This window comes from Bos taurus, chromosome 1 (assembly GCF_002263795.3).
Source record: "Bos taurus isolate L1 Dominette 01449 registration number 42190680 breed Hereford chromosome 1, ARS-UCD2.0, whole genome shotgun sequence".
Classification (NCBI taxonomy): domain Eukaryota; kingdom Metazoa; phylum Chordata; class Mammalia; order Artiodactyla; family Bovidae; genus Bos; species Bos taurus.
Genome location: NC_037328.1, coordinates 80871595 through 81133497, shown reverse-complemented (window position 1 = coordinate 81133497; position 261903 = coordinate 80871595). Strand labels below are relative to the sequence as shown.

The following is a 261903-nucleotide window of genomic DNA, read 5'->3' as shown; positions in this document are numbered from 1 at the left end:
GGGTGGGAAAGTGCTCTGAACTTTTAGCAAGCAGTTGCATGATATCTAAGTATTCCCTGATAGCTCGGCTTGTAAAAAATCCACCTGCAATGCAGGAGACCCTGGTTCGATTCCTGGGTCGGGAAGAAGAGCTAGGCTACCCACTCTAGTATTCTTGGGCTCCCCTTGTGGCTCAGTTGGTAAAGAATCTGCCTGCAATGCAGGAGACCTGAGTTCAACCCCTAGTTTGGAAAGATCCCCTGGAGAAGGGAAAGGCTACCCACTCTAGTATTCTGGCCTGGAGAATTCCATGGACTATACAGTCCATGGGGTTGCAAAGAGTTGGACACCACTGAGCAACTTTCACTTCACTTCACTTCCATGATATCTAGTGTCCTAAGTAAGTGAAAGTAAGTAAGTGAAGTCGCTCAGTCGTGTCCAACTCTTTGTGACCCCGTGAACTGTAGCCCACCAGGCTCCTCCGCCCATGGGATTCTCCAGGCAAGAGTACTGGAGTGGGTTGCCATTTCCTTCTCCAGGGAATCTTCCCGACCCAGGGATCAAACCCAGGTCTCCCGAATTGCAGGCAGGTGCTTTAACCTCTGAGCTACCAAGCCCATCTAGTGTCCTAGGAGAGCAATATGCTACCCACCCCAGCTGCAGTGAAGTTTTTCCCTAGAGAGCACAGCCCTAGAGCAGTTGTGCTCCCTATGTTTTGCTGAGGGCTGTCTCCCTCCCTAGACTCAAGGCCCAGATAGTTCCAGGTTCCAGTCCTCCTCCTCCCCAGCTTGTCTGCCCTCCTCCTGCCCCATTTCATCCCATCTTGTACTGCCCTTTGATCTAGTTTCTCCAGAAGAGCTTCAGAACTCCTCTTCAATCTGTCTTCAGGCCCCAACCTTTGGGTAGGCCTGCAGCCCATGGGGCCACATGTCCTTTACCATAAAAGTCTTGGCACATCAATCACACTCACTACAGGGAAACTATACAGGACACTTCAGTGAATTCCTCCATGGGGTTGGACTTGAAGCCTAAAGTATAACTTGGATGACCTATGCCTCAAGCCAAGGCTCTCCATCCCACCTTGGGAAGAAAAGCTGGGTGTTTAAGTGGTAATGATGCATGTGTGCTTAGTCACATCTGACTCTTTGTGACCCCCATGGACTGTAGCCCATCCTGGCAGAAATACTGGAGTGGGTTGCCATTTCCTCCTTCAGAGGATCTGAGTCTCCTGCTTTGGCAGGCAGATTCTTTACCACTGTACCATCTGGGAAGCCCAAGTGGTAATAGCAGCTAGACTGGGGGCAAGGAAGGAGTTGGAGGATGGATTTTTAGGAGAAGATTGTCATTGACAGAAGATCAGGGAGGGATTTGCACCAGAGCAGAGCTCTTGCCAACTAATTAGTCATTCAGTAAACATTTATTTTGTACCCAATACTCAGCCAAACCCTGTGTGCAGCAAAAATGTTAGCAATGAGTAAGATCCAGTCCTTGTCTTGGAGGAGCCCACCATCTATTGTACCATTCAACGACTTGAATTTACCTAATGTAAAACCTGTGCATGCCATGTACAATTCTCTACAGATTCTCTCATTTAATCCTCATAAGAATAGAATTGAAGTGGTCTCTATAAAGTACAGATATTAACAATAGACAACAAACAAAGGCACAGATTAACTAATCTGCCAATAGTTGCACAGTTTGTAGGTTTGTGAATCTGGATAGCGCTAAGGCAAGTAGGCTTCAGACCCCATGTGTGGCAGACATAGCATGTGTCTCTGCTCAGAAAATCACCAGGAAACATAATTTGAACCCCAAATTGTAAAGGGCAGAACTGGTTGAAGTCATAAGGAGTCAGGTTTTTAGCTCAGTATAGGGTTAGGAAGGACTTTGGAATGTGTGCAGTGGCTCCAAAAGGAATACTGCTGCTAGTAATGAGTCTCCTGTCACAAGAGGCATTAAGGCAGAAAGATTCAGTGCAGAGAGACTATTACACTGGGTGGGCTAGACGAACTTAAAGGATTGCTCCAGATCGAAGAATATGACTCTGAGGATTAGGAGCTTGTGTTAGATGGGGATCAGGCCCTGGGCTTAGGCATCTTGGCTCTGCTGTGAAATGTGAGGGTATAACTCATGATGAACTTGCCCGACTGACTCCTGGGCCCAGAGTTGGTTCCTTACTGATAAGTGTTTATCATGTCTCTTGTCTTCACTTCTTTCTCCTGCTTCTCCTTCTTAATGACTTACCTCCTCAGCTCCCATCCCCATCCCACCCTCATCTGCTTGAATGAACTTTACTTTAAAAAAGAGTTGTGTTGTGTGCACGCTCAGACGTGTCTGACTCTATGGACTGTAGCCCACTAAGCTCCTCTGTGCATGACATTTCCCAGGGAGGAACACTGAAGTGGGTTGCCCTTTCCTACTCCAGGGGATCTTCCAGACCCAGGGATCGAACCTGTGTCACTTGGCATCTCCTGCATCCCCTTCCTCTCTTGGAAGTAGTGTCAAGGAACTTCCCTGGTGGTCCAGTGGTTAAGAATCCACTTTCCAGTGCAGGGGGTAAGGGTTTGATCTCTGTGGGGGAACTAAGATCTCACATGCCTTGTGGCCAAAAAAACCAAAGCATAAAACAGAAACAATATTACAATACACTCAATAAAGACTGTAAAAATGGTCCACATGAAAAAAAAATCTTAAAAAAAATGCTGTGAGGAGTGTAACCCTGTCTGAAGGTGACGGTGTGGGCTTCACGACCATGGGTTGTGGGGAGTCCTTTTCCATTTTTGTTCAGGATGGTTGAAAGAACTTGAGGACTACATCTGAAAGGTACAGCAATGTGTTTCTTGTCCTCATGGCGTAAAGAATTCTTTCTAGCTGGCACACCTTCCTCTGTAGAATTCAGATATAAATACCCTAAAAACTGAGGCAAGAAAAGAAAATCTTTTAGATTTTTAATGTCTCTTTAAACAGCTAGGTGCCATATTGTCTTCAGGGTTCTTTGTAGTCAGGGAATAATAATAGCTGACATTTACTGAGTGCTTCATATGAGCCAGACACTTTTCTAAACACTTCACACATATTAGCACATTTAGTCCCAACAACAACCTTCTGAGGGAGGTACTATTATTATCACCTCCACTTTTCACAGAGGAGGAAGGTTAGGTACAGGGAGGTTACTTAAATTGCTATGTGGCTAGCACATGTTCAGAGGGTGAGGGTACCCACTGGGCCCCCTCTGGAGCCCAGCCAGTAACCATTCTGCTGGGCCATCTCAGCTCCAGGGAAGGCACACATGCTTAGTGACAATAGCTGTCACAGAAAGATCTTTTTCTGTGCCAGGCCATTTAGAGGCTTTGCCTATACTTACCCCTAGCCACCCTGTGATGTAGATAACCATTATTGTCCTTATTTCATACATGACAAAACCGAGGCACAGAGCGGTAACTTGCTGAAGATCACACAGCCAGGAAGAGCTGGAGTCAGGAGCCCAGTTCAGATCGTGAGCAGCCCTTGCTAGGCGCCACTTTACCATACGGTCTTCACTCCAGCCATCTCCCACTCTGTCGGTTTTCCTCATCTTGCCTTTGGGGCTCGGGCTGCTTCCTGGGCTCTCCCACGAGAGTTGCTCTGCTTCCTTAGGAACATGCTCCAGCAATCCCAGGCAGACTTCTGCATTGTTATTCTGGGCCAGCTAGAATTTGTCTTTATCAGTCACAGAAGAAAGACTGGAAATTCCCTGTACTAAGGATGCCCTAGATGCCAGGCTCTGGGCTAAGACCCTTCACGTACATGGTCACTTAGTGCTCCCGTTCCTCCTCAAAGGTGGTGATTGAACCCAATTTGCAGATGTGAAAACAAAGCAAGAAGTTAAAAGCTGATGTCTGAGTCTTCACACTTAGGAGCAAGCAGGGCCTCTGACCCAACAGGTTGACCCTGTGACCCATGGCCTAGTGTACCTTGTTCTTCTCCTGGCTCATTTTCTGAGCTCGAGGACACCCTCTCTCCTACCTCCTTCTCCCAACTGTCAATTCTTGGACTTTATAAAACATCCACTGTCAAGAAAACCTGGGGGCACATGACATATTTAGATTTTCTGATGACTGGGGAATTTCTTCCTTAAGACTCAAACCTTCTCAAAACAGTGGGTGTCAATATTTGGAGCTTTCCTGTGTCTTCCTGTTGCCTTCCGAAAGGAGTCCAGCCCAGCAGCAGGACCTTTACTGCACCCTGGGGGCCCTGCAGTCACTCCTGAGGCTCCTGGGCCCTTGGGTCTGGCCATGCAGAACACAGCTGCCAGTCACCTGTCAGCATCTACTGTACCTCTGAGGCCTGTGAAGGGTTCCTGTGTGAAGCAGCCTCAGGTTAATGGGCTTCTGGGGAATCCTGTGTCTGATCTTGAGAGTCTTCCTGCTCCTTTTCCATGATAGATTGTCAATCAGAACTTGTCAGTATGTTAAGAACATGCTTTTCCAGCAACTCTTCATATTTGCCAGGATTTTCAGCCTCAGATGGACTATGACCTTGGAAACCCGCAACCCAAGGGAGTTTGAAACTGCGCCCGTGGGTTCTGAGTGAGAGCAAAAGGGCCCCCTCCAATGAGGAAGTGAATGAACTTGAATGTGTAGACTTGACAAAACTATTTTGACCTTTCGGAATTCGCCTTTTGCTTCTTTCTGTGCCCTTAATGGAGAGTTTCCTTTGGCCAAAAGTTAACCCTTGCTTGGGCAGGCTCAGACTTGAGACTCTGAAGTCTGCTCCGGCTGTGCTGGGTGAGCAGGCTGAGCGAATGGCGGGCTGAGAGACCCATCCTCTCATGGACCTGCTTCACCATGGCAGTGGACAGCGGGTGGTGAGGAGGACGGTTTTTTTGGCTCTTGGCTTGTTTTGTGAGTGCCTGCCCTGGCTCTGTCAGGCCTGTGGAGGGGGGGTTGTATTTATTTTGAGTTGGACAAAGAGATCAACTGTGCCTGACTGGTAATAGAGCCCGCAGGTGAAATACTCCCCCACTGTGCATTCCATCCCAAGGCTTCAAATCAGGCGTCCAGCAGTCTTCCTGCCTGTTGTCACCTGAAGCCAAACAGAGTGTTTAAAAACACGGAGGTGGCCTCTGGGGCTTCCCAGGTGGCTCAGTGGTAAAGAAGACTCCTGCAATGTAGGAGACATGGGTTCAATCCCTGGGTTGGGAAGATCCCCTGGAAAAGAAAATGGAAACCCACTCCAGTGTTCTTGCCTGGGAAATCCAATGGACACAGGAGCCTGGCAGCCTAGAGTCCATGGGCTCTGGATTTGTAAAAGATTCAAGCACGGTTTAGCAACTGCACAACTAACAGATGGGCTCTGCTAATGTTTCCCCATCTCGATTCTTACTAATAGTCTGTCTCTGACACCTAATCTCTGGGATGTGAGACAGCTTCCATTTAAACCAGAGCCCACCTGAAAACCTCTCCTTACCCCTGCTCCTCTCCCTTTTCGCCCATCAAAAACCCTGTGCTTGCATGCTAAGTCACTTGGGTCTTCTCTTCTCGGCCCAGGGATTGAACCTCTGTCTCTTGAGTCTCCCGCACTGGCAGGCAGGTTCTTTACCACTAGTGCAGCCTGGGAAGCCCTTAAAAAGCCAAACTACTTGGTTAGAAAGGCGAAGTATGAGAATAGTCTCTCCTTCCAGGAAACTCGGGCTGCTCTGTGTCTTGGAGGTGCTCAGGTGCTCTGCACTTTTCCCTTGTGTGGTGCATAGGTGCTCCTAAAACCATTAGGGAACTACGGTTTAGATCCCATTTCCCACTGCTATGCCATCAACCGGACGTCTAGGAAGCTAGAAGTTCAGTGTCTGACTCCCAGGGGGACTGTCAGCTTGATGTAATGGAATGCTCAGGCATCTCGTTTGCAGCCTATTTCATGCGTTTGTTTGCTTTTCACTGATGTATAATGTACATATAGGAAAGTACACAGATTGTAAGAGTGGAACTTAATGAATTTTCACAAAGCAAACACTTCTGTGCATCTAGGACCCAGATTACAAAACATTTCAGCTCACCCCTCCCAAAAGACCCCCTCAATCCCCCTTCTAGTCACTAACATAACCCTGACCCCGATGAGGGTAGCTACTGTCCTGGCTTCTAGCATCACAGATCAGTCTTGCCTGGTTTTGTACATTATAAAAGTGGAATCCTACAGTACAGACTCTTTTGTATCTGGCTTCTTTTCTTCAACATGATGTTTGGAAAAGCCATTCATTCTGTAGCGTGTACTTGTGCTTTGTTCATTCTCTTTGCTGTATGTATTCCATGGTATGAATACATTACAACTGATTTTTCCATTCAACTGTTAATAGACACTTGAGTGGTTTCCAGATTTTTTGTTGTTGTTGTTATTAATGACGTTGCTGTGAACACTCTGTGTGTTAGTCACTCAGCTGTATCCAACTCTTTGCAACCCCATGGACTGTATAGCCTGCCAGGATTTTCTATCTGTGAAATTCTCCAGGCAAGAATACTGGAGTGGATTGCCATTCTTTTTTTCCAGGGGATCTTTCTGATCCAGGGATCAAACCCAGGTCTCCTGCATTGCAGGCAGTTTTTTTTTTTTTTTTCAAAACCATCTGAGCCACCAGGGAAGCCCATGAACACTCCAGTGAGACTCTAGTGTATGTTCTTTGGTAAACCACCACCTAATTTTCATTGTTCATTTAAGATATAGTCACAGGATTCATTTTCATGTCTTATTTGTTTGAAAAGTGACAGAGATTCATGACAAATCTCAACATCACAGAAAGGTACAGAATGGAAAATCCCCCTACGTCATCTCCTAGCCTGTACTCCTTCTCCAAAATCGTACACTAGTAACACTTTCTAGATATGCTCTATTGCCTAGACAATCATACCTAAGTATATGCATTTTAGCCTTTAAAAAACACAAGTTGGACTTTACCACCCTCTATTTCTGCCCCCTGCCCTTTCTCACCCCCGTACACCCTCCCCCTGACCCCAGCACTATGGAGGCTCAGCAATAAGTAGGTCAGAGTGTTTGGCCGTGAAGGTGAACGGCACTTCCCATCTGTTAGACAAGGCTGGGCTATCACTTTTAATGGGCCCTTACCTTATTAAGGTAAGACACACGGGGGTTTACCCAGCCGTAAACTTCATTTCCACGTCCATAAACATTTATTGACTGACCAGTGTCCTCCGCGTGGGGCTTGTCTGCTGAGAAGAGCTCCCAGTCTGGTGGGAGGTGGGTGAAAGGCACAGGAACAAATAGCTATTATACAATGTTTACAGGCGTCATAACTGAGGCCTGTAAATGGATTCGGGAGTACAAACGAAGGAGCAGTGAGTACTTCCTGTTAGGGTCAAGGAAGAACCAGAGAAGCTTGACATTTGGGCCAACCTTTGAGTGATTAATTACTAGAACTTTGCTGGGCTGAGCCAGGAGGGAAGAGCCTTCCAGGCAGAGAGAACAGTGCACATACATGGAGGCCTGGTGGTCTCTGGTGGGTGTGGCTAAACTGTAGATGGTCCATCCGGGAGGAGATGTGACTGAGAGGGGAGCTAGAATGGGTACTTGGGGACAGGGCATCAGGGATCCTATATAGTCATTAAAGGGGGATCATTCACATTTTGAAATCACAGGATACACATAGGTGCTTTCAGATATCAACCAAAAGGCACACAAAGACGACTTCTCCTGTGTTGTCCTCCATGAGAGTGTCTATCAATCACATTGTCTGTGTGGCTGTGTTGCCCAAGGGAAAAATTCCTCTAATAGGGACCCTCCTGGATGCCTGTGAATTACCCAGCCCCAAACGCAGCACCTGTGGCTTAGCAGGAGGTCACTAAAAATGAATGACTATGTGAAGGTGCGAGTGACTTCTTGTGTAAGTGTGCTCAGCCATGTCCGACTCTTTGTGACCCCATGGACTGTAGCCTGCCAGACTCCTCTGTCCATACTGTATTCTAGGCAAGAATACTGGAGTGGGTTGCCATTTCCTTCTCCAGGGGATCTTCCCAACTCAGGGATCGAACCTGCAGCTCCTGAGTTGGCAGGTGGATTCTTTTTTAAATTAATTAATTTTTTAATTGAAGGATAATTGCTTTACAGAATTTCGTTGTTTTCTGTCAAACCTCAACATGAATCAGCCATCAGATCAGATCAGATCAGATCAGTGGCTCAGTCGTGTCCAACTCTTTGTGACCCCATGAATCGCAGCACGCCAGGCCTCCCTGTCCATCACCAACTCCCAGAGTTCTCTGAGACTCACGTCCATCGAGTCAGTGATGCCATCCAGCCATCTTATCCTCTGTCGTCCCCTTCTCCTCTTGCCCCCAATCCCTCCCAGCATCAGAGTCTTTTCCAGTGAGTCAACTCTTCACACGAGGTGGCCAAAGTACTAGAGTTTCAGCTTTAGCATCATTCCTTCCAAAGAACACCCAGGGCTGATCTCCTTCAGAATGAACTGGTTGGATCTCCTTGCAGTCCAAGGGACTCTCAAGAGTCTTCTCCAACACCACAGTTCAAAAGCATCAATTCTTTGGCGCTCAGCCTTCTTCACAGTCCAACTCTCACATCCATACATGACCACAGGAAAAACCATAGCCTTGACTAGACGAACCTTTGTTGGCAAAGTAATGTCTCTGCTTTTGAATATGCTATATATATATCCTCTCCCTCTTGAATCTCCCTCCCATCTTCCACCTCTCTAAGTTGATGTAGAGCCCCTATTTGAGTTTCCTGAGACATACAGCAAATTCCTGTTGGCTATCTCTTTTATATATGGTAATGTAAGTTTCCATGTTACTCTCTCCATACATCTCACACTCTCTACCCCTCTCCCCATGTACATAAGTCTGTTCTCTATGTCTTTCTCCATTGCTGCCCTGCAAATACATTCTTTGGTACCATCTTTCATATATTTTGTATATATGTGTTAGTATATGATATTTGTTTTTCTCTTTCTGACTTACTTCACTCTGTATAATAGGCTCTAGGTTCATCTACCTCATTAGAACTGACTCAAATGCATCCCTTTTTATGGCTGAGTAATATTTTGTTGTGTATATGTACCACAATTTCTTTATCCATTCATCTGTCGATGGACAACTAGGTTTCTTCCATGTTCTATCTATTGTAAATAGCGCTGGCAGTTGGATTCTTTACCACTGAGCCACCTCTACTGCAGAGCAAAGCCCTGTGCTCAAGAAAAGGGGTGCCTGAGTTACCCTCTCTTCATGGATTTGTTTCATGCATGGCCAGCTTCAGCCTGCCTACTTGGTGGCAAAGAACGAGAAGTGGATGACCTGGGCTCTGTGATAGCTCAGAGTGTGGGCTGAGGGAGGCCCTGCATTTTCTTAGCAGCAGCACCTGGGCCCTGGGACGCTGGGTTTCCTTTTATCCAGATCTGGGGTGGCATGGAGCGTGGTGGGAACCTTATCTTGGCCCTTAGCAACCCAGAGCAAATCATGTTCCTGAATGCCCCAATCTCCCATTTGTATTTTGAAAGTCCAGACCTTGTTTAGAAGGAGGGGAATCGACATCCTTATCAACTTATTCAACCCAGATGCTCCCCGACAGGCACCCCCTTGCCCACTGGGTGGGCAATCTTGAACAACTTGGAAGAACCACATTCCTTTTCTCCTTGGGCCTCAGTGTGGCCAGCTTCCTGGGATAAACCCCCCAGGGCCCCTTGTCTGTCTCCTTTAGGCAGCCAAGAATGATGAACATTTCAGCCTGACCACTGAGGAATTTCCTTTACCAGGTAGCATCCTGGTTGGGAGGATTTCATGTACCCTTTGACTTGAACTGCTTTTGAAATCTTTCCTCACTCTCCTTGCTCCTTTCTCCATAACCTAATTGCTTTGGATATTTATCTGGGTTTCATCTGGACCTTCCCACCTAGGAATATTCATCTTGAACTGGAAACTGACCTCAGGGCCTGTCCAGACAGGGTAGTCTCAGCTATAGCAGTATATCAAAACTAAATATGGTTTTCCTCTTCCTCCCTGTATGTTAAATTTCCTTCAAAGACAAGATGTAATTTCTCCTTACGGAATCCATGTTTTACCCTTTCCAACCCACACATCCTGACTGGAATGAGGGCAGTATTCATTTACAACTGTGTGTACACCTTGCAAATGTAAATGGTAACGAGGTAATCCATATGGTAATAGCTCTATAGACTCCTGTCTGGAAGCAGTTTTTGATTTATTCAAAGATTTTCAGTGGGTTAAATTACCTCCCCCTGCTCCCCAGATTCATTGCCTTCACTTGCAGTTACTAAGTTATACCTGTACTCTTTGCCTGGTGAATCAAGGGTGGACATGAAGTTAAATGCCCATTTCCTAGCTCACCTCCATCACTACTAACTGACACGGGCTGGGACCTGGGACCCTTCGCTGCCGTGCTTGCACTTAGACAAATGTCTTTTATAGCAACAACATACAAGGAAACCATAAGAGACTAAAAATAATTGCGTGCATACGTGGTTGGGGCAAATTTTGGACAGCAAAATACAAAAAGACCACCCCCACCCCCCGCCCTACTTGCCACTTCTGAAGAGCTGGGAGCAAAAAGAGGATGTCGGGAGCAAAAAAGCAGGGTACTGTGCATGCCCCCTGCACTCAATATCACCAAAGTGAAGTGAAGTCGCTCAGTCGTGTCCGACTCTTTGCGACCCTATGGACTGTAGCCTACCAGACTTCTCTGTCCATGGGATTTTCCAGGCAAGAATACTGGAGTGGGTTGCCATTTCCTTCTCCAGGGTATCTTCCCGACCCAGGGATTGAACCCAGGTAATGCAAGCAGACGCTTTACGGACAAAATACGTAGGCCACACCTTTGGCCTGACCCCTGAATCCACCCCTACCCTCACCCCATGTAAGGAAACAGCTTGTCCATGTTAGGGAATGAGCAAGGGAGCCTGCTACTTGTTTTTGCTACTGGTTTTTGCTCCTCTTCTGCTGCAGCAGGGGCCCCAGTCAAGCCTTGTCTGAATTTCTTGTCTGACCTCTAGTAGAAGTAATATTAGTTGCTCAGTTGTATCTGACTCTTTGGAACCTCACGGACTTTAGCCCACCAGGGATTCTGTCTGTGGGATTCCCCAGGCAAACATACTGGAGTGGGTTGTCATTTCCTTCTCCATGTCTGATCACTAGTCAATTTCTATTGATTAGGAAAGGCCAAGAACCCTGGTCGCCATCATAACTACGTGACTGTCATCAGACCATTTCAATTCTCTGTACTCTAGTCTCCTTGAAAAAATGGGAATCACAGCTCCCGACTCATAGAGCTGTTGGATTGTTCAGTGAGAGCATGAGTGAATATCCAGTGCCTAGTAGGTGTGGGCAGTGGACCTGCGTGTCCCTCATGGCTCTGCCACTTGCTAAGTGGGTGACTTCGAGCAACCTCAACCTTGCTGAGACACAGTCATATCATTCGTAGGATAGAGAGGATCATGCAAATCTTAAGATTTCTGAGGAGGGATAAATATTCAAAAAGCACCTAACAATGCCTGGCATAGAGTGAAAACACACTACATCTTCTCCCTCCCCTCTTCTCTGTATGAATGCAGGCACTAGGTGCCTTTCGTGACCATTACTGATGCTTTCAGTATCTGCCCCCCTACCCCATGACCTCAGTAAATTAAAGAGTTCCCAACATTTTACTTCTCAGTGTATTATTTCCTCTTTTGTAGATTTCACTTAGTATTTTCTTAACTACTTGTCTCTGATGTCTAGTGTTTTTTCTTCATGGATTTCTAGAGGAACTAAAGGAGTTCTGTTGGGTCTCAGGACAGGGCAGAAAGACTTCATGAAGGCTGTGCAATGGGACCTTGCAGAATGCAGCGGGGTTCAAAGATCATAGCATGACAAAGGCACAAATGTGTCTGTGTGTGTGATATGTTGGAAAAGGGGCATCGTGTGTTCGAAGCAGTGGTTTGTAAAGTCACCCAGTGTCCTGGCTTACAGCAAACATAATTTTCTTAGCAGACCATGAAGATTAAAAAAAAAAGACCATCATAAAAGTACATGAGACATAATTCTATCACATGAACCAATGACAATTTTATTAGCAGAAAATGGAAATTTATTTTATGTGTACATATAAAACCACAAGCATGAGCACATGTCTGTGAAATAAACAAGCTGTTAAAGACACGTGATGGGCTGCTCCTGAGGCTTTTCCATGAATTTTCACCAGGGACTTGTTTTTTCATTTTGCCATCTGTAGGCTCTCACTAGCGCTAGGCAGAGCTGCTGGTGCCAAAGGTTTAACAGAAGTTGATGGGAGAAAACTTAACATGGGGGAAAATTGTATCTTTGAGCACAGTTTGGACAAGACTCCATTATTCTATTTTAGTAAAGGAACATTTCTTTCCACTGGATGGGACTTTGGAAGGCCACTGATGTGCAGCCTGCCAGATGGGAGGGCTGGGCTGGATGCTGGGGTGGGTGGTAGGGCGGGTGGGGGAGGTGGAGGTCAGAGAAAGATGAGTTTGGAGAGGGTTGATTAGGGATTGTGTCTTGGAGATCTAAGGAGTCTGGATCTGATTCCTTGAGCAAGAGGGAACCAGGGGAAGTTCTGGAGTAAGGGAGGGACAAGTGGAAAGAACTGCAGAATATCAATCAAAATGGGTGAAGGGTGGCTTCAAGTGCCTCAGAGCAGAGAGGTGAGAGAAAAACTGTGCAGTTTCCAGATGAAAATATAAGGTCAGCAAAGCGTCTGTTAGGTGCCTTCTCATCCTAGGTCAGATCACCCCGAAGTGCAAATAAACAGGACAGAGTCCACAGTCAGGATGGGGAAGGCTGTCTATGGGCTGCTAGTGTTCTGAGAGCCTCAGAATGATTGGCGTCAACCCAGCATGTCCTGCTGCTGCTGCGGCTTTCTGCCTCTGCTGGCTGGCAGAGAAGTGGGGAGAACCGGTCTAAATTCTTTCAGTGAGTGAGTAACTAAGCTCACAGCAGGCTGGGGAGGAGGCTCAGGCTTGCTTGTCTCCCACCCCCACCTCCTTTCCACCCCCCACACACCAGAGATTTCTTTCAGGAGCTCTTCATCAAGCCTGGCCATGAATGGTAGAGGTCAGTTCAAACTATTTTCCACCCAAGTCCATGGTTGACAAGTAACAGATTCCTGCATGTTGTTACATTTGTTATTTTAAAAGACTTGGTACATTATTACTTGGAAGGGAGTAGGATCGGAAGTAGAAGTTGTTCTTTTTAACAGGCAAGCATTAATATCTATCGTGATACTCAAAAAAAATTTTTTTTAATTTATGGCCTAATTCCAATCAGAATTTTCAGATATTTAATACATTTTTGTAGTTTCTCCCAAGTTTTAAATTTTTAAAATCACACTTCTTAAAATTTTTAAAATATTTCAGACTATAAAATCATTATATATGCATAGTGTACTATTGCATGCATGCGTGCTAAGTCACTTCAGTCATGTCTGAATCTTCGTGACCCCATGGACTATAGCCCTCCAGGCTCCTCTGTCCATGGGATTCTCTGGGCAAGAATACTGGAGTGGGTTGCCATTTCCTTCTCCAATAGTGTACAATTAGGAAAATACAAAAACCAAAAATGAACAGGCACCCATAATTCTATAAATGAATACTGTTGACGTTTAAACGTATTTCTTCCCTGTCTTTTTTTGGGGGGGAGGTCTGTTTTGTATATTAGAGATATTTTTTAAACATAACTTTTAATTTGCCTAGCATTATATCATAGACATGTACCCCAGGGCATTAAACACTCTCCATGAGTTCCATTTTAAAGGTTTGTCTAATATACCTTCTTACAGCTATAACATCTACTTAATTCCCTGCTATTGGATATTAGGCTGTTTCCAGTTTTTTGAAGTTAAAAACAGCACTAGCATGAACAATGTGTGTGTGTGCATTAGTGTAGATCAGACTGTTGGAGATCTGGCTAGACTTCGTTGCTTATTTCAGATGAGGGTCAAAGGCTCCCTTTCATTGTGAATGACAGCTGTCAGGCAAAGGGAGGACTGCGTCAGAGGCATCCATCTGGCTCCTGGGAGAGGCAGTAAGACTCAGAGCATTGGGGTGTTGTCAACACATCACTTTGTAATGGGGGAATGTAAAAGACAGTTTTCAAAAGAAATATAGAGATTTTCAAAAAGTCTGAATTTTTGAAATTCAGTTTGAATTGATCAGGTTATTATTGTGTAGCTTTTAAATTGTATTACATATATTAAAAGATAGAGAATTTAATGAATAGAGAATAACAGTTGCTTTGAAAAACAACTGGTAGGAATAGGCAGACCTTGGCTTTTGTGCAGACTGGCTCCCTTGGTGAAGTGGTCGCCTGGGAAGGAGCTTTAAAGTCAGCAAATTGGACTTCTGACTTGAGCTGGGCTATCTCAGGCAAGTTGCTTGGCCTCTCTGAGTCTCAGATTCTCCACTTACAAAATGAGGTGGATGAGGACACCATCAAGGCTCACCTGCAGTTTGTTGAAAGGATTTGAACACCAAGTAAGGGGAGGGAAATGGTAGCTGAGTTGTGCCCTAAGGAGTGGCTGAGGCGTGATCAGCCCAGAATTCTAAATAGATATGCCTATCTCCAGGATAGCCAATCTAGAAGATTCACACTTACAAGACATGGAAATGAAGGGGGTATTCTGGGTTATATTTTCAGAGTCCACTGCTGCTGCGTTGCTTCAGTCGTGCCCTACTCTGTGGGACCCCATAGACGGCAGCCCACCAGGCTCCTCCGTCCATGGGACTTTCCAGGCAAGAGCACTGGAGTGGGATGCCATTGCCTTATCCGCTGCAGGGGTCTTAAATGATCTCTCTTCAGGTGTTTAATAAATGGTTTAATTTGCACACATTAGGTTTCCATAACTGATAGTTCAATGCTGTGCTTCCCCACCCCCACCTCCCAGCCTGTAATAGGGGCAGGGCTGGCTAAGAGAACACTGAAGCATCGCATTCCTCGGTCAGACACTTTAAAACCCTGCAATCAAACCTGAGGCCGTATTCGGAAACAACTGTATCGTATGACAGCTTATTATGGAAGGTTCTGAACTTCTAAGAATTCCTTAGTAGGAAACAAACAAACTACAAAGATCTCTTTCGAATTTTCTGTCAGGAGGAATTTTTTATTTTTCTGATGTTTCCAACTGTGCTGCATCTTTGCTAAAATATAGGTACACAGATACAGGGCACATGATGCTTGGGTGGGCAGAAGGATAGTTCCAGCAGACCGGAGAGCTGGAGAGAGTTTCGGTCAACTCCCACACATTCCTGGGAGGTAGATTTCTCCATTAGCTCACCATGGACATCAAGTAGAGGTTTCTGGTGTGTGTGTGTTGGTGTGGTTTCAGATCACAGGCACTTCTGAATCTGTAGAATGTTAGGAAAGAAAATGTTGATCACCGATCATGTCTAGGATGCTGATACCCCCCCTCCCCCACCCCCAGAAGTTTCATTGAGAGCTATTCCAAGGAGAATTTATCACCCTGGCTTCATCTCCTCTCTCTGGGGAGGAAAGAGTTACACTTTTCCTGTTCCCTGCCTGGCCATTTTATTTTCACAGTTCTTTGAAGTGGCCTCAGAAAGCTAAGTGTCATACTGAAGGCTCTGTGTATCTTTGCAACAGATTAGAACATATTCACATTTTATGTGTTCCCAGAGCAAATATTTCCTTTGGAATGAAACCGAGGCAGCGGAACAGGATCAGGCAGGACCGGCCACCAAAAACAGAACCCCCGGCCCCCAGGGCCTACATGGTGGTTCTCCCCTATCTGCTCACTTAGGCCAGAGAGACCCACATTGATTCACTGATTCATTCAGAAATAATCACTGAGTCTCAGCCATGAACCAAGTACTGTGCAGGTTACAGAAATAAACAGAGAAACAGATCCTGTCCTCAAGGGTTCATAGTCAAGTAGGGGAGATAAGAGGTGTTTGCGTATGAATGACTCTTAAGTCTTCAGAACTGGGGAGATCAAACATTCTGAGGTGGGTCATTATTCTGTGTGTGTGTGTGTGTGTGTGTGTGTGTGTGTAAGGGTGGGGGGACTAGCAGAAGGTGTGTGGTACACTCAGTTGTGATGCGTATGTGCCTCTATGCGTGGGGGTGGTGGTGTTCAGTTGCTCAGTCAGATCCGACTCTTTGCAGCCCTGAGTGTGTGCATGTTAACAGGAGTAAGCATATTAAATGGTGGTGGTAAACGTGGGTGTGAATGTGGTCGTGGAGGGGGTGTGTGTGTGATAGCGGCAGAGTGTGTGTGTGTATTGATCATGGTGGTGGTGGAAATGAGGCAGGGAAGACTTAGGCAAAGGAGGACGGGTAGGAAAAAGATGGGGTGTGTGTGTGTGCGCGCGCACACATACGCACACGGGGTTCCCTGTGGAGGGTGGTTGTAGGAGAGGGAGAGCGAAGGCCTACAGGCAAGTGCAGATGGAGGAGGGGGCCCAGCGGGCAGGGAACTGTGCCAGCAAGGCATGCAGGTGGGACAACTCTGGCTCGGTGGGGCGGGGGGCATGTACAAGGGGAGGGTGGGTGGTAAGAGTTAAGCTAGGATGGAGTGTTTAACTTTGATAAGTGTTTTCGGATCAAGACAAAGGCCGTTTGGCATTCACCAGCTGTCCCTCTTCTTAGGTTCCTGCCAGGACCTTGGGTAAAACGAGCTTTTTCTTTCCCTGAGGGTCAGACCCAGCAAGAAGTCAGGCTCCTGTCCGATGCTCTCAGCGTTGACTGGGCCCCTTCTCTACCTGTGCTGTGGTATCAGGTGTGTTTCTCAGTTTCCAGCCTCCTGAGGTCTCAGGCTGGTGAAGGTGGATTCGACTGGGCAAATGTCTGAGTGAAGGTCGGAAGGACATGCTGTGTGTAAGCTACCTGCCAGCAGGGCATGGGGCTCTCCAGCACTCTCACAAGTCAGGGCTGCCCTGGCTGGATCTGCATTTTGTGGTGCTCTTTAAAGAACAAACAAGGAGGCAGATGGTAGGAGCTGGCTCCCTTTCTCAAATTTTGGTTTGCTTTTCATTACTTTCCCCTCTCTAGATAGGGTCAAAGCTGCTGCGTGATTAAACCTTGGCCAGATAAGAGTGTTTTATTTCCGTTTAATCAGACAAGGAAAAGAAACTAACATTGATAGAGAGTCTAATGTTTGCAAGATACATGTCCTCTTCACAGTTCTCTGAGAGGTAAATATTATCATCTTATTTTACAGGTAAGGAAATTAGGGCTAAGAGAAGTAGGGTAACTAACACAAAATGGCTCTGATAACCTCTGTAGTGAGTTCCCCACTGCTGGTCTCCTCACTGAAGCTTGAATGCAATTCTCCTTGGCATTAAAGACCATGCTTTTTTCATAACACTTCCTAAAGTTTAGGAGGTAGCATGATATAGTGAGCGGATGGTGTATTTTATCATCAGATGGACATAGTTTCAAACCCAAGCTCTTCCCCGTACTGACTGGGTATGACAGCTTGAATTCCTCTCTTCCTTGCTTTCTTGGCAAATATTCGTCAAGGGTCTATTTTATTCACTCCAAGCACTGAGCTGGGAACATATCAGTGAACTGCACTGTCCCTGGCCTTCCAGAACTCCAGTCTGGTGGATCATGCAGACCATGAAGCAGGCAGTTTCGGTGTAGGTTGAGAAGTGCTCTGATGGGGAAGCACCAGATACTATGGGAGCTTCTCTGTCTGATATGGTAGCCACTGAGCCCAGGCTAGTTGCTGATGTAAATTAAATACTAGCTTTTGAAGACTTAATATGAAAAAACAATGTTAAGTAACTCATTTTTGGAGGACTTCCCTGGTGGCTCAGATGGTAAAGCATCTGCCTACAATGCCGGCGACCCGGGTTCGATCCCTGGGTCAGGAAGATCCCCGGGAGAAGGAAATGGCAACCCACTCCAGTTCTCTTGCCTGGAAAATCCCATGGACGGAGGAGCATGGTAGGCTACAGTCCATGGGGTCTCAAAGAGTCGGACATGACTGAGCGACTTCACTTCAACTCATTTTTATATGAGTACAGGTTGAAATTATAACATTTGAAATATGCTGAGTTAAATATTTGATTAAAGTTAATTTCACCTGTTCCTTTTTACTCCTTTTGTGTGCCTACTAGGAAATTTAAACTTACATATGTGGCTCACATTATAATTGTATTGAACAGCTCTAGTCTGGAAGAATAAAGACATGGATGATGTTTCCTATCTTAATGCAATGATCTAAGATCATTTATCATGTGACTGCCCCAGAAAGGCACACAAGAGTTGCTTAACTAGTAAGGGTTTCCTTTCCCACATCATCTAAGTGGTCACAGTGGAAGGTTGTTCTTTGTGGGGCCCTCAGTGCCCTGTGAAGAGGGTGTCAGGTGACAGCCACAGAGCCTCTTGTTTAGCCTCCTTGAGAATTCCTTAGTCTTGGGGTCCTACTTCTTGAGAGGTAGCTGTTGTAATCCTTTTCTCCTCCTCCCCCCACAAAACCCAGGACTGGAAATCAGGTGAAATAAACATTGCTTATTGCCATAACCCCTAGCCATATTTGCTTTCCTTTATTTTAGCAAAAGAAATTCATGAGCAATATCTGATGTTCAATATCTTCATTGAGTTGAAATAAAAAGAACTGTTGAATTAACAATAAAGTCTTTTCAACCTGGGCTTCATCTGCCAAACAGGAGACTTGGGTTCAATCTCTGGGTCAGGAAGATCCCCTGGAGAAGGAAATGGCAACCCACTCTAGTATTCTTGCCTGGGAAATTCCATGGACAGGTGGGCTACAGTCTATGGGGTCGCAAAGAGTCAGACACAACTTTCTACCTATTAGATTCACAGAACTGAGAAAGGTCTTGGAAATGGACTAGTCTCACTGAGATGCCCGCCCCTCAAAGTGAGACTCTGATAAGCTGGGTGGCTTGCCTTGGTGTCAGGACCAGCCAAGGTGAATGGGACATGGAACCCACTCCCGCAAACCCCCTGTGGAACACACATATGCCACCTCACCTTGCCGATTCTAAGAGGCTTTCTTCCAGCTCCGCCCTCCCAAAGGCTTCTCTGGCACTTTGTCCTTTTCTGCTGCCTTTCCTCTCTGATGTGGTGTCTTCCTTTTAAGCTGAGGGGCAGTAGAAATGGGAGTCAAAAGGTGGAGATAGGGTGAAGGTGGGAAGAAATTAACAAGACAAAATGGAACAGAAAAGATGATTTTGAATAGACACTAACAGATGATGTCAGGGAGACTTTCTTGGGCTAAACAGAGGTTCAAGTGAAAAGACAAACATGAGTGTGTTTGGAGGAGCATGGATTTGGCTTGAGCCTGGCAATGTGGCCTTGGAAAAACCTTAGTTTCTTCATCTTTAATCAACTTCACTGGCTTGTAGTGAAGAGTAAAAGGGACTGTGTTTCTGAAAGGACTTTGTGATCTGTGAAGCACTGCACCAGTGGTCATTATTAGCACGCATTAGAGGCTAGGAGAGGTTGGCTGTGAGAGCAAGATGAATTAGCAAGGTGGCACAGGTGCCAAAGAAAGCTAGCGTGGCATCCAGAGCAAGGATGCAGCTCTGTACTTGTCCACCCGATCCTGTGCTGTGCTCAGTTCTGGGAACCACAGTTTAGGAGGGACGTGGACAAACTGCTGTCATTCCAGAGAAAGCTGCAAGAATAGATTAGGGTCTGAGAGTCATGATCCTATATGAGGGATGACCCTATCTAAGGGTATGACCCATACAAGGGATGATTTAAGGATTTAGAGAATGTTTAGTTTGGAGGTGGAAAAAAAATCAGGACAGATGTTTCCGAACATCTGAAAGCTGTCCTGCAGAAGGGAGGAGAGATTTATTTTGTGTTTCTAGTGACCAAGTCAGGGCCCACCAACGGGAGTGAATGGCAGGCAGATATGCGTGCAAGAGGCACCTAAGGCTCAGAAAACCACTCTTCCTGGGAAGGTGGTGGGCCGCGCACCAGCAGAAGTCCTCAAGCAGAGGTGGCCGCATGCAGAGAGGTATGGTCCTGGGGAGTCCAGCTCTGGCTGGAGGGTAGGCTAAGTGTTCTCTGAGAGGCCTCTGATGCTGAGACCGTGACCATATCCATCTGATCTCACTGATCTTTCCTAGCTGCTTCTATCACCACTTCTTGCTGCTCTCTGACTTTTTATAAGTTTATTTGTTTTTGGCTGTGCTGGGTCTTTGTTGCTGTGCGGGCTTTTCTCTGCTTGGGCTGAGCAGGGGCTGCTCTCTAGTTCTGGTGCTTGGGCTTCTCACTGCAGCAGCTGCTCTTGTGGAGCACGGGCTCTAGGGAGTGTGGGCTTCAGTAGTGACGGTATGTGAGCTCAATAATTGTGGTTCCCAGGCTCTAGAGCACAGACTCAATACTTGTGATGCACAGGCTTAGTTGCTCTGTTGCGTGTGGGATCTTCCTGGACCAGGCAAACCTGTGTCTCCTGGACTGGCAGACAGATTCTTTACCACTGAGCCACCAGGGAAGCCCTGCTTTCTGACTTTTTCTCCCACTGTGAATGGTTTTAGGATTTTAGATTCAGAAATATGTCTGTAATAAGTGATAGTTTGGGTTAATGGAAAGTGGGAGGGAAGAACATTTAAAAACAAAGGCAGTTTTGTTACTCTTCAGGGCACACGGTAACCTGTTGCATGGTGGGAGGAGTAGGAACATGGTCCCCTGAGTTAGAAAATCTTGTAAATGTTACAGCAAATGGCTCGTTCTTCGCTATCGTTGAAAACGCAAACACAATTGCGAAAAGCCTTTGTTCTTGAAAGGACCAGCATTTTCTTTGTTTACCCAATTATTTTCTTAGCTACAGAGATTCAAGAAAACTCTACAATAAGAGTTCAGTATTATAAATGACTTTCCATATTCATAATTTCAGTGTTTTGCTGACTTGGCAACTTCAAATTCTGTACCAGACGGGTTTTCTTGAATTCTTGCCTCTAGAAAAGCCATTTTCTTGAGGAAAATATTTTTCATGCATAGTTAGTGTTTCAGCTGGGAGGGTGATAGCTAAATCTCCCCAGAGTTGAGTGGGCAGCTGAGCTATTTCCAGAACTTTCTTCTGCCCTCAAGTACCAATTACACATCTGTCTCAGTGGCCCCACCTCAAACATCCCAACCAACATTTCAGAAACCTCTACCTAGACTCAGGGGCACAAAATAGAACTCGGCAGATCCAGGTGGATGGGGAAGGGAATGGGTGGGAGTGAGTAACATTTTGGGAAGGCTCCCTGAGGTTAGAGTCCTTGCCCAGCCCTGAGGATGATGGCAGGGACATGGAGAAGACTTGAGGGTTCCAGGAGTGAGTTCTGGGGCTGTTGGAACCTTGTCAGTCAGTTGTGACAGAAAGAGCCTGGAGAGTAGACACTGATGGCTTTTTAAATACCAAGGAGTGGCCAGTCAGTCTGGGCTGGGCCACAAGGTGGGGCTGAGAAGGCCACAGGAGCCCGCCAGCAGTGGCCAAGTGCCCAGGGCCCCGCCCTCCGGGGCTGCTGCCCCACGGCAGGGCCCGGCCCCGAGGCTCGTGTTGGGTCCACACCTCCTTGCCCAGCCCCACCCGGGTACGACCCTGGACCCTTGTGGCTCAGGACAGCCTCCACCTAGAGCCTAGCTGAAGATCTTGTTTTTGGGGTCTAAATTCTGGGGTGAGGGGCAGCCTACCCTGATGTGAATCCATGGCCTCACTTCCTTTCGCCCTGTCAGTGAAGACCAGCTTTCTCTCTGGGACTCTTCTGTCTAAGGATGCTCTTCTTCAATCTCCTCCTAGAGTGGCCCTGCCCTCTCGCAGGTGTGGTACGGTGGTTCTCAAGCTTTCGGGGGCACAAAGATCTATCAATAGTCCCAGGTTATAGGATGAAAATACATTGGAACTAGAGGTGGTGGTTGTACAACATTGTCATTGTACCAAATTCCACCCAAAAAACACTTAAAATGGTTCATTTTATATTATGTAAATTTCACTTCAATAAAAATATTTCTCAAACAGACAAATGATGCCAGTTTATAAAATATCAGATTTCAGGGTCCCAGTCTCAGAGATCATGATTCAGGAGAATGTTTTTGATGTAAGCAGTCCATGGTTCATACTTGGAGAAACACTAGAGAAGAGAACATGAATCTGGGGGTATGCAAGAGACAGAAATAGGATACTTATGTGTTAATTACTGAGCAAGCTCATTCCTTTTTCTGTGCCTTTGTTTCCTCATCTACAAAATGCTAACCAATTCATAAGGGACTCTTCAGATGTCCGTGAGATTGTTTACATAAAACATCTAACAGGTGCTTATTTAACAGAATTTTTGGCTTCCTCTTTCCCTCCTTCAGTATCAGGCAAGTGGCACCTAGAGTTTCCATTCTTCCTGGTCCTGGCATTTCAGTGGTACCCACCTACCCTGGCAGTGCGTAACTGTGGAGAGGCTACAGAATAGTCTAGAGAACCATGCACATCTCCAGTGCTCCTCACTGACCAGACAATCCTGATTTCTCAAGGCATGGCATGGAAAAAACCTGCCAGGAGGTCAGAGGCCAGCCAGCTGTCATTTTTATTTACAGTAAACCACAGAATCAGACACACACACACACGGTACGCTATAGAACAAGTCCACGGCACTCTGGGCTGGCAGACAGGCAGGCTGGAGCAGGCACCGCCATGACAGAACAACGTATCTAAGGGTGGAGGAGGAAGGGGAGGTGGATGAGCCAGGAGGGAGGGATCTGGGCGCTGGCGCTGGCACTTCCTAGCTGGTTGCTGCCTCAGTCTCCGCTGGTAGAGTCTGCATTTAGGGGCTGCAGCTGAGGGGTGTTAGAATATTTAGCTTCATTCAACCTGAGCCCAGGGTTACCCTCAAACACGGAGGTTTGGCCAAGTTCCATAAGAGGAAGCAGTGCTTTTTGTTGGTGGGACTGAATTCCCTCCTAACGCACTGGCAATTAGAAAAAGTGAAAGAGACTTGGTACAAAGAAGGGAAAATGTTTACACTTCAGGGTTTGAGTATGTGTATCTGTATATGTGTGTGTGTGTGTGAATGTGTGTACAGGTGGAGGGATTATCAAAGAATTTCCTTGTAGTGTTTTGGTTTTGTTTTGTTTTTTCCATTTTGGCCCCCCATATCAGCTGATTTCTGAGCACTACCAGTACTCCAAAAGGAAGGAAGGTAGGTTCTTGGCTGAGAGGCTAAGACTAGCCCTCTGAGGTTGGCAGGGCAGGGGGGACCTTGGGGCTTGTGGAAGACCCACGAGAATAAGCAAAGCAACGTTTGTCCCAGGTGAAGGCAAGATTGGTAAAGTGGGAAGGTCTTCAGAGCCCCCTTATGTGATAGACGGAGAATGTTCAGTTCAGTCACTCAGTCATGTCGGACTCTTTGCGACCCCATGGACTAGAGCACGCCAGGCCTCCCTGTCCATCACCAACTCCCGGAGTTTACTCAAGAGGACTCCCAAAAGGCTAAAGGACATGTCCAAGGCCACAAGGCCTCCCCAGGTTGCTCTTGTTTCCCAGGCAGAGCTTCTTTCTTCACACCATCATGGGACAGGGCATGGCTCCCTTCCTCAGCAGCCTTGATGGAACATTTGCCAGATTTTTCTAAGAGAGAAGGGTCTTGTTTTCTGCAGAAAGAGTAAAGCATCCATCCTTAAAAGAACCATCCTTAGCGGGTGGTTTCTTGGAGTTACAGTTACTTGCCATCAACAGTCCTTCCCCTGGGTCTCTCCCAAGCACTGAGGATGATGGTATGGGGAGGCACACAAGGGGATTTCTTCCCCTTCTATGGGAGAGGGCAGCTGTCCTGTAGGCTAGGTTGGCAACTTGTTGTCAGGCCCTCTTCTCTTTGGTTGGGTCTCCTGGCTCTTGTCATTTGGGGAAGAAAGAGAAAAGATGCCACAGGTTTTGAAATCTGCCTCTTTGTGCAGTGACCTGCTCACTAGATCACACTGCCTCTATCAAGACCATAAGCCACCTCGGCAGGTTCACATGGACCGAAAGGGCCACATTCTGGAGCATCGGGTCTTGTTCAAGTGTAGACCTGGCCTGCTCCCTCCCCGAGGGCCTGCGAAAAAGGCTTTGGAGAGGATTTCTATTTATGGTGACACAGAAATTAAGGCTGAGTGACCACCATCCATTGTTCAACTACCATCAACAGAGCACAAACATTACGCCATGCGACCAACTCAGTGTGGAAGGCTGGAGTTGATGACTTCTAAGGAAGGGCTTTCCAACAGGAGGGGCCTAGGATTCCAGAACTCCCTGTTCAATGAAATTTTCAGATCAGTTGAGATCATATATCAAATTGTAACTCCAGAGGGTTATGCTTATTTGTTCTGTTTTTGTTGATAGAAGCCAAACCCTCTTAACTGTCATGGTCTCTAGTTCCTTCTTTGTTCCTGATTCTGTTGTTTTTACACTGAAACTAATATTTTTATGTTCTGGGATGTTGAACAATGTCATTTTGTGCTAAATGTCCCAACGGTTCTGTACCCAGAAAGGTGCTTTAGGCTGAGAAGTGACTTAAAAGGTAAAGAGAAAAAGGAGTGTAGCATTGTGTATAAGTGAGACTGAGGACAAGTTCTTGATGGGAGAAGCTGAGATGTTGGAATGCATCCTGAGACAGGGCTCTGGACTATGTCCTCTGATCTTTTGAGCACAGAATTGCCTGGAGATAACAAAGTAGGGAGATATCCCCTTATAATCCCTCTGATCCTCTGATTTTATGTAAAAACACTAAAAATAGAATCATGGGAATGAAGAGAAACATCATGAGGCTAAAAAGAGGAAGAAAAAGCAGAAGCAACAGGCTCTGGGTGTGGGTGGAGGTTGAGACAAGCAGAATATGAGAAAAAGTAAGATTACTGCATTGCAACATGTTAGGTTAAGGTACATGCTTAGCAAATAGACATTGGTTAATCACAAAATACTTTGAGTACATGAATAAAGGCATTGACCATCCTCTCCAGCCCCATTTCATAGGTGGAAAGCCTGAGATACAACATGACTTGCCCAAGTCCTTCCTACGAACTGGTGTCAGGGCAGGACAGGGCGTTGGCCCATGAGAGGAGAACCGCAGCACTGAGCAGAGGGCGGGGAGTGCTTGTTCCCAGTGGTGCTGCATGGGGAGGAGGTGCCCTTGGGTCAGCAGGAGGCAGGCTGAGACCCCAGTCTTCTCCAGCATTGCCTACAGCTGCCGAGGCCTGGAGTAACCAAGGCCACAGCATGGAACTCATTACTGCCAAGGGTCCTCCCCCCTCCTTTCTTTTCCTTGATGGCATCAGAAAAACCAAGCCCTGACCTAACACCTTCTGCCCTCCTCTTGGGAGCTATGTGAAACACTTGCTGGATATGGAGGTTGGGCTCCCCGCCTTCCTTTGTTTTCTTTGTCTCCTCACTTCTCTTTGAGCCTCCTGGGTGCAGTTCCCAAAAGTTTCTTTCCTACCTCAAGAAAACAGGGTCTGGACAAGGATGGGAATTCTTCCCAAGTCAAGTGGAGACAGGATCAATTTCCTGCAGATAGCCTGCTTCTGAGAACATCTGACAGATCTCCATAAAATCCCCTACTTTTCTTCCCTTTTGGGGGAAGATAGAATTCCCATCCATGTTGTCTGTCCCTCTGGCCTAGACCCTGCTCACCAGCATCTCAGAAGGAACATTTGAACTGGCATCCTTAGAGTCACCAAGAAGCCCTGTCCTCTGATCCTGTTTGTTTGTTTTTTAAACTATTTTCTATTGGAGTATAGCTGATTAACAATATTGTGATAGTTTCAGGTGAACAGCAAAGGGACTCAGCCATACATATACACACGTATCCATTCTCCCCCAAACTCCCCTCCCACTGATCCCATTTTATTTCTTTCCTTGCTCCTCTGTCCACATCCTAAGCAGTACAGGCTGATCATGGAAAAGAGCCAAGCAAAGGGCAGTGCCACCATGAAGAAGGCTCAACAGCTGCAAGTGAACTTTCTCTGTTATTTTCTCCCCCAGGAAACCGTGTCAATTTTGATCCCTGGGATATAGGAGGTGATGCTGTGCTTCCTCCTCCCTGCTACCAAAACCACTCATGAGCAGCAGTATAGCCAGGTCTCTGGTTCAGAGAAGACAGAGGAAAGGAAAGTCATGTTGCCCAGAGGAGGCAGCACGGGTGAGCAAACGCAGCCTGCCATTGTCTGTGGGAAGGTCTGCCAAGAACTCTTCTCTGAGCCCTAGGGAGCTCATATGTTTTCACACCCATCACTGGATCCTGGGCTTTAGGGTACCAGGGGTTAGGCTGGAGCAGGGAGCTCAGAAGAGATGGTGTTCTTCTAAAGAGGGGGTGCTCTGAGAAGAAAACATGCTCCCACTGGCAGGATGATGTAAACAATTTTCATTCCCATCTTAGTCAACACTGACTCTCATTTCTCATGGCAGCTATGTCAGGAAAGGAGAAGGTGGTGGTCTTAATGAGCCCCATGGTGTTGGGGCATGGGGTGATGGGCTGGGGTGTTTAATAAGTGAGAGGTCTGCAAGAGTGCGCTGGGACTGTGGATAAGAGTGCTTCCTCCTGACGTGTGGGGAAGTCGGATGGGTGCTCAGGTCCACTGGCCACAGGCTGGGAGTTGCACCTTGGTGAATATCAGGCCTTGCTTTCCAAGTATTGCTGCACCTAGGCTGTTCTTGAATAACAAACTCATTTCATTCATTGGTGGGCTGAATTTTAAGGAACTTGCTGTCACTCACTCTATCATCTTCCCTTTTGTTGGAAAGAGTCACTTTTGAGAGCTAGCCAGCCTACCATATCGCCCACCCTCTTGTCCAGAACATCTACGGTCAGTCCACCCTGACACCAGCAGCCCAGCATAGAGCATGTGGAATGCTACCTGCTCCCCTTACCCTTTGCTCATTGAAAATGATAACTTGCCCTGCCAACTAGGCCTCCCAGATGGTTTCTCAGGGCTTGACACGCCCCCAGTTCAGTCGCCCCAGTGTGTGTGTGGTGGGGAGGATCTGCCTGTGCAACTCAGCAGCTGCCCCCTCCCTCAGTCTAGCTTCCTCCTTTTCATATGGTGGGGCAATAACTAGAATTGGTTTTTATGTGATCAAATGAATCTGCAGGTATGATGTTTCACTGTTTTATTTGTCCCAACTAATGCTGTGCCCGGTGTTCCTGTAACTCCTAATGTTTTAAACAATATTTATTTCAAAAATAAGAATACTCATTCTTCAGGTAAATTTCCAAGTCCTCCAAGTGCTTTGCATTTTCTCTGATGTCATTAATGCTTTAATATGCCCCAATTTAGTGTCTTTTGAGAATTTAGTTAATCTGTTTATCTTCCTCTTTTCCACTTTCCAGATCAATCAGGTATGCTTTGAATGCAGCTAAGATCTTCCTTGGTTTCTACCCCCAAACTTTATCCTATCAGTGACAAAATGATGTCCTGGTTAACTTATACTTGTGCAACTGGATTCAATCAGTTGAGAAATGACTGAGCTCATATGTACAATACCCTGAAACTCCTTCCAGCAACATGGATGATACACACAAACTTGAACACTTAAAGGAACCCCCACCATGATGTATGTGTAGTATTTTGGTGTGAGGCGTCATGACACCTATTATTTAAAGAATTCCAGTGGGAAAAAAGATGAAGCAAATATGGCAAAATGATATCAACTGTTGAATCTAAATGATGGGTCTATGGGTTCTTGTTATATATATGGCTCTAGAGTTTTGTGTATGGTTGAAAATTGTCATAATGGAAAGAAATTATTCCCAGATGTTCTAATTTCAGGAAGTAGATGAAACTGGGGTGGGAGCTTCAGGAGGCTAACGGGGGGCATGGGAGTGGGAATTGCTTAATCCTCTTAAGTTTATGATCATTACCTTAATGCCTGGTAGTAGTACAATGTGATGTGTTTGACCCCACACAGCAATACAATGACATCTTCTATCATTAATGCCTTCCATGCATGGATGTTTCTCTAAATTAAAGGCTCTAGTTCTCTATCTTTTTACTTCAAGGTTGTTGGGGAGAGAGGAAATATTCAACAGGAAATTTTTTTTCTTGAAGGTCATGCCATTTTCTGGTAACCAACTGGTACCAGTTTTCTTTAAAAAAATAAAAATAAAAAATATAAAGTTCATGACTTTGAAAGTACTGTTAGTTTAGTACCTTAGCAGTAAAGGCAGACTCTCTGGAATCTTTTTCTGGATTGCCACTTAGATTGTGACATTTATAAATTCTTTTTTTTTTTTGGTATTATCTAACATAAAAAGAAATTACCATTTTTATTACCCCTCACTTGTAATTCTTGCAAAGATTCCATTTTAAAAATAATATTTTTGGAAAGGAAAAATTTTTTTGCATTATTCTAGAAGCAGTCTTTTTACTCCAAATTATGATTCACTCAACACATTTTTAAAAGGACACTTCAAGTCTCCATCCCACCTTTAGGTATCAGGTACTGAATTTTGATGTTTGACTAACCAACCTCATCTCACTGGACCTTTGATGTGGTTTCTCGGTGTGTTTTTTTAATATGATCTTTAATATCCTGCGAGTACTCTGATCTGGCTGAGTTCTTCACCAGGTGTTCACGTTGGCACTCTGTTCTCTGAGTGGTGTTTGAGGAGGTTCCCCTCATGCCTGGGAGCAAGGGCCTAGGAAAGGAGGTGGGCAAGGCATGTATGGACTTGCTGAGTCCAGACCTGCTCTTCCAAGCATGCTATTGCACCCAAGCCAATGCTGAATGCCGTTTCCCACTCCAGCTCTGTGGAAGGGGAGGGACTTGGATTTCAAGTTTGAGACGGAAGTGACCATGCACACGGGGCGGGTTTGGGAATAGTAAATCCCTGTCACCATGCTTGAAGCTCAGTGGCCTCAGCCAGGGCACTGCAGCCATGAACATAGACTCTGAAAGGCAGATCCTGACGGACCTGAATCCCAGATCTGCCTCCTGGGCTTTGCTCTGTTTCTGTTTCCTCGTTTGTCTAGTTCTCAATCTTTTTACCTCGGTGTTCTGGGGGAGTGAGGAAGTATTCACCAGGAAAATTTTTTTCCTGCAGGTCACGTCATGCCAGTTTCTGGTAACCAACTGGTACCAGTTTGTGTGTGTGTGTGTGTAGCAGAGTTTTATTAAAGTAATAAGAGGGACAGAGAAAGCTTCTGACATAGACGTCAGAAGGGGGAACAGAGAATGAATGCCTCACTAGCTAGTCTTATCAAGGTCTTATATACTTCTTTCAGACCCACTCCCACAATCTTAAATTAACAAGATTAGAACAAACAATAGAAAGATCTTACCAGACCCACTCCCATAATATACATTAAAAAAAAAAAGGCAAAAATTATAAAGTTCATGACTTTGAAAGTACTGTTGTTTAGTCCTTCAAGGCAGACTTAGGAACTGGAAGTGAGGAACCATATAGCCCTCACCTCAAAAGGTTCTTGTGAAGTTTGAAAGTGGTCACAAAAGCTACAGGCCTTGGACTGGACAATAAATGATCGTTGTTATTTAATAGATGTCAATGCCTGGACATTTCTGTTTTACCATGAACTCAATGTTAAGCTTTTTTAATTTCTCAGTTCTTTCTTCCTCTTTGTCCAGGCTCATCTCCCTTGCCCAAATAAACCTGCTCAAAATCCATCTCTTCTCTATCCTATTGTTTCTCTCTTTTCATCTCATGAGTCTGTATCTTATCACGCCGATCTCTTGCTCCATTGTAATTCCACTTCTGCGCTGTCTTTTTGGTTTTGTCAGTTCAGACCTGATCTCTAAGAAATAGATTGCAAACAGTTCTTTTTATCCAAGTTGAATTTTATATTTTCTGAATCATGAAGCTGCCCTCCATGTGACCTAGAAAGCCCTTTGATGATCCATATTTAGCTGTATCCATCATTCAACAGATGTCTGAGTAGTTAAAGGCCCCCATGAGCTCCCTCTACATCCTGTGGTTTCAAGTTCCCGAGTTGTTAGTTAAGAAGCTTTCATCCCCTCTACCCTCATCCCTCCTCCCCTACCCATTCCAGGGTAGAAGGACAGATACCACTTTGGCTATTCATTCATTTAGTAAATATTTGCTTATTACCTGTTTTAGTTGTTACCCTCTTTGCTTCCAAATTGCATTTTCTAATTTGACCCATTTAAACAAGTCCTCCAAATTTTCTAATTATTCCCCTAGAATCTGCGTTGAGCATCCAATTAAATGGCTTCTTCTACCTATAGTGTTTCCTGACCCCTGGAAGACTTGGAGGCTTAATTCCAAATCCTGGTGCCTTGCTATAATGCATCTGCCATTGCATCTACAGATTCTAGGATAATAGGTTCAGCTTGGGATCCATGTAAGGGAGTTAACTTAGCAGATGAGACTGGGAGTCTCCTTGTCTTGCACCATGGACATGAAGGGTGAAGTGGTAGCAAGGGCAAAATGCCCCGCAATTAAGCTGCTAGTTTCCAAAACCCCTTGGTTTTCTGTGCGTCCCTGGTTTCCCACAGAGATGCCCAGGAGGAAAATGCCTTTCTGCTTTTTGAGCTCCCTGGATCTTGCCATTAGATAGCATCGTTTGGCATCTGAAAGGCAGTCTGCCATTCTGTTCTCCTGTGGAACACAGATGGCCCAGCCCACGCCTATCACTAATGATGATCACATGCAGAGCCTTCTTGCTGGAGGCTCCCTTCCACAACCCTAGCTCTCCTTCCCTGTGCAGGCCAGTCACTGCTGACCATAGCATTTGAGTCTGAGAAAGCTGCTTGCTGCTCTCTCACTCAGTGCTGAATAGAAAAATCTATTAGGCGGGCCTTGGGAAACAATTCTCATTCAGCTGGAATTTGAAACACTGAGGATTAAGGGATGGCTGCCAGTTTGATTGCAAGGGTGAGGCTTTGGGTTCTAGCTGCCGACGGAGGCTGCTGAGTTTCAATATGAGCAAGTGTTGGAAGCTCTTCAGTAGAAATATGAGCAGATGGCCATACAGAGGTTGACCAGATAGAACATCAACTATCTGTGTAATCTCACCCAGGATGATGGTAGAGTTGGAAATAGATATAAAGGTTAAAGACACTAAAATACAGTAGAAAAAGCATCAACATTGATATAGGTCAGACCCATGTCAAGTCTTTGCTCTACCACTTGTATCTGTTTGACCTTGAACAAGGTACTTCATCTTTCTATGTACTAACTCCTTTATCTGTGAAAGAAGCAAATGCCCAGATCATGGGCTGTTCTGAGGATTAAATAGGATAGCACATGAAAAGGCCTTGACATAGTGCCTCTTCCCTGGTGACTCAGATGGTTCCTATAGAAAGAATCTGCCTGCAATGCAAGAGACTCAGGTTCAATCCCTGGGTTGTGAAGATCCCCTGGAGAAGGGAATGTCTACCCAACCCAGTATTCTTGCCTGGAGAATTCCATGGACAGACGGGCTACAGTCCATAGGGTTGCAAAGAGTCGGACACAACTGAGTGACTAACACTTCCACTTTCACCAAGCAAGTCATAAATGAGAATTCCCTTTATTGTTTTCTCCCTATAGTAGAAAGTTAAAAGATGTATTTGAGTATGGTGGAACGTTAAAGTGAGCTAAAATCCATGGTATCATGTGAAATTCTACACAATTCTATTCACCTGTTTTATGCAAAACTGGATTGGTATTTGAGATGGGATAGTTTCTTTTTTTCTTGCTATTTATTCCAAGTTGGATGCACGTCTGGTATTCATGACTAAGAGAAGATTTCCAAACTGCTAATACGAAGACCAACAGAAATGCAAGCTCTCTTTTGGGTGTAACACCATAACTCTTTCCTTTAACTCAGAACTGCTGAGGAAAGATCACCACCACCACCAGTTGCCCTTGAGGGCACCAACAATTTCGGTCAGTCTCACCATGTACAAGTGTGGTCTAACTCGTCAGTACCCGCTGATCCAGAAATTTCTCTGGGAGTCATTTTTCACTCTTTCAGAAAACGATGAACACTGAGGTTTGCTCCTCAAAAGGAAGTAGCAGACCTATTGATTTAACATTGATGCCTATAAAAATAGTTTCAATAGCTTTTCAACAACGTAGATCAATCACTACTTCTTCCTCCCCAACTAGGTCAAGGTTCTTTCTATAAGAACAGGTGGTTGTTCAACTTCTCACAAAACAGCTCTTTCCATGTTTTGCTAGCTAGCTTCAAAAGTGGTCATTAAATTGAATAAACACTGACTCTTCCCACAACTGTGTTCTTCAGACCTGGTTCACTCCTCTGGACCAACATAGTCTGACCTTTATCATGTTTTTCCCTTAATTTCCCCCCAATCCCTTCTCCATTCAGGAAACAAAGAGGCCAGATCCTTGATTCTTGCTTGAAGACATGTAGATGGGAACAATAAAAATAGTTAAACAATCACAGAAGAAACTAGAAAGAGTGTCTTAAGAGTACAGACTCCTTGTCCTGGAAAAGTACTTTATGGAATACTGCAGAGGATGGTAACTTACATGTTCCCATATCCCCAGAGAACAAAAAGAAGAAATGGTGGGGTTAGGGCAAGTTTCTAACTTATGGATGTTGACAGACAAATAAATCCCCTTCTTTCTTCTAGAAGGGGATCTAGTACTTGATCACAGAACTGTTTGTGCATGGAGCATAGATACCAGTATTGTGTGAAACACATTTTAGGAAATTATGGTTTCAGATGTGCTGCAGAAACTTAGACTAGACTTTGGAAATAACTTCCTAATTGATGGTCAGATCCTGAAACTGGTGGCCAAGGAACATGGTTTCCTTCCTTGGATGGTTGGTAGATTCTTCTTCTCTCTCCTCACCTCTCCCTTTAACATCAGCCCTAGGCATCCACCTACCTGGGAACATGGATACAGGGGATCTGGGGGTCTAGATCCATCCCATCCCCAGAATCTATTTTTATGGATCCCAGTCATGGTAGTGTTCCATGGAAGGTGCAGCCTAGCTAGGACAGGAGGTAACTAACGGTTTTGGCCAAGAGGAGAGGGGGCTAGAGACGGGAAAAGTTGATGCAATTATTTTTGGCAGGAGTTGGAACCAAAGCAGCAGGAGAGAGTAAGTTTTAAGACTCTCTGGCAAGGCAACTTCCTAATCTGTCACTGGGTATGTGTAAAAAGTGATTAGTGGGTCTCTATATTTATCATGATTACTCACAAATATGTAATTTACATAATATATACAGCACATTAAGTACTATGTCACCTTATATAATGTGCATATGTATAATGTATATGCATGTTATGTAACGCCAGTCTGGAGGCTCTTCCAGATTCTGCCAAGTATTTCCTAATTTATTTGGCAATTTCAACATATCTTTTCCATCTGTGGAAAGAACTCTCTTGAGAGGAGCTGGTCTCTGACCTGAAATATAATCATTCTACCAAATCTATCTCCATTCTCAACTCACTGGAGGAAACCTACAAAGACCAAGTTATAATGAGATGCAACACCTCATCCATTAGTCCAGAGACACAGAATGTATTGAAGATTTCCTGTTTCATTTTTATTGCCAGAGGGGTAGAAGTGTGTGGGGGCAGGTGAGAACATGTCTGTGCATGGTCAGAATTAGATAAGATGAGGAATAAAGGAGGATTTTCCCGACTGCCTAATTTTGAGAAGTCACTGTTATATTAAGCCTTGTTTTCCTCATTATTTAGATGGGGTTAATAATACCTTCTCCGTCAACCTCAGGGGTTGCTGTGAGGAGCACTATGATGAGGTACTCCACAGTTGGAAACTACAGTCCCACTAGTTAAAAGATGAGTTGCAAAGTCAGATTAAACAACATCACTAGACTCAGGTTACAAAATTGAAAGTACAATTCCACCAACATTTGTTATACTCTGTGGTTTTAAGGAGGAGGACATGGGACATGTCTCTCAAGCAACATTGCCAGTCCTGTGCACCTGAGTAGGCAGGCAGGGGCCAGTCTCTGGTGCGTGAATCTCTGAGGATCAGTCTCATCTGTTGGCAACAGTGCAGTATCTCAACAGCCTCAATCTTGGGGGGTTGGGGCTGAAGCACATGCAATAACTTCTATAAATGTCTTACAATCAGTGACCTCCAAACTGAACCTGCCTTCATTTCAGAAGCAAGTGGCTTCCAAGAGAGTACCTGCTGTCATTCTGGAGCTTGTTGGTCCCATCCCAAGGAGCCCATCATTCAGGACATTCTTCAGGGGTTTCCCTTCGTCTGGTGTTCCGTGCTGTTAGGTTGAACAGGATGGTTCTAGATCTCTTATCTGAGGCGGTCCTAGATGACTGCTTCCTTCAGAGTTATGAACAGTTTGTACATACAATCTTAACTTTCCCTTCTTTGCACAAAGTTCCTGACCCAGTGCGAGGAGATGAGAGGGAGTTTAGTGGGGTGATGCCAAGTGGGTACAGGTTTGCTTTTCAGAATCTCAGAGGGGATAGGGGACAAGGAGAATGTTTCTTTCTACCAACGAAGCTCTCCACAGGCTTGCCCTTGGGGAAGGCAGTGATGCTGGTGCCAGTGGAATGAAGCCCACTGAGCTCTGCTGAGACCCCTCTGGTCACTGGCTGGCAGTTCCTTGCTGAAGGTGCCTTTGTCCTCCTTGTGCCTCTCTGCTGAGGTCATTCCTGCAGCCAGGAGTGTTTCCAGATTTAAGAGACTATGATGATGTGACACGTGGAGAGTTTAACCTGTCTACTGACCAGGTTAGGGCTTCCCCAGTGGCTCAGCAGTAAAGAATCTGCCTGCCAATGCAGGAGATGCGGGACATGCGGGTTTGATCCCTGGGTCAGGAAGATCCCCTAGAGGAGGGCATGGCAACCTGCTCCAGAATTCTTGCCTGGAAAATCCCATGGACAGAGGACCCTGGTGGGCTATAGTCCACGGGCTCACAAAGAGTCTGACCCGACCGAGCATGCATGCACACACTGACCAGCTCAGACCCGAGAGAGTCTCCAGCAATCATGGGGGAGGCCCTTATTTTCTCACATGGGCTTGTCCCGTCCACATGTGTACCACATGTTCATTCCTCCCTGGCAACCTGGATCTACATGGAATCACTTCTCAGTGACCAGAAATGGCCCTGATGTCATTCCAAGATGTGTAGGTTCTTTTCTCTACTAAGTATCTTTTTAGTGGCACCGAATCCCAAACCACTTTAGCCAAGATACCATGGACAAATCTCTTAACTTTTCTAGGACTCAGTTTCCTTATTTGACAAATGAGACAGTAAATCCTGCCCCTCATAGCTTTCATAGTTGTTTTGAGAAGAGAAATTCTCAGTCTCTTTATAAGGAGATACTTCAATTTCCCTTGAATCCTATGATCACCAGGGAGAAATGTGTCTTGACAATGAAATGGCAGAAACAAGCATTTCTTTTTCTTTCCCACTTTCAATTCTTATACTTCATATTTTTTTTCAATTAGGAAAAATCCATCAGTAAATAAATATTTATATATATATATAAATATATATATATGCTACATATATGTACACACACCGAAGACCTGCAGAAAGGTCTTCAGGTCGTGCTTTGGGAGTGGCAAGTACAAAGAGGCAGGAGGGAACCGCCTGAAGGCTTGTCTCCTGGTCTCCTCAGCGAAAGGCCCTTCCCTCCCATCTTCTTTGCCTTCAGGAATAGTCTGCCACCAGGCCTTGGAACTCAAACAGGAAACACGCTTTGGCTTGAAAAAGAAAGAAGCTGGGGGTGGTTTTTTTTTTCCCTCTTCCCTTTTTACACAATATTATGACACCGATTTAAAAAATAAATCCCAGTTTCTCTGCTTTCCCTCCCAGGTGTTCATAGAACTAAGAAAATAAATACCACATCTAAGGTGTGCTGTGCACGCAGCTCTGGGGGCTCTTGGAGCCGGCTCTAAACAAGCACACAGCCACCAGAAGGCTTCAGGAGAACCACTAGTGCCCACTGACAACGTGCAGAACCAAGAAGGGAAACACAGCTTTCCACAGCCTTTCTGCCTCCTCAGCTAGTTCAGGGAGAAGCTTGAAGGACAACTGAGAGACTGGCGTGCGGGTGCCAAGCCCTGCCAAGGGCTGCACTCTGAGAGTCCGAGGCCGTCCTGTCTCCGCACAGAGGGATCTTTGTGCGAGTTTTCTGGAACACAGGCTCTTTTTCTTGGCCACATCCGACCTCAGCATAGGCAGGAAACCTGCAGCCTGCTCCTTGCAAACGGCCGGGAGGAAACTTGCAGGGCTGGTGGAAAAAAGGGGGGTTTCTCCTTCAGTCTCAGAAAGTCCCACTAAAGGCCTTCTGGGAAAGTGAAGGTTGCTGCGCGAGCCAGCCACACCCTGGAGAATCCCAAGTCCATTCAAAATGTCCTGCCGGCACTGGCTCTGTGGGGATGCATCCATGGTTGAAACTGAATGGATGAAGCTTTCTTCCTGAAGGGTGGCTTGGCTTCCGTTGGTTGGAGAAGAGTATGGTGTTTGTGTGTGTGCATGTGGGTGTGTGCGTGTGTTTCAGTTTCTTGTCTTCTCTCTTGGTTGAACTGGCATTTGGCACAGTGTCTAGTCCTTTGAACGGCTTTTCCTCCTCAGCGAAAAGAAGCTGCTCTTCTGAGGGGGCCCCATCATCATAGGCGCTTGGTTCTTGTGAGTAATTTTAATCTAAAAGCAAAGAGGGAGAAATGAATTAGTGGCCTGCAAACCCCAGGAACCTATGGGAGAGTGACTTGCAGAGAGAGGAAGGGAGGCCAGCTTCGAGCTGGAAGGAGCCCCAAGCAGAAGGACGACTGTCCTTGAACAGCTTCACAATTGGCAACTGGACCCTGAACGGTGCTGGAAGCAAGGGGCGGAAACGCTGGGGAGAGACAGGTGTGAGCTTCCCACGTGGTGATCAGCTCGCACCTGTCTTGTGTCCTTGCTATTCATAGACTCAGAATGTCACAACCGGAGGAGACCTCAGGGACCATCTCAGTCAAGCCCTCTGTAGGACAGATAAAGGAATGGAGACCCCCAAGGCTCTGCTGAGCCTCAGATTAGCCTAAGGTTGCACAGACAGGGGCAGAACAGTCAGAGTCCCACTCTTCCAGTTCCCAGTCTTCCCTGTTCCTGGCCGTTTCTGCCCAAGCATACAGACATAAACCAGGAACTCCAAACTGACCTAGGATCTTGAATCTGATCTCTGAACCAATCGCCACTCACGTGGATAGTTTAAAAGTGAGTCTTAGGCATTTCCTCTTTTCTTAGTCTTCCAGGGGAGACCCAACTTTCTTATAAAAGCTTTCTTTCTTTTTTACTTTTAGGTTTAATGAGTGTTTTCTCCTGCAAACATGAAGTTTGCAATTGGAAGTGAAAGACACTGGTGAACTCTTTTTTTCTCTTTCTTGCCAACCTTACCTTCAGGGCGTGGCTTCAAATGCTTGGTACCTATTTGAATGTGGTCTAGTGATAATCTGCACTCTCAGTCTTATCAACATTTATCAAATAGGAAGATGATGTGGGAACAAGAGGCATTTAGGATTCAAAGACCTGGATTTGGGTCTTAGAACTTCCCCTTCTTTGCTATGGACATTTGGACAAATCATTTAGCCTTCAAAATCAGTGCTTGCTGAACTGTAAAATGATAGTAACATTTGTTCTAGTTTCCTCACAAAGTTGTTGTGAAGATGAAATGACAGTCAATGAAAACCCAGTGTAAACAATGGAATGCACCAATTAAAATCTTACCCTATACTGGAGAAGGAGAAAGATGTATGTTAAACAGAATCTGGACACCAAGAGGGGAAAGGGAGGGGTGGGATGAACTGGGAGATTGGGACTGACATATATACACACTACTATGTATAAAATAGATAACTAATGAGAACCTACTATATAGCACAGGGAACTCTACTAAGTGCTCTGTAGTGACCTAAATGGGAGGGAAATCCAAAAAAGGAGGGGTGAGAGTATACACACAGCTGATTCACTTTGCTGTACAACACTGTAAAGCTATACTGTACTCTAATAAAAATTAAAAACCTATCAAAAAGAAACAGTCTATGAACTCACTCTCATGGTTTTTACCACCTATTCAAACGACAGTGTGATCCCAGAGAACAATGGAAGAGCTCTTGAAGAGATAGACTCATCAACATGTTTAAATTAATGTAGGATAAACCAAGTGGTGTCCAAAAGAAGGTTCAGTAAGGAATGAGAAGAATCTGAATGGAGCAACTGAGGAAGCATTTTAAGATCTGAAAGGAAGGGAAGAAAATGTATTGGTGAGAGAGAAAGGGAAGGCACTAGTTTGAGGGGCTACATACCAACTGGTTGAGTGTGGACCACAGGATGAGAAGTGAAATCGGGGACACCAGAGGGGAAGCTGGGAAGGGCTTTAAAGGGGAGGTGGCAGAGATTGGGTTTAATATGAGGTAATGGGAACCATGACAACTTTTTAAGCTGGAGAATTCACTAGGAAAAAAAAAAGCTTGAAAGGAATTATTCAATAGCTGTTGTCAGGATGAGCTGGAGTGGGGGAGAGTCTGGCTAAGAAGTTCTACTGCAAGCCAGATTTAAATTTATAAGGCCGCAGGTTATGAAAAGAAAAAGATGGGACCAAAAGACACTGTGGAGAAAGAGCTTAACCTGGGGGAAGGAAGCTTTAAATGACTGTTAGGTTGGTTTTCACCAGCCTGGAGGTGTAGGAGGCGAGTAGTAAGTCTCTTTGCTTTGGGGTGGTCCCCAGGGGAGCATACCGAGGACACTTCAAGCACCATTCTGCTTGATTATGGCATCGCCTTTACCTCAGAATTCAGGGAAGTGAGGCGCGGATGACAGGGGGCCCTGATAATACTCATCTGTGGCTGCAATTTAGCCCCAGCTGACGGCAGTGATTTGTGGCACATTTCACTGTGGTAAAGTCTTTTCTCACTCTCTGAGGGGAAGAAGAAATTCATCCTCTTCACCTTGGTGTTCCCCGAGAAAGCACAGAATGGGTACCTGCTATGGAAGTACTGACTAGTTAGCCCAGCCCAGAAGAACGAGGGATATCCTGTCAGTGGAGCTGGGCGTGCTTGGGGCAGAGTGGCAGCTGGTGCACTGCTTACATTTCCCGCTGATGGAGCCCATTTTTTTTAGACCATAGAAGATCTTTCCTTCTCCTTTTTCTCCCCCTAGCTGACCAATTTATTTGCTTGTTAGCACCTCCTGGGCAAAGAGGAGGAAGTGAAACTCGAATCCCTCCCATGGGTTTTCAGCAGTTTTGAGAAATGTCTTGATAAGGTAGGAGTTCGGAGATGCTGGGCAATGTGAGGTTTTGTGGTTTGTGGATTCTAGTACTACAGAGGTGAGAGATTAGTATATAGTCATCCATTGCTATCCATAAGGAATTGCTTCTAGGACCCCTGGGGATACCAAAATCCATGGATGCTGGTTTTATACAAGCCCCTTATATAAGATGGTATAGTATTTGTGTATAACCTATGCACATCCTGTATCCTTTAAGTCATCTCTAGATTACTTATAATACCTAATGCAATGTAAATGCTATGTAAATAGTTGTAAATACAATGTTAATGTTATGTAAATAGTTCCCAGCACAGAGCAAATTCTAGTTTTGCTTTTTGGAATTTTCTGGATTTCTTTTTCCTGAATATTTTCTATTCAAGGTCGGTTGAATCCAAGGATGTGAAGCCCATGGATGTGGAGGTCTGATTGTATAATGGCATTTTCCCAAACAGGCAATTTCTTGGATACCATGTTAAATAGTCCATTACTTTCAAATTAATTTATGATCTTTCTTTTTTCCTTCACTGCCTTTTATATACACTAGAGTTTCTTAGGGCTGTCTTCTGTATTATTGATTTACCTATCCAATATTGGGCCAATTATTGTAGCTATATAACTATTTTAATATCTTGTGGGAAGTTCTTCACAGCTCTTTTATAAAATGCCTTAGCTATGGCATTGTTTTGTCAAGTTAAAAAATTGCATTGGAATTTTGTTTGGGGGTCCCTTTTGGAAACATGGGATGTGTCGAAACTCAAATCTTTTAAAAAAATATTAACTAAGTCTTGTAGTCTTCATCTATTTTTCACAATTCGGCTTGGTATTTTGTTTTTGTTTGTTGCCATATAATATTTCAGCTTTTTTCTATTATGTTCTTCCGATTGGTTATTGCTGGTATGTACAAAAGCTGTTAACTTTTGCCTCTTTCTTTATAGCTTCACTGAAATAATTTAACCTATGAGGTTTTCAGTTGATTTTATTAGATTTCTTTTACATATACTACCTGCAAATAATGACAGTTTTGATTCTTTTCCAAATAGTTATATCTCTTTTCTGCTTCATGTGTTTTGCGCTGGTTAGAATTTCCAAACATTAGCATATGTCTTATCCACAATTTTAATGAGAATTCTACTACTGTTTTACATTAAGTATTAGTTATTGGTTTAATAACTAATTATTTTGAGGAAGTGTCTTCCTAATCTGAGTTTTGCAAGAGTTTCATTTCATTCAGAAATGTTGAATGTGATTGAGTATTTTGGGTCATCTACCCATATTACCATGTAATTTTTCTATCTAAACTTCTATTAAGGAGACTTCCTTAGGGAAGGGAATTAACATATCCTGCTACACACCAAGCCTATTAATATAAAAGTTTTTATCCTTTGTATCTAATTACGTGCTGTGCTTAGTCACTCAGTCCTGTCTGACTCTTTGCGACCCCATAGACTGTAGCCCACCAGGCTCCCCTGTCCATGGGGATTTGCCAGGCAAGAATATTGGAGTGGGTTGCCATGCCCTCCTCCAGGGGATCTTCCCAACCCAGGGATTGAACCCAGGTCTCCTGCATGGTAGGCGGATTCTTTACCATCTGAGTCATCAGGGGAGCCCAATCTTTATTTATTTGGCTGAATTAGGTCTGAGTTATGGCATGTGGGATCTAGTTCCCTGACCAGGGATAGAACCTAGGCATCAGGAGCTCAGAGTCTTATCCACTGGACCACTGGGGTGGGAAACGCTTTTTAAGTTAAATAAGGCAATTGGTTTTGTTGTTAAAAACAAAAAACTTTAAAAAAGACTTCCTTGCACATTTCTTTGATATATTCTTCTTGAGGAGTGACTGATTCTTTTAATATGTTGTTCAATTCTATCTACCAATACTTTAACAATTTTTATATCATTCATATTTGAGATTGATCTGTAGCTTTCCTTTTTTTTTTTTCCAGATGCACCATGCAGCAGGTAGGATTTTATTTCCCCAACCAGGTATTGAACCCATGTCCTCTGCATTGGGAGCACAGAGTCTTAACCATTGGATCACAAGGGAAGTCCCAGTAGCTTTCTAGTTTTAAGCACAGCTTTTGTTAGATTTTTCTATCTATCTTAATTCTATGAAATGGATTGGATAGCTTTCTATCTTTGTCTATTCTATGGAACAAAGACTTCAAATAAATATTTATTTCCTAACAGTATGGAAGAACTCACCAGTAAGATCAAATATTTTTCATTTCATTAAGGGTTACCTAGAATTCTTTTAAAACTTTTTACTTTACATTGGAGCATAGCCAGTTAACAATGTCATAGTTTCAGGTGGACAGCAAAGTAACTCATCCATAACATACATGTATCCATTCTCTCCCAGTCTTCTCTCCCATCCAGGCTGCTATGTAACATTGAGCAGCGTTCTCTGTGCTATACAGTAGGTCCCTGTTGGTTATCCATTTTAAATGTCGCAGTATGTACATGTCCATCCCAAACTCCCTAACTAGCCCTTCCTCCCACTCTTCCCCCAATGGTTACCTAGGATTTATATAAGATGTTCAAGTTTATTAGGATCAAGATAACTATAAATGTCACATAATGTCTTATAATTAAGTAAAACCATTACTACATTTATATTTATGTTCAGTCGCTCAGTTGTGTCCCACTCTTTGCGACCCCATGAACTGCAGCATACCAGCCCTTCCTGTCCATCACCAACTCCCAGAGTTCACTCAGACTCATGTCCATTGAGTCAGTGATGCCATCCAGCCATCTCATCCTCTGTCACCCTCTTCTCCTCATGCCCCCAATCCCTCCCAGCATCAGAGTCTTTTCCAAGGGTGGCCAAAGTACTAGAGTTTCAGCTTTAGCATCATTCTTTCCAAAGAAATCCCAGGGCTGATCTCCTTCAGAATGGACTGGTTGGATCTCCTTGCAGTCCAAGGGACTCTCAAGAGTCTTCTCCAACACCACAGTTCAAAAGCATCAATTCTTCGGCGCTCAGCCTTCTTCACAGTCCAACTCTCACATCCATACATGACCACTGGAAAAACCATAGCCTTGACTAGACGGACCTTTGTTGGCAAAGTAATGTCTCTGCTTTTCAATATGCTATCTAGATTGGTTATAACTTTCCTTCCAAGGAGTAAGCATCTTTTTATTTCATGGCTGCAGTCACCATCTGCAGTGATTTTGGAGCCCCCAAAAATAAAGTCTGACACTGTTTCCACTGTTTCCCCATCTATTTCCCATGAAGTGATGGGACCACATGCCATGATCTTAGTTTTCTGAATGTTGAGCTTTAAGCCAACTTTTTCACTCTCCTCTTTCACTTTCATCAAGAGGCTTTTTAGTTCCTCTTCACTTTCTGCCATAACGGTGGTGTCATCTGCATATCTGAGGTTATTGATATTTCTCCCGGCAATCTTGATTCCAGCTTGTGCTTCTTCCAGCCCAGCGTTTCTCATGATGTACTCTGCATAGAAGTTAAATAAGCAGGGTGACAATATACAGCCTTGATGTACTCCATTTCCTATCGGGAACCAGTCTGTTGTTCCATGTCCAGTTCTAACTGTTGCTTCCTGACCTGCATATAGGTTTCTTGAGAGGCAGATCAGGTGGTCTGGTATTCCCATCTCTTTCAAAATTTTCCACAGTTTGTTGTGATCCACACAGTCAAAGGCTTTGGCATAGTCAATAAAGCAGAAATAGATGTTTTTCTGGAACTCTCTTGCTTTTTCGATGATCCAGCAGATGTTGGCAATTTGATCTCTGGTTCTTCTGCCTTTTCTAAAACCAGCTTGAACATCTGGAAGTTCACAGTTCATGTATTGCTGAAGCCTGGCTTGGAGAAGTTTGAGCATTACTTTATTAGCATGTGAGATGAGTGCAATTGTGCGGTGGTTTGAGCATTCTTTGGCATTGCCTTTCTTTGAGATTGGAATGAAAACTGACCTTTTCCAGTCCTGTGGCCACTGCTGAGTTTTCCAAATTTGCTGGCATATTGAGCACAGCACTTTCACAGCATCATCTTTCAGGATTTGAAATAGCTCAACTGGAATTCCATCACCTCCACTAGCTTTGTTCATATTTTAAATATTTATTTCTAATCTCTTTTTAAAATTATGTTTTCAAACATTTCATGTGTTTGAAGAACTAGTTCTATATTTCCCTGTTTTTTAAATTATTTAATTTCTAATTATATCTTTTGTTTTCTTTTTTCTGCTTTTGCTAACTTTGTTTTATTACTGTTCTTTTAATTTGGGGATTATACATTACATTTTTTCCCTTTTCAAATGATGGTAGCATATGAGACTTTGAATTCATTTCCAAATATAGTTTAGGCTATATTCTAAAACTTTTGATGAGAGCCTTCTAATTTTATTATTTTTTAAACAGTCAATAATATTGGCTTTGATCCCCTCTTAAATCTATTCTTTAGGAGAATGTAATAATCTGATTGGATTTCATTTATCTTTTAATCTATTATTTATTTATAGTTTTATTGCTTTGTGGTCAAATAAAACAACCTTTATAACATCTGTTATTGGATTTTGTTTTTTTCTTCATGAATTGGTTTATAGTCTATTTTAGTAAATATCCTGTGGACCTTGAAGGAATTAGATTTGTTTAAGGCATAGTTATTTCATCCAAGTTTAATTTTTAAATTGAGGTATAATTGACATTTGACATTATATTAGTTTCAGGTGTACAGGTTAATAATTTGATATTTGTATATAATGTGAAATGACCACCCACAATAAATCTAGTTAACATCTGTCACCATAGTTACAAAATTACTGTTTCTTGTGATAGGAAATTTTAAGAATTACTCACTTGAGTTCAGTTCAGTTCAGTCGCTCAGCCGTGTCCGACTCTTTGCAACCCCATGAATTACAGCACGCCAGGCCTCCCTGTCCATCACCAATTCCCAGAATTCACCCAGACTCATGTGCATCAAGTTGGTGATGCCATCCAGCCATCTCATCCTCTGTCGTCCCCTTCTCCTCCTGCCCCCAATCCCTCCCAGCATCAGGGTCTTTTCCAATGAGTCAACTCTTCGCATGAGGTGGCCAAAGTTAGCAACTTCTAAATATGCAATACAGCATTATTAACTATAGTCACTCTGCTGTATATTACACCTTCAGGACTCCTTTATTTTATAACTGGAAATTTGTACATTTTTACCCCATTCACCCATTTCTCTTACCTTGCCCTCCCTGCTCCCACCTCTGAAAAACCATCAGTCTATTCTCTGTATCTCTGAGCTTGTTTTTTAAAAATCCAAGTTTTATGTCATCTATTTTTTTTTTTAACAACTTGACCTCAAAGACAGAAACAAATATTTTAAGTGAAAGTGAAATCGCTCAGTCGTGTCCCACTCTTTGTGACCCCATGGACTGTAGCCCACCAGGCTCCTCCATCCATGCGATTCTCCAGGCAAGAATACTGGAGTGGGCTGCCATTTCCTTCTCCAGGGGATCTTCCCAACCCAGGGATCAAACCCGGGTCTCCTGCATTGCAGGCAGATGCTTTACCCTCTGAGCCACCAGGGAAGCTCCAAATATTTTAAAGCCTCTCAATAACTGTCTTTCTGTAAGTTTCTTATATATATTTATTCTCAGAATATACTACATCTATACAGTTTTTCACCGGCTGTTCACTGATGGCTCAGTTGGTAAAGAATCTGCCTGCAGTGCAGGGAGACCCAGGTTTGATTCCTGTGTTGGATAGATTTCCTGGAGAAGGAAATGGAAACCCACTCCTGTATCCTTGCCTGGAGAATCCCATGGACAGAGGGGTCTGGTGGGCTGTAGTCCATGGGGTCGCAAAGAGTCGGGCATGACTGAGTGACTAACACTGCTACTACTACTAACACTATACCGTTTTTCACAGTATAAATTTTGATTCTATTATCAGACAAATAAATTTTTATGACCATTAGATTTCAAAATTGAGTGTACTTTTTACTAAATAAAAAATGACCTTCTTTATTCCACTTTATGCTTTTGGCATGTTGGAAGGTTAGTTTGCCCCAAGTTATCATATCTTACTTTTAATTTCTCTATGCTTGATAAAGGATAAGATAAAATTTTATGTTTTTTTGCTTTAGATGTATCTCTTTACAAGAAGTGTATTGATGCATTTTAACCCAATGTGGGAGTTTTGTTTTTTTAATAGGGAACATGAGCACATTTATGGTATTTTGTCGTTACTGATATATTTAGTCCTAACTTCTTTTATCTTAATCAAAGCATTTAAAACGTTTCCTTGTTTTTCTCCTTTTTGTGCTACACTGATAGGGTTCATAAAATTTAAATTCTCCCAGATTCAGAAGGTGTCTACCCTGTTTTTAGTTTCACTAGTAATTATCTAGTTACTAAATTTTTCTTCAGATTTACATTTTCTAATTATCAAAGTGAAGTGAATAATCAATTATCAAATTTAACATACCTTTACTATTCCTTCAACAATGTCTCCCACATGCTTTCAGTCTTGGTGAATATAACTTTAGGTTTGGGATCCAAGTTACGAATGTTTATACTATCTTCTCTTTCAAAGAATGATTTTTGCCATTTGAATTTAACAACGGTTTTTTCTTCATTCTAATTTGTTGTTGTTGTTCAGTCGCTCAATCGTGTCTGATTCTTTACAACCCCATTAGGCTGCAGCACGACAGACTTCCCTGTCCTTCACCATCTCCTGAAGTTTGTACAAACTCATGTCCATTGAGTCAGTGATGCTATCTAACCATCTCATCCTCTGTCACCCCATTCTCCTTTTACCTTCAGTCTTTCCCAGAATCAGGGTCTTATTTCCAATGAGTTGGCTCTTCATATCAGGTGGCCAAAGTATTGGAGCTTCAGCTTCTGTGTCAGTCCTTCCAATGAATATTCAGGGTTGATTTCCTTTAGGATTGACTGGTTGGATCTCCTTGCAGTTCAAGGGACTCTCAAGAGTCTTCTCCAACACCACAGTTCAAAAGCATCAATTGAACACTCAGCCTTCTTCATGGTCCACCTCTCACATCCATACATGACTACTGGAAAAACCGTAGCTTTTACTATATGGACCTTTGTCAGCAAAGTGATGTCTCTGCTTTTTAATACTGTCTAGATTTGTCCTAGCTTTCCTTCTAATTTAACTGGTTTTAATTCTTATCAAACATTCTTTTGTTGCTGTGATGTCCTATCATTAAGCCTTCAATTCTGAATCACTTCACAGTTAGTGAGTGCCTTCACTCAGGAAAACGTTTCAAAAAGCGTGTTTTAACTTTTGGAAGTTTAAGACGGACTTCTGTTACCTTCTGCTATGGACTGAACTGTGTCCCCTTCCAAATTCATGTGTTGAAGCCCTAATCCCCAGTGTGACTACATTTGGAGATACGGCCTTTAAGGAGGTGCTTGCTTGCTCAGTCATATCTGACTCTTTGCCACCCCATGGACTGTAGCCCACCAGGCTTCTCTGTCCATGGGATTCTCCAGGCAAGCATACTGGAGTGGGTTGCCATTTCCTTCTCCAAGGGATCTTCCCAACCCAAGGATCAAAACCATATATCCAGCATTGTCAGGCGAGTTCTTTACCACTAAGCCAACAGGGAAGCCCTTTAAGGAGGTAAATAAGGTTAAATGGAATCATAAAGGTGGAGCCCTAGCCCAATAGGACTGGTGTCCGTATGAGAATAGGAAGAGACATCAGGAGTAAATGCACACAGAGAAAAGGCCATGTGAGGACATGGTGAAAGAGCTTCCATCTGCAAGTCAGGAAGACAGGCCTCACCAGAAAGCAACCCTGCTGACACCTTAATCTTGGACTTGGAGGATGTAGATCTATGAGAAACTATGCTGTTTACGTGACCCAGTCTGTAGTATTTTGTTAGGGCAGCCTGAGCTGACTAACATACCTTCACATATGACTGTACACCATAAAATCATTGGGTTTTATTTATTATTATTATTTTTTTCATAGTAAGTAGTAATGTCTGAAGGGTGGTGTGGAGAGAGAGCAAGGATTAGAGGAATATTTGGCTACTTTAAAACCAGTACTTGGATCTGGAGGAATGGCAGTCCAATTTCTAGATATCACTGAGCTAGGTAGCCCAGGGTTTGCTTTCTTCCAGCTTTTTCCTTTTTCCTTTTAGGAGACAGGAGGACTTTGGATAGAGTTTTCTTAATTCAATTCCATCAAAATTATAAATAGTACAAATTCCCTCCATCCTTCCCAACTAGAACAAGGGGGTAAGATATTATTAGATTTTGGTATAGTGTATTCATCCTTTTCTTAGACTTCATAGAAACCAAAAGATAGAGGTAAGATTTTACAGAAAAAGTTCTACTTTTGATATCTTTTATAAAAGATGCCATTTTAAAAAGTCTTTGTCTCTAGGGACTAACTTTGCAATTTGTAGAAGTTACACAGAGCAAAGAGTTACAGAAATAAACCTACAATTCAGGCCCAGTAGAATTCAGGCCCGGTAGCTATCTCATGAAAATCCTTTCTCTAGTAGAAGATGAACTGAGGTTCTGCTACTGCTGCTGCTGCTAAGTCACTTCAGTCGTGTCCGACTCTGTGTGATCCCGTAGACGGCAGCCCACCAGGCTCCGCCATACCTGGGATTCTCCAGGCAAGAACATTGGAGTGGGTTGCCATTTCCTTCTCCAATGCAAGAAAGTGAAAAGTGAAAGTGAAATCGCTCAGTTGTGTCCGACTCTTAGCGACCCCATGGACTGCAGCCTACTAGGCTCCTCTGTCCATAGGATTTTCCAGGCAAGAGTACTGGAGTGGAATGCCATTGCCTTCTCTGAATTGATGTTCTGAAGGGCTCTAAATAGCAGGTTCTTGAGGGTATCTGAATACTCCAATAGAGTGAGGAAGCTCAGAAACACAAGTTCTGTCTTTTGAGATTCGCACACTCACAACAGTATTGAGGATGTTGCTAACATCATATTCCAGTTAACACCCTGGGCTCTAAACACCAGGACAGTGGTTTCTCTTCGCCATAAAGAGTCTAGTTGGGTTTCTGAGAACAAACTGCTAACAAACTGGTAAGGCAGGGAATGGGGTTGTTCCCTTTATTTTTGTTTGTTCATTTGTTCAATTCTTTATTTACCTTTCAACAAATATTATTGTGCAACTATTACAAAACAGGCACAGCTCTAGGTGCTGGGTAATATGGGCCACAGAAATGCCATATAGGCAATAGATAACCTATGAGGTTACACTTTCAGGGGAGTTTTCAGGTGGTTCCTCAGGATTGTGGGTACATCTGGGGTGCAGCATGCCTGTGCATTGTGGGGATTCTTCCCCAGGAGCCCGGGTGGTCATAGTAACTAGGTGGAATTCTAAGGTCAAGCTCCACATAAAGAAGCATTTTCTAGTAATTAGGGTTGTTCATTAGTGGAATTAATGAACTTCCTTTTGGGGTCGTAAGTTCCTTGCCACTAGAGCAATCCAAGCCGAGGCTCTCAAGAATACGGTAGATGAAGCCTCAGAGTTCACCTAGAACTATAAGCTCCTTGAAGACAGGTCTGTGTCTCCTTTGGATTTGGAACTGGTGTCTCCCAGTGCTTGGCTCATAGCACCTAATCAATAAAAGCTCAGCAGATAAATGGATGGATGGATGAACTAAGTGGAAGAGGAGCTGTGCTGGATGATCTCCCAAAGCCCCTGTAACTCAGAGACTCAGAATTTCATATTAAGTCAGTGCCCCAAAGGGATCTCAAATAAAACTTCTCACCCTCATCTCAAAGACTGGAATAACTCACCGAGCATGGTGGCTGCATCCAGGGCTCTCCATCCACTTGCATTGGCAGCAGCTTGTTTGTCCTGGAGACCGGAGAACAGAGAGAGCACAGTGGGCTTCTTGGAGTTGGAGAATGAAGGCCGTCCCCACCAGGGAAACAGCAGTGGAAAGTGGAGCCACCTAGGAATGGTTCTGAAGACTCCTGGGTGGCTTGTTGAAAACAGATTTCTGAGCTCACCTCAAGGGTCCCAATGTAGCATGTCTGGGTCAGGCCTAGGGGTCTGTGTTTTCATAAGCAATATGGACAACTCTGTTGCTCTGGTCCTCAGACTATTTTGAGAAACATGGCCCTGAGTGAGCAGTGAAGTCCACAGGAGTCTGGGGAGAAGTGGCCGACAAGTATGGCAGCACCATATCTAAGTGGACCCCTAGTCAAACAACAAGCCAGAGGGCTTGCCCGTGGTGCCAAAAACTCCACTGTGAAATGGGAAAGATTATGAAATAGGGAAAGGCCTGGGTTCTATGTTGAGTGAGCAGTTGCATAATGTCAATGAGGTAATGTCTCCTACTTATACGAAGTACAGCTCAGGTCTGAGTGTGTCTTGCCTTGCCCCCAATCCTCAACCATCCCCTCTTTTATCTCCTGAACAACAGTAGACATTATGGTTTCATGGACTGTGGACCTGGCTTAGCTGGGGAAGGGGGGTCATCGGGAATGTGATCCCCATGGGTAGGCACAGGGAAGAGGAGAAAGCTTTATTTTCTTGTTTGGGTCAAGGCTTCTTTGGCTTATGGACTGTTAAGGGTGAGACACAGTGGAGGAAAGGTAGGTCCTTTTGGAGGTCTCTGGTCTGGGCGAGCCAGGAACAGTTGCCAGGCGCTGGCCAGAAAGCCCTCACCTGGGTCTGGCATCTGCCCTGTTTCTGAAATTATAAAATGAAGGAGGCAAGCTGTTTTGATGTAGATGATTCTCCAACTGACCCTGAGGATATTTAATAACAAAAACCAATAAACCTAATAATAAAACAAATAATAAAAGCAAAGAGTGGAATTTTGCTTTTGTGGTGTGAGGAGATTATGTAGCGAATGCCCAGGGGGCTAGGGCTCCTGACTCAACCCCTGTTTTTATCTGGAAACAGAAAATATCCTCTCTCTTACACATTTTTTTTTTCTCCAAATTCTTCAGGAATCAAAATTCTCTGGTCCACACATGTTATGGCTTAGATGTTCTAACAGACTGGACCTACTTGGTGTTAAAAGTCATGGAGAAAGGAATTAAAGAGATTAACCTGGGAAACGTGTCCCAGCAAAACAATAGCCCAAAAGGAAAGAGAAGCAAAGATCTGAGGAATAATAGAAAGGACAGGAGACACAGAGGGAATGAAGAAAGGGGGTTAGTGGGATAGATCGGGGAACAGCTCTGGGGACTTCTATGAAGGATGCAGGGTGGCAGTAAGAACAGAGTTTCCCCAAAAGAACTCAGAGGACATTTCACCCCGGATAAGGGGTAAAAGGGTTCTTGTGTTTAAATAACTTCGGGAAACCTGCACATGGAAGTCCCCTCTAGGAGATCCCCAAGACACACTATAGAAATTAAATGGGAAATGGAAAGGAATAAGGACTCTGGAAATAATCATGTGGAGAAAAATCTGTGACTAGTTGCATTTATTAAACAGAAGCAACCAAAAATCAGAAGATCCCCTCCATTAGACCCCATCTCGTAAGGAGCCTGTATTGGCTGACCTATTTGGTCCATACTCTAAAAAACTGTCATCCTCTTTGTCAATTATGACGGGTTTGCTGACGTCAGTTTAGCTCTACAAAGGTATATGGGACTGTTTAATAAAAGTGTTTCTGAGACCACTATTTGAGAATGAGCAGTGTAGAGCAGAGAGCCTCAGTTCAGTTCAGTCGCTCAGTCGTGTCCGACTCTTTGCGACCCCATGAATCACAGCACACCAGGCCTCCCTGTCCAACACCAACTCTCGGAGTTCACTCAGACTCATGTCCATCAAGTCAGTGATGCCATCCAGAGAAGAGAGTCTCGTTTTTGTCAAAGTTGCCCTCCAGCATGCATTGAGCATTTCAATGCGGAGATAAGGAAGGCAAGGAGTTGCATCTCTGGCTCTCTGGACCTCATCTTACAATCCTATTTCTAGAATTTCATCAATTCGTTTTAAGAGAACAGCAAACTGGTTGTGGTGGGACCCTCCAGTTGATGTCCTGGATGGTTGTTATACCTAGTTTGGAAAGTGGTCTCCAAAGACATTCTTTATAAATGTTATTGAACTCCTACCCCCACTCTGCCCCCACACTCTGCACTGAAATCTAAAGAGGGCTTTCAAGTTGTTATCTGTAGGAATATTCAGGACCCACGGTGAGGGGGACAGGCGGCGCTGCCTGCTGGGTGATGAGGAAACATACCTGATGGAGACAGAGGAGCACTGGGCTAGCCTCCTGCCTGCACTCTTCAGGCCAGTGTAGATCTGCCCCATTTCCATGGCTCCCTCTAGCCCCACCACTTCAAGAAGCTGGTCACTGAGGTCTGTAGAGTGAGACAAGCAGAACCAGTGCATACACATGTCTCTGTTCCCCAGTGTGGTTTGGGCCAGAAGGTCTAGTCTCCAGATGGCCAACCTAGAACTGTCAATATCCTTCAGCTCCCACCAAACAGCATTTCACCCTTATTCTGAATAGGGCATTTCCCCAGAAGTCAATAAATGTACCTTTTCATAAACAGAAACCTTCTGTTCCAGTGAAAAAAGGTTTTGCTCCAGATTGTATGACCATGCATGCAATGAATAGGGTGACATATCCAGAAGTTTCTTCAAAGGCAGAGTAATGTAAAGGATGAACCATCTGTTTCTGAAATACCCTGCCCCCCTGCCCCCACCTTGCAGCTAAAGACACACTGGTTTGGGATTAGGATAGGAAGGAATGCTGATGAAGGTCATTATCCAGAGCTGGATCAGGTTTCTCTTCCCTGAATGCCTGAATAACATCTTGGCCCTACTGATGATGACTGATGCTTAATTAACTTCAAATTTGGCCTGCGGTAAGCCAGTGGTGAGCCAACCTCCTTGGACATCCTTGGGGGAAGTCAGTGACCTCTTTCAGGACACCAGGTGCCTAATCTGAGCCAAGGAAAAGAATATTTCACCTACACCAGATTATCCTGGGTCCAAAGTACAAAAAGAGGGACAGAAAATATGAGTCTCAGGCTCAGAGTCGCATAGGATCCATGGCCTCCCACAGTGGCAGCTGCTTCTGATTCAGCACCTAGAAGAGGTCCTTTCTTTGCAAAGTTCCTGGGACTTGGACTGTGCCTGTCCAACTTCTGGGGAAAGCAATGGCAGGATTAAGGTTTGATGTTGGCCCAAAGACTCATTTTTACAACACAACTTTTATTTACTTCAAACAGAAGCAAAATAAAAAGGCAGATTCTTTAAAAGCTTCCATTCCTCCTTTGCCTACCAAAGCAAGTGTAATTCTCTCATAGTTTGTGGCTAATCACTAACATCCTATTAATATTCACAAAGTAGAAAACTGTTCTATGTTAATGTTTTGCTTCTTTGACAGATGGCTTCGGTCTTCTAAGATACTCATGCTCAGTTGCTTCAGTTGTGTCTGACTCTTTGTGACCCCATGGACTGTAGCTCGTTAGGCTCCTCTGTCCTCCAGGCAAGAATACTGCAGTGGGTTGTCATGCCCTCCTCCAGGGAATCTTCTCCACCTAGGGATCAAACCCACATTTCCTGTGTCTCCTGCATTATAGGTGGATTCCTTACTGCTGAGCCACTGGGGAAGCCCATCTTCTATGGTGTCTCCTGGTATAATACGATAGTGTTTATTAAGACTGGCAAGGAGATATTTGGGTTTGTCCTTGTTTAGAAGCAATAAATGCTGGAGAGGGTGTGGAGAAAAGGGAACCCTCTTATACTGTTGGTGGGAATGCAAACTAGTACAGCCACTATGGAGAACTGTGTGGAGATTCCTTAAAAAACTGGAAACAGAATGGCCTTATGACCCAGCAATCCCACTGCTGGGCATACACACCGAGGAAACCAGAATTCAAAGAGACACGTGTACCCCAATGTTCATCGCAGCACTGTTTATAATAGCCAGGACATGGAAGCAACCTAGATGTCCATCAGCAGATGAATGGATAAGAAAGCTGTGGTACATATACACAATGGAGTATTACTCAGCCATTAAAAAGAATGTATTTGAATCAGTTCTAATGAGGTGGATGAAACTGGAGCCTATTATACAGAGTGAAGTAAGCCAGAAAGAAAAACACCAGTACTCTTGCCTGGAAAATCCCATGGACAGAGGAGCCTGGTAGGCTGCAGTCCATGGGGTCGCTAGGAGTCGGACACGACTGAGTGACTTCACTTTCACTTTCACTTTTCATTTTTATGCACTGGAGAAGGAAATGGCAACCCACTCCAGTGTTCTTGCCTGGAGAATCCCAGGGACAAGGAAGCCTGGTGGGCTGCCATCTATGGGGTCGCACAGAGTCAGACACGACTGAAGCGACTTAGCAGTAGCAGCAACGCATATATATGGAATTTAGAAAGATGGTAATGATAACCCTGTATGCAAGACAGCAAAAGAGACACAGATGTATAGAATAGTCTTTTGGACTCTCTGGGAGAGGGTGAGGGTGGGATGATTTGGGAGAATGGCATTGAAACATGTATAATATCATATAAGAAACTAATTGCAGTCCAGGTTCGATACAGGATGCTTGGGGATGGTGCACTGGGATGACCCAGAGGGATGGTATGGGGAGGGATGTGGGAGGGGGGTTTAGGATGGAGAACACGTGTACACCCATGGCGGATTCATGTTGATGTATGGCAAAGCCAATACAATATTGTAAAGTAATTAGCCTCCAATTAAAATACATAAATTTAAATTAAAAACAGAAAACTATTGTTTAAAAAACATTCTCTTAACAAATATACTTCTTTTTTACATTCATTTCATTCTTTCTACCAATTTTTATTGAATACAAATTGTGTGCAGGGCACTTTTCTAGCTCTTTGGAACTCAGCTTGTAAGAGGTGTAGGATCTAATATGGGAGGTAAGACATATATACAAATAGTCATGTACATAAATTTAAAATTATAAACAGATCATAGGAAAAATGTTCTGTTAGAATGGAAGCTTGAGTGGAAGGAACTAAATATATCTTTCCCAAAGTTAATGAAATCCTGTATTTGACTTTATGATATTCTTCTAATGAAGACAGTTAAACTATTGGGCTGCCCACCAATGTGTAAACATTGCTAAAGTTTGCTAACCTACTGATGATCACTGATGAACATCAGCTGCCAACAGATACACAAGCTGTTAGTCTCTCTGTGATGGCACATAGGTTACCTCCTTTATATCCACTGATACTGCCATTTTTCTTCTTTGGTACTCCTTTTTTTCACATGTGTGAAAAGATACAGTCTCCTTAAACCCTCCGTCTCATTTGGACTTTAACAAGAAGCCACAAAAGGGCAAAGTTTGTTTAGGAGAATGCTCCAGGCTCTTTTAAGGAGTTCAGATCCAATAAACAGTGAATGTCTAAGCCTCTAGTCACTTAATTAATTCCCTTCTTACCCAAGCGTGTTGAATAACCATTGGATAGTTTTGCTTACTGTGTCATTTTACAGTGTCTGTGATCTCAATAAGGGTTGTGAATGAGAGAAGGAGGAGGAGAAGGGGGAGGGGGAGGAAGAACAGGAGGCAGGGAGGGAGGAGAGAGTGTTTAGGGGTGAGGAGGGCGGGGGAGTTGTACTGGGGTGGGAGAAAGGAGGAGAAAAGAGAGGCAGAAGTTTCTCTGTTGGCAGAGAGACAGATGTCTTTAAAAATGTTGCTCTCTGTACCAGGCTTTGGTGTCTGACAGTGCTGTGATAGTTCAACGTTTTCCCTCCTTGAAACATTCCCTGGTAACAAAATGTTCTAAGAAGCAGGGGACTTAATAGACTCAAGTTGTTTCAGCTTTTACAATGTCTTGGTCTTTTAACAAATTTCCCTGTTGAATGGCTCTAACTCGAAAAGTTGTTATCACTTCCCACACATTACCTTGCAGCTATCACTTCCCACACATTACCTTGCTTCCTGGCTCTAGAAGAGATGCAATACAGGCTGATCTCATCAGTGTGGTGGGTGGGTGGGGGGCAGGGGGTTTACACAGATGTGGGGCTTGGGGGTGGAGGGGGGATAAGTGTAGGAGAATGGGCAAGGATCTTGTTATACTTCTGGCCACTCTGCCTTTGACTCTGAATCTTTCCTGGCATTAAGAGGCTAGGATGACTCCTGACTGCTACTGCAGGAAGACTGACTGCTCTTCTGTTTCTCTACCGTTGCCTGACTGATCTTTGAACTTAAAATGCCTACCAGGAAGTTCTGAGGTAAAGAAATATATTTAACTCTGCTTCCCAAACCTGCTGGACCACGAGACTCTTCTTTTGTGTGACACCTATAAAACAGTTTTGTAGGTATCTATGGTCGTTTTCTTTGGAACACATTTTGGGAAATTCTGGCATCACTTAATTCCCTGTACTTCCTTTAGAACACAGACTTATGCAGAAACTAAATCTGGAGTTAAAATGAAACAGAAACAGAGTTACAAGTCAATGACCAGGTACATAGAACATTTAGTGTTCAGAACATAGAATCCAGGATCAGGACATCTGCTATACCAGGTGTCCTGTTTTACCTTGCTGGGCTGTGCTTAGTCGCTCAGTCAAGTCCGACTCTTTGCGACTCCATGGACTATAGCCCACCAGGCTCCTCTGTCCATGGGGATTCTCCAGGCAAGAATACTGGAAAGGGTTGCCATGAGCTCCTCCAGGGGATCTTCCCAGCCCAGGGATCGAACCTGGGTCTCCCACATTGCAGGTGGATTTTTTACCGTCTGAGCCACCAGGGAAGCCCAAGAATATTGGAGTGGGTAGCTGATCCCTTCTCCAGGGGAACTTCCCATCCCAGGAATCTAATCGGGGTCTCCAGCATTGCAGGCAGATTCTTTACCAACTGAGCTACCCGGTAAGCCCCCTGTTTTACCTCAGGTACGAATGATTCAGAGAGTGGTTTTTGGCAATTCATATCATCTCCATATTGTTTCTATACTCAATATACTCACTTGTACTTAAGATGGAATGTCTGTGTACCTTAGTAAAACAGGAATGCATTAATTCACTCATTCAACAGTTACTAAGTGACAACCATGTGCCAGACACTGTGTTAAGAACTGGGAATACAAAATGTTCTACTCTAAGGACTCTTAACCAAGAGGGAGAAAGTGTTAGGTATAGAAAATGTTGTGAGTAAACTACAGGAAGAAGGATGCCTGAGTAACTGATTCTGGGCAAGGTATGGAAGGAAGGTGCCAGAGACTTTAAGGAAGGTCTTGAAGGATGAATGTCAAGATAATTTGCTGGGTTAAGAAGAAAGAAGGACATTTCAGGGACAGGGATGATTACCTGTGTAGGAATGGATAGTCACTGGATGCACAAGGAAACTAATGTAGCAATAAAGTCAGTTGGCAGTGTCACTGGAAAATAGAAAAAGGTATTTCTACCTAATTAGAATTACTATTTAGAGATTTGTTTTCTATAAAACTATCAAAAGAGGGTCTCTGGGCTGGGCATCAACTTGTTGCAACCATAGACCTAGGTCTTTCAGCACTTTTCTTGGTAACAAAGTGTTATGCCCGGCTCTTGTGAAGCAAACACTTACTTTTGCTCTCCAAGAAAGAATAAAGAAGAAGAATGGGAACATGGGATTAGGAAAAAGTGGAAGCAAAGATGGAACAGCATGGGCAGCCATAGTTGTTCCAACCTGGTGCATCTGATTCAGCCTCCAGTATAGGATTTTATAAATGCACAGCTGCTCATGTCACACCCATGGCAAAAACTCTTCAGGGGCACCAGCCATGATACCAGGTGCTGGAAAGGGAAGATGAAATGTGCATTCTTTGACACCTATGATCAGAGTGTAAACTGGAAGAAAAGTTTTTAGAAGTTTGGTAATGAGTCTAAAACTTTCATACTGTTGATTTATTTATTTCTTGATACTGATCACAAGAACATTGCAAAACCTAAGTTCATACAGATACGAATATTGTGGCATTACTTATTATAGTGAAACTTCTCCCTCTCCCATTTCTATGTTTGTGAAAATGGTAAATTATATGGTATCATACTATAGAACTTTACACTATTATAACGTTTACAGATTTCAATAACACTAAAAATGTAAGCTGCTAAGCTGCTAAGTCACTTCAGTCGTGTCCGACTCTGTGCGACCCCATAGACGGCAGCCCACCAGGCTCCCCCATCCCTGGGATTCTCCAGGCAAGAACACTGGAGTGGGTTGCCATTTCCTTTTCCAATGCATGAAAGTGAAAAGTGAAAGTGAAGTCGCTCAGTCTTATGTTATAATTTTAAGTGTGAAGGCAGAATGTAAACTTTTACAGCATTTTCTCAACTATATAAGAATGTGCATAGAAGAAAACAAATTCCCCTCAAATCTTAACAGTTGTGAGTTCTGGGTCATTCGATTAAAAGTGATTATTTTCTACTTGATGCTTTCCTAGTTATTCTGTATTTTCTAAGTATGTATTACTCTTTCAATTTAAAAGTCATTTTAAAATGCCTATCAACTGCCATTTATACCTGGAAAGATGTAAGTTTCCTCACTTGATGCCCAAGACCCACCCCCATCTGGCAAAAGGCTGCCTCCGCAGTGTTTTCCTGACATCACAGGGCAAGTTCCTGCTCCAGACACACACAGCAACATGAAGCTCCCCCAGAAACCTTACTGTTTCCGTCTCTTCTGTGCTTCTACGTCTGCTGTATCCCTGCTTGAAACACCCTCTTTCATTTTTACTTGCCCATCCAAACTTGGCTCGAGTGCCATCAACTTCAAGAAGCCTCCTGGACTTCCATGCCTGCAGTCGGATTTAGAGATTCCTCCTCAGATTTTCCCAGGTAGACATATATGGTCAAAGGAAGAACAGGGTGCTTGCTGTATTGCTGTGGGCAAGAGATGGCTGCAGTAATTAGGTTTACGTTGAACAGAAAAGGAGACGATGGACTAGGCAAAAAGGGAAAAGGCACGTAAGAGTCTGGATGAGTTCCAGGGGCAGGTGTTCTAAGACGGCTGGGAGGACGTGTTGCAAGCGGTGCTAGTGTGACACGTTCTACCTGTGGCCCCAGTGGTGGCAGCTGAGGGAGAGGGTTTTGATGGAGATCAGACTCAAGGAGAAAAGAGGCGAGGTCAGTGGCTCCTCAACTTTGCTGCATGTGAGAATTACCTGGGGGGTGGTGGTATTTAAAAATAATGATGCCTAGGTTGCCCCCTATACCAGTTAAAATGTGTGGACCTCCTACTGTATAGCACAGGGAACTATATTCAGTATCTTGTAATAACCTCTAATGGAAAAGAATCTGAAAAAGAAATATATATATATTTAATGAATAACTGAATCACTTTGCTGTATACCTGAAACATGGTCAATCAACTAAACTTCAATGAAAAATAAAGTGTGAGCCTGGAGCCAGGCATCAGTAAAGATCCTCAAGTGATTCCAAAATGCAAACAGTTTGGGAACCCCTGGGCCAGGTTACTGGGTAGATCATTCCCATGGGCCAGTGATTCTCAGAGTGTGGTTGTTTCCAGGGGAGGCCGGGAGGCAGCACCAGCCTCACCTGGAAACTTGTTAGAAGCGGAAATCCTCAGGCCTCACCCAGACCGACTGAATCAGAAACTCAAGGGGCTGGGCTGGACGGTCTGTGTTCTAACAAGCCCTCTGGAAGAGTCTGAGGCACACTCAAGTTGGAGAACTTGAGCCTCAGGCAATAAAACTGCCCCAAACATATGCAGGAGTTGGCGTGAAGAAAAATGTAAACAAGTTACTTCCTGACTGCTTTGATCCACAGCTTCCTCACTCTGAAAAGGCGAAGTTAGGAATAATAATACTGACCTCAAAGAGTGGTTATGAGATTCAATGGCAGGGGTGTATGTGAAAGCGCCGGGCACAGAGCGGGCTCCAAAAATATTATCAATTTTGCTTTCTTTTATGTCACATTCACCCTCCCAACTCCCAACTCTGTGTACCTCAGAGCTGTGTACAAGGGTCTACACCATCATATTCAGGGTAAAACATATTTAACAATCTGCAGGGTTCCTCATGGTTTCACATGTCCACACAAATGCCATAATTCCAGTTGAGCTTTAGATGAACTGGGAGTCCTGCTCCAGCTGTTTTTCCTCCTTTAAACTCTTCCCTGACTCTGCTCCTTTTCCCACTTCTTTGATCTCAACAGTCCCAGTTTGCGTTTCTATCTTGAGACCTGCCCGCAGGTGGGAGGAGGGACTGGAGCTCAGTGCCGACAGGCAGAGGCTAGCAGAGTGCTCATATTTGAGGGGCACATCTTCCTTCTTCAAACTCTCTGGAAGCCCAAGGGACAACGTCTTAGTTCTCAGTGAGGCATGCGAGGTCACTCGCTATCTGTCCCTGTTCCCAGCACAGGAATGCCTCTGCCTGGAGAACTCATACTTACCCTCCTGTGTTACCCCAGGCAGCGTGCCTTTTCCCCTCTCCTGTGCTCAGTGGATCTCACCCCACGACAACTGTCTCTGTACACATCACTCTCCCAAGCCCACTGTGACATGAAGGCTGGGAGATAATATTCTTATTTTGTTTATGTTTGAATCCTTAGCAGCCAGCCCAGGTCTCAGCACACAGAAGTGAAGTGAAGTGAAGTCGCTCAGTCATGTCCGACTCTTTGCGACCCCATGGACTGTAGCCTACCAGGCTCCTCCATCCATGGGATTTTCCAGGCAACAGCACTGGAGTGGGTTGCCATTTCCTTCTCCAGGAGATCTTCCCGACCCAGGGATTGAACCCGGGTCTCCTGCATTGTAGGCAGACGCTTTACCATCTGAGCCACCCCTACTAAATGCTTGTTAAATAAATTGAACAAACGACATGCTTTGGTGCCAAAGACTATGACAGGTTTAGCTTGAAAGAGGAAAAAGATGATGATTAATAATAATGATAAAATAACTTGCCTAGATGGAAACTAGGTAACATGCTCTCCATGCATCAACCCATTTAACCTGCATATAGCGATGACCCAATCTGGTTTTCACCTCTCTTCTTTAATGAATAATTTTTATGTTCATTCTCATCTTGGCTGCTGGTTCACACTAATGAAAATTTAGTCCTTTAAGATGTGAGGGATATGTGGGTGTCATGATTTGGGCTCCTTGCTTGTGGGGCCCTGGAGAAGCATGGGAGATCTAGCAAGGCCTAGCAGGATACCTTGCTACTGTCGATCCCACTGCCAACCCACTTCCCCCTTCCATCAGCACGAAGGTCTGAGGACTGCCATGGACCACCCTGGGAATTAAGCAATCCTCAGTGGAGATGCTGAAACTCTGAGTATGTGATGGCACCCAGAGAATTTCTGAAACATTGCATCCCGGTGGTGAGGAAGGCTGCCCACACCCTGTGGTTGCTGTGTGATGTAAGAGAACTTGTGGGCTCTGCCCCCCAATGTAGGTTACCGCAGCACAGGTGGACTGAGGCGCTAGGATTCCAGCCCAAAGTAAGGATGGACACGGATCAAGTCGGTGGGTAGCATTCGTCAGCTAATGCTGACCTGAAGCTCTGACTGGCAGGTCTGTGTGACTAACTCAAAATGCAGAAATGTGTCACTACTACATACGTGGCCTCTGACAGACAAGTATGGAGTCACAGGATAAAGAAAGAAGGCTGAGACACTCTGCACAAGTTCTTGAGTTCGGGGCTAACAGTTTGATGGCTGTGTCCATACAGGGCAGGGTGTTTGTTTTCTGAGTCTGTTCTTTTGCTTGGGGTACCACAGGCTGAATGGCTTAAACAACACACATCTATTCTTTCATGGTTCTGGAGGCTGGAAGGTCAAGTTACACCTTGCAAGGTTGGCTTCTTCTGAAGCCCCTGTCCTTGATGTGCAGATGGCCAGCCCCCACTCCAGCTGCCTCTTCACACGGCCCTTCCTCTGTGCACCCCCAGAGCCTCTCTCTGTGCCCAAATGTCCTGTTCTTATACAGACACCAATCAGATGGGAGTAGGGCCCTAACTGCCCATTTAAACTGAATCACCTCTTTAAACTATCTCCAAATACAACCACGTTCCAGGGTACTGGGAATTGGGGCTTCAATATATGAACAAAATTCCCCCCACGATGTCCCTGCCTATAAGAGGGACAATAATAAAACCTGTATCATGGGTTATTTTGAAGACTAGAGAAAGAAAGAATGTGAAGGTGTGCAGTAAAACAGCAATGTCCCTTATCACTCGGGTACTGAGAAGCCGATGTGCAGGGGGAGGGTGGGTGTGCCATCTTCTCACTCTCCTCAGAAAGAAGGGATGCAACCCTGCTCTGCCTTGCGGTTCAGCCCCCACCATCTAGAAGGTGAGTGGTAGCTGGCAAGCTCGATCCGCCAAGACTGTGTCAGGTGTCACCTTGGGCTCCCCTTCTACTACCAAATTTCCATGGAGATAGACCACACACCCTAGGAAGCTCAGGAACACTGAGCCCCACAGACCTGGGCACGGATCAGCCCACCTAAGCTGCCCACTGGGTCTGGTCTATGAAGATGAAAGGCTGCTTCCAGCTAGAGAGCTTCAAAGCTGGCTTTGAAGCATGGTGGCCTGAAAATGGGCTGGGGATGGGGAGACGGAGTTGGAGGGGACTTTGGGGCTTCCCTGGGCACGCAAAGGTGAGTAAGTAAGAAGGCTGTCAGTTCCCACTTGGTCTTTCATAGCACCAGGCCTCAGGTATCCCAATCACAATTTATCTGAAGAGTAATCTGTGACCTGTGCTTTCCCTAGAGATTCTAAGTCAGACCCAGCATAAAGGAAGAGGGGCCCCATCCCAGCAAACGGAATAAGTAAGGAAGGTGCTCACCCCTTGGCCTAGAGAAGGAAATGGCAACCCATTTTGGTATTCTTGCCTGGAGAATCCCATGGACAGAAGAGCCTGGTGGGCTACAGTCCATGGAGTCTTAAGAGTTGGACACAACTGTAGATCTAATAACCACTCTGGCAGGATTGCTGTAAGGTTTAGAAGTGATGCCGTCCAGGGCCTGCACAGAGAGCACGAAGAAGGCCCTCAAAAAACAGGGGCCCATTACTGTGATTTTAGGTTTCTTTAGAAATGGATGTCCTCAGGAAACTGCCTTTGCTACATAGTAAGTGTGTGGCCTTTTGCAGATGGTAATTAATGTAACCCAGAGAAGATAGTTCAGGAGGAGAAGATGGAGGGGGAGGAGGGGAGCCAGAGGAGGAGATGGGAGGGGGAAGAAGAGATGGAGAAGGAGGTGGGAGGGGAGGAAAAGGAGGAGAAGGGTGCTGAGGGAGAGAGGTGCAGAAATACTGTGACCTTGAGATTTTAGGATGACTGTCCTTCTGGCAAGAGAAGCATCCCCATTTCAACTTCTTTTACTTTAAGACAGGGAGGTTTTTACTTGTAAATGAGTTTCTTAGTTCCTTTCCTTCCCCTGTGCATGTGCGTGTGTGTGTGTGTGTGTGTGTATGTGTGTGTGTGCGCGCGTGTGTGAGATACAATTTCACAACGGTCCAGGTGACTGTCCCTTGCTTCTGGGCTGAGCAATGGGATGCAGAGACTTCAGTCATGGCTCTGTCATGCTTGGTGCAGCCAGGCACCCCTCCTGATGGGCATTTCCTTGATGCCCTCATCACACTGGCTGGCAGGTGTCTTCTACTCCCAGCATTCTGTAAAGCACCATCAGGGTGTAAAAGTGGCCAGAGGGTATTGAATGGTCTTGGACTGTGGATAACCCAGATGGAAATGGGAGGGAAAAGCCTCCCAGAGCCACTGCTTTCCAAAGAGCAGAAGGGCTGCAAGGCGGAAGGGAGAGGAGATGTGTCGGCCCCGCAGGCAGGGCTGGGTTTCTGCCTCTGCTCTGGCTGTCTAGTTGTGTGACCTTGGGCCAGTCACTTTTCTCCTCTGGGCCTCTGTTCCCTTGATCAGGGGCAAGGATATTCTCTCCTGAGTGTTAGTTTGAGCTCTTCTAACAAAGGTGGAGGCTGGGGTTTCTGCTCGGCTGGGTCAAGAGCAGGCTGGCAGCAGGCCTTGCCATTTCTCACACTGTGCAGAAGACAGAACATTCTGTGCAGCTCTACACGGAGACAAGAGGAAGAGCGACTGTGGACTCACAGTGGTCTTTGTCACTGGTTCCTAAAAGCCTGTCTGTGCGGTGGGGCAGGCAGGGAGGGACAGGGCCTCCATTCTGTGTGGCGTTCCCTTCTTGGGTTTGGCTGGGCTCCGATGAAGGCTCTGTACATTGGGGGAGGGGGCTCCTCCTCCCCTCCATGCCTCAGGGCAGGCTCTTCAGAAGGGGAGGGCAGAGTGCTGGTGGAGTTGTGTGGTGGGAGACCTCTCCAGAAGAGAGGGTCACCCCAAGTGGCTCTGAGGTGAGGGTCTGACATCATCATGGCGGCAAGAAAGACCAAGAGTGAGAATGTCTTTTAAGGCTTGGGAGGCGGTAGAGCTACAGGAATCTTGAGCTGGTGCTTCCAATGACAACAGGAAGAAAAGGGCCAGTACTGGGTACAGACTCTAAAGCAGGCCTAGAGCTTTATAAACGCTACTGTTTTAAATCCTTGTGGCAACTCTGCTGGGTAGAATCTATTATCCCAACATAAAAAAAAAAAAAATCTTGAGGCTCAGAAAGGTTGAAAAACTTGCCTAATGTCACAGAGCTGGCATATGGTAAAGCTGGAATTCAAACCAGGCCTGTCTGACATAAAAACAAGCTTCCAAATAAAGGATGCAAAGCAGAGACCACATGTCTTGGCAGGCTGGAGTGTCTGAGGGCAGGGAAGAGGGCATGTAGTGGGGTAAGCCTCGCCCTGGCTGCTCTCGGGGGAGATTTCTTGGCAACACAGTCTTGTTAAACAGAATGCCGAAGCTGAAATCCTAATTGGTGTGTGACCTGGCGTTACTATGCCCACTGAGCTCAAGAAGCTTCAACTCCACATTCAGTGTCTGTAATAGAATAAATCAGCTAGTGGTGAGATTTTCCAGTTCAACTCAAGCCCGAGGCATGACACAAGGTACACTACAGAGAACGACACCTACTGAACTAATCACAGCTCAGAGGGACTCATGTACCCGGAAGGGCAAAGCTAGAGGAGAGTTGTGACTCTCTGGTTGCTGGGTCAAGACGAACCAGAAATGCGGGTGGTGGGGGAGGGTATTGTGGCATGGAAGGAAAGAATGCCAGGTTTGGTATGCTTGGACGTGGCTCTAGTCCCAGATTCACCAATTAGTGTGGCCTTGGACAGGTCAATTAATCCCCTGGGCCTCATTTTTCTAATTATAAAGTGTCTCTCAGGGGTGCTGTAAGGGATGAAAATGAGATGATGAATGCAAAATATTTCTAGTAGCATTGACTGCTAATTTCAAATAGGTACTTAACAAGTGTTGGATGAACTGTCCTGAAAATGGGAAGAACTGGGTGCTGGCTGCAGGTGGAAGACACAGGGCCCTGCTTAAGACATCCATTCTACCAACAGCAACCACTGGGAATGGGGAGGGCTCTGAAGTGGAGGCAGACAGGAGAAGGCTGAGCTTGTGGGCAGAAGCTGGGACTCCGTTGGGTAGTGTTCCCTTTGTTTGTCTCCCAATTCCTGTTGACTGTTATCCATTTTCCCTCTTGTGCCACTGACTCTCATTCAAGGCCTTAGACCTGTGAGCCTGTGCTCTGCACCAGCCTCCTAACTGGACCTCTTGCTGCCAGATCCTTTCCCTTTCTTCCAATACTTACTGCGTGCTGCTCTCTCATCCTATTGCTCCTGGTTTTGAATGCTTCATCTCTTCCCGTTAGTCAAAGGATCACATACTCAAGGGCACATTATTCCAAGGCCTTTACCAGTCTTCCCTTTGCTATTTCTAGGTGCTAATGCCCTAGCCCATGTGCCTCTTCTCTCATTCCATCTTTTCAAATCCATTCCAGCTTCAAGTACTGGCACATATACATTCTATCTTGTTCATTCATTCAGTCCTATATCAAATATTTATTGATTGCCTCCAAGGTCCCTGGCACAGTGCTGGGCAGCTGGGGACTGAGTTCCTAAGGAATGTCCCTCCTATTCTTACCCATCCCCACTCCAATGATACTGTTTCAGCCTATCATGCCAGTGGTAACTTGATGGTTCTACATGTATTTTTTACATTAGATTGGGAACTATTGGAGGTCACGTCCACATCATCATGCTGACACCCTCTACGGCATCTGGAGCATTCAGTACTTGAAGGCAGGTTGGCATCTGGTTCTATTGGGTATTGTCTTCATTTTGGGGACAGTCACTTAACCTCATTAGCCTCAGCCATAAAATGGATTAAGAAATTAAATAGGCAACAGCTTGGCCCATAAATATGTGCTCAGTAAATAACAGCCCAATACATATTTATTGATTAATTAAGAAGATAAAGCACTTCTCACATGCCTTAGACATAGATCAAGAAGCATAGGTTATGCAAAGCGTGTGGCCAGCATGGAGTCTTGCTGTGGGTTGCTTCTTAGAAGGTAACAGGTATTAAAGCTGCAACAGGGGAACAGGAGCTGGTATGTGGGTCAAGATGGGGCAAGCAGAAGAGGGAAAAATCTATAATGTCTAGGCCTGCCAGAGAGCCGGTCTAGAAGTTTCTTCTGCAAGTGAAAAATGAAAGGTTCTTTCGTTCTATTTTGAGCTGCAAATCTCCAAAGACAGGAATTCAGTTGGAGTTTAACTCCAACTTGAACCTGTGTGAGCAAGTTTCCCTCTGCAGAAGGGGAACAGCCTCTGGAGGCCCAATTCTGCCTCCCCTGCCCCTCCCAGTCTTGGCAGGGAGTGGGTGGGAGGAGACACAGCTGGAGGCAGAGTTCTCTTGATTCACAAGTCAGCTGGGAAAGAATGAGGAATTGCTTCTCTCGAATTTCTAGTAAATGCAGATTGGGTCAGGGACAGGCAGAAGTGGGGAGGATAGGATGGGTTCTCTGGTGTGTGTAGAAGCAATTCCATGTTTGAAAGACTAGTTCCTGGTCCACCAACTTGTGTCACCCTGGACGGGCCAATTAACCTCCCTGGGCCACATTTTTCTAATCTGGAAATTTCTCCTTGGCATTCTCAGCGGGGGCAGCCAGGCCCACCAGTGCAGTACTTCTCAATCTGGAGCAAGCATACACCACCAGGGGATCTTGCTGATGGGCAGATTTGGCTTCGGGAGGTCTGGCCTATATTCTGACACTCTCAGGTGAGGCCTTTGATGCTGGCTGTGGACCACATGAGGTCCCAGTGCAGGGCTGGGCAAACCACAGCTGGAGGGCCAGACCCAGCCTGCTGCTTGTTTGTGTAAATAAAGTTGGACTGGAACCCAGCCATGCCCATTTGCCTGCGTGTTGTCTATGACCACTTTCATGCTAAGTGGTTGGAGGAAAGCAGTTGTACCTGACATGGTATGGCCCACAAGGCCTAACTATTTTAATAGTTACTATGTGGTCCTTTATAGGAGAAATTTGCCAACCTCTGCTCTAGTGCACAGAGAGCAGGCCTGTGTGAACTAAGAGACCGGCATTTCAGTCCGGGTTTGGTCAAGCCAGCCACTTCACCTTGCTGGTTCTCACTCTCCTTATCTAGAGGAAAGGACCTCTAAATTTCTAAAGAGACCTGTGATTCTGGGATTTCAATACTATAGGAAACATTATAGCTTCTCCGGGCATCTGAGAATCAGGTTGTGCAGCTTTTATTTGGAAGCTGTGAAAATACACCTGGATAACCCGCAGAGTCCAGCAGGCAGCCTCGAAAGGAGCAGAGGGGCTGTGCAACACAGAGGCAGCTGGGAATACACAGGGGCTCGGAGAAAGGACCAGTAAGGACGGGAGGGGACCTCCTGGCCTCCTGTACAGGCTGACGCCAGCACAGGGGCCCTGGAACGCTGCTCATGAGCATCACACACACACACGTTCCATCCCATCAAACACAATTCCCTATCTTATCACTTCAGGTGCTCCTGGCCCTGGGAGCTTCTGGTCAACCAATGTTAACTAGCTCTTTCGGGGTCTCAGAGACCATGCCAGGCATAGGCATGTAGAAGGAAGTATGACATCTAGAACTGTGAGCTCACAGTTGGGTGGAAGAGACACCATCTGAGTTAATAATTACAGGACAGTTTCACGAGCCACCATAGGGGAACTGCTTGACTCTGGGTCCCTATCTTGGGCAACAGGTGATGCTGTCAACAAAGCAGGGAAGGTGGGGAGTGGGTAGTGGGCTATAGGAGAGGAGGGAGGATGTGTAAAGAGGGGGAAGAGAATGCCTTGGGGTTTGTTGATTCCAATGTGGGTGCCTGAAGGAATGAGTGACAAAGCTCATTTTCTGTGGAAAGCAGAGCAGGGTCACTCTGTAGGCCTGCCACTGTCACAAGGACTGACTAGTATGTTGCCATGGTTACTTCCCAGCACTGAGGGACATCCCAGTGCACATTTAAGTATCCCCAGGCTCTTAGGGGGTCACTCTCCTTGCTCTGTTTCAGCCCCGAGGTGAGACCTTGGCCAGAGAGACCTCTGCAAAATGCATGCTTTTTAGGAACATTTCTATTTTTCAACTTGAATGAGCAGTAAGAGGCTGGTGATTGCTCACTATGACTCTTTCTGGTCAGGTTTCTACCAGATAGGAAAATTGGGAACCTACAGCCCTGGACAGCTCTTGAACCCAACTGGACACTTTCTGTTCTGATGTCATACAAGCAAGGAGGGAGCCCTGAGAAGCACTGAACTCATGTGCTCGTGACTATCGTGTTGTCTCACTGAACTGTGGCTCTCCACCTGGGATGGTGGATGTCTGATGTCTAGTTGGGGTCCCTTTCCCTTGTTTTGGGATTCAGGGTATGACCCATACAAGTAGTGAAGATCTATGCGGGCACAGCGCGTGGGCAGACTGAATTACCTGCGCCTGCACAGTGGTGTCAACTGGCTGTGAGGCGGCAGGTTTTCCTCTTCCCAGGCAAGACCTGGGCATCTGGGCGGCATATTTGATGACTATATGCTTTTGCCAGGAGGCTGCCTGTGTGAGTGCCTGCTAGTCGGTTTGAGTACCAGGCTAGTGAGGCATATCTGTAGCCACCCCTGGCTGGCCGACTGGCGTACTGGGTAGCCATGATACTCCTTCTTAGCACTTATGACAGATCCTAATTCTATGCCTATCAGTGGGACTGTTTAACTGAGGCCTGGCTCCCGCACTCCCTAATGGCTGCAGGCGTTAGGCCTGGTTTTGCTCGTCACTGTGCCTGGCATTTCAGAGAAGGCAATGGCACCCCACTCCAGTACTCTTGCCTGGAGAATCCCATGGATGGAGGAGCCTGGTGGGCTGTAGTCCATGGGGTCGCTGAGAGTCAGACACGACTGAGCGATTTCACTTTCACTTTTCACTTTCATGCATTGGAGAAGGAAATGGCAACTCACTCCAGTGTTCTTGCCTGGAGAATCCCAGGGACGGGGGAGTCTGGTGGGCTGCCATCTATGGGGTCGAATAGAGTCGGACACGACTGAAGTGACTTAGCAGCAGCAGCAGCAGTGCCTGGCATTTGGTTGGTGCTTCGTATGTGTGTGTTGAATAAATGACAGAAAGCCTGTCCCCACTGCTGGGAAACTGACTCAAACTGTATATCCTACCAATGGTGTCTGTCTCCCTGTCTTTACCAGGAATTGAAAAAATTATTACCTAATAAGACTCTGGGCAGATTTATGCCCTCATTGCTTAGAAACTCGTCTAGGACATTCTGTTGGCAGTTCAAATGGGATTGACTAAGAAATCACTGAGGGGAAGGTGACCTTAATATCGAATAACCAGAGGGGCCAGCTGTGGTTGACATAGCCTCAAGGCTGCTACTGGCTCCAGACTGAAGGCTGGATGGGGACAGATATTAAGCTCAGAGAGGAGTCTGAGAACATGTGTAGGAAGTCTCTGCATTCACATCCAGGGTGGTGCCAGAGAGAAGCAGTGGCAGAGCTTCCAGGGCTTTAAGCCCTAGCCTTTAGCCTGATAAGGACTGATGCAATCTTGTGCCGTGCACACCCTTGGTGCTTCAGGATTTGGCGCTGTTCCCCTTACCTTGCTTCAGCAGACAGCTTGCTCAGGTGGAACCCCCACACTGGCAGCAACAGCCAAACACATTAGGCACAGTGCCAACAAGTAATCTTTGTTAGAGTTATGGGTTGCTCTAGACCAAATTCCTGAAGCAGAGATCAAGAGAGTGAAATTCTAAATTTGGTCATTTTCTTACATACTAAATACTTATCATTTAATTCTTCTGATCACTATTGATCAAGTGCTTACTATGTTCCAGGCATTCTGATAAGTGTTCTAAGTGGATGGTCTCATTTAACCCTCAAAACAAGGTGGCTATGCTGAGGGAGAGAGATTATAACAGGTTCCATCTTGCAAGGGTTGACATGGAGGCTTGGAGAGGTTCAATGACTCAACCAATGTCACAGGGCTGGTGGTGGGGAGGCCTGGGTCTTTCAACTTCTCTCAGCTATAAGTCCTCTAGGCTATGGGTCAGGAAGATCCCCTGGAGAAGGAAATGGCAACCCACTCCAGTATTCTTGCCTGGAAAATCCCATGGACGGAGGAGCCTGGTGGGCTACAGACCATGGGGTCACAAAGAGTTGGATACGACTGAGCGACTTCACTTTCACTTTTTCAGGCATATCTTACTTACCAAGTGAGTTTCTAATGGTTTCATAAAATGAAATTCTCAGTTTCACAAATACTTGCATTGAACAATTTATAAGACCTTTTTTTCGCCAACATTTTTCACTGAGGGTCTGTTCCTGTCCAGCTCCAGAATCTACTGCCCACTGTGCTCATAGACCAAAGGCAAGATTCCTTTCTCTCTCTCTCCCTCCTTCTGACAAGCATTTCTGTAGAAATGCGCGAGGTAGAATGTTAGTCTTTGAAGGGAACACAAAGGTGAAGAACACGTGCTGTATTTTCCAGGTACTGGCAAGAGAAAGATACGATGAGGATACCCATGCCTATGAGAAAAGGCCATCCATAACCAGTGTGCTGTCAAGACACAAGGCAAAATTAAGTGCTCTAGGAATTCAGAGGCCAGATTCACTTCCAGGGGTGCCACTATAGGCTCCAGGAAGCAGATGGCCCTTGGGGTAGGTCTTGCAGGAGGAGCAGAATTTCAACCAAGTGTGTGTTTGGATTGGATCATAAATACTTCCTGTTTCCTGAGCATCTGGCTTGTGCAGTACACATAGTAGGTTCTCAGATAAATGTTCTAGGTGGACACTAACCACTTGGGGCCAGGCCAGGAATCATGGACTTGGTTCTGCTGCAACCACTGGACATAAATTGTATAAGTCCTGCCACTTCTCTGGGCCTCTGTTTTCCCCAACTATGAAATAGTGACATGGTGGGGAGTGGGTATACCCTTACTCATGGGTTTCTGGTTAGGACTAGATTAAGTCAATATATGCAAAACTAACTACAAAATACTATCTGTCACTATTCTTATTGGTATTACAAAAACTAAAAAGGATGAATGCTGTGGACTGCTCAATTATCCAACAACTATTATTTTTTCTTTTGACTAACCCTATTGGGTCAGGCATTGGGGATACAAAAATTAAAATCATCTAGCCTCCATCCTTGAAAGGTCTAGAAAAGAGGCAGTAGGTACAACTGATGGTATGAGTTTAATGTGCTAGGGCAAAGGGGCGGCTGGAGTTTGGCAGGATCTCTACTGTTTCTTAGTGACAGTGTGGGTAGGCGGCAAGGCTAGAGAGAAGAACTTCAAAATCAGGAATCTGGCTGTTAGCACCAATATGCTGCTGCTGCTGCTAAGTCGCTTCAGTCGTGTCCGACTCTGTGCGACCCCATAGACAGCAGCCCGCCAGGCTCAGACATCCCTGGGATTCTCCAGGCAAGAACACCGGAGTGGGTTGCCGTTTCCTTCTCCAATGCATGAAAGTGAAAGGTGAAAGTGAAGTCGCTCAGTCGTGTCTGACTCTTAGCGACCCCATGGACTGCAGCCTACCAGGCTCTTCCGTTCATGGGATTTTCCAAGCAAGAGTACTGGAGTGGGGTGCCATTGCCTTCTCCTAGCACCAATATAAAACAGCATTAAAGGTGAGGAGAAAATTTTCTTACAGCTTGAAGTTATACTATGTTCCAGGTACTCTGACATCCATCATGATAACAAGCTAGATATTATTATGCCAATTTTACAGATGAGGAAGCTGAGACTCAGAAAGGTTGGGTGACTTTCCAAGGTTTATAAGATTATAAAGTATAAAGCCTAAATTTAAACCCAGGTCATTCAACTTCAAGCTTGGTGCTTTTCCCAGGACCACTTCTTGCTTTCTAATCAGCCAATGGTTATATAGAACTCATTCCATGCTAACCTTTTTTTTTTTTTAAATTAAAAAACATTTTTTTGGGGGGTTTACACTGCATGGCATGTGTGATCTTAGTTCCCCAACCAGGGATCAAACCTGAAACCCCTGCATTGGAAACACAGAATCTTAGCCACTGGACCACCAGGGAAGTCCCCATGTTAATCCTGATTGATTTTTTTTGGATTGCTTTTCCTAGAAGAAAGACTGACCCATGATGAGATTTGACAGTAACCTTTTCTGTTGTCATTTCCTTTAACATTTCCTATGATAGACCCCTTCCCTCCCACTAATTTCTCCTGTCTCCTCCCTGACCCTCAAACCGAGTAAAATTGCCAGAGTAACAAATCCCAACAAATAATGGACGTGCAGAGAGAGAGATCCCTACCTTCTCAGCCACCGGCCTGTAAGGTGTGAGACAAAACACACTGATAAAAGAAACCTGCCATATAATTCTGTTCGAGGAATCCATTAGACCAAAACCTGGCCATGTCATAATTCTGCAGCTCTGTAAGGAACCTGTGCCCTATGGGAACCTGTACAACTGTCAGATTTGCCTGTTTTACAGATAATGAAAACTGAAACCCAAGAAGGTGAGTGAACTTGCCCAACATCACACACTAGTGAGAGGCAGAGACTGGACAGGAACCCAGAAATCTTGACTACCAGGCCAGTGCTTTTCCACTAAAATGGGTCACCTCTTTAGCTTTTCCTCATTAACATCTCATCTTAAAGGAGATTATGGCCCTTTAAGAGAGCTCACTGTTGGTTGGTTCTCTGCAAAGCTAAGAAGCCAAGGCTCCCTCCTCAGCCTCTGCTCTGATCAGCTCATGTCCTCATCTAAAGAACAGGAAGTAGCTTCATTTTTAGCTCCGAAAGCATATTCTTGGGGTGAGAAAGGGGGATTTGGGGAAGAGAGTTCCTGTACATGATGGTCATGAGCGATCAGCAGACATTATTCTTGCTTGAAGAAGGGGAAGATAAATGGTAAGACATGTAAGGAACGGACAGTTGTCCTTGAGTTCTAACCAGAACACATCTTCAGCAAGGGTGTCCCCAAGTCTCTGCCTGATATGGATGGTGGGATCCTGCCCTGATTCTGTTCTGCCGAGATGCCAGAGTGGGGGCTGGGATGAAAGCACCAGGGTGGGAAAGTTTGCAGGAACTTTCTACAACCTCCAATGCTTCCCCCACCCTCCGCTAGTACCCACAACTTCCCCTGCCAAGGGAGGAAGGAGGAACACATTACTCAATTTAATAATTTATACAAATTGAAAAGTTTACTGTGTGAAGGAAAAGGGACTTAAGAGGGCAGCAGAGAAAAAAAAAAAATTCCCTAGTTCTCTCTTAAAAAGGACAGGTGTGATGGTGACGCCTCTTGATGACCTTGGAATATGACAATCTGATTGTCTAACAGGTGGGTCTGAAGTAAGCCAGTAACCACTTTCTTGGATGGTCAGCCAAGTTTTGTTTCCTCCTACTGGTGGGATCGCATCCAGTCTTAGGACTAACAGCCTCGGACATCAAAGAACCCAGACTCCGATTCCTGGACTCTTGTCTGTGTCAGTGTTTCTCAAGCCTGGCAGCCCATCACATCGTCTGGGGAGGTCCAGATTCCCAGGAACCAACCCAGAGATTGATTAGGGAGATCTGGGCTGGGGCCCAGGACTTCATTTTCTATAGACAGGTGTGGTTTAGAAACCAATGGTCAATCCCATCCATTCAGTTATCAAAACTTCTACATCAGATGTGGGGTTTACAGCAAAGAAACCCGAGGTGCCAAGAAGTAGGTGAATGCCAGCACTTGGATCTGAATCCATTCTCCTGCCTCCTCATTGGGGGATCTTTGCCACAGCCCTCCTCACATATGGCTTCTCCCCCAGCCCCAGGTCACTGAGTCTACTGCGGATCCCTGGGGATGAGTGAGGCCTGTTTGTCCAATCCACAGAGGAGTCAGAGATGCCAGGAACTTTGAGTCCCATTTGGTGCATTGGTGGAAATGGCTGGTAAGGCGTAGGGCTGAAAATAATTTTAAGGGCATTCTCAGAGACCGGTGTTCTGTATCCTGGTGGGTAGGATGGCCTACCTGATGGCCTCTAAGGCACACTACCAAGTTCCAGGCAGAAAGAAGAGTCGGCTCATGGAAGTGGCCTGCCACGTTAGAGGTGCCAGGGTGGCAGAGGCAGAGGGAGTGAAGGGGAGTGAAAGATGTCTAGACCTAATGAGAGGCCAAACCATTTAGGGTCCTCGAGACCATGTGAAGACCTTTAGCTTTTAATCTTAGCCGCTGCAGAATTTTGAGAAGAGTGGCACAGTCAGACATATTTGCCCATGGGCATTCTGATGAGGTGGTGAGAACAGACTGTAGAGGGTGGGGGTGCAAGCAGGGAATTCAGCCGGGAGGATGTGCAGGAATCTAGGGGGCAGAGGATGGTGGCTCAGACCAAGGTGGTAGGAACGCAGTGGTGAGAAGTGGGTGAATCTTAGATGTTTTTAAGAAGTAGAGCTAACAGATTTTCTGATGGGTTGGATATGAAATGTGAGATAAAAGGGAATCGAGGATGCTGCCAAGTGTTTTGGCTTAAGCAATGGGCAGGTTGGAGTTATCGTCAACTGAGATGGAGAAGGCTGTGGGTGGAGAAGGTTTGAGGGAGGGACGCTGGAGCTCAGTTTTGGACTTGCTGAGTCACTCGCCCTCACGTGGTCCTTAAATAAAGTCTCACTACTCAATGAGGTCATCAAGGGAGTGAGAGCAGAGAGAGGAGAGGGCTGAGGACCCTGCCTAGGGACCCTCCAGCACCAAGAGGTCAGAGAGAAGATGAGGAAGCAGCAAAAGAGACTAACGAGAAGTAACCAGTGGGAAGAAGGGAAACCAGGAAGGTGTGGTGTCCTGGAAGAAGTGATCAGGTAGGGTCAAATGCTGCTGACAGATGAAGCAAGATTAAGGTTGAGAACTGACTACTGATTTAGTTACTGAAGGACTGGTAATCCTGACACAAGTAGCATTTGACCCCTAACCTCATGGAGTTTCAAACCCAAGGTCTGATTACTGACTGCCATTTAGGGATCCCTTACTGTATATTTTCTCTTCTCAATTAGGTTATAAATGATGATGCAGCAGGGATGAGTCAGTGTATCACTGGGTTCTTGTAAGGCTGCAGAACCTTCTAGAGCCTGCTGTAGACCCTAATATGGTTTGCTGACAGACCCACCTGAATATGGCTCCCACTGGGGCACTGACCTAGCACGATTTTTCTCATGCCTGGCTTACCTTGAACACAGAATTTCAGTTCCTTGGGGTCAGTGATGACCTTCCTGCTTTCCCGGATCACAGCCCGGTTCTTCTTGGTTTCTCCCCAGAGATTGGTGCCACCATACATGCTGGGAATGTTGAGAATAGCAATGCCTTCAAGGAAGATGCTGCTCAGGTCCACCCCAACCCCGTCACACTGGGGGACAGAGAAAAAAAGGTCATCTGTTAGTGTCCTCATTGTATCCCAGCTCAAGGTGCGGTGCGTGTGGTGGGGGCTCTCATCAAGAATGTGACAGGCCCTTAGCCACCAGCCAGCCTCTGTCAGAAGCTGAATATTGGCTAAAGTTGCTCAGGTCTAATGCCTTATCCACTGCAGTGAGATGAGGGAGGTGATTTCTTGTCAGCTCTGGGGGTACAGTACAAAGCTTCAGGAACCATCTCTAGCAGGGCTCCCCAACCTCTGGGATCTAATGCTTAATGATCTGAGGTGGAATTGATATAATAATAACAGAAATAAAGTGCCCAATGAGTGTAATGTGCTTGAATCATCCTGCAGCCATTCCTTCCTCTGTGGAAAAACTGTCTTCCATGAAACCGGTCCTTGGTGCCAAAAATGTTGGGGACCACTGACCCATAGATCTAGAAGGGCTGGTTCAGAAGACAGCTGCACACTGTGCTCCAGTCCAACTTCATTACCATCAACCCTGCCCCTCCGGCACCACTGTGAAGATATGGTGGAACATGGAGTCCAGATTCGAACAAATGACAGGAAAGTTTCATCTTACCCCTTCTTATTTAATCCCTCTTGTGAGAAGTATAAGACTTTAAGATTTGGCTGGCTTTCAGACTTTTTCTGTCTCCTGTATCTCTATCCTAAGTGCAATTTTGGCATATGTGCTTGCTGATGTAGCAGAGTTTCTTTATCCAGTCTCCACCACCCGCATCCCGCCAGGTACAAAAGGCCAGAAGGCTTGAATCTGTCTGTCTCAGGTATCTAATAGAGGTCAGCCTACCTTGGCATAACGCTCACCAACACAGCAAGAAATATATTAGCTGTGATCCTTGTTCTTCAGAACTGGAGGTAGTTTACTTCATTTACAGAAGAAAACACTACCCAGAGAGGTAAGCCAAGTTGTCCAAGATTGCACAGTTGATAAGTAACAGAGCAGGGATTCAAAGTTGGGGAACTGGACTACAAAGCCCTCTTTATCTTGCTTATTATGAGGCAGGAAAAAAATTAGAAGCATGCAACAAAAATCTATCTTTGAGGTTACCTACAAATCCAAACTTATAGAGATTTCTCAAAAGAGGAAGAATGCAGAGGTAGGGCTTGCTGCCATGCATCTGGGCATCCTGATTTCTTTGCAGCTCCTAATTTATGGTATCTTATCCGCATGACTTGTTTCCCCAGCTACAAAATGGAATAGAGTAGGCTTCTCTGGTGACCAGGAATTCCTTTCTTTATTAGGAAGTTCTGATTATTTGACAGGACTTTCAATGTTGACCTGCTCCTTCTGTTCCTCCCTGCTTCCACCCATTGGTCCTTTTCTCCCTTCTGAAGTCAGAATGAGCCTGCTTCCTCTTCCATGGGAGTGCCCACCAGGTACATGATGATATGTACACTTCATCACTGTGCATATGTACTAAAACATTGCCATTGACCAGGAAGCTTTTATACACATCTCCGTTATTACCTTCATAATAATCTTATAAATTAGTTACTAAGATTACCCTCATTTTACATTTGAGGAAACCAAGACACAGAGGGGGTTAAGTAACTTGCCCAAGTTGCACAACTTACAAACAGAAGTACGTGGATTGATGGCAGGCCTTGGAGCCTTAGTCTTAGCCGCTCCTCTCTCTCTCCTCCCTCTCACACCACCATCTAGTTGTGCCTCCTCTGGGTGAGTGCTCTCAGCCCTCTGGCCCCTCCTGCGGACTTGCCCTGATCTACACACACTGAAGCTCCAGTACTTTGGCCACCTCATGTGAAGAGTTGACTCACTGGAAAAGACTCTGATGCTGGGAGGGATTGGGGGCAGGAGGAAGAGGGATCGACAGAGGATGAGATGTCTGGATGGCATCACTGACTCGATGGACCTGAGTTTGAGTGAACTCCGAGAGATGGTGATGGACAGGGAGGCCTGGCGTGCTACGATTCATGGGGTCGCAAAGAGTCGGACATGACTGAGCGACTGAACTGAACTGAACACACACTATGGTCGGTTACTCTCTTACTCTAGAAGGTCCTGGCACTGAAAACACTACCAATGGCAGGATCTGATGGCACAGTTGGCAAAGGCATCCGCACTTCCTGGGGCTGGAATCCCCGAATACTATCATGCCCCAGAAATGAGAAAAGGGGAGCCCATGTACGGGCTCGCTATGTCCACCATGATCAATATTCTTATTGTCAAGTATGATCAAAGTTGCATTAGCTCTTTTGTGAGCAGCTAGATGATGGCTGAATCACTTCACCTTGAATGGGAGGTCATCTCAGGCACTCAGATCCTGATTCCATCATCTACTTCTCGGCCTGCTCTTCTTCATCCTGAACTTGTGTAGGTATTTTTAAATAACTTAGACATAGGGTTTTACACTTATTTCATCTGGCTTTCAGCCCAAGCCTCCTCCAGTCCATCTAGTTTATATTAAATCTTCATTCTATGACCATATGCCATGGCTCTCTTCTCATTTGGAGACTGTGTTTAATACATGTATATAATGGGCAAAACAGGGAACAAGCCCTTTCCTTGGTTAGTTTAACACACCAGATATTGTACATTAAATGGTCCTTGGGGTATGGCTGCCTTATTAGGGATGCATCCTCTGTGTACGACTGTCACCTAGCCCACTTTTCGTTACAGTGTGGAATCATGGAACTTAGAGATGACAGGGACCTAAGAGAATACGTCCTATCTTTCATCAATGAGGCCAGAGAGGTTAAGGTCACCCAACTCATAATTGTGTAGCTGGGCTAGTATCCCAGTCTGCAGACCTCAAATGTGTGCTCTTTCCACTGAAACATAAGACATTGTGCTGAGATCAAATAATATTTCCTAAATGACCACCTTATGACCTCTATCAGAAAAGGAATAAGAGAACTCATATAAAGCCATTAACGTCTATAAAGGGCAAATACTTGGTTAATTCTTGATTCCAGAATTTTCCCAGGGGTTGGGATAAAGTTTGTCAGTCTGCGCCTTCCAGAATGTATCCCTAATTTTTAAAAAACTGGGGCATTTGTCTATTTGCCTCTCATTGGCTGGAACCTACTCTGCTTTGTAGATTTGTCGAAGTGGTCGCCAAACGACATCTATATAGGTTTGTCCAGCAACTTCGATTTAAATGTGTATGCTTTCCAAGGTCAAGTAGTTCTCTATTGATCAACCTTGGGTTCTGATACCCACCTTTATCATCTATTCTATTTTTTTGTTAAAGCTACTCTCGCTCCTTCTGGAAAAGATAAAAAAGCTCTCTTGGAATGGAAAAATCCTAATGAGGTATGCTTTCCATGTTCTTTTTTGCTTCAAACACTGTCTAAGATTCTGCTTGGCCTTCAGCTTGCCCAAAGCCAGGATCACAGGTCTGAGTTGCCTTTGTATATTCACACTTGGGTGCATACTCACACTTTATCTGTGAGTATGTCTGATGGTGGTGGTTTAGTCACTAAGTCATGTCCTACTTTTGTGACCCCATGGACTGTAGCCTGGCAGGCTCCTCTGTCTGTGGGATTTCCCAGGCAAGAATATCAGAATGGACTGCCATTCCCTTCTCTAGGGGATCTTCTCCACCTAGAGATCAAACTCGAGTCTCCTGCATAGCAGGCAGATTCTTTACTGCTGAGCCACCAGGGAAGCCCCTATGAATATGTGTTCAGTTCAGTTCAGTCGCTCAGTCGTGTCTGACTCTTTGTGACCCCATGAATTGCAGCACGCCAGGCCTCCCTGTCCCTCACCAACTCCCGGAATTCACTCAAACTCACGTCCATTGAGTCAGTGATGCCATCCAGCCATCTCATCCTCTGTCGTCCCCTTCTCCTCCTGCCCCCAATCCCTCCCAGCATCAGAGTCTTTTCCAATGAGTCAACTCTTCGCATGAGGTGGCCAAAGTACTGGAGTTTCAGCTTTAGCATCATTCCTTCCAAAGAAATCCCAGGGCTGATCTCCTTTAGGATGGACTGGGTGGATCTCCTTGCAGTCCAAGGGACTCTCAAGAGTCTTCTCCAACACCACAGTTCAAAAGCATCAATTCTTCGGCACTCAGCCTTCTTCACAGTCCAACTCTCACATCCATACGTGACCACTGGAAAAACCATAGCCTTAACTAGACGGACCTTTGTTGGCGAAGTAATGTCTCTGCTTTTCAATATGTTATCTAGGTTGGTCATAACTTTCCTTCTAAGGAGTAAGCGTCTTTTAATTTCATGGCTGCAATCACCATCTGCAGTGATTTTGGAGCCCCCCCAAAATAAAGTCTGACACTGTTTCCACTGTTTCCCCATCTATTTCCCATGAAGTGATGGGACCAGATGCCATGATCTTAGTTTTCTGAATGTTGAGCTTTAAGCCAACTTTTTCACTCTCCTCTTTCACTTTCATCAAGAGGCTTTTTAGTTCCTCTTCACTTTCTGCCATAAGGGTGGTGTCATCTGCATATCTGAGGTTATTGATATTTCTCCCGGCAATCTTGATTCCAGCTTGTGCTTCTTCCAGCCCAGCCTTTCTCATGATGTACTCTGCATATAAGTTAAATAAGCAGGGTGACAGTATACAGCCTTGACGTACTCCTTTTCCTATTTGGATCCAGTCTGTTGTTCCATGTCCAGTTCTAACTGTTGCCTCCTGACCTGCATACAGGTTTCTCAAGAGGATGTGTACAGCCCTCCAAAAGCGTGGACTCAACCCAGACCTCCTTGTTGCTGTCATGGTGATTCTTTTTTTGTTTTTTAATTAAAAACTTTTTGCTGTTTTCTTCCTGAAAGAATTAATGAACTGTTAAGAAATATACTTTGGGATGTCTTTCATCTTTTTGTCCTTTAAACACATATTCTTATTTAGGGATTTGGGCTAGAATCCCAATGGATCAGACTTTTCACCAAACTCTCTGAAATTATCTTTGTTCAACCCGGTGCCCAGCACTGAATTCTTGCACCCTTATGGCCTCCTAGACCATTCAGACACTCTTTCTTTTGGTTGTAGTTACTTCTGCATGAGCTCAATTTAATCAATGTTGGCCAAAATCCCTCCTCCCTTCTAGAGGTAATAATAATAATATTAGCAGTTGTCTGATGAGAGCTTCCTTGTGCACTGTACTGGTCCTGCCCTTATACTCTCTTGGGATGCTATCCCTCATGCAATAGTGCCATGAGGGAGGCACTATTGCTACCTCCAAGTGACAGAGTCTCAGAGAGGTTAGGGTGCTGGTATAAGGCTACACAACTTCCACTCTACAGGCTGGCAGAGCTCAGTTGCAAACCTAGGCAAGTCAGATGCCAGATTCTACTTTGGAGATGAAAGTCAGCGCAGCAACATGGGACTTTTGCTGATGCTAGACTTATCACAAAATTAAACTTCCAGCTGTTTGAATAACTGAAATCTCCCACCACTACTCTGTCTTATAGAGTGCTAAGAGCAGTACCCAGCACGCCAGTGTTGGTATCAGCATTATATCTTGCCTCTGTGCTAGCTTGGTGTTTTTTTTTGTAAGTAAACTAGTTGCACAGCCCAGTCGTTGGTACCTAGTATTCCACAATGTCCCCTTTCTTCCAACTGCCGTTTTAAGTGTGCCCTATCCCCTCCACCTCTAGTCATAACAAGCTCAGAGTGTTAGTTATTAACTTGGTAAGCCGTTAACCTCTCTGGAAGAGCAAACAGTCCTCACTTTGCTTTATGATAGAATGTCCCCTCCCCCACCATCTCACTGAGTCATAGGTGGACTGGGGAGAGTGGAGGAGGTGGCGGGAGCTCGGGGACTGCTGGCTATAGATGCCCCCACCTTCGGAATGCACCTATTTGAAAACTGAGAGGCAGTGCCTTGTCTTGGAAGGAGCATGCCTGAGCTTGGAGGCAGAGATACGGGTTTAAATCTTGGCTCTGTCACTTGCCAGCTGTATGATCCTGGATCCTCCTTGGTTCCTTAACTCTTCCAGCTTTAATCTGTCATCTGTAAGATGGGGTGGGGGTAGGGAAATCTCATCTACTTAAAGGGTTTGATTGGTTTCTGGAAGGCAGTAGCATTCCATAATTGTCTGCACTGTTATTACTGTTAATAATAACAATAATACCTGTGCTATGAGGCATTTTTCAGCCTGAAATCATTCTCCCCGTGTCTGAGGCCTTGCTGGAAGCATTTTAATGGCCTTTTGGCCCAACTCATGCTAGTGGGAGCCTTGCCAGACCATACCTGCATGCCCATTCTCCACGCTTCTTGGCCTAGACACCATGCACTGATTTCTTTCAGAATCCCAGGGCTGCTTAGGGCTCGGGAAAGGTGGAAAGCTGCCGTGCTGGATTTGGAAACGTGGAGCCCTGGAGAGAAGTACACTGGAGGCTTAAATGGTACATAGCCCCCGGTGGGCTCCTGAGCTAAATCCTCCAGCAGTTCCATGACGTCATGGGGCCCCTCCCCCTGCTCCCATGGGGGAGGGGAGAGGCGGGGCTCCTGGGAAGAGTGCTAGGAGGGCGGCAGTCCCTGCGCGCACCGTTGGCCATCCCTAACCTAGCTCTGGGCCGGCAGGCTCGCCTCCGAGTCGAGGCTGCGTGCAGTGAAACCCAGGTAGTTATAGCCGGGTATGGGTTGAAACAGAGACAGTTCTTGTCCCCAGCCCCCCGGCAGCATGCACGCACACGCCCCGAGCCGTGCTCCCAGCCGGCGAGGGCGGTGAGGTGCCGGACACGGGTCTGAGGCAGCGGCGCTGCCGGCGCATGGGGTGGGTGGGTGCATCCCGTCCCAGCCCGGCTCCTGGCCGCCTGGAAGACGTTCAGGAATCTGCCGGAGCGCGGCCCGGAGCCGCCCGCACCCGCCTGCTCCAGGCCCCACTGTGCCGGCCCGCAGCTGTCGGCGAGTTCAAACTTCGTGACCCCTGGCGAAGACAATCTCAAGTTCTAGTTTCTGAGCCGAGGGACGGTGGACAGTCAGTGGATAGTCCTATTCATTCCCATCCTCCCATCCCCTTCCACCCATCTCTGCGATTCCTAAAATCCTCATAATTATGCGCAGAGCTAGGACCTGCCAAGTTCGCCGTGCTGCCTGAGAGGGACAGAGCCGAGGACGTGAGAGAGGGCAGTGGTGCTTCCCTGCCCGGGCTGTGGGCTTTTCCGCGCCCCGGGTGCCTGGCGGCTTCGGTGACCTGAAAAAGGCGGCGGATGGGGAATGAGGCCGCCTCCATTTTAGCCTTGTGGATCCTATTTTTGAAGGTCCTTAGAGAAGGAGATCCCTTAATTTATTTGATGACCTGTTTCAGTTTTTAGCAACTAGGAAATTCTGTCGTCTTCTAACCTCGATTCAAGGTGCCACCGATTGCACTGATTTTCTCCAGTTCAGAACTCAGATTGTTTGGTATCATCCTCCCTGCCATCTGGCAGTGTCTGCTGTCTGGAATGACCTCTTCCAGGTGGATTATAAGGTGGAACAACCCTCACCCGCCATGGCTCTGGGGGCATTTGTCCCCTTTCTGCTTGACATTTTCTATCTTGGGTTCCCTGCCACTGCCTTCTCTTGATGGACTCTCTCATCTTGGATAACTCCTCCTTGGACTTTAAAGAAAACAAGCAAATTTTTATTAGGGATATTTTCAAATATACAGGACAATAAAATAATAAATCCCATGAATCCCAAATCTCAGCTTCAGCAGGTAGAAACTTATGGCTAATCTTGTTTGAACTAACTCAGTTCATTTTCCCCACCACCATGTTGAACTATTATTTTATAGCAAATCTCTGATATTCTATCATTTCATCTACCAATACTTCTAAAAGTAAACTGCTCAGTCATGTCCAACTCTTTGAGACCCCATGGACTGTGGCCTGTCAGGCTCCTCTTCCATGGAATTCTCCAGGCAAGAATACTGGAGTGGGTTGCTATTCCTTTCTCCAAGGGATCTTCCTGACCTAGGGATTGAACCCGGGTCTCCTGCATTGCAGGCAGATTCTTTATGTATCTTTAAATGATAAGACTCTTAAAAAAGAATTACCCTAATTCTCTGGTCACTTTTTAAATGTAACAATAATTCTTTAATATTGATAAATATCCAGTAGTTGTTCAAATTTCCTCAAGAGTCTCATTTAAAAAAATAACTGGTTTGTCTGAAAAGTCTACAGGTTGAACTTGGCTGATATGTCTTTTAGGTTTCTTCTGATCTATAAATTCCTTGTTTGTTTTTTTTTTTTTCTTCCTTGCCTTGTAATATTTATTGGGGGAAATGGGTCATTTGTCCTATAGAGCAGTGCTTCTCAAACTTTAATGTGCATACAAATCACTTCAGGATGATTTAAATGCAGATTTTGATTCAGGACGTCTGAGGTGGCCTGAGACTGCATTTCTACATCATTATCTGGTGATAATGATGCTGGGTGTGGTGGACCACACTTTGAGACAGAAAGCTGTGTAGTGGTTCCAGATTTTGGATTTTGCTTATGGCACCTCTGAGGTATCTTTTAAACATATTCCAGCCTATCTGCAGGGATGATCAAATTCAGGATGGATGTTTTAGCAAGACTACTCTATCAATGTATTTCCTATTGCATCTCATCAACAGGCACATAATTTGCTTGTCTCATTTTTTGGTGATGTTCGTGTTGGTTAGAGAGTTCAGGTGTTGTCAGCTTGAATTTTTCGTTATAACGTTCTTGATCAGTGGGTAGAGGAGGGCACGACAACCCACTCCAGTATTCTTGCTTGGAGAATCCCATGGACAGAGGAGCCTGGCAGGCTGTAGTCCATAGGGTGGCAGAGTTGGACGTGACTGGAGCAGCTTAGCACAGTACCGTCAGTGGATGACGATCCTTGTCTGGACCCCTATCACGGTCCCTCAGTGGAAGGATATCCTTGTGGACACCCTAGCACCCTTTCTACACTCTTCGTTTAAGTCTACAAATGCCATAAAACGATCTCTCTCTCGTCTCTGCATATGTGTTCTCATGGAATCAAAGATCTGAAGTGTCTTGAAAGATCATTCAGTATAATTACCTCATTTTGTAGATGAGAAAAATGGAGGTTAAGGAGGTAAAAGGAATGGTCCAATGTCACATAGCTAATCAAGAGTGAGCAGATCTGGAATCAGACCTTTGGTCATGTAGTCTGGCAACTAAGGGGTCAGGAGTGACTTTGTAAAGAGGAATTTTAGCAGCTGAAAGAGGGCCAAAGCACAGAATCTTAGAATGGTAAAGCCAGATGGAACATTTGGTTTGTTAATATCTTATCACCATGATGAGAACAATTAACCCTAGAGTTGGTAAGTAACTTTCCTAGATCACACAGCTGTCTCTTGCAAGAGCTAGGGCTTAACTAGGGCCACATATGTAGGTCATAGAGTTGGGCCTACTTGCTTTTTCTGTTGTACTCACTGTCTGAAATGCCATGCAGCTCTTTTATGCCTGTTAAAATCCTACCCTTTCAAAAACTAACTTCACTATGAGGCCTTTCCTATAGAGGAAACTGCTCTAGATAGAAATTGATCTTCCCCTTCTCTGAATTTTCCTTGCTTTTTCTGTTGTATATTGAATATCTATATATTCTGCCATGCATCATGCATATGTACCTGTCCCCAGGAGATTTTAAGCTCCCAGAGGGGAGGGACCATATGCTGTATGGCTCTGTGTTCTCCATAGTTCTGGCATCTATTACCCATTTCCGAAGTCCAATATAACTTTTTTAAACTGGAAGAATTCATTTGTGGAGAGATTCCCAAATGAAAACCAAGGTGTTAAAGAAATCTGGCAAAGGGTCTTTCCTTCCAGATGAGTTTCTACAATTTCCCAGGATGAATATATTGACCAATGAAAGAAAGTGGAATGAGTATCCATATTAGGGAGAAATCTGGAAGGTTAATCCAAGACTTCAAGAAGTGGTCCTCTGATCACAGCTAAGGGAAACCTATATCTAACAATTAGTAGTAAGAATAGGACACATGGGGCACGATATATGTGAGATACGTTAAGAGACAGAAGACAAGAATGATGGGGCCCTACTTACTCAGTGCTAGACCCAGGGGAAGGAGTGGAAATGGGTCTCCAGGGACCTCTAGCAGTCAGTGCTAGAGGCAGTGGTATGCTGCTAAATGTTTAACAGAATCTCCAGGATAAAAAAAAGCTGTGATTGTGGTGGTTCATGGTGTAAATTCTCCCACAATGGCCAAAGCTACCAACATGACATCCCTAAAGGCAGAGCTAAGAAGAGATGTGCCAGTAGGCAAGCTGGCCTCAGCACACCACTGAGAAGGCAGTAGATATCTGCATATCTGTAGGGCCTATGGCCAGAACAGAGAAATTTATTGAGAGTGAAAGAAGAGCAGTCAGGGCAACAATGCTGTCTTTTTCCCCTAAAGAAGAACTAGAGAGAATGTTTGTAGTGTCCGTAATCTCATGTGGATCCTGAGGGAAGAAAAGGAAAGAAATTGAGTGGTGTTGATGAGTGGTGACAGCATTACTAGAAAGACGGTCCAGTAATATCTACATTAAAAAAATTTGGCCTGGCATGTAGCTGGAGTGGCTTCCCCTGCAATCAGAGGAACTATTTTATTTATTTCATTAATTTTAGAACCTAATGTCTGTTGTGGGCAGTTAGATACTAATATATACATGTTATGTGATAATATTAATAGATAATCATTTACTGAGTAACTCTTATGAACCAGGCACTTCATATATTTTATGTCTAATCCTTAGAGCCCTGCAAGGTTGGTATTTGTACCCTTTTTTTTTTTTTTTTTTACAGATGAGGAAACACTCACTCAGTGACATTTCCCATTTTAATCAGGTTTGTGGTGGGCTTCATGAACCTACAGGTTTCCTGCGAAGATGCAAATGACGAGATCAAAAAGACAGTCTAGCTTATGGAGCATGTACCTGAGGCCTGTTAATTTCATGCTTTGTTACCTATGAGATTACTTTTGGGATATAAGGATATATAAAATATAAGGGATTTGATTCTTCATTTTAAGGAGACTGGAAAAAATGGAATCTATCAACAGAAGGCAGATCAGGATAGTCAGGGATCTATACATCGAGCCATAAAAGGAACTGGGGATATTTAGCTCAGTGAAGATCAATAGGAGAGGACATGGAAGATAGATTGCACCCGTATAAAGGGCAGTCATGTGGAGGAGCAGGAGGGTATGTTCTGCATGCTTCCAGAGGGTGGAACAGGCCCAGAGGATGGGGAATTCAGTCATGCATCCCACAAATACTTATTGTGCACCTATTTTGTTCCAAGAACTGTGCTGAGGGCTGACAAGGGAAGGATATCGCAATGAAAGGGACATACATCCTTGTTCAACGTCGGGAAGAAAACTTTCTGAAAGAGATTTCCAGCAATGGACAGGTTTCTGGCAAAGTAGTAAGCTTCCTTTCCTTGGAGTATTCAAGAAAAGGCTAGATGTGTACTTATCAGAATGTGCCAGAACGGATCTTTTTGTTGAGTGGTACATGGGACCAAATCCCTTTCCAGTTCAGAGATTCAGTCTCTGCTCAGCCTTGCTTTGGCAGGCTACAATGCTGTGCTGGAAAAGTGGCATTGTGGTCCCCCTCTTGCTGCTTGTGTCCATCTAGCTGCCTGCCCTGCCTTCTCTGACAGGGAGCAGTGGCGGGCCAGTTAGACTGGAAAGTGCCTGCCATCTGTGACGGGGACGATGGTGTTTTGGCGGGTCTGTGTGGGCTCCAGGAATGCAGCATTGAAGCCATGTACACACAACCTGCTTAAGAACATCCCATGGGCAGAAAATGTTTGCTTCCTCTTCAGCCCTCCTCTGTTGCTGTGCCAGGCAGGCACAATGGTGCCTTTGAGAGGGGCAGCTGGAAGGGGGTGTTGGCAGGGAGGCTGGAAGTAGAACGCTGCAGCTGAGGGGAGAACCAAATTCATTTCCAGGAGCAAGCCTGCCCTGGGTGCCAGTTTCCAAAACAACACTGCTGTTTCTCAGAGCTCACAGTGGTGGGTTGCCTCAGATTCGGATAGAGGGCAAAGCTGTTTCCTATCCACTGCTCCACCCTCCCCAAGTTAAAAAAAAAAAGAAAAAAACAACCTAGTGTGTTGTGGCATTCTTGCTCTGGATGCAGTGTAATAGGTCTGCGGTCTGTCTGGGGCGCTCAGACCAACCTGGGGTGGATGGGGCTTTCTGAAGGGTCAGACTCGCCTGCAGACAGAGCAGAGCAGGGCTGATAGCCATAGGGACTGGCAAGGCTCAGGGGCAGATAGACTTCTGGGCCACCAGAGTGGGCTCAGGGTGGAGACGCCTTCTTCTGCCTTTTGGAGTCACTTCCTCTGACCCCTAGCAGCCCTGTGCCCTTGCTGCCGTATGGGCTCTGCCCACTCACTGTCTTCACTCTCCTTGGTGGGAAAGAGGTGGGAGAACTCTGGCATTTCCTGTCCTGGGTTCACAGTTGTCCCAGACCCTCAGTTACTTTCAAAGGTCCCAGCAACAGCTCAAAGATGGGCGTGGGAGGTCTTTCCACTCACCCGATGGTTAGAAGAAGGGCTGAGTGCCAGGCTGCAAGCCCATTCTGTCTTACAGATGGAGCAAGGTGGGTCCCTTTTACTTTGGGGACGTCCAACACAAAGATATCACTTGAGTCTGGTCAAGTAGTAATTTGTTAGTGTTCACATTCATTATGGGATTTTTTTCACACTTTGGTTCAAATTGTGCAATCAAAAACTAGAGAGCAATGATTTCATTTCAGGTACTGGAGATATAGGGTGAATAAGACGAGTCTGCCTCAGACAGACAACTGCCTAATAGACAGGCCAAGTCCTACAGGGGAGCCATACCACCAACTCAGCTGATATATACCTGAGGGGGAAAGCAGAGGCAGGTTCTACAGGGAGTGCTGTGCTTGGGGCACATGGGCTTGGAACTCATCTGATCTTGGAGTACTTATTTTAAGGAGACTTAGTTTCCTTGTGTACATAATGCACAGTATGCAGAGTTGTAATGAGGATTAAACAAGCCAGTGTAGGAAAGTGCCAGGATACAGAGCTTGTTGCAAGGTGAGTGCTTAGTAAGTGGCTGCTGCTATTAATTTGTGGATTCCAATGGACTTGACATGTAATGCGTATGTGTACACAGTATTTAACTGGTCCTTTGTTAGATTATATATACTTCCTGAGTCATTTCTTCTCTTTTCTTAATTCCTCTTCTGTAGAATACTGGGATCAGCATGTTTATGACCTCACTGAGACAGATAACCAAAGACTAGCCCACTAAAGCCAAGGAGACGTGTGTGTATGTAATACTCTGTCTCATAACCCAGTGGTAGAAGCTGGAAAAGACTGAATGCTTTTCATCCAAGCTCCCTGAATGTGCTGAGTGTGGAGATGAAGATCATGAGTTCTTTTCAATGTTCTAGAAAGTCTAAGAGAAATAATACATTTCCCACGGACAGGGCCTCACGGTTGTTATTATTTAAAAGATGCATTTGTTTGTAGACATAGCTTGGGGAAAGTTATTCTTTCACTAGGGGACCTTGGCGGGTAGAAAAGTTAAGCTTGCTGGGGCAGAGGTTAGCCTTGAGGTCTCTCAGGAACCTGAGTGGAGGTCCTTCTAGCCCAACATGCTGAGTCATGCATGGGACCCCGAGCTTGGTCCCCTGAGACCCCCCCGGGCCTCATCTATCCACTGTGCTGCATATACCCCTCCCCTACCATCTGCTTTGTGAAACTGTAGGCATGAGAATTCACCCCTAAAAGTTATTCCAAAGTACTTGGGAGACACAAAGTATATGAAGCCAGGAATCTGAAGACAAAGAAAATCAAAGCAATTCACAAAGAACAAAGGAAATGGGAAAGAATAAGAAAATAAAAGCACATGGATGAATGGAGGCTTGAAGTGAAATACAGGGTATGCATGTGTAGGGAATAAAAAAGAGGGTCATTTAAGAGAAAAAGTTATGTATCAAACTGTAAGCATGCAATGGGATTTTTAAAGAGAAAATTGCCAATTTCTTCTCAGGAGGCTGAAAGATTTTGAGGATCTGTGAAGGAAACTTGTAGTCAGTGCATGGCTGAAAGAGGAAGAGAGATAGAAAGGATGGAGCTATGTTTAAAAATGGATAAAGATTAAGGTAATCAAAGAGTCAAAGAGGTCCTCCAGGGGCCTGCTCTTATAGATAGAAGGGCTGACATTATTACAGGATTGAAACAAGGCCAACATTAGAACAGCACCGATCCCTGATTGCTGAGATTGTGGGTTACTTTTCCTTTTCACCTCTCTATGGTTTAACATGTTCTACCATGGATTTGGGGCTTCCCTGGTGACTCAGACAGTAAAGAATCTGCCTGCAAGGAAATGGCAACCCATTCCAGTATCCTTGCCTAGAGAATTCCATGGACAGAGGAGCCTGGCAGGTTAAAGTCCACAGGGTTGCATAGATTTGGATTACTTCTCTAATCAAAAGAATTTAGCACCTGTCGTAAGAGGGAGAAGGCAGAAACTGAGGCTCGGGTACCTGGAACAGTGAGAACTGAAGGATAGGGAAGAAGAAATCTGAAGTGACAAGAGCAGCCTTGGGTGGTCTCACAGTGAGGATGCTCCTGGAAAGATGGAACCCCTGGACTTGATGGAAGAAGAGAATGGACTCCACAAATGGGAGAGGATGTCTCTCTGTGTCCATACCAGCCTCTGACTTGAAGGTTTGGTACATGATCAGGTTGCCACCTTTTGTTTTCTGAGATCTCAAAATCTCCACTCTTCTCCATGAATCTTTCCCTTCCCCATGAATATGTTTTCATTTCATCTCCCTTGGGATCACTGTGCCTGGGTTGATGAGCTGAGCTTTTGGCTAGTTCCCACTTCATTACTCCAAGCTTTGGAAGGTTCCACTTGCCCAAGCTGAGAAGGTGTATATAGATGATGCCAGAAAAGGTGCTTGAAAGTCTATCCTCTAATTTAGGAGTGTGCAACATTGCCAGTGGATATCAGGGCAGCCATGGGCTCTCTTTTGCCACTTACTGGCTGGGTGAAGTTGGCCAACCAACTCAACCTGTAAAGTCCTTGATTTCTCTCTTCTGAAAAAAATGGCACCTGGCTGGATTGGAGTAGGTAAAGATATCTGCTCAGTCTTAAAGTAATCTGGGTCATTATTTATTCTGCTTCTTTACATACACATAGCTGTGCTAAAGGTTAGTTTTAGAGTTTAGGATTCTCATAGACAGGGCCCATCTCATGATATGGCTTCACGTTGAAAAAAATTAAGATGAAATTCACCTGACACAAAATTAGCCATTTTAAAGAATATAATTCAGTGGCCTTTAGTACTTTCACTCTCTCTCTTTGAAGTGTTAGGATAATATGGTCTCTGGGGTTGGTTCCATTTTGTTATACTAATAAAGGACTGCACTGCATCTCTGTGCTCATCACCCCGTGAACTCGTGTGCAGGAAACTCTCCAGGTCTAGGATGTGAAGAACCTGCTGGGTCATTCGTCCTAAAAGATAGTTTTCAGTTCAGTGTTTGTTGTCAGACTGCTCTCCAAAGTGGTTCACCACTCATGTCCCCGGAGAGGGTCTGAGGGTTCCCATTTCTGCTCCTACTCCCATCACAGGGTGGGGGTATTCCTGGAGCCCCACGGTACACAGTAGGTAAAAGTAATGAACTAGCTCCAGCAATATCACCACGGAGAGATCTTGAGAGCTAATGGTGAGTGAAAAAGGCAAGTTGCAGAGCACAAAACGGTTGTGGGGAACTCAGTTCCATCCATAAATTTTTATTTCTTTGGTTAAAAAGATACTTGAAGGGAATAAAACAAAATAGTGACAAATATCAATTCTAAGTGAGGGAGAAATGAGAATATCTGATACACTCTCAAAACTTTGTTGTATTAAAAAAAAATCCTCAATTAAAAGGGGAAAATTGATGTGCAGAGATTCCCAAAATACACCGGGTAACAGATTTTTTTTTTGAAGCAGCCTCCACATTTAGACTCACTTTTCCCCAGGCAGAGGTTCATATTAGGGAAGCTGGCTAGCCTTCCCTTGTGAACATTGTTTAAAAGTAGATATGATATCAAGGAATTTTGGAAGTTCGTATTTTTAACCAGTAAAATTTCCACAGGATGTAAAATAAGTGCTCAAGTCGATGCCTGCCTGGTCTGCTCCACCTAACCATAACTAAGTCAAAACCTGTGCAAGCTCTTTTGGGCCTGGGTGGGGGAGGTGACTCACTGTGTTCTTCCCTCCCCTCCCCGCTCCTTTATTCAGGTACAATCAGATCAGAATAAACATCAAGGGTGGCTTTGGAAGGGAAGGGAAGTCAGAGACTTGGAGACCCTGAGAGACTGCTTTTGTTCCACCAGGGCTGATGACAACTATGCAGGTGACAGGCTGGCTTCTTAATTAGAAGAATTGGCTCAGTGGTAAAGAATCTGCCTGCCAATGTAGGAGACGTGGGTTTGATCCCTGGTCCAGGAAGATCCTGGAGAAGGAAATGGCAACCCACTCCAGTATTCTTGCCTGGAAAAACCCCACAGACAGAGGAATCTGGCAGGCTATAGTCCATGGGTCACAAAGAGTTGAATATGACTTAAGCCTGAACAACAACCAAATTAAGAGCACCCATTTCCCAGGAAGGGTACTCACTCTCACAGCTTGCTTTGTGTGCTCGCAGAGGAAGCATTTAGAGCATGCATCTGCCTTTTCTTTTTTTTTTTTTCGTTTTTCTTTTTGATAATTGTAAAAGTCTCATACTTGCTTTTCAGTTCGGTTCAGTCACAGTCGTGTCCGACTCTTTGAGACCCCATGAATCGCAGCACGCCAGGCCTCCCTGTCCATCACCAACTGCCGGAGTTCACCCAGACTCACATCCATCGAGTCAGTGATGCCATCCAGCCATCTCATCCTCTGTTGTCCCCTTTTCCTCCTGCCCCCAATCCCTCCCAGCATCAGAGTCTTTTCCAATGAGTCAACTCTTTGCATGAGGTGGCCAAAGTATTGGAGTTTCAGCTTTAGCATCAGTCCTTCCAATGAACACCCAGGACTGATCTCCTTTAGAATGGACTGGTTGGATCTCCTTGCAGTCCAAGGGACTCTCAAGAGTCTTCTCCAACACCACAGTTCAAAAGCTTCAATTCTTGCTTTTAGTGTTACCCAAAATATTAAAATAAAGTGTATGACTAAAGAGAAGATCAGATATAACTCATATCGGTGACAATCTCTGTTCTAGAATGATGTGCCAGTACTGCCCTGAAACTCCTGGGTTTTGGGCAAATCTGAATTTGAAGCCTGACCTGACCACTCAGAGTCATGCACCTCAGGTGAGCTTTTTTTCAGCTTCTATCCCCATCTCCAGAAAGGGGATGTGACACCTGCCACTTGGGGCTGCTCTGTGGATTCAGTGAGGCACTTGGCACCATTGCCAGTTACTTAAAAAAAAATAACAAATCTGAAAACGTTAATCAATAGCCTTGGGAAGTAGACTAATCCCCTTTCCCCATTTTATATATGAGAACACTGAAGCCCAGACAACAGTTCCATGAAGAGGGCTGATGCCTGTCCAAGCCAAGCCCCTTTCACTGAGCAACCCCACCCTTCCCCCTTACCCTAGCCTTGACCAAGTGTCTGCAGGTGACCAGTAGATCTGCAATCATCTTCTCTCTGGCCTTAGTCTCTGACCCCAAAACAGTGTCCAAGGTGATGGCTCACGTGGGTCCTCAAGGTCCCAGGATCAAGTTTTCTTAGCACTAGTTAAGTGAGTATTATATTAACCAGCTCATGTTTGTTCTCTCAACTGGGCTGTAAACTTTATTTCAGAGAAGGGACCAAATTCTCCTAGTTTCCAATAAGCTACAAGTCTCTGAAAAACAGACTGTATTCCTTGCGAGAGACTTTCAGTGCAGAACTTCTGCATAAAACTCATTTTAGCTTTAAGTTTCACCATCCAAATTTTACCCAGGTGACACATAGACACGGAATGAAATAGACTTTCTAAGCTGTTCTCCTGAACCGCTAACCTTTGGGCCCTTTCACAAGTTGCTGAACCTCTGAGCCTCAGTTTCCTCACCCAGAAAGCAAGGATATTCGTGTCTTCTCTGCATACTCTGTGGATCAAAATGAGATGCTGCATGGGAAGACCTTTGGTAAACTTTAAGGCAGTTTTCCTCCCTGACTCCTCCTGTCCACCCCTCCTTCCTCAAATGAGCAAGCAGTAGGACTGTGCCCTCTGTTCTCCTAAAGCGTTTCCCAGCAGCCCTGCCCAGCTGCTGCAGCTGAGACAGAACCAAGCAGCCATACATTCAGTAAAGGAGGAAGAAACAGTGTATCCGAGCTGAAAAATTCAGCAAGCTCCTAGCACTTGTTAGGTCAATCTGTTTATTGGGTTCCAAGCTAAACTCCTTTCCAGGAGGTCTAGGAAGGCCTAGACTCTTACACATTTCCAGCAATGAAACCTTGGTCCAGTTACTTAGTGTGTCTGAGCCTCGGTTTCCTCATTTAAAAAAATGTGATCATACTTGCTTTGCTGGATGATGGAATCAAATGAGGACATGCTACAGTAGGCAGTCAGAGTCTGTGATTTTCTCCTCTCCCCTTGTTACTTCTGTCTCCCTTCTGTTTATATATCTAACTCTCTGTGCCTTAGCTTGCTTTCTGTGATGTGGGGATAAGAATACCGGGCCTACTTAGCTCACTGGTTGTTGTGTGACTCTGCAATAAAGGCTGTGGTGGGGCTTTGGAAATGGTGGCACGTAGTATAAATACCTGTGTGGGCTTATTCTCAGGCTCACTGACCTTGATCTGATGAGCATGCTGGTCCTCTCAGGCCTGGGCTGTTGTGTGCAGCGGCCACTTGGAGGTCACTTAACATACCTTCTGTTATTGTTCTTCCCAAGGCCTCTGATGCACTCACATCTACCTGGGCTGCCCCACAGCCTCCTAACGTCTGTTACTCATATGCCTCCCCCTCTGTCTCTCTGGTCTCCTCTGTATTATAAGACCCAGGACCGTCTCCCCTCCGCTCCCTGGGTACAAAAGGATGCCTGCCACAATCCTGCAGGCTTTCAGAACAGAAGCTGCCTGTCAGATGCACCCCCACCCCCATCCTTAGCCTCAGGAATAAATACTAAAAAAGACTCACGATGGGGAGCTAAGGAAAACAAGAAGTGCTGCTAAAAGCCCCCAACAACCCACAGTGTGAACAGCCCCACCTCCTCCAGAGGCCACCAGCCCCCTCTGCAATTGAGGATGAGCCGCTGTGCACTGGACTCAGAGGGGCCCATGATGCTGTGGGCTGGAAGCTGGGAGTTGGGAGCTGGGAGGGCGGGGCCCACCGAGGCAGGGGAGCTGAGCTGCTCTATTCTGGGCACAGTTTCAAGGCCAGCTGCAGGGAGAACAAGCAGTCGCTGTGTGTCTGCAGCTGGCAGTGGTTAGGCCAGGGCTGTCCCTCACTTGGGGTATATTTAAAGACACCCCAGATGATCATGCCAACAGGAAAAATGCACACAGAGCTCCAGCCACGTCCAGTTTCCAGCCCAGTCCAGCCGCCTCCCCCTTTGCTGTAGAGTTTCTGGCCATGGATTTATGTATCCATAGAGGAAGGCAGGTTTCTCAGACTTTCCCAGGTGGAGGTGGTACCACCTGGGGAAAAGTGCCCCACATTCCTGGGCCTCTCTGCCCTCTGACTGAGCTGGCTAGAAGTTCAGGGGATTAGCTAGGTCGGCTCCTCCCACCCTGGGGTTGGTAACCCAGCAACCGCTGGGGAGAGGCAGGCAGATGAGTCAAAGAGAAGCACAGAATCTCTGGCTTTGTGTTTTGATTGTGAAAACTCCCCGTGAGCGCAGGCTCCCTTCCACAGGGAGTGGTGGGGCTTTCCCACACTGCTTTAGGCCAAATGCTCCTCCTCCAAGGGATGCCTGGGCCCCACTTGACTGCTGCTGCAAGCTCAGGGACAAAGCTGGTGGCCCAGCAAGAGCCCATCCTGGCCCAACTCTGACTGCCTTTCACTTGTTTTTCTCAAGTGAAAACAAGACCACTGGCCTGAATTCCATGGGAAGGGGTATGAGGGTCGGTAACTGAGAACTATGGGCAAGGGGCCCCAAGGGCCTGAGGTTCCGCAGAGCAGAGACAGCAGGTGTGCACAGAAGTTTGGGCTTGCAGGTCAATCTTTTCTTAGAAGTGAGAAGACCTCAGGAGAGCAGCCCAGCAGAAGCAGGGTGGGGAATGAGAAGTGGGCAGCTTATCAACCAGTAAGTGAAGCCCACAGGCTGTGTCTGAGGCAGGCTGCTGCAAGTCCCGGGAGAGTTAAAATCCAAGTGCACCAACTGGATCAGCTATGTAATTTGAGTGTTCAAAATGCACATAAAGGGCCCTTTGCTAAAAAAAAAAAAACTATCAAGAATTTTAAGACAGTCACAGAAGAGCATTAAATGAGGAACCTTCTGAGTGACTGTGCAGGTTGCACACTTGGGAAGCTGGCCCTGAGTGCCTGAACTGGCTCCTTGAAAGTTGAGGCAGGTGAGCTGATGATGTCTGGTCACCCCTGGCCTCAACTGCAGACCCCTCAGCCCTGTGGTCTTCAGTTCCCAGACTTTTACCAGGCTTGGGACATTGCCTCTATCCCCATAGCAGCTTCTTTCCCTGAGTGGGTAGCACCTGTCTTCATTTCTTGAAAAAGAAGAAATTGAAAGGTGATGGTGGGGAGAGGGCTGAGGGCAGGAAAGGACTGCAGCCCTGAGTCCACTGGGCCTCTGGGTCTCAGACCCCAGGACTCCCTGGTCAGGCAGAGAAAGGCAGACCCCGTGATTAGAGCCTACTGGGAGTGAGGCTGTGGACATGTTGGGAACAGGATGGAGGTAAGAAGGATTACACCTGGGGCCACTATGAACCTAGGGGACATGTTCTGAGGGTAGGGGACATGTTCTGAGGGTATGTGACAGACCCGGACCAAAACTAAGGTCCCAAAGCAAGCTTTGGGAACTCACCTCCAACTCTATGTGGTCGTGGAGTTTCTTGCAGGTGGCCGCGAAGGTCTCCGAGGTGCCAAATTCAAAGTACCACAGCTTGTTCTTCATCCTGGACCAGGAGTCAGAAAGATGGCTCAGTGTTCTGTGTTTGAAATGACTGTGTACAGCAGCTAGGCTACTGGGGCCGGGACACTCAAGCCCTCAGCTGTCCCCAATCTTATGTTTTCAGCACTTCTTAATTGGATGATCAGGGATGGAAGACTTTTTTAACCAACTGTTCTTGCCACCAACTTAAAGTAAAACCTATTTGTTTCTTAGACATCATGGCTACTCTGAGTGAACAGCCAATGGCTCTCTGATCTTCCTGGTCAGAGCCAGAGAAAGGCCTGCTTGCCTCTGAATCTGGATCAAGGGAGGAGTTCCATGAAAGTCAACCAGGTGGCACCTGAAAGCACGCTCTGGTTAGTGTCCTTTCTACTACGAATGCAGGGGAGCTTCAGTAGTTGGGGTACAAAGGGAGGACGATCAGTTAGCCAGTTGAGACTTGACAGAGGTACAGCCTCAGGACAGAGGAGGGATAGGCCCACCTGAAACCAGCTAAAATGTGTGCTACTTTGTCTGCACTCTGATTGGGAGAAGCATAATGGAAAGAATTAGACACAGATTTGCAGGCAAGGAGGAAAGAGAGAGAAAAAAAAAGTGAGTTGTTTTGGTAGCAATAGTTTCCTCCCACTTCGTTCTCAATTGTATTCGCTGAGGCTATGACAATCCTTCATTGAGGGGTAGGCCTTGTCCTATTTGCTTCAAAGTAAGAGCTCACTATTTCGAGCTTTAAAGATGTTCAACATTTTCCTGATGGGCCGGGGGCGTGGGGTGGGGGTGGGGGAGGATGGGCAGCCGGAAACAATGGTGTTCCCATGTAGCCGGGAGCTCTGAAAAGTCAGATGGTTGTGTCCTGACACTTGATCATTTTGATCAGATGGTCTCACCAGGAAGTGTTTCTGAAGGTATTCCATTCCTCCCGTCCCAACTGTCATCCTATTCTCAGGGGCTGGCTAAGAGAAGGGACACCTGTCCAGTTTATAAGCTGGCAGATTTTGCTGAGGAAGGATTAAACAGAATCACAATCTTCTTGGCACATCTTCAGGAGAGAGGATGCGCCTTGTGTGTTGCTGATCCTCCATCCTCAGAGCTGTGGACTAAGAGAAAGGAGCATTCTTCAAAGAAAAGAAGGCTTTCTTCCTAGTATTTCTTAGGCCATAGCAGGTGATGCTTTCAAACAAGAGGCACAACTTTTCTCTCTACGTTTCTCAAAGAGTCCACCCACAGCTTAAAGATGAGTCTGTGTCCTCCCACTGCATGAAGATTTCTAAGATCGAGTTGGGAAGTAGCCTTTCTGACTCTTGGTAAGCAGGAAAAGAAATGATAAACGATGACGGGAATAAGCAGTATTTATGGAGTTATGCTTATGAAGAAACTTAGAAGGGTTGGGTATTCTTTAAGTAGACCTTCTCAGCCAGTGTACTAGGCACAGGTGTGCCTGAGATTCCAATCTCCTCAGCTTTGGGTGGCCAGGTTGGGGTCTGGGCAGGCTGAGCCCCTGATGCCACAGCCGGGTTTCTTTCTGTATGAGATAAATGCCAAACAATTGCTTTTGTTTTCTATGCCTGCCATGATGTGCAGAGGAAACACTACTCTGATCAGTTCTCTGTATGCACAGAAATGTGAATCCAAGTTACCCAGGGATTTCATTAAAATGCAAATTCTGATTCAGTCATTCAGGATTTGGGCATAAGAATTCCTTGTTTTCTAACATGCTGCTAGTACTGGTCCAGCAATCACGCTTGGAGCTGTGAGGATCTGGGGACTCCTTTTGTGGCTCTGAAACATTAGTATTCATAAGAATCACTTGTGAATGTGATTAAAATGCTAGTGCCTGGGCTCTAATTTGTAGAGATTCTATGTGGCCTGTGTCTGACAGGGCCCAGGAATATGCATTTTATGAGTGCCCAGGTGATCGCTATTCAGGTGGTCAGCTGTCAGGATTTTCCGAAGCATTACTCTAGAGCCCAGTGAAGTGACAACCAAGGAAGAAGACAGACCGATTAGCCCTGAAAAAGAGGATTCCTCAGGGAAGACAGAATGAGGGTCAGCGCCTTTCAACAGACAATGATGGCAAAAGACCCAGTAACAGGAAAAGCACAGATTGTCATAAATGCCAAAGTTGAGGATGCCTCACAAGCAGCGAGAGCATCTCTGTAGCCAGGAGACCCGCATTATGATTCCATTTTCAAATATCACTGCTAGTCTGAATCATGACTTTTGAAAGTTATTGCCAGGAGATTTAGAGTTTTAATAAAAATTTCCGGAAGCCGCAAGCTATTTTTACCCAGAAGTGGTGCTTCTGATGATCTAATAAGGTTAAGAGGTCATGGTTAGGTCAGTATTGCAGAATGACTGAGAAGATCAAACAGACAGCTTTTTTGTTGCCGGTTAGATGTCCATTTCTGGCTGTGAACCCTAAGCCTCAGTTTCCTGATCTGTAAAATGGAGGTAATAAAAAGATCTGCTTAAAAGGGTAGTTGTAAAGATTAAATGGGATGACCGCAAAGCACTTCTTATAATGCTTGCTGCATAATAATCTCACTGATAATGTTAGCTACTTACTTATCAGTTATTATTTCAATGTCTTGGCATGTTTGGATACCATAACAAGGTTATGGTATCAGGTTGGGCAGCCGTAGACACCGTTGTTGTTGTTTAGTCACTAAGTTGTGTCCAACTATTCACGACCCCATGGACTGCAACACGCCAGGCTTCCCTGTCCTTCACCAACCCCTGGAGCTTGCTTAAACTCATGTCTATTAAGTAGGTCATACCATCCAACCATCTCATCCTCTGTCACCCCCTTCTCCTCCTGCCCTCAATCTTTCCCAGCATCAGGGTCTTTTCCAATGAGTTGGCTCTTTGCATCAGGTGGCCAAAGTGTTGGAGCTTCAGCATTAGTCCTTCCAACGAATATTCAGGGTTGATTTTCTTTAGGATTGACTAATTTGATCTCCGGAGACGGAAATGGCAACCCACTCCAGTGTTCTTGCCTGGAGAATCCCAGGGATGGGGGAGCCTGGTGGGCTGCCGTCTATGGGGTCACACAGAGTTGGACGTGACTGAAGTGACTTAGCAATTTGATCTCCTTGCAGTCCAGAGGGACTCTCAAGAGTCTTCTCCAGCACCACAATTCAAAAGCATCAATTCTTCAGTGCTCAGACTTCTTTATGGTACAATTCTCACATCTGTTCATGACTACCATAGCTTTGACTATATAGACTTTTGTAGACATTATATATCCAAAGTTTTCTGGGAAAGAAAAACGTGATCATACTAGTCAGATCATGTGTCTTGACTTTTGGCTAAAAATATATGTTCCCTCCATGTCTAATCTAACAGTTTTTTTTTTCCAGAGTCAGACCACAGCCTAATCCTTGGTTAATTATCTTGACTGGTCACATGATTGTCCATAGACGTCATGTTTGCAAATATGCTTCTGAGAAAGTACACATTTGGTGTGAGACAAAGTATTTATTGACTCAAGAAATATTCAGTGTGCCAGGACTAGATAGGGTGTACTTAGGTGCAGGAGAGAACAAAACACAGAACTCCATGAGCCAGACACCTGAGAAAAGCAGCCAAAGAAACAGAATATGGAAACAGTCATGTGCCAAGTACTTAAGCCTTGGGGATACCTAGGAGGAGGGACATCCAATTCTTAGTGAGGCCACCACTCATCCTAAGTGAGTGATGAGTTCTGAAGGATGTGGAAGGGAATAAGGAAAGTGGAGGAAGAACATTCTAGGCAGAGGAAAAAGCCCAAGCAATGGCCCAGGGTAAGAGAGAGCACAGTCCTGCTGGAGAGGATCTGGAATTCAAGGAGGGATAGATTGGCCAGATAAGGGGGGTGCAATGCTTAGGTGCTTGAGCTTTATCTTAAAGTCTATACTGTGTTGTGGACCATCCTCAAGTGAGAGTAGTGGTGAGGGGCTGGTGGTAGCGACCTGACAGATTTTTGTGCTTTTTAAAGATCACTCTGTTCCAAGTCTGGAGAGTCGACTGGAAGGGGTGGGTACAGATTTGAGGCCTGGAGGATGGTTTGTAGGTGGTGTAGAATCCCAGGAGAGAACTGGGAAGGACCTGAACAAAGGTAGTGACAGTAGGGCTCAGGCTAAGGAAAGGGATTCACAAGCTAAAATTTAGGAGGTGGAACTGACAGGGCTGGTTTGTTGTAAGGGGTGAGTGAGAAAGAATAGTCAATGACACCCAAGTGCTTAGGTTGCATGATAGATGGTGGGTGCTGTTCACTGAGTGAGAAGCACAGGAGTTCAGTTCTCCAGCGGCAGTCCTCTTTGTAACTGAGGGACAGCACTTTTGTGTTTTGGCATGTCCATCATCCATCCACCCATCTATCCATAGATCATCTATTGAGCCATACTATGGACTAGGCACTGCATATGACCTGGAGATGAGTGGTAAATAAGAGAGGCAGGATCTTTGCCTCACAAGTTTCCATACTTTTAATAGCTTCACCAAGATGCTAATGTTCAACCTCTGACTGACAGGACTTTTGTTCAGAAATCTGAGAGCTTTTCTTCCTCCTCTTTTAACTCAGGCACATTTTAGTTAGAAGTAAATACAATCTGGAAAATTCCATGGATGGAGGAGCCTGGTGGGCTACGGTCCATGGGGTTGCAAAGAGTCGGACATGACTGAGTAACTTTACTTTCACTTTCAAATACAATCTATTCCTATGGTTCTTTGGTTTTTCATTCTGCAAAACATTTCACATGCACTATCTCTTTCCCTTACTTCCAAGTAAGGGAAGACTTGAGGAAAAGTAAATTGTCGAGGTTGTGGAGCAAGTAAGTGCAGAGGTGGCCCCCTCCCTGACTGTCAGGCCGCAGAGCCTGTGTTTTGCAGCCTTGCCACACTATCTTCTCACGTCTTTGCATGTGGTATGGTGCTGTGTGCTCTGATCACAGACTAGGCCGCTGTAAACCAGGCTATGAAATGGAAGCGGTTGCAGGCCTGGGGTGTAAGTGGTTGCATCACAAGCTGGGAAATGCTGTCTGATGAAGAGTGTACCCTCCCCCCGACCTAAGTCCCAGTGGCCAGGGGTGGAGTCTAGATGAGTCTCAATTGGATTTGTCACAGGAACCTCCTGGTCTTGAATCTAAACAAACTCAGAAAGTTGGGGAAACCAGAATAGATCCCTAGAAAAGCCAGAGGCTCCCAGGACACCCTGGACCTTTTTCTCTCAGCTCACCCAGAAATGAGGCATAGGCGGTGCCCATGAGGCATCTCCTACACAGAGTGAGATGGGGAAAGCTGGGAGACAGACGTAAATTTCACCTCGGGTGCCTCCCATTTCAGCTCCAATGTGGACCACTTCTGGCCGCGCATAATAAGAGAGGACCAAGGGGTCTAACGCAAGACCCCAGGATGGAATCAAGGAGCCCTGCTTTCAAATGCTGACTCCACCCTTTAGTGGTTGTATAACTTTGAACTTTTCCTTTTTTTTTACTTTTCTGAGCCTCTTTACTCATAAAATGGGTAAATACCTAATTCACAGATTGTTATCAATATTAAATGAGACATGTAAAGTCATTTATAACAGGCCTTGGTCTACAGGCCTTCATCCCCTGTACACATTAAAAGTTTGATTATTGGCAAGCCATCAGCAACATTCAATATTAAAAAACAAAATACCCTCTTCCTAATAAAGGTCATGTATCTGGTTTCTCAGAAAAAATTGCCACTAGCCTTATATTAGATAATATAAAGGGGGATTGTTCTGGTTGCCTCTGCCCTAGCTGCCAAAATGGTTGCAAGTCCAAAGGCTGGAGCCAGGAGAGTAAGGACAAAGGAAGGAAGAGACTCCTCTTGGGATGAAGGTTGATCAGATAGAGATGGCCCCCCGCACCCTGCATGACTGAGGTCAGACATTAATGGTAGGCCTGAGGTGGAGGCTGGCATCGGGCCAAGTAACATAGAGGACAGACCCTCTCTTTGTATATGTTGGGGTGTTGTCACCAAGGACTGCACTGGCAGGCCCATCTGAGGCAGGGCTTCCTAAAGGTTTCTCAGCTGCTATGGGGCTTCCCTGATAGCTCAGTTGGTAAAGAATCCATCTGCAATGCAGAAGACCCCTGTTTGATTCCTGGGTCAGGAAGATCCCCTGGAGAAGAGATAGGCTACCCACTCCAGTATTCTTGGGCTTCCCTTGTGGCTCAGCTGGTAAAGAATCTGCCTGCAATGCGGGACACCTGGGTTCGATGCCTGGGTTGAGAAGATCTCCTGGAGAAGGGAAAGGCTACCCACTACAGTGTTCTGGCCTGGAGAATTCCATGGACTGTATAGTCCATGGGGTTGCAAAGAGTCGGACACAACTGAGTGACTTTCACTTTCATGAGAACAGGAAGGAAGCCAAACCCCCAGCCTGCTACCACTGCATATCACAACACCAGGGAGGAGTAACCTAGATTCTCTGGTTCTGTCTACACTGGCAGAGCAGATGTGGATAGTGCTGAGTGCTGACAGGTTCTTTGTTGATCTGGAAGTAGAGAAAGCCTCTCGTCAGGGAAGCTTTAGACTTTAGGCTTTACATTTTCCCTGGTGGCTCAGACAGTAAAGAATCTGCCTGCAATGTGGGAGACTTGGGTTTGATCCCTGGGTTGGGAAAATCCCCTGGAGAAAGGAATGGCTCCAGTATTCTCACTTGGAGAACTCCATGAACAGAGGAGCCTGGTGGGATACAGTCTATGGGGTCGCAGAGTCAGACACGACTAAGTGACTAACATTTTCACTTTTTCAAAATTTTACGTATATTATCTCTTTCCATTCTTAGAAGAATCCTATGAGGGGGTGCTCTTGATGATAAATTCACAGAATGAAGCAAATTCTTCTCAGCCTCATCTTCTCTTTTTTCTTTCCCCCTTCCCATCATCACCCTAAGCACCTTTCCAAAGAAAGACATAATAATACTCTCTAACAATTTGACAAAGCCCTCATTCTCCCTGCTGAGTAGACAGCCTGACCGCCAGTGTTCTCTGGTCTTTTGAAGATGTCTCTCCTGCCATTACTTATAGCCCTTGTTGGAGGTTTGCTGCTGCGGCACGTGGTACTAGTTTTTGTCTGTTTCATTTGCAGTTGTATAAGAGCATGGCATTTGGAGTCCGAGAGGCTAGGGTTCACGCCTGGTTCTGCCATTTCCTGGTTAGACAAGTTACTTCAGTTCTTTGACCCTTCATTTCTTCTCCTACAAAATGGGAGTGTGATTTTCTACCCAGCAAAGTTGTGAAGCTCATATGGCAAATGCAAAGCACCAAGCAGGTGTTTCATGCATGGGAAGTACCCCCTCACTGTTCTCTCTTGTTGCTAAGAGACACACTCCCTGGGAGATTTGTTCCCCAAAGGCTGCAGGGGTAGGGACAGGAGCCTGTGGGGTTCTATCCCAGGCAGCCAATATTTTTTGAAGAAAATAAAGCTAACAATGTTTTAATGACTTTTGGATTGCTTTTTCTGCATCCGTCTTCCTGAGTTGTTTTTGGCCCAGCATTTCTTTCCTTCTCATAATCACCTTTCAGCTGGAGATGACTAATCCGTAACCAGTTGTCCTGAGGCTGGTTTCCAGGTCCAAGAAACTCCTAGGTTCACTGTCAGGCTCTAAGCTACCCTGGTGAACCCGTTCTTGAGGCAGAAGCCCCTCATCTGGGCTCTCAGGGACTCTCAGGCACATGGGGGAGTGGTAAACAGCAGCAATGACACCGTGGATTGACTCTATTTCTAGGCTTTCTTCATTTCCCCCTGCTTTATAAGAAAATAACATTGATTGCACACTAGTTAGTTGAATCTTTTCATTTGACAGATGAGGGAAAAATGAGACTAATTAAAAATGTTCTTTTATATTTGTCAGCAATTTAGGACTGGATTCAGTCACCATCCTGACAGCCTATGAATAGCCTGTTTTCAAGGATGTCCACAAGTGAAACCGAGCTCACTGCTGGGCATTTTCACCAGCAAAGGCAATGAGCTTCTGATGGCCCTTTTCTGATCATCTAGGAAGTTTTAAGGGCAGTAGACTTTTGAAGTCATCAAAACATGAAAACATTTCTTTGGATGTAGAAGGCTACAAAGAGGACACTATAGCTATTTCTAGAAATAGGAGCCCTTGAATTGAAGGTGTTCCTCTTTGTGGTTTGGACTTTGATAATCAGATTCCCTGAGTGGGTCATGACTCAGTCAGTCAGTTAGGCCTCTGTCAGCCCAGTGAAGCAGATGCTGCTCCCAAGATATGTTCTGTGTTGGGCTGAGGGAGCCAAATGATGTGGTGGCCGTGCTGGGCCAGCAGGCAGGAGACCTCCTCCAGCCCCACTTCTCATTCACCCTAGAATGTTGACCCCACGAGAGTTACGCAGGGTCTCCTAGACTCAGTTTCCTCATCCTACAGTGAAGGGCGGAGGATGACAAATTGCAGAGGTTTCTCCAAGCTCCCTGAAGAACCTGAGATGACAAGATACAGGACAGGGCGGGAGGGCCCCCCTCCTCTCCACAATCAGAGCCATGGAGGAGTGTGGGCCCGAGTATTTTTTTTTAACAAAGATGCCACAAAAATGTATTTTAAAGTAAACTCTGTTAATTATTAAAGTTGGCAACTAGTTCAGCTCTTTAAAAGAACACCATATGGGCCCCAAACTGCACACCTGGGGAAAACTCCACCTAGCCAACAGGCTACTTTGGTACATTAATTATATATTTTCATAAGGTTCATCTCAATTAAAAAACAGAAACAAATGATCTCAGTACCATGAGTTTGCTGGGTTATTGGTGCTGTTACTGCTCTGACTACTAAAGTTAGACTAGTGTCAGGTTATGAAGGAAAATAGGAATCTAGCACAACCAGAGAGGTATGATAGCAACCTAGGAAGAGTAAGTGCAACTCAAGCTGAATGACAAGTGTTACAATATTGAGACCATTTATTTGTTGACATTTTACATTATTTAAGTCCTGAGTGCTTTTGGATGTTCAGTGATTATGTTAACCAGAGTTTAGATCAAACTTTTAAAAAAGAAAAAATAAAAGCCAAGGTAGGTAAGGCTTAGTTCCAAAGCCAGGGTGTCAAGTCCTGTAAGGGGCCAGTGACTGTCATCTCACAGGTGCTGCAGAGGCCATCTGTGTCACCAGCACACCCAGCTGCCCTGGCCCATCAGAGAGCTTGTCACCACATCTAATCCACCCTGCATGCTATCCCCTGCCCTCGCTGCTCATTGGAATGGCACTTGATGACCTGCTGGCATAGAGCTATGGATGGAAGGATCTTTTCCAAGGGGAGGCAGTGGCCCTGTTGGTATAAGGGCAAGTGAGCCCCCAGCAATCAGGAAGCGGACTTTATAAATAGCTGTTTTTGTTCTCTGAGTTCGACTCTTGTGCCCGCTGCTCCTGCCAACAGATTTGTCTTGGCTCAGCTCAAGGGGCAAGGTATTCCCTGGCTTTTTTCCATACTGGTGACAAGACTGGTGTTCATGGTGCTCAGAAAAATATAGGGTAGTGAAAGAACAGGTGGACTGCAGACCAAGACCAGAAGCGGGTGGGCAACAAGACCAGAAGCATGTGGGGAACAGGAAAGGGGAAGAGCTCAAGAAGGGGTTAAAGAAAACCGAAAAGGCCAAGAAAGCAGGAGGAACCTGCCTAGTGTGTATTTTATAGTATAAAGACAAAATCCTTTTAATAACCTACAAAGACACTTCTTGAGTCATTTTCACGTGGGAAAAATTACCTGCAAAATCACAGGTGACATCATTTGCACTTAGGGGAACTGTGGGGTCCAGGGATTCCCAGCTGGGAGATCAGATTCCAAGGACTATTCCAAAGTATGGAAGGAGTTCATGAGTTGCTGTCAGTGTTTCCTAATATGTAGCAGTATTTGGGCATTTACTCATAACAAAGACTGTACAGGCTAACTAGCAGGTTAAAAAAATTTTTTTTTATGTGGAATGGAATAAAATCAATTACATTGGTTACTCTTGGCAACCTGCTCTGATTGAATGGCAAATGGATTCTGTTGAATCCTAAAGATAGAAAATGAATGGTTACTTAGAACAGCCTTTCTGGGCAACAGAAATCTTATTCAGTAGGGCATCCATGGTGGAGGGTGGTGAGGAATAAATAAGAGTACTGCTCCATTTGATAGTATGTGAGTACAAGCAGAACCACACCAGCTCTGCACAGTGGTTCTCTTCTAAGCCATACCAGCCTTCTCAGGGTACAGATTAGAAGACTGACATCAGCCTTAGGACACTGAGATGGAGGATGCACCGGCTGGGATTCAACTCCCAGCGTCCAGCTTCCACCTTCCCATCCTTATTCCTTACCTTGCCATCTATCCCCACTCCCCCTCCTGCGGCTCTGCCCCAGAGGCATCTGAGAGAAGTGGAAAGGTCAGCCCAAACCACAAGAGCTGATGACGGCAAAGCTGCGGGCCATTCCCATTCACGCCCGTGGGCTGGCTTTGATCGCAAGCCACGGTAAGACCACAAGCTCCAGCTCCAGGTTGGCGGACTCAGGCTACTCCAGCCCTTGTGTTGCTCTTCCCCAGAGTTGGCCGTCTGGGTCTCCCTCTGGGCCTCCAGTCTCCACTCTTGTCCCAGAGAAAAGAAGGGCCAAAGCCACTGGCCTCCTGTAGAGCAGCCACTCTGCCCCTCCCTCCCAGGGTAATTCTGAGCCCCGGAGAACCTGCTCCTTTTAAGCAGTGATCCTCCTACTGCACATAAGACAGTTGGTTTCCGTGGACTAGGGGCAGAGTCTCCTTCGGTGGACATTCCGGAATTCTGTCTCGCATGTGACAGTTTCCCCTCCTAAGGGCGGGACTCCAGTTGTGGGCATGAAGCCAGTCAAAGTCTGAAACGGGATCCTCCCCCAGGGTAGCACCTGGGGACACACCCCTGTGTGGGCAAACACCCAGGCCCAAGCAGGAGGTTTCTCTCAGACCCTCTGTCCATGGGTACCCTGCACACTCACAGACTCCGCGGCTCTGAGGCAGAGTCTCTCCCAAGAGACAGAAGTGTGACTTGAGAACAGCCACTGTGATGGGAATGCCACCACATGGTCCTGCCACTTTGGGGGTGACCCTCAGGACAGACAGCTGGTGAGGCAGCTAAAGTTTTCCTCTATTGAGGGCCCGAGTCTCTGGAGTGTTTTTCCAGTCAGTATCTGTCCTTGCCAAGGGAAAATAGTTCCCTTCCCCCATTCAAAATAATAAAGTAAAATAAAAATCTCACCAAGTTTGGCTGCTTTTAGCAATCCTTTCTCTCTTTGAAGATTTATTTGTGGAACGAAAATCCCCTTCAGGCCGATTTGGCTGAGGCTAGAGGGCTCTGAGTAAGCACAACCTCACAACTCTCAGACAGCAAAGTCAAATACGAGGACAGAGAGCAGCCTGGCTCCCAGAGGCAGGGAAAGGGGAGAAGGCAGATGGGCACGTGGGGCTCTAAGGCCCTGTGATGATTGCTTACTTGTTGTGTAGCTTTTTGATCCTGATCTATGCTTTATTAGCATTCACACAACCATTGGGCCAGGAAACTGGTACCTGAAGGCAGTTGGGAACAGTTAAGGCCAAGGTAGGGAGGATGGCTGGTTAGAACAAAGTTTGGGATTGACATATTCACACTGCTGTATTTAAAATGGAATAACTGATAAGGACCTACTGTATAGCACATGGAACTCTGTTCAATGTTATGTGGCAGGTTTGATGGGAGGAGAGTTTGGAGGAGAATGGTTACATGTATTTGTACAGCTGAGTCCCTTTGCTGTCCACCTGAAACTATCTTAACATTGTTCATCGGCTATATGAAAGTGAAAGTCACTCAGTCCGACTTTTTGCAACCCCATGGACTATACAGTTCAGGGAATTCTCCAGGCCAGAATACTGGAGTGGGTAGCCCGTTCCCTTCTCCAGGGTATTGAACCCAGGGTATCGATTCCCAGCCCAGGGATCAAACCCAGGTCTCTTGCATTGCAGGTGGATTCTTTACCAGCTGAGCCACCAGGGAAGCCCAAGAACACTGGAGTGGGTAGCCTATTCCTTCTCCCGCAGATCTTCCCAACCCAGGAATCAAACTGGGTCTCCTGCATTGCAGGTGGATTCTTTACCAGCTGAGCTACCCCAATAAAAATAAAAAGCTTTTAAAAAAATAAGGAAATGAAAGATAAATAAAAAATAAAAAGATGAGATTTTGTTCTCCAACCAACCAACCAAATATAGCCCTGAACATCGGGAGAAGGTAGGCTGAGGAAGCTCTCAGAAGCTCTTGCTGAGGAAGACCATTTCCTAGGTTCTGACCAACCAAAGCTAGAAACTAGGAACTGTTTAGCAGAGAAGGAGGCAAACCCCCAAAGCAGGTCCACAACCCCACCCTATAGTAATTCGCCCTATGTTATTCCCAGGGAGCCCCGAGAGAGACAGCAGAGCTTCCCCTCTCTCTCTACTCCCTCCACTCCCAGCTCACCCCCAGCTGTTGGGAATTGTCTTAGTCTCTACTTATCCAGTGTCTATTGTGTGCTGGACCTGCATTAGCTACTTTAGAAACCAAAGGGGCCCCTCCTGTGGTCCTCACATCTGTCTTCTGTGGTGGGTGCTATGTGGTTATTTTACAGATGCCTTTGAGGCTGTTGTTTCTGGACAAACGCAAAGCTCGCCTGAAATGGTATCGCGGTGTCTGAGGGGATGCTGGCTGAATAAGCCTGGTCTCCTCTCTCCCTCCCACAGCCAGCCTTTCTGAGCTTGAGGTGGTGCCCGATTTGTGACAGGTCAGGTTACAAAAGTTCCTTGCTTAAGCCAGTTGTTTGTCACTCTGAGCACATTTTCCCATAGAAACCATGTCATGTTGAGATTGGGTTCTCAGAGTAACCACCAAAGCCAATTATCCCATTAGATATCCAATGTCTAGTTTTGCAGACAGTGTGGTAGGGCTGAAAAAGCCCTGGTCAGAAGCCAGAAAGGCCTGGGTTTCAGCCACAGATCAGTCACTTACTTGCTACGTGGCCTTGGGCAAGTCATTTAGTCCCTAGCCCTTAGTTTCTTCATCTTTGAATTGGGATGGTATTCCCTACCTTGCAAAGTATTAGTTGAGAAGGTATACATGGGTCCTCTGATATACACTCAGATAATGAAGCAACAGAACTCCATTGCCATATATAAAACTGGCTTTGTGGCCTCATGGATTCTGAGTCACAACTTGAAATACAAGCGGCACATCTTTCTTGCTGAATTTGGATTGGGGAATCTTTGTTCTCCTTAACTTCCTGGAAAAGAAACATGGGGACTATTAATAAAACCCACCCTAAAATCCCTGGTGGCCACCCTAAAGTCGGGCTGGAGTTCTGATTAGACTGGGACCAGGGGTGGCAGAGGGAGGTATGAAGCAAAAGAGGTAAGAAGGGGGAGGAAAGGGCACAACTAAAGGATGCCTCATATTTCTTTGGCTTTCATAAAACTGCACGATGGTCTGGCTGCTTCCTCTGAAGTTTCTGTGCCTCCACACCATGAGCTAGTTGGATGCTTCCTGGTCAGAACTAAGTACAGAGTAAGGGAGTTCCCTCCTGGGTCTCTCTTTTACATCATGAAATTGTTAGCAAAGCAACAATTCATAAAATGGGGCAGATGCTTGAATAAATACCCTCTTCCCATCTTTATTCCATCTTCTTCCTATGCTACTTAGGAAAAAAGTCTTAAATAGGAAAGCACCAGCCAGAGCCTGTCTCTGCCTGAGAAGACTGTAGTGCACACACCGCCAGCAAAATCCTTTCTATTTTGCCCTTTTGAAAATCTCATCCATATGCTCTTGGCTTTGCTTCCACTCTCATGTTTATGACTTCTACTTCTGTGTACCCTCCTAACACCCATTTCAGTGCCTACAACCACGTGACCTTGTCACCCTGACCTAGCATGGCGTCCTGGCTGTGTGTCCTAGCCACCTCGCCTCTGTTGTCTCCGAGGTCGTGCTTGCCTCCCCCATTCGCTGGGCCCCTCACGATGCAGCTGGTGAGCGTGTCCCCAGTGTGGATGTGACCCTGCTCCAGTTCCTCAGAGAACTGCTCGGCACCCCCTCTGCCAGGCCTCTTATTTCTAGCTCACACCTGCTGCCCCTCCATGGGCTGCGATTTTAGAGTTTCATTTGAACATTCCACTTTATCCCCTTTAAATCCCATTTTAAAGCTCTCCTGTTTGGTCTTCAAGTCTCTGGCCAAAAATGTTTTCCTTGGTTTATGTGACAAGCTCCCGATTCCTTGCCAAGGGGCCTGTCATTCCAGCATCCAAATCTGTGGTCCAGGAGAACAGGCGTCCTCGGCTCAGTTACAGAGCAGCTCACGCTCCCCATGCATGTGTGCCTGTTTCTTCTAAAATCCTGACTCACGGCTCTGGAAGAGACAGGAGCATCAACTCTGCCTCTTGGTTTCCTACTCAAGACACCAGAGTCACCAGAGATACTAACCAGGATCCCTCTGAATGTGTGACTTGTTCCCACATCCATGGCTCGAAGGGAAAAATAGTCTACGGGTTATTTGAGCACGTTTGCTCCTGTTTGTCTCTAATGCACGTTTGTCATCAGTGTGAACTCAGCAGAATACTAGTCTCACAAGATGCTCTGAGATAGGGGGATTCTGTGGTCAGCTAAATTTGGGAAACTAAAGACTTTATCCTGGGATGTCTCTGGTGGTCCAGTGGTTAAGAATCCACCTTGTAATGCAGAGGATGGGGTTGGATCCCTGGTCAGGGAACAAAGATCCCACATGTAGCGGAGCAACTAAGATCCTGTGTGCTACAACAAAAGATCCCATACGATGCAATGAAGGTCCTGCAGGCTACAACTAAGACCTTGCAGCCCAATAAATAAATAAATATTAAAAAATAAATACTTTATCCTGCTTTAGCATGGTCTCAATAGACTTGAATCGACAGACCGCGTAGAAGTGTGCTGGCTGCGACGGACTGTGCAGAAGCATGGCCGAAAGGAGCTACCCCCTCGCCCAAGGTCAGGGCTGGCGGCCAAGAGGAGCTACCCCACGTCCGAGGTCAGAGGCGGCGGCTGAGAGAAGCTACCCCACGCCCGAGGTCAGGGGTGGTGGCCGATAGGATCAACCCCACGTCCAAGGAGTAGCGGCTGCGCGGGTGCAGAAGGGCCGAGAGGAGCTACTCCACGTTCAGAATCAGGATGGGCAGCCGTGAGGACATACCCCTCGTCCAAGGTAAGGAGCAGTGGCTGCGCTTTGCTGGAGCAGCAGTGAAGAGATACCCCACGTCCAAGGTAAGAGAAACCTAAGTAAGACGGTAGGTGTTGCCAGAGGGCATCAGAGGACAGACAAACTGAAACCATAATCACAGAAAACTAGTCAATCTGATCACACGGACCACAGCCTTGTCTAACTCAATGAAACTAAGCCATGCCCTGTGGGGCAACCCAAGACGGGCGGGTCATGGTGGGGAGGTCTGACAGAATGTGGTCCACTGGAGAAGGGAATGGCAAACCACTTCATTATTCTTGCCTTGAGAACCCCATGAACAGTATGAAAAGGCAAAATGATAGGATACTGAAAGAGGAACTCCCCAGGTCAGTAGGTGCCCAATATGCTACTGGAGATCAGTGGAGAAATAACTCCAGAAAGAATGAAGGGATGGAGCCAAAGCAAAAACAATACCCAGTTGTGAATGTGACTAGTGATAGAAGCAAGGTCCAATGCTGTAAAGAACAATATTTCACAGGAACCTGGAATGTTAGGTCCATGAATCAAGGCAAATTGGAAGTGGTCAAACAGGAGATGGCAAGAGTGAATGTCGACATTCTAGGAATCAGAGAACTAAAATGGACTGGAATGAGTGAATTTAACTCAGATGACCATTATATCTACTACTGTGGGCAGGAATCCCTTAGAAGAAATGGAGTAGCCAACATGGTCAACAAAAGAGTCTGAAATGCAGTACTTGGATGCAATCTCAAAAATGACAGAATGATCTCTGTTCATTTCCAAGGCAAACCATTCAATATCACAGTAATCCAAGCCTATGCCCCAACCAGTAATACTGAAGAAGCTGAAGTTGAATGGTTCTATGAAGACCTACAAGACCTTTTAGAAAATTACACCCCCAAAAGATGTGCTTTTCATTATGGGGACTGGAATGCAAAAGTAGGAAGTCAAGAAACACCTGGAGTAACAGGCAAATTTGGCCTTGGAATACGGAATGAAGCAGGGCAAAGGGTAATAGAATTTTGCCAAGAGAACACACTGGTCATAGCAAACACCCTCTTCCAACAACACAAGAGAAGACTCTACACATGGATATCACCAGATGGTCAACACTGAAATCAGATTGATTATATTCTTTGCAGCCAAAGATGGAGAAGCTCTATACAGTCAGCAAAAACAAGACCAGGAGCTGACTGTGGCTCAGATCATGAGCTCCTTATTACCAAATTCAGACTTAAGTTGAAGAAAGTAGGGAAAACCACTAGACCATTCAGGTATGACCTAAATCAAATCCCTTATGATTATACAGTGGAAGTGAGAAATAGATTTAAGGGACTAGATCTGATAGATAGAGTGCCTGATGAACTATGGATGGAGGGTCGTGACATTGTACAGGAGACAGGAATCAAGACCATCCCCATGGAAAAGAAATGCAAAAAAGCAAAATGGCTGTCTGGGGAGGCCTTACAAATAGCTGTGAAAAGAAGAAAAGCAAAAAGCAAAGGAGAAAAGGAAAGATAGAAGCATCTGAATGCAGAGTTCCAAAGAATAGCAAGGAGAGATAAGAAAGCCTTCCTCAGTGATCAATGCAAAGAAACAGAGGAAAACAACAGAATGGGAAAGACTAGAGATCTCTTCAAGAAAATTAGAAATACCAAGCGAACATTTCATGCAAAGACGGGCTCGATAAAGGACAGAAATGGTATGGACCTAACAGAAGCAGAAGATATTAAGAGGTGGCAAGAATACACAGAAACTGTACAAAAAAGATCTTCACGACCAAGATAATCACAATGATGTGATCACTGACCTAGAGCCAGACATCCTGGAATGTGAAGTCAAGTGGGCCTTAGAAAGCATCACTATGAACAAAGCTAGTGGAGGTGATGGAATTCCAGTTGAGCTCTTTCAAATCCTGAAAGATCATGCTGTGAAAGTGCTGCACTCAATATGCCAGCAAATTTGGAAAGCTCAGCAGTGGCCACAGGACTGGAAAAGGTCAGATTTCATTCCAATCCCAAAGAAAGGCAATGCCAAAGAATGCTCAAACTACCGCACAATTGCACTCATCTCACACGCTAGTAAAGTAATGCTCAAAATTCTCCAAGCCAGGCTTAAGCAATATGTGAACTGTGAACTTCCAGATGTTCAAGCTGGTTTTAAAAAAGGCAGAGGAACAGAGATCAAATTGCCAACATCTGCTGGATCATGGAAAAAGCAGGAGAGTTCCAGGAAAACATCTATTTCTGCTTTATTGACTATGCCAAAGCCTTTGACTGTGTGGATCACAATAAACTGTGGAAAATTCTGAAAGAGATGGGAATACCAGACCACCTGATCTGCCTCTTGAGAAATGTATATGCAGGTCAGGAAGCAACAGTTAGAACTGGACATGGAACAACAGACTGGTTCCAAATAGGAAAAGGAGTACGTCAAGGCTGTATATTGTCACTCTGCTTATTTAACTTCTATGCAGAGTACATCATGAGAAACGCTGGGCTGGATGAAGCACAAGCTGGAATCAAGATTGCCGGGAGAAATATCAATAACCTCAGATATGCAAATGATACCACCCTTATGGCAGAAAGTGAAGAGGAACTAAAAAGCCTCTTGGTGAAAGTGAAAGAGGAGAGTGAAAAAGTTGGCTTAAAGCTCAACATTCAGAAAACGAAGATCATGGCTTCTGGTCCCATCACTTCATGGCAAATAGATGGGGAAACAGTGGAAACAGTGTCAGACCATATTTTGGGGGGCTCCAAAATCACTGCAGATGGTGATTGCAGACAGCCATGAAATTAAAAGATACTTACTCCTTGGAAGGAAAGTTATGACCAACCTAGATAGCATATTCAAAAGCAGAGACATTACTTTGCCAACAAAGGTCCGTCTAGTCAAGGCTATGGTTTTTCCAGTGGTCATGTATGGATGTGAGAGTTGGACTGTGAAGAAAGCTGAGCGCTGAAGAATTGATGCTTTTGAACTGTGGTGCTGGAGAAGACTCTTGCGAGTCCCTTGGACTGCAAGGAGATCCAACCAGTCCATCCTAAAGGAGACCAGTCCTGGGTGTTCATTGGAAGGACTGATGCCGAGGCTGAAACTCCAATACTTTGGCCACTTGATGTGAAGAGTTGACCCATTGGAAAAGACCCTGATGCAGGGAGGGATTGGGGGCAGGAGGAGAAGGGGAAGACAGAGGATAAGATGGCTGGATGGCATCACCTACTCGATGGACATGAGTTTGAGTGAACTCCAGGAGTTGGTGATGCCTGGTGTGCTGTGATTCATGGGGTTGCAAAGAGTTGGACGTGACTGAGCGACTGAACTGAACTGATACTAAAGGCTCTACATTATCAGACAGAAAAAAAATAGATTTAACTTGGAGTTTTCCAACGATTGAGCTCCTGTTTTCCTGGGAATCTCCTTTTAACAATCTCACAGAATGTACTTTAACCAATGCTAATTTTATAGCTTGAAGAAGACAAGCTTGTAGTGACCTCCATAGACTCTTGTCAAACTCACGATGATCTGGTTAGCTGTTCTTTCTTTTCTCCAAAAGTGGCAAATCTTTCTCCTTTGGGTACAGTTCCATACTTTTTTTTTTTCTCCCCATCAAGGGACTGGGCCTTTCCTATTTATCCCCATGTTATATCTACTTAGTTATCACACTCTTGACTTTGCTTTATGTTCTCTTTGAGCTTCTGAGTACCTTTTCTTTCTGGATCATTTCTCTTAGGACACTCAGAACCCCTCACCAATGCAAAGACCCTGGCCTCTTAGGTCTTGTCTTCTGAGGCCCATTCACTCTCTCCTTTGGGAGGAGACCAAATTACATCTGCAAGACCAATAATTTGTGACCATGGTCAAGCATAAAAAAAAAGTAGTTGGCCCCCATAATAGCCCTCAGTTTATATTTTCTGGGCACCAGTGTGATAACTTGGAGGCCCACAGATATTACGAGGCTTGGAAATTTGATTGCACAGTGGTTTTTAAAATTGGAAGAATTTTAAAATAAACACCTGGAGCCCAGCTTCTCTTGAGAAATCAGATCTGTTAATACTGGATTGCTTAATACTGGGTTGCTTTCCAACTTGGCAACAATTGGCCAGAGCTGAGTACTGGCTACTCCTATCACACAGGGCATATGCTCTCTACCTTACCAGAGTCCTCATCACTCCTTAAAGCCTTACATCCTTGCACCTGTTCACATTAACCTTCTGGTCTCTGCTGGCATTTGGATTTATGACCCCTCATATGGACCTTTGTCAGAGAAGGCAATGGCGCCCCACTCCAGTACTCTTGCCTGGAAAATCCCATGGACGGAGGAGCCTAGTGGGCTGCTGTCTATGGGGTCGCACAGAGTCGGACTGAAGTGACTTAGTAGCAGCAGCAGCAGCAGCAGCATATGGACCTTTGTAGTTTTCTCCTGGGAATTTTCCTAGAAAATACTTCAAGAGTATCTCCCACTTTCTTCCTAATTGGATCCTTCCCATCTGAACCCTGGTACCTTTGGTGATGGGTTCTAATGTGCGTCTGGTTTCAAGGGCTGGCCAGCTGTAGTAGAGTAAAACCTGAAGCTCTTGGAATTTGCAAAGATCATGTGAACAAGAATAAAGTCCACCTTTTCTGGGGAAAAAATATTTTCAGTTGCTCTGTGTTTATAAATCAGGTACAATCTGGTAGGTTTATTTGACAATCATGGAATACCAAGTAATGAATTTGTCCTTTAACCCTACAGAAGTAGCTTGCTTTATTTACCACTTTGCACAAATGGATGGTTATTACAAACATTAACATTACACTAATGAGTCTTGATAATTAAGGGACAAGTTATTCAGTTCTCAAATCTCTTCTACTTTTCTAACCCATTGACTTACTGTTGGTCATTTAATTTTTCTTTAGTACATTCATCTCTAGTTGGGTGGGAGACAAGGTTATAGGTTCAAATCCTGAACCAGGCCATCAGCTCAAATCTGAGGGCATCCTGCTTTATTATCCTCACCCAACCTTGCACATGTCTGTAGAAATCCTGATGATAAGCAGCCTCCATCATTCTCTCTGCCCAAGTTCCAGTACCAGGTGGTACAGAAGACAAAAGGGAGAACCTGATTAATTAGAACACTCTGTGTTGACAGCTTCAATAAAAGTTTCACTAAGACTAACAGTTTGGGGGTTTTCATTTATCCATGACATTCCTACCACCTCTTGCCCTCTGGTAACCCAAAGCTGGAGATTACAGACACACTTTCAGCTCCTTGAGTTCAAAGGCAAGATAGAGTACTTGGCTTGATTGGCATTTTGGAATTCTCTCCAAAAAGGCTCACTTTCAAGATTAAAGGGACTCTTCATTCAAAAGAATAGAAAACATTTTGTTACTAGACAATGAGGAATTTCAATCTAAGTGTAGGTTCAGTAAACATGAATATTCAGCAATTATGTAAGTCTCTGATGCTTTGGCAATTGGAGGGTATAAGTACACTCTTGGAACGAGGAGAGCCCCTCATTCACTGGAGAGCATTAGAAGATTGGGAAAATGCTTTCTTGTAAAATGTGAAGTAGTAAGGCCAAAAAAAGCTAAAAAACACACAACAGTCCTACAATCTTCAAAGTAGAGATCTATAATCTTCAAAGTAGAGCTCTGAAGACCTCTCTCAGAGGGATGTTTATAGAAGGGATACTTATACTGCGAAGGGGGTTAAAACCTAAAATCCAGTCTGAAGCTAAGAGTCTCTATACAATGTTGTAATAGTTAAGGATCACAACACTATGCACTTAACTGAGAGATTCTGCAGGGTACTCACATATAAACTGCTGAATGTTCTCCTTACAAATTCCTGTAGTAGTCCAAAGCATCATACCAGCACCCAAGATATTTTAAATCTATTTATTTATTCCAAATCTCATGAGCATCCTGTGAGATCGTTGTAATTTCCATTTACACCCCAGAAAATTAAGAATCAGAGAAGTGACTAATTCACAAGGGATTAACATCTACATTTCACATAAGGGTGACACAGCCTGAGATATGGAGTTGTAAAGCCATTTGCCCAGGGTTTCTTGACAGATAATTCACTTGTTTCACTAAAGAGAGTTATTGAGTTTCCTGATTAGTATAGCAAAAAGCTGCTTTCAGAAATTCCTTTGGCCAAGAAATAAATGCAGTAAAATTTTCTTGAATAAATGTTGATTTAAATGAAGAATTAAAATTAATCACTCAAATCTTTCTTGAATATATATTACTCTTCAACCTTGTTTTTCAAACTCTAATAAAACATGTGCAAGTATGAAGAGTTTAAGGAAAATATATCAAAATGAACATGCTAATCTCATCAGTTCTAAACATAAAGATCTACTCTGTATCACAGAAATGTCCCTATGTAAAAGGACAGTAATTCTCTAACATTCTAATTAGTAAAGTACAATAGAATGTTAATAAGATATTCTTTTCTCTGTAGCTAAAAACAAACAATGAAACATGTTATGCTAAGCTTAAAAGCCACCTAAATCAACTTCTGAAATTGTAGTGGTAGGAAATAGAGAATGACTTACGGAATTAATTTTTTTTCCAAAACAGATTTCTACTTCCACAACCAAACAGCACGCATCAAGGTTCAGGGTTTACGAGAAAGTTGGTTGTTTCCCATAGTTTTTCTGGTCCTGTGTGCTGTACTGTGCTTAGCCACTCAGTCGTGTCCGACTCTTTTTGACCCCATGGACTGTAGCCTGCCAGGCTCCAGGGTGATTCTCCAGGAAAGAATACTGGAGTGGTTATCATGCCCTCCTCCAGGAGATCTTCTCAATCCAGGGGTCGAACCATGTCTCCCATGTTGCAGGTGGATTCTTTACTGTCTGAGACACCAGGGAAGCCTGAGAATACTGGAGTGGGTAGCCTAACCCTTCTCCAGGGGAATTGCCCTGATATGTGCTAACTCCCCAGGTAAGCAGAGCTGCTACTGCTGCTGCTGCTGCTAAGTCAATTCAGTCATGTCCAAATCTGTGACTCCATAGACCATAGCCCGCCAGGCTCCTCTGTCCATGATATTTTTCCTGGCAAGATAATAGAAAGGGTTACCATTTCCTCCTCCAGGAGAGCTTCCTGACCCAGGGATTGAACCTGCATCTTCTGCTTGCATAGGAGGCAGATTCTTTATGACTGAGCCACCAGGGAAGCCTGTGAGCAGAGCTGGTTCCCCTTATTTCTATCCTGTTCTTTTGGTTTCCTCCTGGGGTTACCTCTCCTCCTTTCTCCTCAGGTATCTGTCTGATCTAATAGCCTGTGCTAGGCTAACCCTTCAGCAAGGCTCAGCATGTAAATGTTTCAGAAGCCCTGACATTTTGGCTCTGGAAATACTGGAAAGAATAATTTATTCCTTCATTGATATTTTCAAAAAGCATTTGTTGACTCATCCACTCACTCACCTATAGGATAAAGTACAAACTCCTGGGCAGAGCACTGAGATCCTGCCATAACTGCCTCCCACCTGCCCTCAGAGCCACTCTCCTTTCCTCTCATGTCTTGTCTTCTTACACTCCTGCCCTTTTCCCAGCCTACTTCCTGCCTCCTTGTAGGCACCCAGCTCCTGTTCTTGTGAATTCCCATTTCTCTCTCAAGCTCACAGCCAAACGTAACCTTCTTTGTGTGTGTGTGTGTGTGTGTGTGTGAAGTCACTTCAGCCGTGTCTGACTCTTTGTGACCCCATGGACTGTAGCCCACCAGGCTCCTCTGTCCGTGGGGATTCTCCAGACAGAAATACTGGAGTGGGGTGCCATGCCCTCTTCCAGGGGATCTTCCTGATCTAGAGATTGAACCCAGGTCTCTTACGTCTCCTGCATTGACAGGCAGGTTCTTTATCACTATTGCCACAAGGGAAGTAATAACATTCTGAAGTCTAAACGCACTCTCTCAGTTAGGTCTTTGCACTCATTATTCATGTCCCCTTGTTAAAATGAAGCTCAATCATATTATACTCTATTTCCATCCTTTGTGAGGGTTTGAGGGAGGGTTGGTATTGGGAGTTAAATTGTTTTCTCCAGGAAGATTTGTTGAAGTCCTAGCCCCCAGTGCCTCAGCATATGACCTTACACAATCTTTGATGTTATAGATGTCATCAAGTTAAGAGGAGCCATATTGGATTAGGGTGGACCAAATCCAATGACTGGTGTCCTTAAGAGGGAAATGTGGACAGAGAGACACAGGCACACAGGGAGAACATCAGGGGAAGACAGGCAGAGGTTGGAGTGGGGCAGCTACAAGTCAAGAAATACCAAGAATTGCTGGCAACCACCAGAAGCAAGCGAAGAGGCCTGGAGCAGATTCTCCCTCAGAGCCTGGGAAGGAACCCACATTGCCGACATCTTGATTTCAGACTTCCAGCCTCCAGAGCTATGAGAGAAATTTCTGTTGTTTTAGGCTACCAAGTTTGTGGTACTTTGTCACAGCACCCTTAGGAAATGAATACAGTTGCTAAGAGCCTCTGAATACGCTCATCTTTCCAACTAGACCCACAGACTCTGGCAGGTAGGGGCCGTGGTAACCTATCTTTGCTTTCAGCCCCAGCATCAAGCTACTAGAACAGATGCTCAACACGTTTGGCTGAATGAGGGCACATGCTCAGCACCACCTTTCTGGTGTTTAAGTCAGTGGATTCCCAAAGAGTTCAGACCCTGCTCTGAGTGAGGAAGCTTGTGAACAAGGCAGAGAGCGTTTGTGCCAAAATGAAGACTTACAAAAGATGAAGAGAAAAAAAATCGAAGTAGGAAAAATATGTGTCAAAAACCTTGTAGAGGACTTCCCTGGTGGCTCAGTGGATAAGAATCCACCTGCCAATACAGGGGACACAGGTTTTATCCCTGGTCCGGGAAGATCCCACACGCCACTGAACAACTAAGTCCCCTGTGCCACAACTACTGAGCCTGAGCTCTAGAGCCCATGCTCCACAACAAGAAAAGCCACTTCAATGAAAAGCCTGTGCACCGCAAGCAACCAGGCAAAGTCCTTTCACAGCAACAGAGGCCCAGTGCAGCCATAAATAAATTAATGACTGTTAAAACAAAAGCTTATAGATGGAGTCTAAGAAAAGGCACAGGCCAGGACTCGGGGTGGACAGGGCAGGACTATTGTATTTTAGAGTGCATTTTGAAACAATAAGTGATGATTAGCTTCCAGAGGAGATGTTATCCTGGACTAAGGAGTTAAGGGCACGTGTGGGCAAGGTGAGAGTAACAGCAACCAAGCAGTAAGACTAGATCGGTGTTTGGGAAGGAGAACTGTATAAAGGGCCCTGAAGGTAAAGCAGATGCATTGAAATTCTATAAAATGGGATGCTGGTTGTGGCAGCAGGTTCTCATGGGGCAGAAACAGGACAAAAACCATGAGCAGCTCCAGATAGGGTGGGCCTGAGAGGGAAGAGCATCAGGATGGGCCAGCAGGTTACTGAGGACATGCTGAGGAAGAGCCATTGTGGGGTCCAAGTGGGAACTGAGGAATAAAGCGGGTGAGAGGTGTCTTGGGGACCACCCGTCATGGCGAAGTGGGAAGCAGAGGGTCCCATTTGGTAGCACAATGACTCACTCCTGGGCTCAGAGAAGATGCTGCGCTTGTCAGGCCAGATGAATGAGGCCGTCTTCTGTTTTTAGAAACTTCTGCAAGACATTCCACAATACTTCCCTTGATAACTCACTTTAGCCTTTAATATGTCTCCAAGTCAGGAGATTCTTCCTCCCGTTCCAAAGGCAATTCTTCACTTTAGAAGCACATGCTTCCCCCTTGCATTCTTTCCAGAGCTGGGATGAAGAGTTAAGAGGTGTGGTCACTATTTCCTGTTGGAAATCCTTCTCACTCTACTCCCAACACATTCTAATTTTCCTCTCCAGGAAAAATGATTTTTTAAAAAAGTTTTCTCATAGGTTCTTTTAACTGTCTCTGTGACTCTTCTTTTGTCTCTTTCCTAAGTGCTTCTTTGTCTTGGGGCACCAAACTGGGCATTCAGGGAGGCAGGAAGTATAGTGGGCTGAGTGGAAGCTGTGGAGTCAGACAGACTAAATTTGAATAGCCACTCCCCTAACTAGTTGTATGCTCCTAAACTGCATAATCTCTGTGAGCCTCAATGTTCTCATCTATAAAATGGAGCATAATACTTATGGCTACTTGGATAGCTGTGCCAGTTAAAACTAATATACATGAAATTCTTTTTTTTTTAACATGAAATTCTTGAAAGCATTCAACAAATGATGGCTCCTATTGTTAGTATGAATTGGAGCAATGCTGATTATATTGGGCTTACTACTTTCGTAAGCACTTCAATATACCCTGACAGTCACACATACTTAAAAAACAACCACTGCAGAGTTCAGATGGCAATTCTTGCTACATCTGATGGCCACATAAAACACGAACTAGTCTCTTTCAGACAGAGCAACACTATGTACAATACTGGGAACTGTGTTAAGAGAATTATATCCTTTTTATTTGATCTCCACGAAGTAGAACTGCATAACATATCAAGTAGTTATTTCATTTGCAAAGGCACTTGAATAATAACATCTTTAAAACTTTCATATTAACTGAACAAAATCATTGGAATTTTTTTAATTGGAAGAGACTAATAAAACTCCCACTGCAGATAAACTTACTCCAATCAGTTCTTTTATATCATTTTTCTTTCATAACCTATAAGTGCTACTGGGTTAATAATGTTTTAACCCAGTGAATACCAGTGAGCTTAATTAAACTGTGTGGCAAAGTGTTGAAGGAAAATACATTAAAATGCTAATAATGTTTTTTGGGGGAAGGGGACAATATGATTTATTTTTCTACAATAAGCCTTTACTTGTATAAGGAAAAGTTGTTTAAAACACAGTACATACAACTTTATAAGGACATATTATAATTATTTTAAAATACATATATGTATACATATATACATAATTATTTTAAAATACAAAGTAAACCTGCTGGAATGCACCAAAATAGCAATATTATGTTTTTGAGTGATGGGAATATGAGTGATTGGTTTTTTCATACTCTAACTTTTCTGAACTTTACAAATTATTTATGACTTTGAAATAAACTATGATATCATACTATATGATATATTATTAAATTATATAATGACATGCATTGTTATTTTATTGAAAATATTTTGTTAAGATAAATGAAGAAAAAGATGCTGTATGGTTTTGATGACTCATACCCTATGACCAATAGATATTTACCATTCCTCTTAGAGAATCGCCAAATCTCAGAGTTTTAAGGGCTTTACTGAGTCATTTAATGTGACTATTACCTGATGTGGGCTCTTTGTAATAATAAGAATGTTAAAAAGAATAGCTGGCATTGATGTGCCACACCTCTGTAGTAAGCATTTTAAATGCACTGTTTCACTGGGCCTTCAAAATAATGCTATGAGGTAAGGCACTTGTGGTGGGTGGAATAATGTCCTGAAGATATCCTTGTTCTAATCCCTGGACCCTGTGAATATGAATATGTTAGGTTACATGGCACAAGGCAATTGAGGTTGCAGCTGGAATTTAAACTGGCAGTCAGTCAGCTGACCTTGAAGGGGAAGATTATCCTGGGTTATCGGAGTCAATCCAAAGAAATCACAAGAACCCTTTTAAGTGGAAGAGGGAGGCAGAAGAGAGATTGTCAGAGGGATTCGCTGTGAGAAAGACTTGACTGGCCATTGCTACCAGGGAAGCCCAGTTGGCTCAGACGGTAAAGAATCTGCCTGCAATGCAGGAGATCTGGGTTCTATCCCTGGGTCAGGAAGATCATCTGGAGAAGGAAGTGGCTACCCACCCCAATATTCTTGCCTGGAGAATTTGAAGAATTTTTGCCTGAACTTGTGGGTGCCCCTAGTTGACGGAATTGATGTCCTTATATGGGGCTCAAATCGGTTTACCTAGTCACTTTCCCCATTGATTTATCATTCAAAATAACCTAATTCCTCCTGTATGAGAAGCACTTTTAAAATATTTGAGGCCAATAATCACTTTTCCCTCAGTCTTCTCTTCTTTTGGTGAAATAATCCCCTATTCAGCCCTTCCTTATAAGACATGGTTTCAGATTCCAGTATTTTTCTGACCTCTCCCTTCTGGAAAGAATCCAGACTATCAACACCCATTTGAGGACCTGGCCAGTTTCTATCTTACTCTGAACTTTTGTACTTTGATTTTCTTCCATGAAGTTATCATGCTGACCATAACCCTTCTGAACTTCATTATATACTGTATGCTGTGCTCTTTGATGGAAATATTTCTAGAGAGGAGTCAACAAATAAGTACCGATAACTTTTGGATTATCTGGCCTACAGACTTGAAAACATAGCTGGCTTTCAAGTTCCTTTCTGGTATTATCACAAACTGATTCTAGTCTTTGTTGACATGAATCATACCTTTTTTTGTTTGTTTGTTTTAGTCTGGAAGGGGCTAGAGGGAAAGGCCTGTTAAGCTACAGCAAGGAAATGTTCTGATGAACAAGCAACTTTGTAAGGAGTCTTGAGATATCATAGGCTGCTTGTGTGTACCAGTCTGAGAAGTTGTGCTGTCCATTGCAACATGGACTGGGGAGCCAGGAGGAGAATGGAAATGTTAAAAGAGTCCACGTAGTTTCATCATATCATTTAAAATATTTGGAATCTTTACAGCAGAGACCTGCACACAAAGATTAATCGCAGCCTCCTAAAATCTCTGACCATCCACAGCTTTAAATGATCTGTGTTGCTGTTCCCTCATTTCTGCAAATAATCAAGGGCTGACTGTAAACAAACAAGGCAGCCAAAAAAACCCTGGTCTTGAGCAGTTGCGTAATGATGAAGGCCTGGTGGAAAAAACACGAACCCATATTTCATTCATTTCACTCACTGTGTCTCTGTTGAGGTGGGGTGAGGAGGGGGGGGGATAAAACATTTTTGTGGGCTAGTATAGAAACATTCAACTAATTAAATAAGTGGGTCTGTCAGACTTGACTTGAAGACTTGAAAGTACTTGAACACAAAGCATAAGGTTTGCATTTCCTTTATAAATACCTACAGGAGTAAGAATAAAAACAGAAAATGCCATAATCGGCTTCATTTGGGACTTTTCTGAATCCTATATGTTTGAAAAAAAATCATTTGATATATTGAGGGAAACAGGTGCAGACAGTGTGGCCTCTGAATACCTAGGGCAGGTTTTCTTGGGCTCCTGAGCATTAGATAAACCCAATTCAGGCACAGAATATAAACATTTTATTCCTGATGCATCTGCTGCTGTTGTACACTGATGCTTTGGAAAAGTCAAACATCTGGGCTGTAACACTGGGCTCCCTCACAGGGCTCCTGGAAAGAATAGCTTAGCCCAGTTTCATTTCTAGATGAAAACGAATATCTTAAGTAAATGGAGATACAGCTTATGTTTGTGACTGCAGACAATGCTATAAGTATTCAAGAGAGGAGGCCTCTTTCCTTCCAGAATTGCATGACTTGAGCTTTGCTGGCTTCTATTCTGCCTCCCACTGAACATCTCTGTGCTCATCTAAAGTGGGAGAAGAGATGCTCAGTGGGAGAGGTAAGAGCGAGCATCAACGAAGGAAGGGGAGTCACACCTCCAGTGTCTGTCCGCCCTGGGTCACCCACCTACCCTGCAGCTTGAGCTCCGTGGCCCCAGCTGGTAAGCCCAAAGTTCCCATGGAGACCATGGCACCTGTCCTGTAACCCCTGCCCTTTTCACTCTCTTCTAGTTCCTTCTGTTACCATGTCCTCAGCGGTTGGTGATCCCTATCTTGATCTTGCTGGTAGCCTGAACTTGGCATCTGGACTTACAATCTACAGTCTTCAGACCCTGCCTCTTACACACCCATGGAGCCAATAAAGGGACTTTTTTCTATAGCTCCAATCTGTAGAATCCAATCCTGGTTAATTGGTGCCATCCTTCCATCCTCTGGGGCTTCCCTGGTAGCTCAGATGGTAAAGAATCCATCTGTAATGCAGGAGACCCGGGTTTGATCCCTGGGTCCAATCCCTGGGTCAGGAAGATCCCCTAGAGAAAGGAATGGATACCTACTCCAGTGTTCTTGCCTGGAGAATTCCACAGGCAGAGGAGCCTGGCAGACTATAGTCCATGTGGTTGCAAAGAATCAGATACAACTGAGCGAGTAACACTTTTGCTTTTTTTTCCTATCCCCCAAGAGAAGATTTGGACAGATTCAATATATCACAGCTGGAGTCTCCTCCAACTTTTAGGTGTCCTCCAACTTTTCAGTTCAAGGGCCATATCAATGAGGCGGACTCTATAATTGCATCCCACTTGCCACTCCATCAGAAAAGCCTTTTATTGTCAATGCTTTATTGTCAAATTTAAGGAAATGCTTTCCTCATGCTTGTCATTCAATAATATTCAACAATAAATATTTACTAAGGACCTACTATGTGTCAGGCACTTATGCATTAACTCATTAAACACTTTTAGCAACCTTGTAAGATTCCGTAGGAAGCAAAGGATTAAAGAGATTAAGTAACTTGCCCAAGGTCACATAGCTAGTAAGTGGCAGAGCCAAGTTCTGATGCCAACTTGGGCTATACCCTGCTGCCTCATTCTATAAATAACTATTAAGGGCTTAGTTATTTGTGAGATGTTATTTCCAACCTCTTAAGGACTCAGGCTTCGTTAGAACTTCTGGGGAACCCCTCATGAGCTACTCCTGGTTCCAAGAAAGTGAACATTCCTGAGCCTGTTCATGACCCAAGGGCTTTTGAGAAAGATGGTCAGCTTCTGGTAGGAATGAAGCATTGTTTTCGGTCTCTTTCAAGGACCTAACAGGAAATATCTTGCTTTAGCTTAAACCGCTGAGGGACATATTCAAGTGGATGGCACTCAGCAGGCTTGGAATAACACATTCTTCAAGTGCTCTGAGTTTCTGACCAACAGTTAAAGAACGCCACAGCTAGACTTCTCTTTCTGGATACTCACTGACGGTGACATTGGAATCAGGTACTTATTCCAATTAGGAACCCCCCATCTGTTCCATACAAACAAAACACTTCACAGAGAATTAATCCAGAAACTTCACAGTCTACTCGTTCTTGAACACGTGGAAGATACGGCTAGCATCTTTGGCTCATTTGCTAGTACTAACTACTGCCTGTTTGAGGGACTGATAATCCTTCCTCCTCCTCCCCTAATTGGAACCCTGTTTTCTCCATTCTTTTACCTTTATTGCTAACCCCCATTCTGTGAGCCCTGGCAAATGTGTCTTTGTATTTTAATCTACTCTCTCCTTGTTGTTGATAGAGGAGCCTTGTAGGCTACAGTTCATGGGGTTGCAAAGAGTTGGACACGACTGAGCGACTAACACAACTTCTTGCCAGGGCCAGCTCGTGAATATGAGTTCTGTATAGTCACATGGGGCCTCACACTGAGAAGGGCCTTGTGCTTGGTTTAACTCTGCTGTCACTGACTTGAAATTCTTAATGATTTTTGAACAAGGGACCCACACTTCCACTTTGCATTGGGCCACGCAATCATGTAGTCAGTCCTACTCCTTGCTGTGGACACTGAGAGCAGGAGAAGAGTCCTACCACACAACGTAAGCGTGGTGGGATAACTGCAGTCCTCCTTCGGAACTCTGCGGGCCTTTCCCCCATAGAGATGGTTCATAAAGGCGGATCAAGCTGATAATAGCTCTACCTTCTTAGCCTCAATTTCTTCATCTCTAAAATGGAGCAGCAGCACTTGCCCTTGCATGTCACTGTAAGCACTGGGTGGGATCATGTATAAAGTACCCATCAGAATGTTTGACATACAACTGGTATTTGCTAGATGCAATCCATGGAAGGTAACAGGTGCAGGAAACAAGAGATTAAACTCTGGAGTTAGAAGCTAGCTCAAACCTTATCATCCCCACTGCTTAAACAAGATGTATGATATTGGCCAGGCGACTTAGCTTCTCCTAGCTTCAGTTCCATTATCTGCAAAATGGAAATGTTAGTATTTACCTTGTAGGGCAGTTTTGGGATTCAAATATTCTAATGAATTTAAAGTGTCTATTTTACCACCTGGCATGTAGCAGGAGCTCGAAATATAACAGTTCTTAGTTTGGTTCCCTTTTAACATCATTTCTGTACTCTACACAATTCATTTATAAGTGATGCTGGGATACAACCATTAACAAGTGTGTTATTCAATACAACTTCCTATATGCTCTATGACCTATAACATATAGCCTCCCTGTATGTGAAAATCATTTTGTAAAAAAAAATTTGAGGCCTGTATTTCCTTCTTTGCTAGACTATGAATTCCTTGAAGGCAGGAACCAAGTCTTATTTACCCTTTTATCCTAGAACACCTTCTAACACACATAATCCCAAGAGAATTAAATCTCTCTTTTGTTGTTCATGCCAACAATGAGATGATAAATTTCATAATATTCCTAAGTCAGCGATTAATAATTAGCCTGTTAATGATTAGGAAGTAGCACACGTGCATGCTAAGTTGTTTCAGTAGTGTCTGACTCTTTGCAGCCCTATGCACTAGAGACCGCCAGGCTCCTCTGTCCATGGTATTCTTCAGGCAAGAATACTAGAGTAGGTTGCCATGCCCTTCTCCAGAGGATCTTTCTGACCCAGGGATCAAACCCGCGTCTCTTACATCTCCTACTCCAGCAGGCAGGTTCTTTACCACTAGCGCCACCTGGGAAGCCCTAGGAAGTAGGAGCTCCAAATAGCCCCATCTTTGCCATCAAAGGCCTTCTAATCCTTGTCCTTGGAGAAGGCAATGGCACCCCACTCCAGTACTCTTGCCTGGCAAATCCCATGGACGGAGGAGCCTGGTAGGCTGCAGTCCATGGGGTCGATAAGAGTCGGACACAACTGAGCGACTTCACTTTCACTTTTCACTTTCATGCATTGGAGAAGGATGTGGCAACCCACTCCAGTGTTCTTGCCTGGAAAATCCCAGGGACAGGGATGCCTGGTGGGCTGCTGTCTCTGGGGTGGCACAGAGTCGGACATGACTGAAGCAACTTAGCAGCAGCAGCAGCAATCCTTGTCCATCACATCTGGCTCATCACCCAGCATCCTTGGGTCTGGTTCTTGCTTCATTAACAAAGCGATTCCACAGGGAACATAACTTAGTTTTGTGTAACCAACCACCTTCCCTGGCAACAACCTGTGTCCAGAGGCCACTGGGGAAAGAATTTCCTGAAATCCCAATAGTTGAGTCATAATTTGATACCTCTTAAGACTCAAAGGGAGAAGGCAATGGCACCCCACTCCAGTACTCTTGCCTGGAAAATCCCATGGACGGAGGAGCCTGGTAGGCTCCAGTCCATGGGGTCGCTAAGAGTCAGACACGACTGAGCAACTTCACTTTCACTTTTCACTTTCACGCATTGGAGATGGAAATGGCAACCCACTCCAGTGTTCTTGCCTGGAGAATCCCAGGGACAGGGGAGCCTGGTGGGCTGCCATCTATGGGGTCGCACAGAGTCGAACACGACTGAAATGACTTAGCAGCAGCAGGACTCAAAGAGGGCTCAGAACTGTGACTTTAACCATTGGAGGGTAATGGGTCTCTTCAAGAACCTTCTGATAGTTAATGGACATTCTCTCCAGAAAAATATATTCAATATCTTACATACAGTTTCAAGGTGCCCGCAGAACTCCTGCAGCCCTTGTACCTAGGTTAGTAATTCTTGTTAAAATAGCCCAGAAAACTGAAGAGCAATGCAAAAGATTCAGTTTTCCTGATAAATTCTAGCCCTGACAAGTCACATTCCCTTGTTCAAAACAGAACAAAACAGTTACAACTCCCTAGATTTAACCTCAGGGTTATCCCTGAGGGCCTAGTCCTAGGTATTAACAGTAAAGGCATCCAGCCAAGCAGTGACTACTCTTTGGAAAACCTAAGTTCAGCTGAGTAAAACGAAGCTGTGTTTGATAATATCGTTTACATTTCTAAATCCCGGGTATCAAGCTTTCTTCCTATCCCTTGTGGCCCTCCCTAAATTTAGCCGCTGGTGTAATGGGGTAACCATGGCAACAGCCACCTGCCTATTTAAAACCATCTCCAAAGCTAAATAAGGAAGCCTGGGAAAAATGGCTGCTCGTCTGCCTCTCCGTGGACAAATTGGGCATTCCTGGGCATTTTCAATAGGAGTAAGCAGGCAGGGTAGAAGCAGCATGGACTCAAGTTTTTAACAGGAAGTGTTCTGAGACCTTGTGAAACAGGGTCTGCCTTGGAGCCACTATGTTTGCACTTATTAGAAGGCACATGGATTTACACGCAAATCTTCGTGATTGTCTTCCTAGATGATCGCACTACCCTTGACCTCAACCAGGTGAAGGGTGAGGTGCACAGTTTACTGCAAAGGAGAGTCTTGCTGATAGAAACGGGAAGTGGGGAGGAAAAACGTTCATTCAGATCAGTGAGATTGTTCATACTCTGCACTGAAATGCACAGCTACAACTTTTTCCTGACTATACCTGATCATGTGGATACTGATGATTGCTCTTTTTATGTCATATGTTCACCTGTCTATCGATTTTTGGAGTATGGAGAAATTCTTCCCGCCTTCTGGTTCCTTGCTGTCTACAGAGGCTTTGCTTCTTTCCATGAAAGGAGACCACCCAACAGACCACACCGAAGAGCTTGCTTTTCCCCAGGCAGGCTGTTTTTCACTGCTCATATGGATCTTTTTGTACGTTTGGTTCCTTCTCCCTGGGTTGCCCTTCTTTTTCCTGTCAACCTGAAAAACAATACTTAACTTGTTTTGTGTCTTGGCCCAGGCATCTCTCTAGTTGGAAGACCCTCCACATCAAATTCCATGCCCCTGCTTTGTGGATTCATATCACCTAACACAAATCACTATGCACATCTGCTTTCGAGTCCTCCTCCATCCCTGGACTGTGAGCCTCCTACACATGTCTATCCAAAAGGCCTATACAATAGTGCCTGGTGATGTGTTCAAAATATATATTCACTGAACAAATGAATGAATGAACAGAACCCCCATGGATTTCACAAACATTTGGCATCTTAAGAAACATGTGTGCATGAGTATGCATAATGGTATCTGTGTAAAAAGGGGACCTTAAAAGTCTGGAATGGATGGAAGAGAAATATTTTTTAAAAAGTGATTTGTGTGTGTGTGTGTGTATATTAGAGGGAAAAAGATCACAAGAAAAGCATCAGTTGATTTGTAAGTTTGTGACTATTGTAGGAATAGGAGTTGAAAATATACATATTAATAGTATTTTGTGAGTTGACTTGGTGTGTTTGAGAGAGAAAATACTTTCTAATAAGGTTAGCTCAGCTACTATTAGATCCCACAGATCACTCTTCCTGAAGTCGAAGTGGCTTCATTATGTTCAGTTTCTGATCCCTAAAAAGATTTCCGTAATCTTGGTTAAACTCCCAGGCATGGGGTGAGGGGAAAGAAGAGGAATGAAAATGATGGAGCTCTGAGGAAGTGCATGGCTTTACATGAAGGTGTGTGAGTAACACTGGACTTCTGCTTGGTGGGCTAAATAAAGTTCCTTAGACTCAGTCTGAGCCCAAATCAATACCCACTCTCCTCCCCACCTGCTTGAGGGTGGGGTGGGATCCAGTGGTCACCCTGATAAGGTCCAACCATAAGAAAAGAGAAAGGATGCAAATTAACCACCAAGAAGAGAAAAAGAAGGGAGAACGGTAATTGAACCATCCCAGGGGTAGTTCTATGGACCCGCCTGCAGAATGGTATGACTCTGCAAATGATCTGGTTTCCTTTTTTCTATTCCATTTTTGGACCAAGCTTCCGGCCTGCACAAGGTGCGCGGGCTGAGGCTGGGCTGTGGTGGGCTCCCCGCCTCAGCAGGGCCGCTCTCTGCTGCCCTCTGCCGGCAGGGGAGGGGGAAGCGCCGCCATCTCGGCCCCTCAGCCATGGCCAGGGCTGCCACCAGCTCCCTTTTGTGAGGAAGGGAAGCCAAGGCCTCTGCCCTCTGCCTGCCCCTCCCCCGGGGAATCGAGGGGCTCAGGATGGGGGCGCTGTAGGTTTTGAGAAAGCGACCATACCCCAGGAGGGGGAATCCAAGTTAGCCAAGCTCAGACCCCTACTCCCCAAGGCGGGCACACCACACTCTCCCTCCTGGCCCAGGCCCTCCCATTGCACCATCACCCTCTGGCAGGGGACGGGCTGCCAGACCGTGGCGGGTTTTTGACATTATTTTCTTCTTGGAAATGGAAGCCCTCCTTCCGGCAACGTGGCAGGAAAGCCCTGGGCCGCAGAGCTGAGAACATTTTGGAGAGCGCAGGTGGAGGCCTGGGACCCGCGGCCGCGTGGGTGGGGCAGGCAGGCAGTGCAGTCCGCGCTACCGGCTACCTCCGCAGGGCCCTCTTACCTGCTGTTGAACTTTTCAGGGTGTTTCTCTCTCATCACGTGGAACCTGTGTGCAATGGAAGCATCCTGAAAGGGAAAGGGACAGAAAGCAGATTCCTGGTTAGTGGTCCTGACCCTGTGCAATGTGGAAGGAAGGGAAGGGACACACGCTTTCACTGAACTTCCCAGATGTCAGGGGGAGACCAGGGAGGCCCCCTGCAGAGGCTGGACACCAGGTCCAAGGTTAGGGGCGAGGGCCCTCATGCTGTTAGAGCTGATGCCAGACGACGACTCCTAATGTTCACTGCTACCCTTTCTAGCTCAGGGTGAGTTAAGGGGACGGTGCTGCCCTTTGGGGGAGAGGCTTGCCCTTTGGGGAGAGGGGGTGTGTCTGAGTGTGTGAGCAGTGAGAAAGCAGAAGCCCACATGGGGCTGAATGTGTTTGGAAATGCCTCACCCTATTCACTCTTTAAAGAAATACTTTGTATTCTGGAATATTTTAAGAGTCATAAGTAGTTGCAAAAATAGTACAGAGAGTGCCTGTGGCCCTTTCACCCAGCTCCCCCCAATGATAACATCTTATGTAACTATAGTGCATGGTCGAAACCAGAAAACTGATGTGGGTAGAGGCTGTTATATATTAACTCTTAGTCATCCATATCAGTAGACAGAATTGGTAGCACTGGATAACAGGCTTAGCAGATAATTAAAAATATATTTAAACTTCTGGCTTTTGCCTCTTGATCACTCCATGGAATCGACTCTCCCCAAGGTCAGCAAGAGTCTCATTACCACGTTCTATGGATACTGTGCTATCCTCCTATTAGCACATTCCTTTGCTCTACTTTGGCCACCTGCTCCTCAGTTAGGATGGCTCTCATGTCACCATGCTTCCGGGCTCTCCATGCTCAGAGCAGAACCTCTCAGCCTTGACTCCATTCTGCAGCCTATGTTCCCTGCCATGGGCCATATCCAGGTGTCTTAGTTGTTACTAGCAGGTAGCTCCTGCTGTCTCTACAATGTATCGCTGGAGAACCAATCCTGAACTTCAGACCTAAAACTGAACTCATCTTTCCTCCTCAGAGTGGGTCCTCGGCTCTTGTTACTGGTCTCCTTTTCCAGCAGAAGAATGTGTAAAAGCCCCTTCACGGCTCAGGCCTCCTGCCAGCAAGTCAGCTGCAGGTGGTGGGTTTTAGAAATAAACAGGCTAATTGAGCTGGGGGTGGGGGTGGGGTGGTGACAGAACAAGGAAGCTGATTCAGATTTGTGCAGGGAAGAGATACAGAAACTCATTTACTGGAATGTGTAACTAAAAGAAAATTCAAATTCCATACAGTGAGTTTTTAGCTATATCAATTTCATTTCTTGATATTGGAAATTCTACAAAATTTCTGGAAAAAAATGGTAAACATCAGGAGGTATAGTTCAATGAAGCAACTTTCTTTCTTTCTTTTTTTTTTGAGCACGTGCTTTGAGTGGTGAATAAAGAATACGGGCTAAGTGTGGGGACAGAAAATCCAGAAGTAAGATAGGGGCCAAAGGGGAGCTTTCGTAATATTTTTACTTGGCAGAAGAATAAACCCAGTGAGCAGCCCCCTGTTGAAAGGCAGACAGGGCAAGTCAAGGATATGGGTTTATTTTATGGTCGGCTAACACTCTTTGCTGAAACAATGTCTTGGGAATTTAACATTTAAACTCCAGTTACTGATTCATTATTTATTTAAGATACATCAGGAGTTGAAATTGAAGCACCCCTGTGGACAATGGGAGGAGAGGGGCAACATTAGAGGAGGGTGGTGGGGGTCTGGTCTCTGTCCCCTCGGTGGATCCAGCCTGCACAGCTTCTCCAGGCAGGAGCGTTTCCTGCCTTCAGAGTGCGCCCACCTCCCTCCTAAGCAAGTTTTGTGAGGTTTCTGAATAAGATTCATGTGACATCTGTCAAATGCTTCTCTAGAATTCAAGAAACATTCCGTCTACTTGTGTTCCTTTGAAGCACTGATTTTCTTCTGTAAGCGGGAAAAAAAAAACCCAGAAGAAAAAGAAAGAAAAGAAAAAAGTAATCACATGTTGCCTGGCATGATTTGTACTTCACTCTCCCCCACCCCCAATGCTGTAGTGACTGGCTCCTGGCTTTTTAATTCCCTAGGATATGTGCATAGGTCCCTGCCCTCTGTGTCATTCCCATTATCCTTGTTTGTTTGTTTTTTAATAACTAGGTTTTGCAAAGGTTCTTTTTACAAAGACCAGGCTTTACAATATTACTAGTTAAGCATGTGGTTCTGAATTTGACAGTGTAACCCCGTGATAAATATACAACGTGGTAAGAGGGAGTTGAGCAGGTCCACTGTTGTTCAGGTTTGGAAAGGCAATGCTGGTAAAGACTCTAACCGTGTTTCTCTACCTGGGGATTAAGAAGAGAGGCAAGATTCATCTCCACTCTCTGCTGGGCTTCTCTGTGTCAGGTGTTAAGCTGGCTATACTTACATTCAGAGGTGAGTTCATTTACATTTTAGAAACCAGTGTTATAGTGGTTCCAAACCTTTCCTGTAATAACTGCAGCAAAATAAGTCTTCTATTTGGAAGGTGGGGGTGGAGGTGGGAATTGCACATTCATGGACATGCTGCACACTCATTTCTGATGGCCTCATTCTCTGGGGTCCTTTCTATGAGGTGTGGGGTAAAAAGGAGATAAAAAGCAGTATGGACATATGTCTACTCTTTCCTGAACTAAAACTCCCAAGTGCAGAGTTGGACGAAAGAATTTTGTGCCCCTTCCACATATAAGTGGTAATCATTTGGACTCTGAGCTATTTGGGTGTCTAGGCCAGTCCTGTCCAATAGAAATAAAAGAATTTTTGTAACCACATTAAAAAAGTGAAAAGGAACAAATGGAGTTAATTTTAATAATATATTTCAATGAATATTATTGCTACAATATTAATATAAAATGAGATATTGAAAATTCTTTCATACTACATTTTGGAAATTTGGTGTGCATTTTACATCTCTCAACTTAGAGTAGCCCCATGTCAAGTATACAATAGCCACATGTGGCTAATGGCTAAGTCACTTTGGCAACTTATGGAGATAAAAAAACAGAAAGGAGACAGTAAGACAGATTATTTGGTATTTGGATTGTTCTGAAGAATTATGGCTGATTGGGGAAGGACAAAGAGTGTAGACCCTTTGTCCAAGACACCACTCAGGTAGTCCCATTGTTCCTGTAACTTCTTGACTCTCATAGGTGACAGATAAGAACCTGTGGCTGAAGGAACTGAAAAGTTTGCAGGGAAATGATGACTTTCTGATAAATTCCCTAATGGGTTTGCCATTGTGGAAACTTAGCTGGTGAAGTCTAGTAAGTACAGAATGTGAGGTGAAAAATGGTGCGTGAGTTAGTGTGATGGCTGTGGCCCGTCCTTGGCCCCTGGGTTCCCCTCGCATCAGAAATAGATTTCATTGACTCAAGGGATTAGCTGTTCACCCATCCTGTTAAGGCTCAGTGAAAGCAGAGCCTTTTCAGTGTTCAGAATTACACATACCCCAGGAATGATTTTTCAGTTCCAAACTTCCTGTCATTGATACCTGGCCATCCTGACATGTCTGCAAATCCAAAAATAAAGAGCAGGGATGAAGAGGCCAGAGAAGTCAGAGGAAGTAGTGTCCTGAATGCCTGGGTTGAAAAATCTGCCAATGGATGTTATCAGATGGAGGGAGTGAGAAGGTCAAGGACCTTAGCTCTTCACTGGCAGGGAGCTGGGGAGTCTGTGGTGGATGGGAATGTAGAGGCAACGAGGCCCATGTCCCTCTCTAAATAGGCCAGGAGACTCTGCCCTCGCTACCCCTCCATCTATGAGTGGGCTCTGTTAGCGCCAATGGGAGTGTGTGAACTCATCAGAGTGAATGCCCTACCACCCAGGGACAGCTCAGTGGGGGTCATTGTCACCACCCTTATAAATGCAGAGCAGCAGACATTTGATATCGGTAAGATATTCCAGGTCCTTCAAAAGAGGCAAAGACTGCAGTACTCTCTTTGCCAAAGGAGTCCGACTCTAATCATCTTAAGGAAGTAAAGCCTGGGGGTTGGTTTACATACTGTTTCTCCTCTTACAGAGTTTGGGAAGTCAAATAGGGAGCAAGAGCTTCTGCAAATGTCAGCCCCAGATTCTCTTAGGGTTACATGTTGGCTACTTGTTTTCTCAAGAATTTCCCTTTCCAGCTTTTAAAGAGTGAGCACACAAAGCCTGCAAGCATTTTATTGAGAGAAGGCTAAGGTTACACCAGTGAGAGAAAAACAACCCTGCTTCTTCACTGATTTGCAATAAAATATTAAACATGGACAAGCTAAAGGTATATGAAAAAAAACCACGAGGAAGATTTTGTGAAGTTCTTCTTCACTTGAAAGATGAGCGGATTGGATTACTGTAGGTCAGCCCGGGGTAGATAAATCTCTTGACCGCTGAAGGAAATGGAGAATCTATTCCTATGCTTTTCCTTGGGGAGCAGTTAGTTTGTATTTGTCCTTTTTTCCCTCCCTCCTGCCCATCCCCCCATTCACGTCCTTCTTATTTGTAAGAATATATTAAAAGCATGCTCAGTCTTGGCTCATGGGATTAGGGCTTGGTTATCTAGCTGAGGGAGAGTTGTCGCTTCCTTTTTTGCATGATTGTCCATTTGGTCAGCAGTACTAAGTAAATGTCATTTTTTTGCATATGGTGCTTTGTAGAGATGGACAGGGAGGCCTTAGGAATACTGTTGTTTCTGGCAGCCAGAGCTGGGCGTGAGAAGAGAAGACTTGGGGTTGAGGACTCTGAACGCAGCCCAGGGCATGACCTGCCCTCTAGAAGCTCCCAGGCAGATCACCCAGTCCTGTGGCTTGGCTCTCACTTCTGGCCTATGGCTTACAGGTGCTGGTTTCCCCTCCTTTCTGTCTTTCCTCTCCTTTACCTACTTCAGATCTGGTTTCTGTTCCTGTGAAGAACCACTTCCTCTGACCATCCTTCTCTGTTCTAATGGGTTGTCTTCACTTACTGAGGACTTGATCGGGACCGTCTGCATCAGAATTATCTCAGGGGCTTATTAAAGGTGCACATTTCCAGACTTGCCCAGACCAACTGAATCAGAATATGAATCAGGATCTGTCATGTGGGTGGAATCTGCATTTCTGACCAAGGGTACAGGTAGGGTATGGGTGAGCCATCACACAGTAAATTTTGAGGATGCCCCTCTAATGCTGCTGCATTTGGCAGCATGGAGATGATGGCCTGTGCAGGATCTGCATGGCTCAGGGTCCACAGCATGGTGGGCTATGGAGACTAGGGATTCCCGGCTCCATCACTCACCAGCTTGGGCAGGTCACTATCTGTCTAAGCTACAGTTCCTTCTTGCAAAATGCAAAAGAGGAAAGGCTATACCCTCCAAGAGGGACGCTGTGCCTGGTGTGCATTAGGTACTCAATACATGTCAGCAAGTTATTTTCTGGTTACTACAGGAAAAACGACATGTGTTTCAGTCGTACTGTAATGGAGGGAAGCTGCATGCTCCAGAATCCCGCTGGCCTCCAACACCAGACTTGTCAGCCAAGTCTCATTTGCAGGAGCTGAAGGCTGCATGTTCCCCTTGCATGAAGTGGAGCCTGAGCAGGTGGCTCCAAAGGAGGAGCTTTTGAGTCAAAGAGAGGATGGAGGGGTCTCCTCTGCAGGAGGAGCTGGTAGGTCCTAGGCAAAGGTATCTCCCCCTCACTGAGGAGGGTGCAGGGGAGCTGAGGAGATCAACCAGATCAGGGCAGCAGAGACCCCGAATATATTTCTCACCAGCACCTCTATCCTTTCAGAGCCCATTCACGGGTCGAGCAATGCCTCGCTCTTTTGTTTTAGTTAACAGAAAAAGAGTTGGGGACTGGGAGTCAGAGAATGAAAGCAAATCCCTTAATCTGATCCTCTGTTTCCTCACTCACCAAATGGAGGGAATACTGCCCTCCAGTGTAATCATAAGAACCAAGAAAATATCTGTAAATATGGTAAATTTTAAATCCCATAAATATAAGGGATTATTATTCTTCCTTTTTGCTTCCATGGCTCTCCTTTTAGTTTTCTTATTAAGAAAACAAAAAACCCTTTCCTTAACCCTGTTCTTCCCTCAAACTACCCTGTTTGAGGTTGGTCTGGAGGGATTCATGTGCATATGAAACTGGGCAGCAAAGTTCCTAAGACAGCAGAGAGAAGGACCTGGTTTCAGAGTGAGGCACAGTGTGTGCGCCCTAGTTCCAACACCTCCATGTTCCGTGTTCCTAAGTCTCCTCTGTAACATGCAGTTGGTGGGGATGATAATACCTGCAGGATTGCTGTGAGGACTAGAATAAAGTCTAGCACAATGGGGAACACCCAGTAGGTGCTCAATAAATGCTAATGTCTACATTTCACCTTCCTCCTAATTCCCAGATCTATGGAAAAGACTGACACCTTTTCCTCTCAGTCACGTCTCCAACAATTTGGGAAGCAATGTCCAACCTATGCACTTTGGACCAGAAGCTGAGTTCAGCAAAACCAACTAACTTAGCTGTGCTATATGTGATGGGAGCTGGGGGAGAAGGAGGAATGTGCTGCTGTTCTTATAGTGTGCGTGTGTTTGTATGTACGTGCGTATGTACATGCATATGTATGTATTTATGTGTACGTGTGTGTGTTATAAGGGGGCTAAGTCAGGCACATGGAAACAAACCCTTTAGTCTAAGGCAGAGGTGACCGCACAGGAGCTTGGGGGGAACACAGAGCTCAGCCTAAGGGGTCAGCGAGGAGGAGATGCCCCAGAGGCTTAGGTGCACTTGGAGTGTGGGGAGTGGGGTTGGGAAGAGGAGAAAAGACAGGAGAGAGAGAATTTTGAGAACTAATCCAGGGAGCCAGCTTGAGACCACAACGTCTTCCCTGGAGCATCAGCATTTCCATCTCTGGAAGCTCACCTGAGAATCTCCTCCTGACCTCATCCTGGTTATTTTTTGGTGTTGCTTTTCCTTAACTATTTCAAATTATCCAAAGAGTAATAGGTCTTTTGAAAAATGTGCTGTTTTTTTTTGTGTTAGGTAAAATGATAGGGGCAGGAACTTCCTGCAGAAACAAGAACAGGACTGGGTGCAGTAGGATGTCCACATCTAGGCTGGATGCGAGGATGCCTGGACCCAAGTTGAGGCAGGGGGACGCTGGGACAAGTAAAGAGCAGGGACCCAGAGTGGACAGTGAAAGACTAGAAACCTTCCTGCCCACCTGGGCACTTCTCTCCCATGCAGAAAAGCCATTCCTGGCCAACTCACCACACCGATGGAGAAATAGTTGTTCATGATGTTGTACGGGACCTGGTCTCCGTTCTCCACCTCCTCTCTGGGGATGACTTCCAGATGCCAGCGGTCCAGCATCACCAAGGGGCTCTGCTCGATGTCCTTCAGGATTTTTGTCAGGCTGCCCCCTTCATAACCTGTGGAGTGCAGCACTGATTTGCCCCCAGAGCAGAAAGGCTTGCTTGCTGCTCATGCAGCTATCAGGGTGGAGCAGAGTGGGGCACCCCTTGGATACCCCCAGTGTGTCCAGGCCAGAGTCACTGAGGTTCCCTGGGCCACAGAGAAGGAGAGGACAATCTGGAGTAATTAGAAAGAAGCTGGGGCAATCTGGAAGCCAGAGTAGCAGGGGTAGGGCCGGGTGCTGGCCCAAGATGGATAGACCTGTGTAGCTGAAGCAAGCCCTGGGGAATCAGTGCGCCGGATGGTTGGGAAGCTGCACATGGGAGAACTGAGGATCTGTCCCAGGACTGTGTCATGAGGCAGATGGACAGTGCTGTAGGCAGAGTTTTAGGACGGTCCCCACAGTTCTTGCCCTTGAGGGATTATATACCCAGCAACCCCCAGGACCTGTGGATAAGATGGGCTAGTCAGTTGTGGTTTGGTATATTATATTGCACAGGTGACTTTACGAAAGCAAAATTATCCTAAGTGGATCTGACCTAATCAGGTGAGTCTTTAGAAAGACTGGGCTTTTCCTTAAGAAATAGGGCCGAAGCTTGAGAGGGATTGGAACTGAGAGTTTCTTTTGCCAGCTCTGAAGATGGAGCGATCCATTACATAAGGAATGAGGAAGGCCTCTAGGATATGAGAGTGAATCCCAGCTGACCACCAGCAAAGAGACAGACCTCAGATCTACAAAGAATGGAATTCAGCCAACAACCTGAAAGAATTTTAGAAGGAAATTCTTCCCTTAGAGTCTTCAGAGAGGAGCACAGCCTGTTCAGTGCCCTGATTCTATCTGGTGAGGCCTAGTCACATTGTTCTAGGATTTTTTTTTTTTTCTTAAAGCATTTATATGGGTGCACTGGGTCTTTATTGCAGTACATGGGATCTTGTTCCCTGACCAGGGATTGATACCAAGCCCTCCACGTTGGGAGTGCAGAGTCTTAGCCACTGGGCCACCAGGGAAGTCACTGTTCTGGGACCTCTGACCTACAGGAGCTGATACAAGGATATTTTAAGCCTCTATGTTTATAATCATTAGTTGTTACATAGTTTGTGGTTGTTTAGTGGCTAAGTCATGTCTGAGGCTTTGCAACCCCATGGACTGTAGCCCTCCAGGCTCCACTGTCCATGGGATTTCCCAATACTAGAGTGGGTTGCCATTTCCTTCTCCAGGGGATCTTCCCCACCCAGGAGTCCAACCGCCTCTCTTGTGTCTCCTGCATTGGCATGCAGATTCTTGACCACTGAGCCACCAGGGAAGCCCTTGTTTGTACATAGTAGCAATGGAAAACCAATGTAGCAAGTGAACTGGAAGTAAGAAGTCAATGGGAGAGACAGTCTTTTCTTTCAAATAACACTTTCATGTTCCTGATTACCTCTGGGACAAGCTTGAAGAGCATTTTCAAGCTGTCAGGGGTCTGGTCAGCACCTCAGGGGATGCATCACAAGATAGCAATAAAAGTAACGAGGTAGCTGAGGGCCTTGATGCTAACTGGGAGCACAGAACTGCGGGAAATTGGTGCCTCGATCTGCTGCCTAGATGCCCAGAGTCTGAGGCCACAGTCCGCTGTCCCTCTTGAGTAGAGGGTCCTTCCCAAGCCCAGTGTGTGGCTGAGGATCCTGGCAGCTCTTCCCATGCCTGTCAGCTTCCTTCTGGGGCTAGCTTCTGCTTGCTCTGCCCCCACCCTCCAAGCAGGCACACTGACCACTATGGGCCTGGTCTTGGATCACTCCCAGAATTGATCAGCCATCTGGAGTCTCATCCTGATTCTGCCTGCCACCCTGATCTCTCCACTCTCTGGAGCGTGCTCAGCTCTGTGGGGGCTATTGCAGTTTGCAGAGTTCTTAGCTCCTGACCATTGCCCTATATGCTGGTTACTACTCTGAGGTCCCTCTTAGGAGAATTTCAGAATGAGGGGCCCTGGCCCTGGGGTGATCTGAAATGCCCCTGGTAACTGGTTAATTGGACTTTTCAGTCTACATTCTGACTCCCAGTTTAGAAGAAGGTCAGTAATTTGGAGAGGGGGAATTTCAGGCAGAAAAATTCCTACGTGAGCCCTGACTGGGATGAATCCTGGAGAGGAGACAAAGGAATTGACTTGTTAGAAGGAGACGGAGCTTCCCCAGTGGCTCAGTGGTAAAGAATCTGCCTGCAGTGAAGGAGCCCTGGGTCAGGGAGATCCCCTGGAGAAGGGCATCGCAACCCACTCCAGTATTCTTGCCTGGCGAATCCCATGGATGGAGGAGCCTAGCAGGCTACAGTTTGTGGGGTCACACAGAGTTGGCCATGACTGAAGCAACTTAGCACACAGCACACACACGGAGGGAGACAGATTCAAAGCCGAGAGTTTCAGGCTGATAGTAAATCTTGTGAAGGGCAGACACAGGCCCTGGCATCAGGGAAAAGGCATGGATTAGACATGATCCCAGAGTTGAGTATTTCTCCATGGAATGTAATCCTTAAGAGGGGAGCTCAGCCTAGCTCTGCAGAGCCTCCCTGTAGACTGGGATGCTTGTCCCTAGGATAGTGCCCCTCCCACGCAGACTCACCTCCTCCCCAGCGGAGACAGCGGGCCAGGTCATTTCCTGTTCCAAGAGGCAGGACAGCCACAGGTGGATGCTTTGCAAAGTTGGCCTTATCTGCAACCCATGAAGAGGAAGAGAGAACCATATGCCACATGATTACAGAAGGTTTAAGTTGTTCAGTTACCCCTTATCTAATGCTTGAAAGCCTCTATGGCATTCTTTGTCTGAATACTTCTCCTGATGGGGAACTCACTACTTCCTTAAAGCCATCTCTTCCATCTGCAGTAAGCTAACCACTGCAAAGGAGCCTTCATATTGAGCTAAATCTGTCTCCCAGTAACTTACACCTGGTTCATCCTCATTTCATCCTAATTCTTTCCAAGAAGTGACAGTGGTAAACCTCAAAAACATTAGTTTGCATAGTTTTAATCTTCAATGATAACAAGAATTTACCCCACTTATCCTTAGACAGATCCTGCAAGGAGAACTACCCTGGGATTTCTTTGAAAGGAATGATGCTAAAGCTGAAACTCCAGTACATTGGCCACCTCATGCGAAGAGTTGACTCATTGGAAAAGACTCTGATGCTGGGAGGTGTTGGGGGCAGGAGGAGAAGGGGATGACAGAGGATGAGATGGCTGGATGGCATCACTGACTCGATGGACGTGAGTCTGGATGAACTCCGGGAGTTGGTGATGGACAGGGAGGCCTGGCGTGCTGCGATTCATGGGGTCGCAAAGAGTCAGACACGACTGAGCGACTGAACTAACTGCAAGATATTATCGTTCACGTGGATGAAGAAATGGAGGTTCATGGAGGGAAAGTCATTCTAGAGCCAGCGTCCAAACCCAGATTTCTGCCCCTCTAAGTCCGTACTCCTCCTTTCTTCAGAGCCTAAGCAGCTGCATAAATAGTAAAACAGGTGGGTCTGAGACATCAGAAACTGAAGATGCCTCACCTCAAGTCATTCAGGTTCAAAAGCTTAAAAATAACATTGTGTCTAACAAGCCAAACCCTGAGATGTTATCTGGCACCTAGGGAACAGTTTGCCACTTCCACCACCTCCCAGACTTGCAAACACAGAGTCCTGATCCTATCTCCCACGATGGTTATGATGAAGCATCAGGCCAAACCATTAGAGAAAGCGTAGCATAACGTATGTTTTCATCTGGCTGCATATCTACAGCAGCATGTTGACTGAGCTGGGAAAGGTGAAGGAGGCCAGACACCCACTGGGCTCCAGGGGATATCACTTATATAAAGCTCAGAGCATCTGATGCCAGGGAAGGATGTGGGTGATGTGACTGGGGAGCATGGCTGGGGATTGAGTGGGGGGCAATGCAAGAATCATCATCCTGCATGAGGTTCATGCAGGGCTGCCCCAGCAGGTGACCGTCCCTCCCCACCCCGCCCAGGTTGTCACACTCGTGCTGGAAACAGCTGAGGCAAGACTCAGGGCTGAGGTTACTGCCAGGAGGGTTGAGATGGAGTAAGTTGGTGGACTCTCTCATTTTCCAGAACAATGCATTTATGCCTCTGGCCTTTGCTGGGACTCTTCCTTTGCCTGGAAGACCCTTGTTTGCTTAAGTCTGCCCCTTCTTCTGTGGTTTCCCTTTGCAGCAGATCAACCATCCTCACAGTGCTGAGGCTAGACACCTGGATGTAATTCTAGATTTTTCCTTCTCCCTCGCCACACATCTGTTTACACATCAATTTCTACATGCTGTCTCCATGGCTTTCCAAGCACTCTCTCCTCTCCCTCCCATGGTGATGGCTGAGTTCTAACACAGTATGAGTCCTTCCAACCACTACTGCTGCACCAGCCCCTTTCTGTCCTCTTCACCTCCAGTCTCACTCCCTGGTATGTTCTCCACAGGGCCATCCAGGCAGGCAATCCTTGAACCACAAGCCTGATCACACTAGCCCATTGTTTTGCCTTCTGCCGTGACTCCCATCACCCCTTAGCCCAGCAGCAAGGCCCTTCTCAGCTCTGCCTTACTCTCTAGCCTCATCCTTCTCACGTCCTGCTTCCCACTCACCATGTCAACATGGGGTTCAATGCAGAGGCCCTTCCTGGTTGGCCTAGTCTGGACCTCATGCCTCTCCAGAGTGCTTCTCTAGTGCCAGGGATGATCTCATTCACACTATCTTGTAAATGACTACTTTTTTGTTCCCCAAATGTACTGTGACCTTTCTGGGGGACCTGTATCTTATTTGCCGCAGTATCTGCACACCTTTACTGAAGGCCTAGATGCTGTGTTAGGTGATCCAGCTCTAACAGCAGGCAAAAAAAAAAAAAGACTTGGCTCTGGCTCTCATGGTACCTACCATTGAGAGGGAGAGATAGCTATTAATGAGGTAATTGGTGCATAATTTCAAATGCATACTGGGAAGGAGGGGACTGCGGTCCTGTAATGGAAGGCTGATCTTCCCCAAGGAAGGCTGAGGTCTGAAGTAGAAGCCGACCAAGCTTCTGTTCTGCCAGGGGAGCAGAACAGACAGGCCCTGTGGTGGAAGGGACACTAGTGTCTTCAAGGGTCAGAAAGGGATTGAGTATTTGAGGGGTGAGGATGGGGGTAGGAAATGAGGCTGGAAGGGTGGGCAGCTGCTAGGCACCACTTTGGGCCCCTGAAGCATTGGTTTTATCTTTATCTAAGAATCCTGGGAAGCCACTGATGTGCTTCACACACATCAAAACCCCACTGACATTCAGGAAGGACCACTCTGGCTATTGCACGAGAACAGATCAGAGAGAGAGCTGAAATGGGGTTTCATAAAGCACTGAACAAGGGCCTCAGTCTCTTGAATGAACGATCATTGTCCAGTTATTCCTTTTACTCTCATTTTTTAATCTCTGTTTTTTAACCTGTGAAAAAACAGATCACCTCACATGCTTTTTCTGTTCTGGGCAACATATACCACCTGTGTCCCCTGCAGATGAATCTTATAAAGCTTGTCCGCAAACCCTACTTTCTCCTTCCCGATGGAGAGGGAATCCTACAAGCAGCTCCTAGCACTCCAGCCATCCACCCTCTGCTGATCAGCTTTTTCTTCCTCGGCTCCCAGAGGATGCCTCCCTCCTCCCACAAACAACTCCAGAGCCCTGGGTGACAAGAGAGCGTGGGTGGCTGCTTGGCAGGGCCGTGTCCATGGAAACCAGAGTGCCTGTGGGGGAGCAGATGTGGCGGGTATGGGGGATGCCTGTCCCAACCCAGGTGGCTTGCTTACGACCCCCGGGGGCCCAGCCTTCTCCACCCTGTCCAGGGTCTATCCTGGCCCATCCTCCACTCCCCTCTTCCCAGAGGAAGTACTTGTCTCCCATGGGAAGTCAGCAAATCCTGTGGGCTCAATCTTCCAAAGCTATCCAGACCCTGATTCCTCCTTACCACCTCCTCTGTCTCTACTGTGGTTCGCGGCCCAGGTCCCCTCCCTGGATCTCTGCAGGAGCCTCCTAACTGGTCTCCCAGCTCCCACCCTTTTCAGTTTCTGTAATCTGTTGTGCCCCTGCTTTGCTCAAAACAATCTAGCATCTTGGGATCTTCATGGTATGACAGCCACATTCCGTATCACGTAGCCCATGTCCTAGAGACTTGGCCCTGCTTTGTCTCTGCTTTATCCCCAGCCCCTCTTGCCTCACAGACTCCACCCTGGGCATGCTCTGCAGCCTCCTCACTGGACTTCTGCTCCTGCCTCAGGGCCTTTGTATCTGCTGTTCCTTCTGCCTGAACTACTCTTTCCTTGGGCATTCGCGAAGCTCTCCTCCTCCAGGTCTCCATGCAAATATCATCTGCTCCTCAGGGCCTTCAAAACCACCCTGTCTTAGTTTGCAACCCCACTCCCACTGCTGAGCTCCCTTTGCCTATTTTCTGCTCTTCTCTCTCTCTCTTTTTTAATCACCTTCTGTCATACTGTATATTTCACTTATTTCTTTGTTTACTGTCTGTCTCTTCCCTCTAGAAGGAAGCTCCATGAGGGTGAGACGGTGTCCTTTTTGAGCTGCTGCATCACCAGGGCTTCCATGGGAGCTAAGCACCTGGAGGTACACAGGAGGATCTGGGGACCAAAGGATGAAGACAGCCACGCAGCCCAGGCTCGATGCTCTGGACCATCTCAGCAATTCCCTTGGCTGCTTTCCTGAGTTTATGTTCTATATCTCAGTGTTTATCTGGGCTCTCCAGGGTTAGATCTTGAATGTATCCCTCGTCCCAGAATCTCAGAGTCATTCTCCATCATCTACCGGTGGTACTGTGTCCAAGGACCCACAGATCCAGGCAGGCCTCCTGATTCTCAGCCTGGACCCTCCCCACCATCCCCATCACCCTTTTGATCAAGGCATATTGGACATACCCCATCGTAGCTTTTCTTTGCTTGAACTGATCTGAGCTTTCAGATGTGCTTTGTGGGCTCTGGGCTCTAGGCGTTCATTTCAAGGTGACTTGCCCTGCACTATGCATCTATTCTTAGTTCCCTCGCCTTTATCCAGCACCCTGGACCTGCCTGAAGTCCCAGGCCTGCTGCCTTCCCCCCAGTCTCCCCATCTGGCCTGTCCTGCAACTGCCCAAATCCTGCCCATGGCAGATATTTTTGAAGCAAGGCCTGAGACTAAGCTGTTAACATCTGTACATGTGGGAATCCTTCCATTGTGTTTTCTTTCTTTTGTCCACCTGAAGTAGGTATTTAGTGAAGCATTGGTCCAAGAGTAGAAACAAAGATAAATACGACATAGTTCCATTTCTCTTTATTACCTTCCTCTGACTTTTAACATGGGCTTCACAGGTGGTGCTAGTGGTAAAGAACCCGACTGCCAAAGCAGGAGACGTGGGTTCCAGCCCTGGGTCAGGAAGATCCCCTGGAAGAGGGCATGGCAACCCACTCCAATATTCTTGCCTGGAGAATCCCATGGACAGAAGAGCCTGGAGGGCTATAGTCCATGCGGTCACAGAGACATGACTGATGCAACTTAGCACTCACACACACAACTTTAAATACAGTTATTGTAAATCAACTACAAAGGTCCTTCCAGCCCATTCTTACCAATGCAATCCAAAATCCAGCCAACTGTCCCATCACCTCCACAGGCCAAAACACGGAAGTCTGGAGTATCGCGGAAAAAGTTAAGTCTGGGAAGTAGAAAGGCCAAAATGGTTTTGCTGACAGGCTGAACTTTGACACTCCTTGAGTCGAAGTCCCCCCACCCCACCCCAACACCCTGCTCCCTTCCCAGGAAGCATATTATGACCTTGACTCCTTTTGGGGTTGAAAGGGTCACTCAGTGTTCTGAAAGCAGAACATACTAAGCAATGCCATTGAGTATGAACTCCATGGAGCCATCTTTGTCTAAGGAGATTCTGACTCAATATTCAACACATAAAATGGTTTTCTAGAAACTGTCTATGATTTATGCAGAGGAATCCACAGTTTGCTTATTTTGGCACCAATACAATTAACCCCCAACATCTGCCTCCTTTCTAGCTCTCACCTACTCTGCCCCCACAGCTTTTGAGATGCAGCAAACTAGCTGAATCTTCATCCCACCCCAGACCTAAGTGGAGTAAGCACCATCTCCCCTCAGGGGCCTTAAGCCTGTAGAGAAGGGCTGTTAACCTGGGGTGCATATCTAAGGGGTGTGTGGGTAGAATCCAGAGGGCCTTGAACTTGAAAAAAATGTTACACTATTATCTTCCCTAAACTCTAACTGAAAATTAGCATTTCCTTCAACAATACCTGTGACTTTCTTAAGGAGCCGAAATGACAGGTATTTCAATGTTTTACTACAGTTGTGGCAGGCATTTTCTATTATCACTTCTGCTCATTACTGTTTTAATTTACAGTAGCTATTAGACCCGCCTCTGGAACTTGCCATATAATGTCTTAATAAATCACGTGTATTTTCCTGTCACAGATTTGTTGTCTAACCTTTAGTAACTTTTTTCAATAAAGTTTCCCTGGGTATTTCTATATATTTCATTGTATACATTAAAAAATATTATCTTAATGTTAAGAAGGGGTCCATAGGCTCCATGAGACTGCTAAATGGGTTCCTGGTGCAAAAAAGGTTAAGAACTTCTGCTGTAGCACAGAGAGGATCTGGGGAGGCCTCGGGGTGGGGCTTGAGAAGCTGAAGCCCAGGATTTCCTCTTTGCCTTGCTTGGTGATCTGAAGAGACCCCTGGGGTCTTCTGCCAATGCAGGTGTGGGCAAATTAACATCCCCTCCCCGCCTTTCTCCTGTAGAACTCTTCTCTCCTGTAGAGCTGGATTCTGAATGAAGGCTCCCTTCAGCTAGACAGCCTCTCTGATTACAGGCTGACACATACAGCAGAGAGAGATACTCAGGGCACAGTGGCCCTAGAAGCAGCCACCAGGCTTGTCATCCTGGGCAAACCAATTTAGGATGGATGCAGTTAAGGGACAGTACTGTCTGTCTTCAAATATCAAAATGCCCTAGAAGAGAGCAGGCTGGTAAAGGCATCTGTGAGCTGCTGCTCAGTCACAAGTCACAGATGGAGGAGTCATCGGCCATCATGGGGACCGTGATGGCACATGCAGCAGCACAGGTGGGCTTTATTTTGAAATTAATTTTATAGGTAAGTCACGGCAGAGGTGCTGAATTTGCACTCATGTTTCTTTCCCCTTTAGTGGTCTTGTATCATCACCGCCAAAAATAATAGCTGTGTGTCAAACAGCTGAAGACACAGTCTCTTCTTACTTATTTTTTAAAATGAAAAACACTTAAAAAAATTTTTGGCTATGCTGCATGGCATTTGGGATCTTAGTTTCCTCACCAGGAATTGAGCCCACAACCCCTGCAGTGGAAGTACAAAGTCCTAACCACTGGACCACCAGGGAAGTCCTCAGAGTCCCTTTTTAGAGTCCTTACCCAGACCCTCTTAAGGTCTTGGTGAGCCAAGCATAGCAATGCAAGTTTGGATGTTGGAAACCCCAGCCCAGGAGGCACAGATCTGAGGACTGGCACTGAGATAGCCTCGGGCTGGCCAGTCAGTGTCTCTAATGCACTGGCTCCGGCTGGTAAGAAGGTTGCAGTCTTTGGGTACCTTCCAGCCCTAGTGCTGGAGGAACCTCTGATTACAGGGCTCATCATGTCACGGCTCCTCCCACAGAACTTGGGGAGAGCTGCAGAGGGCTGCTTATCTCCTTTTGCTGCTCCCTGTCTCCTCAACACAGGGAAATAGCCAATAGGCACATGACAGGAGACGGGCCGGTGCGGGTGGGGAAGGGTGCACCGAACAACCTCTGAACTGGATGATTCAGGAAAAAATGTGATTTCATCGAACAACTAATTGTCTTGATCCTAAAATGCCTCGACAACAGAACATGCTGTGGAACTCTGAGTCAGCTGTATGGATTTCTGAAATACCGACGGACAGTGCTAAGAAAACTCTTTTCTTCTCCCTGATGATTCAGTATGAAGATGCCAGCTAATACAGCCTTGCGAATAAGTTAATTTACCAGCCTGCCCTTCTTGTCAATCCCACAAATGACATTTGCAATTTTTCCCTCTTACAAAATCAATAGCTTTTTCTGGGATAAAGTAGAGTAGGCTGCTTCCCAGAGTCAGCCATAATGGGTGTTCCTGAGTATCTCCAGGAGGAAGTAAGAGTAGATAACAAGGAAAAGAAGAGAAAAGGAGTGAATTGGTAGGAAGGACAAGTCTACGGATGAAAGAGATTTTAAAAAAACCAAACCACCCAGAAAGCTATCCTCTTTAGAGATTACAGGGGGCGGGGGAGAAATAAGAAGTAAAGATTGTATCTCCATACCCTGGAGTAGGCCCCCCATTGTCCAGGTTGAAAACTTGTTTGGGGTTGAGCAGATAGTGGAATTTCCGAAGAATTCTATGGAAAAAAAAGAAAGAGAGAGAGAGAGACCGAGACAGAGAAGGGGAATGTCATTGTGAGAAGTCATAGGAGGGCAAGTACCTCTCCAGCCCAGTGATGGTGGGAACGTGGGTCTCTTTAAACCCAAGGAGGGGAAGACTGCACACAGGTCCTGCAGACCCTGAACTCCCAGGTCCAGCTGGCTTCACCCAGGCCCTCACCCTGGTTCAAAGTCTCCCCACCATCCAAGATTCAGTCTCCACCCCCAGGAGTAGTGCGCCTTGCACAGAGGACAGTGCCGAGCAACCCAGAGAACAGGACTTCATTCTCCCGAGGCCTTCTCCTTCATGGAGAACCTCTCCCAAATGTTCTGCATGTTCTAGGTAGTATGATTCTGCTCTTTGTGGACTAGACAAAGGTCCCCCAGGTCCTGGGGTCAGGAGGACATGCAGGAACTGGAGTTGGGGCAGAGGAGCACTGGGGGCAGTAGCCACACCTAGGCTTGGTTTCAAGGCTTCAGCTTGAGACTAATTAGGTCAGTTCAGAAAGGGTGCTCTGCCCCTGTTTGGGTTGGGGGGTCTCATAATTCTTGTTTAAGATCGGCTTATTATTTTTTAAAACGTGGATTCCAGATCACCATGTCAACAATTCATTGCCTCAGAGCTGAACACAGGGAGGCAGAGCTGCTCTGCTCATCCTTCACTCTCTGCAGACTGGGCATTTCCTTCACTGATGAGATGGGTGCCCTGCTTTGTCGCGGTGGAATAGGCCAAGAAGTCTCGACCAGGTGCCTCTGCCATGTCTCTTAAATCAAGAAAAGACTTGGAAGCCCGGGAACTTAACAGGCATCTCAGAACTTAGCCTGATTCTGGGAAACAGAATAATGGCCCATGTGACAACCCCTAAGGTAAGTTCTATGTCTATCTTAATACTCGCAAAACCCCCATGGGAGAAGAAATGATTATTATCTCCATTTTACAGAGGATCAAACCAAGGCACAGGGACGTTCAGTCACTTGGATCAGGTCATCAAATGATGTGTGGTAGGGCTGGGACTGGACCACAGGTCTGCCATCTCCGTAGCCCACTCGGTTATGGCTGAGGGGAAGAAAGGACCCAGATGAGGTTGTTCTAGCCTCTCCATCTCAAAAAAGAAGAGAACATACCTTTCTCCTTGTCTCCCTCCACTCTTGGGGTTCACCAAGACCAGCAGGGGGTGGGTACCCGGAATGGGGATGATCTTATACTTCAAAGGCAAAAGAAAAAGAAGTTAGCTGTGTTTCAGCCCACAGGAAGGAATGCAATGAAAGTGGATAATAAGACAGATCCCGGGAGAGGCAGCTGGGAAGCAGATCCAGGCATGGGGTAGAGGAGGTCAGGAGGCAATAGGTGCTGCTCCACTGGCTTAATCTGAGGGATTAAGCAGTTAAGTGGAGAAGGCAATGGCACCCTACTCCAGTGCTCTTGCCTGGAGAATCCCATGGATAGAGGAGCCTGGTGGGCTGCAGTCCATGGGGTTGCTAAGAGTCGGGCACGACTGAGCGACTTCACTTTCACTTTTCACTTTCATGCATTGGAGAAGGAAATGGCAACCCACTCCAGTGTTCTTGCCTGGAGAATCCCAGGGATGGGGGAGCCTGGTGGGCTGCCATCTACGGGATCGCACAGAGTCGGACATGACTGAAGTGACTTAGCAGCAGCAGTAGCAGCAGCAAGCAGTTAAGTGTCTCCAGCCTAAGTGGTTTTTAAGTAGCATTAATGGTGACAAGGGTTTGAGGAGGGGATCAGAAATGGGGCTTCAAATTATTCAGCAATGGTGTGGCTTTGTGCCCACAGCACAAGATTAGCTTTTGTGAAGATACAACTGAAATGATCTTAGAAAATATGACCATCCGGTCCTACACCTAAATAGAATGGAGCTAATCATCACTTCCACCCCCAGCATCTTTCAAATCCACATTTGCAGCCCCAATTTTCCTCCCGAGCTCTGGTTCTACCTTTCTCACTGTCAAAGGGGGTATCTTCAGCCACTGGAACATGCCCCAAATCTGACTTACCTTCTTTCCCCCCAAAACTGGTCCTCTCTCCTGGCTACTACTATTATTCATCCAGTCACCCAGGGAAGACCCTGTCCTGCCAGCTATTCCCCTGGAATGTCTCATTATCTCCAGCAGCTGCCACAATGCCCACACTGCTCAGGCTTTCTCACCTCAGGTGAAGCCCTGTAAGCTGCCCCCACGCAGTTCTTTCCCAGGCGTCACTAGTCATACCACTCCTGCTCAAAATCCTTTAATGACATCTCATTACCCAGAGGATAAAATCCAAACCTGCTAACCTGGCCTGCAAGGTATTTACGTGTAGCCCCTTTCTATCGTTCTCCCTTAATCACTCTAACCTTCACTGCAGCTCCAGCCAAGTCTGGCTCTTACCCTCTATGAGTGAATTCTCACCCTGTGGTGCTGCTCACACTGGTTTCTTCTCCTCCTTAATGCCCTGAAATGCCTATTTCCTTCATAGAAACCTCAAGAAAAACTTCTCATCCTCAAGGCCCAATTCAAGACCTACTTCGTCTACGAAGTTTTGCTTGATCACTGCAATGAAAACTATTGCATTCGAAGCATATAATATCTTCTGGGTTTGTTTGGTATTGTTTATTTGCATGTTTTCATGTTGTATTTTCTCAGGTGAAGCGAAAGTGAAAGTGTTAGCCACTTAGTCCTGTCTGACTCTTTGTGACCACATAGACTGTAGCACACCAGGCTCCCCTGTCCATGTGATTCTCTAGGCGAGAATACTGGAGTGGGTAGTCATTCCCTTCTCCAGGGGATCTTCCCGGCCCAGGGATCGAACCTGGGTCTCCTGCATTGCAGGCAGATTCTTTATCATCTGAGCACCAGGGAAGCCCAAATGTCTCAAAACATCAACTGGACATTAAATGTCTCAAGGGCAGGGCGGGAGTGTGTATAACCCTCCTACCAAGGATCCCGTTGCCCCAGAGACAGGTGTACTCAGTAAATACTTGTAGCTTCAGCAGAAGGATACACCGATACAGAGGAGCAGCGCCGCTCCATATTCACTGTCTTATGCCTGCTTTTCCATATCTCAAGCTAAAAATTCAGCAAACCCAGTGCCAGATAAGTTGAAATGGACAGCAACATTCTTTATAAATTTTAGGAATTTTTCCATCTGCCAAGGGTGATTATTTGTATGGTAGCCAGAAGCATCTTGGAGACTGAGAAGTAAATCTTTACCTCTGGGGGTGGTATTCAGAATGCTGAACGACCTGCATAGCATGGACACTGTCCAATCAGAACAGATGCAGGACAAGCAGATAGATGCCAGCTGTGAACTGACGTATCTGCACTGTGTGCGTGCTCCATCTGACTTTCTCCCCTTCAAGGTATCTAGAGCTTTACCACATCAAGCTTCTGGCATCACTGTGGCTTATGTTTTATACTCATCTACAAGTTCTCATTGAACCTTGGAGCATCTCTGGGAGGTGGGCAGTGCAGGGATTTGCTATGTGCCTTTTCAAAGAAGGAAACTTAAGGGTCAGAGGGAGAGGAGGAGTCCCCAGTGTTCTTTCTTTTTCTTTTTCTCATTCCACCTCACCAGGCTGCCTTTTCTGCATTCCCTGGCACTTTGTGAAAGGCACAGAGAGAAGTTCATTGGTGAATCCAACTAAAAAAAAAAAAAAACTGAGTTCTTAAATACACATTTAAGGATGGAGGAGAACTTTTGGATCTATTTAACTCTTTTGGCAGATCACATTCTGGAGACAGCTTGGCAGTCTTAGAAAACCCAATTGTCTATTTTTAGGCCACATTCTTGTTATTATTCAGGGGGTATGCATATTGAAGTTTTATGCAGCATGTTCCTTAAAAGGTGATAAAGCCAGTGTGGCCAGCTACAGGATTAACCAACCTCCCTTTGCACCACTTGCCTACAGCATGGTGGCCAAAGGTAACCCCAGAGACTGGAAATCTAGGATCTTCTGTGATATAATCTATCAGATAGGAAAGCAGATGTTAAGATGTGTTTCTCTAGAACTCAAATCCTGTCCTCCCCTCCACAACCTTGGACCAGCTTAGAAGGAATGAGTAGACTCAGGGTTTGCTGAGGTACCTGCATGACAAGTTCACCCTTGGCTGACACGCTACCATCAGACTTCCCATCTGGCCTGTCCTGTGAAAAGAGAGGAAAGACAAGCATCCTTTGAAAAAAATATGCCTGCTATAAAAAAAGAAATCAAAAGAAAAACAAATGGTTAATATAAAGAAAGAGAATAGAAAACCAGTATAGCATAGGATGGAGTCTTCAAAGTGGGGCTTTGAACCAAAACAAAGAAATGCTCCCTTTGGGTTCCTCAAAGACTCTCCAGGCCTTTGTCATCACTTGCCCTGACTTTGACTTCGAGACACTGGAAGGAACACAGTGTTTCAGAGGAAACACTGAAATGGGCAGAAATGTACTCTGTTGATTCAGAAGCTTGATCTCTGAGAAGCAAGGTCTGAGATCTAGTTTCTATGCTTAGCACTACCTAAAGGATACGACACGAAGTCATCTTTCCTGTTTTTTCTTCAATGTTTATTATTCATTTTATTGAAGTTTATGTCACATACAGTAAAATGCTCAAATCTAAACCTACCCTTCTATGAATTTCTGCATATGTACACGTCCTTCTCACTACTGCGTCTTCTGCTATGTTCTGTTGTGACTCCTGATGCCATATTGACTTTGCCTGGCTTTTGAATCTCATAAAAATGGAATCATATACCATGTCTTTTGAGTCCACCTTCTTTTGTTCAGCATTATATTTTTTGGATTACCCATATTTTTGCATTGAAGCATGGTTCTTTTCCATTGCGATATAGTATTACATTATGTGAATTTGCCTCAATTTATTAATCCGTTCTTGTCAGTGGTCATTAAGCTCGTTTCCAGTGCTTGACTGTTATGAATAAAGTTGATAGGAACATTCTTGTGCATGTCTTTTGGTGGAATAAATGCTTGTTTTTCTCAGATAGACAGGAGGGGACTTGTTGAGTCATAGAGTTTGTGTAACTCCAACTTAGTAGATACTGCCAAATGGTTTTTGAAAGTGGTGGTTTTTTCCCATCAATTTTTAATGAGAAAGAAGATGGTCAAGTAAAGGGTGAAATGTGAGGAGTTAGTGATCCTCAGCCACATCTCTAAGATGAAAAGAGAACAATTTAAGGTCTTTGGTACTTGGTTTGAGAAAAGGGTCTGCAACACAGGAGACAAAAAAAATTTCAGATGGGGACAATTGGAGTTTAATTTTGTAGCTTTCATTTCCAGGATGGGGCTGTGACACCCTTGGAAATCTTCAAGGCAGCGGGAAGTCCATGTTTGAACACAGGAGAGAGGGAGACAGAGACAAGGGAAGCCTCGCTGTGCATGGGTGGTGACTGGGGTTCCTTGAGCTGTGATCTGCCTGCAAGGTGCTGGGAACGAAGAACGTGCTTTTCTTGCTGGGCCATGTCAGAGCATTTTGGGTGGCTGGTGGTCGGGACTGTTTCAGTCTGTGAAGTTTTCCCTGACAACCTGACTGTGCAGCACTGACCTCTCTTCAACTTGTGCTGAAAACACAAATCCTAAGAGTTGTTGAGGGAGCCCGCAGAGGGATGTAAATGTCTAAATGCTCCTGCATCTGAAATGTGAGCTGGGGTTGCCTGGGGCAGGGGGTGGTAGAGGTGGGGGGGGGGTGTGGAGACAGAGCTCTGTTGTTGGGAGGCAACACTTACCCGGGTAATGGGGCATATCGATGTGGGCAGCAAAATATGGTCCCTGAGCTCTCCACCATCGCACAGTGTTGACAATTCACACTTGCGGTGAAACTGGAGGGGAAAAATGAAGATGAGAATGAGTGAAAGTGTTCAAGGAAATGTCAAGTATGAGAGTCTAGAAACTTCCTAGGGAGGCAAGTTGTCTAGGGCGCCTTCAAATCCTGATGCACTACTGCTTTGGCAGTATAGCTTAGACAGTGTGTGTGTTTGCATGTGTGGTGTGTGCTTAGGGATGCCAAGTCTGCTGTGGGCAGAGAAAGGAGACCAAGTGCTGCCTGCCCATAGCAGCTTCTCTCACTCTGTCAATGCCCTCGGCCCAGCCAATACCCAGGAGAAGGAAGCTAATGGTCCAGCCTGCTGTTCTCAGCTGCCTGGTCACAAAGACAGCAGACTGCCCAGCATCGTCTTAAGCAGACCTGGGTGGGGGTGGGCAGACACCCTCTCTCTGGGCAGTTTGATGATTTACTGGAGGCAATTAGACTTTGGGCACTGGCAGCGGCTCTGGGTGCCCTCTCTAGCCTTGCCCACGTAGCTCTGCTCATGCCCCCTGGCAGGATGTCCACTGCTGCCTGGCTGCAGCTTGAGCAAAAAAAAAAAAAAAAAAAAACCACACTGAAAAGAAGCAGGGCTGCCCTGAGCGCCAACCCACCGTCATCCGGCACCACACGCAGTGCCGCGCGGTGACACTCTGGTAGCACTTGATACTTTTGTGGCACCGGTCACACTTGACGGAGGAGTTCCCTTCCACCCATGCGTGCTGCATCACCTGCAGGAGGGAAGGGAAGGATACCAGGGAAGGCTGCAGAACCACGGCCCCACGCCCTGGGCCTGAGGAGAAGGTCTGGGAAGAGCACAGGGATGGGGAGGCCAGAGGGCTGGTTCCTGTTTAGTGGGCACTGGGCAGCTTAGCTGAATTGCACAGGGTGGTCTCTCCCTACCTAATCACTATCACTCTAATCAAGCTAGATGAAAGCCAGTTTGCCTGCTTTTTGAACAGTCCATCTCCAGGCAGTTAAGCCTCTGAGCAGTGCCTCATCTGGCAGTCCATCTGCCTGTCTTGCGGACCTCTTTGCAAAGGGATGTGCTTGTGTGTGCCCTCTTTTGGAAGGCCGCTCAGTGCAGGGAAACACAGGAGGGCTTGGTCTGCAGACCAAGCTGATTAGAGCACTGATTTTCCACTTTATAGCAGGGTGATCTTTGGCCAGTTCTTGGACCTCTCTGAGTCTCAGGTCCTTCATCTGTAGAAATTGGCATAATAAGCCCTACCCCTGGGCTTGCTGGGAGAATTAAAGGAGCCACCCTATTTGGAAGGGCCTTCCTGGTACAGCCCTGGGCCTTGGGAGGTACTCTGAGCAGGAACTCCCTTTGCCCTTCTTGCTTCTATGGGCCAGTGTGTCTCAACCTTAGCAGCCCCTTAAGAACACCTGGGGAGTTTCTAGAAGTCCTAATGCCTAGCCCTCACTCCAAGTCAAATAAATTAAAGTCCCTGAGGGTGAGGCCCATCGTTAGTTTGTTTTAAAGCCCCCTGAGTGATTATAATGTAGAGCCCAGGCTAAGAAGCACTCTGGAAGGAAGTTAGAGAGAAAGCCCAGAGGAATTAGTGTGGGTCATCAGCCAGCGGCTTTCACATCTTTTTCCTGCAGAGCTGGTTGTACCTGCTTCCTGGCCAGAATCTGTTTCTAGAGCAGCCCAGGAACCTGGGAAACAGGTGGGCATGCATGTGTATGCATGTGACTATAAGTGCAAAGTGACCCATGATGCCAAATTCTGGGGGTCTGAGCACTCAGTTAAGCACCCCAGGAATTCTACAGAACTTCTAAAAATTGTTTTCCACTAGGGCACCCTGAATAGCAGAAGGGGTGGATATGGACTCTGGGGAAATGTAGGGGCATAGCCTGAAGTGCCAACAACAGGCACAATATTAAACACACACGGACTATTTGCCTGACACCATCCATGTTTGTATTAGATAAAAGTTTTAAATTACTTATCAGTTAAGTTACTGTGTCCTCCTTCCAAAAGGTTTTTGGTAAAACTGTTGCTCTAAATGTGTCACATTTACTTTGTAGTTTCTCACCGTCTGCCGTTCACCCCTGAGGGTGTAAAGAACTCAGTTTGCTAATCAGTTTGTCACCTACATGGTCACAATTAATTTGCTCCAAGATTATTATTATTTCTATTATATATAGAAAAAAAAAATATGAGGCTTCAGAGAGGTTAAGTGACTGGTCCTAGGTTCCAAGGCTGAGAAGTGGCCAAGCAGGGACTCATGGCCAACTCTCCTGACTCCAAGTCCATGGGACTTTCCCAACACCACGTTGCCTTCTCCCTCCTCTTCTGGGATCAGAAGAGGATGGTGAAGGACTTGGGTTCCCCCTGGAGTCTCAGAAAGCCAGGAATGTGCCCTCAGTGGTCTCCCTCTATTCCGAGTGTGGCAATGGCCAGAGTGCAGGCTCAGGGTCTGAGCCTAGGAGGCGCACCGTATGTCCTGGTGAAAGGCATGGGCATGGAAAGGCGTGTGCATGGGCATGGTGCGGGAGGAGCAGACAAGAGGCCATGTGGTGCCTCACAGGCATGCATGCGTGCCCCTGGAGGTACCCTTCTCTCTCAGACTCCTTCTGCGGATGGCTGGATACTACTCCCGCCTACTTATCCATCTCCTGACTCAGATTCTTTAATGGGGTCTTCCCTCTGCAATAACTCTGAGTGTCCTTCCCCTGCTAATTTGAAAAAGTGTCTATTTCCAGACTCAGTGAATGGCACCACTAGATGGCCACCTTAGAAACGTGGTAGCCATTTCCAACCTCCCTCCCTCTTTCATCCCCTACACCATTGCCACCAAGTTCTGGTGGTAGGACCTCCAAATTATCGCTCAAACTCTCGCCTTTCCCTTTAAGTCCTTTTTCTCTGCCAGTGAGACAGTCAGAATACTCAACAGCTGGCGTGACTGGGGGGCAGTCACTCAGCACAGACACAGCAGAGAAGGCGAGTACAGACCCAACCCAGGCAGGCCCTCGGCAGCACTATCTCTTGCCTGAACTATTGGAAGGGTTTGCCCCTCTCTAATCTGATCTCTTTCTGGCACCATAGTCAGAGTATGTGTGCATGCTCAGTTGTTTTAGTCATGTCCAGCTCAGTGACCCCTTAGACTGTAGCCCGCCAGGCTCCTCTGTCCATGGGGTTCTTCAGGCAAGAATACTGGAGTGGGTTGCTATGACCTCCTCCAGGGGATCTTCCTGACCCAGGGATCAAACCTGCATCTCTTACATCTACCTGCATTGGCAGGTGGGTTCTTTATCCCTAGTACCAGCAGTGAACCTAATTTGCAAACCCAATCATCTCTTCACATGCTCAAAATTCTTTAGCAGTCCCTTAGCTACATATGAACCTCTTTCCCAGCTCCTCAGCCTGGATCTCCCCAGTCCAGAGCACATCTCCTGCCTTTCCCTCTGAGCCTCCTCTATGCCAGTCACACTAAACCAAGTACAGACCCCAGAATAAGCCACGTATCCATGTCTTCACTCTTGAAGTTTCTCCAGCCCAGAGTGCCTTGTCCTCCTCGATTCCTTGTGAAATCCTGCTGACTTGGGTTCAAGACACAACTCAAATGCCATTTGTTTTTTTTGGTGAACGCTTCCTTGTTCGTCTCTTCTCCCTTCCCTCCGCCCCCATGCCTCAGCTGTAAGTCCCACACAGCGCTATCACTACCGCACTGCTCGCAACGTTATGCTCTGCTTATGTGCCTGTCTCCTCCCACCAGACTGCATGGTTCCCCAGGCTGAGGACCACCTTATGACCCTCATACCCCCTGGAACAGGGCCTAGCACATGGTGGGTGGGTACTAGGGAGATGCTGAATGGATTGATGGATGGACAGGATGGTTTCAGGGTGGTCCTCGAGGCAGAGAAGGGACAGGATAAAGCTCCCAAAGCCCCTTCCTGTCCAGGAATCTGTGGAGATGGATATGTCGCCCGGGACACAGCATGCAGTAGAACAAGGCAACAGGTATCACCAACCTCGCCGCCCCTTTTGGTTTTGGAGTTCGTTTTGATACACGCAGGAATGTTTTTGGATACACAGCGTTCGTGGACTGTGTATTTACAGTCTGCAAAATAAATGAATAAGTAAATAAGAATAGTGCCTGTGAGTGACCACCTAGGGAAGGTCAGCCATCCTCCTCCCCGCTAGCTGAGGCCCAGGCCTCCCTCCATGGGGCAGGGGACACGTGGAGCTGGCCTGGCCAACTGGAAATTCAAGTCTCCAGTTTTCACTGACAGGAATCCAGTTATCTCCCAGACATGCTTCTACACCCTCCACCCCACCCACTGGCTTTCACTGGTGAACGGAGCAGGAAAACATCCCTTAAGAGGAATATGAGGTGTCACCCTGGCTATGCCAACAACACAGTATTGAATGTTGGGATGTTGGGGAGTGGAAAGCAAGGCCAGGGTCTCTAACTCTGCAGATAGGCAGACCTGGGCTTGAACTCCGGCTCTACCCTTTGTAACTACCCACATGATCTAGGGTATGTGCCTTCACAGCTCTGAAATTCAGAGTGTTCTACAAGATGGGAATAAAATTAGCTTTTACTTTGGGGAGCTTTTGCAGCATGAAATTATTTGTATAAAGCACCGCTTGTGCAAGGCAGAATAGCTATTCCACAAATTTATTGTTGTTATTACTTACTACTATGCCACAGGCCTAGAACCTACTAGGAATGAGGCTAGGTCTATGAAAAGTGGGTGAGAGCCAGATATGAGAGGTTGATGGAAAGACAGGGGGCCCCTTCTTATGCCTGCTGATGCTTGTTCAAGGTAGACACTGGGCCCAGCTCTGCTACGATGTCTTTTGTAGTGGAGGTTGCCTGCTGCCTGGCTCCCATGTACATGTCAAATGAAACAGTTTGGTGACCCACACCGTACCCGAGGGCCCTCCCCACAGCAGCAGGTCCCCGGTCCCTGGAGGGTTCAGGCTGAGTGCCTGCTGTCTGCATCCTGAGGTTGGGGTGGGGGCGGGCAGGATTCTGCACCCATATACCCTGGGCCTTGCAAAGCCTTCCTGTTGCAGCCCTTCCCCTCTCTTCGTGTCCCCCAGATTCACACACATTCCCCCATCATCCCTTCTCTCTTCCTTCCCCTCCATCTCTTTCTTCTGCTCTCCCTTCCAGGCTCCCTCCCTCCTTTCTCGTGTGTGTGTGTGTGTGTGTGTGTGTGTGTGTGTGTGTGTTTCTCCTCTCAAGTCTGACTTCACTAAGTGGATTATAAAGTATAACAAATGGATAATTTTAATTTCCATTGTATTTATGAATATTAATTTAATTTAAAAAACCCTCAGGTTCTTCTGACCACGCAAACATTCACTAGCAAAACACAACTGAAAGTAATATGAGATGCTTTTTAGTTACCTGTGAACTTTAATAACTTTTTTCTAGGGAGTCAGTGGCCCATGACACGACTCCAGCAGACTAATATTCGTCCATTTGATTTGGGTTGAATAAGGATAGGACATGGAGGTCTTGTTCTATTCCCTGCTGTGGGAAGAATATGGCAGGTCTCTCAAGCTAGGAAGGATAGATGCCTAAACTTTCCTGGGACTGGCTCAACCATGTGCAGAGCAAGCCTGGCGAAAAAGGGTTTGAAGGAAGTTTACTCACAAATGCAGCAGAGGCCTTGCTTCCGAACACCCATGAGCATGACGTGGCAGAAGTTGCAGTAGGTTGGTTTCTTGAAGTGCTTCAGGGTCCAGGCATGCTTCCCATCCCCCTTGGAGCCCTGAGGGGACAGCAACAGAATGCGATGCTCAGCAGGAAGCCCCACTTTCTCTAAAAAGAGTCTCTTCTCATATTTGGAAGATGAATTATTCGTTTAACTTACTGATGTAAATACTCTGAATAGAAATGCAAATAAAAACAAAATCCTTCGTGTGTGTATGTGTGTATGTTCTAAAATAAGCAAAAATTAAAAATTAGGACTGAATGGAGTATGTGTGTGGGAGATAAAATTAGCCCTCTCCTGCATGGCTGGTGGAGTAGAAATCAGAACTAACTAACTTAGTTATTTTTCTCTTAACTTCATCCTTTCTTTTTCAATCATTTATCTATTATCTGTCAAGCATCTATTTATTATGTCAATCACCTATTATTTATCAATTGTCTATTATCCATCAATCACCTATTATCTATCACGCACCTTATCTATCCATCCATCCATTCATCCATCCATTTCTCTATCTAAAGGTCCTTTAAATGTTTATAACTTTCAACTTACAAATTTCCTTTCCTGGATTCCATCCTAAATAAATTTTTGAAAGATATATGAGCATTTTTGTGCTCTATCAGACATTGAGCGCAGAATTATTTAAAGTAACAAAAAACTGAAAATATCCTAAAGCCCTCAAAAATGACCAAAAGGTTCGTGGTACATCTCTATGATTTAATGTTAAGTGGCCATCAAAAAGATATTCATAAGAACCTTGGATGGCTTGGGAATGTGCTCATGATACTAAGTGCTAAGACAAAAAAGCAGAACGCAAATTTGATGACATATTATGATCTCGGTTTTATATAATGATACATTGGATGGGGAAAAAAAAAAAAAAAAAAACTGACCAAATTGTTAACAGAGGTTAGCTATAGCTAACAACACTACGGGTTTATTTTACTTTCTCTGTATTTGCCAAATTTTTTACAGTGAGGAGGTACTAGTTTTATAATCAGGAAAAAATTAGCTTAGTAAAAATACTGTACTCCTCTCAACAAACTTTCTGTACATAGAAAAAAATAGCAAAGAGACAGAGAGGGTTAAATCCTTTCCCCCTGGCTTGGCTCAGAAGCAAATTCATCCTTATCCACTAGATAAGCCAAGCCTGACATAATCACACACCTTCTAGCCCCTGGGAGCACAGCCTCACTGGAGACTGTGGTTTCAGGAGCATCCCTCCACATATAGTGTCCTTGAACTTTTGTCATAGACTCCATCAAAAGAGTAACACTCTTGGGCTGATCTTAAGGGTAGTTAAAAAAAAAAAAAGTACTGTAAGCTCATAATGATTGAAGTCAGGTACATGGAGTCCAACGTGCTGGACTGAAACCTACTTATTTCTGGGCCCCTCTGGTTTGGGCTGGCCATAGTGGCCAGACCTATTCCTGTGCTTGACTCCTCTGCTAATGGTCTCTAGAGAAACCCACGTGCTTTTTCAAATGCTGGTCTCCTCCTGGGGCCAGAATATGCTTTTTTCTTCTTCCACCTCAAAACCCTGCTTCTTCTAAAACCTGAGTTTTATATAATTAAAGCCTTTTCATCTAAAATGGTTTCTACTTTAGTAAATGGGTTCATTAATTGATTAAATGATTCACTAAAAGACAGATTCATTCATCCTTTTGACAAACATTGACCACAAGGGATTTTTATAAAAACTAAATGAAATATAAGTGAAGCTCCTAATCCAGTGCCTGACACATTGTAAATGAAAACTTTTATTAAGTTCTTACTCTGCACTAGGGAATAGGGAACACAAAAATAAGTAAAGAGTGTTTTCTTACATGTGAGGAGGGAGATTTATACCTATTCTAGAAATGAAGAAGCAGAGACTCATAGACGTCAGATACACAGCCCAAGACCACACAAATATTAAGTAACTGAGCCAAGCCAATGGTCATAATGGCTTCCAAATCGTGTTTCTTCTTCTATCTCCACCAACCAGGGCTTTCCTTCATGGACAAAAGGGAAATTACAGTATTCTTAGCAGACCCAGCCCGAAGGATGGTCATCTGACCTAAAAATACCTTTATGAGCAAAATTAATTAGCTGACTCTCCCTTTCTCAGATACTGTTTTCACAGATACAGGGTAAGAATCAGAAGGACCTTGCCTTGGAATAAGTAGCATTTCTGCTTGGGTTACAGCACCATCATGTGGCTCTTTTATTTTTGCACATTGGAGGCTGCAGCGTTTGGGAGTCCTGCATACCAGGTTTTATGCTGAGCCTACAGCTCCTTGGAGACAGACTGTTTCTCATTTATCCCATTCAGAGATCTCCAGACTTTTCAGTGGCAATAAGTGGGTTTTGATAAAAGCCAAACAAGCACTGTGACTTACAAGACATTGAGGAATGTTTTCCCTAGAACCCCAATTATTAAGTGTAAAAACATACAATATAATGTATATTTGCAAATGAACACATAAAACTTTTGATTCATGAAAACCAAATGCACTTTTGCTTTTTGTTTGCATTATTCCTGATGTAAAGTATGGTTTTCTACAAGGTTCATTTGGCACTGGGGGGAGACACTGGGGAGAACGTTGGAGAAATGATGTCTCTCCCTCTTCCAGCCATAAAAAGTGGAACCCCTCCAAACAAAGAGTTGGTGGCACCTTGGGCTCAGCAAGTCCCACCTAAGAAATAGAACTAGAAATGGGTTCTTTGTGATTAAAATGTCCCATCTCTATTATGTTTTAGAGAAAAGGAAAAAAACAAACCCAAAACTGGTGTGTTAGAACAACACTCAAGCAGAACTCCTACTTTGATTCAGGTATCATCTTGAACCTTAAGAGCAGAAAGTATACCATACCTATCTGGGCTCCCCCAGGTCCTAGGTCACATGCGTTCATGCACACAGTAGGGTCTCATCACTGCATGAGAAATGTGCGGTTACTGAATATGGAAGATGGGCTCTGGTACTAATTAGGTGTGTGACCACCCGCAAGTGCCTTACTTCTCTAGTCCTCAGTATGAAAAACAGAGGGGATAGACCAGGGATCACCAAATCCTCTTCTAGCTCTGACCTTCCAGGGTTCTAAGGATAAAGGAGTTCCTGGTTCATTGATTTCTATTAGTACATGGAAAGACCTAAACATGCTATGAGATAATTGCAGGATTCTTAGTCCTGAACTGCAGAACTGTCAGATGGACATTCCATGGGCAACAATGTCAGCTAGAGGCCAGCCTAGCTGAACCTTCTCTTCTGTCCCTCTCTATGCCATTTCAGTAATCTCAAACAGGTGTTGTTTACAACCCAGGTGGCTGCACTGGTAAATGCTAATGCTGCCATTTGCGCTCCTAGTTCTAACCTTCCCTACCTCATGTATGGAAGCTACTTTTCATGGTAAATAAGCAGACCAGGTCAGATGCCAGTGCTTCACATAAATAGTGGGAGGTTTCTCTAACACACCCTGAACTTTCTTTCACGTGGGTTTTTGATCAAGGTCTTCTCCTGCCTGCAAACTCTCTTCTACCAGCCAAACCATACCCATTATTGAGAACCAGATCAAATAGCCTAGGTCATTTCACTTGATCTTTATCTCAAGAGTGGGGTATCAAAATCCCATGCATCCCTCAGAGTCAGGGCAAAACTTCTTCTGCTGGTCTCACTCTTAAGTATGGGGTGTTCAAAAGTGCAGGTTCTTTAGAGTCAGGCACACATAAATACTGGCTCCTCTTTTTCATCTTCAGACTCAGAATCTCAATTTTCCATCTGTATAAATGGGTAAAAAAATATCTACCTTATCTGGTTATTCTGATTGCTAAATAAGATGTTATCATTGAACACTCTCTACCTCACAACAGATCAGTATTTTTCCTTTCCTTTCCTTCCCTCCCTCCTTGCTTCCCTTTCTTCCCAAACTCTCTTAGCGTTTTTACAGCTAATTTTGAGAAAAGATGGAATTCTTCTGTGAAAATTTTTTTGTCCTTTGCGTGGTTGAACAGAAGTTTCAGGTGGGTGAATATGATATCTGTGTCTCCTCTTGGTACTCAGAACAGTATCTTTATTTAGTAATAATTTAGTAAATGTCTGTCAAATGAATGAACATATTTCAGGTAAAAAAGAGAGGACTTCGGGACTGGCCTGGAGCATATGAGGTATCCACTGGGAAGTCTGGGACAGAAACCAAGGATATTAACTTCCACATGGAACCTGATGTTTCTGAAAGGTGGGGGGTCTTGGACCTCAAGTGTGCAACTTACAGAGTCGTCCATGCCCAAGAGGACCAGCAATGGGATGGTGGTCATCCCTCCGTGGACCCACTCCTCAAGAGACACAAAGCCGTCCCGGTCGTAGTCCATGCCTTGTAACATCTCCTTCAGTATCTGCGAATCCGTAGAGCAACAATTGTCCACTTTCACCCTCGGCTTCTCTGCCCGCCCCTGCCCTTTCCTTTCTCTTTTGTTCTGAGTTTTCTTGTGTTTTACCCCTTTCTTTCTGATTCAGAGTGAGTAGAGAGCAGTGACGGAGCAAACTGGGGTGAGGGGAACAGAGGTCCAAGCCTGGGTCTTCCCAGACCTGTGTGCCCTTAAGCAAGCCACCTGGACTCTCTGGGCTCTGTTTTTCTGCTTTGCCCATCTGCAAAATAGAACTAGCATTGCTGTGCTTGCAGCCTGGTAGCAAAAGATTAGGGAAAATGTATACAAAATGCCACACATAATATTGGTCTCATGGGAGCCCCCAATGTATTTAATAATTATTATTATCTGATGACTGAGAAAAATCTTTGAATTTCTTTCTAGCTCTAAATTCTCTGACCTATGAACCCCTGTTATAAAAATTCAGCTAGGGGGTATTATTAGGTATTATTATTTGAATTAGTCTACACTATTCCCCGGCCTCTAATTTTTCCTATCAGAGAAGTGGGAGGTCAAGGAGGTGTAGGACCCCAAAGGAGCCACCTCTAAGAAGATGAGTCTGGGAGACACTCTACTGTAAACAAGTGTGTTTTTTCAAGTCCCACTCTTATCTTAGAAGCTCACTGGGAAGTCACCCCAGGCTGCTGGAAACTCACAGGCCTTAGCTCCGTGGGATCCCACTCGAGATACTGGGCAATGTGCAGCATCTGGCTGACAATACGATCCATCTCCTAGAAAACACCAAGGAGAGAACCCAACTGAAGATGTGTTTCCAAGAGCAAGAGTCAAAATCAAGCCCCGTGGGAAGATGGGCAGGGTGTCGTGTGAGAAGCAGCTGGTACAATACACTGGCATTTCATCATGAGCTCGCTGTTTGTTTCTGCTCTTTATTTCTGCCTTGACCACAAAGCTCACAAGAAGCATAGACCGTGGATAAGCCAGAGGTATGCAGAAAGCTCACTGAACACTGACCTTCTCCTAAATCCACCTTCCTTCCCCTATTCTGCGCTTTGACTCAGCATAGAAAGCACTCCCGTTTCCTTCTTCTTTGTGATCACAGCTCCTAAAAATACTTACAAACCAAGGCACTTCTTCCCTCCCCCTTTTCCCACACCTCATTCCCACAGCTTTAGCAACTTGGGATTCATCTATACCCCTTGGGGGTCAGTTTCAGTTGGATGTAGGGCCACTGGGTTGGTCCTTTCTCAGGCACTGTGATTCAGATTCTTTTTGGCATCTCCTTTGTATCCTTTGTATCAAGTCCAGCCCTGGGTCTGGGACTCCTGAAACAGGAAATTCATGAAGGCTATGCTTCTCTAATGAGTGAGCCTTTTGTTTGGTACCACGGCTAGGCTCCATCTAAAACCTCACAGAATTGCTGGATGCTAATGAATCAGTGCCCTGAGAGTCCCACGGAAACACACTGGACTGAGGAAGCATTTGCACATTTAGGGTACCATCTAGGATATTCATAATAAAGTTGATTTGGGGTTACTCATTGGAGAACTAAAGCAAGGGTTAAAGGTGTTACTTTCACCAGACAGAATGCTGGGTGGGTCAACATAAGCAAGCTAAAACCCAACAGGGATTTTTAACATTGTATTTCATTTAAATTAGAAAATAGCCCACTGCAAAACTGCAGATGAGGCAGTAGGTGGGGAAAAGGAAGTGGGCAGTAAGGTGGGAACAGAGCCCAGCAGATGTTCCAGTGGAATATCTTGTCAATCTAGCAGTGTTCAAGATTCAATGTGAGCAAACAATGTGATTCTGAATTGGAGAATTAGACTTGATCTAGAGCTGTGTAAATGGGTGGGCATTTTCAGGAAGCAGAGTGGGCAGATTTCAGGAAGAACGAGTTCTCCTGATATGGATACTTAAGGAGTCCTGGAGGGGCAGGTTCAATTCTACGCCATATTTTAAGAATGGCATTGTCAAACTAGAGCTTGACTAGAGTGGATATTTAAATCTGCTTTACCAGAAATACTGTAGAAATTAGGAAATTGGAGCTTGGAGAAGATTTTAGGGAAGATGTGGTCAGATGTTCAAATACTTGAAGGCCTACTGTGTACAACTGTTACTCCGCTGGTCAGCTATAGAGGGCAGAAATAAGCTGAGGGACAGAGGGAGGGGAGAGTTGGAAGGTTGGCCTATTTTGACCTCACCATTGGGTTGGGGGAGGGGAGAGAAGGGCAGAATTGAGTTTTGTACTGAAAATTTCCCTGGTGGCCTAGAGGTGGCTTTGATGCCGGAAAGATGCCCCCTCTAACATCATCCTCAGCAGTGGATTGGCTGTTTTAAGGTAATAGGTGAATTCTCCATTAGTGGGAGTGTTCACAAAGAGGCTGGATATCCAACTGCCAAGGGGTCTTGGTGGGGAGTTGAGAGACAGAACTACTTTGAGACTTGCTTCAGTTCACCAATGGTACCCTCCAAACAGATCCAGAATTTAACCACTTCTCACCACCTGCAATGCTGCTACCCTAAGGCAAGCTACCTTCATTTGTCTTGCTTAGTTTTACAGCCTCCCAACTGGAGGCACTGCCTACGTTCCTACAGTCTAGACTCAACACAGCAGCTAGAGAGACTCTGAGGACCTAAGTCAATCATGTCACTCGTCTGCTCAGAAACTGCAATGGTTCTCCACTTCTCGAGAGAAAACCCTTGGAATCACCTGTAAGGCTTGAGAATGCTTTGCAAATGTCTTGTCCCTTCTCATTACTTCTCTGACCTCATCTGTTCACCCCTCCTGCTCCACTCATTCTTGCCTCCTCCTTAATCTGCTGGTATTCCAGGCACCCCTCAAGGACCTGTGCCCTTGTTGCTCCCTCTGCCTGGGAGGTGATTCCCCATGACTCACTCCCTTCAAATCCTTCAAGGATCTGCTCAGATGTCCTTCCCTCAGGGAGTCCTTCCTTAGCTCCTCTTGCTAAAACTGAAGCTCATCCAACACTTCCTTTCCCTTCTTTATCTTCCTCTGGTACACATGTGTATTGAACACATAGTTGACTACACTTTGCAGTGTGTGCGTTTTCGTTAGAATGAAAGCTTTACGAGGACCTGCATCTCTGTCCATTGGCTCACTGATACATCCCCAGGGCTTAGACCAGTGCCTGACGTATATGAGATAATCAATGGGCGTTAAACAAATGTTTAAGAGTCCACGATTCTCCGGTGGTTCCCTTGCATGATCCAACCGACAGCACTGAAATAGGGATCCCATTAGGACCATCTAGGGTTGAGAGGGAACTGGGATGATGCAGTTGGTCTAGTGGAGTGCTTCCCTTTCTTCGTCCCTCTGGGCTGTCTCAGCTCCATGCACTTCAACCTCAGAGCCTTTCTGGGAATGCATCCCATCTCTGACCCTGCCAGTCATGAGAACAGGACCTGTCTGATTCTGTCTGCCCTCTCCACTCTCTGCCTTCTTCCTTTTCTGCCCTTCTTCTCACCCTATGATCTCCACCCTATTCCTGCCTCTTCCTGAGAGAAGGTGGGGGCAAGACTCAGGCTTCCCAGGTTTGGTGGGATGGGATGATGTGCTTGGAGAAGATAGAGTAAGACTCCTAGTGCTAGTGCCTAGGATGTGAGAAGAAGGCAAGGGCGATGGCCAAGCTCACCAGAAGTTACCTGCCTTCCTCCTGTCTTCCTGCCCTGGTCTCGCTGCCTCTCCCCACCTCCTTTCCTCCACTCTTGAACTTCAGTAGGAAACTGAAGGGGGAATTTCTGAACCAACTGGGAAGGTAACTACATTTTACATCTCCCCAATCTGAGATTTTACAATTTGGGCTCCTGGAATGAAAAGGCAAGCTGGCATTCACTCTCCTCTGGCCCGGCTCTTTGGATGTTAGAAGGAGGGGGCTTCTATTCATCTCTGCAGCTCATATTGAGACACAGGTATTCTGATGATGGTGGAACTGGAAGTTTTTGAACTCTCCCTTCACCTGCTCCCCTCTCCCCTAGCCTTTCTTGCATCTTGGAGGAATATTTGGAGAGCTTACCGCTTGGTCCAGGAGACCGTTCTCATCCGAATCATAGAGACGAAACATGACTGTAAGAAACACAAAGGCGAGGCTTGAGGAGGTCTTCCAGGCACCACGGATGGGCTGAGACTTTGCTGCCAGTTTTTAGGTCAGTTCTGACCATCACTGGGGCGAAGTCTGTTGCAGCCAACTAACCCACCCTCCAAGGCACAGAGTCTGCTTCCTCACAAAGAGGGTGGGAAGAGAGAGGAGAACCAAGCCATCTGGCTTCTAGGACTGTCTAAGCTCTTGGCTCAGTCTCTTTGACTGATGAGATCTGGATCATGAGTGATTCCCTATGAGCATTCACACCTCTCAGCATCATGGGAACACAACGCAAAGCAGATGCCCTGCTGGTGGTGGGCAGACACTGGAGTGATAGACGGGGCACTGCTTCCACTGCACATAGGAAGGGTGTGAAGTTAGACAGTTTCAGACCATGGCCCTGTCCCACCACCTCTAGCACATCAAAACAGTCACTTGTCTTCTTTAGATTCAATTTCTTCATCTGTAAGATGGAGATTAAAATAGTTTCTTTATCCTAAGTCTTTTTTCAAATGAGGACTAATATGTAAATGATACACCAAAATCTATAGTGCTTGGAATGTAGGAAACACTCAACAGATGTTATTTTTATTTTCTTTCATTAATGAATATTTATATATGGTATTTAATATGTATAATATATCATCTTATGCACCTATCATTATTACTATTTAATTCTCAATAATATTATGAAGTAGTTACTATTATAGAAACTATTGTATTTCTTTTTCTAAAATGTCAACATGTGATTCAGAAACATCCTCTGCCATGTTCTAACTGTAGAGAAGTGATGGAGGATAAGAAAGATTTGGGAATGAATTTTGGGGAAAGGACTAAATGTTCATTTATGAGATTTGGAAACTTGCTGTTTAATTAATCTAAAAGGTAGAGATTCTGTCTGTGGTCTCAGAAGTAAGCAGGGTGGGGAGCAGAGCTGAAAATGTCTTCATTTCCTTCCTATCCTTTGAAATGTTCCCTTGTGCCAGCCTTCTCCATGGAGCCTCCCCTGACCGACCCTTCACTCATGTAACTACTCTGGACCTCTGGGGATGTACCCACAGGGTCACAGCACTCCTGTTAATTTGTTAATCTGCCCTTGTGTTGTCACTTCCTTCTACATGTTTTATGTCTCTGGACCTTGTGTATACAGTGATGTGTCTCTGGTTGGAATTTAAATTATTTAAAAGTAGGGTCATGGGCTTCTGATTCTTTGTGGCTCCTCTGAATGTCCTAGAGACACTCTGGGCCCAGGTGGCACTAATGTGGAGCCCACTTTGGTCTTACTGTGAGGAGTAGAACAAGGAAGTATGAGCAAGCATCCTTTTTTTTAGAAGCATGGCCTTGGGCAAGTCATCTAACTTTTCCATGCTTTCTTATATATAAATGACAAAATTATATATATATATATATATAAAATGACAAAAATCATGTCACTTTTCTAGGGTTACTGTGAGGTTAATAGTGCATTTAAAGTGTTTAGCAAAAATGAGATGTTCGATGTCGAGTTTTTTTAATTACACTGATAATAGGTGAAATTTCAGCCTATCATTTCCTATACACACACAAACCATTATTTTTTTTTAAAGGTTTAACTTGGTTTCAGTCACTAAAATCTGAGATGATTTGAATTTATTTGTCTTAATTAAAGAAAACTTTAAGGACAAATGACCAAGTTTCTGCAACAAAAAATTTCAGGGAAAAAAAGTAAAGTGTATGGACTTTACTTGGACCTCCAATTCAAATAAACAACATTTGAATTGTTTACCATGATGGGAAAACAATGAATACTGAAAATAATGAAAACGGAATGTTTGAAAATAGTAAGGAATCATTTTCTTTAGATGTGATAACAGTGTTGTGATTATATTTAAGGAAAAGTCATATGTCAGAGGTACATACTGAGATATTTACAAATGAAATTATATGATGTTTGAAATTGGCTTCAAAATAATCTGGTGCAGGAGAAATGAGTAGGAGGTACACATAAAACACAACTGACCAGAAGCTGGTAATTGCTGAAGGTGGTTGATGGATATAGGGAAGTTCTTTGCATTCTCTACTTTTATCTGTACTTACATTTTTCTATAAGAAAAAGCTTTTAAAATCAGTTTATTTTTATTACCATTACAGGACTCAGTCTGAGAGGCACTCATATGAAAGAGTCTGCCATATCCTCTCTGGTAGTTATGAACAAATACAATGCCCCAAATCCAACTGAATGTGGGAAATAATCTGACATTTCCCTTTTAACATTAGTCAGTACAAACAGAAATCTGGTACATTTGCTTCCAAATTATCACTTAAGACTGGCAATTATTATCAAACCTATGGGGTAGATTTTAAGCTTGGTTAATGAGCAAATGTTTCATTTTGTTTTTGGCAAGGGTTAACCTCTGCCAGACTTCTTGCTAATGTTTATTTCGTTGACTATTCTGATTATTGGCTGGAATTCTAACTTTTGCTATAATGCGTATACTTTTCCCTTAAGTCTCCTAAGATCCTAAGAGAAACCAAAATAATATATATTTTTAAACAAGACCTACCTATAAGCTACTGTAAAGTTTGCCTGTAGGCTCGCAGAGGCCAGCGAGACCATCTCCAAAGTGATTGTCTGCGAGACTGCTCTTTGTGGGCTTTCCTTTCTGCTATTATTCTCCTTCTGAAGACTTGTTTTTAAAACCAAGCTCAACTCCCTTAATTAACTAGCCTTCTTTCTCTAGAGGCCAAAACACTTGGAGTTGGGATGGGTGAAGACATAGAAATAAGCTTTAACAAGGTAGAGGTTGATTAGGTCTCAAGGAAAAAAAAGGCTTCCTCATAGTTCAAGAATTGCTTGGGCATGGAACAGGGGAAGGAAAACAGATGTTGCAAATCTTCCCTTGAAAAATCTTCTAAGGGGAGGCAGCAGCTTTCTGATTAGAGGCTTTCAGGAAATCGTGCCAGCAAAGAAAGGGAGTCTTCACCTCTTTTAAAGACCCCTTCCCTTTCCAGATCTTGATTCTCAATACCAAGGTGTCAAATGCACCCCCGCCCTGTACAACTGGTACTGTGGTCCAGCGTAGATTCTAGGAAATGTTTATGTCACTACTGGTGACAGGGCAGACGACCTCCCTCAAGGAGGCAGTACCCACCCCCAGGATCCCAGATCAACCTCAGTTTAGAAGGATGGAGAGGACACTAGGTCTTCCTCTAGGAAAAAGTCAAAGCCCCTTGACAGGGTATGTACTTACACTCTAGCTTATCCTGAGGTCTCCCTGACTCCAGTAGGGACAGGTAACACACGACATCCTTCAGGTAGACTATGGGGGATTCTGAGCCTGAAGACGGAGCAACAAGGTTCCCCACAGGGGTCGCAGCCGCTTGGTTCTTAGCAGGCACTTGCTTCTCAGTGATCTTTGTTTCTGCATCGTGCAAAATGAAAGCATCCAAGGACACAAGGTTTAGTAAATATGAAACCCTTGTTGCTCCATTCTTTTCATGGAAGAGGCAAGAATTTTATATAAATGTCTTCAAAGGCATGGATGATGCTTTTGATCAAATAAAAAAGGTATGATTAAATCAGAGGTCCTAGAAATCCAGTTTGTAAGCTTCATACTTTTTGAAAGAACTGCATTCTGACCCTTTAAAGAGTCTATAGCCATATAAGAAATTCCCTTATGCTATGTGAATTTTTAGAAAAGATGACAGTGATTTTAGTAATATCAATCAGGTAAATGTCATTTAGCTTAATTTTGGGGGGAATACATCAAAGAGATAATTTTAGCTGGGACTCCAAAAATCCAGACTATTGGTTATGTACCAACATACCCCTTCACAATTTTCTTCTCAAGTGCATTTAAAGATAAATAAAAAAGATAAAAGTTCAAAAGAGAAAACTGGGATCAACAATCAGCTAATTTCCAGAAACTAGGAAGAATTTTCACTTACTGAAAGCCTAATCAGTAGCATAAAGAAAGTGCAGAAAGTGACTTAATATACCACAGGAGTAGAGTAAGTTTTCCCTCTGAAAATTTCCTTCTTTTCATTCTTATAGGTAGGAAAGGCCTTCCCTGGTGGCTCAGATGGTAAAGAATATGTCTGGAATGCAGGAGACCTGGGTTCAATCCCTGGGTTGGGAAGATTCCCTGGAGGAGGAAATAGCAACCCACTCCAATATTCTTGCCTGCAAAGTTCCATAGACAGAGGAGCCTGGGGTCTACAGTCCATGGGGTCACAGAGTCAGACAAGACCAAGTGACTGGATTAGTGCTAATAATAGGAAAACCATTTCTTTGTCCTCTGGTTATTATCAGATTAAGAAATCTGATATTATTAACATTAATACTAACCAGAAAACCAGATACCTATATTTTACTGTGTGAATTATACTTTTTTGAGGCACTTTAAGGGCCATCTCTCTTTCCCCACCCTCTTCACATCCATGATCATAATATTGAATAAGGGGGTACAACTCACAAAAACCACAGGAAACAGTAAAAGGAAGACTGGTACTGGAAAATGCAACCTAAGTGTTGTACTACCAGGTAACAGGGTCTTGAAGGCATAAGCAGAGGGAGTGACAACCTCGATAGTAATGCCTGCTGGGGGAAGCAATGCCACCAGTACGCTATTTAGAGAAGCAAAATGCCAAGCAATGGCAAACAGTTCATCTCAGGCCAACAGAGCTGTGCTACATGAAAGCCTTCCAGGTCCTAGAGGTTAGCTGTGGCTTGAGAAGGGAATTACCCATCACCCAGATGGACAGTGGGTGAGACCAAAGGTCGCTGACATACTTTGTATGGCACAGAGGGCCCTGTGAAGAGACCATGATGGAATCCATGAAACAGAGCTGCAAAACAAGGAAAGGAAGTTTTATCCTGAAATCTCAGAGGACCATATCTCTGGAAATGATTTCTTACTGGGCAGGACACTCAGTAGATTGCAAGAAGGTGCAACCTCTATTAAACAGGAGTAGAAAGCCTCAGGGGTGAGCCAATTGAGATGAAAACACAATAGGATGAAATCAAAACAAGGACAGTGAGATGGAGGAAATTGCTATGAAATTACATATGCATAGAAGTACGAAAATCTCTCTGGAGTTAAAGTTACGGAAAAACTTAAATATATAAGACAAATGTGAAAAATTCCTTGTATCAGGTAGCTCAAGTTACTGTTATATCCTCAAATTATTCATTCAATAAAACACTATTATAGTGACCCAGTTGGAATAAGAGGGACCAGTTTTATCCTCCTACTGATGCAACTAAAAAATTGGACAAAAGATACAAAACAATGGTTCATAGGACATTGACTATGGCCAGCACCAAAGAGTGATCCCAAGAGATGGGAAATGATTGAGGTGATCCCTGCAAATGCCACATCTTACTGACTGGAAAGTTTCTAGACTATGGCACAAGGAGGGAAACCCAGGGAGGTCCTGGAAATCTCTGTGAGTTGCAGAGATGGAGCTGGGAGTCTGGGGAGCTCACGGTGTGTGGAATTCACAGAGCAGAGCACTGGAGGGGAGGCAGCTGCAGAGAGAGAACTCCAGCTGTCTCTGCAGAAGGTCCTTTTGAGTAACTGGATGAGAGTTCCCTCAATTACTCATCTGAGTAGTGATCAGCACACATGTGTAAGGAAACTACCTGAGGCTGGGGAAGGAATCCAGATGAGAGGGAACAATCCCTGGACTGCACAGAGAACAAGGCATACTGTTTATTTCCAGCAATCAATGTAGAAATCTCCTATAATTAATGAACCATTAAGTAGAGTACTCAGAAGAGTTTTGCCTTGATAACTGGGCAAAATTAGCCCTAGAGAAAATGCCTCCCTGGTCAGATTTGACAAAGCTTTAAAAGCTTGACCCCTAAAGGTCAAACTATTTCCAAGTAAACCGAAGTGTATCCCAAAACAAAGCTCAAGAATATTTATAGGAGCACAAAAATTTCTAGTACCAACACTGCAAAATTTTCAAAGTCTGGCATTCAATAAGATATTGCCATGTATACAAAGCAAGTATGAATAATAATAATGAGAAAAATCTATTGAAATGGATCCAGAATGATATACATGATATAATAGACAAAAACTTTAAAACAGTTATTATAACTACATTCTATATATCCAAGAAGCTGGAGGAAAGATTGAACATGTTAAGTAGAGACATGAAAGATATTTTATGATGTTCACATCAAGTGTCTAGATATGATGTTAAATGAAAAATACAAATATACTGAGCAGTGTTAACAGCAGATATTGCAGAAGGAAAGATTAGTGAATTTGAAGCATTGCAACAGAAACTAGCCAAAAAGACTATATTAATAAAAAAAAAAAGTATCATACCAGTGAGCCGGTGGACAACTTCAAGTAGTCAAATAAACATGTAATTGGAATACTTAAAGAAGAGTCAGGAGCAGAAAAATATTAAAGAAATAATGGTTGATATTTTCCCAGATTTGTTATTTGATAAAAACTAGAGAACCTCAGACACAAGATGCTCAATGAAACCCAAACATAAGAAATATATATAAAACTACACCAAGGAACACCAAAATCAAATTGATTAAAATCAGTGATAGAAAATCATAAAAGAAACCAGAGAAAAAACATCTGATATGGAGAGAAGCAAAGATAAGAATGACTGTATTTTTCTTACTGGAAACAAAGCATGCTGGTAGCCAGTGGAACAACATCTTTTAAAAAGCACTAAAAGAAAAAAAACCTGTCAAATTAGAATTCTTGATTCTGCAAAATATCTTTAGGAAAAAAAGGCTAAATAAAGAACTTTTCAAATGTACAAGCTATAGAGAGCTACATTACCAGAAATGGTAAAAGAAATCTTTTTACTAGAATTACAATCTATGGAAACCTGGATTTACACACAAGAATGATGAGCATTAAAACTAGTAAACCATGTAGATAAATATAAAGAATATTTAGATTTAATATAAAAATATAAAAAATATATTTTAATATATAATATAAAAATATAAAGATTTAGTTTATATTTTTTAAAAAGACAGCTTTTAAAATCTTTTAAAAAGATAGCTAACTATGACAATAACGACATGTGTGGTTGACAACATGTTGAAGTAAAAAAGCACAAAGACGTGGAGAAATAGAAGTATATTGTTGTAAATTTCTTATAGTATATGTAAAATGAAATACTACTACTTGAAGGTACACTGGCATAGTTAAAACTAAGATAAAAAAGGGTATAAAGTAAAATAATAAAAATTCAATTAATTTAAAGGTATTCAGAAAAAAGAGCAAATGGGAATAAAAGAAGAGATTGGAAAAAAGAAAACAGCAATATAGTAGTTGTAAACCTAATTACATCAATTATCACAATAAATGTAAATGTTCTAAAACTCTAAATGGCAGATATTATCAGAATGGATTAAAAAATAAGACCCCAAAACATACTTCCTATAAGAAAGTCAATTTAAATATAAAGACACAAATACATTAAAAGAATGAAATAAGATATACTCTGGTAACACGAGTTAACTAAGGTGGTTTTATCAGTTATGAGGAGCCTGGTGGGTTCACTGGGTTACAAAGAGTCGGACATGACTTAGCAACTCACACTTATCAAACAAATTTCAAAACAAAGACTATTACTTGGGATAAAGAAAGTCATTTCATAATAATAAAGAGGTCAAGTCATTAAGACCACATAATACTCCTAAACATTCTACTTCCAGGTCTTTACTCAAAAGGAATGAAAGCTGTCTCTATGAAGACTTGTATATGAATATTCATTTTATTTTTAATAGCCCAAAGCTGGAAATAACCCAAATGTCCATTGATAAATGAATGGATAAACAAATTGTGGAATATCTATGTGTATACTAAAATACTAGTCAGCAATAAAAATACGCTAATTATTGATATACCGAACAACATGGATGAATTTTTAAATTATGCTGAATGAAAGAAGCCAGATGGGAAAAAGTACATACAGTATCAATCTATTCATATAAAATCTAGAAAATGCAATCTAGTCTATAGTGACCACAAGCAGATCAGTGGCTGTATAGAAATGGAAGTGGACATATAAGGAGGGTGGGAAAAAGGGACTATAAAGGAAATTTTTGAGCCCGATGAATAACTTCATTATATTGGTATGTGCTGATTTTATTGATGAATATAGACATAAAACCTTATTAACTGTACATTTTAAATGTGTATAATTCATTTTATGCCAACTGTACCTCAACAAAGCTGTTTTAAAACAAAATTATGTGCAGATAATGTAATACTTTATTACATTGTTGCTGTTGTTAAGTCAGTCGTGTCCAACTCTTTTGCAACCCCATGGACTGAAGCCTGCCCGGCTCCTCTGTTCATGGGATTTCCCAGGCAAGAATACTGGAGTGGGTTGCCATTTCCTTCTCTAGGGGATCTTCCTGACCCAGGGATCAAACCCATGTCTCCTGAGCCTCATGTATTGGCAGGCAGATTCTTTACCACTGAGCCACCTGGGAAGCCCAATACTCTACATGGAGCACACTAAAGGCTTCATGCAAAACCTATAAGAACTAGTACATGAAGGTAAAGTTGCTGCTGCTAAGTCACTTCAGTCCATGTGACCCCACAGACGGCAGCCAACCAGGCTCCCCCGTCCCTGGGATTCTCCAGGCAAGAACACCGGAGTGGGTTGCCATTTCCTTCTCCAACACATGAAAGTGAAAAAATAAAGTGAAGTTGCTCAGCTGTGTCCGACTCCTAGCGACCCCATGGACTGCAGCCCACCAGGCTCTTCTGTCCATGGGATTTTCCAGGCAAGAGTACTGGAGTGGGGTGCCATCGCCTTCTCTGAGTTGGTAAAGTAGCAGGATGTGAAATTAATACACAGAAAAAATTTGTTGCTTTTTTTTTACACTAAAAATGAAATATCAGAAAGAGAAAAAATTTTTTAAATCCCATTTAAAATTACAATTAAAAACCTAGGAATAAATCTAACAAAGGAGGTAAGAATTATAAAACATTGATAAAGGAAACCAAAGATGATTCAAAGAAATGGAAAGATACCCCATGCTCTTGGATTGGAAGAATTAATATTGTTAAAATCACCACACTACCCCACACAATCTATAGATTTAATGTGATCCTTAACAAATTACCCATGACATTTTCTACAGAACTAGAACAAATAGTAGTGAAACTTAGACGGAATCACAAAAGACCCAGAATTGCCAAAGCAATCCTAAGGAAATAGAGCAAAGCTGGAGGCATAACCCTCCAGGACTTTAGAGGTACAGTAATCTAAACATCATGGTATTGGCACAAGAACAGACATATAGATCAATGGAACAGAACAGAGAGCGCCCAGATAAACCCATATGCTTAAGGACTTCCTGGTGGTTCAGACGGTAAAGCGTCTGCCTACAATAAGGGAGACCCGGGTTCAATCTCTGGGTTGTGAAGATCTCCTGGAGAAGGAAATGGCAACCCACTCCAGTATTCTTGCCTGGAAAACCCCATGGACTGAGGAGCCTGGTAGGCTACAGTCCATGGGGTCTCAAAGAGTCAGACATGACTGAGCAAGTTCACTTCACTTCACTTAACTTGAAGCTAATTAATCTTCAATAAAGAACAGAAGAATATACAGTGGAGAAAAGATAGTCTCTTTAGCAAATGGTGTTGGGAAAGCTGGAGAGCCAGATGTAAATCAATGAAGTTAGAATACACCCTCACACCACATACAAAAGTAAACTCAAAATGGTTTAAAGACCTAAATATAAAATAGGACACCATAAAAACTCTTAGAAGAGAACATAGGCAAAACATTATCTGACATAAATCAGAGCAGTATTTTCTTAGATCATTTTTCCAAGGCAAAAGAAAAAATAAACTTAAAATCAAATAATAATCAACATACAAGTTTTTGCACAGCAAAGGAAACCATCAACAAAATGAAAAGATGATTTACAGAACAGGAGAAAATCATCTGTCAGTGACAGATGATGCAACTAGCAAGAGGTTAATATTTTAAATATTTGACAAATGTGTGTTAGTCACTCAGTCCGTGTCCAAGTTTTTGTGACCCCATGGATTGTAGCCCGCCAGGCTCCTCTGTCCATGGGATTCTCCAGGCACGAATACTGGAGTGGGTTGCCATTTTCTTCTCCAGGGGATCTTCCTGACCCAGGGATTGAACCTGGGTCTCCTGCATTGCAAGCAGATTCTTTACTGTCTGAGCCACCAGAGAAGCCCAAAATATACAAATGGCTCATACAATTTAATATGAAAAGAACCCAATCAAAAATTGGACAGAAGACCTCAATAGATATTTCTCCAAAGAAAACATATAGACGGCCAACAGGCACATGAAATGAAAGCTCAATGTCACTAATTACCAGAGAAATGAAATCAAAGTCACAATGAGGTATCACCTCACACTGGTCAGAAGAGTCATCATTAAAAATTGTACAAATAATAAATGCTGGAGAATATATGGGGAAAAAGGAACCTTCCTACACTGTTGGTGGGAATGGAAATTGCTATAGCCACTATGGAAACCAGTATGGAGGTTCCTTAAAAAACTAAAACTAGAACTACCACATGATACAGCAATCCCACTTCTGGGAAAAGACAAAAACTCTAATTCAAAATGACACACACACCCCAATGTTCACAGCAACACTATTTACAATAGCCAAGATGTGGAAGCAACCTAAGTGTCCATCAACAGATGAATGGATAAAGAGGGTGTGGTTTGTATATAAACAATGGAATATTATCCAGCCATTTAAAAAGAATGAAATAATACTATTTGCAGCAATGTGGGTGGGTCTAGAGAATATCATACTAAGCGAAGTCAGTCAGTCAGAGAAAGAGAAATATTATATGATATCACTCATCTGCGGAATCTAAAAAATAATACAGGGAGTGGGAGGAGGAATAAATAGGAGATGGGATGAAGAGATATACACTACCATACGTAAAACAGGTAAGCGATGATGATTTACTGTATAGTACAGAAAACTATGGGCAAAGAACCTGATGCAGGAGACCTAAGAGACGTGGTTTCCATCCCTGGGTTGGGAAGATCCCCTGGAGGAGGGCATGGCAATCCACTCCAGTATTCTTGCTTGAAGAAGCCCACGGACATAGGAGCCTGGTGGGCTACAGTCCATAAGGTTGCAAGGAGTTGGACACGACTGAAGTGTCTTAGCACACATGCATTCACAGGAAACTATATCCAGTATCTTGTAATAACCTATAATGGAAAATAATCTGAAAAAATATACATCTGAATCACTTTATACACCTGAATACACCTGAAACTAACACAGTGTTATAAATCAACCATACTTCAGTTAAAAATGTTAACATTATCCTTTTGCAAAGACATTTTGGTTACCAGAGCTGTGACTGGATCTTGAGCCATTGTTTAAGTCCTCAGTTTGGCCTACTGTTCAGTCCAGCAGTGGAAATGCTGGGGTGCAGAAGGATTGAGTGGCATGCGGTCCCAGTGGTGTCCCACCTGCTCATGCTACCTTACATGAAGTACCCCTAACCCATGGCCATTGAGCACATCCCTCAGGGACTACCCTCTTCCAGAGCACAGAGGTTCCATCCAGATGCCACATCACACTCTCTTCTTAGTGATGGTTCTTGGGCAGAGCTGACTTGTTCCCCCTTCTTTCTAAGTCTCTCCATTACTTCATGCCTTCCAGCTGGGCAATGTGGAAAGAATACCAGACTAGAAGCAGAAACCTGGGTTTGTGCTAAATGATGTATGATCTTGTAAAAGTAGGCTTACTCCCCATACCCAACCTCAGTCTTCTCATCTGTTAAAAGACAGACTTGTATTAAAATTGATGTTTAACAAAAGTTATGAATGACATGAAAAATGTTTTTGAATATAATGCTAAGTGAAAAATCTGGATCCAAAATCATATATATACAATCTAATTCCAGATATATAAAAAAATTATGTAAAAAAAAGACCCCTACAAGGATAGGGGTGTGTGTGTGTGTGTGTGTGTGTGTGTGTGTGTGTGTGTGACAGCACTGGAAGATTTAGATGATTTTGTTGTTTCTTTCGTTTTCCCATACTCTTAAAAAAATTTTTTTTTCTTTACAATGTGTTACTTTTAAATTAAAAAATGGAGAGATTTTCCTTAAGACTCCAGTAGACCAAGCTGCTGAACCATCTCAACTGCCTGAGGAACCAAATAAAAACCAGGAGAATGAAGTTTACGCTGTGTATCCCATTCTGTCCTGGGCATTCAGGGAGGGGTGAGATCGGCCTTTCCTGAGCTGACACTCTGACAAGGACAGGCTGCTCGAGGCCGTGAGCTGACCTCTGGACTCGGTGAAAGGCCCTCTCAGCTATGCTTATGGATCCAGCCATGCCCCCACCTGGTTCTAGTAATGAATAATTAAAGTGGGTGGTTGTAGAACTGAGCTTGGAGCTTGATCTGGTAGGTCTACATAGGCCATATCAAATGAGAATTAAGTTTCTTCCTCTGGCTTCTGCTGGGGCACCAGGAAAAGGGTGAAATTTTCAACAGATGGCCTGATCTAAAGTGACTCCAGAACTTGGCTCTTTCTTGTTGGCAGAGGCCCCTCTCTGTGGTGTCCACCTGTCCCTACATTCTTGTTTCTGCTGAACAGGGGCATCTAATTAAGACATTTGTGGAAGGTGGCCCAACAGGAAAATAATTTGCTACTTAAAATCTCAAGTCTCAAAAGATGAAAAAATGTTGTACACTGCCCTGGGCCAGCAGTCAGATAACTGTCCTTTCATGACTGAACCACAGAAGGCTAGTATTCTCTCTGCAGAGGAAAACAGTATCTGACAAATCACTTCTCCAGGAGAAGAACTTCCTCTGGAAGTTACTATGAGAGTCAAAATGATACAAATATAGCAAATAAGCATGGTGGTCAAATAAGCCAGCCAACCTCTGTTATCGTCAGATATCACATAATGACAACCCTCACTAAATTCTTAGAAACTTCAGCCACAGAAACAAAACCCTGTCCAGACAATCTGGAACCTCAGGGAATGAATGTAACTTCTCTCAGGCTCCTCTTAAAGTTCCTGATACTTGGACTAAGAAAATCTCTGGACGAAGAGTCTGGGTAAAGAAGAAGACAGCTTTCTCAGTTGATTTTCTTGCTGAGAGTTTAGAGTCTCAAAGCTTCCAGTTTGACGCTTTTCTTTCTACCACAGAATAGAATGATTTATGTCATAAAATGCTCTATTACACATAAGATTTAAGATTTATTTATGACCTATCCATTCTGACCAGTGGGCTCTGGACCTAGCATGCCTGAGTGAGATGCTGGGCAGAGGAGTGGGTGAGCCTAAACTTTGTAGTCGTGCCCTGCTACTGGCCGTGAAGACCTCGGGGAGGCAGCGAGGCTTTGAATTTTGCTTTCTGAAGCTCTAGGAGAAGCCTGGAATTTGATTAGTTTATGATCCAGAGGCAAGTCTCCTTTCCCAACCATGTTCTGCTTTCCATCTGGAGTGAGTGTTTGATCTCATCAGTCCTTCAGTGACACACTGAAACTTCTATAATCCTCTAGCTGCCCTTTTTGCCATGACCAGAAAAAAAGATCAGACCTACATCCAGCATCGGCTTAAAGAAATTCTCTCATCCTAGGTCCCTGTTACAGTCAGTTCTCATTCTGTGTTATCTTTAATCTATCCTGCCAGGTATGTATGTATTTAGATAGATAGATATAGAGGTAGGTTTGAAAGTATTAGTCACTCAGTTGTGTCTCTGACCCTTTGTGACCCCATGGACTATAGCTAGGTAGGTAGGTAAGTAGAGAGATACATTAAAACTGCATTCTTTATCTGTTGGGCACATCTTAAGAGCTGGAGTTCACCAATGTGTATCAATCTTTTCCAAACAATCATGCAAAGGAAAAGAGGTCTGTCTCCCTTAGTCCAAAAGCAACCTGGGAAGGAGACAGTCCCTGAGGGTCCTTTCATGAAAAGGGGATGCCCAGTGGATACATTTGGAGACTGAGGGTATAGACTGAAAGAGATTCTGACAGACACAATGAATTGAGAATAGGGTGACTTCTGGAGGGTGGCCTGAATGATAATTGCTGAACATTTGCTCTGTTCCAGGCACTATTGTAAGCATCTTATACACATAACTCACTTAACCTCTGTATTAACACTTAGTGTCATCTCATGTTACAGATGGGGAAACTGAGGCCCAGAGACATGATCCAAACATACCCAAGGTCATAGAGATAGATATTGTCAGAGCTTGGCCTCAACCCCAAGAACTCTACCTCTGAAGTCCAGATTCTTAGCCAATAGTCTTATTGTCTGACCCAGCTTGAATTGATTGTACCCAGGAAATTTGTATTATATCTTAGAACAGAGGTCAAGGAGGATAATATTTTCTTTCCTAGGAGCTTCTGCCCTTGGGACCGTGACTGTCAATGGAGGAACGGCCTCCCTTTGATAAATGTGCCAGGGAAGATTCTCCATCAATCATGACCCAAGAGCCGGTGCACAGACAGCCAGGCATGATGACAGTGGCCCCACGAGGAGCACAGCCTTGATCATTGCCTTAGGACCTAAGCAGACTGGTGCCTTTATGTGGAGACAAACCTTAGTCTAGGCATCTCAGGAGAGACCATTGCTTCCTCTCTCGGTGTAGGAAAGAGCAGCAGCTTGGGGTCTGAACAATCCTGGGTTGAATCTCTAGGTCCACAGTCACACAGTGGTATGGAATCTCTTAACGCCTCAGTTCAGTGTGTGAAGTGGCGTGATTACAAAGGCTGAGGTGAAACATGCAATAAAAGTAGGTGCCTGGCAAATGGATCGTCAAAACAATGTTAGCCGGCTTTCTCTTGCTTCTCTCCACTTGTTCAAACACGTGCATGCAAATATTGTTGGAAATCAACCAAGCCTGTTCTCGCCTTCTCACCCTACGCCCTCTTAGCCATTCCATGAGAGAGTCATCTCCACCTCAGCCCTATAGCCACTTCACACACACTCTCTGGCTGTCTCTCTTTCTCTGCTCCCCTTCTCCCAAACCCCTATGCATTCTCCTTCCCCCGCAACCCTTTGGCTAGGCAGATCCATCAGAAGTAAACATCTAATGAGCTGTCGGAAGTCCTGACCTGCCCTTCTGAGTAGATGAGAACTTTTCAAGGGTATACTGTTACATGGAGACAAAATTGCTAGTCAGATTTACCCTTGCCCCCCAGGAATGAGGTTCTGCCCACTCCTCCCCCAAAGACTCACCCATATCAGGGGCACAAGCTTCATCTGCTTTGGCAGCATTATCTGCATTCTGTATGTCGGAATCTGGGGAATAAAAAGAAGATATCATGATCAGCCCCTGTCCTCTAGGTTTTTTGGGAGGTAGGAGACCCCACAAAGTCTGGATCTCTTGGGGTATACCAGTGTCTCTGGTGTCTGCTGGATTCATGCTCACTTATAGGAGTTGGCTGTGTCTTCCCTGCTATAGCCCAAACTCCAGAAAGGCAGTCACCACACCTTCCCCGCGCTAACACCCTCAGGGCACACAAGCTGACTGCGCTCCCCAGGAACTGGCAACTTTTGTGGAAGACCCACCCCCACTGCCATACATTATGTTATGCCTCCTATTCCCCACCCTCTTCTCTGATTCTGAGTGGCAGGCATTATGAGAGATCTGTCAGACAGGACTTCCTGAGAGGGCAGGAGTCCTGATTCCTTGATCCGCATTCCCTCCTCCCCGCCATAGTGAAGTTAGCACGCACAAGGGATCCTCTGGGAATGCAGCCTGAGCCTGTGGCAAGTGGGTCAGAGCTGCAAAATCTCCCTTCTGTCTCGGGGATGCTGGTCCAGGTACCTGCGCCACTGGCCTCGCTGTTGCTGGCTCCCTCCTTTGGGTGCTCAGGGGTCTTCTGTCGGGGCTTCTGGCTGAAGGCCAGGAAGAGGTGTGTGCTCAGTGGCTGAGGAAGGTCCACCTCCAGGTATGCCTTCATGAACAGCTTGAAGACATCATAGCTGATTGGCTGAGAAGGGATAAAGAGGGAAATGTCAGTGGAGAGACATGGAAAGACAGAGAAGTGAGTGGGGAGAGAAGAAGGAGGAATTGGGGAGCTGGCAGCGGAAAGGCAAGTTGGAGGGAGTGGAGTGATTGTTGGGGGCAGGAATGAGAAAGCTCAGCGTGTGAAAGAGAGTGACAGGTACAGGAGCAGGGGTAGGATGTAAGTAAGAGAAAAAACTGGTGGTTACATGTTGGGGCTTGGTAGGACACGAAACCACAGCAGGCTTTGGTAACAAGACTTGTCTAAGTTTAGGCAGAAAAGGGGGCAATGGAGAGTGAGCCCTGGGAATGAGGGCTCTGCTTGAGTCCAGCCCCACATGAGGGTCTTGACTCTAATGAGCAGGGCTAGGTCAGTGCCCTGGAGTCCTAGTTAAGATGAAGACGAGGAGAGAGGGGAGAGGGAAGTGGGGAGGGCAAGACAGGGGCATGGGATTAAGAGGTTCAAACTACTATGTATAAAATAAATAAGCAACAAGGATATATTGTATAGCACAGGGAAACACAACCATTATTCTGTAATAACTTTAAATGGAGCATAACCTATAAAAATATTGAATCACTATGCTGCACACATGACAATAATATAATGTCATAAATCAGATGTACTTCAATTAAAAAAAGATGAAGAAGGATGTAGTTGAAAACACAATGGAAAGCAATTGCTCTTCTGTGGTATGTCAATTTTCCGCTTATACTGTGAGGGATGTGATTCCTTGGGATTCAGGTCCCAGAAAATAAAAAGGGGACAGGCTCCATCTTTCATTACTTTCATAATTGACCTTCTTTGGAGAAACCTCAAGATAACAGGGGAGGGTGTGTGTCTGGCTTAGTTGTTCTCAAAACATGTCCTTGTGAAGGTTTAAGGCTCCAGGAGAGAAGAACAGGATGCCAAGGACAGAAGGTGGAACCAAGAAACATGCCCCAGATGAGCACCTCTCCTTGCTGTATGTTGCCCAGTGCTGCCTGGCTTCTGGTCCCAGGTTGGGAGCACTGCCAGAAAGAGCTGCTGCTCTCAGCAAACACCCGACAACAGCAGCGCGCAGTGAGTCATCACTGGCTTGGGTTTTGATGGCATCAGATTTTTCATCAAATCGGCAGATGCTCCTGGAAATCATCTGAGGAAGTGCTGCTCCAAGATCCGCTGTGCAGGCTTTTGTGAACAATAGAGATAAAAATCCCTTTTTGGGAGGCTACTTGGCTCTCCCTGAAAATGTGAATAGCATTTAACCCCTTGTCTCTTCTGGAAGATCTGAGAGTCTTCCCAGAACCAGGAGCTGGCTGGCACATGCAGCATCAGGTTTGTGATACTAAGTCTTGGTCCTTAAAACAAGCAACACTCTTTGGACCACACTGGAAGGGTGCTTGCAAGGTGGCTTCTCTTTAGCTTCAGGGTGGGCAGTTCAAATATCTCCCTGGCAGAGTGGAGGAAGCCTGATTTGGTTGGACAGAGGATAATGAAGGCTCTTACCAGAGGAAGGATTTCCAAGCAAATGGTGGGCTCACATTTCTGGGATAGCTCTCAGTCTCCATCTCTCTCTCTCTGCCTTTCCTGAATTTTATACTCTTTCTGTCCTGTCTCCACTACCTCAACACTTCAGAATGTCTCTTCCTTGCACATCCTCTGCCATTTTCCTAGTTCACAATGGCAAAATCTTCTCCTACTTTTCAAATGGAACCCACCCAATGTGACCCTGGATTTTACCTTCTCTGCCTCTTATGGCGTATCCCAGCACCTGCTTCTCTACCTGTGAACATGTTCAGATCACTCTTCCAAAGAAATTATTGGTGGCTTGAGCTACTAGCCTGTGCTTCTTCCCTTCCCCTTCACACTTCTCCTCACCTCCTTAACCCATTCAATTTGGATTCCAGTGCATTACCTCCGAATCTCCTCTCTTGAGGGTTACAAATCCAATTATATTTTTTTAGATTTTCTCATCTTTATTATTAATTTATTTTAAAAGGCTTTTTTTTTTTTTGCATTGTCCTTCTTTTGCACATTTTAATCAACAAGTACTATTTGACAATATAGCTTTGAGCTCCAAAATGTTCTGTTAACTTTTTTGGGGTTGGCCTCAAATTGAAAACTATCAGCATAAAATATTTCTGGAAAATCGAGTGTACTAAATGATTTAATAAAAATGAAATTCAGTTGAAGTCTTACATAATGCTCTTAAAAAACCAAAACTGGAAGATCTTCAAACAAGACCAATGTAAGATTCAGGAGAACTTGTGACTAATCTAAGGTCCACCACATTTTCCTCCTTGGGTTTTTCTTCAGCAAACTATGTAGGGCTGGACCAGAAGATCTCAAGCTGTAAACTGCTATTAGGTTCTTTCTTAAACTGGCTCCTCTTCCTGACTGTGCTGCTGTGCTGTGCTTAGTTGCTCAGGCCTGTCTGATTCTTTGTGACCCTGTGGACCATAGCCCATCAGGCTCCTCTGTCCATGGGGATTCTCCAGGCAAGAATACTGGTATGGGTTGCTATGCCCTCCTCCAGGGGATCTTCCCAAATCAGGGATTGAACCTAGGTCTCCCACATTGCAGGTAGATTCTTTACCATCTGTGCCACAAGGGAAGGCCTCCTGACTGTGCAGTTTCTGTTAATGCCAATGGCAGCATTATCCTCTCAATATTCCAGGCTCAGCTTTGAACTCCCAGTTGTCTGAGATCAATTCTTGTCTCTTCCCTTCTTTCTGCTGTTCTTTTGCAACTTCTGTCATATCCAGGTCTTTTTTGTATCCATGGCCCATCTGCCACCAACCTGACAAGGAATGTTGAAGGCCCTCACATTCCTGGTTTCAGACTCCGGTTTCATGTATCCCATCTGGGCCACTGCAATGCCCCTCCAAGCCTTCTCTGCCTCCACTTCCATCTGTTAGCCCTCTCATCTTTCCCATCCTTGCCAGGTTGATCTTCCCAAAGCTCAATTCTGATCAGATTGCTTCCCAACTCAAAAACTTTCCTCAGCTTCTAATTACCCATGGGAGAGTTGAGATCACTTGTCTGCAAACTTTTAAAATCATGTGCCCTTCTGTTAAGATTTTCAAACATACACTCCCATTTATCTTCACTTACACATTGTATACATGTTACTGTGCTCCTCTACTATACATTATAAAAGACAAAGAAATTAGAAAAAAATTGATGTAAATAGAAGATCTAATATGCAGAATTGCTGCAGTCCAGTGGATCATCCTGTTCACTCCTTGAGTACTTTGGGATTCAAAGCTCTACTATAATCCCACTCCAACCTAGGTTTGTAGCCACTCCAAGCTCGGAGACCATTCTGGTCTTTTCTCCTCTGATTCTCTACGTGTACCTCTACACACTGATCTCTGTGTTCTTTCCTGGCCAGGCTTTCATGTACTTACATGAACTACTTTCTTGGCCCAACTCAGATGCCACCTCTTCCAGAAAGCCTAGTATGATCTCTTGTGCCTGAATTGCTCTACTTTTCCACCTTGGTTCCTGACTTGCGACGCTCACATTGCTACCCTATAGTTGTTCATGACACACACGCTAAAAGGTAGGGATTTGTCTTATACCATCTTTGTATCCCCCACACCACCTATCATGGTATTTCCTAATAGTATTTTAATGGATGTTGGGTCTCTAGTTGGTATACTTGCTGTCATCAATTACTGTGGGGTCTTTTCAATCAATATATATGTACTGAGTCTCCCAGGTACAAGACAGAGTGCTAGGCACCAATGTGGAACACACTGGTGAATTAGGCATGAGTCCATACTTTTAAGAGACTCAGTGGTAAAGGTACTGAAATAATTCTAATACAGGGTCAACAGTGGTGAGTGCCATAGAAGAAAAACCAACAAACTGTTAGAACTTAGGAAACAGTTATGACTGAGCACATGTTCAATCACTGATGGCCCTGTCCTGGGGAACAAAGTGGTACAAAACAGGCACAGAAACACAGAGCATTCACATCAGAAGAGCTCAGAGTGGACTTGATCGCCTTACATCACCAAGACTCTGGAAGTTAATCTGCCTCAGCCATTTCACAGCAAAGTGAAACCAGAAGCCTCATCTTCCGACTCCTGGTCCAGTGCTCCTGCCATTTTATCTGTCCAGGCCCCGGGGCTGACATCCTGCTCCCTGCCAGTCCCTCTAAGCACCTCAAGTTCAACAGGCAAAGAGATGTGACTAGGGGCCACTTTTAGTGACATCTGGGTTGCAAAAGAATACGTTTTTTTATCAGTACAGACCAGGTTCAGGGTAGCTGCCTGGTTATTGTGTGATGGGTAGGAAGTGGCTGGTACGTTGCTCAAAGCAGATAACCAACCGCTGTGCAGCACACTGGCAATTCTCAGAGCCCTGAGTAATATCTTAGACACTGCCATTGCTCAGACTTTTTTTTCTTTTTCCCCATAAAGTGTGACTTTCATGTGGAAACTAGCTAAGCAATTGTTAATTCTTCTACAGGCTAAAAAGGAAAGAGAACGAGATGAAGAGTCTGTTGATCACTGTCTTGCTTAAGTCTTGAAACAACCATATGAGATGGTACTGTTACTGTCATGCGGTGGATGAAAAAATAATTCTGGAAACATAACTTGCTCAAGCAAGAGGCAGAGCTGTGCTTCGTGCTAAGATGCTACCAGGTCCCCCTATCTTTTTGGCTTCACTGTTTCTGTCTACTTTCTTGAGTCTTCAGTGGCACTCTGTTCTCCAGAGAATCACGTGGTGCCAGCGGGCAAGGGTATGCTTATCATGGCCACATGCAGCCACTCTACAAACTTTCCTTTCTGGCCTCGCTTTCCTAAGCAGCCTGCCCCTTCCAACAGCTAACTCACTGCTCGTTGAGACATTTCAGCAGCAGTAAGCCATCAAGCTCAAGAGAATTCAAACCCTTGTTTCTGAACCCCGTGCTGGCACATTATACCTACTTGAAGCCAGCCACACTGTGAGAGAGAATGAAATCAGAGTGATGGAGCTCCCCTGGGACACAGAAATGCCAGGGTATAAAGAGCGGGGGGTGGGCAGCCTGATGGAGGCGGGGGTGGCAGCAAGCTCATAGCAGCCAAGCTGCTCCCTGCTTCTGTAAGCTCCTGTGGCCTTCACACCCTCTGCAGCCCTGACCAAACTGTTTCACACCACCCCCCACTGGTCTTTGTTCCTATGTTTTTGGAGGTGGGGGTGGCAACTGGGGCTGCAAGGTCTTTGCTGCCTCTGGCATCCTTTCTGCATGGTTTGTCCTCAGGGATGTTCTTTGCAATGGTGCATTTTCAGTCTGGTCCCTGTTCTGGCAATCCTCTTTCTGCTTTACTCTCAGGTGGTTTATGCATTTTATCCAAAGCACCTCTCAGGTGTGCCCCTAGGGTATGGGCTCTGTTGACTCTTTCCTAGGACCCAGCAGAGAAGGAACCGACTCAAGGTCTACTGGAAGGATGACAACATGAATAAATAAGTGGCCAGCCTCCTCCCAAGTTTGTCCTGATGATCAGTAGCTTTTCTGCAATTAGCCCTCATAAAAAGACCCAGGACCAGGGAAGAGGGAGTTGAGTTTAAAACATTCTGAGGAAAGGGAACAGAAGGGGAATAATAATAGGCACTATTTTCAGTGTCCTTAAAGTCTTAGACATTTTTCAGAAATCATCTTATGTAGTCCACTCAACTGTAAACTTCAAGGTCTTTCTTTTTGGTTGTTATTATCTTCAGTTCACAGATGAAGAAATTGAGGCTCAAGCAGGTGAAATATTCAAGGTCACATTGCTGGTTTGTAGCAAAGGTAGGAGTCTAAACTAAGATCCTGTGACTCCAGGGTCATGGCTCTCAAACTTGGCCCTGCCAGTAGGAAGTAATTCTGGAGGGAGGCCAGGAACTGTACTTCCTCATCTTTATGTCTTCTACAGTGTCCAGCACAGTGCCTGGACTCTCAGAAAACTTTACATGAGCTGAATTTGAAAGTAAGAAAAGTCTTGCATACATTTATTCATTCAACAAATGTTTGTTGGGTGCCTGCTATGAGCCAGATACTCTTCTGGGCACTGAGGACATAGCAGTGAACAAAAATATTCCAATGGAAGAGATAGGCAATTAAATAATTAAGTTATATAGTGTGACAGATGGTGAGAAGTACCAAGGAGAAACATAAGGCAGAGTGGGAAGATATGAAATGTAGGGAAAGTAAGGCTTAACATTTTAGATAGAGAATGTGACATCCACTGAGAAGGTGATTTGAGCAAACACTTGCAGGAGGTGAAGGAATGAATGATATGAAAAGCTAGGGGAGGAACACAGCAGGAAGAGGCCGGAGCAAAGGCACAGATATTACAGTTAAAGTGACCTTCACTTGTTTGATGGCATCAAAGAGGCTAATAAGGCTGGGAAAAAATGAGAAGAAGATTAGCAGGAGATGAGGTCTGAGAGTAGGATAGGGGTGCAGATTGTAATGACCTTGATTTTTGACTCTAGTAGCAGATGGGCAGACCAGAAGAGATTGTGGAACAGGGCAGTGATATGATCTGACTTCAGTTTTAACAGACTGCTCAGTATGTGTGTGAAGAATAGATTTTCAAGGTCAAGAGCAAAAACAAGGAGCCCAATGAGGAGACTGCTGACGCAGGTCAGGGTGGTAGCAGAGCATGTAGTGGGATGTGTCTGGAATTTGGGTGTATTTTGAAGGTAGAAGTGATGGAGTTGCTGATAAATTAGCTGAGAGATGTGAGGAAAGCAGAAAAGAGAAAATTCAATGATGACTCCATAGTTTAAGGCTGAATAACTTGAAATGTGGAGCTGTCGTTTACTGAAATGGGAAAGACTGCTGGAAAAACAGGTTTTATAGAGGAAGATGAAAAAGCTCAGTTAGCTTATGTTAAGTTTCATATTCCTATTTGATTTTCAAGTGGAAATGTCAAGTAAAGGGGTAAGAGAAAAATCAGGAGAGTGTAGTGTCCTGAAAACCAAGTGAAAAAAGTAGTGGAGGATTTGACTAATTATGTCCAATGCTGTTGAGTAAAGTGACTTGAGTATAGCCACATGGAGGTTCTTGGCTGTCTCAACTAGTGGTTGGCTACATGCTGATTGAAGAACTTTCAGAAAAGTGGGAAAAAGAGAAATTGGAAGCAATGAGTATAGACACATCTTTTGAACAGCTTATTTGTGATAAAGGATAGGAGAGAGACAAAGCGGTAGATGCAGGGAGAAGTGGAGTCAGAGGAGTTTTTTTTTTTTTTTAATATAGGAGAAATAGCAGTATGTTTATTTGTTGATGGGACAGATCTAATATTTAGAGAAAACTGATGGGAAGAGACAGAGTGAGAGCGAGAGAGAAATATGTTGCTGAAGCAAGGCCCGTCAGTGGGCCAAAGAGGATGGGACTGAGTGTACAAGTGAGGGGCTGAGATGAGATCAGAGCATGGAGAGTTGACCCAGTTACAGGAGAAACAGTATAGCTAGGTGGGCACATAAGTTGAGTATCTTGGGGACGAGTTCTTCTGATTGTTTCTATTTTCTCAGTGATGTAGAAAACATTCGATGACTGGGAATTGAGGAGGGGAGGAGGATAAGAGATCTGAGGAGAGAAGAGACGCTGAAAGGGTGAATGGACTTGTGAGGTCGTGAGAGAGTGAAGTTGCTCAGTTGTGTCTGACTCTTTAAGACCCCATGGACTGTAGCCCACCAGGCTCCTCCGTCCATGGGATTTTCCAGGCAAGAGTACTGGAGTGGGTTGCCATTTCCTTCTCCAGGGAATCTTCCTGACCCAGGGACTGAACCCAGGTTTCCTGAATTGTAGGCAGATGCTTTACCATCTGAACCACCAGGATATGGACTTGGGGAACATATAACTCCAGGTAGCATCAATGGCATCAATGAAACTTGGGAGAAAATGTGTTGAGAAGCAAATTCTTCACAGTGAGCTAAACTTTGAACAAATTATGGAAAGGCTAGAATATGGGGTTTTTAAAGGCTTGAAATGAAAATGTTCTTACCTCATGTGGGCCATATTGTTTGAGGCTCCCACCCTCATTAAATTCAGCCAAGACATACTTTATCTTCTTGGAAGAATCTGGAAAGATATAACCCATATGTGAAACATTGGTAAACAGCAAATGGGAGCTAGGCCAAGTCAATCCTTCATGTGTAATGCTGGTTATGATGGAGCAGCCCCTCATTTCCAGAACCACATGGAAGAATGTCACCTTTATCTGCCTTTCTGCCCTCTCAGTTCTTTTTTTTTTTTTCAGTACATTTTCAGTCTTGCTGTATGAACTATCTTTCTAAAACACAAATTTGATTAGATCATGTCTCTGCTCAAAACCTTTAAATGGTTCTTAATTTTCCAGGATAAAGCTTAACTCCCTTTGCCCATATACACGTACTTGGTGATCTGATCCAGCCTACTCCTTATCTCTTACTTTAACCATTCATTCACTCCATTTTCCAGCCATGTCAAATCACATGTCTAGAAATTTCTGAACACACTGTGTACTCTTTCATGGAGTCTCTTTTCTGCATGGCAAACTTCACTCAATTCTCAGTAGCCAGCTGAAATGTTGACTCCCTTGAAAAGCCTTATTTTACTAGTCAGTCAATCACTCCCTCCTCTGGCTCCCACATGACTTGCACATAACTGTGTAACAGCACTTGTCATATAGTGCTATAGTTATTAACTTGCCCATCTTTTGCCTGGTTCTACCTTCAGAGCTGTAAGTCTTTGTATATCATACCAACTGACACATTATTAGTGCTCAGAAGAATAATACATTAGATGATCAAATAAATATCTGAGCAGAAATTTTAAAGCATTTAAAATGTTAATTAAATGGATGGGTGGGCATCAAGCCTGGCAAGGTTCTGTCCTTGGTGCTGAAACAGAGGCAGGCTTCATACGCATGTAGTTTGGAAAAATTCTGCTTTCCACAGGAAGTCATTTAGAAACTACAAGAGAAAATGGTGGCTTTTCTTTTATAAGGGACTTTGGAGTCAAGAAAAGACAATCAATAATTGTTACATCCTGAGTGCATCCTGTGTAGTTACCAGTACTCTAGACATCAAAGAAAACCAGAATTTCTGGGTTCTCCCTCTCACAGTATTGTGAATAAGTAACAGCTTTTCAAGCTCCATTACTGCCGCAATTTAAGCATCTGAACAAAGGGCAATGTCATTAAACGCTGACGTGGGATTCCTTGGCATTTGGGCTCTTTGTATAGAGGGTTATGCTTTCTTAGGCCCATGTAAAGTAGATATGCCTGTGCTGGGCTGTTCTTCATGACTTTGCTGACTTGGATTCAATCAAGCACAAGTTCTAATCATTTCAGGATTGAGACAAATTGAAATGCCACAGGAAAATGCTGCTGTTGCCTAAAAATGGACATTTCTCTCTGAAATTCAAAACAGATGTTGGAAAACTAATAGCTCAGTAAGATCCAGGCAACAGATGCCATCAGTTTGGGCTGCTTCCACTCAATTCAGAAAACACTATGGAGGGTAAGACACTGCTAGGTACTGTTGATGAACTAGTTGGGGACAGGATCTGAATAACTGCGGTAATAATAGTGATGCCTTATTAAAGACCTTTACTACACATTCTCATATACTCTCCCCTACCAACCTGTGCAAACTTGGTAATATTTTCTTCGGTTGACAGATGAAGGAAACTGAAATTTAGAAACGTTAAGTGACCTACCTAAGAGTCAGGGTTTTGACTCAGGTCTAGTCTGGTTCAAAAGTCTATATTACTTTTCCTTAAGCACTATTCACTAGTACTTCCCAAACATTTGCTAACACAAATGTAATTAATACACAAGTGTAATTACATCACAATATGTAATTAATGCTGCGATAATGATATGAAGCTCAAGGAAGCACCGAGTGGGTAAGAAGTAAAATGAACAGGGAAGAAGTAAGCTAGGATGGCGTAGGGTTAGGGTGGGGACTGGGGATGGCCTGTGAAGGAGGTGGCATTTGAAATGGGCTATAAAAAATAAGGTTTTGAAAGGTAGACATGAAGCAGGCAGGGTATTCTTAGAAGAGACAGGGTGAACCAAGATATGGAGATAGATGAGCATTACAGGACCTTTAGGCAAAGTTAGAACCAGAGAGTAGTCAGAGCCAGATTTGTGGGGGTACTGAATGCCGACTTAAGGACATTGATTTCAAATTGTTAAAAACTTTTTCAGAAGTAGAGTAGCAGAACCAGGTCTGTTCGTTAAAAGTCACTCAGGCAACAGAATGGAAGAGAGGTTAGTATTAGGTCAGATCTCAGTTAAGGGCACGTATGCATTGTACTCAAATTACTCTAGGAGTAGCTTAAATATTTGGGGCAAACACTATATTTAGGAATCAATTTCAATGGGAGATTTTCAGCTCAGCCAGAGTAGACACATTTTTTAAAAAATGAAAAATTTGGAGACTGAGTCTTCCTGGTTGTGGCTTCTGCAAAAGTAACATAGAGACAGCATTTTGATTGAGAACCAAGGGAGTGATTTCACTTGAATTTTTCATGTTATTACCACACTTTAGAGATTCCCCAGTTCATTCTCGCAGAAATTGTTTGGTTCTCAAGTGCTATTGAGCTAATCCTGCTTTATCCTTAAATGTATGATATGCACATTTATATACACATGTGGTGGTGGTGGTTTAGCCGCTAAGTCGTGTCTGACTCTTGTGACCCCTTGGACTATAGCCTCCCAGGCTCCTCTGTCCATGGAGATTCTCCAGCCAAGAATACTGGAGTGGGTTGCCATTTCCTTCTCCAGGGGATCTTCCTGACCCTGGAATTGAACCCAGGTCTCCTGCATTACAGGCAGATTCTTTACTGACTGAGCTACAAGGGAAGCCCCTATATATACATAGGTGTATATATTTATCTTATGTACAAACATATACACACATGTATTCATCATATGTACACATTCAAGTAAACAGATGGAAGCATGTTCATTCTTTGACCACTAGCCTCAAATTAAATAGAAAAAAGCAATCCAAGAGATTGCTGGCTCCTGAATTTCCATGAGAGGTGTTTCTCACCATACATTTACATCAATCTCCTTTATAGGTTTTTATGAGTTCAGAGCATCAAACAATTCCTTTTTTTTTTTTTTAAGGGAAACAATTCCATTTCAAAAAAAAAAACAAAAACAAAAAAGGGAAAAAATCTAATTCTCAAACTTGAGACCCATTACTTTCTCCTTGGTGGTCTTTGATACGTTATTTCCTTCTCAACAGATTTCAGGGCTGGGTTTCTCTTTCCCTGAGGAATAAGTGGGCACTGCGCCATCTTGTTTGTCTGAAGACAGTTGAGCACAACGAGGGGCTTCTTCAGAGCATTCCTTGATCTTACTTCAGGTGCCACGTGTACCTGAGGGTGCGAGAGCACAGCCTCAGTAGAGACCGCCCCATCCATGCCTGTGCGGTGAGACCCCCTCCAGACGCAGGAGACAGAGCTCCATTTCTGAGTGTGCAAAGCAGGGCCACGTCCACAGCTCTTTTCTATAACAACTCCTATTTTGAGTACCGGCTATGTGCTAAGCACTGTCCTAGTCAATTCATGCATTTTATTTAAATCTCCACAATATAACCCTTCAGATAAGTCACTCCTATTTTAGAGAAGAAGAAACTGAGGTGTATGAAAATTAAATGATTCTTTCAAAGACACAGAGCTAGTAAGTGAGTCACTCTTATTTTTAACACATCTAATAGTGTAACACAGTTGTCAGAGTCATTGGATACACGAATACAAGTAAATCAGAAGATAATGCCCTTTCTCCATGACAATAGCTCTCAAAGCAGGCTGCATGTTAAAATCACCTGAGGATCCCTAAGCACACTGAATCCCAGGCCTCACACCAGACCAATTAAATCAACATCTCTGCGGGAACTCAAGAATCAGTATATGTTAAAAGCTTCTGCAGGTTCAAACATATATATAGTCAAAGTTGAGAAACCACTGTTCTATAATGTGGTTTTATTATTAGTAATAATAATAAATTAGAATGCTGCTGAAAATGTTGGATAACCATTGCAAAAGGGGAAAAAATCTAAAAATGTGCTTGTCTAATATTCCTTATTGTTTAAGTGGACAACACTAAAGAGCTCCACCCAACAAGTCAACTTACTCAGCTGTTGGCAACGTAGGGACACATTGGCAGGACCATCACTATGGTCTGGACCATAACTCACTATGGCAGGACCATCAGTACACAGTTTTACCTGAAATCAGAAGTTTAGAAGGCTCTTTGCTGTGATCAAGGTTGCTAGCTGTAACAGCTGCTTTAAGAAGTTTCAGTCCAAAGTTGTTTCTTAATGCCAAGAATTCTGAGATTTTAACCAACCACTTGTTCCTAGCGTTTGAGCAAATTCAAAGCCTGTTTAAGGAGAGAATCTGGCCCTACTCATAGGCATCTCTGATGCCATGTTTGCGTGGGACAGGGATGTTCTCTGTCTGAACAAACAGACACATCTGGAGCTTCAGTGTTCACAGCAGAATGTGACCTGTGCTGCCTGAACTGGGACTCAATGTTTATGGGCCATTTTCTAGTTAGGAGCCCTGATGACACTAATCAGACACTGATCAAGTTTCCGTTAAACTTGGAAATAACTATAAAGCAACATTTTAAAAAGAGAACCTGAAAACCCATAGAAGAGAGTGAAAATCTAAAGTACACGATAACTCTCCATTCTTTGAAGTTCCCAATCCATACAAGTGGACTGCCTGGGGCTAAGGTTAGCTGAGGCTCCAATACTTTGGCCATCTGATGTGAAGAGCCGACTCACTGGAAAAGACCCTGATTCTGAGAAAGATTGAGGACAGGAGGAGAAGGATGTGGTAGAGGATGACAACATTGGATAGCATCACTGACTCAATGGACAGGCGTGTGAGCAAACTCTGGGAGACAGTGAAGGTCAGGGAAGCCTGGCGTGCTGCAGTCCATGGGGTCACAAAGAGTTGGACATGCCTGAAAGACTGCAAGAAGGTTTAAATGCAGATTCAGATTCAGTAGATCTGGGTCATTGCCTGAAATTCTGCATTTCAAGGAAGGACTTGGGAGATACCAATTATGTAGGTCCAAGGATCTCAGTTTGCAAGAGCAGACCTGAAGCAACCTGTACATTTGCATCTGACTAGTAAGGCTTGTCTGTCACAACACACACACAAAAACATGATGCTGAGCCTAGAGGAACATATTCCACAGACAGGGAAGATAATAAATGACTCTCAACCCAGGGAAGAACAGACACAGAAAGAGGGAGAAGGGAAAGCTGAAGAATGAAGGGAAAAAAACCCTAGATTTTCCTTCTTCCAGTGAGGCCTGGGATGCATGAGGAAGTTTTATAAGTACCCAGAAAGTCAGGAACACAGTAAGATGCACAAAAGCAAGAGTAGGGTTTTCCAAGGGTCCTGGAAAGGAGGAAGACAATGTCAGAACAGAGATTCCAGGTCAGCAGCACCGCTTCAAAAGGCCCACCTTTGCAGCCAGGACGAGTCAGGCCCTGGGGTGGAATGTGGGAAGCATGTGTAGGAAGTGCAGCATCATAAGCATGGGCCCATCCTCCCATTTATGCTTCTTTTCCTGTCCTGCTTCTCCTCAGCATGTAGCCCACTGCCTGATCAGAAATTGATGTTCAATAAAAATTTATGGAATAAATGAGATCATGGCATCTGGTCCCATCACTTCATGAGAAATAGAAGGGGAAACAGTGGAAACAGTGTCAGACTTTATTTTTTTGAGCTCCAAAATCACTGCAGATGGTGACTGCAGCCATGAAATTAAAAGATGCTTACTCCTTGGAAGGAAAGTTATGACCAACCTAGATAACATATTGAAAAGCAGAGACATTACTTTGCCAACAAAGGTCCATCTAATCCAGGTTATGGTTTTTCCAGTAGTCATGTATGGATGTGAGAGTTGGACTGTGAAGAAGGCTGAGCACTGAAGAATTGATGCATTTGAACTGTGGTGTTGGAGAAGACTCTTGAGAGTCCCTTGGACTGCAAGGAGATCCAACCAGTCCATTCTAAAGGAGATCAGCCCTGGGATTTCTTTGGAAGGAATGATGCTGAAGCTGAAACTCCAGTACTTTGGCCACCTCATGCGAAGGGTTGACTCATTGGAAAAGACCCTGATGCTGGGAGGGATTGGGGGCAGGAGGAGAAGGGGATGACAGAGGATGAGATGGCTGGATGGCATCACCGACTCAATGGACGTGAGTTTGAGTGAACTCTGGGAGTTGGTGATGGACAGGGAGGCCTGGCGTGCTGCAATTCATGGGGTCAGAAAGAGTCGGACACGACTGAGCAACTGAACTGAACTGAAAAAAGGGACTGGGCTTGTCATGCTTGTTCCATATGTCCTATATTCCAAGAGGCATAAGGAGAAAAGGTAGACCAGTGGTTCTCAATCCTGGCTGCATGTTGAAATGACCAGGGGAGCTTCAAACATCCCTGATGCCTGGGTCTCATGCTTACAGGTGATAATTAAATGGTCCAGAGATGGGGGAGTTTGTGGGCAGGACATCACAATCGTTTAAAGCCTCCTAGGTATTTCCAATTTGCAGCTAAGGCTGAGGACCACTGGGGCCCACCAAGCTAACTACTTGGGGAAACCCATGGAAGTGAATGTTCTGCTGCACTTCTGAAGGTTATATATAGAATAAGAGAAAAATACTTTATCAGCCAAAATTCCCACTGCTTCAATGTAAAGAAAACCCTCCTCAGGATATTAAGACTTTCTGATTTATCATAAATGACCTGAATGACTGGTATGGCTTTTTATATAAGTAGAATTTGCATTGCTAGCAAGATTTCCCACTTTTTCTCCAAATAATTTGGCCTCATCAGTCACAGGTGGAGGAATGCAGGAATAGTTACCTTCTTGCAACTAAAAGTGTAGTTCCTAGACCAGCAGTATCAGCATTACCTGGGAGCTTGTTAGAATCTCAAAACAAGCCCAGACCTACTGATTCAGAATCTGCATTTTAACAAAATCCAAGAGTTCCACAATCACTGTGGACGGTGACTACAGCCATGAAATTAAAAGACGCTTGCTCCTTGGAAGAAAAGCTATGACAAACCTACACAGCATGTTAAAAAGCAGAGACATTACTTTGCCAACAAAGGTCCGTATAGTCAAAGCTATGGTTTTTCCAGTAGTCATGTATGGATGTGAGATTGGACCGTAAAAAAGGCTGAGCACTGAAGAATTGATGCTTTCAAACTGTGGTGCTAGAGAAGACTCTTGAGAGTCACATGGACAGCAAGGAGATCCAACCAGTCCATCCTAAAGGAAATCGATTCTGAATATTCATTGGAAGGACTGATGTTGAAGCTGAAACTCCAATACTCTGGCCACCAAATGTGAAGAGCTGACTCATTAGAAAAGACCCTGGGATGCTGGGAAAGATTGAGGGCAGGAGGAAAAGGGGGCAACAGAGGATGATGGTTGGATGGCATTATCGATTCAATGGACATGAGTTTGAGCAACCTCTGGGAGATAGAGAAGGACAGGGAAGCCTGGTGTCCATGGGGTGGCAAAGAGTTGGACACGACTTAGCAACTGAACAACAACAAAGATTTATGGGCACATTCAAATTTGAGAGCCACTGTTTCAATGAAGTCCCTCCCTATCCATAGCTTTTGTGACTGCTTGTGGGCAGAGTTCCAGTCATTACTAATGAAAAGAAGGCCAGCTGTACCAAAAGAGATGTGTATGAGAAATAGCTGTGATTATCCCTTTCAAGATGGAAGCACCTAGACACGACCCTTTATGGGCCCAGGGTTCCATGAACATTTGATTAAATCTCACTCTACTGGCCCATATAAATAGCAAAGTTTCAAGAAAGCTTACTTACAGCTTTCCATTGTTGTACAAATTAGCCTTAAACATTTTCTCTGACTCCTATATTACACTGACAGGTTTGAGGTTTGAGCTATAAATTCCCTACATCTTAAAGTAAAAAAACTTTGCCTTAATTTGATTCTACTGAAATACACTTCTGAATAGCACAATTTACTTATTCAATATTTTTAAAATGTATTGAAATTTTTTGTTCAGGAAGGAAGAGTCTATCAGGGCTACCCAACACTGAGTACCTTGATTATCTGTTGGAATTCAACACCTGGGAACCAGCATGGGGGTTAAGCTTTCCTGCCCAGGAATACTGCCTGGGGCTCCCTTTCATCTCATTTATTCCCACTATCCTGAGGTTATGGAAGGAAGAATATAGGTGGGAAAGACCCTCAGATTCTTCTGTCAAGACCTAAATAGAATAGAAACATAAAGTTGTGTGTGTCGGGGGGGTGATGTCCCATCTCAGGGCCTTAGAAGGGCACTGAAGTAAATCCCAGTTTTGTCTCTATTTCTTTGTATGTCACTATTATTTTTAAAATTCCTTAAAACTCAGAAATAAGAAAAATAAGTGGGCAACACATCTTTTCAATGTCATATGGAACAAAGGCTATTTAAGGACTGCCTAATGGAGGTACTTAGTTTACTCACTGTTTACTATTGATTAAAACATATTAAATGTCCCAGACTTAGTGAAGTTATATGTTAACATACAGATTTTTTTTTTCCAGCAGAGATGCACAGAACTTCTATGAAACAGATAACCTGAAAGATTAGGGTTTGCTGTCCTATAACCAGTTTTGTATCTAACCAAGCAATCTTAATTGGAAAAGACCCCTATGCTGGGAGAGATTTTGAACAGGAGGAGAAGGGGACGACAGAGGATGAGATGGTTGGATGGCATCACCAACTCAATGGACGTGAGTCTGAGCAAACTCTGGGAGATGGTGAAGGACAGGGAAGCCTAGCATGCTGCAGTCCACGGGGTCACAGAGTCGGACATGACTGAGCGACTGAACAACAACAGAGCAATCTTATCCTTGCATTTATTTATGAAATTGCCTAACTAGGAATTTATGGATTTGATCTGTATCCATCCAGGGACCATATCTCACTTCTCAACTTTAATGTCTTACTGGCCCCTCCACTAATTGAGCTAAATAAAATCTTGGGCAAAAGTTTATTAAAAATTTTGTTCTATTAAATATATATATTCTTTATCAATGTATGGTTGAAAGTTGAGCTCCAATGAGTAGATTCTGTTTAATTTGTTGGAACTGAAGTGAAACAAATTAAACTTGACCTCAAATTGAAAACATTGGTTCTAATTCTTATTCTGCCACTGATTTTCTGCGTGACCTTCAGGAATCACTGAGCTCTTCTGAATTCAGTGTTCTCATTTGTAAAATGGATGGTAGTTGGATTTGATCATGGCTAAGATCTCTCCTAGCTTTAAAAAGTCTACAAAATAAAGCAACCACTAACTGATGTGGGAAATGTTTGGCTTCATTTCTTAGAGAATTAAAGGTGAAAATGGATGTTTTATCAGGATTTTTTTCCTTTTTTGCTTTATGAATAAGAAGTTAATTTCTATCCTTGGTAAATCATAGGGAAAAAACCCTCCCCCCAAACAGGATCAGGAAAATAAGCCAATTATATTTCTGAAGTTGTTAGGAGGTGGGTCAGTAGAAGGCATTTCCATATGCTCATGTTCTCCAAATTTGAAAAAGAAACCTGTTTAAACACAGAACTAAGTATTGTAAGGACTAATGAAGGTCATTTAATCAACCAGACATCTAAGGCTCCTATCTCTCTAATGTCTCAGCCAACTCTGCTCAGACAGTTCTAGCAAAAGGAAACAGTGGTTTTGAGTCCATTCTGTTTCATCTTAAGGTTTGATCATTAGGAAGCAATGTATCCCTTAAAGTCTTTCTTCTGATGATTTCCTTCAATTTGTCCTAAAGCTACTTCTTAAAGCCATTCACTGTTAACTTTACACCCTTTTCCCACAATAGTACTGTGGCTATTTTTAATACAACTAGTGCTCCCTCACTCTTCCCTGAGTCTCCCCCTTTCCAGCAAATATACATAGTGTTTTCATCTATTTCTTCATAACTAGGCCTTGAGGCCCCTCACCATGCTATAGGCACTTCTCAACAAGTTCTGCTTTGTCCACTGTAAACTGTGGTGCCCAGAAATAAATCCAGTTCTCTAGAGAGGCCTGATTAGTGTAGGAGAGAATGTAGATATTTATTTGCCTTACTAGAAATTGCTGCTAAGTCACTTCAGTCGTGTCTGACTCTGTGTGACCCCATAGACGGCAGCCCACCAGGCTCCCTCATCCCTGGGATTCTCCAGGCAAGAACACTGGAGTGGGTTGCCATTTCCTTCTCCAATGCATGAAAGTGGAAAGTGAAAGTGAAGTCGCTCAGTTGTGTCCGACCCTCAGTGACCCCATGGACTGCAGCCTTCCAGGCTCCTCCATCCAAGGGATTTCCAAGCAGGAGTACTGAAGTGGGGTGCCATTGCCTTCTCTGAAAGTGAAAGTCACTCAGTCGTGTCCGACTCTTTGCGACCACATGGACTATACAGTCCATGGAATTCTCTAGGCCAGAACACTGAAGTGGGTAGCCTTTCCCTTCTCCAGGGGATCTTCCCAACCCAGGGATGGATCGAACCCAGGTCTCCTGCATTGTAGGCAGATTCTTTACCAGCTGAGCCACAAGGGAAGCCCTGATTCTATTAATACATCCTGTGATCACAGTTGGGCTTCTCCAGAGGGTCAGTGGTAAAGAATCTACTTGCCAAGGCAGGAGATGCAGGAGACGTAGGTTCAATCCCTGGGTCAGGAAGATCCCCTGGAGTAGGAAATGGCAACTCACTTCAGCATTCTTGTCTGGAGAATCCCATGGACAGTGGAGCTTCATGAGCTACAGTCCATGGGGTTGCAAAGGGTCAGACACGACTGAAGTGACTGAGCACACAGGCAAGATCACAACCAGTAACTTGGTTAAATAAAATAATGTATACGCACTCAAAAGAAATCTCTATAACCACTAAAAACCATGCTCCTGGAAAGTACTGGGTGATTCAGACATGCATCCTGCCATGCTGTGCACTAGGCAGTGTCCAGAGATGGCTCTGTCAGTTTTCCTCCCCACTATGTGAGCCACATCTCCATGAGATGTGGAGTCCATTCCTCCACCCCATCAAGTCTGGCCCAGGTCTGTGACTGCTTTGACCAGTGGAATGTGGAGAGAGTTATGGTCTAGCACTCAACCCAGGCATTGAAAAGGTCTGCTGCTGTTTTTATATCTTGGAGCTCTGAGCCACATGTACAAAGTCCAAGCTACCCTGCTGGCAAGAGATGCCACATGGAGAGGCCCTGAAAAAAAGTTGAATTATTAGTTGCTCAGTCATGTCCAACTCTTTGTGACCTGGACTGTAGCCTGTCAAGCCCTTCAGTCCATAGAAATCTCCAGGCAAGAATACTAGAGTGGGTTGCCATTTCCTTCTCCAGTGGATCTTCCCTACCCAGGGACTGAACCTGGGTCTCCCACACAGCAGGCAGATTCTTTACCTTCTGAGCCACCAGGGAAGATTAGAAAGTGCTTGGAGGAACAGGCCCCATGGAGGAGCACTGAGGTACTGGCAAGTGAGTGAACAGGCCATACAGGGCCATGTGAGGCATCCCAGCTGCAACCCCAAACACTGTGGAGCACGAACAAGTCTTGCTGGGCCCTGGCCAGGTGCCCAAGCCACAGGATCATGGGAACAAAATCCAAATGGGTGTTTCGACCTATCAAATTTTGAGCCTGTTTTGACTCAGCAATGGATAACTGAAACATATTGTTAGAGTGAAGAAAACAGCACGCAAAATAGTCTAGATGTTTGTTTTTTAAATATATATGTATATGTGTGTAATATGTATTTTAATGTTTCTATTTATACATAAACATACGAGTTGTGGTTATCACTGAAAGAGAGGATCGTGTGTGTGTGCCCGCGCGCACGCGCTCGGTCGTGTTCAACTCTTTGCGAGCCCATGGACTGTAGCCCGCCAAGCTCCTCTGTCCATGGAATTCTCCAGGCCAAGAATACTGCAGTGGGTTGTCATGTCCTCCTCCAGGGGATCTTCCAACCCAGGGATCAAACTAGCGCCACCTGCATTGCAGGCGGAATTTTTTACCCAGTGAGTCATCAGAGAAGTGTGATAGGATCATGAGTAGCTTTAAATTTCATCTTTTCACTTTCAAAATTTTTACATTTGTTTTTATTTGGTAACAAAAAAGCTTCTTAAACTGTCATATTATTCTTTTGACAAGCACTCTTAATTCACATTGCACAGTGGGAAAGAATACACCTGCTGATGTAGGAGATGCTGGAGACCTGGGTTCTATTCCATCCCTGGGTCAGGAAGATCCCCTGGAGTAGGAAATAGAAACCCACTCCAGTACTCTTGCCTGAGGAATTCCATGGACAGAGGAGCCTGGTGGGCTACAGTCCATGGGGTCACAGAGAGCTGGACATGACTAAGCACACGTGTTCGCCAGGCCACTGTCAATTATATAATATATAAAATATCCATGGGTAGTTTAACACAGCTTCTCCCCTGACTGAAGCACACCAGAGAAGGTGCAGGGTTTATGCTCCTGAAGCAGCATATCGAAAACCTCTTGTCCTGAAATTCTTGGCCTCTCCTACCTAGAACTCCACTGGAGAAAGTTCTTAATTTTCAGCCTGTACACTTCAGCTATTCTGCTGTTGTAAAGCTCCTGTTTTTATGGTTATGGAAGAGCAGTTGCTATGGAAATGCAATATGACTAAATGCCAGAATGTGTCTAAAATTGGTAGAAGTGCCTTGTTCAGGGGTTCCTCTGAGGATTAATCATTTTCTAAGAATCGTATCTTTTCTTCTTTTCTGTTAGAACAGTGGTCCTAGAGCCCCTTGTCCTGTCCTGGAACACAGACAAAATGAGGATGGATCCAAGAAGGATAAAGCTGATGGTTGAAAAAAAGACCACAGAGCAGCCACTTCCTGCCAAATACTTGAGTTTCTTTCACCCCCCTGCCTCCACAATGGCTTTGCCACATCTGGATCCCTCTGTCCCTTACTGTGCACAGATTCACAGGCTTTGAGGTGTCTCTGCTGGCTTCCTTTTATTCCACAAGTTTTGAGGATACTTCCTCAGTAATTTCCCACAAATTAGCATCTGTTCATTGCCACATTCCCCATTTCAGCTCTGTGCCTCAGCTCAGATGAGAGACTTCATCCTTCATCCAAAGGACTTGTCCGCCGTCCCTGACCTGGCAACTTTCTCATCCAGATCACCCTGCACTCAGCCATCAGATCCATGGCTCCACATTTTGCCACTCAGTCCAAAGGCCACGCCTTGATAGGCAGGGCCCCAGGCCTTCTTCTACCCGCTCCTACCCCTGTCTGCTTCCCCATCCTCCTGCTCCTTCTCCTCACCTGGCCCAGAAGCTCTTCTTACCTCCGCACAGACAACCTCCCCCTTTGCTCCCCTTCTCCTTTGCTCCCCCTGTTTCAACTCCTCCCCCCACCATCTACTATTCACGTCTTAAACTCTTTTCTACACAGGCTTCACCCAGATGGATCCTCTGTTATAAGTTGTCTCCCCTGCAAATTGATATGTTGAAGTCCTAATTCCTCAGTACCTCAGAATGTGACCTTATTTGGAAACAGGGTCATGGCAGAGGTAAGTAGTTAAGATGAGGTCTTACTAGAGTAGGGTGGGTTCAATCCAAAACGACTCTATCCAGACACAGAGAACAGACTTGTGGTGCCAAGGTGAGGCGCGGGAGGGATGGACTGGGAGTTTAGGGTTAGCAGATGCAAGCTATTACATACAGGATGATAAACAACAGAATCCTATTGCATAGCATGGGGACTGTATTCAATACCCTTTGATAAATCATTATGGAAAAGAAAATAAAAATAAATGTGTATATATGTATAACTGAGTCACTTTGCTGTACAGCAGAAATTAACACAACATTGTAAATCAACTATATACTTCAATAAAAAACAAATTTAAAAAGTAAGGATTAAAAAAAAAGGCTTTCCACATAAAGAGGGAAATTTGGACACTGAGACATGTGTATAGTGAGAGTACCATGTGAAAACTAAAGGGAGAAGACAGTCATCCATAAGCCGAGGAAACAGATCTTTCCCTCACAGCCCTCAGGAGGAGCCTGGATTTTGGACTTCTGGCCCTAAGAACTGTGAGAGACTTTCTGTCATCCTGTGTGTGCTGCGCTTAGTCACTCAGTTGTGTCCAACTCTTTGCAATCCCGTGGACTGTAGTCCGCCAGGATCCTCTGTCCACGGGGATTCTCCAGGCAAGAATACTGGAGTGGGTTGCCATGCCCTTCTCCAGGAGATCTTCCTGACCAAGGGATGGAACCCAGGTCTCCCACATAGCAGGTGGATTCTTTACCGACTGAGCCACATTCTAATCCACTCCCTTCAGTCTCCTCCAGCCCTAAATTCCCTTCTCCTTTGTGCGTGGTTTCCCTGCTGCCTTGAGTCTGTTCTCTGCTTGTGTCAAAGTCCATTTCTGACGCCCTAACAAGGTTCCTATTCCTCAGGCAAAGCCTTATCTCTCTGCTGCTTCTTCCTCCCTGACAGGGCCTGATACTTTGTTGACCCACAGAGTGGGCAGAATTAGATGAGTTTACCTTGGAGGGTGATTCCTTACTCCTTATCAATTCATTTCAGAGGCCTCTAAATCTACTGTGGTCATACAAGAGGACACAGGCTCCAGAGTACCAGGGAGAGACAGACTTTGAGACCCATAAACTATGCAACCCCATGAATTTTAGCAACCCTGTGAAACCCTGCCAGTCTCCACTGTCCATGGGATTCTCAAGGCAACAACACTGGAGTGGGTAGCCATTCCCTTCTCCAGGGGATCTTCCCGAACCAGAGGAACCCCAGTCCTCCTGCATTGTGGGCAGATTCTTTACCATCTGAGCCATCAAGGAAGCCCATGACTAACACTTACCCTGGAGGGTGATGCCTTGCTCCTTGCCAATACACTTCAGACTTCTCTAAATCTACTGTGGTCATACAAGAGGCCATGGGCTCCAGAGTACCAGGGAGAAACAGACCAGTAGTCCTACTGGTGGATCACATGGAATCATGGGGTGTTAGGCATGAGGGACCACAGGGAAAGATCATCTAGTCCAACCCTCTCATTTTGCATAAGAGGACACTAAGGCTGGGGGTGTGGGGGAGGGGATCTAAAGGGTGGGGCGGGTGTTAAGGGCTGTCACATCACAGAAACAACGCCAGAGCTGGCACTGAGCCTGGCTCCCTGACTCCCAGACCAGTGCCCTGTGGAAGTGGGACAGGCTGCCCTACTTCAGAGGATGATCTGCCTGGGCAAGCGCTGTAGGGCAGGTCAAGGAGCGACAGATTGAATGACCTACAAAAACACCAGCACAGTTAATACGAAGGGAGAGGAGTTAGAAAAATGGGGTGGAGTTAGGAGTGCTGCTGAGGGCTCTGAAAGACAAAGGGCTCTGTAAAAATCAGTTCTGTTGCACAATCATGACGGGCACTGTGTGTGTGCAGAGTGAAGCGGTCAGCCAGGACCAACTCCTGTTAACAATCAGGACTAGGAGTGGCCAGTGGGGGGCACAACTGTGGGGCCGTGTGTGTATGTGGGCCTTGCCACCACTGTTGATGCACTGACATTGTTCCTGGGTGCAGCTAGTGAAACCGAGAGCCCCATCTAAAAGCCCAGGCTTTTCAATACAAAGTGAAGGAAGTGACGTGCATCAGAATCCTGTATCTTACTGAAAGAAGGCCTTGGGTCCAACACAGGAGTATATTAAAGCAAATGACTGAGTAACATTGTAACCAAGCAGGCTGCAGCCTTTCAAAAGGTAGGCTAGAAAGAGGTTTTGACAAGCTGAGAAAACACAATCTTACATTATTTAAAAAAATGAAGACCGAAAAGGAAAAAGGTATATTCAGGAATTCAACCAAGTAAAGCAATATACACAAGACAGGAATGTGACAAAATGCTCATAGCGTTTAGCTGTGATTTTTTAACCTACTTTTTATTTTTCTTCCCTGGATATTCCAGATTTCTCTGGTGAGAATGTATCATTTATAGAGTATAAAGATAATTGCATTTTTATGTTTAAAGACACAAATTCTATTTTTATAAGGAGATAATAAGTTGATCTCATTCTCTTTGCTTTGCTACTCTGCTCTCCAAAAACGCTCTCCCCAACCAAGAGGAAATCCCACCCGAGATGGGTCCATCCGTTTACTCACATTCTGCATATTTCTGGAGTTGGCCAAATTCTTCTGGAGTGAGGGACACCCACCGATCTTCACTCATCTTCCCTGGGTGTGAGCGCTTGAGGCTTGGGAGAGAGGTTTGTTCACCAGGCTGTAGCCGTGGCCCAGCTTAGGGCCTGGCTCATTGCAGGTACGCAACAGACAAGCCCTTCAGGAAATTTCTCGAGGACCCAGGTGTCTATGGCAACAGCAGGTTGTCGTTGAGCAGATGAGAGAAGACCTCTGCTATTCCTCAGGCAACAATATCCTTCTATCTGTAGTCAAGGTATATTCAGAAATCCTTGCTCTTCCTGGGGCAAGTAGAAAAGACATTGTAAATGAGAATGTTAGAACACATGTCATCTTTTCTTATTAAAAAAAGAAAAAAAATCCTCAAATGTTCTTTGCTGAAAGCTCTGTTGGAGACAGTGGTTTTCAAGCAGTGGGGGAATGCCACCCCAGGGGAGTCAGAAGAGGACACACAGACAGACAAGTACAAGTCCAGACAGCTGGATGGCCGGGATGGGGGTTGCATAGCCCGTATACAGAGGCAGCCATACTCCTAAACTCTGGGAAATTTTAAACGTCCCTCATCAGAGGTGGTAGTAAGGCCACCTAAGAGCATCCTCCAGGCATGAAAATACTCCAGGCTGTCGGGTGTCTCATGAGAAAATACAGGGACAGTAGCCCACGGGGCGTGATTTGAAAGGTAAGCCAATCTCGTCTCCACTGATTTCTAAATTCCACTGATTTCTAAATTCCACCATTAGAGGTGCTTACCTTCCTCTGATGAGTCACTAAGCCACTCTGAAAATTCAAATACCAACCCTCCCCCTCAAGGCTGGCTGGCATCTTAGTGACTCTTTCCTCTTAGAACCATAAAAAATATAATTAGAGGGAAGGCCTGCCTTCCTGGTGCAGATGAGCCTAAGAGAAGAGGGAGTGGATTCAGACAAATACTTAATATCTTTTCCTTTGAGCCCCTCCTGGCTCCATCAGTTCTAAATCAGTTTAATGGGTTGTGAAATTAATGTGGCAGGCTAAGACCAGCATCTAAAAACATGATATAGAATAGCACAGAATGGAATGGAATGATGGAATTGAAAATAAGAGTGTATCTTCTTTCAGTTATACATACATGTATACACCTATCACAATGCAAAATGTATCTCTTATTCTGAGTTGAGGTTTAAAAATGTTGAAAAGTGACCAGCCTAATAGGACAAGAAATAAAGACTGATGTTACCCAAAATCAAGCCCAGTTTTAATAAAAGAGAATCCACTGTAGAGAGTCAGGGTTGAAGGCAAGTCTATGAGTCTGAGGATCTGAGGAATGGTGAAGGGGCTGGAAGAGATGATGGAGCGAGGAGGCAGACTGGACAGTTCTCTGGGATGGCACTTAGACTTGGTTGGTATAGACCTGGAGGGCTGAGCTAGAGCTGAGGGAAAGTGCAGGCAGAAGATACATGTTCTGTAAGGAGAGCAAGATCTTCCATTAGTCGGAGCTCGCCAACAGTAGGAAGAAATACATGGCAAGGGAGTGAGATGCTTGTATATCAGGGAGCATCCAAACTCTAGTTTCTCTCCTTAAAAAGTTTAATTTTCTTCTTAATCCACTGGCCCACTGAGTTCTGTTTCTGGGCACCCGGTCTTGCCTAGTTTCCAGTCGTGAAACTTAATAAAGGGAACACTCACTAAAATGGAGCAGGGAGGCCAGAAGGGGGAGCTCTTTTGCAATTATCACAGAGGTCAATTACAGGAGCAATTGTCAATCATAGACCCCAGCAGTTCAGTTTGGTTCAGTTGCTCAGTCGTGTCGGACTCTTTGCGACCCCATGGACTGCAGCACGCCAGGCTTCCCTGTCCATCACCAACTCCCCAAGCCTACTCAAACTGATGTCCATTGAATCAGTGATGCCATCCAACCATCTCATCCTCTGTCATCCCCTTCTCCTCCCGCCTTCAATCTTTCCCAGCATCAGGGTCTTTTCAGATAAGTCAGTTCTTCGAATCAGGTGGCCAAAGTATTGGAGTTTCAGCTTCAGCATCAGTCCTTCCAATGAATATTCAGGACTGATTTCCTTTAGGATGGACTGGTTGGATCTCCTTGCAGTCCAAGGGACTCTCAAGAGTCTTCTCCAACACCACAGTTCAAAAGCATCAATTCTTTGGCCCTCAGCTTTCTCTATAGTCCAATTCTCACATCCATACATGACTACTGGAAAAACCATAGCTTTGACTAGACAGACCTTTGTTGGCAATGTAATGTGTCTGCTTTTTAATATGCTGTCTAGGTTGGTCATAGCTTTTCTTCCAAAGAGCAAGCGTCTTTTAATTTCATGGCTGCAGTCACTATCTGCAATGATTTTGGACCCCAACAGAAGTATTAATGGGAAAGAACCATCAAGCACAGGCCCAACATGAAAAGATATACATTGCATTTCCTACAAAAAATTGACTACCCCAGAGACTTCCCTGGTGGTCCAGTAGCTAAGACTCTGTGCTCCGAATGCAGGGGGCCTGGGTTCAATCCTTAGTCAGGGAACTAGATCCTACGTGCAGTAACTAAGACACAGAGCAGAAAAATAAATAAATAAATAAATGAAAAATAAATAGTTTCTTTGGGGAAAAAAAAGGAAATTGACTACCTCAGCAACTCAACAACCAATGAGTAATGGTCATCACCATGAACTCTCACTTTTCTCCCATGGACTTTGGTTCAAAACACCCCCTTCTCAACTTCCTCCTTTTTCTTGATAAAATAACATTCCTCTCTTTTACATGTTGGACTTGCCTGTGGCTTTTGCCACAGCTCACTTGTTTCAAAGTGCAATTCCTCTGCTATGCCTGAATAAATCCATTTTCTGTTAAAATAACTGGCTGTTTTATTTTTAAGGTCAAAACCACTGACCCAATTGCCAAATCCAACAGGCACGTTCAAGCCTTCCTTGCGTTCTTTGCACTCTCTGCGGCCTTATCCTCAGCAGAAAACAACCCCCTGGAAACTCTTTCATCTTTCTACGTGTTCCTCCTCAGTCTCCTTCCACTTCTTTTGCCACTGTTAAATACTGTGTGCTGAATACTGCCCCATTCTCACCCTACATCCCTTCCCTGGGGGACTTCATCCACCTCCATGACTTCAATAACTCCCAGGCACGCTGCTCATTCCCTCAGTCATGTCCAACTCTTTGCAACCCCATGGACTGTAGCCCATCAGGCTCCTCTGTCCATGGGATTCTCCAGGCAAAAACACTGGAGTGGGTTACCATGCCCTCCTCCAGGGGATCTTTCTGACCCAAGGATCAAACCCGGGTCTTTTTCACTGCAGGTGGATTCTTTACCACTAGCGCCACCTCCAGGCCTGCATGCTCCCTTCACCCCAAATCTGCATATTCAACTATCTACTGTGACTTCCTTGTTTGTCCCAAACTGCCCTGAATGAGCACCTTTCCATGCCTCCAACCTGCCCCTCCTCTGCATTCTGATCATGCCCAAGAAGAACCAATACAATACCCAGGCCAGAGGTCTGAGGCTGAGCTCCTCGTTCTTTTTTTCCTACAAACCCAGGCACCAGTCTGAGAGTGTGACTGTCCACTGCATGTTCCACATCAGCACTGCACCCCCCACCCCCCATCATGCCAGCTGGTCTGTTAACTCAGACCCTTATCTGCCTGGTCTCTGACTGCAGCCTCCTGCCAGTCTGTCTGCCTTGGTTTCTGCTTTCTTCCCCTTGTTCAGCTCTAAATTGCCAACCAAATCACATCTTCCCAAGTCATAAAATTCTTCAGTGGTTTCTATTGCCTGTAGAATAAAACATAGTCTTCTTTTCATGATACATAAAGCTCTTTACGATCTGGCCTCTGATTATCAACTCAGTCCAAAAGTGAGGGCTTTAGAAAAATTTTCCATCATACAAGGGAATTCAGCATTGCAACTGCTATAAACACTGATGCTGGATGCTTACTTTACATTGTGCTCTTTGCTTAATATATGTCATCTAATTTCGTCCTCATAACAACCATGGAAATTAAGCTTTCCCTATTTTTAGATAAGGAAAATGAGGCAAGACGTTTAGTAAATATGGTGAGAAGAAAGAAGGAATCCCCCGATGCCTTTGTTTAACAATGCCTCTCTGATCTTGCCATTCTGCATACTTTCAGAAACGCAGAGCTCTAAGAGGACCCAGAGACACACTGCATGATAGAACACCAAGGAACCTGAACTCAAAAGGCAGGGGATTTCAGTCCTGTTATGCCTCTTATCAACTATTGGACTTGAGACAAATTTTCCATTTCCTGGACCTTGGGCTCCGCATCTTAAAAATGAGAATAACTAATGAAAAAATCTCACTGAATTAGTATTAGGATTGAGTTAATATATGCAAGGAACAAACATACCCCCCCCCCAAAATGCACCTGGTATAATGCCTATCACATACTGGAGCCTAAATAAATCATTATTGTTACCATCCTATTGCAAATACAACACTGAGCAATATAACAAGCCATGAGCTGCCAGCAGCTGGGTGCTTTGTGTTGCGCTGTGATTTCTGAACTTGATATCCTGCTCCAGGTTGTAGTAATTTTGTAACTGCTCATCAAACTTTTATCCACTGATGGTTTTAGCACCCACCGATGGTTCTTTCCTGGATTAATTATTACCATGATGGTGAATTTCTAATTCCACCCTCGCTTCTATATTTATTAGCTGATTATACTGTAAGAGAGAGCTTTCTCTTCCTTATTTTTTATACTAGACTATACTTTCTTTATACTATAAATACAACACATACCATAGATATATAAAATATGTTTATGTAAATATACATGATAAATATATAAGTATAATATGCTTATTACATTTCCACATAATATATATTTACTTATATTCATGGATTCTTACTTTATTCAATGGGTTATGATCCGTTACCATCATTATTTGTTTTGATTCCAAATTGTCCCAGATCTGGCCAGAGCAAGCTCATTCAAAGTAATTCCTTATTCTTCACACATATTCCTATCATTCTTTGATCACATCTTTATTTTCTGGTATTACAAAATATTTCAGGCTCAACTTGTACTTCCTCAGTACTGGTCCTAAAATCAGTCATTTTTCTAGAGAGCCCTGATTCCTTTTAGTGGAGAATGGTTTTTGAAACCAAGGTTTGGGTATTAGGTATGCCCTTTGCTCCTAAGGTGTCACTGCTTCTAGGCTCTGTCAGTTACAGAGCTGGGAAATGGATGCATGTACACACACAAAGCTCATCTCTGGCTGTTTATCTTTCCAACCATCCTTCCATCCATCTATCCATGTTAAAAACCCCAAATGCATACTCATACACTACACAAAGTCAATTGTAGCCTCCTCTCATTCCATACTATTAAACTCTTTTCTCCAACAAACTGTTTCCATTATCTACAATGTACTTTTCTCAATTCTAAAATATACAGAAAATAATTTCAGAAGTGCTAGCCACATTTCTGTGAAAAACAGAGTTCAAATTTATTTACAGCTCCGTTGTCTTTAGCCAACAGCATACCCTCAAAGAACTATTTTCAAAAGTTACTTAGGTAGTTCTTTCCCACTCCCATTCATTCTTGTTTGTATTTCACTGTAGAGATTTTTCTCCATTCCCACAGATTCTTTTTTAGTATGGTTTCAGAAGTCAGAACTATATATAAAAAAAGTGTCTTGCGTTCCTGTTTCCTTTACTCTGTTCCCACCCTCCTCCTTTCCATCTTGTCTCCCACCTAATCCTTATGTTTTCTAGTTTATTCTTCCTGTTTATTTTCACATCAATGAGCAGATATATGGATATTTTCTTATTTCCCCTCCTCTATCACATAAAAGGTAGCACACTGTGGACTGTTTTTTGTATACTGTTGGTTTTACTTAACGATATATCCTGTGAATCACTTCATATCTGTGTGTAGATAACCCCTGCATTTAAAACCAAATTTGACTCTAGCATTTACCTGCTTAAACCCTTTAGAGGCCTCCTTTAGCTTCCAGGATTAAAGGCAGGTTCTTCAGCCAGTTCCAGAAGATCCTTTATCTGTGGTGCAGCTCATCTCCCCATTCTTACTCCAATGGTCTCCTGCTCCACATATTCCTTGTTGCAGCCAAATCAACCATGTACCCCTAGCACCTGGCAAAGTGCCTAACACACGGCAGGACCTCATGAACATTAGTCAATGGACTGACAAGCACCCCATGCCTTTAATCTACCTGGAGTTCCTTTCACTCCTTCCTCCTCATAACAAATCAGTACTCATATATCTGGTTCTAGATACAATGGTCATTTCTTTCTATAGCTTTTCAAAAACTTTTTGAGCAAATCAAGCTATTCTCCTAGCTGTATTCCTACAGAACACACAAACCATCTATATTTTCCTATTGTAGTAGTTGATGGTCCCAGGTGGGAGACAGATATCTGAACAGATAATGGACACACAGGCTGGTAAGAGGAGTGATACAGATATGGACAGGGAACTATGAGGCCAGCAAATGTGTCTGTAGCAGGTACAGGGCAGATGGAAAGATTTCTGAGGAAGTTGAGAAGGAGTGACAAGGTAAAGAGGTACATGCTGCAGTAACTCAACAAATACTTCTGTTATTATAACTGCTGTTCCACTGCAGCTCAGTGCTTGGCTTCATAGTGGAAGACACTGGAACATTTTTAAAAAGTGTTATTTTATATTAGAGTTGATTTACAATGTTGTGTTAGTTTCAGGTGTACAGCAAAGTGATTCACTTATACATATACACATATCCATTCTTTTTCAGATTCTTTCCTCATATAGGTTATTACAGAATATTGAGTAGAGTCTCTGTGCTATACATTAGGTCCTTGTTGATTATTTATTTTATATATAGCAGTATACATTTGTTAATCCCAAACTCCTAATTTATCCCTCCCCCTCCACATCTCCCCCTTTGGTAACTATAAGTTTGTTTTTGAAGTCTGAGTCTGTTTCTATTTTGTAAATAAGTTCGTTTGTACCATTTTTCTAGATTCAACATATAAGTGATATCACGTGGTATTTGTCTTTGACTTATTTCACTTAGAATGATAATCTCTAGGTTCATCCATGTTGCTACTAATGGCATTATTTCCTCCTTTTTTATTACTGAGTAATATTCCATTGTATATATATCACACATTTATCCATTCATTTGCTGATGGACATCTAGGTTGCTTCCATGTCTTGGCTACTGTAAACAGGGCTGCAATGAACATTGGGGTGCATGTATCTTTTTGAATTATGGTTTTCTCCATATATAAGCCCAGGACTGGGATTGCTGAATTATGTGGTAGCTCCATTTTTAGTAAAGCTGCACCATTCTTTATTTCCATCAGCAAATACTGCCTGACTCTCCAGATAGTCACTGCTGACCATGCTCCCACGTGACAGTCCCCTCTGGTTGTCTGCCTTTTGACAGAGATGACGGCTACCACACAAGAGGGCTTGCTCCAGCTGATGCCTCTCAGCATTTCCCTGCCGGCAGCTTGCCCTATCACTCCCCTCTTGGGGGCTCTTTACAGTGTGAACAATCTTCTTATTACCACCCTCAACATCTTTGCTGACAGAAAAAAAAAACTGTAATAGGATCTTCTAAATAGCACTCAGATTGGATATTGTCAGGCTGGGTGGAAGAAGAGTGTTTTATGTTCCTACAACTAAGCCACTCTGAGCACTTGCTTGAGCTCCCCTGGTCTCGGTTGCTTGTCTAAAAATGAGGGGGTGGGAATAATGGTTTCGAACACATTTTCTAGCTCTGCAATTTCACACAGTGGATCAAACCCTATTTGTTCTGTACAGATGTCAGCATGGAAATCACAAGTCAGAAGGAAGACGGCAAATTCAATGAGTACTGAATTGCACCCCAGGTCTCTCTATTCATTCGAATGAATCAGCCACAGACAATTATCCAGGAACAAACACCTCTTCATCTCCTCTTTGCTCTCATAATAACATTAATTCATGAATACAGCATCAGATTGGGGGAGCTTATTTATATGTGTCTGATGACTTATAACAAACTGTAATGAGTATATTTTTTAAAGGGAAGACTCACTAAAAACTAGTGATTTTTTTTGAAAGATACGAACCCCTCTCTTTTCCCAGAAGGGTTCATATCTTTCCAAAAAAGTCACTAGTCAGATCTTGATAACTGTACCATCTCTGGGTTTTTGCTCTTGCTGATCCTTCTTCAACTTTGCAACTCCTACACAGCCTTTGGAATTCAGTTCAAGTATCACCTTCTCTAAGAAGCTCCCCTTAATTGCTCACACTGGGCTGGACATATCTGCTCTCCAATAACTCCTTGAGCTTTTCCACTGTGGCATTCACCACTCTGCAGTGTCTTTACCTACTCTTCCCTGCAAGACTCCGGGCCCCTCCAGGGTTGAAACAGTGCCTTGCCCACTGTACATCGCTAGTTATTAGAAGATTCCTAAGGGTTCATTTCTTGACCACTAGAAAAGTGGTTTTCAACTTTTTTTTTTTTTTTGGACTGAGACCATTTGCCTAGAGCAATCAGGTGTTCTGTGACAACCTAGAGGGGCAGCAGGGGATGGGAGGTGGGAGGGAGGTTCACGAGGGAGGAGATATATGTATACCTATGGCTGATTCATGTTGATGTATGGCAGAGACCAACACAATATTGTAAAGCAATTATCCTCCAATTAAAAATAAATAAATTAAAAAGAACTACATGCTAACCAAGAACTGAAGAGGAATGAAAGATACTAGTTGATGTAAAACTGGTAATATTAGTTCTGAGTCACTTATAATTTAAAAAAAACATGAATCAATGTATATATTTTAATATTAAAATAATGACTCATATAAAAAGACCCTGATGCTGGGAAAGATTGAAGGCAAAAGGAGAAGGAGGCAGTGGAGGATGAGATGGTTAGATAGCATCACCAACTCAATGGATATGAAATTGAGCCAACTCCAGGAGATAACGGAGGACAGAGGAGCCTGGCAGTCTACAGTCCACAGAGTTATATGACTTAGTGACTGAACAACCACAACAAATTACCCATAAAATTATAACTATAATCTATAAACTTATAATAGTCACCTTAATATGCTTAAAATATAGGATGTCAGGGGTTACTTAACTTGCTTGAATTCATCAGTGTCACCTGTGTCATAGTCTATTCCACTGATGGTTCACACCTCCTGAGATTCATGCTCTTTTTATTCTCTACCCCTTGAATCTGGGCTGCACCTGTGACTTGCTTTAACATGCAGTAGAAGTGATGTTGTGCCAGTGTTAGGCATAAGCTTCAAGGCCTGGCAGCTTCCACTTCTGTGTTCTTGGAAGCACTGAGTTGCCATGTCAGGAGTTGAGCCATTTAACTGGAGAGATCACAGAGAAACCATGTGGACAGGGGGAGAAGAACCCAGAAACCCAGCTGATGACGACAAGTGAAACCCCTGTGGTAAGATCCCAGTCAAACCATCCAGTCGCTGTGCAGTCACGTAAGCCACCCTAGCTGCAAGGAAGCACCTAAAGCCACTTCACATCTCACAGCGTTAGTAGACATGATGTAGAGCGGTCATGAGCTGTCCCTGCTGAGCCCTGTCTGAGTTCCTGATGCATGGACTCATGCAGAATAATAAAACAGTTGAGCCACTCCATCTTAGGGTAGTTAGTTATGCAATCATAAATAATCCAAACAACTTAAAGAGGCACGTTTGGGTTTGGATTACATATGCATCTGTTTAGCAAGAGAATACCATGATTCATGCTTGAACTGAAGCCTGTTCATGTCTTAACATCTAGTAATTGGAAAATTACAGGCCTAAAATATGTTTGATGCAAATATGTATCACTGCCTGCTATCAGGTTAACCAAATGTCCTCCACAAACTAATGTGATAATGACGAAGTTAAATGAACTACCATGTCTAATTAAAAAGCAAGAATAGTGGTAGCTGAACACCAAAACTGACTCAAAGCAAGTCTGACATTGCAATGGTAACAGCATGACTTTACTCCATGTCACAGGAATCTAACCATCTGGCTGAGTGAGGAGGCAGTCATTACTGAGCATTTAGAGGCAGCCTGACTTCAAAGATAACTGAATTAGAGCCCCTGGGGAACTTGGTAATGATCTAATTTGAGTTCATGAATAGCAAGTATGAGTAATCCCTAATAACTCACTTAGTAAATTATCAGCATATAGTTCTTACATATACACAAAAATAAAATCTCGAATTTGCATGCTACCCAAAAGAATTCAGAGAGGACTTGCATTTGAGGACCTTGCTTCTCTTAGTGGCCTCAGAGTGAATATAAGAAGCCCTGCTCTGGGGGAGGTGTGACAATGTCAGGCTGAACAGAGATGTCTAGGTGCAGGGGGCTGGTACCCAGGAGAGGCGTGCAGTCTCCTGGGAGAACTGAGACCTGCTACTTGAGGGGCTGCCTGTGCTATCAGACTGGGGAGTGTTTATATCCCAAGGTGTTCACAGCTCAAGTGGGCTCATTCATTCGTTCTCCCATTCTAAACAGTCATTAAAATATAAGCCATGATGGCCACCTTCGCTTATAGACTATGACACATCTGGTGCTTTGCACACTGCATCTGTAACACTCACCAAACCCTGAGAGGAAGATATTTTATAGCTGTAAGAAACAGCCCCAGAATGATTTTCCTAAGTTCATCCACCAGTAAGTGACAGAACTGGTATTCAAACTCAAGTCTGTTTAGTCCCAAAGCTCATAATCTTTCTTTCATCATAACACCTCTGAATGAATACCTACTGAGTATCTAAGTACTAGGCTCTGTGCTAAGTGCTGATACAATCAATAAACCCACGACGGAGAGCCTAAACCCTCAGCCTCAAACTGGAAGGTAAAGTAGAAGCCAGAGGAAAAACCAAGACACGCACCTAGAAAGCTAATACTATTTGAAGGGGGGAGAAATCTATATAAAATTTGAACAGAGAATGTGATAGAGTGCAAAATATGCAGGAAGTTTGAGGTAAAACATGAGACTTCAAAAAAAAAAAAAATTGTTCTTGCCCTGGGGCCACCTTTAACTTTTCTCAAAAATGTGGGAGAGCATTCACCTGGCTCTGCCAGTAGGTGTGTGCTACAGTGAAAATGCTAAGCAAATGGGGCTGTAAACAGCAAGACCAAGGTCCGATTCTGGACTCCAGAGCTGAGGGGATGATGTAGGGATAAGAGTACAGAGGAGGCCTCCTTCACAAAACTACCACTTGGGGAAAATGACTTATATCCCATGTCAGGGAGCCTTCTTCCCAAAGCACCAAGCACAAGTCTGGAAATGGAATTAGAACAGAATTCAAATCTTGGCTCTACCACTTATAACTATGTGAAGAACCAGTGTTCTTCATTTCTAAATGGGAATAACAGTAGCAGTAGTACATCTTTCCAGGGTTCTGAGAATTATTCGGATAATGTTTTATGAGAGTCACAGCAAGTAAAATTTCCTATCAGTGGTTCTTAAAATGTGGTCCTCATACCAGCAGTACCAGCATCAACTGGTAAATTCACAGACCCCACTGCAAATCTATAGAAATTCAGGGTGGCCCAACAATTTGTGTTTTGTAGAGCCCTGGGGATTCTGATACATGCCAGTGTTTTTAAGCACTGCTTTACACTAATGACTTCCACTAGACTTCCCTGGTGGCTCAGATGGTAAAGCATCTGCCTACAATGCCGGAGAACTGGGTTCAATCCCTGGGTCAGGAAGATCTCTTGGAGAAGAAAATGGCAACCCACTCCAGTATTCTTGCCTGGAAAATCCCATGGACAGAGGAGCCTGGTAGGCTACAGTCCATGGGGTCACAACGAGTAAGACATGACTGAGTGACTTCACTTTCCTTTCCTTTACACTAATGTAAGGGACAGGACATCTTTTTTGGGTGTTAGTTCTAAAAGGTCTTGTAGGTCTTCATAGAACTGTTCAGCTTCTTCAGCATTACTGGTTGGGGCATAGGCTTGGATTACTGTGATATTGAATGGTTTGCCTTGGAAAAGAAGAGAGATCATTCTATCGTTTTTGAGATTGCATCCAAGTACTACATTCTGGACTCTCTTGTTGACCATGATGGCTACTCCATTTCTTCTAAGGGATTCCTGCCCATGGTAGTAGATATAATGGTCATCTGAGTTAAATTCACCCATTCCAGTCCATTTGAGTTCGCTGATTCCTAGAATGTGGACGTTCACTCTTGCCATCTCCTGTTTGACCACTTCCAATTTGCCTTGATTCATGGACCTAACATTCCAGGTTCCTATGCAATATTGCTCTTTACAGCATCAGACCTTGCTTCTATCACCAGTCACATCCACAACTGGGTACTGTTTTTGCTTTGGCTCCATCCCTTCATTCTTTCTGGAGTTATTTCTCTACTGATCTCCAGTAGCACATTGGGCACCTACCGACCTGGGGAGTTCCTCTTTCAGTATCCTATCATTTTGCCTTTTCATACTGTTCATGGGATTCAAACAACAGAATGGGAAAGACTATAGATCTCTTCAAGAAAATTAGAGATACCAAGGGAACATTTCATACAGAGATGAGCTCGATAAAGGACAGAAACGGTATGCACCTAACAGAAGAAGAAGATATTAAGAAGAGGTGGCAAGAATACACAGAAGAACTGTATAAAAAAGATCTTCACAACCCAGATAATCACGATGGTGTGATCACTCACCTAGAGCCAGACATCCTGGAATGTGAAGTCAAGTGGGCCTTAGAAAGCACCACTACGAACAAAGCTAGTGGAGCTGATGGAATTCCAGTTGAGCTATTTCAAATCCTGAAAGATGATGCTGTGAAAGTGCTGCACTCAATATGCCAGCAAATTTGGAAAACTCAGCAGTGGCCACAGGACTGGAAAAGGTCAGTTTTCATCCCAATCCCAAAGAAAGGCAATGCCAAAGAATGCACAAACTACCACACAATTGCCCTCATCTCACACGCTAGTAGAGTAATGCTCAAAATTCTCCAACCCAGGCTTCAGCAATAAGTGAACCGTGAAATTCCAGATGTTCAAGCTGGTTTTAGAAAAGGCAGAGGAACCAGAGATCAAATTGCCAACATCCGCTGGATCATTGAAAAAGCAAGAGAGTTCCAGAAAAACATCTATTTCTGCTTTATTGACTATGCCAAAGCCTTTGACTGTGTCGATCACAATAAACTGTGGAAAATTCTGAAAGAGATGGGAATACCAGACCACCTGACCTGCCTCTTGAGAAACCTATATACAGGTCAGGAAGCAACAGTTAGAACTGGACATGGAACAACAGACTGGTTCCAAATAGGAAAAGGAGTACGTCAAGGCTGTATATTGTCACCCTGCTTATTTAACTTATATGCAGAGTACATCATGAGAAACGCTGGGCTGGAACAGGCACAAGCTGGAATCAAGACTGCCGGGAGAAATATCAATAACCTCAGATATGACATCACCCTTCTGGCAGAGAGTGAAGAGTAACTAAAACGCCTCTTGATCCAAGTGAAAGAGGAGAGTGAAAAAGTTGACTGAAAGCTCAACATTTAGAAAACAAAGATCACGGCATCTGGTCTCATCACTTCATGGGAAATAGATGGGGAAACAGTGGAAACAGTGGCAGACTTTATTTTTTTGTGCTCCAAAATCACTGCAGATGGTGATTGCAGCCATGAAATTAAAAGATGCTTACTCCTTGGAAGGAAAGTTATGACCAACCTACATAGCATACTAAAAAGCAGAGACATTACTTTGCCAACAAAGGTCCATCTAGTCAAGGCTATGGTTTTTCCAGTGGTCATGTATGGATGTGAGAGTTGGACTGTGAAGAAAGCTGAGTGCCGAAAAATTGATGCTTTTGAACTGTGGTGCTGGAGAAGACTCTTGAGAGTCCCTTGGACTGCAAGGAGATCCAGCCAGTCCATTCTAAAGGAGATCAGTCCTGGGTGTTCACTGGAATGACTGATGTTAAAGCTGAAACTCCAATACTTTGGCCTCCTATGCGAAGAGTTGACTCATTGAAAAAGACTCTGATGCTGGGAGGCATTCGGGGCAGGAGGAGAAGGGGATGACAGAGGATAAAATGGCTGGATGGCATTACTGACTCAATGGATGTGAGTTTAAGTAAACTCCAGGAGTTGGTGATGGACAGGGAGGCCTGGGGTGCTGCAATTCATAGGGTCGCAAAGAGTCGGACACGAATGAGCGACTGAACTGAACTGAACTGAAAGGACAGGATGAAGAAGAGAAGCTTGGACTATGTGGAGCTATTCCGTCTCCTTCCGGGGCCCAAAAGCAGACAGATTCTGAATCTCTCAGTCAGTTCTACTTTCTCAAGGCAGAAAAACATAACAGAGTTATGCCAGAGTCCCCTGACTGCCAGATGGCTGTCATCGTGCTGAGCTCCTAAAATTCTCATGTTATGATATATTCCCTGTGGAATTTCCCTTTCTTTACAAGATGGATCTATTTTTCATACTCCTACTCTGACATTTTGTGCCAAATATATAATCCAGAGAGGGTACAGAACAGATAATAGGAGTCTCCTACCATCAAGTGAAGGGCGAAACTCAACAAACAGAAAAGCCTGAGAGGGCGAGAAAATGACAGTCTATTCATACCACAGAGCATCCATTTGTCAGGAATGGAATAGTCACAGAAGAGACATCTCAAGCACGAGCATGAGTCTCTGGCAGGACTAGAAAGACAGCGGTGTAAAAATACTGGGTATTGTGGAGGCTGTGGTATTGTGGTGTGCTGTGTGCTTATGTGTGTGTTAACAATAACCAAAACAAGACCACACCAAAGAGACAACACTCAAGTTTGGAAGTATATGAAACCACATTCAGCTTGGAAAGTTCCTGTGGGCCAGGAGGAACTTGTGGTAAGCCAGCTCACGAATATTCTCAGATTCACGAACCCTCCTGTCCCTCCTCCGCTGCCTGGCCATCTCCATTCTCTAACTGTCCTCTCCTTTTCCTTCTTCCCACTTCCTGCTTTTCAGAACAATCTAAACAATAGCTGCTATTTATTGAGAATATATTGCCTTCTTCACATTAATATAATCTTTCGAGGTATGTATTATTATGCACTGTATCTAGGGTCAGACTCCTTGCAGGCAGCTTGAGCCATTATTATTCAAACTCATGTATGCCTCAGGTAAAGCCCATACTTTCTCCAGTACTGGTGCTGGATTTCAGATCTAGGAAAATTATTAATACTATTTTTAGATTGTAGACTGACTGAGGATCAATATTCTGGCTCATTTCAGGAACCCAGGATTCAGTTTACAGAAGACTCTGGATAGTCCTGTGCCTCTTCCTCCATCCATAAAGCAGTACTATCCTTCGGGCAATTACACAACAATGATTCAGTACCATGGACAACAGCACCTAGGCATGGCTACACCTTACACTGACCCCTGACAATATGTCCCTAGATGGCCTCCTCCCACCTCAGAGGTGTTCAGGCCCCAATTTGAAAAACACCTTATTAATAACAGTTAACCTTTACAACATTCCAGACAGTCCTAAGCAATTTATGTGAATTTTCTAGTTGACTACTCTGAATAACCCTATGAGGTAGATAAAAATATACCTATTTTAAAGATAAGGAAACTAAAGAACAGAGGGTTAAAGTAGTTTGTCCTAATTCATGTAGCTATGAATTCATAAATACAGGATTAAAATCCAGATAATCTGATGCTGGGGATGGTTCTTCACCATCTTATGCCACATGGCATAACAAGGGCACTGAAATCATATGGGAATACTAGGCATTAGATTGGTCATCAAGAAAATACAAAAATATTTATAACAATTTTAAAATATTCTGATTTGAGTAAAAATACAAGATCTAGAACATTTCATAGGTGGCTCATCATTTCCAGATTCAGAAACACCACAGTTTGATGGAGTTTTGGAAACTGAGAAAAAAGGTACATTCGTTTCCCAGGCAAATCAGAGAAGGTGAGATGTGTGACTTGGAACACTTGCATGGAACCCTGGTTCTGATATTAATGAATAGGTGACCTTGAGCAAGTCAATTCTGCTCTCTAGACCTCAAATTCCTCATCTGATAATTGCAGACAGTGGAATAAGTAATATTTAAGGTTCACTCTAAAAGTCAAAGCTATGGCTTTTCTAGTAGTCATGTATGGATGTGAGAGTTGGACCATAAAACAGGCTGAGTGCTGAAGAATTGATAGTTTTGAACTGTGGTGTTGGAGAAGACTCTTGAGAGTCCCTTGGACTACAAGGAGATCCAACCAGTTCATTCTAAAGGAGATCAGTCCTGGGTGTTCTTTGGAAGGAATGATGCTGAAGCTGAAACTCCAATACTTTGGCCACCTCATGCGAAGAATTGACTCATTGGAAAAGATTCCGATGTTAGGAATGATAGAAGGCAGGAAGACACAGGGATGACAGAGGATTAGATGGTTGGGTGGCATCACTGACTCAATGGACATGAGTTCGAGCAAGCTCCAGGAGATGGTGAAGGACAGGGAAGCCTTGTGTGCTGCAGTCCATGGGGTTACAAACAGCTGGATACGACTCAGTGACTGAACAAAAACAACTAAAAGTAACTACATTTTTCTTCTGGAAATGTTAGGCGTCAACTCTTTGCTCTTGCCACATGGTATCTGGTGCCAATATTTTAGGATGGGAAATATCATTTGTTTTTGTACTCATTTAAAGCATACTTCATTGGATAGAAACAATAATAAGACATTATTGCTACTGTATCAAATTGTTAGCAATTTTAAAATAAGGAACATCCTTGTTGGTAAGAAAGCAAGGAGACAGAAACTCTCCAACACTGCTCATACTAAAGCATATTAGCCAAAACAGCACTATATATCAACAGCCTTAAAATGTACATTCCTGTGTAATTTTACTTCTGTACATGTATCTTAAAGTAAAAATGGATTTTAGAGGTAGTGGCCAAGATGGTAGAGTAGAAAGACCCTGAGCACATCTCCTCCCATGGACACCCCAAAATTACAATTATTTACAGAGCAAATATTGATAAGAAAAGCCAAAAGACTAGCAGAAAAGATCTTCTACAACTAAATAAAGAGGGAGCCACAAGAGAGTAAAAGGAACAGAGATGTGATATAGCCAAGATTCATACCCCTGGGTGTGTGACCCACAAACAAGAGGATAATCAGAATTGCAGAGGTTCTCCCCAAGGAGTGAGTGACCTGAGCCCCACATCAGGGAGGCTCAGGGGAGGGGTCCTGCACTGGGAAGATAAGCCACCAGAACATTTGGCTTTAAAAGCTAATGGGTTTTACTTTTGGGAGATCCAGAGGACTGTAGGAAATAGAGACTCCACTCCTAAAGAGTACAAACAAAATCTCACATGCTCTGGGACCCAGAGCAGAAGCAGTAATTTGAAAGAAACCTGGGTAAGACTCACTGACTGATCTTGGAGAGCCTCCTGGAGAGGCAGGAGGCAACTGGCACTCACCCTGAGGACACAGACATTGGCAGGAGCCATTTGAGGGGCTTGTTCTACCACATGGACACTGGTGCTGGCAAGGGCCATTTCAGAATCCTCCCTTTATCTTACTAGTGCTGGGACCCAGTCCTGCCCACCAGCCTTTCAGCACTAGTAATAGGATGTAACCAGTTGGGGAGAGACACAGCCCCAGTCACAAGCAGGGATGCTGCCCTAAGACCACCTTAGTGCACTGCTGCCCTAGGACTGCTTCTGTCCACGAGAGGGCCCAAGACCTGTCTCTGAACACCAGCATCTGGCACTAGCCCTGGGACCTGGCCTTACCCACCAGTGGGCAGGCACCAGCCCCAGGATCAGCACAGCCCTGTAGCCTGCCATATCAGCACACAGCCCACCCACGAGGCTGGCACTGGGCCTACTGAGCCCCAGCCCTGCCTAACAGCAGGTGAAGTGAGCCAGCACTAGCTCCGGGACACCTTTGGCCCCTCAGCCAGACACCCTGGGAACTGGCCCAAACTACCAGCATATCGACACCCGTTTGAGACACCTCAGTCAGCCATGTCAAGAACTGGCCATGCCCACCAATAGGCCAATACTGGATCTGGGACCCCTGGCCCCACAACCACCTACTCCAGAACTCAGTTCCATTTACCAGTAGGCCAGCTCTAGTCCTGGGAACCCCCAGGGCCCCAGAGCCTGCAGCCTCCTAACCAGGCCCTTCTCATCATTGAATAACATCCTCTGCACAAGGCAAGGCCTGGTAAGCAACTGGAAGGGGGCTAGCCATGCAGTCAGCCCACCACAACAGAAAGACCCACACAGTCTAAACCGGGGGCACACCTGGAGCATACAGCTCTAGTGATGAGAAGGGAGTGAGACACACGAGAGGTCTCCTACAAAAAAGCCACTTCTCCAAGATCAGGAAACATAACCAACCACCAGATACCTTGAAATAAAAACAGCAAATTAGGCAAAATGAGGCAACAGAGGATTATGTTCAAAACAAAGGAACAAGTTAAAACTTCAGAAGATGAACTAAATGAAGCAGAGAAAGTCAGTCTACCCAATAGAGAGTTCAAGGCAATGACTGTAAAGATGTTCAAAGACCTTGAGGGAAGAATGAACAGAGTAGGAGGTTTTTAACAAAAGTTGGAAAATATAAAGACAAACCAGAGGTGAAGAACACAATAACTGAATTAGATAAGAGACAGGAACAAGATCAGTGAGCTGGGAGACAGTGTGGTGGAAATCACTGAAGCTGCAGAGAAAAAAGAATAAAAACAAACGAGTACAGTTTAAGAGACTTTTGGGACAGCATCAAACATATAACATTCACATTATTAGGGTTGCAGAAGAAGAGAGAAAGAAAGTGGCAGAAAACATAATTACAGACATAATAGCTGAAAACTTCGCTAACCTTGAAAGGCAAACAGATATCCAAGTCCAGGCAGCACAGAATCCCAAACAAATCAACCTAAAGAGGACCACACCAAGGCACGCTGCAATTAAAATGGCAAAAATTAAAGATAAAGAGATAATATTAAAAACAACAAGGGAAAGGCAATAAGTTATATACAAAAGAACTTCCCTAAGGCTATCAGTTGACTTTTTAGCAGAAAGTGCAGACAGAAAGAAGTGGCATGATATATTCAAAGCGGTGGAAGGGGAAAGCCTACAACCAGGAATACTCTCCAGCAAGGCTTTCATTCACAGTTGATGGAGAGATCTAAAGCTTTATGCACAAGCAAAAGCTAAACAAGCTCAGCACCACTAAATCAACTTTACAAGAAATGTTAGACTTCTTTAAGTGAAAAAGGAAAAGGGCACAACTAGAAACATGAAGATTATGAAAGGAAAAACTCATCAGGACAGGCAAATATACAGTGAAGGTAGGAAATCAATGTGCTGATCACTGTGAAACATACAGAAATTCCAAGTTGTGTAAAACAAATTAACACAGTGTTGTTGGTCTGTTGTACCTCAAAAACAAACAAACAAAGTCATAGAAAAAGAGGTCAGATTTGTGGCTACCAGAGTTGGGGGTGTGGGGAGGGGGAATTAGATGAGGGTGGTTAAAAGGTAGAAACTTCCAGTAAGAAAATAAATGAATACTAGGGATATACTGTACAACATAAATATAATTAATGCTGTTCTATGTTATACATGAAAGTTGTTGAGAGTAAAACCTAAGAGTTCTCATCACAAGAAAAAAAATCTTTCTCTCTCTTTTATTTTGTATCTACATGAGATGGTGGATGCTCATGAAATTTACTGTGATAATCATTTCATAATGTACGTAAGTCAAATCACCATGCTATCCACCCTAAACTTATACATTGCTGTATGTCAATTATATCTCAAATTTAAAGAAAAAACAAAGTAAAACAACAAAAAAAGAGGTATTCCTCATGAACCATTATGGACAACTTATCAGGATTTATTACTAAGAGAGAAGTTAAAGTTGTAGAATAGTGAATACAGCATAAAAAGGTGAGAAGGAATAAATAAATAAATAAAGTCACTATGGACAAAAATAAAAGCCCTACCTCTGGGACTACTGTTAGTACTTCTACAAGATTTCAACTCCAAGGATATCTTTGGCAGCATTGTTTATAATAGAAAACAATCCCAAGCAATTTAATTGTCTCACAATATGGGACTACTAACTACATTTTGGCACGTGCATCTAATTAAATACTCTGAAAGTCACTGAAAGTGTGTGTGCGTGCGTGTGTGTATGTGTGTGTGTGTGTGTGTTGCTGCTGCTGCTGCTGCCAAGTCGCCTCAGTCGTGTCCGACTCTGTGCGACCCCACAGACAGCAACCCACCAGGCTCCCCCGCCCCTGGGATTCTCCAGGCAAGAACACTGGAGTGGGTTGCCATTTCCTTCTCCAGTGCACGAAAGTGAAAAGTGAAAGTGAAGTCGTTCAGTTGTGTCTGACTCTGCGACCCCATGGACTGCAGCCTACCAGGCTCCTCCGTCCATGGGATTTTCCAAGCAAGAGTACTGGAGTGTGGTGCCATTGCCTTCTCTGATATGTGTGTGTGTGTGTGTGTGTGTATATATATGTATGTATATATATATATATATGTATATATATATATGGATCCATGGGGAAATGTCTTATACAGAGTAAATGTCAACGGCCAAAAGTTAATTAAAATATTAAACTATAAATATTTGTGGTAGGTGCTGAACTGTGCCAACCAGATCCTCTTTTGAAAAGGACTGATTTCCCCAGCTGCTTGGTAGTAATGCTGGCAGACGATTCTCAGCTCTCAACCCTTTTCAGGAACTGCCTTAGCTAGAAAGATCTGCTTTGACCAAAGTCATGCCCCTTTCCTGGGCAACCCACTTCCAACTACTGAATGATACACATGGGAGACGGGGAAAGCAATGGCACTCCACTCCAGTACTGTTGCCTGGAAAACCCCATGGACGGAGGAGCCTGGTAGGCTGCAATCCATGGGGTCACTAAGAGTCGGACACGACTGAGCAACTTCACTTTCACTTTTCACTTTCATGCATTGGAGAAGGAAATGGCAACCCACTCCAGTGCTCTTGCCTGGAGAATCCCAGGGACGAGGGAGCCTGGTGGGCTGCTGTCTGTGGGGTCACACAGAGTCGGACACGACTGAAGTGACTTAGCAGCAGCAGCAGCACACATGGGAGAGGGCATAAAGGCCTGGTCCCCTTACCCCAACAGGGCATAACCCAGCAGGGCCATCCTAGTCCAAATCCTTTGCCAAATCCTGCCCTGTCCCATCCCTTCCACAAGAAGTGATCCTCAAAGCATTCCCTTTAAAATTAAAAATACTCCTGCACTGCAATCTCATCTCAGAATCTGTTTTCTGGGAAGTCAATCTGCAACAATGTGGCAGTGAGGGTTTCCTCACTGTCAGCTGTGTTCAACCCTTGCAACCCCAAGGACTGTAGCCGACCAGGCTCCTCTGTCTGTGGGATTTTCCAGGCAAGAATACCGGAGTGGGTTGCCATTTCTTTCTCCAGGGGATCTTCCCAACACAGGGATGGAACCTGGGTCTCCTGCATTGCAGGTGGATTCTTTGCTGACTGAGCCTCCAAAAAATTTTCAACAATATGGCAAGTAAAAAAACCCATATATTCTTAAGTAACTTGTTACTTCTTGTAACTTCTTTTTAAAAGAAAATGAAAATATGGAAGAGTTATATATCAATCTTGGGCTTCCCTTGTGGTTCAGTTGGTAAAGAACCTGCTTGCAATGCAGGAGACCTGGGTTTGATCTCTGGGTTGGGAAGATCCCCTGGAAAAGGGAATGGCTACTCACTCCAGCATTCTGGCCTGGAGAATTCCATGGACCATATAGTCCATGGGGTCACAAAGAGTCGGACACAACTGAGCGACTTTTACTTTCACATATCAATCTAGTAAACGTGCAATTTGGTTATAGGACACTTTAAGCCTTAAATAAATTTCTTAGAAAACAAAGAAGATAAAAACTAAATAAGTCAATCAAGTCTCCAACTCAAGAAGCTGGAGAAGGAACAAAAGAAAGCTAAATTAAGCTAAAGAGGACAGCACTGGTATGAAGACTAGAGCCCACAACAGAGCAAACAACTGGACAGCTAGTAAATGCAATCACAAGCTCTTTTTGCTGTTGTTGGAACAAAATCAATAAAACAGGTAATTCTTTGGGGGAGTGGTGAGGAGGAGGCCTAGGGAAAAGGGAGAAGGAAGGAGGAGAGGTGGGAGGAACCCACCTCTGAGGCTCTTTATAAATAAAAGAGATTTTATTAAATTATAAGAGAATAAAATATTCAACTTTACAGCACCACATTTGAAAGCCTAGATGAAATGGGAAGATTTTGAGAAAGTACTAATTCTCAAAGGGAATCAAGAAGTAGAAAATTCTGGAACTTCCCTGGTGGTCCAATGGCTAAGACTCTATGCTCCCAATGCAGGGGATGTGGGTTCCATCCCTGGTCAGGGAGCTAGATCTCACATGCCAGATCCTAAATACAACTAAAAAATATACCAGATGCTACAACTAAAAGATTCCACACACTGCAACTAAGATCCATTGCAGCCAAAGAAGAAGAAAAAGAAGTAGAAAAGTCTGATGAGGACAGTAACCACATATGAAATTAAATCAATGTTCAAAATTAGACTTGCCCTGCCCTCCTGGGCCAAACAGTATTACAGGCAAATTTTAAGAATCATCTAGGAACGGATAATTCTCCTCTTACAGAAGTTGTTCTGGAGCATAGAAAAAGATGTTAAGTTATAATTTATGAGGTCAGCATAACCCAGTTGCAAAAGCTGAACAAGGAGATCACAAATAAAAACACATTATAGATCAATCTCTTTACTAAATTAAGCAAAGCCCCCACAAAACAGCAAATCTCAGAACAGGATTAAAAGAATAATATGTGGAGTTATTCCAGGAAAGTAAGATGCATCAACATTGCAAAACCTATCAGTATAATTTACTATATTAACAGAATAAAAGAACAATTCATATTTTAATATTTCCATCTCAACATAGAAAAAAAATTAACACTGACAGAAAAAACAAACATTCTCTTAAGCACATTAGAAGGTAAGCAGAACATCCTTTACTTCATAAATAGTTATCCACCAAAACCCCACAGAAAACTTTACATTTAAATGACAAAATAGTACTTGGAATGTAATGTACAACAAAATGACTATATTAACACTACTGTATGGTATATTTAAAGTTGTTAAAAGGTCAGTTTTCATTCCAATCCCAAAGAAAGGCAATGCCAAAGAATGCTCAAGCTACCGCACAATTGCACTCATCTCACATGCTAGTAAAGTAATGCTCAAAATTCTCCAAGCCAGGCTTCAGCAATACGTGAACTGTGAACTTCCTGATGTTCAAGCTGGTTTTAGAAAAGGCAGAGGAACCAGAGATCAAATTGCCAACATCCGCTGGATCACTGAAAAAGCAAGAGAGTTCCAGAAAAACATCTATTTCTGCTTTATTGACTATGCCAAAGCCTTTGACTGTGTGGATCACAATAAACTGTGGAAAATTCTGAAAGAGATGGGAATACCAGACCACCTGATCTGCCTCTTGAGAAATCTGTACATAGGTCAGGAAGCAACAGTTAGAACTGGACATGGAACAACAGATTGGTTCCCAATAGGAAAAGGAGTACGTCAAGGCTGTATATTGTCACCCTGCTTATTTAACTTATATGCAGAGTACATCATGAGAAATACTGGACTGGAAGAAACACAAGCTGGAATCAAGATTGCCGGGAGAAATATCAATAACTTCAGATACGCAGATGACACCACCCTTATGGCAGAAAGTAAAGAGGAACTAAAAAGCCTCTTGATGAAAGTGAAAGTGGAGAGTGAAAAAGTTGGCTTAAAGCTCAACATTCAGAAAGCTAAGATCATGGCATCCGGTCCCATCACTTCATGGGAAATAGACGGGGAAACAGTGGAAACAGTGTCAGACTTTATTTTTGGGGGCTCCAAAATCACTGTGGATGGTGATTGCAGCCACGAAATTAAAAGACGCTTACTTCTTGGAAGGAAAGTTATGACCAACCTAGATAGCATGTTCAAGAGCAGAGACATTACTTTGCCAACAAAGGTCCGTCTAGTCAAGGCTATGGTTTTTCCTGTGGTCATGTATGAATGTGAGAGTTGGACTGTGAAGAAGGCTGAGCGCTGAAGAATTGATGCTTTTGAACTGTGGTGTTGGAGAAGACTCTGGAGAGTCCCTTGGACTGCAAGGAGATCCAACCAGTCCATTCTGAAGGAGATCAGCCCTGGGATTTCTTTGGAGGGAATGATACTGAAGCTGAAACTCCAGTACTTTGGCCACCTCATGCGAAGAGCTGACTCACTGGAAAAGACTCTGATGCTGGGAGGGATTGAGGGCAGGAGGAGAAGGGGACGACAGAGGATGAGATGGATGGATGGCATCACTGACCGATGGATGTGAGTCTGAGTGAACTCCAGGAGTTGGTGATGGACAGGGAGGCCTGGCGTGCTGCAATTCACGGGGTCGCAAAGAGTTGGACACGACTAAGTGACTGAACTGAACTGAACTGAACTGAACATTGTAGATACTAAAAGTTCTCATTGAAGGAAAAAAAACGTTTGTTTTTCTTTTTCTTTTTTGTATCTATATGAGATGATTGATACTAACTAATCTTTTTGCAGTAATCGTTCCATAGTTTTGTAAATTAACCCAATATGCTGAACATATTAAACTTATTCAGTGCTGTATGTTACTTATATCTCAACAAAACTGGAAAATGAACTAAAGATAAAAAAGATAAAATATTCTACTGGGAAATAACAAATGTATACTTTTTAATTGAGGTATAGTCGATTTATCATATTATATAAGTTTCAGGTATACAATATAATGATTAACAATTTTGAAAGATTATACTCCATTTATAGTTATTATAAAACATGGCTATATTCCCTGTGCTGTACAGTATATCCTTGTAGCTTATTTATTATATGCATAGATGTTTGTACCTCTTAATCCCCTATGCCTATCTTGCCCCTCCCCATCTCTCTCCCCCTTGGAAATCACTAGTTTGTTTTCCATATCTGTATATCTATATGTTAACAATGTAAGAAAGCAACTCATTTTTTAATATTGACTTTATATGCAGTCACTGTGAAATTCCTTAATAGTCTGTTTACTCTCTTGGTTTTTCTAGATATAATATCAAATCATTGAAAAATTGTAATAGAGAAATTAAGGAAACAATTCCACTTATAATCATATCCAAAAGAATAAAAAACCAAGGAATAAACTTACTTAACAAGGTAAAATACCCAACCTCAGAAAACTATAAGACATTGATAAAATAAACTGAAGATGACACAGACGGAAAGATATACCATATTTACGGATTAGAAGAATATTATTAAAATGACCATAAATGTACACTTAATTTTAAATTGCAAAATATGAGAAGAATTACATTAAAATCAAGGACAAGATAAGGATGTATATTAATTCCTCTATTATTTGATAATCTACTTGAGGTCCTAGGCAATGCAATTAAATGAGAAGAAATAAGAGGTATTTATATTAGAAAAGGTGAAACTGTCAGTTTTTCAATGATATGATAGTACATCTAGAAAAACCAAGAGAATAAAATAACACAAGCTATTAAGAAATTTCACAAAGTGACTTCATATAAAGTCAATATTAAAAAGTGAATTGCTTTCCTTTATAAAAGTAATGCCCATTAGAAAATATAGCATTATAGAAAAGGATCTCTTTCAAAATTTCTTTAAAAAGTACAATGTACCCTGGAATAAATCCAATAAGAAAGATACAAGACCTTAATGGAGAAATCTATAAAAATTTACTGAAGGACAGAGGGAAAAGCTGAAAAAATAGAGAAGCATTTCACACTCAGAAAGGAAGACTCAGTCTAGTTCTAGTACTTACTAGCTATGTGACCTTGGGGAAATTTTAAATTTTAATCTATCTGAACCCCCGTGTCCTCATTTGTAAAATGAAAATAATGGAATCTCCCTTATATGGTTATTGTGACTATTAGAACCAATAGAATTAAATGGCATTAAAAAAAAACCTTATATGCAATACTATATATGCAATTATAAATGCAATTTTAAATTGTGCAAGTACATGTAACTGCAAAAAGAGAAATATGAAAGGATGCATAGAAAATATCATAATCATTACCTCTAAGGAACACACAGAAATTAGAAGTTGAGATTTCGTCATCTGTTACAATTTTCTTTTTTAAAAAGATAGTACATTGTTTACATAATTTAGAAAATAAATTTCTTATTTTCATTATCTTTCTATTTTCTCTGGAACAACTCAAACCAGTCTTCTCAAAGTTTATCTACATTAGAGACTGAGCCTTAAAGCACATTGACTTGAAGGTAGACATCCAAGCAGTTGTATGGAGCATAAGTCTATGTTTACTACGTATGAACATGTGTATTGTGTATGGGCTTTCAGTATGAACTATGTCCATATATGTCCTTTTGAATACATGTATATATGTGAATTTCAGTTATTTGTGAGCTACACATAAATGTATACTATGATTAAATAAATGAATTACCTACAACAGAACTGCTATTTTGAACATCATAGTGGATTTTCCCAACTTAAAATCCTACTCTATCTTCTATTGTCATATTTTTTCCTATAAAATTTGGTTAAAATAATGATGTTCCAAAGGCAATTATGCTTGTACATTTACCTACCTCTTAGTATGGCAGAAAGTGAAGGAGAACTAAAGAGCCTCTTGATGAAACTGAAAGAGGAGAGTGAAAAAGTTGGCTTAAAGCTCAATATTCAGAAAACTAAGATCATGGCATCCAGTCCCATCACTTCATGGCAAATAGATGGGGAAACAGTGGAAACAATGGCTGACTTTATTTTTCTGGGCTCCAAAATCACTGCAGATGGTGATTGCAGCCATGAACTTAAAAGACGCTTACTCCTTGGAAGGAAAGTTATGACCAACCTAGACAGTGTATTAAAAAGCAGACACATTACTTTGCCAACAAAGGTCTGTCTAGTCAAAGCTATGGTTCTTCCAGTACATGTATGGATGTGAGAGTTGGACTATCAAGAAAGCTGAGGGCTGAAGAATTGATGCTTTTGAACTGTGGTGTTGGAGAAGACTCTTGAGAGTCCCTTGGACTGCAAGGAGATCCAACCAGTCCATCCTAAAGGAGATCAGTCCTGGGTGTTCATTGGAAGGACTGATGCTGAAGCTGAAACTCCAGTACTTTGGCCAACCGATGTGAAGAACTGACTCATTGGAAAAGACCCTGAGGCTGGGAAAGATTGAGGGCAGGAGGAGAAGGGGACAACAGAGGATAAGATGGTTGGATGGCATCACTGACTTGATGGACATGAGTTTAAGTAAACTCCGGGAGTTGGTGATGGACAGGGAGGCCTGGCATGCTGCAGTCCATGGGGTCACAGAGAGTCAGACATGACTGAGTGACTGAACTGAACTGAACTAGTGTAAAATACTCCGCTAGGAGCTGTGGGGGTTGCTGGGATGAATTAGGACTTTTCTCAGCCCTCACTGAACTGATAGTCCACTAGGGATACCACAGAGCTTCCCTAAAAGCTGTTACACGGGGCAGTGTACACTAAGCACCATGCAGTTCAGAGACAGGAGAGCTCAGCTCACAATGATGCTCACATGCTGATGCTGATGTGAAAGGGCAGTGGAGAGAAAAGACTCTGGTTTACTAAGTGTACCTGATATACTTGCACTGGAGGGAGGAACCACTGAAATCAAAACATCAAGACTCCTAAATTGGGTCTAATTTAAAAGAATTCCTTCATTCTCTAAGATAATTTCTTTAACTTTCAATTTCAATACAAAGTTAGGTAATGGATTTCTCAGTTCAAACTGATTAGGAGTAAAGCCATTTCATTTCCCCCAAATCTTCCAAACCCATGGGCTCTGTACATTCAACAGTGTGTATGGATTGGGTGTGGGTGAAATGTCAGGAGATCTATACACCAGGTTCTGTGAGGTATAAGGCACTTCTCAACTATTCCTGTGCTCCACTGGTTTCTGAATGCAGAGAATAGTATACCAACAGTACTCTATACCTGAACAGCAAGATCAGTCATAAAGTAGAGAGGAGTATGACCCAGGAATCCAAAAATCTGTGTCTGTATCTCATCCATGACAGTTCCTAGATTTGTGGTCTTGACACATTACTTATTCTCACTTCATCTCTGAATCCAAGTTTCTTCAGCTGGAAAGTGGGAATAGTGGTATTACCTTGTAGAACAGGATTGAACAAAATGAATGCAAATTTCCTAGCACAGTGCCTAGCACACAGGGCTCAGTGGTTGCTAACTGCCTTCTCATCTTCTTTATCAGATTCAGGTAAATGTGCTAAGATCTCCTGATCCCTTGCATGGCCTCGTACAATGGAGAAAGGGATTTAAGATGAGAAAAGATAGGAACTTAGGGGTGAAAAATCTTAGATTTCAATTTAAGGAAGAGGATGGAAGGGAATCAGGATGCTTTTCAGAACCAGCTATAAAAAAAAAATAAAACAGTATAAATTTTCATCTTCACTCCTAAGAAGCAATTAATGAATAAAGCAAACAAACAAAAAAGCTGTGACATGGGAATTTTGTGGCAACATCTGTGTGCAGGGATTAGGAGTGGCCGGGTGCATGAGCTAGATTAGGACACTGGAGGGTTTGGGAGATGAGCACAGAGTTAGTCATTTGGCTGAATGCGTTTAATAAATTAGAGTCCAACTGGAGGAACTGGCCTCCCTGGGTGAATTACTTTTCACTTTCATGCATTGGAGAAGGAAATGGCAACCCACTCCAGTGTTCTTGCCTGGAGAATCCCAGGGACGGGGAAGCCTGGTGGGCTGCCGTCTATGGGGTCACACAGAGTCGGACATGACTGAAGTGACTTAGCAGCAGCAGCAGCAGCAGACAAAAATAGTCAACAGAAAGCAGCCTCCACTAAAGAAGAAGTAGTAGAAAGAAAAAATTGACTTGGTTGGCTACTATTTTGATCAGAGTGTGAAATCCTATACTGACTTAGCTTGGTCAGAAAGACATCCTACCACTGATGGAATCACAGACATTTACACAGTCTTTCAGCCATTTATAAGGTGTGACTTTCCAATATATAAATAGAGCTACTCTCCAACTTATCTTTCCTACCTCTACCTCAAAAACTAAGCAGCATAGATTTTCCTAACTTTTTTAATGGGAGGTTCATTCTCCATATTCAGGGGGTTGATTGGCATTCTTTACTTTCAATCTCCTTCCTTCTCCCAAAATTTCAATACCAAATCAGAAACCAACTTACCAAGTTTTGTTTTGCATCATCTCTTAGCTCCATCCTTGCATTACATGCCTTGTGACAGCAACCGCCCCCCCCCCCAATTTCTGAGTAACAGCCTGCTTATTGCCCTCAGCATTTGCCTCTAGTCTTTAAAATTGCCTTAAATCCATTTCAGTCTGCTATGCATATGAATCCTTTACACTAGGAAAACCATTAGTTTCAGTTATATCCCTGTTCAAGAACCAAGAATTAATTAATTCTTATTGACTATCATTTTGTGTCCAATTCCTTTTCCAGGCATTTACATTTCTTTATCATCTAATCTGACCTGATGTCCCACTAGTTTTGGGCAAGACAGTGAAAAATTTGGAAACAAGGTTGGTGTTGTCACCCATTCTTTCTGCTGACAGTTGGATTCTAAGATAAAACGGAAGCAAACAGCGTCGGTACTGGATGTAGCTTTCTGGGTCATGATTCACTATGTGATGAAAGGGGGGGTTCATATCTAGTAATGAGAGACTTGTATCTTATGAACATGGTGTGAGAGGGGAGTGTATTTGCCTAGAGATGGATGGGAAAATGATCAAAAGCTGGAATAACAAGAATCGATCCAAAGTGTAGAACTGCCGATAAAACAAACAGGAGACATGAGGTGCCAGGTGGCACATACAAATAGACAAAGATGTATACATGATTACAAAGGGTACTAAAAATTGTATTTAAGGACATCCCTGGTGATCCAAGGGTTAAGAATCCGCCTGCCAATGCAAAAACAAGACCAGGAGCTGTCTGTGGCTCAGATCATTAACTCCTTATTGCCCAATTCAGACTTAAATTGAAAAAAGTAGGGAAAACCACTAGGCCATTCAGGTAAGACCTAAATCAAATCCCTTATGATTATACAGTGGAAGTGACAAATAGATTCAAGGGATTAGATCTGATAGAGTGCCTGAAGAACTATGGACAAAGATTCATAACACTGTACAGGAGGCAGTGACCAAAACCATCTCCAAGAAAAATAAATATGAAAGGGCAAAATGGTTTTCTTAGGAGGCCTTAGAAATAGCTGAGAAAAGAAGGGAAGCAAAAGGCATAGGAGAAAAGAAAAGATACATCCATCTGAATGCAGAGTTCAAAAGAATAGCAAGGAGAGATAAGAAAGCCTTCACTTAAGTAAGCAATGCAAAGAAATAGAGGAAAACAATAGAATGAGAGAGACTAAGATCTCTTCAAGAAATTAGAGATACCAAGGGACATTTCATGAAAAGATGGGCACAATAAAGGACAGAAATGGTATGGATCTAACAGAAGCAGAAGCAATCAAGAAGAGGTGGCAAGAATATACAGACGAACTGTATAAAAAAGGTCTTAGTGACCCAGTTAAACACAATGGTGTGATCACTCCAGACATCCTGGAGTATGAAGCCAAGTAGGCTTTAGGAAGCATTACTACGAACAAAGCTAGTGGAAGTGATGGAATTTCAGCTGTGCTATTTCAAATCCTAAAAGATGGTGCTGTTAAAGTGTTGCACTCAATATGCCAGCCAATTTGGAAAACTCAGCAATGACCACAGCACTGGAAAAGGTGCTTTCATTCCAACACCAAAGAAGGGCAATGCCAAAGAATGTTCAAACTACCTTATAATTGGGCTCATTTCACATGCTAGCAAGGTAATGCTCAAAATTCTTCAAGCTAGGCTTCATTAGTATATGAACCAAGCACTTCCAGATGTACAAGCTGGATTTAGAAAAGGCAGAGGAACCAAAGATCAAATTGCAACATCCACTGGATCACAGAAAAGGCAAGGGAATTCCAGAAGAGCATCTACTTTTGCTTCGTTGACTATGCTAAAACTTTTGACTATGTGGATCACAACAAACTCTGGAAAATTTTTAAAGAGACAGGAATACCAGACCACCTAACCTTCCTCCTGTGAAACCTATATAGAGGTTAAGAAGCAACAGTTAGAACCGGACATGGAACAACGGACAGGTTCAGAACTGGGAAAGGAGTACATCTGGGCTGTGTATTGTCACCCTGCCTATTTAACTTCTATGGAGAGTACAACATGTGAAATGCTGGGCTGGATGAAGAGAAATATCAAAAATCTCAGATATGCAGATGATACCACCCTAATGGCAGAAAGCAAAGAGCCTCCTGATGAAGTTGAAAGAGGAGAACGAAAAAGCTGACTTAAAACTCAACATTCAGAAAACTAAGATCATGGCATCCAGTCCCATCACTTCATAGCAAATAGACGGGGAAACAATGGAAACAGTGACAGACTTTATTTTCTTGAACTCCAAAATCACTGCAGATGGTGACTGCAACCATGAAATTAAAAGACACTGGCTCCTTGGAAGAAAAGCTATGATAAACCTAGACAGTGTATTAAAAAGAAGAGATATCACTTTGTTGACAAAGGTTTGTATAGTCAAAGCTTTGGTTTTCCCAGTAGTCATGCATGGCTGTGAGAGCTGGACCATAAAGAAGGCTGAGCGCCAAGGAATTGATGCTTTCAAACTGTGTGATGCTCGAGAAGACTCTTGAGAGTCCCTTGGATAGCAAGGAGATCAAACCAGTCAATCCTAAAGGAAATCAACCCTGAATATTCAATGGAAGGACTGATGCTGAAGCTCTAATACTTTGGCCACCTGATGAGAAAAGTCAATTCACTGGAAAAGACCCTGATGCTGGGAAAGACTGAGGGCAGGAAAAGAAGGGTGTGACAGAGGATGAGATGGTTGGATGGCATCATTGGCTCAATGGACATGAGTTTGAACAAACTCCAGGAGGTGGTGAAGGATAGGGAAATCTGTTATGCTACAGTCCATGAGGTCACAAAGAGTCAGACATAACTGAATGACTGAACAACAACTGCTGATGCAAAGAATATGGGTTCAATTCCTGATCTGGGAAGATTCCACATGCCATGGAGCAACTGAGCTGTAAACCACTACTGAGCTTGTGTTCTGCAACAAGAGAAGCCACAGCAATGAGAAGCCTGTGAGCCACAACTAGAGAGTAGCCACTACTCACTGAAACTAGAGAAAGCCCATGAGCAGCAATGAAGAGCTGGAGCGGCTCTCCAGCACAGCCAAACAAACCAACCGTATTTAAGGGCTGGTAGTGCAGTGGTAAAGAAAATGCCTGACAATGCAGGAGACCCAAGAGACACAGGTTTGATTCCTGGATTGAGAAAATCCCTTGGAATAGGAAAGGGCCACCTGGTCCAGTATTCTTGCCTGGAAAACTCCATGGACAGAGGAGCCTGGTGGGCTACAGTCCATGGGGGTGTAAAGAGTCAGACACAACAGCACTTAGCACACACACACGTCTACATGGCAACGTAGCTTTGGACTAAAAATTGGTTTGTGATGGATATTCATGACTGTAAAGATAGAGCACCTAAAATATCTCATGAGTGAGCAGAAAAGGGTGAGGAACAGTATGATATCATCATGAACATTTCTACCAACCTCTTGACCACAAGGGGGAAATGAACAGTGCATCCCTAGTCTCTACTCTTCTGGCACAAGGGAAGTTAGATGAATGAAAGGGAACTTGTACTGGTTAAACATTTGCAGAAAGCCTCATTTGGCTAAAAGAACATTAGACAAGTGTTTCTATTTCCCTTGTTGAAAAGGAATAAAGAAGTTTAACTGGATGAACTCCTAGACCTCACTTTGACCAACAGAAAGACCCTGCTTGCACAAGAGTGAAGCCAGCATAAAAGACATTTTAGGAGAAAGAAGTCACTCCAACTCAGAGGTCCTGACTGTCAAAGAGAAGCCTGGCTATAATAAACAGTCAGGACCTCTAGACTTATTCAGACATAAGAAGGTAAAGGAATAGTTCTTTTAAAAAACATGCCTGCAGGACTAACCCACAAGTTTATAACTAAAATTTAAAAAAGGGGAAGGTACACAAGCAAATGATATACAGGAAGATGGTTAAAAATGCATATGAATTACATTCTGAAAAAGTAGCTCAGAATGATCTGAAAATATTAAGTGACAAACAGAAAGAAAGAAACTAACTAACCCCAAACAATATCTATCAAACCATAGTTGCTGCTGCTACTAAGTCGCGGCAGTCATGTCTGACTCTGTGCGACCCCAGAGACGGAAGCCCACCAGGCTCCCCCATCCCTGGGATTCTCCAGGCAAGAACACTGGAGTGGGTTGCCATTTCCTTCTCCAATGCATGAAAGTGAAAAATGAAAGTGAAGTCACTCAGTTGTGTCCGACTCTTAGCAACCGCATGGACTGCAGCCTACCAAGCTCCTCTGTCCATGGGATTTCCCAGGCAAGAGTACTGGAGTGGGGTGCCATTGCCTTCTCCCAAACCATAGTTGAGAGATGTTTACAGAGTGGACTGGTTAATTCTAAAACAAGAAGAGCAAACAATAGCTTGGTCGACTGCTTGGGACAAGGATGACCAGGTTACTTAACCACTTTTATTGATCTCTGAAGAATTTTGGAAAACAACAGCATCAACAACAAAAAGTCAAAGGTCTAGAAACTAGCAAACTAATCTTTGTTATAAAAACAATTGGAAAAATAGAGATTCTACAAAATATAAACTGTGTGAGCATAATATAAGTCTTAGCCAAGAATCCAAATATTTTAATTAAAATCATATTTTAATTTAATATGATTTTGAAATAAAAATCACATGCAACCTCACTATCAGTTATAACCACAATTAGCATTTTGCTGTGAATTATTTCTAAAATTTCCCCACGTATAAATGTATACACTTTTTAAACTTCTTTTGACCATTTTCAGACTTTTTTCACTCTCTTACGGTGACCATTATTTGGTGTAAATAAATATCCTTCTATATACAGTATTGTCTTCTGTGGCTACACAGTATTTTATTACATAAATAGACCATAATTTATTGCCTGTCCCCCATATTGTTATTTATTATTATTCATTTCTAATGATTAGAGACTATGATCTTTATTATTTCTACTTTAATAATGCATAACTTATAGAGATTTTATTTTAGAGCTAATAGAAAATACATTTTTGTAAATGTTCAGGAGCCCTGGAAAAGAAATTTTATTGTCTATATTTTGGGTATTATACAGCATGTATTTTGAAAATCATATTTGCAGTATTACATAATTCTTCTATTTATTTTTGTTTCTTTACTTGATATATGAAAGCCCTATAGTGACATTTTGAAATCTTTAAACAGGATTCTGTTTTGGATGCAACATTAGTTTTTCTTCTATCAATGTTTATTGATGCATATATTTCTACAGCAGTGTACCTTCGCTGTGAATTGGACTATTTGTTTATATAAAACCACTCTTATTGTCTTAAAGTATTTGTCTTTGCTAGAGAGGGCATGGAGAAAAGGGAACCCTCCTATGTTGTTGGTGGGAATGTAAGTTGGTGTAGCCACTGTGGAAAACAATATGAAGGTTCCTCAAAAAAAAAAAAAAATAGAATTACCATATGATCCAGCAATCCCACTACTGGGCATATATCCAGACAAAACTATATATAATTCAAAAAGATACATGCACCCCCTATGTTCATAGCAGAACTATTCACGATAGCCAAGACATGGAAACAATCTAAATGTCCTTGACAAATGAATGGGTCAAGAAGTGGTGGTACATGTATACAATGGAAAACTACACTGCTATAAAAGAGAATTAAATACCACTTGCAGCAACATGGAGGCAATTAGAGATTAGCCTACTAGGTAAAGTCAGAAAGAGAAAGACAAATACCGTGGGACATCACTTACATGAGGAATCTAAAGTAGGACGCAAATGAACCCATCTATGAAACAGAAGCAGAACCACAGACATAGGAAATAGGATGGTGGCTGTCAAGGTTGGGAGGCGGGTAGGAGAGGGATGGGCTGGGAGTTTGCGGTTACTGGATGCAAACTAGTCTATACAAAATGGATACAACAAGATCCAACTGTATAGCACAGGGAACTATAGTCAATATCCTATGATAAACTATAACAGAAAGAATATGAAAAAGAATGTATATATGTACAAAACTGAGTCACTTTGCTGTGCAGCAGTAATTGTAACAACACTATAATTTAACTATACCTCAATTAAAATAAATATATAAGTATCTTGAAAAGAAACAAAGTATTTGTATTGAGTTGCATTTTGTCTTACATGAATATCATGACTTCTGCTTTAGTGTTTGTTCCACCTGCCTGCTGTATCTTTTCTCAGCATTTCTTTTAATCTTTGTACATTGTTTTGTTTTAGGGATGACTATGGCAAATAACGGAGGAGCCTGGTAGTCTGCAGTCCATGGGGTCGCTGAGGGTCGGACACGACTGAGCGACTTCACTTTCACTTTTCACTTTCATGCATTGGAGAAGGAAATGGCAACCCACTCTAGTGTTCTTGCTTGGAGAATCCCAGGGACGGGGGAACCTGGTGGGCTACAGTCTATGGGGTCGCACAGAGTCAGACACGACTGAAGTGACTTAGCATAGCATAGCATGGCAAATAACATGTGGTTGAATTTTAGTTTTGGTCCCAATACAAAAACCTTTATTAAAAATAGGTCATTGAGTCCATTTATGTTAGTTGTTATAACTGAAGATTTTGACCTTATCATTTTCATGCTCCTTTTAATTTTTTTTTCTCCCTCAAACTCCCCCTCCCATCCAGGTTGCAAAAGACCATTAAGAAGAATTCCATGTGCTATACCATATATCCTTGTTGGTTATCCATTTTAAATATAGCAGTGTGTACATGCCCATCCCAAACTCCTTTTTATTTTTTTTTAAAGCTTCCTTGCCATCTCCTTTATTTTTTGTCTTTTGTCATATGAAATATGTTTTCTTAGATCCCTTGGTTTAGAAGATAGAATAGTGGAGATAAAGATTCTATTTCTATTTTTTTACTTTTTTTTGGCCTCACTGCATAGCATGTGGGATCTCAGTTCCCCAACCAGGGATCCAACCCACATCCCTTGCCGTTGAAGTGTGGAGTCTTAGCCACTGGAGCACCAGGGAAGTTTCAATAACTATTATTTTTTAAACTTTAAATGTCAAGAACACAATGAGTCTCTCATAGTTGAACCAAGGGTTTCAGAACATTTTATTTTCATTGTCCCATCCTGTCCTATATTCTCCAGAGAAATACCAGCCTTTCAGACTTAAAAATGTTTTTTGGTGTCTAAAATCTTCATTTGTTGTTTCATAACTTTGTGTAGCAATACGTATCTTCTCTTTGAAAGTATCTTACTTTTGCATACAATTTAAAAACTGGATTTATAATAATTACTTAGACATCTCTTTTTAAATTGGCTTCAGTACTGATTGCCTATCCTTTATAACATTACTTCCTCCACAGGCTTGATTTGCTTAGCTATAGTTTAAATTCTGCTAGTTTCACCTAATAGACTTAAATTCTGTTGCTGTGTTTGAGTTTCCTCACCACCTTTCTATATCTCATTCCTATCTTTGCATACCATATTTCATTATCACCTCGGCCTTTTCTCCTTGTCTTCTGATTTATAAAGACCATGGCTTCTTGCTCTCTTAAGAGGATTCCAGTCTCCTTTAGGTCCAGCTGGAGGAGCCCATTTATTTTAATTCTGTACACTATTCTTTTATTTTACATTTTCCTTCGTTCCTCTCTGTTTACTCTTCATTCATTCTTAAAGAAGAAAGCACTCTACAGACTCGATGCTTGTCAAAGATCAGGTCTTGGGTCTTGTTCTCTCTGAAGGCTGAATTAACAGTGGCTGGTGGGTGTGCACAGAGCCGAGGCAACATCAAGTCCTAGAATATATTATTCTAGAGTAACTTTTTAATTCTTCTTATTGCCAGAACAAGTTCTACTGTTTGGAAAATGTACCACAATTTTCTTTACAATGTGACCAAAATTTCTTAAGTGTTTAAATAGATACATGTTCATTCTTGAATGGGAAGGAGTACATGTCCATTGCATCAACTTTCTTACATCCTTAAAATTCTTTACTTACTCCTTTGTCACTCAGCATGTTGAAGATTGATAGAAATATGTTGTTTCCTCTACAATTTAGTTTTGTCAAGTTTATTTTATATATTTTGATATTTTATATTATTCAGAATAAAAATATTCAACAACAGTAACTCTTCTAATGGATTATGTCTTTTAGCCACATTTAATGCATCAATCAACATTTCCTGCATTTATTTCTACTTTGTCTAATACGGCTCTCCCTTCTTTCTTTGGTTTACATTTTCCTGGTGTACCTATACTCTTTTTTTCCCTCCTTTCTTCCCCATTCTGTTTAAAACAGCATTTATTTAGAATCAGTTTTTGCCTATTCAGCTTTCTTCATTTTTTAATAGAATGATTAAACCATTCACATGAATGGAATCACAGTATTTGTCCTATTGTAACTAGTTTATTTCACTTAGTGTAACGTCTTCAAAGTTCATCCATGTTGGAGCATGTGTCAGAACTTCCTCCCTTTTTAAGGCTGAGTAATATTTCACTGCATGCATATATTACATTTTATTTATTCATCGATGGACACTTGGGTGACTTCCACCTTTTGTCTACTGTGGATGATGTTCCTCGGATCATGGGTATGCAAATATCTTTTTGTATACTGTGTCTTTCAATTCCTTTGAGTATATAACCATAAGTGGAATTGATGGATCATATGGTATTCTATTTTTAATTTTTTTAGGAACTGAGCTATTGTTTTCCATAGTGGTTGCACCATTTTACAATCATACCAACAATGCACAATGCTTTTAATTTCTCTATAACCTCAGTACCATTTATTTTTTTTTTTTTGACAATAGATATCCTAAAGGATATGAAGTGTTATCTCATTATGATTTTTATTTTCATTTTATTAATGATTAGTGATGTTGATCATCTTTTCATGTGCTTATTTGTCTATTTGCATATTGTCTTTGGAGAAAAGTTTTCAAATCCTTTGCTCATTTTTGAACTGGATTTTTTTCTTATTGTTGAGTTTGGAGAATTCTCTACATATTCTGAATAATAATCCCCTTTCAGATATGTGATTTGCAAATATTTTGACCCATTCTTTGCTGCCTCTGCCATCTTAACTTAGAAATGATAGTGAATTTCTGGGCTGCCACTCTACACCTCTAGGTCCCCACTCTACACCTCCTAATCAGAATCTCAGAGGAGGAAAGTCTCCAGGCAATTTGAATGTAAATAAAAATTCATTCAAGAACTGCTGCCTTGTAAGCATTTAGAAGAGAAAGCAAGGATCCCTTGGAACTAACCGAGTTTCAAGTCATGATGGGTGGTTCCTAAGTCTTTTTAACAGGTCTACCAGTTACATAACTCAGAAAGTGGTAAACAGAGGTTGGAAGCACAGAATGTTTGATAGAGTTTCCCATGAGCCTTACAGGCACAAGGGAGAAATATGTGTTGAATGCAAAGGTAAGGACAGTATGCCCAAAGCCACCATTGAAGTGCAGAGTGTAGTGTAGGGTCTGACACATTGAAGTGATTTTTAGAGAAACTGTTATAGAGCCATAAGAGAATTGCCAGAGGAGGTAAAGACTTAAAAACCCTGTAGTTTGAGAAATCACTGAAGGAACTTCTTGTTCTTAACTTTGCTGAACACCAGTGTCCCTTGGAGACCTTTAAAAAAAATATTCAGGCCCAGGCCCTGACCCTAGACCAATTAAATTAGCATCTCCTGGATTGGGACCCACAAGTGTTGTTACTGCAAAGCTTCCCAGTGATTTTAATGTTTAACCAGCATCGAGGACCACTGGTCTAGAGAAAAGGACCATGTTGACAATCTGTGAGGCTCTAACACAGAAGAGGAATACAAAAGTTTCTGTAAAAACCTCCATGCTTGACCACTCAGTTGGCAGAAGTGGGTACTGGTCTAGCTGGTCAGCAGATGGCTATTGGCATAGCTTGCCTATCAAGCCCAGACTGTCAGTGCTGTGAAAAGCCTCCTCCCTTTGTTAAAAAGGCATGAATCTCCATGACGTGGATCTTTCGAATACTGGCAATACATGTATTAATATCAAGATAAAGGAAAATCGATCTCCCATGATCTCCTTGGCTCTTGTGGTTACACCTGCCCCATAGACTCATCCCTTTCCAACCTGGGTCTCCAGCCACACAGTTCATCTATCAACTACCTCTCCATCTGGATCTCTCACTAACACTGCAAATTCCGGAGGCTTCAAACTGAACTCATCAATAATCCCGCTACAGCTCCTCGATGGAACCACTATCCTCCCAGATGAACCAGGTAGAAGCCTGAGAACTGTCCTAGGTTCCCCTGCCCCCTCACTACCTTCACATCCACCTAATCGCCAGTTCTTTCCTGATTCTGTCCTTCCTTTCATCTGAACTACCTTGTCTAGCCCTCATAGCTCCTAAACTCTCAGAAAAGCCTCCCTTGGGTAGCCCTGCTTCCTGTCTTCTTTCCTCCCAACCCTGCAGTTAGAGGGGCTGCTCTAATGTTAAAATCTGATCCGATCAAATTTTAAGTTCCCACTTAAAATTTCTCAGTGACTCCTCACTATCTACCAGAACAGATCCACACTATTTAACTTGGGAGACAAGGCCCTCCTATCCACATATCTAGACTCATCTCCTATCTCAACTCATCTCCACTTCTCAACTCAGTTCTCACTCCATCAACACGGTACACAAGAGCTACCTCTGAGCCTTCACTTATACTGTTCCCTTTACTACAATGTATTACCCACACTTATTTCTTCACTTAACCTCTAGCCAGCTTTTACACTTTGGCCGAAGCCCATCTACTCCAGAGAGTATTACCTGACTTCCTTGGTGACCTTCCTCTGACTCTCATCTAAAGATAATGCTGCATGATGTCTGTTTCTGTCTCTGTCTCTGGTCTACCCAGTTCTACCCAGCTCCCCTAGAACCAGTTGGTCCTATGCCCAGCAACTCATCCTGTGTCTAGCACAGAGAGGGTTCTCAATATTTATTGACTGGTTTAATGTTGATCAGATGATTGAGTGAACCTCCTCAGGAGTGCATTTTCCAGGATATTCATGATTTAGGGCTTAGGAACCATGGGGGCTCTGGGGCAGAGTGGAAATTGCCCCAACTATAGGAAAATATGGCTACTGACTTCCTGTTGGGAAAGATCATTTTTTGTGGGATCATGTTCTCATCCTGGCATGAGAAAAGGGCAAGGACAGTCTCCTACCAGTGGGTGACCTGGGGTCAGGATCTGGGGGCCATGGATATCCTTGTTGACGAGACCTTGGGACAGGGAGTGTGGGGGACTGGGTAACAGCACCCATTTTGCATGACTCTCAAGGATCCTGGAAGGAACACTATGGTCCTGGGGGACTGAGAGAGCCTTCTCTGGCTCCTTCACGTTATCTGAAAGGCAGGGGCACCGAGGCAGCAGGTACAGTGCTATAGGCTGCTGTCCCAGAGCAGAGAGGTGAAAAAATGCATCCAGGAATGAAAACATTTGGGCCAAAACAATTCATGAATTTCAGCATCAAGGGTCAAAGTGGCCTTGCTGACCTCTGGCCACTTGGCACTTTCACATCAGGTCATAAAACAGGAACGTGAAAACTTGGTGTCTGGGCAGATGACACCATCTATGCCTTAAACAAAGAGAAAACTTTCCATGCAGACTCACATAGAAAGGAGGGATGGGCCCAAATGGCCAGCCGCTGCTTGGTTACTGAGTTTTATCCCGCATCCCTTTCCTTGCCATAGTAGACTCTTCTACTCTTCACAGCCTCTGCTTCGGTGAATCACTCTAGTGAGATGAGGCCAATGACATCCAAGCTACCTGCCTCACACTTATGACTGGAATCAGGAAAGACCATAGATACAAATACACTGTTATCTTCCAAGTGTGGCACATGTCTAAAGGATAGTTATTATTATTGTGATTTCATCATCAAAAAGTGTACAGACACAAATACTGTATATTAACTCACATATATGGAATCTAGAAAGATGGTACCAATGATCCTACATGCAGGGCAGCAAAGGAGATATGGACATAAAGAACAGACTTTTGGACTTGGTGGCACAAGGAGAGGGTGAAATGATTTGTGAGAATAGCATTGAAACATATACATTACCATATGCAAAACAGACAAAAGGTGCAAGTTTGATGTATGACGCAGGGCACCCAAAGCCAGTGCTCTGTGACAACCTGGAGGGATAGGGTGTGGAGGGAGGCAGGAAGGGGCTTCAGGATGAAGGGACACATGTATAAAGGATAGGGGGTGGAGGGAGGCAGGAAGGGGCTTCAGGATGAAGGGACACATGTATAAAGGATAGGGTGTGGAAGGAGGCAGGAAGGGGCTTCAGGATGAAGGGGGCACATGTTTAAAGGATAGAGGGTGGAAGGAGGCAGGAAGGTGGTTCAGGATGAAGGGGACACATGTATAAAGGATAGGGGGTGGAGGGAGGCAGGAAGGAGCTTCAGGATGAAGGGACACATGTATAAAGGATAGGGTGTGGAAGGAGGCAGGAAGGGGCTTCAGGATGAAGGGGACACATGTATAAAGGATAGGGTGTGGAAGGAGGCAGGAAGGGGCTTCAGGATGAAGGGGGCACATGTTTAAAGGATAGAGGGTGGAAGGAGGCAGGAAGGTGGTTCAGGATGAAGGGGACACATGAATAAAGGATAGGGTGTGGAAGGAGGCAGGAAGGGGCTTCAGGATGAAGGGAACACATGTATACCTATGGCCGATTCATACTGATGTATGGCAATATTGTAAAGTAGTTATCCTCCAATTAAAATAAATAAATAAAAAATTTAAAAAGTCTACAAACAATACATGCTGGAGATGGTGTGCAGAAAAGGGAAACTTCCTACACTATTGGTGGGAATGTAAATTGGTATAGCCACTATGGAGAACAGTTTGGAGATTCCTTAAAAAGCTAATATAGAGCTACTATATGCTCCAGGAATCCCACTCCTGGGCATATATCTGGAGAAAACCATAATTGGAAAAGATGCACGCACCCCAGTGTTCATTGTGGCACTATTTACAACAGCCAAGACATGGAAGCAACCTAAATATCCATGGACAGAGAAATGGAAATAGAAGAAGTTGTATGTGCATACAATGGAATGTTACTTAGCCATAAAAAATGAAATAATGCCTTTGCTGTAACCTGGATGGACCCAGAAATTATCATACTAAGCGAAGTCAGATAGAGAAAGACAAATATCATATGATATCACTTATATGCAGAATCTAAAAAAAATGATACAAATGAACTTATTTATAAAACAGAAACAGATTCACAGACTTAGAAAACAAACTTATGGCTACCAAAGAGGAAACATGATGGGGAGGGATAAATTAGTAGTTTGGGATGAGCATATACACACTACTATATATAAAACAGATAATCAACAAAGATGTACTGTATAGCAATATTTTGGAATAACCTAGATGGGAGGAGAATTTGAAAAAGAATGGCTATACACATACACACAACTGAATCACTTTGCTGTAGCTGAAACTAACAGAACATTGTAAATCTATACTACAATATAAAATAAAATAAAATTTTAAAGTCTTCTCTTCCTTGGACTTTTTCTCTCTGTGTTCTGTGTCCTGCCATGGAGACCTTTCAGCTCCATTTCCCATTTGAACAATAAGCTTGCTCCTCCTTTCTCCTATTAAACCATGATACCAGGAAAGAATCTTTAATTTTCACTGAGACATCAATGATTAAGAGGTTAATTCCTAGAGAATAAGAGAACATTTCTGCAGAAAACAAAGCCTTAGGCTTCTTCAGAATCAAAGATGGAGAGAAGAAGTATGCCCTGGAGAAAGCACTCAGGAAGAGTTGTGTGACCTTGGCCTGTCCGGAAAGTGTGAGCCCATGCAGGGCCCTTTCCTTTAGATGGAGGATTCCTCATGTTGAAGAGGAAGGCCTGGGACCAACTGCTTCTCTGGCTCCTTCTCTGGTCTCATGTTCAGTGATGCTAGAGAATATTAGATCTGCCTCAAAGTAATACAGTCTCTTGGCCTAACAATAATATTCCAGGGTCTCAAGACAACATACAGTTGAGATCATTAAACCACTCTCCTTAATCTGTACAGAATCACTGTGAACCACCACTCCACCACTACTATCATTACCATGAACCAACACTCCACTGCCACCACATCATCACAATCACCATTATCCACATGGCAGATACAATTCTACTTTTTTAAATGGGAAAAAAAACTTATAAAAATGTCTTAACTTAAGGGGTTGATGTTAATCCTAGGAAACATTCAGTTCAGTTCAGTCCCTCAGTCGTGTCCGACTCTTTGCGACCCCACGCAGCACGCCAGGCGTCCCTGTTCATTACCAACTCCCGGAGTTCACTCAGACTCACATCCATCGAGTGTGATGCCATCCAGCCATCTCATCCTCTGTCGTCCCCTTTTCCTCCTGCCCCCAATCCCTCCCAGCATCAGAGTCTTTTCCAATGAGTCAACTCTTTGCATCAGGTGGCCAAAGTATTGGAGTTTCAGCTTCAGCATCAGTCCTTCCAATGAATACCCAGGACTGATCTCCTTTAGGATGGACTGGTTGGATCTCCTTGCAGTCCAAGGGACTCTCAAGAGTCTTCTCCAACACTGCAGTTCAAAAGCATCAATTCTTTGGTACTCAGCCTTCTTCACAGTCCAACTCTCACATCCATACATGACCACTGGAAAAACCATGGCCTTCACTAGACAGACTGTTGTTGGCAAAGTAATATCTCTGCTTTTCAATATGCTATCTAGGTTGGTCATAACTTTCCTTCTAAGGAGTAAGCATCTTTTAATTTAATGGCTGCAGTCACCATCTGCAGTGATTTTGGAGCACAAAAAAATAAAGTCTGACACTGTTTCCACAGTTTCCCCATCTATCTGCCATGAAGTGATGGGACCAGATGCCATGATCTTCGTTTTCTGAATGTTGAGCTTTAAGCCAACTTTTTCCACTCTCCTCTTTCATCAAGGGGCTTTTTAGTTCCTCTTCACTTTCTGCCATAAGGGTGGTGTCATCTGCATGTCTGAGGTTATTGATATTTCTCCCAGCAATCTTGATTCCAGCTTGTGCTTCTTTCAGCCCAGCGTTTCTCATGATGTACTCTGCATATAAGTTAAATAAGCAGGGTGACAATATACAGCCTTGACGTACTCCTTTTCCTATTTGGAACCAGTCTGTTGTTCCATGTCCAGTTCTAACTGTTGCTTCCTGACCTGTATATAGGTTTCTCAAGAGGCAGGTCAGGTGGTCTAGTATTCCCATCTCTTTCAGAATTTTCCACAGTTTATTGTGATCCATAGTCAATAAAGCAGAAATAGATGTTTTTCTGGAACTCTCTTGCTTTTTTCGATGATCCAGTGGATGTTAGCAATTTGATCTCTGGTTCCTCTGGCTTTTCTAAAACCAGCTTGAACATCTGGAATTTCGTGGCTCATGTATTGCTGAAGCCTGGCTTTGAGAATTTTGAGCATTACTTTACTAGTGTGTGAGATGAGTGCAATTGTGCGGTAGTTTGAGCATTCTTTGGCATTACAAAAGAGGATTTGGAATGAGCTTTTAGGACTGAAGTTGTGATCTTGAGAAATCAACATGGGTTAACTGCTAGTAGTTTATGTCAAAGTAACAAATTGTTTCTTTGACAACATTAGGCAGGGAGATGGGGGAAACACCAGTGAGAAGGAGTATCTTGACTTTATCAAGGCCTTTGATAAGATTCCTCTGATAATCTTCTGAAGAAGAATAATTATGGATTGAGTGACAGTACAAGAAGATAAATTATCTTAAAAAGTGCTGTGTATTTATTGAATTGACATCTATCTATCAGGAGCATATATTGGAATGCTCCAGAATGCTGTAATGTTTATCATTTTTTTATTGATGACTTAGTTGAAGAGGTCATACTCATGTTTAGGGACAATAGGAAGCCAGCTGGAAGGGACAGGATACATTCTGGGTGACAGGATCAAAGCCAGAAATATCTGGGCAAGCTGGCAAGAGAGATTAAATTAAACAAAACAAAATTGGGAATAAATGCAAGGGCTCTGTATTTGGGTCCCAGGTAGCATCTCTACAAATATGGGATGGGAGGGCAGCAGCAAGCAGGGGATACAGTTCAAGAGCAAGTTTAAAAGAAAGTTGGGTTTTTTTCAACGGATATGAAACTCAACAGCTATAATTTGTATAGCAGCTAGTTCAGCCTGACAGGGTTTTAACAGAAACATGAGATGTAGAATAAAGGAAGTGATCATCTCATGCCACATGGTGCTGATTAAGCCTTCTTTGAAATGTTATGCTTTATTCATTAAGAATAAAGAAATTAAGAAAAACTGGGGCAAGAGAGTGAGGATGATCCTGGAGCCAGTGACCTTTGGGGGCAGATAGAGCAGTGGGGAGGGCACAGGCCATGGAGTTGGAGCCTGGTTATATCAATAGCTGGCTGTGATTGGATATTGTAGATTCTAACCAAGCCAGTATTTCTATCCAGGGCTGATGATCAACTTCCCTGAGCAGCACAGATGGTGGTGGTTGACTGGTCTGCTCTCTTAGGTTTTGGTCCTCTGGTCAGATCACATTATGGGTGGGTTCCTTTCTCTTGACCTCACCCATCCAGGGACAGTCTTTTATGCCCCCAGGCAAATTTTTACACTCTTGAAATGCCAATGCGTGCATTCTCCAATATGGCAGCTGGAAGCTATATATGGCATTTCAGCACTTAAAATATGACTGAGAAACTGAAAGTTTAATTTTCTTTAATTTTAATGAAGTGAAAATGGCAAGTCACATGTTTAAATACACTGCACAGTTCTAGACAGCTTTCAGATGCGTTTCTGAGACTGATCGATCTGAGCAGAATCAAGATGCATCAAAAGAGAAATGCACAGGGAGCACCCAGCATAGTACCTGGAAAATTCTCTTGTTCAGTCAGTGCACTGAATTGCCTACTGTGCGAAAGTACTAGTTTAGGTGCTGGGGCACAGCGCTAGCTATACTTCTAGGAGTTCACATTTTAGTGGGGGATAGGCAGGTAAGTGGAGAAGGCAATGGCAACCCACTCCAGTACTCTTGCCTGGAGAATCCCATGGACGCAGGAGCCTGGTGGGCTGCCGTCTACAGGGTCGCAGAGAGTCGGACACGACTGAAGCGACTTAGCAGCAGCAGCAGGCAGATAAGTGATGTCACCACAGAGAGCTAAGTGTATGCACAGCTATAGCAGAGAGATCGCTAACCTAGATGAACAGCTGAGGAAGGATTACTAGAAAATTTTAAGACCTGAGCTGAGTCTTAAACAAGTAGACCTCATGCTGGAGGCTCAATGGATATTTATTCCACTTACAAGATTATATTCCAAGGCTGCCAAGCCCACTGCTGGTGGCAGAGGTGGCTGTGGGGCAAACGCAGCCCTAGAGAAAATTCATAGCTAGGGGCAATTAATTTTATTCGAAAATCTCCCCTTTTGTATTGCTTAATTTCTCTTCTGTGGCCATATTTTCTTCACTTGAGGACATTTTTTGCTGATGTGTATAACCTTAATTTTCACTGCATGATTAGTAGTCCCTAACCATGAGTGGGTAGAGGCAGTGGGTAGTTGAGCAGGTGAATTTTGTTACGTATAAAGATAACTCACTATGGTTTGGTTGTGGAATTCTATTACTACTTGGTGTAAACAAACAGCTTGGTGAAAATAGGCAGTGTGTGAAGAAGCTGTCACTGACTGGCTGGGCTGGCTGAATTGGGCTCTGATAGTGATGTACCTTCTAAGAGTGGGGGCTAATCTATTAATTTGTGTGGAGAAGTAGGATGTTATGCCACTTATATTTTACACAGTAGTCTGTTCAAAGGTAGTAAGTGATGTCTAGCCAGAGAATTCTGCAACTGATACTTGTTCACACACAAAAAAACAGGCATGGCCATATAGTGTGTGGTTTTCACAATCACACTTGAGTGTATACATCAGGGAAATATGTGTTATCCCTCCCCCATGAAGCCAGAGGAATGCCCATGAGGGCTGGACTGGTCGTGTGAGGAGACCCTCCTATAGGTCACCTGCTTTGACTGTGGCAGAGTTGCCTCAAGGGGATGGAAGTATAAACTGGTGTATCCTTTTCGAAAACCAGCTTGTCATAATTACTAGGAACTTTCAAACATTCATGCCCTTTGGCCCAGTGATTTAACTTCTGGGCATCTATACACAGGAAGTATTTGGAAATGCCTGCAGGAAGACTGCACAGAGATGTTGTGCAGATTTATGTTGTTGCTAAACACAGAAAACAATTTAAATGACTAACAAAATAATAATACGCAGCCATGTGAAGGACTTTCACTATAATACTATTTAGGAGAAAAAGCAGAGAAGCAATAGCTATAGAGGCTAAGCAACCCCTCAGTTGTTGAACAACCTGGGTTTGAATCCTGACTCTGCTGCTTACAAGTGGTGGGCTTGGGAAGTCCCCTGAACTCTCTGGGGTTGATAATACTGCCTCAGGACTTTTGAGGATTACATGGCACAGAATTTAAAATACTTAACACTTCCAAGTTACGTTGCCAGGCCATGATAAAGTCGCTTCAGTCATGTCTGATTCTTTGTGACCCTATGGACTGTAGCCTGCTTGGGCTCCTCTGTCCATGGGATTCTCCAGGCAAGAATACTGGAGTGGGTTGCTCTGCCCTCATCCAGGGGATCTTCCCCACCCAGGGATCGAACCCATGTCTCCTGTAGCTCCTGTATTATAGGTGGATTCTTTACCGCTGAGCCACCAGGGAAGCCTGCAAGGTACATCAGGCATCCACTAAATGTTGGCTCTCCCTGGACTGTACAATTTCAAGGCATAAAAGCTGGAAAGGAAATATATTAGCCTTGTGGAAATGTCTGTAGTTTGATTCTTTGTACACTTTTCAACTTCCCAACATTCAATGTGAATTATTTTTATACTAAAAATGTATATTTCATAATGTTGCGATACAACAAGCAACATTTTTTTTTTTAAGTTTACCACAACAAAAATTGTGCTTCTCTTCCAGAGGATGAGCTAGGGATCAGTAGTAGAGGAAAGAGCTGCTGTTTTATGGGTACTTCCTGGAGCAGAGCCTCAGGCATGCACAGCTGGGACCTCTAGGAGTGCAACTGTTGGTGGCATCCGCCCCCACCTGTTGAAGGTGCTCTGGGATATCTGAGGGGGAGTTGGAACAGATGTCCTTAGTAGTTTTTCCCCTCTCTGAAAGTCTAGATTCCAAGATGCTCTGATTGTTTATTATTATCTCCCCATGTCTTGGTTGATCTGAACCAAACACTGACACGAAACTGTCAGACAGGAAAGACTCATCTGCTTGCTCCCCATTTCCACCCCCTCCCCCCCCCCCCGCCCCAAATGCTTGTAATAACGCCTACCAGTGCTATTCATAAAGGTTAAGGGTGATCCCTAAAGACACGGATGAAAGGAATAGTAGGAAGGTTAGATTAATGGCAGCCTTTTATTCGATAACTATAATTTACCTTCAGAACCGAGGCAAACACAGCCCTTTTAAACTAAACTAAGTCCCCTCCCATCTTAGGACAAAGCTCTGAAATGAGAGGAGCACAAAGTATGTGTGCGTGGGTGACCAAATACTGATGACCTTTGCCCCCTGTGATCTAATACCCTTCGTTGACAACGAGGGGTACCCTGTGCTCCAGCAAGTGACTTTGGGGGGCTGTTTTTAAAACAAAAACTCCCAGGCACCGAAGCAACGGCGTCGTCTCCCCCTTTCGAACCCGAGCCCTGTATTCTCACCAATGCCCCTCATCAGTGATGTTTTCTGGTCCACACCTCCCAAACCAAAGCGCGTTACCCTAAGTCCCGAAAAGAAAAAGGACGAACAGCTCTCTCAGGGCCCTCTCCGGACCGCGAGGTCATCGTATGCTAATAAAGCAGGAGGAGACAGTCGCCCCGAGCCCGCCTGCAAGCGCGCCAGCGGGTTCGCAGCTCTCCCGCGCGCCACTGCGGCGCAGCCACAAATCACCGCGCGTGCCGCAGACCCTTCTGCCCTTCCGCGGGGAAAGAGGGGGGATGCTGAAAGGTCTTCCCCGCCACTCTGAGTCCCGCACCTGGGTTGCTCACACCTGGGAGCTGCCTCTTCGCTCCTGTCTCGTGCTTCCCGCTGCAGCGATGGCGCGGATGAGTGCAGCGCATCGGATTCACCTGTAGGGCTTTTTCGAACTCCACAGCCCTCCTCCTCAAATTCTAGTCCACTTGTCCAGAGGAAGAAAATCTCTGAAAGTGCCCGATGAGTGGACTGGTGGAGTTTTCGAAAGCCCCACAGGTGATACTATATGCACGCACATGCACAAACATCTTTTGAGTCCGAAACTAAACAGGTCAACCCGACCTCCCTGACCCTCTTCTCCTTCCGTAGCTTCTATTTGTCAAGGTCTCCGCGTTCTCTTCAGCTTCCCTTTACGCTCCCCCAGCACGGGGGCTTTGTGGAGTCCCCCCAAAGTCCCGGAACCCTGCGGGACGGTCAGAGGTTTGGCGGCCAGACGTTAGAAAAAGTGTCCCCGCTCTTTGCTGCCCTTGTGCACTCTGGGGCGCGAAGTGGATACCAAAGGTAAGTCTAGAAGAGGGGAAATCTGAACAGTTGCTTCAGCACCCTGCGTGGAGCCAGGCCGCCTCCCGCCCGCACACTTTGAGGTTCGGAAGGTCCTTCCAATCAAAGAGGAAGCCGGTGCCCCACCCTGGGCGGCTCCCCGTGCCCTCACACTGCCAGGGGGGCATCTCCTCCTGTAGGGGCTGTGCGGCAGGTGGCATCGTCAGGAGGGGGGCGCTGGCATCGTCAGGAGGGGGGCGCCGTGGCCTCGGCTGCAGCTCCCTCCCCTGGCCGTGGGACCGGCTCCCGCTTTGGCCCCCTTTTCCAACTTGCTGCAGCTCGCGACCCCAGCCCGAGCCCCCTCCGCCGCGCGGGCCACGTCTTACCTCTGCAAGCAACACTTGGTTGCGCGGTTCTCCGGCGCGCTCCTTCCTCGGGGCTTATTCCCTTACTTGGGAGGAAAGAGGAACCGAGAGACTGAAAGGGGACCGAGGCTGGCGTCTGGGCGTCTGCCCGCCCGCGCAGCCTTCCCGGGGAGGGGGATGGAGCTCGGGTGGGCGCCGCAGGAGCTCCGGCGGCCCGGTTGGGGTTAGGCGGCGCTGGGGTCTCTGCTCGCCCAGGTACCCGCGGCTCCGGAGCGGTGCGTGTCGGCGGCCAGCTACTACGGCACTGCGGCGCCCTGCCCCTCGCAGCCGGCAAGTCCGGCTGCCACTCTCACGGCGGAGCCCTGCCCCCGGGCGCAGAGCCCGCCCCCGCCACACACCCGCGTGCGCGCGCACACGCGCAATACACCCGCGCGTGCACACACGCGTGAATGCGGTGGGCTCAGAGCGAACCCGCGCCTCTTTGGTGGTTCGGGCACTTCTCACTGGTAGGGCTTCGGTCCGGGAAGGAGGAGTTAGAGGCTGAGGGATTTAGAAAGGCTGCAGCAGTGGTGGGCTGCGCAGAGAGGCCCAAGGCCAGGTGACTCAGGGGACAGGGACAACTGTTTGACAAATACCTACAGCTCAGCCAGGGCCTCGGCTGCCTCACTATCTCGACCAAGTCAAAGAAAAACAAAAAATGAAAAGTCAACAAATTTTCTCCGTTTCCTAGGCACTCAGTGTCTCCAGCATCTAAATCATTACCCCTGCCCAAGGGCGCATTTCAGAGGCAGGGGATTGGTGACTGTTCCATCTGAAAAAATTTCTCCCATCGAAGATGTAGGGGGACCATCGCAGCCCACCGAAGTTGGGCTCTGATCGCTGGATCAGGTCTTAGGACTGAGGCTTAATTTCCTTTCTCCTTTACTTTTAGGTGACCACGGGCTGTTTTCCTTCACAGCAAATAGATCACTTCTTACTTTTAAAATGTAGAAAAGCACAGAAAAGGGGCTGGAAGAGAGGGGTAAGGAATGAAGGCCAGCATTGGCCAGGACACTGCTCTTTCCATGACGTGCAGGTCTGTATGGGGTGATGGTGGTGGAGAGGACACTATCTCAGGCATGTCACACCAGCAGAGTGTGTCTGTCCATTTCACACCACATTTAAAGTCATCCAGAGTTTGGCCTCTCATCTGTAAAATATGTAGAGTTTTCCAGTTTCCACAACTGAGAATTCTTTTCTGCCAGCAGGCAGTGAAGGTCCCGGGTCAGGACTGCAGCCAAGAAGCTTTCTGATGATGCTGAGGCACCAAGGGGCCCTGGGGGTCTGGGCATTTGGGGAAGACAAATGGGCATTTGGGGAAGACACTCAAACATGAGTGTCAGATAGCACTGAAGATCCTGATGGTCAGTGTCCATATTGGGCCATTTGTAGGCAAGCCAATGGGGTACATGAGAAACTGAAGCTCAGAGATTTCCCCAGGTTTCACATGGTAGTGAAGGCAGTGCCAATACCAAGAACCTTGTGTTCATACTTCATCTGACTATTCACCTATCATCTATTCTCTCTCATCCTGGCTTGGTTCTTTAAGTTCCCTTCAGTTAGAATGAAATAATCCTGGTGAGGGGGCTCTCAAAGGTCTTTTATCTTTTCTTGTTTCCCTCTCAGTCCCTGACTCATTCATTTCATGACTGTCTATTAAGCTCCTGCTGTGTCGTCAGGCACTTTCCCTTGACTCTAGTCCTGAGCCTTACTTGGGAAAAAAGAGGACCTAAGAGACAGAAAGGGCTTAGAACTGTCTGTCTCAGGCTTACTGTATATATTTCCACTCTGCTAGGTTGGGCGGATATGCAAGACAAAATCCTTGCCTTCTGAACCACGTTCTCTGTGGAGGAAAACATGAGTGTGTGCACACACGTGTCACAAGATAACCATTCTTGTTCTCTCTAATCTGGATTCCTTCCAAAGAAGGGGAAACTGAGAGAGGACTTGTATGTGGGCGTCATGATGGATCTAGGAGGGGTGCATGCTTATAGGTAGGGGTTGGGGCAACGTTGAGTTGTTCTGCCTATTTGAACAGGAAGGATATAAGCTGGGTGGGAGGAATGGGGAAGACATGCAGAGACAGAATGCAGACACTTGGCTGGGAGTGCACTGAGGAAGAGTAATAAGAGAGAAGCTCCCAGAACAGGGCTGCCAAGCAAGGATTTGGAGAACAGGAGTGCTTGCAAAGATGAGTAAGTACTTTGCTAGGAGGGAGGGTGTTCACTATGAGGTCCCTGTTCTCTACCCTTCCTATGAGATAAATCCTTTGTAAAGGCAGTTTTCCCCTATTTTGTGAGTGGATTCCTTTGGGGAATGCAGGCTGGTGCTGAGTTCAGCATCTGGGTTGATACAGGGTGAGCATGGAGAAGCCTGTGTGGGCAGAAGACTTAAAGACAGCTGGCTCC

The 261903-nt window shown here is 44.3% G+C and overlaps 1 protein-coding gene across 5 annotated transcripts; it reads right to left on the bottom strand.

The window, feature by feature from the left end:
* Positions 1-33386: 33386 nt before the first annotated feature.
* DGKG (diacylglycerol kinase gamma) lies at positions 33387-259838 on the bottom strand. 5 transcript variants are annotated; one of them, XM_002684869.6, is made up of 25 exons: positions 259478-259835; positions 209241-209557; positions 193073-193149; positions 184925-185090; positions 184333-184395; positions 172353-172523; positions 169057-169106; positions 165718-165792; positions 164906-165028; positions 160597-160714; positions 158960-159048; positions 155593-155709; positions 154902-154994; positions 153262-153321; positions 150303-150382; positions 149081-149155; positions 146336-146421; positions 141326-141415; positions 138587-138747; positions 131303-131367; positions 95675-95765; positions 74575-74752; positions 51257-51377; positions 48855-48915; positions 33387-36507 (listed from the first exon to the last, which is right to left on the bottom strand). In XM_002684869.6, exons 2-25 carry the CDS (start codon positions 209305-209307, stop codon positions 36409-36411), a joined length of 2376 nt encoding a protein of 791 aa, XP_002684915.3. In that variant the 5' UTR covers positions 209308-209557; positions 259478-259835; the 3' UTR covers positions 33387-36408. The 5 variants fall into 5 exon arrangements, with proteins under 5 accessions (XP_002684915.3, XP_024851021.1, XP_024851023.1 ...); XM_024995253.2 differs by lacking the exon at positions 149081-149155 and having other exon boundaries at positions 259478-259836; XM_024995255.2 differs by lacking the exon at positions 155593-155709 and having other exon boundaries at positions 259478-259836.
* Between the last annotated feature and the right edge of the window lie 2065 nt (positions 259839-261903).

What these genes read in the sequence shown, in the direction of transcription:
- DGKG (XM_002684869.6), bottom strand. Translation starts at nt 209,307, where the DNA reads ATGAGTGAAGATCGGTGGGTGTCCCTCACTCCAGAAGAATTTGGCCAA. An exon ending in ACCTCAGGATAAGCTAGAGT is followed by an intron (nt 169,107 to 172,352) that starts GTAAGTACATAC and finishes TGTTTCTTACAG; the next exon opens with TCATGTTTCGTCTCTATGAT. An exon ending in ACGACCACATAGAGTTGGAG is followed by an intron (nt 74,753 to 95,674) that starts GTGAGTTCCCAA and finishes TCTGTCCCCCAG; the next exon opens with TGTGACGGGGTTGGGGTGGA.